Raw genomic sequence first — 288,358 nt, forward strand, 5'->3', positions numbered from 1 at the left:
CACATCTGCAACAGTAATCATCCCATGCCCATCTGGACTCACTGGAAAACTGTCTGGAAATCTGAGGCCCTTCCTAAAATTAAATTCTTCCTCTGGACTCTTCTTAAGGGGAAAATCCTTATTGCAGAAAATTTGCAAAAGCGAGGCATTAGTGGCCCTTCCCACTGCCCTAATTGTCAAGCTGCTGAAGAAACCATTCAGCATCTCTTCATTGCCTGCCCCTTTGCTACCACTTGTTGGAGAGAAATATCCTTCACCGACCATATTCCTTGGAATTCTCAAAATTCCATAGGAGAAGTTTTGCATGACTGGAAAAATAACTATCCTAGGCAGCATAGGAAGAATAACATAGTTAAAAGGGTCTGGGACACCCTTTCTTATACTATGTTGTGGAACATTTGGCTGGCTAGAAATCGCAGAGTATTCAAAGACAAGGAATCAACCATAAGAAAACTCTGCAACAAGGCAAGGAGCCTCACTCTAGAAACTATCTCTGCCAAAAATCAAAGAAATATTGATATCACTGATCTCAGCGTCGAAGAGCGGAACTTCATTGGTTATCTGCTGGATAAAAACAACAGTAACCAAAATGGCAACATCACCAACAACAGGCACAACAATGCAAGCCATAATTGGAAAATAAGATTAAAAGAAGAAGAGTTTTCAACATGGCTCAAAAACTGCAACAGCTATTATCTCTTCTTTGATGGTGCTTCAAAATCAAATCCTGGAATTGCAGGAGCAGGAGGAGTCATATTCAACGCCAATGGGGAACGCATTGTCACTTATGAATGGGGACTTGGGCCCATCTCCAATAATAGGGCTGAAGCTTTGGCTCTATATCAGGGACTCGTCCAGCTCAATAAAATTGGCATAGGTACAACATTGATATTCGGTGATTCGGCTGTAGTCATCAACTTAATGGCTCATAACAGAAAATCTCCCAATGTTCTTCTCCAATAGACCATTAGCCGATGTCAAATTATTGGCCAATCAATGACAGAGTTGCGTTTTCTCCACGTCCTCCGCACTCTCAACAAGGAAGCCGACTTCCATGCCAACAGAGCTTGTACCAGACCGTTAGGTAGTCTTCTTTGCAACGCAGTGGAAACTCAGCATTATTTACCATGACTAAAATTTATTATTATTTCAATCTGATTTGTAGTAAATCTGAGAACTCTGACATCTGTGCCTGGTCAAAGATTCATCAGATCCACACTTATGCCAAAATCTGCCTTGAGATCCAGCAGCACCTAGAATATCTCATCAATCCGTTTGCAATCATTCGATCAGCCGTCTTACTTCTTGTCACCCATCCCTTTCTGCCTCGACCTTCCCTCTCCCGTGATCTCCCTCGCTTCTCCTCTGCTTCTCCCTCCTTTCCCTTGACAGGCCCTCTACACTCTTTCCCCTTCTTATACACCCCTTCTCCCATCCATTCTCGCATCCTGATTTCTTCTCTTCCTATCGCCCCACTTCCTCGTTCTGAGTTTTCCTCCCAGCTTTTGCCCTTTCTTCTTTCATCCTCTAAAGTTTTTGAGCTGCCCCCCTCGTTTCTGGTTTCCCTCCCTTGCTTCATGGCTTTTCTTGCCCCCGCTGCGTGCTTCCAAGTGAAGCATCTTTCTTCAGATTCTTGGTATTTTCAGTGCTCCAAGCATCATCTTCCACCTGCAGCAATGGCAAGAAGTGAAGATTGTCTCCACTGCGCCGACCTTCAGGCCGAGCTGGAGCAAATTCGTGCCCACCAGAAGATCCTGGATGCCAAGATAGACACTCACAACCAGCTCACCAGTGAAAAGTATGAAGCTAACCTCAACTTGTTCCTCCACAGAATTTCTTCGCTGCAAGAGTAGTTCAATGAGCTCTCCAACAGGTGTAGTCACGCAGAGGAATCCATTGAAATTCTGAAGTATATGATGGAAAATAGAAACGCAGTTCATACAAGCTCGTCAAGCATCAAGCAAGCCGACGTTGATAACAAGCCTGAAGAATCTACAGCTCGACAAATCAGCCACATCAACATAGACTGAACATGCTTTGTAAATGTTGCTTTCTGTTGTTCCAGTTTATTAGGATCTACTCTTGTCTAGTTTTTTCAAAAGTCAAAAAATGCAAAAACAAAAAGAATTTTTTCCATCCTGTAGCACTTCCTCTCTTTGTTTTCCTAGCATAAAATTTTGTAACACAAGAGTTTAGCCTCCTTACTTTATTTCTAAAATATAATACAACACCCGATTATGTTAAAAAAAAAAAATACAATATAGAATAAAATAAATATTTAACCGATATTTTATAAACTTTTCAACTCAGTAAATATACAATATGGCACTCAATGCACTTGTAAGGATCGACAGGGTTTATGTCTCTTTTCAAAGAGCGTAAACAATATAATAATAAAACTTAAAACTAAATTAAAAGTATACAAATTAATATTTAATTATTAAAATAATTAAGAAGAAATAAATTTTCATAAAAATGATTAGAAATGAATAATGACAAAAACATGTAACATATTTTTAAGTCAGTGTTTGTTGTATCCATAGATTTAGATTTTATCATAATAATAATAATAAATTTATAAAAAAACATCAATGAATAATGACAAAAATATGTAACATATTTTTAAGTCACTTTTGTTTGTTGCATCTATAGATTTAGATTTTATAATAATAATAAATTTATAAAAATTATCATAAATAAATAATGATAAAAATGATTATGAATAAATAATAAATTATGTTACTTATTTTTAAGTTATTTTTGTGAGATTTAGAATTTATCATGGCAAAGTCAGCTGCATTTAAAAAATAATAAAAGAAATTTAATATTTATAGTTTAAAAATATATAAATTAATTATGTTACAAGGTTAACAGAAAAATTAATATTTATTGTGTTGATAGGCATTCTTAATATAGTATAGAAGAAATGTTGTAATGTAATGCCTTGTCTTGTTCTGTTAAATATTTTGACTTGGTTATAATAATAAAAAAATTAATTTAAAAAAAAATTGAATTTATTGTTAATAGTTTTTGGCTCCGTATTTTCACAACCTGTGGTTTTTCCAATAATATGCATACCTTTTACCATTCTCGAAAAATCATATATAATTCTATTCATGGACGCGAGGATTTAGAATGTAACATAGGCGAGAGTTACAAGAATAACTAGAAGTATCATAGTGGCCATTTATGCATATTGTTTATCTCTAATATATTTTCAACTACAATGATTTTTTTTTTAATATTTTGTGTATTGTCAGTGACATTAGTTTTGGATTGGGAGTTTACTATGGTGATAGAATTAGCCAGTGATGTAGAGCTTTGTGAACTTCATGATATTTTGTATGGTCAGTGGTCAGCTATATTGCAATTATGTTTTCATGTTGAACCAAGTGAATGTATATGCCTTTTTTTATTCCCACCCAAGCTCTTATGGGACCTTATTTGGATTTATGTAACAAGGTTTTATAATGGGAAAAGTGGAGAGTAAATAATTTTGTTGTAATAATTAGTGGGTATTAATATTTTTTTATTGAAACACAATATAGGTCAAATAGTGGTTTGTTATCGATCAACAATAAAGAGTATAAGGTTTTGAGGATGGATGGAGCTCTACAAAGCCTCCCGGTGGCTAGGGTTTTACCCTAGCTTGTCATTATATATTTAGTTTGCATGAATATTTTGCATATATCTTTTGTGATGGCAAATTCCAGTGATTTGGCAAAAAATACAATTTCTTTTGTGAGTATGGTTACCAGTCTAGCAAGCTCTTCTTTGGTTTCATATAGTTCCATGTTGAAATTTGGTTATGGTCTTAGAATGGTTCGCGAAATTCCTTCCCTCAATGTTCATGTGGATGAGGAAGTTATTAGTTGTGAAAACAATTTTTCGGAGCAAGGTTTGGTTTATAGGTTTAATGGGTTCTAGTCATGGCTAGTTGATTTGCATAAATGGATCTCAAATGTATGGAAGCCCCTTTTGATGAATGAATTAAATATTTACCCTTTGGCTCGGGGTTTTTTCGTTATGGTTTTTTATAATATAGAGGACAAGAAGGACATTTGCAAAGTTAGGCCATGGTTTTGGGGCAGTGTCGATCTCTTCATTCAACCTCGAACTCCCACTTTTGATATTATAATGACGTCAATCTCTACTACTCAATTTTGGGTAAGGCTTTTGAACCTTCCATTGCAATTTTGGAATCTTCCATCGCTTTCCTCTATTGGGAATGTGTTGGGAAAGTTTTATCGTCATTGTCCTGAAATTGCAAATTTTTTCAAGACTACTTATGCTTGAATATGTGCAAAGATGGACTTCAACAAGAGTTTTCCTACGAAAATTAATCTAATGGCTCCAAACTATGTTTGGTTCCAAAAAATCGACTATGAGAACATTTCTTTCTCATGTATAGCATGCTATGAAATAGGGCACATAGTTAAAAACTTCCCCAACCGTTTACAAAACAACAATGGTTGGAAAAAACACCCAAAAGGCCCAAATGGTGGGAAGGAGCTCAAGGTATTCACTATATGATATTTAAAGAGGATGTGCTTCAAGATAAGAAAGAACCAGAAGACAAGAAGGAAGAAGATATGGCCAAATAAATTACATCAACGATAACAAAGTCCAAGTAGGAAATAATGAATTCCAATGAGGATTCTCTGAACTCAGTAAAAGTATAAAAACAACAAACCCTCATGGAAATGGATCCCCTCCAGAATCCACAAGGATTCTTGCTGGAAAAGCATATTCTTTGGAAAATTAGGAAATGAGGAAAAATCTATATTTCAATTTTTGAAGAATTATACACTAGAAATAGAAGAAAACACAGGTTGGACTCAAGTTGGGAAGAAAGGAAAAGGCATTTCACCAAGAAAAACAAGAAGTCAGACTAAGTCAAAACAAAAGTAGTGAATAATGGAATGTAAATGTATTTGGATATTAGGAGTTTTTTGGAGAATTTTTAGTTGAAAAGGGTCTGGAATTTTTGTGTTAGGGGGAGCTCGTATGAAGGTTTGGATTCAGCCTTCATGCTCAATTTCCAACCTCCAAGGAAGATTGGAAAATGTAAAGGTTATAACCTAGTATCCATATTTTTTTAATAATACAAATTCCTACCCATTTCTTTGAAAAAAAAAAAAGGTGGTCTATTACGGGATGGTGAGAGTTGGATCCAAATACAAATATGAAAAATTAAGCATGTTTCCCATATTTGTAAAACTGTGAAAATGTTTTGGGCCTGGGTTTCTATGAAGTATAAGGTTTTGTTCATTTGGTTTTGTAGAAATTTTGTCTACAAATCCAGTTCTGTAGATCTACTACATGTTAACCCGATAATGCAATATAACCAAAGCAAAATACTATAACCTACTTCTACTATCAATTTGTGGAAGCTTAAGGATTGAGCAAGATCAAGCTGAACACATATAACCAAAAGAAGAATCAATGCCCATGAAACACAGAAAAATACTCAGGGGAAAACCTTAACTAAAAACCCCATTATTTGTATTATCATACAAGGTGGAAATATATCAGAATTACAAAAAGCCTTAGCTCTCAAAGCCAACTCTCAGTACAATCCTCATAGATGCTCATGGACAAAATTGACTTCTCATAAGCCTTCTCCTCTGCCCTCCAAGCTCCTATTTCCTTGCGCAGTTTTTCCTGGGTGATCCTCCTGTTACCAAGTGTAATACTGATCTCACACACTGCTCTAACACACTGTGAGAACTGTGCAATCCTCAAGGAATGATTCCTTCTGCATGCATGAGTTTTCCTTATAGGAAAACACACGCAACTGATAGTACACTGTCCTTGACATTTAGTTCAACTGGGTCTCTCTGAGAATAGACATGCATGAGTTACTAATGAGGGAATCTTCAATTATCTAGAGTACACTGGTTGAGTGCATGCATGCATCAACTGACTAATAACTCACAATTAGTTCCTCAAATAGTTTGGAACTAATTTAACTGGACTTAACTTAGTAAACTGAGCTAACTAATTACAACTCAAATATAACTCAATCTTATCTCCTTAACTAAGGGATAATCTCCTTAATTTAAGGGATAACTTTTGCATGACTTCAGAAAGACTTCTAACTTTAATTTCTCCAACTAATTAACTCAAGATGAATTAATTAATTATTTTCCAAGCATCTGGTAAGACTAAATTCAAATTTTAATTCAAGGACAAATTAAAATTGGAATATTCTTGTTGCCACATTTCAACAAGTTTCTCCTTTAGATTAAAAATGTGTTGTCCTTTGTTTGGGGTCACGCATAATTACCAACAACAATAATGTAGATAAAGATAATAGTGAATAACATATTAAAGCACTTGCGCTAATTAACTTGAGGTATGAGCTTGTCGTGCAGGGCTTGAAATATTTTCTCTCATAGATTCTATGAATTTTTCCTCAAAGGGATTTTGTGATGAATGTTACTCTTGACCTAACACAGCTCCTGAAAAGTATAATCAAATCCTGCATTAATGCACGGGGGCTTCACTGAGGGAGAAATACCATACCACATGTATTCATATTGGGTATATATATTAAGGAAAAAATGACATAATATATTGAGCATATAATAGGGGGTAAAGGTTTTTTATATTGGTAGGTATAAAGAATCGAGCTCAAAGTTAATGAAAAATATAAAGGGGTATAAAAAAATTTAATGAAAACATGGATACCTACAATATCTATTGAAAGTAGGGGTTTTTTAAATTTGGAAGGTGTATTGGGTTAGTTTTGGTAGGGGGTTAAATAATGTGATTTTTAGATATATTTTCCAATATGTAGTCAAATTAAGGGTATTTTTTAGTATGCCACAACCAAAGGTTAATTGAGTGAAACCCTCATACATTAATGCTACATTTTTCCCTTCTAAATTACTAAAAATCAATGAAATTAATGTCAATTTACTATTCAAATTAAGAGAGTTGAACCCTAGACAAACTTCATACTTTTTTTTTATGTTCAAGATTATTATAATCGAACCTTCAACTAAGTGCAACTAAATAATTGGTCATTGAGCCGAGAGGCTCATTCTACAACCTAGTATGATGTGTAACGATGTTCATCTGTCATCAAAATTGAATTGAAAATTTTCTCATGTCAACCAAAACAAAAATTATGAAAAATCTAAAAAAAAAAATTAAATAACTATACAAAACATTTAAATAATGTCAACTCATAAAAAAAAAAATTACACATGAAGAAATTGGATACCTCTCGGCTCATGTTAGATCCGTATTTAAAATGGATCTATGTTGGTGGTCAATACAATACAATCATTGCATCTTCAATATGCACAGTAAAGTATAAATGTACACTTCATTTATTTTACTTTACTCAATTTATTTCGCCAATCATAAATTCAAATTTTCAACTAAGCTCGACTAAAAATATGGCAATAGATGCTACACCATGTATATGTTTTGTATCTTGTGTATAATCATATGCTTCAGCTACTATTGACTAGTTTTGACTGTTCGAGATGAAAAGAATTGAACCTTTGCCTTTCTAGATATCTCGACGATCAAATACTTTAACTAAACCTGAGAATTGCCCACAGTCAAATACTTAAACTCAATGCAAGAATCAGTATATATATTCAATATATCAAGCTATGATTATTGAATAAACTGTAGGTTTTAACCCCGTACAAAAATTACCTGCATACGAATTCTAAAAATAGAAAATAAGCAATGGTGACAGCATAATACATAAAACAAATATACACAAAGATTTTCCCCTGGATCCCAAAACCGGGACTACCAGATTGATTTTTCATTATATTCCTCTCAATGTTACAATACATATATATACATGCCGAATCATCTATAAACCCCAATCCATTAACCCTAGATTAGAACATAAATGTAGTTCCCTTGACCGGATCTACCAAATAACATGGACCGAAAACCATCGCACCCAAAACCATGTGCGAAATCTATGCACAAAACCATAGGTAGGTCTGCCCACCTAATATAGCGTCCAAAAAAATACAATATAACACAGCCCAACATAAACACTTTCACAGTTATAAAACATACATTTTGGACCCACACGAACTCTAAATCGTCTCTTTCAAACAGAACCACATATATATATATATATATATATATATATATATATATATATATATATGCCAAGATTGTTTCCTTTATGAATGCCTAGTGTTATTATAAACTCTTTAATATTTATATAAATGAATGAATTTATAATAAAAAAATCATGAAAATAATTTAACAAAACATGAATTGGTTAAAAAAAAAAAAAAACTTAGTTTTAATACATTGAATTAAAAAATACATATTTAATATCCAAAAATTACATATTCAGCATCAAATAAGTGGTGGGAAAATAATATGTAGTACTGGGTTAAATTAATTGTGCCAAGCCTAGGAATGTAATGTAAACATTTTGATTTTGTGAAAATAAAATTAAAACTAAAATATGGTATAGATGTGTAAAGTAATGTAATTGTAGAAATTAACGTGTAGATTCAATACTACTCATGAAATTTACTAAATTACAAGACTTGAAGTTATTCTACTGATCTGTGGAAGTTAATTCACCATCTAGAACAAGAACCATAGACATGCAAAAGGAAACATCACACATGCAGAAAGATTTATCTAGGGGAAATAAATTGCTCAAAACCCCTTACTATCTATATTTCATTAATCAGAGAATAGAAAAGAAATACATATGCTTACTCAAGCCTGAGAACACCCTGCAAGTGTATAGTCTATCCCTCTGCTTGACTGACTAACTCTGGCCAATACCAAGCCAATTTTCAAGCCCTCTAAACTCTTATTTCCTTGTGTTGTTCCCCTAAGAAATTTCCCCTATTGTTTATGAACTTCCCACTATGGAATTGCACAATTTCATTAGGTCCTTCCTCTAATTGCATGCACCACCTGTACACATTGGAATATGATACAATTGATAGTACACTACCTTGGAATCTTGATCTCAATTGGGTAACTCGAATTCTCTGCATGCAACAATTATTTTGGGTTGATTGATCAGTTATCTGGTTGATCACTGAGTGTGGTTGAAGTCCCACTTCCACAACTTGACCTCCACTAGTTCTTTTGACAGTTAGAACTAGTTAAACTGACAACAATTCAAATTAATTGAAATATATTTCTAAAAATTAGCAATCAACCATACTGAATTGAACTCAATCTTCTCCAACTCGAATTAATTGAGTTAACTGCGTGACAAATTCCATGTCACCTCAGTTAACTAACTCTAAGATTTTTGTTGAAATAGAAATTCGAATTTTCTCTAGTTTGGCCAAGGCAAAGTCAAACTAAGATTTTCTTGCCGCACTTTCAACACTCCCTCTTAGCAAGAAAGGGATTATCAACCACCCATATTCCACACTTGTGGAACTCAAACTTTCCTCTTGACAAGGACTTTGTCAAAATATCAACATCTTGTTCCTCTATTGGAATGTACTACAACAACATAATCTGCCTCTACACACAATCACTTAGATGGTGATATTAAATTTCAAAATGCTTGGATCAATCATGCAAAACAAGATTCTGGTAGAGTTTTATGCAACTCTGATTATCATAGTAAATAATAGTAGGATCCATCATCTAACCAAACAAGCCAACAAGTATCTTCATCATCTAGATCGCCTCACATGATGCTTGACTTGCAACCAAGTATTCTGCTTCTGCTAAGCTGAGTGCCACTGATATCTGCTTCTTGTTGTACAAAGAAATCATTGTGGAACCAACACTGAAATTTCACCTGATGTACTCTTCTAGTCTGATGGACTTCCTGCCCAATCTACATCTGTGATGTCACATAGCTTTACTCCCTCTGTCCATCTATACCAAAGTCCAAATAGGGTAGTGCCTTTGAGGTATCATAGAACATGCTTGGCTTCCCTCCATAACAATTTGGTTGGCCTAACCATAGCTTGAATTAGCTGTTTCACTGCAAAACACATGTCTGGTCATGTGTTCACAATATACATGATTGATCCCACCAACTACTGGTAAACAGTTGCATCACTTCCTCACTTGAAGTGGCATCCAATTTCCTCAAGTTGGTCGCTAGAGGAAAATCCATGGGTTTTCACCTATCCATCCAGAACCTCTGAAGTATATCATTGGCATGCTTTCCCTAAGAGACAAACTATTCCCCATCACCCTGCCATACTTCCAATCCAAGGAAGTAGTGCATGAGACCCATGTCCTTCATCTCAAACTCTCTTACAAGGTCCTCATTGAAAGATATGATTGAATTCTCATCCCCAGTCAAGATCAAGTCATCAACATATAAAACAATAATCAAAAATTTACCTTCTACCAAAATATGATAGTCATCAACATATAAAACAATAATCAAAAATTTACCTTCTACCAAAATATGATAGAGGTTTACATCCGCTAACCGGTGAGATAGCTATCGATCATGGTGTACCGAGAACAGGGTATATCTTGAGACCATACAATGCTCACTTGAGTCTTCACACATGAGTCTCTTGATCAAAAGTCTCGACGCCTTCTAGTTTCTCAATATACACCTCCTCCTTAATAACTCCATTAAGGAATGCAATTTTCACATCCATCTGGTGGATCTTCCACCCCATCTATGTAGCCAAAGCAAGGATTGATCTGATGGATGAGCACTTTGCTACAGGAACAAAGGTCTCCTCATAGTCAATCCCTTCCACCTGAGACTACCCCTTGGCCACAAATATGGCCTTGTATTTTTCTATGCTTTTGTCTAGTGCCTGCTTCACCTTGAATATCCATCTCGAACCCACAACTAATTTGTCTTTTCGTCTTGGGACCAATTCAAAAACATTGTTCTTCACAATGGAATCATACTCCTCCACCATTGCATCAACCCATACAGGTTACTCTATTGCTTCCTAGAAAGAGGATGGCTCAATCTGTGCTAGCTCAGTGATTAAAGCCATGTAGCCAATGTACCAATTTGGTGTCCTTCTCTTCCTGCATTTATTTGAAGGAGCACCCACATTCTCCCACGCATCCTACATAAGTATCTCAGCTTCTCTAGTTCTATTCATGCCTTCTCTGGATGGTTCTGCTTGAGTGGTTGTCTCCACTCTCTGCTCCTCAACTTGTGGCTTGGAAATAATATTAAAAGTTTGGAAATGTGAAATTAAACGTCATACCTCTTGTTAATAGCTTTTAATATGAGGTTACACATAGTGTATAGTATCATGTACCTATCGAACAACAATTTTTGAGTCACCTACTACTTTTAGGATTGCAACGTTGAGGTCAATGGCTCTTTGCAAGCCCAAGATGAGTGCCTCATATTCTGCAATGTTTCTCGTGCACTCAAATTCCAAGCGGCTAGATATCTGGTGTTTTCTTTGTAGTGGGTCTATTAAAATGCAACTAGCTCCAAAGCCCTCCTACATTTTGGAACCATCAAAATACAAAGTCCACATATCATATGTACAAGGACTGCAAACTACACTAGTATTATTATTACTATTACTACTAATTGTACAAATGTCATTTTCACTAGTTGGACTAGGAAGGAGCTCCAACTATGTATCTGGTGGGACTGGGGATGGTTGCGCAAGATAACACCCTAGTTGAGTTTCCAGGAAGAAATTTCCAAAGATAAGTTCTGCGAAAGCCACTAGTTCATTATGTCCATTCAAGGGAGTAACAATATGTTTCATGTATCTCTCTGAGTTCACTCGGATCTGATTGTTTTTTCCCTTGTGCGGAAGCCATAAATGTGACCAGTCTGTAATAAAATACCCTTGTAACTTATTGGACCAATATTTGCTCAAGAATACTCCATATTCTTCTAGAATGTCCACGATCACTATGTTTATACATTAGTGGACTTTCTCATCGGATGATATACGAATAATCACATCTCTGAGTTAACCAACTACGTGGACAAGAGTCATGTCCAACTGAATGATTTGTGCATCAGTTTTGTCCCATTTTGCGTTGATTTTCTTGGCAACATATAAGGGAATTACATTTACTGATGCACCATAATCAACCAAGCAATTACGTACATTGAAATTAAAGATTTCATAAGTTAACAAAAATGGAGGGAAATGTGTATTTGCAATCATTTCCAAAGCATTCAGTATGAATTCGAGGGAACCAGAGGACATACTAGATCCCTTGTTTGAAGAAGCATCATTAGCTATGGTGGACTGCCCAAGTGTGGGTAAGAGGATGTCCAATTGGTTCGTGATCTTTGTTAGTTCGAACATTGAGATATTCGTGTGAGCCTTCTTCATGTCTTCAATTAGGTTGTAATCCAAAGTGGGACAAATTTTCGAAGTGTTTGGGAGCGTGACTTGGTTGTGACTTATGGAATGATAGTCTTACTTTTACTAGCTATGAAAGCACTTTTTGTTGTAGTTGCATTCCCAAACTTGCTTTGACTGTTATGTGATGAGTTTACAGATGGACTAATCTTTCTTAAAAAAAAATCTTTGAGTTTCTGCTTCGTCAACTCTGGCTCGGTGGCTAACCCTTGGCTCCTCAGATTGTACTGGTTGGTCTGCTTCTAGGTCGGACCATCACTAAGGGTTGTTTATCGACCATGTTCTTTTGGGTTGTGAGTATGAAATTGAACATGTTTACTACATGCCCCACACTTGGAGTCTCTTCGGTTGCAACAGTTTCTTGCTTTTCTTCTATAGGCTCAGTCTGCTCATCAGCAAGTACTGCATCAACAATATGCATAACAAGAACATTCATGGTGTGATTCCATTGTGGGAATGTTTTCTCGGAATGATATTCTTGATGATACGAACAGTATTGGTCTATGCCCATACTTTTGATATTCAATACAATGTTCGAGCTCTGCGCAGACTTAGTCGGTTGGTTGTTGCTACTGTTGGAATTTGCATTCCTTCTGAATAGGTTGAACTTGGGAGGCTTGTTGCTCATGGTGGTCTCACTCGACCTTTGTTTTAGCTCTGCTAGCTCGTTTGACAGAGTCTTGACAGTACGGGTCAAGCTCTCAAGATCAACAGTTTCTTTCTCTTTGGCCTTGCTTATGGAGGCCTGAGACCTTTTACCCATGTCTTTGGAGTCTTTGGCTGGTTCATCATCTACAATGAGTCCAATAGCACACAAGTCATTTTCAACCGTGATGGCCTCTTTGTAATTCTCTGTTAAAGTTAGTTTCGCAATTCTGTTTACAAACTATGCAATGTTGGTTGACAAGGCAAAAGTGTAATAATTGATGGTGATGGAATCATGAGGCTTAGTGTTTGTTGAGAACTTATTAAAAATACGGTTAAACCTATAATTGAAATATTTCACTTTTTCCTTGTGCTCCATCTTGAGATTGCCTAGCACTTTCAACAACATGGCGGGGGTCTTGTCATCCGAAAATTTTTCAAGGAAAATTTTCTTAAACCCCATCCAATTCTGGATGGAATTCAGAGGAATACTATGATACCATACAACTGCTTTTCCATCGAAGGTATATGGAAAAAGTCTACATGAAACATCATCATAGCATACCTCGAGTGTCTACAAATGTAGGTAGAATTTGTCTAAATGATCCTTCACCTTTACTGTTTCTCTAGGGTCGTACTTCATTAGGAGCTTTTATGGATGCCTTGGCATCTTGTATAACAAACCTGGTAGTGAAAATGGGCCTTGAGACATCCAATCTAGATCTTGGTCTACCATGTCTTCGACATTGTATTCCCCTTATTCTTCAGAATCTGACTAGTCTTCTTCTTCTTCTTCTTCTTCTTCAAAATTTGACTAGTCTTCTTCTTCTTCTTCTTCACCCAACCCGTAGAAAGTATCATCTGAGAGCACTACGTTATCACCGTCACCACAGTTGAAGGTTGGAGGTTGTTATGGTTTTTCTGCATTTTCTTCAAATTCTACTAACTCTTCAAGGGTGGTGAAAACAAACTCTTTAATTGTTGAGACCACTATCTCAGTGGGGGTGGTTTGGCTCTTCTTTGAAAAATATGGAAGAGTTTTTATTCGGATCTCAATCCAATAGCTCTCGCAAACTTTCGAGTGATGGGACGAATGGGCTAGAGTTGTTTGTATGTGAGTTTGTAAGGCTATTTAGTCTCAGGCTGAGAATAATTACCAACTTTAGGAATGTGCGCAGGGGAGTTGTTAGGAATGTTACTGCCTTGACCAGAGGAAGTGAGAGTGGGGTTGGTGGGGTTATCAACCATAAAAATCTAGCTACCCTCCTTCTAGCGCCAGAAATGTTGATCGTATTAGACCCGCCAACATTCATGGGATATCCCCGATATGAATTTCCAATTAGACCTCACACCATTTGGTGTAGGAGTCCCATTTGGTATAAAGGACAGGTTGTCGATGTAACAACCTTGGTTAAAACTCCATATAAAAATATATAAGACCACGGTTGATCGTACACGTATTCCAAATTGAATGGTGGGAAAAACATCCTATTGTGGGTGTTCATTGGTTTATTATGGCTAAAGGAAATTGTCAAAGGCAATGACAAAGGCTTTGGAAAGGCATGAGGCATTAATTGTCATTTTATTTATGAAAATAATGGAAATTTGGAGAAAAGGAAGGTGAAAGGTAACAGGTTGCACGTGAGGAGGAAAATGAACGAAAATAATGGAAATGAAGAAAATAGAGGCCTAATTTGATAAAAAGGCTTCTAAGGATCAGTTTGCAACCTTTTTTCAGTTCAATTTTGAATCTCACTCATTATTATCTCTCTCACTCTCACTCTTGGAAATAGATTTTTTATGGAGCACTTTGGCATTGCATCAAGAAAGGCGAAGAAGGCAAGAGGAAGGAAGAAACAAGCAAGGAAGAGAAGGATCAAGAAGTTACAACAATATTATTTGCAGGTATCGATTTGCATGTATGTTTTCCTTGCTAGATTTGGAATTCATGTGGTTCTTTTGTTGTTATAGCATGGATTTTTCCAGGTGTGACAGTGTTTTCAGCCTAGCCTTTCCATTTCCAGATATCCATGGTGTGACGGGGTTCTCATGTTTTGGTTGAGATGGATTTTCGGATGGATTCGAAGCTGAGTGAGGTGGATCTTTGAATGATAGAACACATGTTCTAGTGACCCCTCAACTGGACTGTGAGATGCGGTAAAGTGGGATTGTGTTGCCTCGATGGGCCTAGGAATCCTCGACCAGTGAATGGAGGGATATACAGTAAAGCCTAGAGGTGGGTGATCTCCATAAGGCCCAGTAATCCTGGGATGGGATATGCAATAAATCCTGGAGAGTAGGTCTCAGTTTAGGGCCTAGTGATTAAAATGTAGATTACAGTAAAACCTAAGAGACTAGGAGACAGGAAAATTCCTCATGGTGTAGGTGGATAAATTTGGTGGCATCCATGCTTGTTTTGGCCTAGTGATCTGGTGGAGACCATGGTAAAGCCTATTATTACATGTTTATTTTTTGGGCTAGTGATCCAGGATGGATTATGGTAAAGCCTAGTTTCTGTTTATGAGGGTGAGGTGGTTTAGCCTCGAGATGCCCTGGTTGGTTCTTTTGGTTTGAGCCCCACATTAATGCTTGGAATATGGCATGGGGGTGAATGGTTGGAGAAATAATTGGCTCAACCATTCTATGTTCGGGTGGAACGTGGTAGTCCCATCCCGAGTTGGATTTTACATTCATTAATAAGATGTTCTTTCCTTGATATCTTATGTATAAATGTACTGGTTTATAAGTGAATTTTAGGGCTAATGTATCCATGATATTTATGTTGTTATTATGTTGGTTATAATCATGTATTGTGACAGTGATGATGTATGGCTATCCTCATGTTTTGATTTGTAAATGAGTGAACAATATATCTATGACCTAATAGATGATAATACAGCTAATGATATAAGGCAACAATGCTTCTTAGCAATTTTTAGATAAGCATGAGACCCCTATGCTCAAAAATGTTGTTTACACCTACAGATTACATATTTGTGATATGTTTTACAAAATATTTGTCATGGCTAGTAGGGGTACAGTCAAGCTCTTGTTCAAGTAATTGCATTTGTATCATTCTTCCCTTGTTATCTTTTTTTTTCTGAAGGTTTCATTTAATTTTGGGCAGTGACCTCGGCTCTGGGCCTGAAAAGGTGGCTCAAATCCCAAGGAAACTCGCACATCTATGAGCAGAGAAGTCCTTGGATGTTGGCATACCATGTTGTGGGAGCGTCCAGAGCCTTATAGATGCATGCATGCCCATATCATGGGAGAATTCGGGGGTTATTTTGGTCTAAAAACTTAGTAGGACACAAGGGATGGTTACCTGAGAGGTTGGGATGGTTCCTGGGAGTCCTATCACTGATGTGGTAGATTTGTATGTTGTGTTTTTGTCGATTCCACTTCCTTAAGGTCACATAAGAGGTTCAATCCCATCATAGTAGCCTCTCGTCACATGTTTACACCGGTTGGCTGGTTACTTGGGTAGATGTGGGAGGAGGGTGTTACAGAGTGGTATCAAAGCATTGTTCACCCCTCAGAATGGATGGGTTGTGTGTCGGTCATGCATTCATGTTGGTTGCATAGGTGTTCTTTATGCTTCTATTTCATGTGCTAGTTGCATTTGCATGGCGTTGATCATGGTTGTAGTGATGTTGCCATGTGAAGGTTGATGATGTTGTTGTGGGATGTGTCATCATGAGTGTATGGTTGTATATGTCTTTGTTATTCATGCCGATTTCTATATGTTGTTGTGCATGCATTTTCATGGTGAAGGTTGTTGTGCATAAGGTCATTGTATGCAATTAGGTCATCATGATGATATTGGTATCTTATAATGCTAATGTGTTGGTTGGGATAGAGCAGGAGATGCAGATCATTAAATTGAAGTTGTAGCAATGGACCTCGAGACAAGAGCATGTCACCATACAATTTTGTATGTTGGGCATGCATGTATGTAGGTTAAGGATTATTATATGCATTATGGTTATGTGTATGCCTTTCATTCTATTGATGTTATGGTTATATACATGATAGATGCTAGTTGATTAGTGTAGTTATATGCACATGTGTCAGATAGTAATGAATGATAGTAACCTGTGGTTGTATGCATTGTTGTTGTTGTTTTATGTTAGTTAACTTGATGATTATGTTATATGTCATTGACAAATATGATATATGTTAATTTGTAGTTAGCTCAATGATTATGTTATAAGTTGTTGATGAGCATGTTATATGTTAACGTATTGTTGTTATATGTTAGTTAACTTGATGATTAGGGTTATAGCATTAATATCTTGATGTTATATGTATCATGCTAAATTGGATTGGCCTATGCAGATGGTTAGGGTTATGACATTCAGGTATGAGTTGACTTATTTGTGACATTGTGTTGTACTAATCTAGACTGATCGTACATATGTGATTGTTATGCATGAACGACAAATGTTTATGAGCTTATGATGTGAACATGTTAGTTAGTTACTGTTATGGATATCATGATCTTATTTGTGTTTGAGCTGGTGTGTTATGAAGTTACATCGTGCTAACTAGATTGATTGTGTAGACAATATAGCCTCCCTTGAGATACATTAAGGTATGATATTGCATATGTCGTCTACTTTGTGCTTGAATGTTTGATTATGTTGTATATTGGGTGTTTAGTGTTGGTGTCTATTATGTCACCTATCTGTTGTTGAACGCTTGATTAATCACATGATATGAGTATGTGTCTATAAGTTTGCATTAAGAAATGATATTGTTTTAAGATGGTCATACTAACACATATGTGTTGAGAAAGCTTATATGTACTTGAGTGTAAGTGGTGACAATCGTAGCATTATGTATTATGACTGATGAATGTGAGTTGATTTTGATTATGACATGGTTATTAGAATTGGTGAAGGTTGATTTCCAAGGTAATAGCTGATTTGTTTATATAACTAATCCATTGGGTGATGTGATAGTACATAGTAAGACTTAGTTGCAGCAAGGTAAAGGTAAAAGAAAGGAATTGGGTGAGAATTCCTTTGACTATGTTTGGAAACCGCAATTCCAAACGAATGAGTGGTTCTCATACAAAAAGTATTCTTAACCCTAATTTGTCTGAAATTATGTGGATATGTGCTATATTCATGTACATGTATTTGACAAGTATAACAACTAGTGTCTAGTTATAGCTAGATCTGTCAAGGGAATTGGAGTCCCTTGAGAAATGGTACAAATGTGTTCAACTACAATGCAACGTGCTTGGCATACCAAGGTAAGCTAACTAGTATATTATTATATTTATTTATACACTGACAATTATGTGTTTATGGTAGTGTGATGTAGGGGATTGCATGGCAAAAGAGATTGCCATGAAATCTTAAAGAAGGCTCGGGTTGAGCTTTCACTTGGAGGCACTAGGAACCATGGGGATGGAGTCATGGTGTCTGTTGCTAGTTTTGTGCTTTCGGTATTTGTGATTTGGTTGCGCTTGATTGCATCTTTGTTATGTATGGTGCAAGGCCTTGCCACTTTGTTTGTGGTGTCGTATTGTTATTGATTTTCATGGTTTTCTTCTTGTTTGTTTCTTGTCTTGCCTTTTATGTTTTGAGTCTTAGGAATTGGTTGGGAAAAGAGGAACTTTAATGGAGTTCGGGGAGATTTGTGTGGCACCCAACAGGTGATGTAAGGTCTGGATGAAGCTAAGTGCATGTATAAGGGAAATTAAAGGCAAGCGTATGACAACTCGTTAGATTGGTTGGGTCCATTGAGGTAAATGGACGGTTATAGGACAATCATGAGAAAGGTAACAGAAAGGGTAAAGTAAATGGATTTGAGGTTTCAGATGCCTTTGCTATGTTGGGAACTATTTTTCTCAATGTTGTGCATGTTGTGCATGAATAAAGGAAGTTCTCTTAATCTTGACCTTATGATATCTAGTAATTATTTCTGATCATGATTGTTTTATGCTAATGTTTATATGCATATATGTATGTATGTACATTGTTATCTGACAAGACCATCAGGGATCATGATTATTTTATGTTGATGTTTATATGTATACATGTACATATGTATGTCATTTTCTAAAAGGGTCACCAGGGATCATTCTTGTGGAGGAATGATTTCTTATGTAGGTGAATGGCATGAAGAGGTTCCTTGTTTATGAGGAATCAAGTGGGAAGAGTAGTCATGAAAAATATATGAGGTTAGTATAATGTGGTTATGAGTTCAAATATTATGTGATTACATTATGTCTATGTTATGGACAGGTTATACCGAGGGATACATCAACAAAATAAAAACAATGTGGTATGCGGCATGTTGGGACAAGCATGGATAAGCCACTAGAAGCAAGGTTGCTTGGTAGAGATAGTGAGGTTTTGTATGTGTGGTACTATTGTTGTGCATATATTGTATATGTTGTACATGTTGCATCTGTGATGTTGTGCACATGCAGTGTTGTGTATATATAGTGTGTGTGTATACATGTTGTTTATGCAATGTTATGTACAGGGTGGTACAAATAGTGTTGTGTGAATATTGCATATGTCGTGTTGGGTATATATGGTGTTATTTACATGTTAGATATGCGGTGTTGTGTACATATTGTATTGTGCACATGTTGGTTATGCGGTGCTATGTGAATATGGTGTTGTGCGCATGTTGGATATGTGGTGTTGTGTGCATATGATGCTATGCACATCTTGTATATGCAATGTTATGTACATATGGTGTTGTGTGCATGTTGTACATATTGTGCTATGTACATATGGTGTTTTGTGCATGATTTTACATGTGGTGATGTGTGCATGTGGTGTTGTGTACGTGTTGTACATTTGGTGTTGTGTGCAGGTGGTGTTGTGTACATGTCTTGCAAGTAGTTTTGTGTATATGTGGTGTCGTACATGTGATGTTGTGTACATCTGGTGTTGTGTACACATTGTACAAGTGGTGCAGTATACATGTGGCATTGTCTACACGTTGTACATATGGTGTCGTGCACACGTTGTGAAGGTGGTGATGTGTACAGGTGGTATTGTGCACATGTTGTACATGTGGTACTGGTGTACATATGGCATCATGTGCATGTTGTACATGTTGTGTTGCAATCATGCGATACTATGTATGTGCATTGTGTAGTTGTGGTATCGTGACATGTGTACTTTTTGTGTTGTACTCTATGTACGTATTTGTATTGTGTTGTGGTGTACACCAAATGTAGGAGTATGTATTGTGTTATGTTGTACACTGGGTATTGGTGTATGTGTTGTATGTCAGGCGTAGGTGCATGTATTACATGATGTTGTATATCATTTGTGGTTGTATGTGTGTGATGTACACTATGTGTATGTGCACATGGTTGAGGAGAAGGCACTGGGTGTTTTTCAGGTATGGAAACTAATCCGGAGTGCATACGAAATAAGGACAAAGGTAGAAGCTAAGGATCAATTAAAGGACAAGTATTAATATTTTATTTCAGTTTTATTATGCATGTGATTTATGATTCTGGTTTATGATGATTACATGTGATCTATGATTCTGGTTTATGAGGGTTACATGTGATTTATGATTTTGATCTATGATGGTTGTGTTTTGAGCTAACCTGATACGTTTATACATGATGATTTGGTCAAATATGCTAGTTTGAATTGTTGTGTTAGGAAGCGAACATAATTGCAATTGTACCTTATTGGCAGGCCACCAATTAGGTATGATTTGAAGTTATTTAAATTTATGTTGAATCTAATGGCATTTATGTTCTTAGTACAGGAAGCATGGAAATGCCTAGTTGGGTGGTTGAAACTCACTGCAAGAATTAGAAATAGCAGTAAAATATATTAGAACAAGCAACAGAATGTTGGTAAAGCATTCAAGAGTAGGGCCATTGTGGGACACTAGTACCCAATAATGTCCATTGATTTCCATGAGCATGACATGACTAGTATGATGGTTTTGAGGCAGGTATATTCCTTGGTTGTTAACCTTTCGATGTGAGGAAGCCTTGTCAAGGGATGGATCGCCTAGGATAGAGGATGTCGGTGAACTTAGAAGGTGAGTGATTACACATAAGGGGGTGACCAAATTGCCCGAGGTACTTCATAGCAAAGAAGGGAAGGTCGGGGATGGATTTGTTTAAGTAATTAGCATTGCCAAATAGAATTAGATGCACATTGGGAGTGCGCCCTGGAAAAATGAGTCGGTAACTATTCACTGAGAGGACAAGTGGCATAGGATTATAACGTTGGACATTGGATGCAAATTTGACCTTGCAGTGGATTTTGGACTTCCTGGGAAGGAGGTGAACCCTGGTATTACTTTTAGGGTGGATGTGTGAGCCTCTGGATTCCCTTGTTGCAGATGTAGGCATCGTATCCTTTTATTTGTTGGTTGAGAAAATGTTCATGTTTGTATATGTGTGTAGTATTGTAAATACTATATCAATTTGGATTTATAAATATCCATAGACAATATGATTATTCGTTGGGTGAAGCAAATGTGTATGTGTATATGTGGTTATTATTGTAAAAAGCATAATGAGTTGTGTTATAAAGCTTCAGTAAACAATATGTTTTTCATGTTTTAGCAAATGGTCATTGTAAATACTGCAACGAGCTATGTTATAAAGCTCCATGGGAAGTATGTTTTGTTTTCAGTGGTCTTGCTGGTTATAGTTGTCATTGAACACCGAGGACGGTGTTCCCCCAAGGGGGAGGGTTCTATAACATCCCTGGTTAACATGTAAAAATATATAAGACCACAGTTGATGGGACACGTGTTCCAAGTTGAATGGTGGGAAAAACATCCTAGTGTGGGTGTTCATTGGTTTATTATGGCTAAAGGAAAGTGGAAAAGGCAATGGAAAAGGATTTGGAAAGGCATGAGGCATTAATTGGAAATTTATTTATGAAAATAATGGAAATTAGGAGAAAAGGAAGGTGAAAGGTCATATGTTGCATATGTGGAGGAAAATGAAGGAAAACCATGGAAATGAAGAAAATATAGGTATAATTTGATAAAAAGGATTCTAAGGATCTATTTGTAACCTTTTGTCAGTTCAGTTTTGGAACTCTATCATTATTCTCTCTCTCTCTCACTCTTGGACACTTAGAGTTTTCTTGGATCACTTTGGCATTGGATCAAGAAAGGTGGAGAAGGCAATAGGAAGGAAGGAGAAAGCAAGGAAGAGAAATATCAAGCAACTACAACAATATTATTTGCAGGTACCAATTTGCATGTGTATTTCCATGCTAGATTTGACATGCATGGTATTGCATGTGGTTCTTTTGTTGTTATGGAATGGGTTTTTCCAGGTGTGACAGTGTTTTCAGCCTAGCCTTTCCATTTCTAGATAGACATGGTGTGATGGGGTTCTCATGTTCTGGTTGAGCTGGATTATCGGATGGATTCGAAGCTGAGTGAGGTGGATCTTTGAATGACAGAACACATAGCCTAGTGACCTGTAAACTAGACTCTAGGTTGCGGTAAATCTGGATTTTGTGTTGCCTAGGTGGGCCTAAGAATCCTTGACCAGTGAATGGTGGGATATACAGTAAAGCCTAGAGGTGGGTGCTTTCCATCAAGCCTAGTAATCTCGGGATGGGATATGTAGTAAAGCATGGAGAGTGGGTCTCGGTTTAGGGCCTAGTTATACAATGTGGATTACGGTAAACCCTGAGACACTAAGAGACAAGAAAATTCATCACAGTGTAGGTGGAGAAATCCGGTGGCATCCATGCTTGTTTTGGCCTGGTGATCTAGTGGAGATCATGGTAAAGCCTGTTATTACATGTTTATTGTTTGGCGTAGTGATCTTATATAGATTACGGTAAAGCCTGGTTTTTATTGATGAGGGTGAGGTGGTTTATCCTCAGGATGATCTGGTTGGTTCTTTTGGTTTGAGTCCCACATTCATGCTTAGAATATGGCATGGGGGTGAATGACTGAAGAGAGAATTGACTCAACCATTCTATGCTCGGGTGGAACATGGTAGTCCCATCTTGGTTTGGATTTTACATTCATTAATAAGAGGTTATTTCCTTTATATCTTATGCATAAATGTATTGGTTTATATGTGGATTTTATGGTTGATGTATCCTTGATATTTCTGTTGTTATTATGCTAGTTATAAACATGTATTATGATAGTGATGATGTATGGATCTCCTGATGTTTTGATTTGTAAATGAATGAACAATCTATCTATGAACTAATTGATGATAATGCAGCTAATGATATAAGGGAACAATTATTCTTAGTGATTTTCAGATAAGTATGAGACCCATATGCTCAGATCTGTTGTTTACACCTGTAGATTAAATATTTGTGATATATATGACAAAAGTCTTGTCATGGCTAGTAGGGGTCTAGTCAAGATCTTGTTCAAGTATTTGCATTTGTATCATCCTTCCCTTGTTATCTTTCTATTCTGAAGGTGTCATTTAATTATGGGCAATTACCTGTGCTCTGGGCGTGAAAAAGTGGCTCAAATCCCGAGAGTCTTGTTACTGATTTGGTAGGTCTTTATGTTGTGTTTTTGTCGATTCCACTTCCTTAAGGTCACATAGGAGGTTGAATCCCATCATAGTATACTCTCGTCAAATGTTTACCCCGACTGACCAGTTACTTGGGTAGATGTGGGAGGAGGGTGTTACATAGTGGTATCAAAGCATGGTTCACCCCTCGGACTGGATGGGTTGTGTGTCGATCATGCATTCATGTTGGTTGCATAGGTGTTCCTCATGCTTGTAGTCTATGTGCTTGTTGCATTTACATGGTGTTGATCATGGTTGTAGTGATGTCACCATGTGAAGGTTGATGATACTGTTGTGGGATGTTTCGTCATGAGTGTATGGTTGTATATGTCTTTGTTATGCATGTCAATGTCTATATGTTGTTGTGCATGCATTTTCATGGTGAAGGTTGTTGTGCATAAGGTCATTGTATGGAATTAGGTCATCATGATGATATTGGTATCTTATGATGCTAATGTGTTGGCTGGGATGGAGTAGGAGATGTAGATCATTAAAGTGAAGTTACAACATTAGACCTCCAGACAAGAGCATGTCGCCATACAGGTTTGTATGTTGGTCATGCAGGTATGTAGGTTAAGGATTGTTATATGCATTATGGTTGTGTATGCCTTTCATTCTATTGATGTTATGGCTACATCCATGATAGATGCTAATTGATTAGTGTAGTTGCGTGCACATATGTCAGATAGTATGACTGATAGTAACCTTTGGTTGTATGCATTGTTGTTATTGTTTTATGTTAGTCAACTTGATGATTATGTTATATGGTGTTGATGAGCATGTTATATGTTAACTTATTGTTGGTATATGTTAGTTAACTTGATGATTAGGGTTATAGCATTAATAACTTGATTTTATATGTATAATGCTAAATTGGATTGGCCTATGCAGATGGTTAGGGTTATGACATTTAGGTATGAGTCGAATTATTTGTGACATTGTGTTGTACTAATCTAGACTGATTGTACATATGTGATTGTTATGCATGAACGACAAATGTTTATGAGCTTATGATGTGAACATGTTAGTTAGTTATTGTTATGGATATCACGATCTTATTTTTGTTTGAGCTTATGAGTTGTGAAGTTACATCATGCTAACTATATTGATTGTGCAGACAAGATAGCCTCCCCTGAGATACATTAAGGTATGAACGTTCTTATGTCGTCTACTTTGTGCTTGAATGTTTGATTATGTCATCTATTTTGTGTTGAGTGTTGGTGTCTATTATGTTGCCTATCTATTGTTGAATGCTTGATTAATCGCATGATTTGAGTATGTGTCTATAAGATTGTAGGAAGAAACGATCTTGTTTCAAGATGGTTGTACTAACACATATTTGTTGAGATAGTTGATATGTACTTGAGGGTAAGTAGGTGACAATTGTAGCATTATGTATTATGACTGATGAATGTGAGTTGATTTTGATTATGACATGGTTGTTAGACTTGGTGAAGGTTGATTTCCAAGGTAATATTTGATTTGTTTATATAACTATCCATTGGGTGATGTGAAAGTACATAGTAAGACTTAGTTGCATCAAGGTAAAGGTAAAAGAAAGGAATTGGGTGAGAATTCCTTTGGCTATGTTTGGAAACTGCAATTCCAAATGAATGAGTGCTTTGCATACAGAAAGTCTTCTTAACCCTAATTTGTCTAGAATTATGTAGATATGTGCTATATTCATGTACATGTATTTGACAAGTATGACAACTGGTGTCTAGTTATAGCTAGATCTGTTGAGGGAATTGGAGTCCCTTGATACATGGCATAAATGTGTTCAGCTACAAGGAAATGTGATTGGCATACCAAGGTAAGCTAACTAGTATATTATTATATTTATTTATACACTCACAATTATGTGTTTATGATAGTGTGATGTAGGGGATTGCATCACAAAAGATATTACCATGAAATCTTAAAGAAGGCTCGGGATGAGCTTTCACTTGGAGGCACTGGGAACCATGGGGGTGGAGTCATTGTGTCTGTTGCTAGTTTTGTGATTTCAGTATTTGTGATTTGGTTGTGCTTAATTGCATCTTTGTTATGTCTTGTGCAAGGCCTTGTCACTTTGTTTATGGTGTCGTATTGTTATTGATTTTCATGGTTTTCTTCTTGCTTGTTTCTTGTGTTTCCTTTTATGTTTTGAGTCTTAGGAATTGGTTGGGAAAAGAGGAAATTTAATGAAGTTCGAGGAGATTTGTGTGGTACCCAACAGGTGAAGTAAGGTATGGATGAAGCTAAGTGCATGTATAATGGAAATTAAAGGCAAGCGTATGACAAATAGTTAGATTGGTAGGGTCCATTGAGGTAAATGGATGGTTATAGGACAATCATGAGAAAGGTAACAAAAAGGATAAAGTAAATGGATTTGAGGTTTCAGATGCCTTTGCTATGTTGAGAACTATTTTTCTCAACTTTGTGCATGTTGTGCATGAATAAAGGAAGTTCTCTTAAACTTGATCTTATGATATCTAGTAATTATGTTGTGAACATGATTGCTTTATGCTAATGTTTATATGCATATATGTATGTATGTACATTGTTATCTGACAGGATCATCAGGGATCATGATTGTTTTATGTTGATATTTATATGTAGGCATGTATGTATGTGTGTCGTTGTTTGAAAGGGTCACCAAGGATCATTCTTGTGGAGGAATGATTGCTTATGCAGTTGAATGGCATGAAGAGCTTCTTGGTTTATGAGGAATCAAGTGGGAAGAGTAGTCATGACAAATATATGAGGTCAGTATCATGTGGTTAGGAGTTGATATTATGTGATTATATTATGTCTATGTTATGGACAGGTTATATCAACGGATACATAAGCAAAATGAAAGAAATATGGTCTTTGGCATGCTAGGACAAGCATGGATAAGACATTGGAAGCAAGGTTGTTTGGTAGAGGCAGTAAGGTTTTGGATGTGTGGTACTATTGTTGTGCATACGTTGTATATGGTGTACATGTTACATCTGTGATGTTGTGCATACATTGTATATGGTGTACATGTTGCATCTGTGATGTTGTGTGCATGCAATGTTGTGTATATATAGTGTGTGTACATGTTGTTTATGCAATGTTATGTATAGGGTAGTACAAATAGTGTTGTGTGAATATTTCATATGCAGTGTTGGGTCATGTTGGATATGCGATGTTGTGTAGACTGTCATATTGTGTACATGTTGGATATGGAGTGTTGTGTGCATATGGTGTTTTGTGCATGTTGGATATGCGGTGTTGTGTACATATGATGATATATACATCTTTTATATGCAATGTTATGTACATATGGTATTGTGTGCATGTTGTACATGTAGTGCTATGTACATATGGTGTTGTGTGCATGATTGTACTTGTGGTGATGTGTGCACCTTGTGTTGTGTACATGTTGTACATGTGGCGTTGTGTGTAGGTGGTTTTGTGTACATGTCGTGCACATAGTGTTGTGTACATATGGTGTCGTATACATGTCATGAATGTGATGTTGTGTACATCTGGTGTTATGTACAAGTTGTAGAAGTGGTGTGGTGTACACGTGGCATTGTGTACACGTTGTGCAGATGGTGTCATGTACATGTGGTGTTGTGTAAACATTGTGTAGGTGGTGATGTGTACAGGTGGTACTGTGCACATGTTGTACATGTGGTACTAGTGTTCATATGGCATTGTGTGCATGTCGTACATGTTGTGTTATGGGTATGTGGTACTATGTATGTGCAATGTGTAGCCTTGTTATCGTGACATGTGTATTCGTTGTGTTGTACTCTGTGTACGTATTTGTATTGTGTTGTGGTGTAAACCAAATGTAGGAGTATGTATTGTGTTGTGTTGTACACTAGGTATAGGTGTATGTGTTAATTTCCATGAGCATGCTATGATTGGTTTGATGGTTTTGAGGGAGGTATATGCCTTGTTTGTTGACCTTCCAATGTGGGGAAGCCTTGCCAAGGGATGGATCGCCTAGGATAGGGGATGTCGGGGAACTTGGAAGGTGAGTGACTGCATGGAAGGGGGTGACCAGATTGCCTGATGGATTGCGTAGTAGAGAAGGGAAGGTCGGCGATGGATTTTATTTGGTCATTAGCATTTCCATATGGAATCAAATGCACATTGGGAGTGCGCCCTAGAACAATGAGCTGGTAATTATTCACTGAGAGGACAAGTGGCGCAAGATTATAGTGATGGACATTAGATGCAGATTTGACCTTGCAATGGATTATGGACTTCTTGGGAAGGAGTTGAATCCTGGTATTACTTTGAGGGTGGAGGTGTGAGCCTTTGGATTCCCTTGTTGCAGATGCAAGCATCGTATCCTTTTATTTGTTGGTTGAGCAAATGTGCATATGTGTATATGTGTGTATTATTGTAAATATTGTATCAAGTTGGATTTATAAAGCTCCATAGACAGTATGATTATTTGTTGGGTGAAGCAAATGTGTATGTGTGCATATGTGGTTATTATTGTAAATACAATAATGATTTGTGTTATAAATCTTCAGTAAACAATATTATTTTCATGTTTTAGCAAATGATCATTGTAAATATTGCAACGAGTTATGTTATAAAGCTCCATAGGCATTATGTTTTGTTTTCATAGGTCTTGTTGGTTATAGGTGTCATTGAACACCAAGGACGGTGTTCCCCCAAGGGGGAGGGTTCTATAATATCCCTGGTCTGAACTCCATGTAAAAATATATAAGACCACAATTGATGGGACACATATTCCAAGTTGAATGATGGGCAAAACATCCTAGTGTGGGTGTTCATTGGTTTATTATGGTTAAAGGAAAGTGGCAAAGGCAATGACAAAGGCTTTGGAAAGGCATGAGGCATTATTTGACATTTTATTTATGAAAATAATGGAAATTAGGATAAAGGGAAGGTGAAAGGTCACAGGTTTCATATGTGGAGGAAAATGAAGGAAAATAATGGAAATGAAGAATGTAGAGAGCTAATTTGATAAAAAGGCTTCTGAGGATAATTTTGTAACCTTTTGTCAGTTCAGTTTTGGAGCTCTCTCATTATTCCCTCTCTCTCTCTCACTCTTGGACACTTAGATTTTTCTTGGAGCACTTTGGCATTGGATCAAGAAAGGTGGAGAAGGCAAGAGGAAGGAAGGAGAAAGAAAGGAAGAGAAAGATCAAGCAGCTACAACAATATTCTTTGCAGGTATCGATTTGCATGTGTGTTTTCCTTGCTAGATTTGACATGCATGGTATTGCATGTGGTTCTTTGGTTGTTATGGCATGGGTTTTTCCAGGTGTGACAGTTTTTTCAGCCTAGCCTTTCCATTTCTAGATAGCCATGGTGTTATGGGGTTCTCTTGTTTTGGTTGAGCTGGATTTCTGGATGGATTCGAAGCTGAGTGAATGGTGGGATATACGGTAAAGCCTGGAGGTGGGTGCTTTCCATCAGGCCTAGTAATCTGAGGATGGGATATGTGGTAAACCCTGGAGAGTGGGTGTCAGTTTAGGGCCTAGTTATATGGTCTGGACTAGGAGACAGGAAAATTTCTCACGATGTAGGTGGAGAAATCTGGTGGCATGCATGCTTGTTTTGGCCTAATGATCTAGTGGAGATCATGGTAAAGCATGTTATTACATGTTTATTGTTTGGCCTAGTGTTCCAATATGGATTACAGTAAAGCCTAGTTTTTGTTGATGAGGGTGAGGTGGTTTAGCCTCGGGATGATCTGGTTGGTTCTTTTGGCTTGAGTCCCACATTCATACTTGGAATATGGCACGGGGTGAATGGATGAAGAGAGAATTGGGTCAGCCATTATATGCTTGGGTGGAACGTGGTAGTCCCATCTTGGGTTGGATTTTACATTCATTAATAGGAGGTTATTTCCTTGATATCTTATGCATAAATGTATTGGTTTATATGTGAATTTTATGGTTTATGTATCCTTGATATTTATGTTGTTATTATGTTGGTTATAAGCATGTATTATGACAATGATGATGTATGTATCTCCTCATGTTTTTCTTTGTAAATGAATGAACAATGTATCTATGACCTAATAGATGATAATGCATTTAATGATATAAGGGAACAATGCTTCTTAGCAATTCTCAGAGAAGTATGAGACCCATATGCTCAAATTTGTTGTTTACACTTGTAGATTCCATATTTGTGATATGTTTGGCGAAATGCATGTCATGGCTAGTAGAGGTCCAGTCAAGCTCTTATTTAAATAATTGAATTTGTATCATCCTTCCCTTGTTATCTTTCTATTTTGAAGGTGTCATTTAATTCTGGACAGTGATCTAGGCTCTGGGCCTAAAAAAGTGGCTCAAATCCTGGGGACGCTAGTATATCACTGAGCAGAAAAGTCCCTAGACATTGGCATACCATGTTGTGGGAGTGTCCAGAGCCTTCTGGATGCATGGATTCTCATATCATGGGAGCGTCTGGGGGTTAATTGGTCTAAAAACCCAGTAGGAACCAAGGGTTGGTTACCTGAGAGGTTGGGATGGTTCTTAGGAGTCCAGCTACGAATGTGGTAGTTATGTATGTTGTGTTTCCATCGATTCCACTTCCTTAAGGTCACATAGGAGGTTGGATCCCATCATAGTAGCCTCTCGTCACATGTTTACCCCAACTGGCCAGTTACTTGGGTAGATGTGGGAGGAGGGTATCACAGTCTAATCCCTAAAGATTTTCCTTGGCTCTAACTGTTAGCAAGAGAGAGGGATGCAATGGTGCCTTCGAAAAGAAACAAGGTGTGCATAGTGAGTATTCAATTGCAAATGTGTCAAAGTTCTTTTATTTTGGAGAGGGGAGGAAAGTGAGCCTCTGAGAGAGAGGTAGTAGTACCACCCAAGAAGAAACACACATGAACTAGAAATATGCGTTTAACATCCAGGGGAATAGTCCACATAGGATGCGACATTAATTACAACCAACAAATGAAAAATGTCTTTCTAATATCCTACGGAATAATCAACAAGGATGGGACAGTAATAAAAACCATTACAACACATTCTCAATAAGATAAGTACTAAAACAACTGAAATAGTTCAACTATCTTAGCACATGTGAAAGAAAACATGAAGTATAAACATCCGCAGAATAGTCTTACAAACATTCATAATCCATGCATGAAGAATGTGTTGGCCTTGAAGGCTTATTCTATTAAGTAAAAGTTTCAAGACACATGTATACAATGAACATCACTAGCTCCAGTAGTGGAGCATCGAGCCACTCCTTGCTTATACAATGAGAGAGTATATATAACCAAGGGTTGATGCTTCCCCTTACTTGTGACTCTTTGACTACCCTCATGACTATTTGACTTCCTATGACTTTTCAACTTTACATGACTCTTTGTATTCCACACATGTCCTTTGGACTTTCACTTTACAATACATTTCTAAAACATATGTTATAGCATTGGCCACAAGGTGTGACATGTGACCACTCATGACATGAAATGATATGACACTACTAACATGGACTGCTTGAAGATGTGGTAATGTCAAGCCACTGCTGATGCTGAGTGCTGAGTGTCTACTTGAGAATGCTCTTCTCTTTCACCTTCATATGACTTGGAGATAAGGAATCTTCAATGATCTTAAGTCTTGAGTTGTGATCGCAAATTGATGTCCCTTTGCTTTTCTAGATTGATCGACTTGGGTGTTCAACTACATGTGTATCTTTCAACATGCTTCCCTCCTTTATCTCCTTCTTCATCATCTTGTCATGGTATGATAGAGTACTTGCATTTGCAATTCACTCATGATGAGATGACATCAGTCTGTAAACACCCTAGTCTAAGATAATGCGTTTGGATCCATTAACTGAGCTGGAACCAGGTGACATGTCGAGAGAGAGGGCTCAGTGACAGCGCAACTATGGATTTCAAGCAACCAGGGGTGAGGCTTGAGCCTTGAGACTGCGCAGTGTATAGTTCAGGCAGGACCGAGGGACAAATTGCATAGTTCTGAGAGCCAATGGGATTGGTTGCGGGGATGGGCACTGAGAGGACATATTGCACAGTTTTGGGAGAGAAGTTAGGTTGTGTTGCTGCACAACTTCCAGTTCAAAGGCTCATGGAATGAGCTTGAAGCTTGTAATTGTGTAGTGCGCAGTGAAGACCAGGCTGGGAGGAAGGATTGTGCAATTCTAGAGAGCAAGTCTGAAGCTTGAGCATAGAATTTGTGCACTGTAGCATTCTTGGGAAGAAGGAATTGTGTATTGCGCAGTGTAATAGTCCTGAAAAGCAGGAATTGTGCAATGCACAATGCCAAGGGGAAAGGTCACTGCTAAAGGGCTGAAACTGCATAGTGCGCAATTCAGGAAGGCCAGGTGAAGTCAAGTTGCTTAATCAGGAGGCCTTCTCAGAAATGGTTATGTAAGATGGGTGAGACTGACGAAAACATTGATAAAACTTTGATTGTGATCTCACACTTAGAATAATTGACTATACAACAACAAATATCACCCATGACCCATGAACAATGCATTTCCCTATGTGTGATAACTTTACGACCAGTTACGACAAGTGCAACACTTAAGATAGACTTTGGGACAACCTTGACAAGGCTTGTGCGACAATGCTTAGAACTTTGTGACTGAGTGTGACAAATGTTTACATAGTTAGAACAACTCATATACACAAAGATAGACCCTTAAAACCATCAGAACAAGCTTCTACACATTATGCGACAACCAATCATGCCAAAGGATGATAGTTTACCCAACTTGCAAAGGGGAGCAAAACACTTCAAGAAAGTCCATGAAATGAGTTTCAGTGTTCGCAACAACAATGTGTAAAAGGAAGGCTTTGAAATTGAGTGTAAGCCAAAAAAATTTAGGGTGTTGTAGCAGCTACGAAAATATTGTAACCAACGTGGACGAGTTTTTTCGTTTAGGCCAGGCAGCTACCACACCTTTGTTAAACTTTGTATTATATTTGCATAAGTAATAAAAGATTGTGGAAAACTACTCAGGGAGTCCCCCCTCCTATCGTAAACTTGTGTTTGTTGTTATATTTACGATATCGCATTATTGTTGCACATTGTTGGAAGTAAATGATAAAGAAGTTACGCTAATTGATTAATTTATCATTCCACTACATAATCGAAGTAAGGAACACTTGGATAAAAATTTTGCTAAGTGTTGGAATGTAGGCGTAGTCCAGGTGACATTAGCTTTAGAAGATGTGAACTCTTGTCGGTGTCGCCAACGTCCATGGTGCACTTAAGTTGCCATAGTGTGGGAGCCATGACAGTTCGTATCAGAGATTGTTTTGGAGAAAGTGGGCAATAGCATAAGTTTGGGATACAATTACCCACTTCGTGAGTAGTTGGTATCAGAGCCCAAGTGACAAGGGCGAAGTTGGCGGGGGCAAGACAATGAAGTAAGGGTCAAGCTGAACATATATTAAAATTTGGTTTAGTAAGGGAAGAGGCACACTAGGGGTCGAGCCAAGCTAAACAAAGTACGACAAATAGTTATGAAACTTGTTGGAAATAGTCATGTTGAAGGTAGACATAAGGGTTGTTTAATAGATCATAGAGATGGCAGATTTTTGGAAAGATAGAAGGCAACAACATTATGAAGAACTTGTACAAGAGTGGGACCACTTAAACTGCATCAAGGAGGAGATAGTGGATTTGTGAAAGGATTTGAATGCTTTCCATGGGAAGTATGCCACACTTAAATAACTTGACGAAGAACTATGACAAGGAAACCATAGGCTCCAAGAATTCATGGATGAATGAGTTTGCATAAGGGAGAAATAAGCCAAGTTGCAAGGCGAAGTCAAAGAACTTGAAGAAGAGATCAAGAGGTAATTTCTTGATCGCAAAGATAATCACATAATCATAAAGGAGCATGAGATTGAACACGTTGATAAAATTGGGGCTTGGTTTAGAGCAATAAAGTGATTGCAGCGCTCCAAATTGAGGGAACCATTGAATGTTGATTAGGTGCAATTAGGTAGCAGGCAAAGGAGGATGAACTTGATGGAACTAATCCCACTCAAGCTTAACCAAGTTTGATTTTCTCAAGTAATGTCGAAAGGGGAAGTAGCGTACCTCAAGAGGATAGTCAGATCGAGACATGGAACGAGAGATAATTTAGATGAGGAAATGATGAAGAAGGTCGTAAAGGTAAGGCACAAGACAACACCTTCATCAAACACAGGTGCGTTGGGATTGAATATTGTGCAAGTGACCGTATGTGGGAGGAATATTTCTGCGTTGGTTGATACAGGAGCTATGAACAATTTCCTTATCAAGAAGTCAACAAAAACTTTGAAGTTAAAGGTTGAAATGGAAAGGGAATTAAGTGCTTTCAAATCTACTAGCTCGTGCATGAAGGGTGTGACAAGTATTCTAAGGGATACGCAAATGAAAGTTGGTTAATGGTTGGCAGGTTGGATCTAAGGGTGATTAAGATGGATGATCATGTTATGGTGTAGTAGCATCTCAAGCCATACCTATCATGGACCAAGAAATACTCTTGATTACAACTGATGGGAAGACCATAACCGTGCCGGTGACAAGGAAGAGTCGCTTGGGGTGCCGTCCGAGGATTGCTTCAATAATTTTGTATGAAAAAGACTCAAATGTGAAGCATGAACATGTGGAATGACAAGAGGTTGGAAGTTTGACTCAAACAATGAAGGAGAAGAAGACGATAGACTTTGTTACACGAGTCACGAAGGAGAAGAAGAATGGAGGTGGAGGAATGACTCCTCCCATTGCAAAGAAGGAAGGCATGACTTCTACCATTAGTCTGCACCAAGGGAATGTTGAAAATGGAGGAGGCTTGAATGCTTCTTCCAAGATGAGAAAAGGAGGTGAGGATGTAGGTAGAGATCCGGCAACCATAGTGGATTATTGCAGATACATTATGGGCATCTATGATTTCTAGTTGACTAAGGAAAAACTTGAGAATATAGGATGTACAAAGGAATAGGTTGTTGTTGTGCATAATTACTTGAGGACACAACATCAATCAGATACATGGGTGGCTAAGAGTCAGGAGGAAAATTCTGAGCCCTTTCCATGCAATAGACCTTTGTGGATGGTTGTGTGCAGTGCCTTGCTCGAGTGAGAGGTGTTGCACCACCACACCAAAGGGCCCTTGGGAGAAAAGGCCACACAGAAGTAGTGCTTGGATGGATGTTGTTGTTGGTCTATAACCAAGGGAAACACATGGATGATAGCACTGATGAGCAACATATCACAGATGAGATGGAGTTTCTTCATGGACTTGAGTATGGCATGATAAGCGTTGGTTAGAAGACTAATGCATGAAGGTGGGAAAAATTCTTAATGAAAGTCGAAAATGTGACAAAGTGTTCAAGAAACAACTAATGAAGGCATAAGGAGGTGCATTCTCATGAGTTGGACGTGATGGTTGGATTAGCTACCCAAATAGTTCGAGTCATGGGGGCTAGCAGTGTGCTGATGTGAGTTTGAGTTGAGTTGTAGTACAACAACAATAGTTCACATGATGATGAAGAATCACGATATGTGGTTGATTAACATGATATGAGTTGCAATGATGCGTTGCAGCCAAGTGGAGCAAACAACCTTCCGTGAGTTGGGACAATGTGGAGGATTACAACAAGTTGTGGTTGACATTAGGGGAATTTTGAGGTCTAAAATGGACCTCCTAAGGAAATAATAAAATAATAGCTAAACCAATAAAATAACATTTATGAATTTGTAATTCACATTTTGCACCACAATCGACATGTAACCATCGTTAAATTCAATTGAAAAGTTGTACCAAAATAAAATTGATAAAAAAAATTGTATTGATGTGACTATAAATAAGAATGAGTTTTTTAATAAAAAATCATTACCATTGAACAACTAATGCATTTGTCCTTTGTACTTAAATAACTTAAAATAAATTATAATTATAAATTCTTAATTGTATAATATACTATTAATTAAAATTTATATTATTTAAATTATATAATAACATTTAATCAAGATACTATATAAAATTTAAATAATATAATATAATAAATGTAATATATTCTTTCACTAAAAAAAATAAAATAACAATTGCAAAATATATATGTAGGACCAATAAATCTATCACAACACAATTTGCATATTAGTTTATAATTTCAAGTCAAATATAAGAGAATTTGCAAGACCAATAATTATATTGACTTTTTAATCATTAAATATTTTAATAAAATTATTATGTAATTAGCATAATAAAAAATTATTATTATTTTCTACTCGGAAAAGCATTATAATTTTTTTTATAATCCTTATCACATTGATTTGTTTAAACATGTTATAATAACATAATTTTACATATTATTCAATAACTTGAAATTACGCAGAATTTGTAAGATCAATTTATTAAAAAAACCTTAAATCATACAAAACTAATATACATTTTTTCTTTAATTTTAATATGTTTGTATTGCTATTAATATTATAATAATATTATTCATAAATTTGATTTATGCTAATATTATGAGGTTACATTTTTATTTATTTTGATTTCATATGCATAATATATGTGTAGATATTATAATGTGAAATTGTAATATTAAATAAAATTAGATGAATATATAATTTAAAAATAAATATATGAAAATATACAAATATAATATTTATTGAAAAGTGTGTAAAGACATGAAGATTGTATTGGGATATGCATTGTTTCTTTCAAAAAATACGAAATGACAATACTAATATTTTATTGAAAAAGTGTGAAATAACATTTATTATGAGTATTTTACTTTATGACTTTAAAATTACTTAGAGCACTACCATGGTTACCCATGTGTTTTTATCCACCATTGAGAATGTGACAAGTAAGTACTTTTAACTCAAACAATGTCACCTCAACCATTGGGGATGATGTCATCCCTTGAAATGTGATTAGTTCACATAAAGTAAATTTTGATTGTACATTTTCCTTAGGAGGCCCATTTTAGACCTCAAAATTTCCCTAATGTGACCGTGAGATTGAGGAGTCTTTAATCACGTAGAGTCATGAACCTTGATGAAGCTTTGTGTGATGAAGGCAAGGAGTTCATGCAGCAAAAACAATTGACGTTGGGGCTGGTGGCACTTTGTGATAGTTAGTCTTGGCGATGGAGTTTATTGAGATGGTGTTGTCGAGGATGACAACCTTTCTAGAGTGGGAGAGGATGTCAAGACCCTGATTTGATACCAAGGCCAATGAGTGCCCATGACCTCCTACAAACACTTAGAGAGGCGAAAAATCAGCTTGAGGTGCGACGAGCACGCCCACACGGAGGAGTGGCGCCTAAGTCGACACGGTGGGCAGCACAAGCGAGTTGGTGAGGCATGTGCTAAAAGTGTGCATGCATAGATAGGGGGTGTCAGACACAACATCAGGCATAAAGTAGCAGACATGATAGGAAAACCTGCCCACACACGCATAGCAGACACATTGTAGGAAGAGCGCCCACCATACAAGAGAGAACGTGGAGGAAACGCACATCATAACACGGAGGCGTGCACAACATAGCGGTCCATGCCCATGGTCGGACTCGCACCATGGGGCGCTCGAGAAATGCAATGATGTAGAGGGAAATGAACTCAACGAGCGGAGGCAAGCAAGTGAGGGTGCAGGGAAACATGCGACTTGACGTGCGAATCAAGTGTGGACAAACAAGGCATAAAATGGGCAACATGGCAAGGTGAAGTGCCCAGGAAGGGATGCACCAACCTAGGAAGGGGCACGCGCCCACCCACAAGCAGGTCGCCCGATGGGGCATGCGCCCACGAAATTAACAAGTCGGATCAAACATGAAGTGAAGGGTCGACTCATGAAAATTCTAGATGGTTGGATGGCTATATATTCAAAAGAGACATTTGACCAAATGACATCCATGGTATGTCGCAAAACAAGAAGAAAAAGTGTGAAGTTTGGGCATCGCAGTTCTGAGACAGGGCAAGCAGGAAGTAGCGGCCAGTTGGCAGGAAGTAGCAGCCAATGGGAAGGAAGTAGTGGGTTGTTCCCATCCACCCGCCTAGGGTGAGTAAGGCTAGATGAAGTTCTATTTGGGTATTTTCTATAGCTACGGTTGTAAAGAACGTTGGTTTTGTATTGTAACTAGGTGGACGAGTTTGCTAGTTTGGGTCAGGAAGCTTCCACACCTTTGTTAAAATTTGTATTATATCTACATAAATAATAAAATATTGGGGCGAACAACTTGGGGAGTTTCCCCCTCCCATCGTAAACTTGTGTTCATTGTTATATTTACAATATCGAATTATTGTTCCATATTGTTGGAAGTAAATGATAAAGAAGTTAAGTGAATTAAATAAATTGTATTTATGTTGCATAATTGAAGTAAGGAACACTTGGATAAAAAAGTGGCTAAGTGTTGGACTATAGGGGTAGTCCGAATGACATTAGCTTAAGAAGAAGTGAACTCTCGCCAGTACCACACAACATCCATGATAGACTTAAGTCGCCATAGTGTGGGGTCATGACAACCCCCTTCCCAACAATTTTCGCCCTTTTGTCTCGTATAGAACCAACAGTTGCCAAAACCAATCTATTAGGAGCCAATGCCTATCATTACATATTTTTCATTAAGCGTCACTAGAGTAATTATTTTAACTACTTAATACATATATCTATGTATATCTTGGTGGCATTGGTAAGGTACGTTTACAACTTTTAGAATGTGGTGTTACGACATGACATATTTACATCAATAGGTGTTTTCTTTGTAGGCTTGGGGTGAGAAGACATTGTTCACCCCAGCCAATAGGAGGCATCTATTTTTAACATTCCCTCCACTTAAAAACTAACATTTGTCCTCCACTTAAAAACTGACATTTGTCTAAATACCCGGAGCTAGTAGTGACATGTCTGAAGCACTGAAACCCTACCATGTACAATACCCGACCGCAGTTACCCAGGTCAACGGCCTCCTTCTTCGCCAACATGCGCTCTGGAGAATGCTGGCCCTTGGGGCAGAGTCTCGAACTGGAGGCTTTAGCGTGCAAGCTCACCCTCAGAAACCTACCATCATCGTGAGGGATGGGGATAGGGAGCGTGTAGGTGTGTGGATGCAAACTCTAGAAAAATGACTGTCTAAGTCGTCTCTATGCCTACTACCATCTCTCCACTGCCTCAGAAATAGTTGCCATGGATGCAACCAAGGTCACTTGTATGTGGAGGACCTGCCCAGTGTGGATGTGGCTATTGAATCTTCAAAGCTTGGAACTTCTAAGTGAAGATTGACAGAGGATGGACCAAGGGTGGATTTCCCCACAACAGTTTGTGAAGTATTGGATTATCGTCTATTGATAAAAGAGAGTGATTGTGCTTGCATTTGCATTCCAGTGCATTCAGGGAGTGTTGATTGCTGGACAAAGTTCCTAATCAAATTTCTCAAATCTAAAGAAAAAGAAACAAAAGGAATCACAGTCATGGCTTTAGATGCCCTGGAAAACTACTCCACTCAAAGTACCTAAGAATGGGCGTTCTTATCTCGAACAATAACTGGATATGTTGTTGTAACTAAAATATATGTTAGGGCCTCCTTAGTAGTGCCAAGGCTTGCAGAAGTATTTGTGAACATTGTACTAATGGGTTGGTTGAGAGTGGATGGCTTTTTTAGCTCTCTGGTTTCTAGAAGGGAAATCAGAGATTATCTTGTGGACAACACAAGGACTGGCTTTGCTACCAATACATTTCTAACCAAGTAGCGGTCTTCGGTAGTGCCAATGGGACTAATGTTTTCCAACTTTTGGGGTTTATAGGTGAAGCATTGACTTTGAAGCGGTGTGGTGGTGTAGAAGTAGTGTCAAGGATGCACCGAGATCCAACCCTAAAACCAATTTTCCAAGTTGGAGGAGTTATACAAGGCCTACAGAAGAAGTGTGCCAGGAGAACAAGGCATTGTGAGTTTTTCGATTCAATGTGGTGTCATCTACTGCAAACTACAAATCAAGCATTTCGATCTTCATTTGGGCTTCTGGAAAATTGAGCCCAAGCATTCATCTAGTAAATATACAATGAGGTCCTGCTCTTGATAGACATCAAATTGTTTGACCTCCCTATATAATTTACTTTTTATGTAATTTTTCTAACAACCCAACAAGGCAAACATTGATTCAGTGTCCCAACAAAGGATCCAAGAAAGCCCAAACTAGTGAATGAAGAATCTAAGGATCCTAGTGAAGAATTCTACATTACCCGGATTTACAAGGACTTGAACTTCTTAGCACATCCCTTTGAATTAAAATCCATAGGCATGAAGCTTGAGAAGAGGATTTTTGTAGCAGTTAAAAAACAAGGGAGAAAAACTCAAACCCTAATATTGTGCATTCGTAGGCATACCGTGTGAGATCTCTCTGGATTTGGATCAAACTCGCTCGCTGACTTAGTGGGTTAAAAAATGATCCAAAATGGATCCAAAAAACCTTCTAAGTCTTCAAAAATCAAAAACTATGGCAAAGGATGAACCTTTAAAAATAGCGGAAAACACTATCGGGAGAGAAAAACATGAAGAAAAAGAGAAAACAGAGCCTATCAGAGGTCAAACGAACGATGCACAAGAGCCGTCGGACCTAGCCGATCAACGTTCCAGATTCAATAGGCAGATCTCAATCGGAGATGGCAAGCGAAGGCTATCAGAGGCTACCATATGAAAGTTGCGACAGTGATCAACGCGAGTCAACAAGGACCATCGATCAAGCGCGCAAATCGAAGGCCCAGGTTAACTCGCAATATCGCATCGGAGCGATACAAAGGAGAGGGGCCGATACAAATGCGACTTGCGATAGTTGGACCCGACGGGGTTATGGATGAAATTTAATATATTTTGAGTTCCGGTAAAAGGGTTTTTCTATTTATTTCGCATTTTTGTTAGATAAACGAAATACAAAAGAAATGCACCCGATGCGATAAAGCCAGACCCGAAAGGGTTTATAAATGCAGTTGTATATTATTTGAAGTTCACCATAAAGCCATTTGTCAGGAATTTTAGTGTTTTACTGTATTTTGCAAATACAAAGGAAACCACGGCACATGGGCACGTGTGACTTGTGACAGCGATCAAAGGCAGACCTGATAGGAGTCTAGGGTAGATTCAATGATTTTTGAAGTCCGATAGAAAGAGTTTTTACGGGTTTTTCAAAGTTTTTAGTGTATTTCTCTATGTAAACAGAGAACGACTATTTTGGGGATTTCAAATGCGCCGATGGTCCCTTCCGTTGCAAAACAGGTGGCCACCATCCCTGAAGACGTTTAACCATGATTGTTTGACACTCAGAGGGTATTTGAGAGGCCAGAGGTTGGGAGCCAGACAGCCCAGAAGAGGAAATGAACAGACAACACTAATTGGCTTAAAAGCCACAAAATGACAGAGATAGAGGCAAGCAGTGCTGAGAGAGAGGCAAGCAGTGCTGAGACAGAGAGAAAATAGAGACAGAGAGCAAGAGGGAGAGTCTATGTACTCAGAGAGACTTGAGGGATTCAAGTAAACTCCTGCTTTTTTGTATCTGTTGTGTTGAGATTCAAATTGAGCTCACTTTTGTAAAACTCTACTCTTGAAGACATATTAGAGAGGTCACCATTGAAGGCTGGACCAAGAGACATAGCCCAGGAGTTTTGGATGAACTCCTTGATTATTTTGATGTGTTATGTGTGTATGTTTATTATGTTTCTCTAACTATTTATTGTCTATATTATTCGCAATCTTATCGATCCGTTGCACTAAGTGATATAGGCGAATCCATGCACATGAGTCTGTAATACCTTAATAGTAATCTAAGATCTCATTTATAGATCAAGTGGTATCAGAGCTTTTGGTTTTTGGTTTGTTAAGGTTAGACAAGCTTGTGCTGGACCTTTTTTTGAATGCTAACTAGGTCAAAGCTCAAACTGGGAAAAGGAGAACTTGTTTAGGCCAACCCAGAAATTGGAAGAGTCTATCCTCGGAGGCAAATGGCAGAAGAAATTCCCTTGGGGGCAAAATCTCAATTTCTAGAAGATTTTAAGGCACTTCAGGCCATGGTGGCAGAGATCTATCAGGAATTTAAGAAGGGCCGAGGTGAGAGCACTTCAGCACCTAGCCCAGATAAAGGAGCAGAGGAACCTCTTCGAGTTGCCTAGCCAGAAGGCAAAGGAAAAGAAGAGAAGCCTTCTCCACCATCTACTCCATCATCACCTTCATCATCCTCATCATCTTCTCCACATAAAACTAGCCTTGATAAGAAAAAGAAGAAGACTTTTGTGATTAAATTAGATGCAAAGTTTGATTTGCCGATTTATGATGGAGAATTAAATGCAGAAAAGCTAGATAACTGGATTAGACAAATTGATGTATATTACAGGGTGCAGAACATTAATTCAGAAAGGAGAAAGATTCAGCTGGCCAGCCTTCATCTTGAAGGAACTACCCTAGTGTGGTGGGAAGGCAAGACACAAGCTAATTTGAAGAAGCATGGTAAAATTCTTTCTACCTAGAATGAATTTATTTATGCCATTAAAAAACAATTATATACACTAGCTTATATGCAGCAAGCAATGATGAGTTGGCAAACTATTCGCCAATTAAAGGGCCAAAGTGTACAAAGCTATACCCAGGAATTTAGAAAAAGAGCTTTAACTCTAGGCATTTCTCTAGACTCACCTGAAACTTTGTTGAAGTATATAGGTGGTCTGCATAGCTATTTGAAGCACACCATTCTCATGTTTAACCCCACTAGCCTAGATGATGTATTATTTCAGGCTACACATCTAGAGGCTAGAGGCAAGAATGTGAACCCAGAGATTGGGGATCATCAAAACCCTCTGCGAGCAAGAACAAGGAAAAGAAGAAGTTGAAATGGAAGGAGAGGAAGACAAATGTTGTACAGAAAGACAAACCTTCATGCACTCATTGCAAGAAGGATGGACACAATGATGAACATTGTTGGTCTTTGCATCTGGAGTTAAAACCTAAGAATTTTGGTGGTAAGAAGAAGAAGACTGCTACTGCTATTCAGAAATACTTGGGGTCAGACTCAGGTGATGAAACAACAGTCACAGCCACAAGTATAAAAGGTTATCCGCTTTAGAGAATGCAGAGATCAAGAAGTAGGTACAAGAGTTGCTCGATAAAGGGTTCATAAGACCAAGCACATCACCATGCAGATCTCCAATCGTGTTGGTAAGGAAGAAAGATGGTTCGTGGAGGATATGCATTGATTATAGAGCAATGAATAAAATAACGATCAAGAATCGTTAACCTCTTCCTCGCATTGATGATCTATTAGATCAGCTGAAAGAAGCAGTTTACTTTTCCAAGTTGGACTTGCATAGTGGCTATCATCAGGTCAGAGTAGTAGAATAAGATGCATGGAAAACTACTTTCAAAACAAAGCAAGGGATGTATGAATGGCTAGTTATGCCTTTTGGCTTAACTAATGCTCCTGCCACTTTCATGAGAGTTATGAATGGTGTACTCAGACCTTTTATTGATGATTTTGCAAGTGTATATTTAGATGACATTCTTGTTTTCAGTCAAACATGGGAAGAACATTTGAAGCATGTAAAGCAGACTTTAGATGTTTTGAAAAGAGAAAATCTCTATGTGAAGTTATCAAAATGTGAATTTGGCAAAACATCTTTAAATTATTTGGGTCATATTGTAGGGGGTGGTGAATTGAAGATAGATCCCTCTAAGGTTGAAGTCATTGTGAACTGGTCTAAACCCGAATCCGCTACAGAAGTTAGGAGTTTCCTAGGAGCAACACAATATTGGAGAAAGTTTATTGCTAACTTTTCCTTGATTGCAGCTCTCTTACATGCTTTAACAGGATTGAACAAGGTGTTTCAGTGGGGAGGCAAACAACAGAAAGCCTTCGACACCTTAAACGAAAAAATTAGTACATCACCAATACTAGCACTGCCAGATCTTCAACGACCATTTGAGATTGAAACAAATGCCAGTGACTATGCCATGGGAGCAGTGTTGATGCAACACGGTAAACCCATATGCTATCATTCTGAGACATTTAATTCTGCAGTAGTTAATTATCCCACATATGATAAAGAATTATATGCATTAGTGCAGAGTGTGAAGAAGTGGAAACATTACCGAATGGGCAAAGAAACAATTATACATATAGATCATCAACCACTTCAATATCTGCACTCACAAACTAAATTGCAGCAATCAAGACACTATAGGTGGATGGGTTTTCTACAGCAGTTTCATCTTGTCATCAAATATAAGAAGGGCATACACAATAAGGTTGCAGATATGTTATCCAGGCCAATCATAAATGCATCTACTATACTTAAGCATAACTCAGTGATGCATGAAAGCTACATTGAACAATATGCTCAAGATGTAGATTTTAAAGATGTATATGCAACTTTAAGTTATGGCAAACAAGTAGAAGAATTGGATTATTATGTTAAGGACCAACTCTTATATCATTTGGGAAAGTTATGCATTCCACAAACTGAAAGAGTTAACATAATCCGAGAAGCACATATTTCTCTTATATTAGGTCATTTTGGTGTAAGTAAAACAGTTGCACAGCTACAAAGGTTCTGCTATTGGCTAAGAATGCATGAAACAGTTTCTAGATATATTAAAGGGTGTACCATGTGTGCTAAAAGCAAGCCCAACAATAGAAAAATAGGCTTGTACACTCCACTTCCAGTTCCTTCTCGTCCTCAGGAAAGTGTTTCCATGAACTTTGTTGGGGGATTGCCAAAATATAGAAAAAGTCATGATTGTTTATATGTTATTGTGGATAGGTTTAGCAAAATGTGTATTTTAATACCTTGTAACAAGCAGATTACAACTGAAAAAAATAGCGAAGTTGTTCTTTCAGCATGTATGGGTTCATTTTGGGTTACCCACTTCCATTGTATCTTATTGAGATTCCTGATTTGTTGGGAAGTTTTGGTCAAGTCTGTGGGAATTGATGGACACCAGACTAAAGAAGAGCACAACCTTTCATCCACAAATAGATGGCCAAACAGAGGTAGTCAACAAGACAATGATCCAGTTGCTCAGGGGCTATTGTAGCAAGCATCCCAAGCTTTGGGATGAACATTTGTGTTATGTGCAACATGCTTACAACCCTGCTAAGCACTCTTCTACTCAGAGATCTCCTTTTGAGACCTGTTTTGGTTTTACACCAAAGTCTCCCTTGGATTTTGTCTTTGGAAAAGACATAGCAGTTGATGGACACAGTGATGTGGACAAAGAAACCAAGTTCATTGAACAGATCCAAGAAATTCACCAGGTAGTACAGGAACAACTGAAAAGAAGCCAGGCCATGTACAAGGCAAGGCATGACAAGCATCGAATTGAGCATAGCTTCCAAGTTGGTGATCAAGTCTAGTTGTACATCAGCAAAGACAAAATGAAAGGTGAAGGTAAGAAGCTGAAGCCAATAAGGTATGGGCTTTTCAAGATACTTGAGAAAATTGGTGAAAACGCTTTTCACCTTGATTTGTAGCAACTTACATGCACATCTATTCAGTGGTTAATGCAGAAAACTTGAGACTGTTTGAACCTTCATTGATTGAAGATCCCGAAGAGCAAAGTTATTTGCCTTCTATTGATGATCTGTTGCCTGAATAACTCAATGAGTTGCAGGAAGACACAGTTTTGGATAGGAAGATGAGAACTATGTGTAGAGGGGATGTTGAGTACCTCAAAATTGGACTCAAAGGTTCAAAACCAAGCAGTGCAAGATGGATAGAGATTGGACAAGTGAGGAAGTTGTATCCTCACTTGATCGATGCTTAAAAACCAACTTTTGGTGGTCCAATAGCTTTTTCAGTGGGAAGGCATGATCCAAAATGGATCTAAAAAACCCTCTAAGTCTTCAAAAATAAAAAACTATCGCAAAGGATGAACCTTTAAAAATGGCGGAAAACACTATCAGGAGAGAAAAACATGAAGAAAAAGAGAAAACAAAGCCTATCGGAGGTCAGAAGAATGACGCACAGGAGCCGTCGGATCTGGCCGATCAACGGTCCAAATCCGATCGGCATATCGCAATCAGAGATGGCAAGCGGGGGCTATCAGAGGCTACCATATGAAAGTTGCGACAGCGATCAATGCGAGTCAACGAGGATCGTTGAACAAGCGCGCAGATCTACGACGCAGGTTAACTCACAATATTGCATTGAAGCGATACAAAGGAGCAAGGTTGATACAAATGTGACTTGCGATAGCCGGACCCGACGGGGTTATGGATTAAATTTAATATATTTTGAGTTCCGGTAAAAGGGTTTTTCTATGTATTTTGCATTTTCGTTAAATAAATGAAATACAAAGGAAATGCACCCAATGCGATAAAGCCAGACCCAAAAGGGTTTATAAATGCAGTTGTATATTATTTGAAGTCCGCCATAAAGCCATTCGTCAGGATTTTCAGTGTTTTAATGTATTTTGCAAATACAAAGGAAACCACGGCACATGGGCACTTGCAACTTGCAATAGCGATCAAAGGTGGACCCGATAGGAGTCTAGGGCAGATTCAATGATTTTTGAAGTCCGATAGAAAGAGTTTTTGCGGGTTTTTCAGAGTTTTTAGTGTATTTCTCTGTGTAAATAGAGAACGACTATTTTGGGGATTTCAAATGTGCCAATGGTCCCTTCCATTGCAAAACAGGTGGCCACCATCCCTGAAGACATTTAACCATGATTTTTTAACACTCGAAGGGGATTTGAGTGGGTAGAGGCGGGGAGCCAGAGAGCCCAGAAGAGGAAATGAATAGACAACGCCGATTGGCTTAAAAGCCACAGAATGATAGAGACAGAGGCAAGCAGTGCTGAGACAGAGAGAAAACAGAGACAGAGAGCGAGAGGGAGTGTTACACAGTAATTTGTCACCGTTTGTCATCGTCCCTGTTACCCCTCTCCCACACACTGGAGGACTCATTCCGGGACCTGTGAGAAGTGACATGACCTGAAACCACTTGCATCATATTCCTCTAAGTATGAGCTTCATATGCCCTGAAGACATCTCGTGCAAAATACCCATGAAAACAGCTCTTTTTGCATTAGCGCGGGTCCATAGTTTACTGCCCGCGCCAATGAGGGAAATCCTCTAAAAAGGGCGCGCCATTGGCGCTCTGTCCCAGAGTCGCACTCGCGCCAACTGAATTGAGTAAAGTTTTTAACCAACAAGCTTCCGAAGGTTCTCTTCAACCCATTCACCAACTGAATCTATGTTGAGCTAGGATGGTTTGGCTTCGAATCTCCATAGAAGGGAAAGTGGTTTGCCACCTTTCATGGAAGTTTCCAAGTGATAAAGCCAATCCCATGAATAATGTGGTTGATCCTATCTCTTTCTTCTCTATCTATAAAAGCTTGCCTCTATGCCTTGAGCAAGCTAGTTACAGTAGTTCTAGATCCAGCATAGTGATAGAGAGTTTGAAGCTGCAAGAGCCCTTCTTTGCACCCATAAGGCCAAATCTAAGTAAGGAGATTCTTGTCACCCAAAGAGAGAGAGGCTTGTTCCTCATCCCAACAAGCTTTGCAAGACTTGTGTAGCTGACTACCCAGCCAAAGGAGGATTTGACGTCAGAACAATGGTTGTATTCTTCTTTGTTATTTATTAATAATAGATGACTATCATTATGGTTCCACTCTCATTATCTTATGTTTGATGTTGAGTTATATCTTTTCTGACTGATATATAATTGCATCTACTAGATTTTATGCTTGTATTCGTGTTGTTCTTTGCATGTGCAGGTGTCCAATCACGGAGATCGTGGGGATCGTGACCGGCCAAGGCAAAGGAACGAGGGCGACATCTCTTCTACGAACACTAGCGTTGGAATCCAAGTAGGTTCTCACCATCCATGTTTTATTTGCAATTAGGAACTTGCGTGATAGCATTGTGTGATTGTTGCTAGACCCGGTCTGGGCTAGTAGGGATCGTCTCTGTCCGCAGAGAGGATTTACCTCCACAACAGGGAGAGTCTATGTACTCAGAGAGACTTGAGGGATTCAAGTAAACTTTTGTTGTTTTGTATCTGTTGTGTTGAGACTCAAATTGAGCTCACTTTGTAAAACTCTGCTCTTGAAGACATAATAGAGAGGTCACCACTGAAGGCTAGACTAGGAGATGTAGCCCAAGAGTTTTGGGTGAACTCCTTAATTATTTTGTTGTGTTATGTGTGTATGTCTATTATGTTTCTCCAACTGCTCATTGTCTATATTATTCGCAATCTTATCGATCCGTTGCACTAAGTGATATAAGCAAATCCATGCACATGAGTCTGTAATACCTTAATAGTAATCTAAGATCTCTTTTACAGATCAACAAACATGCCGCCATTCAAGCCCTTATCTCCACTATCATTGACTATCACCTTGTTTTCATGGATTTCTTAGTATATAACTCCAAAGACAATGATTTCAATGACCAGAGATTAAACAAAAAATTGTATTCAATGCCCAAAAACTCAAACCCTAATATTGTGCATTCATAGGCCTATCGTCTAATATATGTTTGGATTTGGATCAAACTCGCCAAATGACATAGTGGGTTAACCAACATCTCGTTCAAGCCCTTATCTCCACTATCATTGACTCTCACCTTGTGTTCATGGATTCCTCAGCACATAACTCCAAATACATCAATTTCAATGACCAGAGATTACATGGAAAATTGTATTCAATGCCCACTGATTCTGTTCCTGCTCATTGAGAACAAATTTTCTTTTCTATTGTTTGTTGTTTGGTGAAAAAACATACACGGGGATATTTAGTTTTCTTTTCCTCTGCCACGGGTCATGACTGTTTTTCTGCTCCACGCCACCGCCACTGTCATTAAATTAGAGATTGGTGACAGGGAGAACTAGCTTTGTTGTTATTCGATTTTGTGCACAAAACAAGAAAAGAGCTTCGTGGGTCGAAGTGAATAATGGAAAAATCATTTCGACAGTGTTGATATTCGAAAAAATCAGAGAGTTGAAAATTAGAAGAGAGTAGTTTTATCAAAATGATGATCAATAAATTTAGCGCTTCAGGCTCCAGGGAACGTGTGGTGCAACCTAATTTAGATATGGGCCCATGTATTATTTACAACCATTAACATGATGTAAACAATTTTTCCTTACTTCAGAACCTGGATCTCTCGAACAATTTCCTCAGTGGGCCTATTCCTCAAGAGTTGGCAAGGTGTAAATTGTTGCAGAGGTTGTTATTACAGAATAATTTCTTCACAGGGTCTTTTCCAGTTGGGCTTGGATCAAACCTTAATAATAAAATCGAAGCCAAAACTTTAATTCAACATAAATCTCATTTAAAATTAATAATTGATTAATAATATTTAATAATTAATAAAAAAATTAATATATACTTTATAAACATTTAAAACAATTTCAAAATTAAAATTAGTTTAATTCAAAAAGTTTAAATTGGAGCCAAAAACTGTGATTCTATTTAATCTCAAAATAATTAATATCTAAATAATAATATTTGATAATGAATTAAATAACATTAATAATTTGAGAAAGAGATAAAAACAAACAATAAATTTAGTTTTAATTTCCATCCCAAAAATTAAATTATTTAATTAAAAATAGATTATTTCAATTTTATATTAAGCATCATCCTACCAAACATAAGTTACATTAAATATAATAACAATTAATTTATGAATTAATATCAATAATTTTTAATTATTCCTAAAAATAAAACGTTAGACACATCTTAAAAACAAGGACTATAATCATTAAAAAAAAAGGTTAAAACTAAACCTGAATTAATCACCACGTGTCAATTCATTCTCCTTCAAAATTGGTCGGCTACCATTCATTTCCATCTGAACCCTCACCTTTATTTATTTACACTATTGAGTCATGACTTCTTTACTCATGGATCTATCCTGATGATGAACCACGGAGGATGGTTCGAAACGTCGATTCTAATAATTTGTATGCGATGACTCCGGAAGACAACACTACAAATAATATAGATTGCAGAAGCCTCAAATCAATAATATAGGCGTAGTTAGATCTTTCTTCTAATCTTCTGAATGGATCGATCCATGGGGATGTTGGGCACTCTCAATCTTTCCTATAACAGGGTTTTAGGCCCAATTCTTCGAACTCTCAGTAAGTTTCCTCTAATTGTTAGTTTAGATTTACAGAACAATAATCTCAGTGGACCGATTCCACAAGATGGATCTCTTGCAAATCAAGGACCCATGGCCTTTGTGAACAGTTCAGGGCTTTGTGGATTCTCCTTAAAAAATCCTTGCAAAAATCCCATACCAACACCTCCTAATCTCAATTTTCCTTTACAAGGCCCTTCCTCGGGGATCCCTACTAATCAAGGGGTGACCCCTACAGTAAGAAAAGGTCGTAAAATGGTGTAATTGTTGCAATATCATTAGGAAATGTTGTGGGCATTGCCATAATTGGCCTACTCTTTGTCTATTTATATTGGAAGGCTAGGATCTGCCAAGGCAAATGGTGCATTTGTGGAGGAAAAGAGAAGTTGGTAGGAGGAGGGATTCCTCAATGTTTATGTAACAAAGCAGAGACTTTTGAAACAACCTCAGAGAAGGGAGACCAGGGAGATCTCATTCCCATTGACAAAGGTTTCAACTTTGACTTAGATGAATTACTTAGAGCTTCTTCTTATGTCTTGGGGAAGGAAGAGTGGATTGGGAATTGTGTACAAAGTAGTACTTGGAAATGGGATTTCAGTGGCAATGAGGAGCGCTCAGAGATTTGAGGTTGAAGTTCAAGTCATTGGACGAATTCGACATCCCAATATAGTGAAAATTTGAGTATATTATTTTGTAGTTGATGAGAAATTGTTGATATCTGACTTCATTCCAAATGGAAGCTTGGTAGTTGCATTGCATGGTAAATTGATTCAATTTTAAGTTTCTTTGATTTTATGGTGGATTTTTTCTCTTCACCTTGGTTGCTCAAAATACACTATTTGTAGGGTATAATATTGATAGTTTTAAGGTTGTGGATTTTAATGAGAAGGCAAATCAAAAAATGGTTTTCAACATTGCTTATTGGATCTATTTGATTCATTGTTTTCTATCAATCCTAGGGTGTTGCTTGAAAAATGTTTTTTGGCCTACTTTGTTCGTAGTTCTAAGGTAGGAAGTTGATAAGCTCTTTGAAGACCTTGAAAAGGACCTCAAAATATTAATTTTTAGGAATTTTTTAAAATTTAAAAACCAATAACAATGAAAAATGATTAGGGATAGTGTTTGAAATCCTCCCCAGATTTTAACTTTCTTCAAATATACTAAAGGTGCTTTGTTCCATATTTATGTCTATAGTCATTTCCTTGTACTCTCTGGCTCAGTGTTGTACTTGTGTTACTCATTTTGAATTTCAATTATGTAAATCATTAGAGATCCCTGACAAAGAAAATGACATGTAAATGAGTCCTTGAATATGAAGAAAACATGACTTAAATTAGCCCTTTAGTATCTTGCTTTTGTTTTCCTCATTTTTTTTTTATGTATCTTTTGCACAAACATTTTTCTCTACTGTTGGTATCCGAGTAAGGTTGTTTTGTATTTCAGTCACTGCAACAGCAGCTGCTTGGGCAAGTCAAGAAAACTCTTATGGTGTTAGGTGATGTTTGGTCCAACGCAATTTTGGAAAAAAAAATTATCTGAAGGCGAAGGTATCAAGACCCTTTTGACAACCTGAGATTGTTCTATCATCCACACAACAACTTCTACCAGACTTTATGAATTTCCATTGCTTGATGATGTCGATGCTCTGCCCCTTTTCTGCTTTTTGGATTTTGGACATAAATCAATTCCAAGTAATGTGGACGAGCAGCTAGTCATGCAGGTATGACTCTTACAGAACTGAAATGTTATTTATATGCAATGTATTACTGTACTCATTTTGGTTCAATTTAATGATTATGAGACAATGTTCCCTAAATGTCATTAATTACAATCCACTATTAAAGTGGCATATGATATCATGATATCATTATGGGTTCAAGTAATTCCACATTAATAATTATGCTATTGTTAACAATGATACCGTTAATCCATTAAAATTAATTCTAGCCGTAGACTCAATTGTATATTAATATTCATAAACAATCAAATAGAAACCTGTGAATGAACTATAAGCTTATCAAGAAAAATATTCATGCTTTGAACAATTTTTGTTTTTGGTATTTGATTGGTTTCCACCTATAGAATTTTCATTTAGTATTGTTGATGTATGAATCGCATGTGCAAGCAGAATGTAAAGGCCTGCAACTTGCTCTAAAGGTGATCAGAAGCTCTTTGCATGATCAGCCTCAACCGACTTTGGAGAATGCCACGAAAAAACTCTTAAATGGGGAATCAATATCAAATTATCACAAAGAAGGGCTCATTAGATGCTTGGAGACCAGTATTGATGCCCTAGATGAGGAAGCACGAGAGTGCTTCTTAGACTTGGGGTCATTTCTAGAGGGTAGACAAATCTCAGTGGATGCATTTTTGAATATTTCGGTTTATGTGCGAAAGATGGAGTGGGAAGATGTTTTTGTCATCGTTTTAGAGCTTGCAAGCATAAATCTATTGAAATTAACAAGCAATATTAAGTAAGTGCCTTCATTTCTAATTTTTGTACCTTCATTTCTAATTGTTGTGTGCTCAAGATCATCTAATCTTGGCTTCTTCGATCTTATACATTGTGTTGTCTTGGTAATTGGATGTAGTAGGAGTCAAGCAATCAATTATGGAAGTGCCTCTGAGCTGTACTTTTCTCAACATGATGTAATGCGAGACTTGACCCTATAGTTAACATCACAAAGTAGCATACTTAATAGGAAGAGGTTGATTATGCCTAGAAAGGAGGACATTTTCCCAGCAAAATGAAGATGCTCAAGGATCAAGCGTTTGATGCTCAAATTGTTTCCATTCACACAAATGGGTGATTTTAACAACTTTGCTTGAAGCATACATATTTTTTCTAAACATTGGAGTCAAAGGAATGGTCACATGTGAACCTTATCCTACACCAAATAGGCTGACACTTTTTGATCTGCATGAAAAGATATGTAATGATATGTAGGTGTTGATCATTGATTCAAAAGTTCATAGAAAAGATATGTAATGATTTCATAGTGTGTGCAATAACCTATAATGTTCTACTTTAACTTTGCATCTGTGGTTCACCTATGTAGGTGCAATGGAAAACAATTAGTGGTGTGAGATGAATTTTGGTGAGGTAGAGGCTTTGGTTTAACTCTTTTTTGCAAGTAAATACTTTCTTCCATCATTTTTTAGTTATGTGAGGAAATTGAAAGTCCTCATAGTGTCGAATTATGAGTACAAGAAATCCACTTTGAATGATGTACCAGCCTTATCTTCACTTACTCAGCTTAATATTATTCACTTGGAGAAGTTGAATGTGCCCCCACTTCAAGAGCACAGTAAAGTATTGCAAAACCTGGATAAGCTCTCTTTGAGATTATGTGAAGTGCTTGGAAATATGTCGAGGTTCAACAACTCCCAGTCAAAGCCTAAAGCTTACCATAATGCTAGATTTTAACTTGGACCACTGTTGTGATTTAGAGGAGTTACCCCCTAGTATCTGTGACACATATTCAGCTGAGAAGTGGTCTATTAGTATTTGTCACCTTCTACAAAAGTTTCCTGATGACTTGGGGAAGCTTGTCTCTTTAAGAATGTTAAGCATATATGTATGTATAGGTTTGAAAGAACTTCCAGCATCTATTGGAAAACTTGGGAAGTTGGAATATCTGGAAATTTCGCTATGTGAATTCCTAAAAGAACTTCTCAAGGAAATGGGACAACTAAAGAAACTCGAGGATATTGACATGACAGAGTGTTCCCGATTAAGGAAGATGCCTAATTGAGTTGGAGGGATGAAATGGCTAAAGCATGTTATTTGTGATGAGAAAATTAGACATCAATGGATGTGTTTCAAGAGCTCTACCATTCAAGAGCTTAGAGTTGAAGGGGTAGATGCACACTTCAGCCTGGATTGGCTGTATGCTTGATATCCTACCTAGACAGTAAGGAGTTAAATCATAAACTAGTGAGAAATCAACACAAGTTTTTTTTTGTTCTTAAAAAACACACACATATTCTTTTATTTGCTTTAAAGTTCCTCAGTTCTTTTATTTTTAAATAAATGTCATAAACTGCATAAACAAACATTTTTCCTATTCTTAGAAAAAAATTGGAACTGACTATTTTTTTGTGAACAAACTGTTCATCTTATCACCTACATTCTTGGTGGAGATACAGATATTTCTGATGGACAGTATAAGACAACTGTGTCATTCCAACTACCTAGCCTCTGCTCAATTTACCAACATTATTTGCCAAATTAATAACATCAATGTCAGATCCAAGAAGCATCCTTGCAAGTCCATGGATGCAAATGTAAATGGAGATTTCTCTTACAAGGAGTTTTTTTTGTTTTTTGAAATATATCCATTTATCTATGAATAATCTTAGAGTGAAGCCCATGAATGTAGATGCAAATGACCACTTCTCTTCTCCTCCTTCCAAACAAGGATCTTTGTAATGTTTTGCTTTATTTTATGACAATAATGGACATGTTATTCATGTCCTCTACAATCTCATAGCTCTAGCCATATTTTGCAATTTTATTAGTTTATATATTATGCAAGTTATATGCTTAATACTTCAGATGGTTGTGGTTTGGCTCGGATGGGCAGTGGACTTCTGTTGGAAGAATCAATTATTAATTCTCACAAGGGTGGCAAGTTTCTTATAAATAACGGTCATAGCTCTAGTCATGTTTTGCAATTTTATTACTTTATATATTATGCAAGTTATGTGCTTAATACTTCAGATGGTGGTGGTTTGGCTTGAATGGGAAATGGACTTCTGCTAGAAGAATCAATTATTAATGCTCAGAAAGGTGGAAAGTTTCTTATAAACAATGGTCATGGAAAGTCAGGCACACCTATATCTAACTCCCCTGCTTCAACCTCTCGTAGCAGTGGAGACTTTAGTATCAGCAAGTGTCCTTACCAATCTTACTATGGTTTTGTGATGAGCTCTACTTTTCAAGGATAAATAAAGTGCAGTAAGTCTATGATCCAGTTGGAAATGAGACATGTTACCTGCATTGAGGATGCTAAAGTATTTTTAGCCTTGTCAACAGTAGTGGATCTAAGTATGGATGCATGCCATCTTTTTTCCAGGAAGTTGAAGAAACAATTGTCGTAGGAATGACAGATTCTAGAGGAAGAACTATTTGTGATAGCCATAAACAAAATCAGATCCAAACACCAAAATTTTCCAAGGGCCAATTGAGAAAATTGGTATCCTTATTGGGGAGGTCATATGGTAACTTCATAGAATTGGACACATTTTAGATGTGTGCCACAAAGAGAAGCAAATTTCTCATTTGCTTGGCTATGAGGTGCAAGGTATCTCAGATCATGAGTCTGCAACCTTCAAAATTCGTGTTTTGAAGATACAAAATTGTGGTATTGAGGAAATTTCCCGAAGGGTTGGAGAAGTTAGATCATTTAACAATATATGGTCATAGAAGTTGGTGTAAAGAAATAACTTGGCTGGAAAATAACATGAAAATGAACCTCCACACATTATTCAAGGAAATTTAGATGGATTGAAAATTTAAACTGTAATATTTTATTGAATTATAATAATTTGTAAATTGTAGGATTATGGTCCTTTCATTAGTCAATATATATTTTCATTATTAAAAGTGTAATCTCTTTCTCATTCATAATTGAACTGAGTTAAACTTTTTTTTAATAAATTTAATTTTGTGAAAAGATATCTCTATTTATTTTTATTTTAATGCTATTAAGTATTTGTGTAATATATCAAGATCAATTCCCAACAATAAAAAAAAGGTCATATCCAATTTATTATATGCAAGTTTGTTATATCAAAATAAAACAAAACACTCGAATATTTAGAAAATTCTATCCAACAATCCATCAATCACATATTTGCCATTCAAAAATTGTAAGTAATAAACAAGACTCAAACACCATCAATTGCATATATGCCATTCAAAATTGTAAATAAGTAATAAACATGATGTAAACACTAACATACATGAATAACTTTGCATCTAATTGGGTTCACTTTCTTGCCAAAGATACCCTCTATATATTTAATTTTACTTGCATTTTGTAGTTATTTAACAACAATTCTACCATATATTACATGATCAAATAAAGAAAGATACAATTGCATTTGACTTGTTATTCCTTTGAATTAAAGTTGAAGTTTGAAAAACATCCTATATATAACTAAATTGCTTTTTAAATAAGTGTTATTAATTTTTGGCGTAAAGTTATTAACGGAAGTTTTATCTTTTTTGATTGGAATTTGGTTATATAATTTTGAGTGAGATTGTAATTTTTTGGTTTTTTAATTTTTTTTTTTAAATCTTTTTGGTCACACAAATTATATAAAATACACAGCTCAAACTTATGATTTTAAAAAATCCCTATTAACTTTTGAACAAGATTTAAGATGAAATATATATATATATATATATATCAAAAACAAGAAAACAAGGTTGGCGCTAAAAATTAAAAAAAGAAATTACCAAAAAAAATTATTAGTTAGAATACGAATTCAATTGTCCATGAGGTCTTGAATAGACATGCGTTGTTAAGGTATTCCTAAATGTTAAGTCCTCGGTTCAATTCCTCACCCTATTAGAGTGTTATTCTTGGACATGACCATATGTAGCCTCATTGTTGTCGAACTTAAAAAATAAAGTTGAATACTGATTCAATCGTTGCATTAGATGAATCATAATAGATGGCTTAATGGAGACCTTTTGGTATGATCTTTGGGTTAAAGGAGACATGTTAGTATGTGTTTTGGGTTTAATGTGCCTGAGGAGGACTCAACATTGACTGCATGAGGTTTTTCCCTCGTTTACACCAAGATCAAACAATGCTATCTTGGGTGAAGGTTGATGGGTTACGTAGGACACAAGTCTGTGCCTGAAGGAGAACTAATACAAAGAAGGTCTACAAACTTAAACAAATTGTCAATTAGGTTGTGGATACTCTAATTAGAATATGAATAGATCTGAATGTGCAACGAATTCAAATAAATAAGGAATCGAGATGTATCTATTGTGTAGATAATTAACAAAGAACATAAACAATATTTTACCAATGATCAAATAAATTTGATTGGGATTAATTAGCAACAAACTTGAAACATGTAGATATAAGAATTATGATCACATAGCATTAATACATCATAAATATAGAGATTAACTATTATGTTTTCTCTCATATTCCCTCTATCCCAATGTACATAATACATCATAAATATAGAGATTATTATTATTATGTTTTCTCTCATATTCCATCTACCCCACATCTATGAGAGCCAGAGTGAGAAGATTTGAAAAAACAACTCTAATATGAATTGGTTCGTTTAAGTTTTGATTTCTCACAATCATAAAATTTGTATTTTAAATTTATGAAATTTTACAAGTTACAATAGAAATTTAAATTTAAGTTTATAATGTAATCTTTAATACATCAAAACATAGAAATTATTATTATGTTTTCTCTCATATTCCATCTATCCCACATCCATGAGGGCGAAAGTGAGAAAATTTGAAAAAACAACTCCATCCATGAGAACGAAAGTGAAAAGATTTGAAAAAACAACTCTAATATGAATTGATTTGTTTAAGTTATAATTTCTCACAATCATAAAATTTGTATTTTAAATTTATGAAATTCTACAAGTTGCGATAGAGGCATCTGGCAGGAGTGAAAGCCTGCTCCCTTACGGACCACCAGCGGGTTATTACAGGGGTTATTACAGGTGGCGTGGTTTTCCTTGATAACGGTGATGAGTCAAATCGACATTCGCGGGTTATTACAGGGGTTATTACAGGTGGCGTGGTTTTCCTTGATAACGGTGATGAGTCAAATCGACATTCGCGGATAGCAGCCAGAGATGGGTTATTACAGGTGGCGTGGTTTTCCTTGATAACGGTGATGAGTCAAATCGACATTCGCGGATAGCAGCCAGAGATGGTTGTCCTCACTGTTGGTTTGACCCCTGAGTTTGATAGGTTTTGCCACCTTCGAAAAAAAAAAAATAAAAAAAAAAAAAAATTAATTTAAGTTTATAATGTAATCTTTATTTAGTGTCAAAGCATTTTTTTTGTCCAATCCTTGAAAAACGTTTATGGATAGAGTTTTTAGTTTTATTTTGTCTTTATTACATTTGTCTTTTAACTTTTTCTTTTTAATTATTTTATATTTTTTTTGACAATATAACTTTTTGGACATCATCACATTTGTCTTTTAACTTTTTCTTTTTAATTATTTTATATTGTTATTGACAATATAACTTTTTGGACATCATCAATTACTGATTGGACATTTTCAAAGGCATCCTCTGACCTTGTCATCAACTTTATAATCAAAAGATTTGCTTTCATAATCAACCTTTTGATTTCTTGACTACTCTTCGTTAAGGATATTAAGTCCATTCAATGTTTGTGTGGATATGGTTGCTAATCATATAATAATATAAATTAGTTTTTTAAACAAACACAGATTTAATCCCTTTTCACGTGATAGATCCAAAGTTCAAACGAATTAACCATGGTTTTATATGTTTAATCTCTTTTCACGTGATAGATTCAAAGTTCAAATGAATTTACCATGGTTTTATATGTGTGTGAATTCCTTGTTGAACATGTAGTGAGCATTTCATCATTGAAATGTTTTAACCATAACAATTTTTTTACTTGTAATTATTTTATAAATACATAAATTTATATAGAGAAAAAATTGATATTAAAATATTAATATTTTACTTAAAGTGGAAATTGAAATATTTTATTTATGATAAACATTGAAATATTTTTGTTATTAATATTTCTTTCTCAATAGGTGAGATGTAAAAAACACCTACCCATCAAGTAAAATTTTATTTTCAATTTTATAATAATAATAATTTAATTTAAAACTTTTATTTTTGTTGGAGTAATTTTCACACTCACCTCATTGGGAATCAATTACGTGGACTAACTACCATCATGGGAACATGGGACTAACCACCCACTCAAGGTAATGGTAAGGGTTTGGAAGTTTACTAATTCCTGTGGGTTTTGGTGTAATAGAAAACCTCAACATGGTATCAAATCCTTAGCCCACATTCCATTCCCCAGGGAATGTTAGAGAAATTTTGACACTCACCTCCACACTCGCCTTCTTGGAGTAATTTGCACCGTCACCTTTTGGAATACTTTTCACACTCACCTCATTAGGTTTTGGTGTAATGGAAAACCTCAACAATTTTCAATTTTATACTAATAATAATCATCTAATTTTAAAGTCGTAAGGGACAAGAGACAATGGATTTTGTTGCCAAAGGTGTACAAAGGTCCAATAAACCACCACCAATATATATATATATTTGGACATTGAAATACTTTATTTGTAGGTCAAATGTTCCATGTCAACTCCCTTGTATTAGGATGTAGAAATCCAAATTGCATTGCCCATTTATAAATGTTTAGGCATTTTCTATATGAATATTTCCTTTTCTATGTATATATTTGGACATTGAAATACTTTATTTGTAGGTCAAATGTTCCATGTCAACTCCCTTGTATTAGGATGTAGAAATCCAAATTGCATTGGCCATTTATACATGTTGAGGCATTTGCTATATGAATATTTCCTTCTCTATTTTAATTGAAACTTAAAGAAAGTATATTGTTATTGACTATGAAGAGGAGGTTTACTATCTTCTAAATTTATAAGATCCACAGGATTAATAAAAAAAATATGTTAAGTTAATATTATAATAACATTTTTATATGTAGTGTTTCTTAACCCTTAAACTTGAAACACTACCCAGTAATACAAAGAATATAATTGTAATAACCATATACAAGAGATAATAAGATGAAAAATGTAAAGAATACCATAGTGTTAAGATAATGTAAATAAGGAAACAATGTTCATTTTCCTCTTAAGGTGGGATGACCTTTCTTTACATAGAGCTCCAAATACAACAACATCAAACAAGTATTCAATAACCTCTTATCTCTTTAAATAAATTTCCAATAACAAAAATTATAACTATCTATGGAATCATTGCGAATTGTTACCAATGATCCAAATAAGATCATTAAATTTTTTTCCATCCATCTAGATGCTTTTAGAGTGGAAAAAGTGGAGGAATCAGCTCACAAGACCATTTTTACACCCACTTTGGCAAAATAGGATTTGAAACCTTCCAAGAGCATGTTTGAGGCATCCAATGAAGTGTCTTGGCATAAAACTTTTATACTTTAATGAAACACTTTTTTTCCTATTCTACACATAGAGACCTTTCCAAAAATACAAGAATCGCCTCAATCAGAGTCCATATGCAAAAGTTATGTCACTTTGAAGTTTACCTTCCTATTTTGGGACCCATATTTCAAGAGGATGCCATGTTAGCCCCCATTATTCATGGAAAGTGGGTTAGCCACATTATCATGACGAAGAAGACTCTAGAAGAATCCATATTGTAGCTCCAATTAAGAGTTGTAGGAGTTGAACCTAATGACTAGTAGGCTATCGAGTTATGTTATAATCGGGCCACTAGGAGGAAAAATGATTCCATTCTTTTTAAGTACATTTGTTCTATAAACGAACATCAACGTTGGGGGGATAGTATGAGAGCACGTAGGGAATATTTGTGCACTATAGTAGCCCACAAGCCACAAACAACGTTGGGGGGATAGTATGAGAGCACGTAGGGAATATTTGTGCACTATAGTAGCCCACAAGCCACAAACATTACTTCTTTGTACTCACAACCATTTTCTATTCAGAGAAAGAGAGTAGAGCAACCTCACCTTCCAGTTGGATTTTTCTCCCAAAAAAGTTTCCCAAGATATATCTTGTGTCAATTGTGGTTTGTGAGTTTTATTTTGTTGTTATCTATTTTATGTATAATAATAATTTTCATGCATATGCAATAAAAAATAAATTATATATCCATAAATCTAAAGAGAAATAAACCCTCATCATGTATATTTTGGATTTTTAAGTTTAATTTATCAGATCTATTATCACGAACTATCCAATGAAATATTCACAATAGTTTACGAATAAATATTCACAACAGTTTACAGATAAACCAATCACCTAGTGGACCTTATAAAGTGGACCATTTTAAATTAAATAATTATCCAATACTATTTAATGGGTCGTATTCAAATAGGATTGTTGCATATAATAATTGACTAACTCCTACATAGCTTAGAAGGGAGGTTAGGATAGGACCCTAACATGCCCTACCCCTTCAAAAGTGGTGTTGTCCTTAAGGCTAAAGATGAGGAAATTGTTATATAATTGTGGTTATTTCCCATGTGGCATATTCAAATTGCATGTCTTCTAATGGATTAGTGCCTCATGGATCATGTGTTGGCATAATTGATGTTATTTGGTATCCAATACTACTTTCAGTTAAAGCCAAATGGAGTGTTATTAATCAAGTTCTCATACTCTGGTTTGCACCTTGCACTTGGATCCCATGATTTTCTTTAGATAAGATACTAGAAATACTAGATGAATCTTAGAGAGGGATGGAAGAGCCAATTTGTAGGTCACTTGTCCAATATGCTAGTTGATTTATAAAGTCCATTAAATATTGGTACTCATTTCCTAGACGTTATGTCTTTGAGTGTAACTTCCTTCTTAAATTTAAACTCCTGCTACATTTTTATGAAAATATATAAAAATTCAAATTTCGATTTTATTTCTTTATCTATATATTTTACTTAATTATTTCTTCCCTATTTCCCACTCCTATCGAATTTCTTTACCCCTATCGATACAATTGATAAATATGATTCACTACTAGAAAATAAGTTACTAATGATTGGGATAAGTAGTATAGTAGGACTTCAACATTATTGTCGAAAAAAGAACCAACATTTCTGCAACGAAGCAAATATATGTTAGAAATTATTTGATTTAACCAATAAGCGGGAGCTTCGTTGTTCGTAGTGCAATTTTGATATATTAATATTTTTTATTAATTAAGATGGTCTATCAATATATAAATGCAGTTTCTTTTGTCAACCTGAGGAAGGGGATTTATGGTATATATATATAGCTAGCCTAAATTAAAATAATATATAGATAGTATAAATTCAGTTAAATAATATATAGATAACAACCCTTATTTTTTAAAATTAATATTAACAACTGGATCTACAATTTTTTAAAATTAATATTAGCAAGTGGATTTAGGAAAGTAATATATTCTTAAGAATATTTTGGGAGAATTTGAATACGTAGGACATACCACGCCATTGCTTTAATCATTAATAATGTTTTTAATAAGTATAAAAATTATAAATTAATTTAATTAAAAATATTATTTAAGATAAATATATTAATTAATAAAAAATGATAAATGTTATTCTTAATATTTTAAGTTTTATTTAAATATTCAAAAATATAATATTAAATTTTAAATTTTAATTAAATATTTATTATATATATGTGTTTTTTTTTTATATTTAAAATTAATTTTATTGAAAAAAAATATTTATAAATGTAGAATTAAAATTTTGTATAAATTTTATATCAATGATATAATAAATATATCAGCATAGATTTATTTTTATTTTAGGGGATTAGTTTTTTTTCACTTTATGCTAGTTTACATATTAGGATATTTAATCTCTCTGGCACTGAGTAGCTCTAGAGTAAAGATGGATATATGTTGGTTTAATTCTCCCTACATTGCATGTGAATACCATGGGTCAACACCATTGGTTCTCAATACCATGGGTCAATATCATTGGTTCTCAATACCATGGGTCAATACTATGTGTCATCTTTATTTTTATTAATATTAATATTAGGGTTAATAATGTTTTTTTGGCATGGTATTAATAATAATTTGGCCCATGGTATTTGGCCCATAAGCTTCACCTAAATAAAACCTCATTTTTTAGTGTTCTTAAATATAAAGTGAATTATGGAGTAAATATAAAAAAATGTTTTATTTATTTACCATACCTTTGGTTTATTTATATTTTTATTAATTTACTATACATCTTTTATAAATATGGTATTTAGCCCATGGTATTAAAATAGTATTTGGCCCATAGGCTTCACGTAAATAAAAACTCTTTTTTGAGTCTTCGTAAATATAAAGAGGTTTATGGACTAAATATAAAAAGAGGTTTTATTTATTTACCATACCTCTAATTTATCTATATTTTTATTTATTTACCATACCTCTAGTTTATTTATATTTATTGTTATTTCCCATACCTATTTTTTTAGTGTTCATAAACCTCTTTATATTTTAAATTTATATTGTGTTTATACATAATAATAATTAGATTGATTTCTAAATAGGGCGATTAAAAATGTTAAATGTTAAACATTACATGTTAAATGTTTATGTTTAAATTTATATTTACATTTACATTTACACTTACATTTATCTTTAAGTTTACATGTTTATGTGAGATCTACCCCCATACTTGGCTCTAGAGCACCTCTTGGCCCAATAAAGTAAAATTTAGAATATTTTTTTTTTTGTTAGGGGATTAGGGTGTTTATTTTGAAATAGAACTTCTAGAATTTTTTATTTAATTATCATTAATTATTAAGGGAGGATAGAAAGTTAACTTTTATTAACTTTTATTGAATATTTTTCCTTTTAACTAGATTGATTAATTAAAAAAATGACATATGAACAAGTGTCATATGAAATGAGTTATGGTTTTTTGACCAAGTGGTCTTAATAACCCATGGTATTATAACAAAATCTATTTACATATTAAGAATCTCCTTGGTAAAGTGGGGTAAATATCTATGGTTAAGAATCTTGCTAATTTTTTAAAATGTATATAGTATAGGTTTAAGTTATATATTAATTTTTCAATGTATTATGTTTTTTTTTTTCAACAAATTTTCATTAGATTTTCAGGAAAGCATTGTTTACAAAGATCATCTCCACACTTGTTGAGATTGGGGCCTGGAGGAAACCATAGAAAACATCTGACATCAATTATTTCTGAGAGGCATTGTAGCCTTAGCATACTAGGAGAAAACAAAAAAAATAAGTGTATCAAGGAGGGGGATTGGGGGGCATTACAGGGGGAGCTGCAAAGTAGCCAACACAATCATGCATATGAAAATCTATGTGTTCCACTCGGGCTTCCAGGCTGCGTAGGGGGTCGTTGGTGCGACGGTGGCTACAACGAAGGTTGCCCAATTGCTCAAGAATTTCATTTTGACTGTATTGGATGTCGTTCATATATGCCAAAGGCTCATTGAGGTCCTCATAGTGGTGGTCCCTGAGAATTTCCATGTTGATCTGGATATTCCGAAGTTGCTCAGCGATGGAGAGCCACAATGTGGCCTGCAGAGTGACTTGGTGATATAGCAACAACTTCTTTAGTCTCCCGACTGGTCGAATTATCTAAGGATGAGTTGTGGCCTGGGTTGGGTCGCTCTACACAAAAATGGTGCCCTCGCCCTCGACAAGGCTGACCCTATTGGCGGGACATGTTGTACAGGCCACGACAAAGCCACCGACTAAAGGGGAGGGTCGGAGGAGAGACCTCACTGCACCTGAAATAACAAGAAAAATAACCGAAACCACAAATCCTCTGTTCCAGATAAGAACAAACCAACAACCAGAAGACACAGGCGATGGCACAGGGAGAGCCCGTGACGACCCGGTCCTAGGGCTTGGGCAGGGCATAAGCCTTCCACCGCCTACTTGACCCACATATTATAACACCACAACCCCGAGAAGACAGAGAAAAAACAATAGTAACCCTCAACCCTAGCGGGCATCCAACCCACCAGTAGTATGTATTAAAACCCAGGATAACACCCTCCCACAGACAATAACCAAAGGTAATTCCCAGTAGATAACAAACAACAAGGCGAGCCCAACTATACTCAGATGGAACCCCCTATTGTGATGATGAGCAACAAAGATTACATGCACATAAACCTTACCCCAAACTGCAGGCATGAGCTCCTGAAGCTTGAAGTTCCTCAAAGGAGTTATGAGGGCGTGAAGACGAAACGACACCTCGACCTCTCACGTTCCCGGATCCTAGGGGAAAGCTAGCAAACCAACACTAACCCAAACCAATCTAGCACAGGCATCCACACCGCTACTCAGTTAAGGCCATGACCCCAGCAAGTCGCCATGGAACCCGATGCATGCACCTCTACTCTCCTCTCTGCCAAAATTCATCGCCCAAACAACCAAACTGAAAAACCTTACATAGTTGCCCATGTATTTAACTGCGAAGTGTGTGAGCGTCTTGGCACTCGCCTGAAGTTAATTATGGAGCGACACATGATCATGAATTGAGTTTGCACATGGAGGCAGGATGAGCCCCGATGGGTACTGAGATGACAAGTGGTATCCTAGAGGGTCACCCCCATTGGGGGAATGTATTATGATTTTGGTTTTAAGACATTTACATAGTTAAATATTTTATACATCTTTGTAGTGGGTTTAATATGAAAATATTAACATAGCAAGTACATTTAATATGATCAATGCTATTGTTTCTTTGATTGACAATTTTTACAGTAATATTATTCTAATGTTTAAATCTCATCAATATAACTAATACAATCATATATGAATCAATATAACTAATTAGTTTTTCTATATAATTTTTTATAACATCATTCTTGAAACCTATTAAAATATACCATTAACGAAATCAAAACAACAAACATTCACCAAAATACAAAGTACATTAGAATAAATGTATAAAATGAACCTCATTATAGCAATAAAACTTAATTTAATATATTAATGTAAAACAAGAGAACATTTTCTAATTTATCTAATCTTATTTTATTTTATTTTATTATTTGTTTTTTTAAAGGTGTTTTCTAACTTTTTAATTCTTATTTACTTATTATAAATTTCATAAATATTATATTATACTTATTAATTATTATAAACAATTAAATATTTTATTTTTATTTTCCTATTACAAAATAATAAATATTTTAATTATTCACTTATTATTATGAATTAAATAAATATTTTATCTTTTAATTATATATATTTTTATAAATTCCCTTATCGGGGTGCGAGAAGACAACTGGGCACTGTCGAGATCTCTGCCATGGTCAGAAGATCAATGAGAAAGGACAGTGAGCGGTTGATTGACAACCCTCACATCCAACTAGGGGATGGGGCCGTAAATCCACTTCAAGCCTAATTCACGAAGTTGCTCAAGCCTACTAGGCTGGTACTTAACCTCAAATTCGCCAATTAATGTCTGGCTGTGAAAGGGATTTAAATCAATAGGCATCAAACATGGATTTGGATATGGAGGAATGGCAGGATCTGGTGTCAGACCCTCGACATTCTAGAGGTTGATCCTCTCAATACAAACAGATTGTTTATCTTTATTGGTTGATGAAGAATATTGTGGCTAGAGCCTTGGCAACTCCCTTAGCTGGTCTCTCCAAGGCTAGTACAAAATTCCAGGAAATTCATAAGGAATTTCATCTTATACAATTCTAGATTCAGCAATAGAATGTCCTCCTCAACCAAATAGAGAAGCATATTCCATGTCTATGTTAGAAGAAATTGCCAAGTTCTAGTGCAAAAGACCCCGCACCTGTGGACTCGTCCGATGAGTAGCAACATGACTTGCATAGTTTGGCTTTTACTTTTTGCTTTATATAAATGAAGGTTTTGTAGACTTTGAAATTATGTCTTAGTTATCTAATCACTAGGATAATTAAGGACAATCATACATATATAGCTATGATCGACAGTCTCAAACTCTTTTATTTTTTGATGGCTTATAACCCAGTAAGGTGGCCAACGGACTTGATTTCCCAATGGGAAAGTTGAGGCGACCTAACCAAATGGATATGGATGTAACCTGCCCGTTTTTATGAAATGAATGAAAAAGGTCTTGCCAAGCTTACATATATATATATATATATATATATATATATATTAAAATATAAAATAAATCACGTAGCTATATTGATCTCATCAATATAGCTACGTGATTTATTTTATATTTTAATTATATATATATATATATATATATATATATATATATATATATATATATATATATATATATATATATATATATATATATATTTATAAATGATTTCATAGAATATAATTACATGAATTTTCTAAAGAAGATAAATCATTCATTTATTAAAAGAAGGTGTACATATATGAACGCTTATGGTCCAAAACCTCATGGATAAACAACAACAATGTCTATATAAATGACCAAGCAAAAATATCGACCAAGACCATAACATACAAGATATCCAAAACAACGAAACTTTTGGAGTATTGACATAAATACATAAAACTTAGGCCCAATCTACTCTGTTGCTAAGTCCCAAGAACTATATTTGGGCACAAAACTATATTGATAAAGAAAAACACCATTCAAAAACTGAACATTTCAAAACATAGATTCATGACAATTTAAGAGAAATGAGCCAGTTGTACTAGCTGCATATCATTGGGAATCTGGAAAGATCCACTCCTCAAAAGTTGAAGACTTCTACGTTCTTCAACAAAGATCCTTCCTTCCTCCACCTGTAGTGCTTTTTTGGAGAGGAGGTTTGCCTACTGATTCCATTCTCTCAAAATGTGCTGGAAAAAAACATGTTTTGAAAGAGACCTTTGAAATGTTGGATACGGTCCATCCAGTTCTTTAGAGAGAGGACCCTTAGATGATCCTTTACTGACATCTAATCCACCACACACATTGAATTCCCATAGATATGGAGAGTGGATATGTTCTGTGAAGTTGCAAAAAATAAAAGGACCTAAGCAACCGTCACTTCTGCTTTTGTATTTGACCTTGCACCAAAATTTAACCAACTATGATAGGACACATTGTCTGGAAGGAAAATAGAAGCACCCCCTCCACATACCTTGTACTGAGAAGCTCCATAAAAAAACCAAGCATTTCCAAATAAAGAGTTGGGAGGAAAGTGAAAGGATTGGTTGTTGAAAAGCTTCCAAGGCTTGACATAATCCAAAAAGAAACCCAAAATCTGGGCTAGGATGCCAAAGTTTTATTTGGGTATCCCTTCAAAGATGAGTTTATTTTGGACCTTCCAAATGGCCCACGCAATGTAGATGGGTAACATTTTGTAAATGCCCATGTTTTGTTCCCGCTAGAGAAGGAATTGGTCCAAAGGTGCTAAAGGGACACTGCCATGTATTTTTAAAACCCCGAGAACTTATGACGAGAGGGACCTGGAAAAGTCACACTTAAAAAAAATAATTGAATTACAAATTTTGAACCTTTTGAGCAGAGAACACACGCATTCGACCCATATAATCCTTTCTGCAGTAGACGGTCTCAGGTTTGGATTCAGTTTTCTAATGCTAGCCATATAAAGCATTTCAATTTTGGAATGATAGTTCAATCCTAAATTTTTGAATGGCACCATCTAACCCTTTGCACTAGATAGCACTCAAATATAACACAATAGGCATATCGAGTAGTGATATGCTCGGAAGAGGAATTCCAAGCCCAAACATAAGAATTGTCCTCCTTAGTTAATATAAGACAACAAACTTGAAGGCTCTTTATAAATTTGTCCCGTTCCACATCATTTGGACCCCACAAGCCCAAATCAAAACGCTTTTCCACCTACCAGCTGAAGTCTTCTCCAAGGAGAACATAAAACCCTGAAAAAGATTGGTGACACCCCGAGAATTGAGATTGCTAATGAGCTCTAAAGATACAAGAGAGACGAAATATCCCCCAATAATAGCAAAGGCTCCCAATTTTACCTGATTTCCATTACCAACCTTTCACATCATCCACTTTTTGATTCAAGGAATAGTGGCCATCATTCCCCTCCATACATTCTATACAACACTATAAGAGGGAGGCATAAATACCAAAGGCAATCCATAATCAGCTAGTTGTGAAAGTACGTATCCAAAATAATTATGCTTCAAATGCCATCACTTGTGAATGCCCTCCAAGTACTCTTCATAGCTACAATAAGGCTGAACCAATGGAGGTTTTTAAACCCCCACCTGCCATGGTGCTTTGGTTGGGAAAGTGTATCCCATTTTGACCAAATGGTGGTATGAACATTTGCTTATGTCATTCCACATAAAATTTCTCATGCATCGACGAATCTTATTGACAATAGACTTTGCTATCTTTGCAAGAGAGAACCAAAACACATGTATACCTCCCAATGTTGATTTGATTAGAGTCATTATGCCCCCTATTGAGAGCCATCTATAACACTAGTTGTTCACCTTGCCTTCAATCCGTTTTATTAGCTAGCCCCAATCCTCCACCATATAACAATTTGGTTTGAGGAAAAAGCCTAAGTATACAAATCCATGGTCCAATAGAGACATCTTATATAAAAACATCGATTCAATGTGCCAGACAGTTTGTGCTGAGATATTATTATAATAAAAGGTAAATTTGTGCTCACTAATCAACATACCGGAGGTAGAACAAAAGGTAGAAAAAGTGCTACTAAAATTATTCCACTCAGCATCAGTGTCGTCACTCAAAATAAGGATCTCGTCAACAAACAAAAGATGTGTGAGATAGATAAGTTTTTTCACCTTGACTCCTTTGAGGCGACCTTCATTCCTCACTGCAATAATCATCCTACTCAAACCTTCAATTACTAAGAGGAATATAATAACAAAGACATTGGAAATCCTTGCATAGTTACATGATTTATTCTAAACTCATGAAATATGACATTTTTATAGGCTCAACCCCCACCTGCCATGGTGCTTTGGTTGGGAAAGTGTATCCCATTTTGACCAAATGGCAGTATGAACATTTGCTTATGTCATTCCACGTAAAATTGCTCATGCATTGACGAATCTTATTGACAATAGACTTTTCTATCTTTGTAAGGGAGAACCAAAACACAGGTATACCTTCTAATGCCGATTTGATCAGAGTCATTATGCCCCCTATTGAGAGCCATCTATAACACTAGTTGTTCACCTTGCCTTCAATCCATTTTATTAACTAGCCCCAATCCTCCACCATATAACAATTTGGTTTAATGAAAAAGCCTAAGTATAAAAATCCATGGTCCAATGGAGACATCTTATATGGAAACATCGATTCAATGTGTCAGACAATACATTCTAAGATACTATTATAATCAAAGGAAAATTTGTGCTCACTAATCAACATACCTGAGGCTGAACAAAAGGTAGAAAAAAATGCTACTAAAATTATTCCACTCAGCTTCAGTGTCATCACCTAGAATAAGGACGTCGTCAAGAAACAAAAGATGTGTGAGATAGATAAGTCTTTTCACCTTGACTCTTTTGAGGCGACCTTCATTCCTCACTGCAATAATCATCCTACTTAGACCTTCAATTACTAAGAGGAATATACTAGCAAAGATAGTAGACATCTCTGCATAATTACATGATTGATTCTAAACTCATGAAATATGGCATTTTTATATGCTCAAATACTCATGCTTTTGGGTATTAGTGCGAGCTTTAAAAAAATAACAAATTGACTCCAAAAAGTTCAACAATGATAATCTCTATAACAATTGCTATTATGTTACGCCAATCACATTGAATTTAATGCTATTTGGAATAATATTATGATTATTGTAAGAATAATTTATAATAACATTATGTGATTGTATATGATTAATTTTTTGATTATGAAAAGAAATGATCAAATAATTGAAGATACCAATAATATATAAAAACTATTTTTCTAATCACCTTTGTGGACATTTTATATATTGAAAGCTTTAGAAAATTAAATCAATAATACACATTGGCACACCACACCACATTTATGATGTACATTGATGTGTATTGTATATGTTATGAAGTTTGGATGTGTATTTTATATAGAAAAAATATGGATGCATGCTTCATACATTAAAACAATAATGTATATAACAACTCTAGTACTATAAGTTTTTAAAACATAAAAAGATTAATATAAAAGTTGATTTGCTTCTCATTCCCAAAGAGTTATTCCCAAGTTGTTGAACTTTAGTATTGAGTGCTGCCCTATCGAGCTAGACTCTGACCATTTGCCTCTCCTTATTCAGCTTGGCATGAATATGGAATGCCAAAAGGGGGAACATACTCAACACTCACACAAGAAAGTTCATGATCAGGGGAGAATTATCCTAAATCAAGAAAATCAAGAGCTCTTTAGGGATGCTCTTAAAGAACACCTTCAGTTGGCCAAAAACAACAATAGTGGTTGCGAGGATAATGGAAGCAATAAAAGATATATTTGCATGAGTATGTTGATTCCCTTAATACACAAAGCATTAACTGTATGCAAGAGATTTAAGTCTATGAAGAGGATCTCAAATACCTTCCCAGCTAATCCTTCGTATGACAAGGAGTGCAAGGAGGCGAAAATATCCCTCAAAGAAAAGTCAAGTAAAGAAAACAAGATTATATATAAGAAATTGATAAAATCAAAAAAAGAAAGCTATGTGAGTGCAAGGAGGAAAGAATTGATTTATTTGGGAAAACATAATCCCAAAGGTTTTTGGAAGGAACTGCAACACAAGAAAAAAAAATGAAAGTAGTATCACAAATGCCCAGTGGTTAGACTATGTATAACTTCCATATGAGCGGGCGAATGAGAAAAGTAAGCCTCCCATAACTGTCTCCTCAACAGAGCTTTTTTCGGTTGGGGATATTGAGCAAGGTATATAGAAACTGGAAAATGGTAAAGCGCAAGACATCGATAGTATGCAGGCATAATTTTTAAAATGGGGTATGAAGTTTCTAACCCCGCACATCAAGGAGGTATTTAACATAGTCAGTCAAGGTAGATTTCTGGTTGAATGGACAACTAGTGTTGTTATGCCTCTTCACAAAATCGGGGACATCAATAACCCATCTAATTACCGTACTATTATGATCAACCCTCTTCTTGGAAAACTTTTCGGGAGCATGCTAGAGAACAAAATCAACATGTGGGCTGAAAAAGAGGGAAAAAGAGCAAAGGGGCAAGTTGGTTTTAGGCCTAAGCATTCTACCATTGATCATTGCATCACTATAAGGCATCTCATCGAAAAATTTTGGGATAGCCAAGGTGGGGAAGCATTTTGTTGCTTTGTTGACTTCAAAAAAGCCTTTGATACTGTCCCTAGAGATAAGCTTTGACACATAATGGAAGAGCTAGGGGTCCAAAGGAATATAGAGCGATTGTTCATAAGATATATGAGCGCATTAGAGCCAAAATAAGAACGAAGGAGGGTATGTTTGAATGCTTTGGCAGTGACATAGGAGTCAAACAAGGATGTCCTCTTTCCCCCACTTTGTTTGGTTTATATATTGATAAGCTTGAAGAGTGGATAAGAAATATCAAAGGAGAAGGCATCCAATTAGCAAGATATGTGGTGAAATTGCTTTTATATGCCGATGACCTTATCCTTATTGCTAAATCCACGATAGGTTTGAGAAAGCACTTGAAAGCTCTGGAACTCTTTTGTCAAGATGCGGGAATGCAAGTAAATATCAACAAAACTAAAGTCATGATTTTCTCCTTGAAAAGAAAGAAACAACATGATACTTTTCTCTTTGAGGGCAACCCCTTGGAGGTTGTAGATGAGTACAAATATCTAGGAATTGAGTTCCACTACAGGCTCAGCTGGGAGACATGTAGATCAAAGAGAATCCAAGGAGGGTGGAAAGCTTCCTACCTTCTTCAGAACAGGTGTAGACAAGCAAAATTATGGGATTGGAAGACTAAGAAAACCCTCTTTGGTTTATTAGTGGTGCCAGTTATCCTCTATGGTTGCGAGATATGGGGGAGTAACATGTCAAGCCTCAAATGACGACAAATAGAAAGAATCCAAAAGCATCTAATCACAAGTAGCCTCAAAGTCAAATCAACGGTTCCATATGATATACTTTTAGCTGAGGCTGGTATGTTTCCAATTGAGGCTTCAATGATCATTCATTTGCTAAGTTACCTAAAGAAGGTTGAAAATATGGATAAGCACTGATGGCCCAAGTTGGTTGTCAAAGAAGAGCTAAGTCGTCGGAAAAAGACGTGGATGAAGCAAAATAAAAAGTGGTTAGGCAAATGGGACATAAATCTACATGACTGTCCTCATGCTAAGGAGGAGATAAAAAAGTGGGTGTTAGAAAAATTCAAGACTGCCATGTGGACAAAACAAGTAGGCAAAAAAAAGCATATTATGTCAAAGAATTTAACCCCACATGGAAGCATGATGATAAAGAGTATTTGAGTTCCACAATCAAGGGAAAAGCTAAAATATCAATTGCACAATTGAGGACTAGTTCCCATCATCTAAGGTGTGAAATCGAGAGATGGGCGACCCCTAAAGAAGAATGGGAAGAAAGAACTTGCATTTTTTGCAACGCAGGGGCGATAGAAACACAGTGGCATTATATCAAAGAATGTGCATCATATGAAGGTATTCGTTGTCAGTGTGATAATAGTCTAAAGGTGAACAATCTCAACGAGCTTTTTGAGGAGGAAAGACTTCACAAAATAACGAATAATCTCAGCGAGCTTTTTGAGGAGGAAAGACTTCACAAAATAACGAATAATCTCAACGAGCTTTTTGAGGAGGAAAGACTTCACAAAATAACGAATAATCTTAGCGAGCTTTTTGAGGAGGAAAGACTTCACAAAATAGCGAATTTCTTACTCCAGATTCACAACAACAAAATTAACATGGAAAATAATGTGACATCATTAAAAATCATTCATTCCATTTAACACAGCAAATATAAAAATAACTTTGCTACTTTAATCTATTTAGAAAAATATATTAAAAAATAGTTATAAATATAGACAATTTTTTTACATAATAATAATATTCTTTTTATCTTAGTTAAAACAATTTTTACTATCAATTACTTTTTACATTAAAAAAAAAAACAAGCAACACTACTTCATATTATACTTATTTTAATTAAAAATGGTTTTACATGATAAAATAATTATTATTAAAAATATACCATTTATATCACTACTATATATTATACTTATTTTAATTAAAAATGACCCTACATCATAAAATAATAATTATTAAAAATGTACCATTTATATTAAAACTCTAGATTATTATATTAATGTGAAATGTGCCGAGGGTAATTATCTTAAATTCCATGAATCATTACCTAGTCAAACTTTCCTTTCCACTAAAAAGGTAATTATTTTACTTAAATTCCATGAAACATTACTTGTTCAAACTTTACTTCTCGCTGAAATGCCATTTATATAATACTTGTTCTACCAAAGTTGTCTCTTAAATTAAGACTGGAAGTGGTCATGAAACATTACTTCTTCTGTAGAATCCCTTTTTTTCCCGGGAATATCCTACTCTGTTTATAGAATACTTGTTCTACCGGAGTTGTCTGTTAAATTAAAATTCTACGTTGTCTTCTTTATCTCGAATGAGACCCTACAAACATTATGCTAAATTATCTCCCAACAATCCTTTTATATGGGACCCACGGTACGAATCATCCGCATCATGGGGAAACACCTCATTGGCCACTACGATCCAATTAATTGCAGAGGGTTTGCAAGAGGGCTCAGGGACTAACCACCTGAGTGGCCACCACTGACAGGCCTATTAATTGTAGGGCGTTTGCAATAGGCATTAAACGCGTCATTGGCCACTGACACTCCTATTAATTGTAGGAGGTTTGCAATAGGGATTAAACACCTCATTGGACACTGACAGTCTTATAATCGTACAGTCTTTGTAATAGAGGTTAAACGTTTTGATTACTCGTGGAGGCTTTGAAAATCTTCGGACATGTAGCGAGAAAGTGGGTCGGCGGTGAAGGTAAGTCTACAACCAAGCTATTGTACATGCCGCAAGGTATTCATCCCAATTCTATTTTTGAATTTTTTTCCAATTTGAGTTGAACCCTGAAAACCACAGAAAACACCTGCAACAAACAACAATCATACAGGTACAATGTATTTTGGGTCCAATAATTGAATGGGTGATTTATTCCCATTTACAAAAGGTTGTATTGGCAATTAGATCAACTGTAATAACCCATGAGGTAGACTAGTTGGTTTGTGTGAGGCTTAGTCTTGGTTAGATCTCGAATTCAAACATCATAGGAAAGGGCTGACGATGGAGGTCACTCAGAGGGAATTAAATGTTCAGTTGGCTCAACTGAGCCTTGCACAATCTTGGTGACAGCATCTTACTGTGAGTTGATTGCTCATCTTCCATCCAATAAACTGGCTAGCCCTGACTTAGGCTCAGCCTACCCAAAATAGAAAAAGAATAATCAGATAACTGCAACAAATAAAAATTTACAAATAGTGTTTTTTTGGGTTCAAATAATTGAACAGGTGATTTATTCCGTTATACAGATGGTTGTCTTGGCAAGTCAAACACCTGCAACGAATACAATTATACAGGTAGTGTTTTTTTTTATTCAAATGATTCAACGGGTGATTTATTCCCATATACAGAAGGTTGTCTTGGCCAGGAAAGCACCTGTAATGAAAAAAATTACAAAGGCAGTTTTTTGGTTCAAATAATTAAACGGGTGATTCATTCCCATATAGAGAAGGGTGTCTTGGCGCTTAATTCATACTAATATCTATAAAAGATTCCTTGCACCCCTTAAAATCTCATTTTATTTATTAAATGACCAACCGGCCACGCAATTTAGTATGGGAGTAAGTTAATAAGCAAAATTTAGTGTGGAATGCACAAACTCATTTTTTGGTTCATAATTTCAAAAAAATCTCAATCATTTGAATTAAAAAAAAAAATCATGAATTTATCCATTTTTAACTCACTCCTTTAGAGTGTGAGAATGAGAAAACCTAGTTTTAAAAACAATTTTCTAACAGATCCAATCCAGTAACACCTTTGAAATGGTTAGTGTTGTTCACAGTTTTTTGCTGTTATCATATAGATGCCATTATTGGGTGGTTCTCACTGAGTTTCCATTAGGTATTTGCATGCAAATTCAGAGGCATGCCATTCAGTTTATAGTATAGCTATATTTCATACTACTTTTCTTTATATTTGGCAACTATGTATTGTGGTCTATTATGGGGTGGAAGGCTATTAACTTCATGTTTATCTGAAAATCGAAAATTCTTAAAATCTAGGTCATGCCGTTATCTAGCTGAAAGATAGAAGACCCTTTCCAAATGAGCCCTGATATTTTTTTCTAGAACAATTAGCCAATGTGTGTACTGATAAGGTCTGTCCTATTTTAAGGGAATGCAGTATCAAAGTAATGAGCTTTTACTGTTCGCCTCCCTTCACCCTACTCATTCAAGCTGGTTTGTTGGTTCCTTTTAGGAGGAAAGTGATCTGCAAAATGCTTTAGGGCTATAAGAAAAATTGTAAACAGACTGTGAGAATAGGAAATATGCTAAGTCACAGGACACGTTCCTCAGGGTCTAGTGTCCCGTATTTCACGTGTCGGACACGAAAACCGCCCTAAAACATGTCGAAAACGTTTTTCTTTGTGTCCTCTAATCGAGACACGTGTTTTGGATGTGTCGAAAACTTGCCCTAATGTTTTTGGTTCTTAGGACACGTGTCCCATGAAAAGTGACATTTAAAACCTGCAACATGGTTTATTTTTGGGTTTTTTTGTCATTGTTCGCCACCGAAGTTGAGTTTTCTCGTCGCTGTAATCCAATTTGTTGTGCAGTGTGAGGAGTTCCATCAAATTAAAACACAATGCTCACAACTTCACATCGACCTGGACCTGGAGATGTAGGAGACGAGCATTGGCATGCTTTGCTGAGAGTTTGGAGCACTTAAATTTCTTGTAAGTTGTGTTATAGCCTATGGAACTTAACTTAATTATACACAAGTGACCACGTATAGATCGTGTTTTGAAATAAAAATCCCAGCTTCCCGTCATGTGCTCACTGCTCACTACACCTTCGAGGTCTAAATGGAGGAAAAGCTTGATTAACGCTCTGGTCAATAATGAAGTTTGAACATATATAAATTTATAGTTCATAAACTGCCTTATGTGAAGTTTGAACATGATCAAACTTGTTTGAAGTTAATAACAAAAATTATAACATGAACAATGAACATTGAACTGTGAACATCATTAATGTAGTAAATTAATAAACTAATTAGTAAATTACTAAATAGTAAATAGTGTATACTAAATACTAAATAGATATCATCATGATTCATATCTATATGGATCAAGCACTATATTTCAGTATTTTTAATTTAATATATATATATATATATAAAACGTGTCCCTCGTGTCTTGTTTCCAGGGTCGCTGCGTCTCGTGTCGAATACTCATATTTACATGTCCTCCGTGTCTCGTGTCCTTGTGTCATGTGACTTAGGAAATATGTAATGTCCTAGGGTTATTTTTGCCCTAGGGTTTCTAATTCTGGCTAGTGTTACTACTTTTTCAATACAACAGGAGCAAATACACATTAATACAGCAGACATTCATACGACAGTAGATATCTTCTACGTATGCATGAAACTGATTTCCACAGTCATATAATACTTCAATCAGAGCACATTAAGTCTAGGGCTGACTGCCCAATAGCAGTGTTCAACCAATAATTCAGGCACCACAACTTAGGGCTGACTGCCCAATTAAACAATTCAACAATTCCCTAATACAGTGCTGATATGCGGTGTTTTAGCAAATTTGTAAACCAGTAGTAATAGTAAGTATGTTGTATCAATCTATCATCTACTGTTTAACACCTAGCAATGACTTCGACTCATTGTCTAATGCTGGACGTTTAGGTGTGTCAGTTTAGCTATTCTGACTTCACTGTACAGGGGACCTGAGCTGTTCTGACTTCACTGTACAGGGGACCTGAGCTGTTCCGACTTCACTGTACAAGGGATCTGAACTTCCTGCGGTCCCTACGGTTGCGGCCTATGGCCCTGAGGCTGCGGCCTGCAGCCTCCAAATCTCACTGTCATATGAACCTCACTGCTTCTGCTGTTTATGAGTCTGAATTTTGCTGTTTCTGCTCAGGGAAATTGGAGAAGGTTCCTTCAAATTAAATTGTGCTGGGTTGAGACAAAGGTTGCTGTTCAACACAATCATGGAGACCCCCCCTTACTAACCAGGAAAAAACCAAGTTTCTTCAAGATGATATGCTGTGCCAGAACAAGGAAAAGAGGTGTCTAGGTAGGGTGAGATCAGTTCCACCGAAACTAGACAAAAGGATTAGATAGGGTGGGATCAGCTCCACCGAAGCTAATGAAAAAGAAGGGGTCTCAAAACCCTCAGAGCTTCAGGCTCAAGAAAATTAGAGATATTCCAATCCAAATCGAAATGATTCTAGCTCTCCAATATTTATAGATTTCCCCATGGGGCTTTTCCTCTTAATCAAATATGAGGGGTTCATGTGCTTCCCCCAATTTGGGCTTTTTCCCTAGCTACCCCAAAATTTACCCAATGTTGCCCCAAAACATTGGATAATTGGGTTTCACCCTTTATCAAAGACTATAGCCTATGGGTTTGGATAGGGTATTCTGTCCTCTTGTGGGCAATTAATCCATAGGGGACATTACAGTCCCCCCTTCTCAACATTGCCTGTCCTCAAGCAATGACCAACCTAGGTGCTGTAAAATCTGCCCTTCTATCTCCAAGAATGAGAACTCCTCTTTAGTCTCTACAACATCCTTCTTTAGTTTTTGCAGCCCAGTAACTAACATGCTGGTGAGGGATGTCACCCTGCAATAGTCATTCCCTTCATTTACCGATTCATAGATCCATCATGGGCCAAGAGTACAAATATATGCTACTGTTGAGGCAAATTCTATTCTTGGCCCTACATCTTCTACCTCCATTTTTCTTATTCCAACAGTTTCTTCATTATCACATTCTTCACCAACTAGCTGGGGTTCATATTTCCCTTGCCTCTTTGGGGTCTTTAATGCTTTTTGTCTAATAGAATCTGCACCAAGGTATTGATCCTGCAATTGCCTTAAACCAATGCTCAAGGCCCCCATATTTTTCTTAATGGCCTGCAAATTCTCTTCTGTTTGAGAGATCTGCATCTTCAGGGGATCCAATCCTTGATCCAAATTTTTTCTATGTTCAGGAATTTGGCTAAGTAATCCTTTTATAACATACAACAACATTTTTCCTTCTTGTTAAAACATACTCGAGTGCCTAATTTTGTTTTGTATCTGGTATACCTTCTCATTCATTTCTTTTAATCTTTGTTTGACATTTAAAATACCTGTAGGATCCTCTTCTGTACATTTACTCTCCGTTGGAAGTGATGTGGAAACCCTCTTATCCCAAACACCAGGTCTGTCCGCATCTCTGCTTGCAGAGTAGTCATAGTTGACACGTTCAGCTGCTATACCTTCATGATTCATCCCAACAACCAGGATCTTGGTTTCTGTATTTTCCAACTTCATATTGGGAGACATCATCTGCAAGCCCATGTGTTATCTTTTCAGTATAAGAAGCAAGTGCATCACAAACAACACAATTGTAATCAACATTGCTAGTAACTTCCAAGACCATCATTGAATTTTGATCCATGCCCTCAAAAACAGTCTTCAAGTATGAGATGCCAACCCTTGTTCTTGCAGACCATCCACTGTCATCCTGAACCTGATCCTTTTCTGCATCATGGGCATTGCTTTTTCCCTTAAACTCATCTTGTCCATCATCACCTCCTAAGAATTTTGTGATTTTTGCGTTCCCAAGGAAGTCGATTTTATTATGTACATCATTATCGTTTGCCATAGAACATTTCATTGCTTCATCTCCCTGTGGCACATTATGAATAACTTCGTGGTGATGTCTACTGCAGTCTTCTCTACCCTTGGAAGACACAACTCCTGGCATTACTACTCCATAACAGTCCGTCTCTGTTGAGCTTTCATACATCAAAACTTGTTCAAGATGTTTTGTTATTTGTGGTCCAACATCTTGAACACAAGTACTAGGAGTTTCTACAATCTTGTCCAAGTTCCTCTCCCCAATCTCTCTAGTACTTACCTCGGTATTTGGAAGGTAACAGTTCCCTTGCAAGGGTATTGATGTGACAATATTAATAAGCCCTTGGGCTTTGAATTGACAACCTTCTATTCTTGCATTATTCAGAAGGTGTTCAGAGACTGCAAAATCTTGACTTTGCTGTTTTGCATCACTGACATTACTTGGTTCTGCACTAATCAATTGTTTTACTTCATTGATTTTACTCCTTGCACCTTGAGGTTCAACAATTGCCCCTTCCATTCCCTGCAGCACATGTAAACTGTGATGTTCTGCTGGACAATTTGATTAATTTTTCTCCATCAAACCTATATCCAGATTAATGGGAAGGACATTTGGCCCTTCAGTTAGTGCATAATTTTCAACAAGGCAGTGTGATCCTTTTCTGTCCTCCACATGAATCTGATGGTTGTCAACAAGTTGTTGTGATCCTTCCTTATCCTCCAAAGATACCTTGTTATTTTCAGCAACACAATTTGATCCTTCTTTGTTCCCCCGAAATGTCTCATGATTTTAGAGAGGTGATTTGACATTTCTTTGTCCTCCTCAAAAGACTTGCAATTTGCAGCCATGAAGTCTGATCCTTCAATATTCTGCACAGAAGGTCCTTGATTTGGCAAATTAACCTCTCTTACATTATTAAACTCTCAATGCATTACATAAGAATTTTGCATGCGTGGCACCTGACGAACTACAAAAGGAGCATCTTGTCGCATAAGTACTTCATTAATAGAAACTCAAGCTTCCTGTATCCTAGAAGATTCAAGGGTTGTCTTGACATTTGAGACTCCAGGACCAATTTAACTTCAGTAGTACTATATGCGAATGATGTTTTAGAGGCTTGATCATTCATATTCACTCTGTCAAATTCAATCTCATATATCATCTCCCAAGGCCTTCCTCGTTCTTGGTTTTCAAGAATTTCGTCCATATGCTCTCTGCTAGATTCTATGTTAGATGCTATCTCAAGGGAACTCTGTGCTGGTTCCAGTCGTACTTTTCTAGAATCATTTGTTTGCTCCATGCTGTTAGTAAGGTCCTGCAATTTTTGAAACTCATTTGAATTTTCACTCCCATCAACAATGGGAAACTTTGCACCATGTAAACCAAAAACTTGACTGTATAGGTTATGCAACTCCATGCATAGCCCTATATTTTTAGTTGTCCCCTGTTGAATAGATGATTGTGTTAGACATTCGGAACCCAACACCTGGTATTTGGTTCCAAACAATTAATAAGTGGAACGAATACATGGCCAAATTCCTAACGCAAAAAATATAGCGGAAGCAAAAAATAATATTCGATCTAAATCTCACATACATACAAACAAATTTCTACCCAATCAATAGTTCTTCATTAATAAATTAATCATGGAACTTACTTGGGCTCCCGTACCAGGGATAATGGCCCAGTTGAGAAAATACAATATTGATCACCAACCTCACTGCACTCTCTTGGACCCAACACATGCTCACTGAGAAGCCTCTCTCAATCTTGTGCTACTGTTGTGTCTTAGCACCTCACATTAGGCTCAATTTATAACTTTCCTAAGCTAAGATTGACGACCAAAATTAGCTTGTCAAGTTAACTAAAGATAAGTGACATTACTTTAGTTAACTATCCTATCTTTAGCTTTCTCTACTTTAACTCAAGTACAAGTCATAAATTTAGCTTTGCTTACATGCACATCTCATGCATATCACACGCAACACATCAACATGCGTGCAACTCACTTGCACCCTTTGTATATCGAAAACAAGCTCTTAATGAGGAAAATCAAGGTCCTTCTAGTCAAGACACAAGACTAGAAGTACCTTTTGAGCTACAAAACTTAACACACCCTCTTAGTGAGGGAGGTACTTTTGGAATAACATCATCCATCTGAATCTATCTCCAAGCCCATCTCAATATTTGTAGCTGCTCCCTTTGACATTGAAGCCTATCCTGCTACCTGATCTGAAACTTCAGCTGAGAACCCATCACATCCAACCATGCTCTGGGGATCCTGCTTCTAAGCATCCATCAATGTCATATCATACCAGCTGAGGCTCCTGGCAATACTTGAAGGATCACTCTTCGTCGCCACCTGCTCTCTGTTGGTAACTGACACTAACCCAGTATCCAAGATCCCCTTGGATATACCCACAGGTTGTCGCAACGACTTGATGACTGCCCCTGTCTGATTTCAAGCACGACATTTGCATCCAAGGTCTCTCCCTCTGAATATAGAAGCACATGTCCATCTCAGAACAAAACTCTATATCCAACATCCTCCAAGGCTAATATTGAGAGCACATTGTTGAAAATAATAACGAGAAAGGGTTCCTTGATTTGTGACTTAATTCAAGGGGCCTCAACGAGTTTCTCCTTGAGCATGCATGAGTTCCTATGAGTTAGGAGCGAATTCCTAAAATTTAGGACGAGTTCCTAAAATTTAGGGCAAATTCTTAAAAGTTAGGAGTGCGAGAAGCAATTGACTGGTGCTGATTAGTGGAAGGCTGAGTTTATTGTCTTCTAGTGCGAGTTATTTTGGGTAAAGGACGAGTTGATTGAGTCAGGATCCTAAATTATAGGAAGGATGAGTTAACACAACCAGTGAGCTTTTGTTAACTAGTCAATCAACAGTTCGACTTTCCTCAAATAGAACTTGCCAGTAATAGCCTAATCGAAGTGCTTATAAGGAGGAACGAAGGCACAATTTGATCATTGTCTTGTGAGCACGAGTTGGTGAGACAAGGCAGTAGAGAGCACAAGTTGGTGCTTGTGTGTTGAGGCTTGTGTGAGTTTGATAGAGAGTAGATAGGGATCAACAATCTTGCAAGGGTTTCAAGCCTAGTTCAAGGCAAGAAAACAAGTTTGTTTTCAAATTGAAACAAGTTGTATTTGTAAGAGATCTAATGCTCAGTTTCTATCAATAATCAAGTAGAGGGTTTTCCTAGTTGGGTTCCCTAGAAAAATATTGTGTTTTTATTGTGTGATTGTTGTTATTTTTGTTCCTATTCCGCTGCAAAGTTTAGTAGAGAAATTCTTTGTTTTTATGAGAAGAAATTACATTTCAGATTGCTTGTATTAACATATCAGAATTTCATGGATTTTCTACATGGTATCAAAGTGTGGATTAGAATATAGCACATACAAGAGCAAATTCGTCATAGTGAAGAGGCATATGTTATGAGGTAGCCGCAAGCACTTGAGGAGCTAGTTCAGGTGGAGCGAAGGAGCAAGAAGTGTCCCTTTTGAAGATTGAACAGGGCCGAGTTGAGGGAAGATTGCAAGAAGTGAAGAGGGCAGATATGTGTGTTGTTTTGTGAAGTATTTCTCAATTACATAGGCCAATATTTTTCTGTGTGTTCTGGAAGGAGGGCCAAGCCTTGTAGCCTCTGGTTTGGAAGCGCTGATAGGCTTGAAAAGGTGACAGAATAGTCCTAAAGTCCAGTGCATATAAAAGGCTTGTAGAAGGGGGATAACCACAGGCTCCTGAGGGAGTTGACATGGACAATCACTAGCCCTAACCAGAGAGTTGAAGTTTCAGACTTAGATGCACAGGCTGAGTTGATTTGGGGACAAAAGTAATTGTCCAGAGTCCAGACCAAAGGTATGTTTGTATTCTTCCAAGGTTGATGTTTTTGCTAAGTGTTTGAGTTCAAATTTAGGACAATTTTGGTGGGCATCTTGTGTACTGGTTGGAGGGTAGTTAGAAGGTGTCTTTGGTGTTGTAAGTCCAACATTTGAGAAGGACATCAAATCTGGTTGGAGCAAAAAATTGTTGAAGCTCAGGATTGATCCTTGAAGGGACAAAGGAAGCAACCAAGAGGGATTAGTATTCAAGCCTAGTTCATTGTGTAGAGATGGACTTCTACAATGAGAGTGGGCAACCTCCATTGCCCTAAGACTTGTTTTTTGTGGAGCAGTAGTGAAGCAAGTAGTGGGTAGGTTGAAGAACCTATCAGTTGGCATCCTTGATGGACAAAGGAGTTTCTAGTGCGCAGATCAATGAGCCCAAGTTCAGTGACACAAAATGAGTTGTGATCATTGATAGTGGCAGATTGTGGAGCTGGAGATGCATGCCTTCAGAGGGAGCAACCTTGAGCAGCAAGGCAATAAGTGCTCAGAATAGAGAAGTGATGGACTTGTAGAGTATGGTGGGAAAGAACAGGTCTTCAAAGCAAGTTTCCCAGAAGAAAGCAGAGAACCTTTGAGTTTAGAGGGAGCAGCTACAATTGCGGAGAACTTGATAGTGTTGGAGACAGATCGGGATGGACGAGGTTCATCCAGGAACACCTATGTTGCAGGAAACGTGGTATAGAGGCTCGTTTCAATACGGAAACGGGTACGAAATGCGGAAACGCGTTTGGTACGGCCGTGAAACGTGTTTCCGGCCGTACTGCCACGTTTCCCGAAACGGAAACGTGGCCAGTACGGCCGGAAACGCGTTTAAGGGCCGTACGACCCACGTTTCCTCATTAACTTGTGTTTGTTTTAATTTTTTTTTTTTAATTTACTTTTAGGGTATGTTAGTGACTTCTTGTTGCTTCTAGATGCGTGTCTAAAGTTATAAAAGTGAATTTTTGCCCCAGTGTTGATATGTAGTTCATCAGGAAGTTTGAGGGATATGCAGTTCTCTTTTATTTTTCATTTTCATCCTTTTACTTAAATTTTTAACATTACCATGAAATGACTCAGGATGTTTGAGAGTGGTTTCGCCCTCATTCATATGGAGAAAGTAGAATTTTAGATCTCACTCAAAATCCAGCAGACTTATTTGTTTTTCAGGATTTCAGGATTGGAGGGATTGCAATGTTTCCATTGGATTTTATCATGTACTAGGGTATGGAACTTGCATTTAATCAAGAGAACCAAGCCCTTTATGCAGGGGAAACTTCCAATAATCAAGATCATGTAGGCTACTAGGGTATGAAACGTGTATTTAATCAAGAGCACTAAGGTCGTTCGACTATGTAGGACGAGACTCCCAATACAACAATGGTCCTTCTAAAGAATGGGATGTGGATGCAGAAAATCCTGATTTGGATCTCTCTCTTGCAGCCTTATAGTCTTTATTGTACTTGCAACCTCATATATTAATATAAATAAAGGCTGATTTTGAGATTTGGATATATAATAAAGGTTGCTTTTGGATATTCTGATATTTTTATTTTCATTATGTGATCATTCATGAGTAAATGTGATGTAAATTAAATCTTAACATTTAAGTGTAATAAATTATAATGTATCATTTATGCTTTATGATTGCACACATATATATATATATATATATATAAATATTTTCAATATATATATATATATATTCGTGTTTCCCCGTTTCCAAAATTTGGGGAGGTCGCGTTTCGTATCGCTTCCCGTTTCGGAAACTCGCACCCGTTTCCCCGTTTCGTGCAACTTAGAGGAACACCTTCCTTGCTAAGAGAGAGTGTTGAAAATAACAGCGAGAAAGTGTTCCTTGATTTGTGCCTCAATTCAAGGAGCCCTAATGAGTTTCTCCTTGAGCATGCATGAGTTCCTATGAGTTAAGAGCTAATTCCTAAAAAGTAGGATGAGTTCTTAAAATTTAGGGCAAATTCCTAAAAGTTAGGAGTGCAAGAAGTAGTTGACCAGTGCTAATTAGTCGTAGCCGAGTTTATTGTTTTCTAGTGCGAGTTATTTTGGGTAAAGGACGAGTTGATTGAGTCAGGCTCCTAAATTATAGGAAGGACGAGTTAACGCAACCTATGAGCTTTTGTTAACTAGTCAGTCAACAGTTTGAGTTTCCTCAAATAGAACTTGCCAATAATAGCCTAATCGAAGTGCTTATAAGGAGGAATGAAGGCACAATTTGATCATTGTCTTGTGAGCACGAGTTGGTGAGTCAAGGCAATAGAGAGCACAGGTTGGTGCTTGTGTGTTGAGGCTTGTGTGAGCTTGATAAAGAGCAAATAGGGATCAACAATCTTGCAAGGGTTTTGAGCTTGGTTCAAGGCAGGAAAACGAGTTTGTTTTCAGATTAAAACAAGTTGTATTTATAAGAGATATAATGCCCAATATTTATCAATAATCAAACAAAGGGTTTTCCTAGTTGAGTTCCCTAGAAAATATTGTGTTTTTATTGTGTGATTGTTGTTGTTTCTATTCCTATTCCGCTGCAAATTTTAGTAGACAATTCTGTGTTTATATGAGAAGAAATTACATTTTAGATTGCTCATATTAGCATATCATAATTTCATGGATTTTCTACACACGTGTACCATCAACCTTGGAACAAACAACATCCTTGTCACCTCCAGAAATCCTCTCGACTCTAGCTGGAATTTGACACATCCAACCCCCTTCACTGCATGCCTAGCTGCACAACTGACATTGCAGTTTGATCTTGTCTCTAAAACACTGTGGAACACTGACCTCATCCTTGTCATGTGACTGGACGCTCTATTGTCCACTAGCCATAACCCACTGTCCCCATACACAATAATACTACTGTAAGAAACACAGGCAACTAGAGAAAATTCTTTCGTAAAGTCATTAGTCTCTGTTGATGTTGTCAGGCTAAGCATTGGTAACTTCACGAATGATAATTTTCTATTAGGAAGAGTTATTAATATATACATTTTAGAGGGAGATTCTTGGAATTCATAATCCAATGTCTCTTCACCTTCTCATTTTCGTATTTACAATATTTACAATATTTATAGTTTTCCCAATCCCTAAGGATTAGGTGTCAACATTCCCCCCTTTTAATCTGAAGGGATGTTACTGAGTTTAAGCATCATTTTGAATCTTTCAAACTTTTCTCTTCCAAGTGCTTTAGTGAAGATGTCTGCAATCTACTGATTTGTGGAACAATGACGGAGGTGAATAGTCTTGGCCTCAACATGATGTCAAATCAAATGATACTTTGTATTGATATGCTTGGTTCGATCATGGAACTTTGGATTCTTTGCCAATTTTATTATAGAAGTATTGTCAATCAAAAGAGGAGTAGAATACATTTGTTTCTTTTGCAAATCTTCAAGAATTTTCCTAAGCCACACAATTTCCTTGGTTGCTTCTACAGCTGCCACATATTTTGCCTCTATTAACTGTCTATTTGTGTGATCTCCAGGAGACAACTTCTGATCCAAGACTCATAATATAACCTGAAGTAGGTGCTACATTTTCTTTATCTCCATCAAAACTTGAGTCAGAGCATCCAATCAAGTTGAAGTCATCCACTTGTGTATACTTGAGTCCAAAGTCTTGAGTTCCCTTCAAGTACCTTAGAACTCTTTTTGTAGCAGACCAATGACCCTCTCAAGGTCTTTCCATAAACCTGGAAAGGATTCTAACAACAAATGAAATGTATGGTCTAGTAGTAGTGAGGTAGTTAAGACTTCCTACAAGCTGTTTGTACTTTGTTGCATTTTCATATTCATTTCCTTCTTTGGATGTGAGCTTTAAATTTTGTTCCATTGGAGTGGTCAAAGGATTGCATTCAACCATGTCAAATTTGTTCAACAAATCTCCAATGTACTTCTTTTGAGAGAGGAATATAAACTTTTGATGTTGAGTTACTTCAATACCCAGATAATAGTGAACATATCCCAAATCTATCATTATAAAACCTTTCCTCAATTCTTCCTTTATGGATGCAATGCAAGTTTTCATTGTTCCCTATCACCAATAGATCATCTACATACACCATAAGATATACAATAGTTTTGCCAACTTTCTTAACAAATAAAGTTGCATCATCAAGATCATAGTGTTTGAAATTTAGTTTCAGAAGATGCTCAGTCAATTTCTCATACCAGGCTCGTGGTGCTTGTTTGAGGCCATACAAGGATTTGATAAGCTTGCATACTTTGTGCTTCCGTCCCTTCACAACAAATCCTTCTAGTTGGGACATAAAAATATTTTCTTTCAGATCTCCATTCAAGAAAGTTGTTTTTACATCCATTTGATGGACTTTCCATCCATTTTGAGTTGCCAAGGCAAAGAGAGACCGGATGGTAGCCCATTTTGCTGTGGGGGCAAAAGTCTTCTCATAATCGACCTCTTCCTTCTATGAAAAATCTTTTGCCATGAGCCTTGCTTTATGCTTGTCAAGTGAGCCATCTGCTTTATACTTGTTCTTGAAGACCCACTTGCAGCCAATCGGTTTGATTCCAAATGGAGGGTCCACTAGCTTCCAGGTTCCATTCTTTATCAGAGCATCATACTCTTTTTCATTGCGTCTTTCCATTCATCATGAGAGGCATCATCTTTAAAAGAAGTTGGTTCGAAATCCATAGACAAATTTAATTCACAATCATAAGAAACATCCATATCAACAGCTGAATTAGAATCATCTACATCACCTCCATTCTGTCTAGTAGAACTTCTCGTTCTTGTCTTTCTAACCTCATTAGGATGAACACTTTCAAGTGTCTTAGTGAGCCATTTTGGAGGACCTTTCTGAGATGGCAATGGCTGTTCAGTTGACTGAGCTGGGGCTGAATCAAGATTTAGCCTTCCAATCCTCTCAATCACATCACTCAAAGTGTCTTCTTGATCAGTGGTTGGAGATTCATGAGGGGGAGAGAGTGTTTCAGAAGGAGATTCCACAGATTGATCTAGGGAAGGGATCCCCCCTTCAAGATATGGAATCTCGTTATCAAATTGCTGAAAATATTTTGCATGCCCAAATTTGTCCAAGAAATCAAGTTGTTGCTTAATAACATTGTCAGTCTTGGAAGATTCAAGAAAAAATGACATCTCTAGACAATATAAACTTCTTATTTACTTCATCATAGTGACAATATGATTTGGAGGTATTCAAGCACCCCAAGAAGATACACTTTCAACTACTTGCTCCAAGTTTGTTTCTCTATTCCTTAGGTGTCAAGGCATAACAGGTGGAACCAAAAACCCTGAGATGCCTCATCGAAGAAATGTGGCCATACCACATTTCATAGGGAGTCTTGTTTTTGAGAGCATAAGAGGGACACCTATTTTTAATATACACTGCACATAGAACTGCATCAGCCCAGAACATCAACTTAACAATTTTGAAAAACATCATTGAGCATACCATATTTAAGATTGTCCTATTCATTCTTTCAGCTACATCGTTTTGTTGAGGATTATAAGGCACTGTTGATTGATGTTGGATCCCATGTTGGCGAAGATAGTTTTCAAATTCATTTGAAGTATATTCTTTTCCATGATCAGTGTGAATAGAGTCAATATGAGATTGTGTATTGTTTTCAATGCATGCATGAAAGTTTTTGAACGTTTCAAAAGCTTTAGATTTGTTCTTCAATAGATATACCCAACATATTCTGGTGTAGTCATCAATAAAAGTCACCATTTATTTATTTCAATTTGTAGAAGGAACAAGCATAGGGCCACACAAGTCAGAATGAATCAGTTCTATCTTTGTATGTGCTCTAGAATGAGAATCATGAAATGACTGTTTGCTATGTTTTCCTAAGATACAAGCATCACATTGCTTAAGTTTCCTAGGAATGGTGGGCAAACCAGTAACACCATTTCTCTTCAATAATCAAAGACTGTCATAGTTCAGATGTCCAAATCTAGCATGCCATAAGAGATTGGATGGTAGTGTACCTTCATCATACTGAGAACTGTATGCAAAGTTTTGTGCACGAGTAGAGGTTCCTTGCAACTTCAAGAGTCTTTCTTCTTCTGTCCCAGTCATGACAAGTGAGTTGTCTGATGCTTTTCTCACCTCAACCTTGCCATCAAACATGTGAATGGAGTGCCCTTGCTGGCGGATGTGAACTAAGGACAACAAGTTTCTCCGCAACTCTAGGAGGTAGAGAACAACATGGAGAATAAAGTCAGGGAGATTGGGTAGTTTGAGCTTGATGGTGCCAAGTTTGGATGGCCTAGGTTTTGATTTGTCTGCAAAGTAGACTGCTCCATCTATATTGTAATTGGATTCTTCAAAGAAATCTCTTCGAAAGGTCATGGGGCAAGTTTCTCCTAAATCAAGCAACCATGCATCTTTCCACGAAGCACGTGAAGCATTAAACAAGTCTTCATTTACTCTAATATTGCAATGTGTCATAATATAATGAGCGGATTCAGTTGCTTTACCTTTCCCTAGATTTGGTGATTTTCCTTTCTATTCATTCCTTTCTTGTCTGATTCTATCCCAAGAGAGCTTGTATGTGGAGGCATCATTCCATTTCTATTGTAGCGTATACAATGAAGATCAGGTCTTCCTCCTCGGTAATGTTTGTCCCCCCTGTCTCTGTTATTCTTCTTTCCACGCCTTCTTCTGCCACCTCTTCCTTGAGAAGAATCTTGTGCCTGGTTCTTCTCTTTCTGTGCAAGGAACACAACTTTTACAAATGACTGAGTAGCTGTCTTCCTCTTCCCAAAAGCTCTCTCTTTCTGCAAACTTCTTCACAAGAGAGTCAAAGGTAATCTCTATAAGTTGACCATTGGCTTGTAATGATTCAAGATAATGAGAATAAGTGGGATATAGTGCCTTGATGAAAACTGTCATAGGAACATCCATTTTAATATCAGTGGCTTCTATATCATGCATAATAGCTTTGATTTCAGAGGCTAGGGCAAGGGGATCATCATTTTTCAATTCAAAACTGAAAAGTTTGATCATAAGTTGGACTACTTCAAGCTCAGAGTGTGAGTCATATAAGTCTTTCAGCTTCTTTAAAGCACTAAAAGCATTTGTAAATGGTGCAATGTGATGACTCAGCTCTTCATTTATTGATGCAACAATCAATTCATAGGCCTTGTTGTTTGTGTTCTCCAATATGACAAGCTCTTTGTCTGAAGTGGGATTTTTTGGAGGATTGCCACCTTCTCCTTCAAAAACATCTTTCCATAGTTCATTGAAAATTAGAGTATGCGTTATCTTTTTGGGACATTCATGGTAGTTCTCTTTGCCAGTGAAAACTATGCCAACTATGGAGATGAGTGAATGCATTATGACATTCTGAACTATGCTCTGAATAGTAAAAAATTTAATATATCTCTCTTACAAATCATAAACCGCCATACAACTTTGTCTCCAAAAATCATTCAAAATCATTCAAAATAACCCAAAAAATTGATTCTGGAATAAGGCTTTAGACTCTTATCTCAAACAACAACATTTATATAATATAGAGTCAATACTCGATATATAATCAAACTCAAATATATATGAATGGTTTAATGTGCATACAAATGGTTCAAAAGAATGATCCACATATAAATGGTTCAAAAGAACGACCCTCAACAAAAAATTTAGCGTTCAATATATACAACTCAGATACATATGAATTCAACTCACATATATAATTGGAACGACCACCATATAATAATGCACACACACACACACACACACACACATATATGGTTCAATACCATATATCATGCAATTCAAAGCCAAATCAATGCTGTAATTCAATTTCAATGCATATAGCAACATCGACCAACACAATATCAATCAACATGAATGACCAACATACCATTATACCACACATGCCATCATACATGAACAACCGATAGATAGCATTATACCAATCACGAGCAACAAAGAGCACGAACCAATGCATATGCCAGAGTTTTAACTAGAGATACGACTGCTCAAAGCACGTACCATTCCAACACATATACTGAGAGTTATGCACAAACTTCAAGACTCCATTCCAATGCACAAAAATCTACGAGCAAAGATTTAATCAACGCACATGGATAGAAACAACGCAAACACATATAGGAGTTTCAACTCAAGACTTGAATGGAAACTGGAAATGAACCCACAGACCAACATTCAACATATTCCAGCGCCCAACATATTCCAACGTTCAATGGACCAAATATTTAACACACTGTTCAAATGCAAAAAACAGAGAATAGAGTGACCACACTGCATTCAAGAGCTTCAGAGAATCAAGATAGATTCTATTAAGGGAGAGTGGAGAGCAGAGGAGTTACTAAGTAGGAAAAAGGCTAAATTTGAACCTGTAGCTCTGCTACCATGTTAGGCCAGGCATTGGTAACTCCACGAATGATAATTTTCTATTAGGAAGAGTTATTAATATATACATTGGAAAGGGAGACTCTAGGAATTCATATTCCAATGTCTCTTCACGTTCTCATTTTCGTATTTACAATATCTACAATATTTATAATGTTTTCCCAATCCCTAAGGATTAAGTGTCAATAGATGTTGATGCAGCCACCTGATCCTCCTTCTTACATCGACACTGGCTCACATAGTGACTAGTCTTATGATATGCAAAGCACTTCACTTTTCTCATGTCCTTCACGGAAGCAGATCCCCTACTTCCCTTTACTTTACCTTTTCCTTTTCCAGCAAAAGAAAAATTCTCCTCATCATCCTTTCCATCATGTTGGCCTGCAATTTTGGAATGTCTCCTTGTCTCCTCCTGTATGAAGTCATCCCACAATCTATCCCAATTGGGCAGATTCTCTCGTGCGACGAGTCCATCAACAAAGGCATCCCACTTTGGAGGAAAGCCACTCAAGGCCGATTTGACCAACTCTTCACGGTCAATAGTTTCCCCCATTGCTGCCATATGATCTCTAATCTGAGTGATCCTGGTTAGGTATGATGCAACTGTGTCAGTTTCAGACATCTTGGCATTTCTTAGTTTCTCCTTTAACGCCATCTTCCTATTTTGGTTTGTACTCTGGTACAACTTGGTTAAGGATGCCCACATCTCATAGGCATACTTCTTCCCCATCACATGAAGTATAACATGGTCTCTAATGCAAGATTATGCTCTTGGCCTTCATGTTTATCTTATTAAACACAACCAACTGAGTAGGATCTGCAGGAATTGGGACAACCTTTTCCATGATGCCCCACAAATCTTGCTCGAATAATAGAACAATGAGCTCCTTCCAAGGCTAAAATTTCTTGCCTCATCCAACCTATCCTCGTAACTTAGTCCAGTAGCCATCTTTGTCGAATTGACCAACAATTAAATTTTTCACTTTCTACTTACTGCCTGAGTTTGCTACTCACTGCCCGAGCTTGCTGCACACTTCCCGAGCCTGCTTGGAGCCTTCTTTCTCCCTGCCTAGAAATCATTAGTGCTGCTCGGACACTTCGAAGTATAGCAACGAAAAAAAAATATTTCAACATGCCCTGTCAGCTGCAACCTTGTGTTTCCAAACTCCTCCACCCTTGACCAAAAATCTTGGCCCAATCTCCTTTGTCGAGCGCTAGAGGCTCTTGGCCACGACTCCAAACTTCGTCTTTGGTCGAGGCCCGATTCTCCTCTGTCACGCCTGTTGTTGCGCGAATTTCTTGACTTTCAAACTCCATCACGCTGTTTCGATCTGGTTTGGTCGTGTTTCTCTGCAGTCAAATTGTTGTCGGTCCACCAAAAATAAACCTGGCGGCGACTCCCTTAGGTGTCGGATTTCCCTTTGCTGGTCTCCTTGAGCTCTTTTCGGTTTGATCACTTCTACCAACTTTGTCTTATTGTGGATGCATCCCCTTATAACCCCATTGTCTGTGTTGTTTTCTCAGCTTGTCGTGTTTTTTTTTGGTTGTGCGTTGTTTGTCTCGGCACTCTCAGCCTACTCTGCTCCTGGTCGATGCACAAGTGGTTCTCTTGTGGGTTCCACTTACTTGTTTTTGGTCTATCTCCGTTGCAACCCACATAGTTGGAAGGCGACGACTCTATCTGGCTCTGGTGGTAAATTTCACGACTGTTGTTCGCTTGACAATTCTCCGACAAAATGTTGTCGACCTCTGCCTGTTCTCAGCCTATTGGTCTCTGCGCCCTGTGCAACTGGTCTGGCTTGGCCTCTGCCAGTGTTGGAAATGGCCTCACTATTGAGAGGGGGAGTGAATCAGTAGTGGTAGGATTTACTTAATTTTATCTCTTTTTACCAAAGCATCTAATGATTAGTGAGCCAACATCAAATCACAATTAAAGCATGTAGAATCATTACAACAACAATGTAAAAGCACCATGAAGAATCAATAAGAAACTATGCACATAAGAAGACACAAATGTTTTTGATGGAAAACCCTCTCCAGGGCAAAAAACCACCTGCTGTTGCTGCCGCTCAAATCTTCTATTAAGTGTTGAACACATTTTTAGATGGAAGAGTTAGCACCCACTAGCTGGAAGACTCGACTACTACGCCAATATGCTAGCAACACCAGATAGAAAGACTCTTCTCTCATGACTCTATGAACACCCATTCACTGGAAGCCACCATGACCAACGAGTCTCACCCAACGCTACTGGACTCTGGAGAAATATGCTTCCTGCTTTGATTTGCCGGCTAGAAGGCCCCTACCTTCTCTACACACTGTTTTCTATGAAGCCTCAACGCCTTCAACACCTCCATGCGAACCACATTTCATGCATTTTCAATCTGGGCTCTCAAACCTACTCAGTGTGAGCAACCCAACAACCTATCTCTTATCTGATCTGAAAATAAAATCTGATAATTACACCACTCAACACAAGTACAAATGTACAATATGCTATATAAGACACTGTAGCACACTCTCACTCTCACTCAACCAACAACCCCAAATGATACTCACACACACACACACACACATATAACAATCAACCTCGAACCAATACCAAAGGAAAATACCAAAGTATTGTTGTACCCATGCTCAATACCAAGGGAAAAACCAAGGTAATGTCTTACTCATAATTGAATCTGCAACCGCATGCACAAAACATGGCAAACTGAGCTGCAACCACACCCATAAGACTGCATCCGTGTGGTCAAGGGCCTACAACTGCACGCATAAGATTGGCTCCATGTGGTTGTGGCAGAGTATAGGGAAAAACAAGGAAACTTAGCTCAAAACCTCTGCTAGCCTTCTTCCACAACTTGACATACTTCTTCATCACTTGCACAATTGTCAACACATCTATGATAAGCCTTGTAACCCAGTCATCTGCCATAGATCATCTGACAAACATAACTTGATAGTCTCAACCACTGTCAACTAACTGTAGCTGCACTAGACCTCCAACACCTACACAAACTAGGCATATCCAATACTAAGTCATAATTAGGTTGACATCAATGCCAACCATCAACTCATCGTCAATGCACCTACAACTCACTAACCAAGTGGATGTTGTGAAAATTCTATCACTGCAGCAATTGATTTATTGAATTAATATTGATTATTTGACCATTAGGTTTAAAGGATGAATTATGATATACTAATAATATTAGTTATACTTTAACAACCCTAAATTATGGTATTTACCTAAGGTAACTAAATTCTAGGAATAATAATGATTTAAAAATGTGTGTGGAATCATAAATTATTAGTAGATTTAGATTATTTAATAAACATATATTATTTTATACAACTTATTATTTTAATTTCGAATGGACCATTATACTTAAATAATAAATAAAAATGATCCATCTTACCAATGGACCATTATATAATTATTACAAGATTACCTAATGTAACTATATTCTTATTAAAATATTAGATATGGATATGAATTTTCGTAAATAATAATAATATATCTATTTATTTTAAATTAACAAATGAATTCCTTTTTTTCCTATTTTAGCTATTTCTAGGAATATTAATTAATTAATTTAGTGATTTGACCAAGATTATTGGTCAAAATTAGCCGTTGGCATTATAGCCGTTGGAATCTCTGCACACTCTATTTAATCAAGCTAAGCCGGATTGGTCTTCAACTTGTCCTGACGATGAACCACACTTGTTGGTTTGAAACGCGTCGACACAAGATTGGTTATGTGATTTTGCCGAAGATTTTCTAAACAATTGATTTATTTTTCCTACTTATTCCACAATAAGTTATTTATGAAATTACTTCAATAAACATTAAAATAAATACTGCTGCAGATATCACACCGTAATATAGAAACAAACATATGCACAAGCATTAACACATTGACACAGATATTTTGGACAACAGTCCCCAGAAAAACCAAATGTGGGAAAACCGATGCAGCAAGGGAGGATTTTATTATTCAACAATTCTTCAGTACAACAGGGTGCCAAACTGGCTTATCCACAGAGAGAAATAATTCTCCAACAATTCTCCCAATCCTAGCGTCACCCGGCTGACCTTTGCGTGGCCATTAAACCCTCTGCGTCAGCCTTGGGCCTCTCCATGTCACCCATGCAGGCCCAACTAGTGACTGCGCAGTCTTCTGCTGCCTCTGCGTCTGCCTCTCGCACCTCAGCGCTGATCTCTAGTGGCTGATCCCACCTCTCTGCTCCATACTTACTGCCTCTTGACTGCTCACCAGACCACTGGTTCAATTTCTCAGCGAACCTCGCTCCAGAAATTGAACTGACTAGTCTTTCTCAGTGTATTCTCCAAGTGACCCTCAAGCCTCCTCTTATACTTTTCTCATTGACAAATCAATGACCGAGATTAAGTCCCTAATCAATGGCTAAGATAAGATCTGGCTTAATCCATGACTTTTGGACCATTCTAACAGTGTTATATTAATTCACATTAATATTTTATTTTTCCCTAAGTTTAGACTTAGGGACTTCATTAAAAATATTAATTATTTTAATATCTCCCAAACTGTTTAGAATCTGCCCAAACCCTTTCTGGGTATTGGAGATCTCATGTGTCTTAGCCTTTCCACCAATTTTCGTGGCTAGAGCACATCTGATGCTACCCCAAATCAACGTATGTCAATGCCAACTATCAACTCATCATAAATGTCAACAGTCGGTTGCTCCGATGGCTGAGTACCGGCCCTTGTCAGTTGGGTTAGCTTGTTGGCCACCCAGTTGGTCTGTTTGCCTTTTTTTATTTAAAAAGAAGTCGGGCCCCTTTTTTTATTTCTACGTTTGTTTTTTTTAAACATATTTTTTTTCTTTTCATGACTAAAAAAATGGCCCAAAAAAAACTTCTCTCGCCCCCTAAAGAAAATCTCATTGCCTTAAGGTTTTTTTTTTTTTTTTTTTTTGGGTTCATGATCCGAGCCAACATGGCTTCGACGATCCAATACGAACTCAACTTCCTATGATTCTGAGAACAATTTAGAGTTTTTGCTCTAATACCATGTTAGACTTTCCAAACCCAACACCTGGTATTCGGTTTCTAGCAATTAATAAGCGGAACGAATACATGGCCAAATTTCTAACACAAAAAATATAACAAAAGCAAAAAATAATACTCGATTTGAAGCACACATACATATAAACATATTTTTGCTCAATCAACAATTCTTCATTGATATTAATCATGAAACTTACTTGGGCTCCCATACCAGGGATAATGGCTTAGCTAAGAAAATACAATACTGATCACCAACCTCACTACACTCTCTCGGACCCAAAACACGCTCATTGAGAAGCCTCTCTCAATCTTGTACTACTGTTGTGTCTTAGCACCTCACTTTAGGCTCAATTTATAACTTTCTTAGGCTAAGATTGACGGCCAAAATTAGCTCAAGTTAACTAAAGATAAGTGACATTACTGTAGTTAACTATCCTATCTTTAGCTTTCTCTACTTTAACTCAAGTACAAGTTATAAATTTAGCTTGCCTTACATGCACATTTCATGCATGTCACACACAACACATCAACATGCGTGCAACTCACTTGCACACTCTGCATGTTGAATGCAATCTCCTAATGAGGAAAATCAAGGTCCTTCTAGTCAAGACACAAGACTAGAAGTACCTGTCGAGCTACAAATCTCAACAACTTAATCAATTTGAACTTGAGTTGGTGCATGATGGTGGTAATTGTCATGAATTTGTGCTTGATCTTTGACAACAGGTTTTGGGACATATTACTCCATGTCAGCCCTTCTATTTTTCATAGAGTTTTGTACCACAACTTCATTACTGATTGCAGATGGTTGTAATTCAACACCAGTTTGATCCTTGCAAACTTTTTCATGAATTTGCGATTTTGTAGCAACCTCTCCTTTACCTAGGATTTGCTACCTTCCATACTTAATGATGCTTCCCTTGTACTTTGTTTTTCTGTCTTGGGCTTACCATCAGTATCATCTGATCTGTCTTTCCTGCAGCTAGCCCAAAAATCATTCCAATTCCTCTTGAATGCTTTCTGTTCTGTACCCTTATCCTTCAATTAAGATGTTAGATCAATCTTGGCAGTCACACGTGTTTGACCTTTGTAATGTTTTGCACTCTCAGATCCTTGCAATCAGACCTCAGTGCTAGTTTGGTCAAGGGCATTAATTTGAATAGGAACATGGTGATTGTTGCCTGTATTAATCCCAAGTGGGGCAAGAAGCTGAGATATCACCTGCTGGTGCTGCTACCATTGAGTAGTCATGGTTTGCCTGACCTTCTCCCAAACCTGTTCGTTCTCCATTGAGCCTTACCTAAAGAACCTGGGTATGTGACATCAAACCAATTGCTCACAGGCTGGCAGGGTGAGCCAACTCTGATACCACTGTAATATCCTCGGGTAATTTTTACCCAAGGGTTTCTAATTCTGGCTAGGTTTACTACTTTTCCAATATAATAGGAGCAAATACACATTCATAAAACAAACATTCATACCACAGTAAATATCTTCTATTTGTGCATGAAACAAATTTCCACAGTAATATAATACTTCAATCAGAGCACATTAATTTTGGGGTTGACCACCCATTACAGTGAGTATATTCAACCAATAATTCAGGCACAACAAATTAGGGCTGATTGCCCAATTAACGAGTGTATCCAATCAATAATTCCCTAATACAGTGCTGATATGTAGTGTTTTAGCAATTTTGTAAACCAGTACTAATACTAAGTATGTTGTATCAATCTGTCACGTACTGTTTAACACCTAGCAACGACTTCAACTCGCTGTCTAATGCTGGAAGTCTAGGTGTGTCAGTCTCAGCTATTCTGACTTCACTGTACAAGGGATCCCAGCTGTTCCAACTTCACTGTATAGGGGATCTGAACTTCATGCGGTCCCTGCGGCTTGGCTTGTGGCCCCGTGGGCTCCAAATCTCGCTGTCATATGAACCTCGCTGCTTCTGCTATTTATGAGGCCGAATTTCACTGCTTTTGCTAAGGGCAATTGGAGAGGATTACTTCAAATCAAATCTTCACTGGCTTGAGACAACATTTGTTCAACACAATCACAAAGGCTCCTCCCTTATTAACTAGGATGGGATCAGGTTTCTTCAAGATGATTTGCTGTGCTAGAACAAGGAAAAGAGGTGTTAGGCTATTTTGTCCTCTTGTGGGCAATTAATCCATAGGGGGCATTACACAATACATAAATGGCCAATGCAACCTTCTAAGCTACAGTTTGAGCAATGGCATCTAGTAAGATCAGATCACATTTGAACCTTGAGATTTGCCAGGTCAAAATTTATAGAAAACTGCCTTGATACAAGGGTACATGTCACATAGATGTGGTGCTTCATGGACTTATTCTGACCTCTGGTTGGAAATTACCAGTGCTAATGGTTAAGAACATCACTTTCTGTTTAAAAGTTGATCTAGTTCAGTGTTTTGGAGGGCCTGGTTTATTGATTGGCTAGTTATTGAGGGTAGGATTAATTTTTACTGCTAGCCTCCTCTCATTAAACCCAAAAAAACCAGAAAGGGTTTGGGCTAAATCCACAAGTCACTAGTGACCCAAAATCTGCGTGTTGCTCCCACTAGTTTGCCAATGAAGCTACTAAAATCCGAATTTTGCAAAATGGCCCCATACTCCCTCAAGAAATCCTCCCCAACTCTTGTGAAATTTCTTTCCCAATCTCCAAGTGATTTCCAACTACCCAAGCCTCCAAAACCCCTGTTCTCAACACATACACAAAAGCTGTTAGTACATCTTGTTGGAAAAAGTAACTATGTTCGGTCTTCAATAATGTACTTGAGTCATTATGTAATGTACTTGAGTCATTATGTAATGTACTTGTCAAAAGAATAAAGAAAATAATTTTTATTATTGTAACAATGGCTTATTAAAGCATGGGTTTCATGCTTGGGTCATCATTATATTAGTCAAAGTCCCTATTGTGGACTCCTAGGATTAATATTGAGTTTATAGAGTCATTGTACATTCGAAGAGACCCTTCTTGGGCTTTCGAATCATGTAAAAAGGTTTTGTATCAAGCAAAATATGAATTATGTGTCCTCCACATCATGTCAGCCTAAGGAAGATCAAGTTGGCCTAAAGACCCCCATTCGACCCACAAGAAGGCTATATATTGAAGGAAGTCAAAGTCATTTGGAGCACTCACTCTCTCAAGCAATTTGATATCTCTAGAAGAGCTGGGAAGTGCGAAGTCTACTGCCGGAAGGAGGAAAGAAGTGCGAGTTTGGGGGAGTCTCTAGAGAAGAGGAAAATCGAACTTTTGGTGCCTCTCTCTCTCTATTTCATGGTCTGGTTTAGGAGATCGAAGTATCCTAGGGTTTTGTTGTTGCCGGAAGTTGCATGTTGCTGGGAACTGTTGCCTAGTCGAAGTTGCTAGAAAGGGTCGAAGATCTTGGAGGCTGACATGGTGTGGAGGGAAAGTCTGGTCTTGGTCTAGGGTGAAGAGTCTTAAAGAATACTATTGAAAGGAAGAATTACTTTGACTGGGTTTTCCCCTCGAAGGGGGTTTTGCCTTGCCATGTGCCTATATCTTGTGTCTCTTGTTTTGTGATCTTCATGTATGTATAATTGCTTGATGAAAGATAAGATAATAAAGAAGTAAAAGAAGCCAACACACTTAGAAGTAACTATCAAGAAAGGAGAATCAAACCCTAATATAATATCTTTGATTTTCCAACACATCCCTGCGCAGGTCCTAGATAGACAAATTCGACCCTCCAATTGACAACACTTTCAACCTTGCAAATCTCCAAGGGAAAACTCATCCTCCTTGTGGAAGATTCTCTACAAAATCTCTAGGCCAAACTCCCTTGTTCATTGACTCTTCTCACCCGACACAAATTTCCTTCGACGCCATAGGAAAAACACACACCAACTGAAGAATTACCTACAAATTGGCATCTCAATTGCCTGGAAAAACTCCCAATTACTCTCTTAGGGTGACAGTCGAAGTTCACGAAAGGTAGTGGTTGAATTCCTGCCTCCTTGTGCTAAACAACATTGGTTTACTTGGCTAAACAACTCAAGGAAACTTGTGTTTAGAAATAAATTTGTCAAAGGATCCAAATGAAAGCCTCCTTTCCTTATTTATATTTGCTGGCCTCCCTTCTCTCCCCTTGGTGGCCCCCACTCTCTTTCTCTTTCCTAAGTTGCACCTCTTTTCTCTCTCCTCCAAGAGTGTGAGTTCCCTTCTTGGGTCAAATTTCTCTCTCCTATGGCCCCCACATTCCACTAGAGCTGCGATTTTCCTTTTTCCTTCTAAATCCCAATTCCGGAAATGCCTCCTCTTTCCAATATTGCCTCTAATGTGGAAAATCAAAATTGGGGATATTACAGTCCTCCCTGCCAAAATTTGCTTGTCCTCAAGCAATGCCTGAACAAGTGCCCTCTCTGTTAGCTAACCCAAATGGCTAATGCAAACGATACCAAGGTCCCAAATGTGCCACTGAGTCATCCCTTTCTCTAGCGCTACCCTGCAATGAAGGAGTCCTTTGATTCTAAGCCATCCTGATCAACGTGATGCACCTCTTGCTCCACTCACTGCCCAACCTGATATAGGCACCCACAGCCTCCAACATGCCGTTAGTAAGTAGAGCATCATGATAATATAAAGTCCTAACCATCTCCTTGTGTTGCTGCACTACTGAGTCATCCATCTCATGCACTCTAAGGGTGGACTTCTGAAGATATAATCTGACTCATGTGGAGATGAAACGTTGCCTGCATGGGCTTGCCCTGATCTCCTCATGTTGACCATCCCTCCATGCTGGTGAAGTCCACCTTACCAACTACGAATCAGTAAAATCCAATGGAAGGTCAGAATGATCTCCCCCTGTCGAACCCAACTCAACCCTAAGGGTAGCTGAACTGTCAAGTATTGTGACGCTAAGTTCCCATGCCCATCACAGAAAGAAACTGTCATGCTGACCCTGCAACACTCTAGTCATGACTAACTACCTAGCATGATCGTACTAGAGCCTCCTCCCCCATAAATCTATAATATATGTGATGATTGAGGCTAGGCCCAACCTGCAAAGTGACTCAGTAATGCCAACACCTATCAATCCATGGCTAGCCCCAATCCTAAGCAACAATCTACCTCGCCATACGATGAAGACCTCGGTGATCCCCTGTGTCTGCCTGAGAATGAACTAGATTGCCTGCTATCCTAGCCGTGCTCATTAAGAAGTGGAGTGTCCCACCAATCCACTGGATTCCTAGATCCCATAGCCATACTGGAGGTCCACATCTCCCAATTCTCACTGCCTGCTGTTGTGACATGTTGCCAGCTGCTGGGACCCCTTTGTGCCCCGTCTCTAACTCATGTATGTATCTATTAGGTGGGCATTGAGCATTAAGAATCTATCCCGCGAATGACCAACTGCTCTGCTCTTGCCAAATCACACAACAAGATTTGATATCCCATCTCTTGATGATGTGCCCGAGTACTGCCGACAACCTAGGCATCCTTCCGCCAACAAGGACTACTATCCCATGTACTTCATGCTCACCTAACACCTCGAGATGTCCTGTTGAAAGTGCACCATGCAGTTCCCTCTTGGTCACCTCCCTAAGTGTGAACTCGGGGGTGGAGCATACACTACCTCTATAGCAAACCATGCACTCCCCAAGCCCGTATCTGTCAGCTTGTGCCCTGACCAAATGCCACCACTAAGAAGTCTCTCTCTAGATACTTTGTTTCCTAACTAACTGTCTTGAGTGAGCCTCCCACATCTTGCTGCTCGTGATGAAGGCAACAAGGGACAACATCCAACTCCTTTGTGCCTACAAACAATGTGGAAGTGAGGCAGGCATGTGAGTCCCCATGGATATCATCAAATGATGCTCATCTACCTCCTTATCGATCCTGGGTGAACTACACCCAATGACATGCTTGTAGTTCCTGTCGGGCGATCTCCCTAGAGGTAATGCTCCAAAATCCCCATGGGTAGCGTCACACATCACTACATATGGCCAAGCACCCTTGCACTCCCCTGCATACAAACATGTATCTCTGTGCCCCTCGGTACATGTTTGCACACAGTTGCACCCCTCTATGCACTGCTAGATACCATTATCGAGTATGATCCTAAATTAGTTGGCATCCCTCTTGTGTTGAAGCAGTTGTCACTCCATGCAGAAACTCCAGGGGGTGTGAATCGCTCCTACTCCATAGGGCAAGCCCACACATCACAGCACACCACCATACACCTTTGTGCTTCCACTGGATAACACTACCTACTATCGTACCACCCTACATCATAAGGCATCCCACGCGTGCCAATGTATCTGCCACTCTGCTAGTGGACCCACCATGATGCGTGACATATCTCTTGTCCTGTCGTGGTAGACCTAAGCGACCTAACTCCATATATGCTAGGGGGAATATCGCTGTTGTGCCAATCATTAGTGGCTCCCGTGTCCAATACATCAATGGGAGAGCATTGTCTCCATATAGTGCCCTATTCGGTGGCCTACCGATGTCACCTCCTCTGACAAGCTCCTGCCAGAGTGTGCTAGTCATCCCATGAATCCATGCACGACCAACATCCCCAAAAAACTCACGGAGTCTGGTTGCTCCCTTGTCAATCCAATCCATCACTCATCTTGATGGAGATCCGAAAGTGTGTGGGTGCTCAGTCACCGAAACTGTCACGTTGCCAATACCACTAGCCAAATCCATGAGGTGGTGGGGAATTCCACTTGGATCCCAACATTCGTCATCCTGCATCTCGAGTACAAGGTAGGAAGCTCCAGCTGGGTCCCAATGCCAACCTGGGTCTCCAGTATATCCAATGTTTGGGAGCTCTTGTTGGGCTTCACTCTTGACTACGACCATCTCCATAATTCCAATCCACTCCACCGGGTGCCAACTCAGAATTTCTTGCCATCCAACCCTAAGGGTAGGATTGAATGCACGTCTACCAACACGTGCAACAACCTCATCATGTAAATGTTGCGCCTTGCGCAACTCATGTACCCTCGTCTCATTATCCATGGGTAGCATCACATATCACTACATATGGCTAAGCACCCTTACGCTCCTCTACATACAAACATGTTTCTCTGTGCCCCTCAGTACACAACCGCACCCAGTTGCACCCTTTTATGCACTGCTGGATACCACCACTGACTACCATATCATCCTAAATTAGCTGGCATCCCTCATGTGTTGAAGCAGTCGTCACTCCATGCAGAACTCTAGGGGCGTGAATCGCTCCTACTTCATAAGGCAAGCCCACACATTACAGTACACCACCATACACCTCTATGCTCCCAATGGATGACACTGCCCAATGTCGTACCACCTTGCGTCATAAGGCATCCCACTCGTGCCAATATATTTGCAACTCTGTTAGTGGACCCACCATGATGCGTGACATATCTCCTGTCCTGTCCTGGTAGACCTGAGCAACCTAACTCCATACATGCTAGGGGGAATATCATTGTTGTGTCGATCATTAGTGGCTGTCGTGCCCAATACATCAATGGGAGAGCATCGTCTCCATACAGTGCCTTATTCGGTGGCTTGTCGATGCCACCTCCTCTGACAAGCTCCTGCCAGAGTGTGCTAGTCATCCTACCAATCCATGCATGACCAGCATCCCCAAACAACTCGTAGAGTCTGCCTGCTCCCCTGTCAATCCAATCCGTCACTAATGCTAATGGAGATCCGAAAGTGTGTGGATGCTCAGTCACCGAAACCGTCACACCGCTAATACCCTCACTAGCCAAATCCATGAGGTGGTGGGGAATTCCACTTGGATCCCAACATCCGTCGTCTTGCATCTCGAGTACAAGGTAGGAAGCCCCACCTGGGCCCCAATGCCAATCTGTGCCTCTAGTATCCCCAATGTTTGGAAGCTCTTGCTGGGCTTCACTCTCGACTACAGCTATCTCCATAAATCCAATCCACTCCACTGGGTGCCAACTCAGAACTTCTCGCCATCCAACCCTAAGGGCAGGATCGAATGCACGTGTACCAGCATGCGCAACAACCTCATCATGTGAATGTTGCGCCCTACGCAACTCATGTCCCCTTGTCTCATTATCGTAGTCAACACATGAGATATGTCTAGGTAACTCTACCTCTCCCTCTCCAATGTGTAGAGGCAATCCAATAGCATTACTAGCCCCATCTATATATGTTTGAAGAGGGCTGCTCCCATGCTCTAATGTGTACTCTAGTTGTACCATTAGGGAATCCAATTGTTCCCCAACGCGAGTCAGTTTGGTTGTTGACTCGACACAAACTGCTCTCATGCCCTCCAACTCCTCATTTTATTGCAGAATAGCTTCCCGGACTATCTTGGCCTTCTGCTAGAACGCTGGCGCTAAGTTGTTAGAACTGTTGTGGGAAGCTATCATCTGAAAACTCAAACACGATCTTGTATATCTCATCAACGGGTGCCTCATCAATGAATGGCACCTCATCAGTGGACGGTATCCTCATCAATGGTGGATACCCCTATGCCTCCTAGGACCTCATCAATCTGTTGTGGCCAACGATCATCTGGAGACTTGAACACGACCTTGGTTACCTCATCAACTAACAACACCTCATCCATGGGTGGCACCTCATCAATGAATGGACCTCTAAGTGTATGCTCTACTCTCTCCACTAAGGTGTCAATTGGAGCTAGCAAAGGGATCTCCAACAAGGGTGACTCCTGCGTCACATTGGGTATGTCTACATGCTCCTCGCACTCCAGTGTGCCTTGATACTATTGAATTCCCCCACATGGTTTAAATGGCTTCACCTCCATGGCCTGCGCACCTCTAGTGTCTCTATCACAAGGATGAAGATGGATCTGGTCCATCACCTTCTTCAACTGGGCCAACTTCTCATCGTTCCAACAGATCCCATCCCAGAGCTCTTGCATACTCACTCTCCCTTGAGCCATTGGTTTGTGTGGTTATTCAACCCTTACTATGCATGCAGGGCCAACACCTCCATGATCTTGCTAGCTCCCCCACAGCTGGCCAAGATCATGCTTTGATACCACTATAACATTCCAAACGGAAAAATACAATAGATAACAAAAGCAAAGAACTAGCTACAACTATAGAATTCAGAAATGCACAACCATACACATTAAACACTGAAATATGAGCAAAAATTCTGAGCCATTATATTAATATGGGTAAATCTGAGTACAATAAATGAGAGTAGAGGAACCTGGGCTTGCTATTGCAAGTTATGACAAGAACCCATGTGTGAATCCAATGTTGAAATGCTGGAAAGATCCCCCATGGAGAACTGCGCATGCCTAGGAAGAATTGCTAGCTGCTGTTGGAAGAAAACTGAAGAATCTGCTCTGTAAAGTGCCCAGAATGAGATGAAACTGGGTGAGCAGCCTCCTGGCAAGAACCCCAGGAAAACCTAGAAATATCTCACGAACCCAAGTGGTGGAAATGGTCCCAGAGTGAATTGCTAGCTGTTGGATGGAACTGGGAATTCTGCCCTCAAAAGTGCTCAAAATTTTTTGCAAAATTAATCCTAGCCTCCTCTCACCAAACCCATAGAAACCCATAAAGGGTTTGGGATAAATCCACAAGTCACCAGTGACCCAAAATCTGCGTATTGCTCCCACTAGTCTGTTGGTGAAGCTACAGAAATCAGACTGCTGCAAAATGGCCCCAGACTCCCTCAAGAAATCCTCTCCAACTCTTGTGAAATTCTCTCCTAATCTCCAAGTGATTTCCAACACTCCAAGCCTCCAAAACACTTGTTCTCAACAAGTACACAAAAGTTGCTAGTACACCCTTGTGCAGGCCCTGGATAGACAAATTCGACCCTCCAATTGACAACACTTTCAACCCTGTAAATCTCCAAGGGAAAAATCATCCTCCTTGTGGGAGATTCTCTGCAAAATCTCCAGCCTAAACTCCCTTGTTTGCTAGATCTTCTCACCCACACGAATTTCCTTCTACGCCTTAGGAGAAGCATGCACCAATTGTAGAATTACCTGCAAATTGGCACCTCAATTTCCCAGAACAAACTCTAATTACTCTCCTAGGGTGACTCTCAAAGTTAACCGAAGATAGAGGTGGAATTCCCTCTTGCGAATTCCTTGTGCTAAACAACACTAGTTTACTTGCCTAAACAACTTAAGGAAACTTGTGTTCATAAGTGAATTTGTCAAAAGATCCAATTGAAGGCCTCCTCTCCTTATTTATATTTGCTAGCTTCCCTTCTCTTCCCTTGGTGGCCCCCACTCTCTTTCTCTCTCCTAACTTGCTCCTCCTCTTTTCTCTCTCCTCCAAGAGTGTGAGTTCCCTCCATGGGTTAAATTTCTCTTTCTTGTGGCCTCCACATTCCACTAGAGTTGCAATTTCCTTTTTCCCTCCTAAATCCGAATGTTGGAAATGTATTCTCTTTCCAAAATTGCCTCTAATGCGGAAAATCAAATTGGGGATACTACATCATCCCATGGGAAAGTGAGTAGCTGACTCTCCATTTTCCAGTCCAATGAGGTATCAATCTCTTCCAAGACTATGGGTTCCCCAGCAAATGTTTAGGACAAGTAGTTGTGTCTTAATCAAGGATTGTATTGCATAGAGACTAAATCATTTAATTGTTGTTCCAAATGGTTATTTTCTTCATTTAAATGCACTCAAACACATTCCACTTCTGCTTACTCCTGAAAGTGCTATTTTTTGGCTACGGATTATCTTTGCAAACCTTTGCAATCCAGGGCAGTGGCTTCCAATGGGCCTACCAATTAGTTGTCATAAGATGAAGTTCGAACAAATTTTAAAATTCAATTTTAGAATTATAGATGATAGAATCTAGAATAAAATGTTTAACTTAAAGCTAAAAACAAAATTAAAATTGCAAACTTAGAAGGCATTTTGTTCTTTGTCAAATGGCCAACTATCTGCTAAAAGAGCAAGAGCTTGTCCTACAAGCCAATGACTAGGAGTGCACTGTATCCTGCTCATTGGGATCGAGGACCGTGCACTCTATACAATTATCTAATCCGTCCACAACTCATTATCCTCTTGTTACCCACCATTTTGTGGGTGATATCCCTAGGAGAATTTTTTTTCTCCATGACTGTCCTTAGCTAACAGCGAACATCCCCTTGCAGCCACCAATTAGCTCATTGTGCCATTTCTCCACCACCTGAGCTAGCCATGTGGTCCCTCACCCATATGTCATGATCGTATGTTTGAAGGTGGGCCTCCCAAACCTAAAGGTATGCCTTGCCATTTGGTGATTGAGTATTTTAGTTTACTTATCATGGAAATTCTTTGGCATGGACTAATGGGAGGATTTGGCGGAAAGAGTGGGCTAGGTTTGTGCTCTTGTTCCCAGGTCTTTTTTGGATGTTAACCTTGGACCCTAGTCCAGTGGGATCTCTTTTACTGACCTTTGGGCTTTAAGGATTGTACTACATGGGAAACCCCTGTTTTGGTTGTGTGTTCCCGCTCCCCAATCCACATATATCACCCTCGTCCCGCTCATTATAATCCCATTCAACACTCCTCTCACCTTGGTCCACAAAGGGTCAGCCAACTCCCTCCCCTTTGCCCACACCTTGGGTCGGGCTTGGAACGATGCCCATAGGTTGATGCAAAAGAAAAGAAAAGAAAAAGCATAATTGGCCACAATCAACAGTGAATTGTACCACAAAATGCAAAAGATGGTAGGGACAAAAACATTTAGCACGTGGGCAAAAGCTAATACATGAGCTCTACCCCCTTCTATGGTCATCACCCTAGTTCCTATAGGCACTAGATGGGCCTCCTCTATCATTCAAGAACCCACGATTGTCCCAAATCCCTGGTGGGCGATGAACTGCCCCACCTTAAAGGGGGTATCCACTGCTATACTTTACACATCTTGCTCTCATTCCCTTGAGCCCTGAGTAGTTAACCAAAGAAAAATCATAAAAGAAAAAAGGCATATGAAGAAGGGTGAAAAAATCAAGGCCGGGGCAACTCGTGTACCACGATTTCTACCTCCTTCACATCATTCACCCAAGTATGGGCTTCCCTTTCATTGCTACCCTTGTACCATGACATGTGACCCAGGTTTTCCCCTTCATCCCCTACTCCGTTCCATCACTTTGTCACATGTCACCACCTTTTGAAGGATGTACCATGGACATCCCAACCCCTTTAGAAGTAGAAACCACCTAATAGGGTGCTTGGTTAACCCCCTTTGAGCTTGGAGACATTTGTACATTCCAAAGCCCACTATGGAAGGGCATGCCATTATGAATTGCCCACCTATTTTCCATGGTTTGTAAACCCATTTACTTGATTTCTTTAATGACTTGGTGCACTGGAGGGCAAGGGGACGCATGGGATCTTATGTAGGATTACAGGTGGTCTCATATACGGGGTCCTAACCCTTCATAGGGCTACATTGGCACATGTAGGGTGTGTGTAGAGAGCCATGGGCCTCCATAGCAGCAGACATCATTCCATGGATCCCCAAAGTCATTCAGAGATTTCTCGTGGTTAACCTATTCAACAAGGAAGATGCACCTGGTCCACCATGCCCAACTGGCTCCACAATTGTACTATACACTTGGCAGATGGTCCAGGATCTATATGATGATATGGCATCACTTATTTCATCATCCTAGCCCTTGCAGATGGTCTACAAGCATCTTCGATTTGTTTGGAGACCCATGAGGACATTTGTGTGCCCCCACATCCATTTGGGAGCACCACAGGTTTATTACTTGGAGAACAAGGGGCCAACCCCTTTTCCACTATTTTTGGAGTCCTATTTCACATTATGGCACCTATGGACTTCATTAGGCCTCCTCTAAGACCCAACGACAAATGTTATTGATCATTCGACCCTATTGAGAGGCTAACTCCTTTGTTATTGAGTTAGTTTGGTGCTCTTGTCACCAAAGGTACTTGTTATTTTGCACATTAGTTTATTCTAGGGGCTAAATTAGGCCAAAATACGCTAAATCGAATTCATTAGACATTATATAAATAGATGATGAGTTGATTCATTCTCTCATCATCACTTGGATTGATCATTCTCTCTTAAGAGATTTTCGCTATTCCTTTTGGATGACGAAATTGGATGGATGGATGAATTTTCATGTTTGGATATCTTCATTTTTGCCTTGGAGCTCCTATATTGGCATATGATGATGATTGGATATACTTGTTCTCACATGTAAGTGTTATTTTAATGCTATTTTGTCATTCTTTTCTATGTCACATAAATGATGCTAGGATTTTCGCTATACTAGGCCAAAATTTTGATGCTTTTCATTGGTGAAAGGATATGAATTTGTCTTTTATTAGCGTTGCATCATGTTATGGGCCATGTTTGAATAAGTGAATGTTCCTAGAGATATTTCATTGAAATTTATCTTGATAAGTCATCACATATTGAACATTGAAGTATAAAGACCTTGAAGCAATTTTTCTCATGCCCTAGTTGTCATGCAAAATTGTTCTAGAGGCCTCCTTGACTGAATGAAACCATCCTAATCATTGGAATCTTCTTGACTCCATTTCTCCCAAAGGAATAAGCACTGGTCTTCCATAGGTGATCACCTTAAAGCATATTTTTCTCACCTTCTCCCTTTCTTTCTAGGCCTAGCCTACATAGGTCACCTAGGGCATCACTTATCTCACAATCTAGCCATCCAAATACTTCGATTTTTGGTCCACAACTGCGCTAGAGTTTTCTCTAGAGGCCCTCCAAATTTGAAGCAAATCCGATGGTGGGATCTCAAGATATTGCAAGCCCTAGCTCGAGGACTATTTCTTGCCTTAGGTTTCCCTTGGCTGGTGACCTCATTGGGATTATTGCATCAAATTCAACGAAAATTTCCCCTTTAGTCCCTTTATCCCCCTCAATTAGGTCAAGCACACCCTTAGTTGATCTATTCCATCCTCTTGACCTGATTCTGGGTCCACTTAGCCACGTGTGGTCCCATAACATTTTAAAGATCAATCTACAAAGACCACTTGGAATCCAAGTTTCCACAAGGATTTTAGGGGCTAGGAGTCTCCTTGACAAGTCATATACTCAAACCCTAGCCCTTGGAAATCCCCTAAGCCCTTCTTAGAGAGCATTTCACCTTGCTTTCCAAGCAAGTAAGCCATGCATTTGAGCCTCTCTTGTGAATAGGCTTCTAGGATCACCTTTCACCCTATCATTGATCCATTCATCTACATGATCCTCATTACACTGGGTTTCCTCCCATCGGTGAAAGTCCATAAAGAGCAGGGAGCCTTCGTTGAAGTGATAGTGGGCTATCACTCCATTGTTTCCCTTGACCTAGTAGTTGCCTTATAGTAACCCCCTCCTAGGACCCCTGCTAGTTTGAGTGATAACACCGCTGAACAATGAAAATTTGAATATTGATGCAGCTATTAAAATGGCTAAAACCGCATTAACTTTCTATGCACCTTGTTAATAGTAATAATTTGGTAATTACATTGCTAGTAAATATGGGTAAATGGGCTTTGTATTACTCTACAGACAATTTACTCGCAACCTCTTTGACAGCTACATGTTACATTACACAAATGCACTCTGCTAGGTTTTAACACCCAACCTCTTTCAAAGCTACAAGCTGACATTAAACAAGTGTACATTGCTTGGTTTGAACACCCAACCTCTTTGTCAACTAAAGGTTACATTACACAACTAAATATTTCACACTCTGCTGGGTTTGATTCATGGATTTGTGCAATTTCTATATAGTTCTCCAAATTTGTGTTCTCAGTTCAGTAACAACTGAGGATGCCATCCTCATTCATACTTATGCATGGATTCTATCCTACAGTTTACCGCCAGCATCACATCCAGATTTCACTGTTTCTTTGTTCCATATAGTCCAGTACCAAAATTGAAACCAAACTGACATTCATTGAAATTTTAAGTTTGTGAAAGGCCTCAGTGCCAAACCTGTCTCTGATACCACTGTGGTGTATCCCCCTCATGGTTAGTCAGGTACCCACTTAATTGAAATTCAAAGTTTCTTCTCTTGCCAGTTAACAATATTGACTGTAAAATGAATTGGAGCTTCCAACTTGCACCAAAATTCATGTGTGGAATTGAAATTATGCATAAACAAAACTTCATTTATTCACGTACATATTCATTAATTCACCCCTATACCCAAAATTTACACAATACATAATAACATATGAACGTACAACAACTGCATATGGAATTTTACCATTTAATCATGACCTCCATATTAGCTTCTGCCCACATTGAGTATGCTAATTCTAAGGTTACATGCATTCATATCAATAATGTTTCATGTAAAATTTTTCTCAACTAGTGCAATTAATGCAACTTAAAAAATATCATTTCTTTCCTAGAGGCTTCTTGGATCTTAATACTGTGAATTTTCAACCATAGGGCTGTTATGAAATATGAATAAAACAGCAATACCAGCAGATAATTTCACTTCTTAACAACCTGTTAGCACAAATTTTTACCGCTTCAGAAATTAAATTATCTGGTGAATCTGGGATAAGAAAATTCTGTACAATATATAGGAAAATCCGCCTTTTGTGTCACTAGAAAATCTCTCTGTATGGGCTGGTGCATGCCAACCTCAGGGGGTGCCCCTAGTCTTAGTATTAGCTGTTTTCACCTTTAAATCTGCAACATAACACGGAAAAAACAGCGAACTAATCACTGTTTGACCAGCAAGTTAGTGGCCAAACAAGTTTGTAAAATTCTGAGTTTAACATGTGTAATAATATCTAGCAAATAATCTTTTGATATGGAAATTTAAGTAGTTAAAGACCATATTTAAATGACAGATTTCAGCAAAGAAAATAGCTTAAAAACTTATGCCAAATTGCACCAGCATAGATCCATCTTAAATACAGATCTAACATGAGACGAGAGGGATCCAATTTCTTCACATGCAAATTTTTTTTTATGAGTTCATATTTCTGTATAGTTATTAAACTTTTTTTTATTTTTAGATTTTTTTTATTTTGGCCGACATGAGCAAAATTTCAACTTTGATGACGGATGGAACACCCTTACACATCATACTGGGCTGTAGAATGAGCCTCTTGGCTCAATAAAATACCACTAGACATTGAACAAACCCAGAGAGAGAGAATAGATTACAACAGAGCTTTATTCTGCAAAGGCCAAAAGGCTGGTTGCAACAAGATGACTATTACAAAATTGATAACAATGATATTTGGACACAATAAAGTAAGAGCTAGAAGAGAGAAGAAAGAATAATGGAGGCAAGAAAGTAATGTTGATGCTATTATGGCATGTATATTTCCATAGTTAGTAATATAATGTTGTTGAAAACTTCTGGTAACCTGTGTATTTTGTTTGAAGAACCCGACGTTTTGGGTGAACACTTCACCCATCTTCAGGGACAAGAAGCTTAACTGATGATGGGAAGAGTGCTTGACCAAGATATATAGAGAATGGGGGAAAATAACTGTTAGAGAAAGTGAGATTAAAAGGAACGTTGCATAAATGATAAATTTGACTATAACTATAGAAAGAGAAATAAAATAATTTAAAAAAAATTGAAATTAAATTATTTAATAATTTAATATGATTATTATTGGAATTATCAAGAATTTTATTAGTTATATTAAAATTTTAGAATGAAAAAAGAAAAAATATATAGAAATAAATCAAAAAGATTAAAAATGAATTAAAATTAAGATATTTAAAAATTTGATTGGTCAAAATTCAAAAAAGGGTCAAACATTTGAAATGGCTAAGAAATAGTATATTTTTTATATTAATAAATACAATTATTTTATTAATTATATCGAAGGTATAATTAATTAATATAATTATTGGATTTATAATTTAAGGTTATATTAATATTATTAGAATGAAATGAGAAAAAAACACAAATAAATCAAAAGGATTAAATTTGAATTAAAATATATATTTTTTGATTTGGAATTGGTCAATAGTCAAAAGGTCAAACATTTGAAATGGTTAAGAAATGGTATATGATTTAAATTATTAAATACTATTATTTTATTAATTATATCAATGATAGTTAAATTGGAAAAAGGAAAATTAATTAGCAAATGCATTAAAATTGATTAAATATTACAATGAGGAATAGAAATGACTATGTAAAGAAGAAAAATAATCATAAGAAGAAATTTATAAGGAAGGGAAAGGGGGGAGTAATACTTACAAAAGAGAAAATATAGAGGGAAGAAGGGATTAGGAAGGGTTATAATTTAAATTAGAGGGAAAGGGTTTAGATGATAAGAAATGGATGGTGGGTTTCCAGGAATGGCTTAACTGGTATCCATCATCCCGATTAAAATTATTAGGATGTTTTTCAATTTCAAGGCTTCCCTAATGACCCGGTTGGAATGATATGGAACATAAGCTAAGATTTTGGTTTTGTCAAAACAAATAAGGTGCTTGGTATTATGGGAGTGCTCATCAATGACAGATCTTGCAATGCGGTTGCGGAAGGTGTCCACCATGTCCTCTTTCAATCGAGCTTTAAAGGATCTATCGGTTTGTCCTACGTAAGACACTCCACAGGAGCAGGTGATCTCATGGACTCCAAGACCTAACATAGGGTCATTTTTATCCTTGGCCGATCTGAAGAGATGGCTGAGGGTAATCTGGGGCTTGAAGAAGGTTTTGATGTTCTTTTTAGAAAGGATTTTGGATAAATGATCGGTCACCCCTTGAATGTAAAAAAGGGTTACTTTGGCTAAGGGGGGGTGCTGGGAAGGTTTTTAGGATGGGTATGGAAAATAGAGTGGAAGGCTTTGTTAATCTGGGAAGTGGAGTAACCATTAGATTTAAGAGCTTTGGAGAGATGGGCTTTTTCCTTGGGAAAGGATAGGGAGGAAGAGATTTGAATGGCTCGGGTGACAAGGGCTTTAAGAACGACATATTTCTGAGCAGGTTGGTGGTGGGAGTTAGCATGAAGGTACCTATTGGTATGAGGCTTCTTTAGAGGGAAAGGGTTTCGATGATAAGAAATGGATGATGGGTTTCTAAGAATGGCTTATCTGGTATCCATCATCCCAATTAAAATGATTAGGATGTTTTCAATTTCAAGGGCTTTCCTAATGACCCGGTTGGAATGGTATGGGGCAGAAGCTAAGATTTTGGTTTTGTCAAAACAAATAAGGTGCTTGGTATTATGAGAGTACTCAGCAATGGCAGAGTTTGCAATGTAGTTGTGGAAGGTGTCAGCCATGTGTTCTTTCAACCGAGCTTTAAAGGATCTATCGGTTTGTCCTATGTAAGACATTCCACAGGAGCAGGGGATCTCATAGACTCCCAGACCTAACATAGGGTCATTTTTATCCTTGACTGATCTAAAGAGACGACTCAGGGTTTACTAGGGCTTGAAGAAGGTTTTGATGTTCTTTTTAGAAAGGATTTTGAATAAATGATCGATGACCCCTTGAATGTAAGGAAGGATTACTTTGGCTAAGGGAGGGGTGTTGGGAAGGTTTTTAGGATGGGGATGGAAAACAAAGTGGAAGGCTTTGTTAATCTGGGGAGTGGAGTAACCATTAGATTTAAGAGCTTTGGAGAGATGGGCTTTTTCCTTGGGAAAGGATTGGGAGGAGGAGATTCGAATGGCTCGGGTGACAAGGGTTTTAAGAACGATAAATTTTTGAGCAGGATGGTGGTGGGAGTTAGCATGAAGGTACCTATTAGTATGAGTCCTCTTTCAATAAACTTGGTGAGTGAGGCAACCATCAGAGAGGGGTGAGACAAGGACATCTAGAAAGGAAGGGAATGGTTCTCTTCAAGCTCCAAAGTGAACTGAATGTGGGGGGAGATGTTATTGAGATGGGAAAGGAAATCATGGAGCGCAGGTATACCATGGGACCAAATGACAAAGGTGTCATCAACAAAACACTTCCAACATTTAGGCTTAAGGTGGAAGGTCTCAAGGGCCATGGCTTCAAAGTGTTCCATAAAAATATTAGCGACAACAGGAGAAAGGGATGAGCCCCTGGTTGTGCCCTCATTTTGTTCATAACAAACCCTGTCAAAGGTGAAAAAGGTTGTGGTAAGACAAATTTTGTTAAGGTTGAGAGTTACAGGATCTATAAGCTTGGAAATGAGATCAATGGGTTCAGGGACTGGAATTTCGGTAAATAACGAAAGGACATCAAAGCTAACCATGATGTCATTCTCATCAAGCTTAAGGTTCTTGATTTGCTGGATGAAATCAGAGGAGTCTTTAATGAAGGAGGTAGAATAGCCAGAAAAGGGACGAAGCTTTTCTGCAAGGAATTTGGAAAGGGCATGGGTGGGACCTCCTATAGCACTTGGCAATAGGTCTAAGGGGGGTATCCAGGTTGATGCTTGTTCAAGACAATTTGATTTGTATGCTTGGCCTTCCCCTTGTAATTTTTTCCTCCTCTTTAATCCCTAAATGCACACTAGTAAGATAGGATGTCAAACTCCAAAATTGGCCATCAATGCATATTGGAAAAAAGCATTGAGTCAATTCAACTTCAGATTGGAGAAGAAAATCTAGTTAAGTGGCACATGCTTGAGTTTAACTTAAGTGTCTTTGAGTTATTGTGAGATAAACATATTTTTGAACATAACTTTGCTAATTTGACTTGGTAAAGATCATCTTGGACTATTTTGAGTAAATTTCACCATGATAAAAATACCTTCAAGTTGCTTTTGGCAAAGGGGTTGACTTTGCTAATGGTACCTCCTTGCATTTAGTGAGTTCAATTTGGCATATTTTTAGGATCTTGACCTAGTGAGGAAAAGTGTGCTTTTTTGTACCTCCTTGCATTTAGTGAGTTCAATTTGGCATATTTTTAGGATCTTGACTTAGTGAGGAAAAGTGTGCTTTTTTGTCGAGGAAAGTGTGGATTGAAGGAAAGTAGGAGTGGAAATAGGAGAGAAAAGAGGTGTGTGATTAGGAGAGAAAGGAGGAGACCAAAATGCATTGTTGGAAATTGGTTGTCATTCATGTCAACCCAAGCAACAACTAGATGAAGCCTTGCATTAGTTGAAGTAAATGGATGGGAAGACAGTGAATTTGCACACTAGACAATCATCAACTGATTGTATTCGTCATGTCGTTTCTATTGGTAGATGACACGTCATGTAACTCCTCATGGTCGAGGAGATATGCTCTTTGAAAGATGAAGCCCTGAAAGTGTAGTCATGGTGCCCCAAAATGAGATGCTAAAGGCAACCCTTTGAAATGGCATTAAAATTCATGAATTCTTTTAACGATGTAACTTATGTCTTGAAGGTTGGAAAAGGGTATCCAACTCATCCCTTAAAGGAATATTTGTTATATTGAAAATTATTTTAAATGGAGATCAAGTTAGCCTTGAAATTATTGTGTTTGAATAAGGTCGGCTCTAGGGCTAGTCGACCCCTCTTCTAGATCTCCCCTGCTAGTATAAATAAGAGAGCTTGGTTCCATTCAAAGGCATCAATCAAGCTTAATGTTTTTAATCAATGTCTCTAATATTTTATGGTCGGTGTAGTCATGTTGATCTGAGAGTTAGGACAGACTTTTTCTGAGGTGGTTTGAGTTTACCATGTTATCAATTTGTGATAGTTATACGCTAAAGTCTGAGGGAATTTTTTGAGGCGAGGCTTGTCTTTTGGCCTTCTGAGACTCGAATTGATGACTAATTACACCGGTTTTGAGGGTTGTTTTCGCACTAGTCTGAAGCCACTCCAAGGCAATTTCTGAGGCCTATATTTATGGCATATTTCAGACAAATTTTGAGGCTTTCTTTGGGTCATTCTCACACCAATTTCAGAGGCTATTTGTGGGCAATTTTCGCACCAGTCCTAGGGTTTGTCTCAACCCTTTTCTGTGATAGTCACTAAACCCTATTTCGGTCCCACTGTGGCAAGTCTAAGGTTGTTTTCAAGGATATATATGAAGCATTTTGAGACCCAAGCTAGGGTTAGTACATCAGTGAATTTAAGTTTGTCTAGATCAAGTAAAGAAGCTCATTTTGGCCAACAAAGAATTCTGATCAAGGCCGCAAATTTGAGCTACAATACTCCTATGAAGGTCACAGAAGAAGGGTTAGTTAGGGCCTGCTTAAGGCTGAATTCAAGGTCTATTAAGGGCTTCCTCTAAGAAGACATTCAATCGAGTTTGAAGTGTTTCCAGATCTGTTTTAGTGCCATTCTAATTTGGAGAAAAGGGGGAATTAATACTACAGAACCGTAGTTATTGAGGGTTGTCTTAGGCAAATTTTTGACTAAAGAAAGGTGACAAGTTTTGCTTGTGCTTACATACAAGGCATATTTAAGGGCTAAATTAGAGGTGTAATCTTGACGAGGGTTGATAAGGGGCATCTCCAAAGGCAGAACTCTTGGCAAAATCAGAAGCAATTAGTGGCATCATCAGTGGTATTTAGTGGAAGCCTTCATGTAACTGGAATCAAGTCCTCCCTCAAAAGTGTTGCAATTAGAGCTATGATTTGTAAATTTTGTTGTATTTTGTTGTGTTGTTCCTTGCTATGAATTAAAATCTATACTTGATAAAGGTTTGTACAAGAGTCATTGATTTATAAGGGAAGATCTACAACAACTTTCAAGAAGTAGATATACTTTGACAGTTTGACAAAGTTTGTTGACTTTTTGTCATTGCATATCTGGGAATATATCAGCAGAGACAATAGTATGGGTTCATTTGAATATCATTGTAAGTGGTTCATTGTCCTGATACGGGAGCCCACATTTTTTTCTATCTGTTACTTCTAAGGTGGTTGGGTGGTGCAAGGCGGAGAGTGAAGTCTCCCTTAGGTTGGAGCTTGAAAATACTTCAGGGTGGCAAGGTGGTGCTAGGGAAAGTTGGAGCTTGCAGGGTGTTGGAGCATCCTTCTAGTTGGAGTTGGTAAAATTAGGATGTTGGCACATCCTTCCAGTTGGAGATGATAAAACTAGGGGGTTGGAGCCTCATTCTAGTCATTGATGGAGAATCTTGGAAGTTGGAGCTTCATGTTGATGTAATTTTCAAGACATATATTAAAAGCGTCTGGTGGTTTTTATCCCGGAAGGGTTTCCACCTAAAAATTTCTTGTGTACTGTTCATGTGATTTGATGTTTTGCCGATTATCTTATTTGATTTGTGAAACAATATTTAATGCTATGAAAGTAATTAAAATTAAGTAAAATAATAATTCACCCCCCTCTCATTATTTCCAACACGCACTAGGGGAGAGAAAAATATAGAAAAAAATAGCGATTGGAAAATTGGTATATTCATGTCACACCTTTCACTTTGCCACATCACCGATGACTGATCTATAATCTTGCCACTTGTCCAACCCATGAGTTGCCACGGGTCATTCCCTTAGATATCCACATCACCCTGCTATAAATAGAGATGCCACAAATAGCATCTCCCCTTCAAAAATAGGAAAAAATTAGAAAATTCTTGGAATGGATAGGGGGACCTTACGATATATAGTACGCCTAAAAATAGGCATTGCTAAAAATAGAAATTTGATTGCATGTTCACAATATTATACTCATTAATCTTAGAATCTAATGGGGAACCCCATTATGCAATCAACACTGGCATGCCAATACTACAAAAAATAAAAATGTCAAATTTTGATGAAATCACCCTCATCAATATCAGTGTTCAGTGGGGAGTCCGAATGTCTAACTAGACTTGGCATGCGACCATTGCTAAAAATAGAAAGTGCTCAAATTCTCATGAAACCACACTCATTGGATTTGTCTTTCTTTAAGGAATATGAATCGATGACTAAAATCAACATGTAATACTACTAAAAATAGAAAGTGCTTGCCTGTCACCTGTAAGTAGCTCATTAGACTCAAAATCTCTCTGGGATTCCAACTATACCCTTATCTTTGACATGGAAGTCTTTAGACAAGACCTGTTAAAAATAGTAAATTCCATGCATGTCACTCGAATAAGCCACACTAGAATCTTGGGTTCATAAGGACCTCGAATATGGAATCAATACCACCATACAAGCCCTAAAACTTTTTCTCCTACAAAGTAGGGGACCTGCTTAAAATAGAAACTCTATCCAGTCCGTGTAATTATTGTTGTGTTTGAATCATTAATTATTGTTGTGTTTGAATCATCACTGAATCATTCCTGCAACCAATCTCCTTGGGAACCAACCCCTAGCCCAAGCAAACTTTGTCTTTGAACCTCCATCTTGATGACATGTGTTGGTCTTTAACCGTCCAAATTTGCAATGGGAAAATTTAGAGGTTAACACAACCCCAATCAACAAGGCAATCCAAGGTAAAGGATATCAAAGTGTGCCAATAAGTTTGAACGCTTTAGGGAAATCTTATCACGCATAAAACAAATATGAATTCGCTTTGAGATAGCTGTAATTACAATAGTAAATCTTCCTTATATTCAAGGTTAACGTTAAACCTCTTAGCAATTTTAGCCTTGACTTTTGTAGTTTCAACAAGACATACTAGTGTTGGAAATTACCAAACCATGAAGATAAAGATAGTTGAAAATCAAATTGGTAAGGCAATTATGGATAGCTGAAAACTTCGTATATACAGATATCACATTAGCATATTCTTCAAGGCAAGACATTTTTTTGTTGTCCACTTCTTATAAAGTACAATCAAGGGTTTAATCTTAAAACCTTAGCTCTGATATGTTTAAGGGATAAAACCCTAACCTTAGTAGTGAAGATGTTCCACAAGCTCCAAAAAATCCTAGTGCCTCCAAGAATAGAGAGAGTACAAAGATTAAAACCTAAGAGAGAGATCAAAACACTGTTCTAAGATTGCCACATGAAACCCTAGCACTCCATCTCTAAACACAAGATGTACAATAATGAGTGAGTTAAAGAAATGACTTTTCTTAATCTTCTATAAATATAAGAGGTAAGGGAGGCCAACAATACACAAGTGGGCCTAGATCCTAACAAGCAATCTACTACCAATAAATAGACCCACAAATGTGAAGTGCTACACTCCAAGGATACACATGTCAAGCTACAAGGTTATGTTGTACACAATAAAGGCTCCAAGGTGATGTTGCTCCACCTAAGGTGATGCTGCTCCACCTACGTGATCATTGTCATAAGGTAGGTGTCCACAAGTCAACTATTAGCCTCCATGCAAGAACCCAAGCAACTGAATGCCATTTAGGGCTCAATAACCCCCACCAAAATGTTCAACGCTGCTTGTCTAGTGTAAAGCATCCTCTAAGAAAGTGCAATTTTGTCTCAAGGTGTCCAATGCTCCAAATAAGAAAGCCCTATAATTGATCCAATTGAGGTCTAGGAAATCAAGAGCAAGCCATTGCCACATCTGCATGTCCATCATGGACCAACCAAGGGCTCATCCATACCCTGTGTACCTCATTCATGGTCCCAAACTCCAAGTGTTAAGTGCCCTCCTCTAATTGCCTAGCACTCCTCTTAGGTAGGTACCTCTCCTAGTTGAGCAACCAATTCCCTTGTTATGTGCACCCAATGGGTTAGTCAACAAGTTGATTAAGGTATCAACCTACTAGACAAGGGTGTCAGGCTAGAACTCAAATCAAGGTGAAGCATCTACCTGAACCAAACCACCCAAAGTGGCCATGAAGCATCACCAAGGTGAAAACACTTTTGGAGTAACCTTAAAAGCTAACACTCTCTCTATACAAGAAAAATGTTTTCTATAATGCCCATCAACTCCCTTTGAAACTATAGCTTGTAACTCCAACATCTCTACGAAGTTGAAACAATACTCCTCAATCATGATGTAACATCACACCTACTTTGCAAGAGTCATACCCACAAGTACAAGTCCATAGACCTTAGCATCCAAATATTCATTGCTCATAAAGGTGTGTCTTTCTCAAAGCAATTTGCAACTTGGCCTTTGGATGGTGAACATGCAAGAAGGATATGACATGCTAACTTGGTTCACTCCATCAAACCAAGCTACTCCCTCATCCCCATGCTAGGGTATCTAAAAGAATAATGACCATCTATGAACCTGAAGGAACATAACCCTGGATCATTGCTTCTTGCTGAACTCTAAAATCACTCCAAAACAAGGAAGAAATCAGCAATAACATGTCAAAAACTTAACATCCCTAAAGTCATCATCATAGGCCAAAATCCTCCGACACCACATCAAGAATTGCTTAGAACATATTGCAAAGATAATCACATCTCCATATAGGACCAAGGAAAGTGGATAAAATGCATCAAAACACAAGATGAAATATGCATACATCTTAACTCGTCAATCATGAAATATCAAGCTCAAGAGAAGAGGGAACAACAACAAGAGTCATCATCAAACGTGAACATAAGAATCCCTCCCATGCACCTCAAAATTGACAACAATTGAAGCAGTAACCTCAACAAGGTCACCTTGCTCATAACGAGAGAGAGAGTCCTAAAGCAAGAGTATCTTCATGGTCAACTCCCTCTAATTAAGAGAATCCATAGTCATTGATGCTCATCACTACTTCCACTAGTTGCAAGTTCGGAATCAATTGCTTATTCAACCACCATAAGTACAAATGCACTAGATCACTGATAAATTAGCATCTCACTAGCTATCATATCCATGATTAATCTCTTTGCAAAAGTTCATGCTATACAACCAATGCTATCGCCAAGGGATAATGTTGGAAGCTCCCTTTGCTTGAAATAATCGTTGAAGTTGAGTAAGGTCACCATCACAACTCAACCTCAAATCTGCTTGTAATCATCAATCTATCACAAAATGAAGCAACCCATCTCAAGCTCCAAAAGTCATAAATAAGTAAATGATCAATCATTGGTATATACTAGGACAAATCAACCATCTACCATAGGTCCTGCTTGATATCATGCCCATTGGAATATAGATCACATACCTACCATCAATGAAGAAGATTCCCACCTATCAAGGTGAAAATACACAAGAACCTGCTAGAACAAATCAACCACCTATTGTAGGTTCTCTTGTGCATCTCACCTACTAAAAATAAGTCCATGCCATCCATAAATAAAGTAGAACACAATGATATCCATTGTAACAAATCAACCACCTATTGCAGGTCCTCATTGGCATCTCACCCGTTGAAAATAAATCCATATCAGTCAATAAGTAGGTAGATCCACCACCTTTCACAGGTGTTAAAACATATTGACAATCCCTAGAACAAATCAACCACCTATCATAGGTAGTCCTGGGTATCTCACTGATTGAAAATAAAACTATACTAGCCAATAATCACATAGATCTACCACCTATCATAGGTGAAAACATACTTGTAACCCCTAGAAGAGATCAACCACCTATCGTAGGTCCTCTCAGATTTCACACTAGCCAACTCCCCATGAATCTTTCAACTAGCTCTCCCCATTGACTTTGCTCCCTCACAAAATTGATAACTAGGGTTTGAAACCTAGGGTTTCTTATTCCCTTACTCTTTTGTCAAGTCTTAGCCATCTTTAACCATCTCCTAGACTCCATCACCTAAGGTCAAGGCACTAGCCTTTTGTTACATGGTTGATCATTTTGAAAATCATCGTAAATCTCACTCTTCTTCTCCCTAACCTCATTTTCGGCCTCTTAATGTAAGCCACTAGCTAGCGCTAGGGTTATTTTCTCAACTAGGGTTTGATATGTTCCTTGACAAAGGGATTCAACACGTGGAGGTGAGGTATTTTTCTCAAAATCAAGTCATTCTCGTGGCTAATTTCTCTATTTTAGGGAAAACATCCCTTGCCCTAGGTAGATTTTGCCCTAGAAAAGCCCTAGTTTGCCCTAGGCTTCAACTTGGGGCTTATTGAAGGTTTCTTGTTCCATATATTAAAGGTATACATTTGTTGGAAGCCTTTTCTTGGCCTTGTGATCCTAGGTTGATCTATTTTCCTTGCTGGTTCTCAAGCCCTAGGTCACATTGTGCCCAAACTAGGCCATTTTGAGGGTGCAAATTGCCTTGTTGTGTTTGCTAAGCCTTGTTCTTAAGTGGTGCAACCCTGCTTAAAGTCTATCTTGTCACCTTACCCCTTGTACATGATAGATCCTTTAGGCAACCTAATATAGGGAAGCCTCCCTAGTGGTGAAACCCCACAAAAGAGTAGGAGATAGTGGTCGTGGTGATAGTGGGCCACACTTCATATTTTTTTCCCTAGGTCTAGATCTTGTCTTGTGAGCCATCCTCATAAGACCTGCTAGATTTCGAGGCAATAGGACCAACAAATTTTATTAGGATGGAGGTTCAAAGACAAATACATATACAGGTTGAGGGTTGGTTCATGGCGAGACTAGTTGCAAGATTGGTTAAGTGATGGTTTAGACACATTTTGCATAGATTAGAGAGAGTTGCTATTTTTAGCAGGTTCCCTATTGTTTAGGAAACAAAGTTCTATGCATGCTACAATAGTATGGGTCAAATATCCAGAGGCCCTATGAACTCGGGATTCCAGTGAGGCCTTTTCATATGACATGCATGGCACTTAGTATTTTTAGTAGGTTTTGTCCGATTGCTCACATGTCAAAGATAGTGGTATATTTAGAATCCTTGTGAGATTATGAGTCCGATGATCTACTTATGGTCGACATGTGAGCACTTTCTATTTTTGGTAGTGCTTGCATGTTGATTATGATCAAAGATTTTGATTCCTTACTAAAAGACGAATCCAATGAGTATACTTTCATGGGATTTTGAGGACTTTCTATTTTTAGTAGTGGTTGCGTGTTAGGTCTAATTACACATTTAGGTTCTCCACTACATATTGAATCCAATGGTTGTTGTTTTCATATAAATATGAGAACTTTCTATTTTTAGCAGTTGACACATGGCAATGATGATTACTTATTCAGACTCCCCATTGAGTTCTAAGTTTGATGGTAGTGGTTTTGTTCGATTTTGAGAAATTTCTATTTTTAGTAGTCTTAGTATGGCGGTGCTGGCAACATATCTAAGTTCCCCATTAGATTTTGAGATTAATGAGTATTATATTGTGGACATGTGGAGTCTCGACACATTTGTATTTTTTCGTAGTGCCTACTTTTAGGCATGCTATATATGGCAGGGCCCCCTTTCTATTTGGGGCATTTGATACCTTTTTCTATTTTTTAGGGGGGATTCCTATCTTTGGCATGTCTATTTTTGGTAGCATGAGGTGGTAGTTTGGGAGGTTGACACATGGAAACAATTGAGGATGCATGGTTGGCAATAAATTTGATGAGTCATTGGTGATGTGGCAATTGAACAAGTTTATTTTTCTCTCTCCTTGTGCATTTCCCTTTCCTAAATTCTCTTCTATTTTCCCTCTTCCTTATCCCCCATTTTCTCTCCTAGTTTTCCTCCCACTCGTCCCCCTAAATTTTCTTCTTTTTTCTCTCATTTTTTTCTTATTTCCCTCCTAAATTCCTCCCTTTATTCTTCACAATAAAGGAACTAATTTGACCTCCTAACTCAAGTTCTAAAAAGAAGGCTTGAACTTTGAGTCAACTTGAAATTCTAAAAAGGAAAGTAAGGAGAAAATTAAGGCAACTTGAATTCCTTGAGTAAAATTATGGCTAAGTCAAATGCTAGAAAGGGAAAATGAAGAGAAACTTAAGGCAATTCAAATCTTTTGAGAGAAATTAGGGAGAACTCAAACTGGTAAAGAAGGAAAGTAAAAAAAAAAAAAACGCTCAAGTAGAATTTGCTAAATTTATCCTGGAGTTTTTTATCTCATGCTATCTCCAAGATGCTTGTTACATTCATGAAAGGGTCATTTAACTTAGTTTTTTCTCCACTTGGAGCGCAGTTCATCCAACCATGTGAATTAATACACAATAATGGGGAATTCGACATTTCCTCTTCTTGGCACAAATTGGAGGAGGAAATAATTTATTTAAATGGGTAGAAGGCCAACTTTCTAGTTCGAATTGTCTTGAGCAAGAACAAGCAGCCATACAGCAGCAGTTCCGTCTCAGATTTGTTCCTGGGAGACAGACTAGGTCCTCCAGCATTCAACAGTGTGTGAACCCCCCAGGAAACGATTTAGTGGACAGTCTGCACTTGCCATTGGCTTTTCATCGGGCCAACAGAGTTGGTTGAGTTTCTTCAGTGTTATTCATTCAGCCTCAGATGTTAAGAGAGATGGGTCTGATCCTCAGACCTATTAGCTCATGGATCTTCTCAGCTAGGGCCAGATGTTGATTTACTTCATGCATTGTATCTTTTATAGGAGACCGTTTGGTTCTCCCGCTTTGCATATACATTAGTGTACTCAAAGTCCCTTTGTCCTCCTTTGTGGTCATTATCTTATCTTGTCTATCTCTTTTCTAGCTCTTGGTACTTTGTGTCTAGGTATCATTGTCTCAACTTTTGTAAAAGTTATCGTGGTGCAGCCAACCTTTTGGCTCTTGCGGAATAAAATTCAATTTTGATCCACTCTTTGGTTTGTTTGATTCATTGTTATCTTGTTCAAATTATTAATAGTTTTCAGCTATTTATTTGGGAAATTAGCCACTTAGATATGCTTTCGTCTCACAATATTTTTCCATATAAAGGGCTGATTTGTGGAGGACTATTCCACACTTTAAACTTAAGGATTTTTACATATTCATTTGGATACTAACTTGTTGGTCAAATAGCCTTTATCTTGCTGTTTATTGAGTTTTTTATTGGAGATTTTCAGGTTAGAACAATCGGTACAATCATTAGGATTTCCCCTCCGCAAGGTTGGCAAACACCAACCCAAATGGAAAGGAGGATTTGCCAATGACACATAGGGTAGATTTTTCTATATATGTGTTGACTTTTGCGGCGGATTTTAAAAGTTTATATCAGCTCTAAGGGCATACAAATTAGTGCTAACAGATCCAAAGTACGAAACAACTAAATTTGCACACATCTCTAGGGTGCAACATTCTACATAAATAAATAAATAAGCTTTAAAGGGACTTAAATGTGGGCTTTTACCTCTTATCCTCCTTTGCTGTTTTACTTCTGAATGGGTTAATCCATCAGATGTTATCTTTATTAGAAATAGTTACAAATTTTTAGTTCATAGTAAGACACACCCTTCTGTGATTTGTGTAAGAGGATCACCTTAATTTGGGAGCTCTGTTATTTTTCTGCAATCATAAGCAACATATTAAGGCTGATTATAGCATGCTGTTGCAGCTTTATTTTTCCCTAATAATTTATAAAATCAGCCCTTTAAGATTAACATCTTGACCCAAGTTTTCCCTAATTGGATATGCACTAGCCTTGGTCCACCATTTCTTTCATTTACAAGGGACATATTAAACTTATTTAGAGAACCCCCTTTGCTGAAGGAGAGCTGGGGTACAAAGAGCGGACTACAGTGGTGATAGTGGGTAGCTAGCTCTTCTTCATTTACCGCTAGGGTTGCACTTGTATTTTAGGGCTTTACTACTTAAAATTAAGGTTTGGGAGGTAACATATATTTCTATACACATGCCTCATGGGGAGTTGAACCTTGGTTGGTGATTTGATCATCCACGCTCTCACAATTGTTCCACAACCCTTTTGGCAATTTAGACAGAATATTAATATGAGATGGGTTTCTATTCTATTTTTAAAATCACATACATATATGCTGTAAATTGCTCTGGCTTGCTTTCACGGGGAAACTAGCCATTTATGGGCAATACTATACATGATGCACGTGTCTCGAGGAAATGAAACCTTGACGAGTGACTTGACATGTCACCATGTCACCATTGAACTATAATCCTTTTGACAGTTCAGACAGAATATTAGGATGAAATGGGTTTCTATTTAATTTTGAAAATCACATTCATATACATTCATATCAGCCCAGGGATTGCAGATGCAACTATAAGTCTATATGCCCTTGAGCATTTTTGTAAAGCAGTGGGGATGCAAGTCAATACTAACAAGACCAAAATAATGATTTTCTCAATAAAAGGAAGCAGAGCCAGCATACATTCTTCTTTGAAGGCAACATTCTTGAAGAAGTAAATGAATACAGGTACCTTGGGATTGATTTCAACAAGCAGCTTAATTGGGAGGACTGCAGAAAGAAAATAATTTTAGGAGGGTGGAAAACATTACATGCTCTTCAAAACAGATGTAGAGAGGCAGAGTTATGGGATTGGAAAACGATTAAAGTGCTTTTTGGGCTTCTAGTTTGTCCAGTGATATTATATGGGTGTGATTTGCGGGCTAGCAGCATCCCCGTCTCAAAATGGAAGCAAATTGAGAAAATCCAAAAACGCTTGATCATGAGCAAGTTCAAAATAAAAAGTTCGGTTCCTTATGAGATAATGTTGAGTGAAACAGGAGCAGCTCCCATCGAAGCAATTGCTATGGTGCATCTCATAAGGTACCTAAAAAGAATTGAGCAAATGGGAGTAGGTAGATGGCCTAAAGTTATCTTCAATGAAGGCATGAGTGAAAGAAAGAAATCATGGATGAGACAAAACAACAAAAGGATGCAAAAATGGAATATTTACCTCAATGCCTGTCCCACAAATAACAAGGAGTTAAAGAATTTTGTTATGGAGAAGTTCTGCAAGCGTATATGGGGAAAAAAGTTGGGTAGAAAGAAGAAGTACTATGTTAAGGAATTCAACCCCGCTTGTGATCCCCAACGAAAAGAGTACATTGGAGCTAACATTCCATGGAGAGAAAAGATTCTTATTGCTCAATTAAGAACTAACTCGCATCAACTTCGGTGCGAAACATGTCGGTGGAAAAGACCTAAAGAAGCTTGGGAAGAACGGGTGTGTACTTTTTGCACTTCTGGGCCAGTGGAATTGGAAAAACATTTCATTTTGGAATGTGATGCTTTCGGAGACATCAGAGACAATTATGGCAGTATGTTAACATCGGTTCCTTGGCATTGTCTTTTTAGTGAGGGGATTGTTAGAAGGTTGGGTCAGCTCATCATTAATTTGAGTAAGAAAATGATTGAATTGCAAAAGGCGAAAAGCAGGGAGGCTGGTGGTCCCATAGACTATTTTTAGCCTCATGGCCGTTAAAATTTCATTCATTCATTCATATACTGGAAATTGATCGTCAACTATCTTGTATCTATTGATGGTGTAAATATCTCTGGCTCTTCATGGATGTCATATATTGCTCTTTCACATTACTATCTTGAAATCAGTGTCCTCCCAATCCGGATTCCGTTATTTGCTAGCTGGTTCACGGGGTCAGCACTGTATAATGATTGTTTTGTATATTCATGAATGAGAGATTTAACGTCAAAGGTCAACTTTAAATCTGGTTGTAATTGTATTTTATACCTTAGTTGTGATTTCTATTCTCGATGAACCATAGAGTATTTGCTGAGTTTGAAGAACAATGGACATCAAATTAATATATTATTATTCTTTGCTGGATTGGAATGTTTGTTATTTAGTTTGAAGATCAACGGGCTTCAAAGTTATCTATCCTCCCTCTCTTGCATAGATGTGAGCCATTCTTTGAATCATATATGCTCTTGGTTGCAGATTCATGATGATGGATTCAAGTTGCTTTGAAGCCCACACAAACAAGGAGAGATCAAGATCAAGATCAAGATCGGTAAGCTCGACTAATTGTTTGTCATGAGCAATTCTTTCTTAGAAAGTCTGTTTGATAATGCAGGCATTGCTTCTAACTGAGCCTTAAAACCTGTTGCACACAACAGAAGTATACTTTTGCAGATTGCAACGCTGAAGAGATGATTAGATGTCCCAAGAGTAGACCTTGCACGGACCCTGGAGACTCTGATGTCATTCCACAATTGAACATGGACAAATCTTCCCAGGTGTGTTTGTTTTCTAGGCAAATTATGTTTTGATGTTCTTTTGAAATATAACTATCTCTACATACATGTATCTAATGTATTAATAGCCTATTTGCATGTATTGATTAAAATATATCATTTGATGTCTTGTGACAAACTTTTATCCATAATTAAGGATCGTTAGAACTTAGCACCATAGTTATTTCCCTTCATCGGGAATCCATTAGCTAGTTCGTTGAGTGATTTAAGATATAGACTATTGTTGCTATGAAAATTTCTCTGTATTGTCTTCGAAATTTTCTTTCCAAACATTAGAATTTAGAAACTAATATGAAATCTTTGTTACTTTCATTTGCATAAAAGCTAATGTAAATTAACCCTGGGGATGTTAAATTGTTTTACCTTGTACCGTTTTCCTGTTACCTTAAGTAATAAGCACTTTGCAGGCTTACTCTACAAATTTGTCTTTACCAAGGGGAGTTCTTCGTGGGTGTTTGAGATGCAACAACTGTCAAAAGGTTATTGTGAAATTTCTTTCGAAGATATACGTTACTTTGTGACTGTACACTGTCTGATGACTATTTGGTGAATGATTTCATCTTCCGCCCTTGTTGAGCAGGTGACAGCAAGATGGCTCCCAGAAAAAGGATGCCGGCCTGTACTTGATGCTGCACCGGCATTTTATCCTAATGAAGAGGTCTGTAACCTGCAACATGTTGGCAGGTTTAAATAGTGCGACTTATTTGTGATGTGGTTGGTAGTTAATGTCTACTTGTTGGTTTGGACTTGGACACTTTTAGTTCTTGGTTCAAACTTCAAAGATAAAACGTTTGATGCTTTGTCTTTCAGGAGTTTAAGGACACGCTAAAGTATATTGCAAGCATACGCCCAATAGCAGAGCCATATGGCATTTGTCGAATTGTTCCTCCTGCTTCTTGGCGGCCACCGTGCCCCCTCAGAGATAAAATTAAGTGGCAAAAGACTCGATTCCATACACGGGTTCAACAAATTCACAAGCTTCAAATCAGACAATCTGTGTCCACAAGCGTGAATGGTGCATGTCATAAAAAGAGAAGACTTTCAACCATGAGTGGACATTTTGGTCATGAACAGTATGTTTCAGATTCTCAGGCAGATTGTTTGGCACGTAAGGACGATGACAACTTTGGATTTGATTGCGGACCAGAATTTACATTGGAGGCATTTCAAAAATATGCTAATGAATTCAAAGATCAGTATTTCAGGGTTCAGGAGGTGGAATCAAATTCAGATTGCATTGCCGTTGGGGGGTTGAAAGGAAGGTGGGCACCTTCTGTCGAAAATATTGAAGGTGAATATTGGCGCGTGGTACAGAAACCAACTGAACAAATAGAGGTTTGCTACAGCAATGCCCGAAGCAGATTGCTTGTTTCCTTAAACTAAATGAAAATATCTCTGGCCTCTCATGTATTTCAAACTGAAGATGCTTATGGAAAAAGTACATTATACTTTTCAGGAGCTCATTTTGATCAAATAGTATTGATTAAGACATTACTATTTATCAGGTATTGTATGGGGCGGATGTGGAGACTGGGAAGTTTGGGAGTGGATTTCCAAAAGCAAAGTTGGCAACACCAACTGAAGCTGCGGATCTCTATGCAGCATCAGGTTGGAATCTAAATAACATTGCACGGCTCCCAGGATCAATGCTTTCTTTTGAAGATGGAGATATATCTGGAGTGATAGTTCCATGGCTGTACTTAGGGATGTGCTTTTCATCATTTTGTTGGGTAAGAGTGGATGCTAGTAGTTCTTTTTTATTTTTCATGTCAAACATTGCTTGTTGCTAAACAAAATCCAAATCTTTTTCCTTGAATAAATATTCTTTCAGTATTCACTATTTCTTCCTCAAATAAAACAATACTTTTGCCTGTTTCAATTGAAATCTTCCTATACTTTAAACTTTAAAGCTTCATTTTAACACAATTGCCATTTGATATTAAAGTATGTGCATATGTTGGAGAGAGAAAGTAAAATTTCAAAAGTAAGATACAAAACTCATGTCTTCTAGAGAGAGACAATCACCTATACAACCAACATTAGCTTAAGATATAACTAAATCTAAATAGAACTTTTATTTTTAACAAAAACATATTTCCTTCCTTGCTACAAAATTTATGTTCAGTGAGATGGTAGACTGAGGTTTGCACAGGGGTTACAGGGTTCCCATTCATATCATACGGAACTTGAGAGCCAGCCAGCAAAACCTTTCCCCAAATATTCAGAACATCTACATATGAAGGGGCAAGGAGATTTTACTAGCCATGGACAAAGACACTTTGCAACAGACCTCATACTATCATTTCCTTTATATTTTTAAAATATACGCAACGGCCATTCGAGATAGCTAGCCAGTCCAGAGAACAGTAAGCTTCTTCAACTGTCATTGTCTTGGTTTATTGCACTTGGCCTGTCTTGGTTGGATTGTTGGGCCTGGTTGTTCTCAACTCAAGAGTTGGTTTGCTCTGCATTATTCTCTCCACCAGTTGATAGAGTGTGTCATTTTGGGAGCCAGTTTGATTCATTACCATATTTTGCACTGGGGCATCTCTTCAATTAAATGTTTGTGTTAGGGTCCTACCATAACCCCTTTGTTTAGATACTTTATCAATGTATGAGGCCCCCTTCCTCGAATAAGGCTCATTAAATAATTAGTTAACAGTCACTTATTGTAAAAGAGGTTCTCTTTATTAATAAACATCAAACTAGTTAGTAGCATTTCATTACAAGTGGGCCCATAGGTAGTTAAGATTGTCTATGAATAACTATATATTGAATAGAAGGTTATGTAATCCTTTGTTAAGAATTGTGATTGTATTTGGAGCATTGCTCTTGAAAGTTGCTCCCTTGAATAGGCAAGTGAAAATAGCTTTCTATTTTTGATTATCAAAGACATTTTTTTCAAGATTTATCTCTCTGTTCTCTTATGTTAGTGTGTTTTGCGCTATGTTTTTTATGAATGCTTTGAAGTTTTGGAGTTAATCACACTATAAGTGGGGTATGAAAGCTCTTTCTTGGGCATTAAGTGAGAGTTTTTGGGCAGAGAGTGGGAGATTTTTTCTCTTTGCTGATTTTTGATGGAGAAAAGAGGATGGAAGCATTTATTTTGATTTTTGAAACCTTTTGTACAAAATTTGGAGAATCCAATCCTAGAATTGAATTTCTCTCAAAGAAATATCCAATAAAAAAAAATGTCATCCAAAACCGAGTGTGGGAAGTGGAGATACCGTTGATTTATATTCAGTTTTTTCTAGGGTGTGTTCTGGAAAGGCTGCATATTTCGCAGATTAGATATCTTTTGATAAAGTGTATAAATTTCAGTCAAACCAATGCTAATAGATCCAGAGAAACTTTAGCATTTCATAATTGGGATCATAATAGCCAACCTAAGAAGTATAGTAGAAGTTGTGATCATTTTACATTTTCAGCCTCAAACTCTACTGTGGAGAAGATTTTTTTGGGGATTTTAAGAGCTTTTTCTAGTGTTAGGAAGCTCATTTTAAATTTTCTTTTAGTGACATGTTCTGACGTATTTAAATAGCACAATGATTTGTTGCTCAATGGGTAAAAGTATGGTAAGAGAAGAATACACACAACAAACTCTAATAGAATCATATTGTTGGAAACCCTTGTTACCTCTTACCGCATATATGGAATCTCACTTCCGCATACCTTTAGGTATATAGGAAGTGCCCTAGGTATACCTAAGGCTGAAACCGGTTTTAGATAAATTAATTGATTGTCTTGTTGCTATAGTACACTAAGAGCAACACTTAGGGAAACCACTCTCTAGTACCCAGGTAGTCAAGTAGTTAGTGCCTTGAGATATTGGGTTGAGTACTATTGTTGGACCCTGTTGACCACTCTGTGTCAATGACCCCATATCAGTACACCCCTTTTTTTGCAAAAGGGATCCATCATGTTCAAGTGTCCGTGCCATTCAGACTTCATCATCAGCCGATAGTTTTATGAATATGTCAGCCCATTCTGCATATATAAAATGTAAATAATCTCAGTATGATTGCGTCTATATGTAACAACCTAGCTAAACCTATGATTTTGGTGACGATCTCCATTTTAGGAGGTTTCTTGTATCACTGATTCATCTGTGTCTCTAGAAACAAATTATCAGCAACGTTTTTCCCTCCACTCTTACTCCAAAGCTAGAGTGGATTTTGTCGTTAAGATCTTAGGCGAGTTCTAGTGTTTTAGATCGAGTCTATGTAAAAGTGATTTGGGAATAATCCTAGCTAACTGGCTAGATTATTTTATTGCAAGTCACTTGGTCTACTGCATTATATTTGGTGTCACAGAAATGGGTATTTTTGAGGGTCTATAACGAACGGACTTTCCCTCTTCATGTATTAAAATGTAAAATCTTGATGTAAAAAATATTTAGTGCATGGTCCCTCATAATTAGACACCATGGCTAAGTATTAGAGGGTTGGAAAAATAATTAATCCCCTCATAAGTCAATTAATTAAATTTTCTGACCAAATTAAATTAAAAATCCTAAGCTATAAATTTAATTATTTTTATGTCCTAGGTAAATTAAATTCTCCAAAGGTAAAATTCGTAGGGGTTAAAAAAATTAATTTTTGGAGGTCCTTAGCCAAGGGAATATTGAAAAGATCAAGAAATTTTGGACCCTTGGGTCTTGGTGGTTAAGTCAAAGTCAATTTTTTGGGAAAATTAACTCAAAATAATTAAATGAGTCAATAAAAAAGAAATTAAATGAAAAATTCGAAATTCCTCAAAAAATAAATAATTCGATGGACGAGATTAAAAGATAATCAAGTCTTTTTCAAGGGTCGAGATTACTTTGACGGGGATCAAGTGAATTAGCATTTGGAGAATTTATCTATAAATTAGAAGTTGGTGTCAGCCTATTTTTCATCCGATCGTTGAATCGTGTACTAGCTGTCGAAGCTCTTGTAAACTTTTTTGGAATAATACAATGCAAAGTCTTTGGGGTCTTACTTGATGGCACTGTTCCTTTCTGTTATCTTATGGTAGTGTGTGTTTAAAATTTTTGGTGATATTATTTATAAGCTGCTAGTTAATAGCTCCTGTAGATCAATTTATTGCACAGGTATCTTTCTTAAATTGTTGGGTTTTAAGATAACGTTAAGATTATTATTCAATTGGCAGGTATCTCCAATCTTTGAAGATTTAATCGTTATTTTATACCTCTATTAATTTGACGGTTTATATTTTAAGTGTGCAGAAGTCATCTTTATTCAGAGATTTAGGGCATTGGGGAAGTCCTCGGTTGGAATAGCCGACTCCCAAAAATTGAGATCTGGAGAGTCTTTCGGATTAAAACTCCGAGATTATCTAACAATCTATTTTTTTGCAGGGTGTTTTTGGGCTAGTACTTCATTAAAATTTTTAAATATCTTTTATAACTTGTGCAAAATTGATAGATCTAGCTTGTAAGAGCTTTAGATTATCAGATTTGGGAGCGGAGTTGGACTCATACTCTTAAGATTTGATAGATCTGTTGGAATTAAGGAATTGCTGGGGGGGTGAACCAGTGATTTATGAAACTCTTTATTTTATTTTCTTACTGTGCTTATAGTTCCTTCTTATGTTATTTCATATGTGAAAGCATTCATTCATAAAGCAGTAAATCTTGTAAACTTTCAGAACACTTACGCAAACAACAATCTCGTGATCAACATACATTTGACACAGTGTTTTCACGTGGAAAGCCAGAGGGAAAAAACACCAATTTGTTGTTTGTTTTATGATGTAATTTAAGCACCAACTTAGTTACATCTGTTTGTTTGTGAGCACCCACTCACTGGAGGCACCAACCCCCTTTTGTTTAGCAAACACCAACTTGCCAAGAGGCACCAAACTCTTTTGTTTAGCAAGCACGAACTTGCCTAGAGGCACAAACCTCTTTTTTTTAGCAAGCACCAACTTGCCACTACCACTGTTTTACTATTTCATACAATTTTCATAATGATAACAGAGGCATACAAATTACAAGTAAAATACCAACTTAATGGCTGTCTATAGATTCAACTTCTGCACTCTGCGAACACTTGTGGCAGTCTTCCTCTTGCTGCCCACTGCAACACTTGCTCTGTGCTTTGCTTTCTCTGCTCAGGGCTCTCCACTGTTTGACCACATCACTATCCTTGCAACACTCTTCGCCAATACACCGCTCACTGCTCAGGGCTCTCCACTGTTTCACCACAGCACTACCCTTGCAACACTCTTCTCCAATTCATAGCTCATTGCTCTGCATTCTCGCAAGTATGCACACACTTCCCCTTAGCTCAATGGAGGTTCATAGTTTTGTTCATATGCTGCTCTTGGCTCGATGTAGTCAATGTCATCATCAATTCTACCCACGCATGTACCCCTGGCATGACACCCCATTCTTCTGCTGATTTATGCAAACTCCAGTTCAGTCGTTGCATTAAACTCATAAGGATGGGCGATGATCACTTCTCTATTATACAACTGATTCTCCATGTTGTGTATTAACTCTCAGTCCTCACATTTTTCACAGAGACTCCCCATGCATATTTATGGCTTGTAGAAATTTCGCTGTACATCCTCATGGAGTCTCTGTTCTTCATTTATATTTAAAATGCGTGCACGGGAAGTCTTTGGCCATCAACCTTACTGTTCTGCATTCAAGACCACAACTGCCGATTCATACATCTCTAATGGCTCCCTGTACCATCATATTAGAGCTTTTCATCACGGTGCTGTGTAGTGGTGTAACGCTACAAAATAGTTGATTGCCGACCTCCGATTATGTCTAGCCCATTTTGATTTGACCCTTATCAAACTTCCATCATAGGACCGAGGGCTCAGCCTCAAGGCGCCAAGACCTCAAGACCCTCGACAGGGGCTATATTTCCTTTGTTATCCCCTTTGCCTTTGGTTTCGTGTTTGTTTCAAACACAGGCGCTTAATACCAATGAAGCCCTTCTATCGAGGATTTCTACCTGTTGCTCCTTATGCCAGCAAGCATAAAGCATCGATTGCCTATAGGTTCCTCTGCTAAGCCCTAGCCTTTGGTTCCTTAAGACTTTGTGACCACCTGTTAGCCCTCAAATCGGCTATTCCCCATTGTAGCAAATGTGCCAACCATCGCAAACCTACGATCGCCGATTGTTGATGTGATGTCATTGCTGCCGCGTGGTGTCTTTTGAGTGGTGACATGTGTCATCTGAATATGGTCCATTAGGTCACCTCAAAACACCAAAACTACTTGCCACGTGTCCCTCCATACCGCCAAGTCATGCTAACGTTAGCAACCACTTGGCATTATCGGAACCAATCAAATCCTGCCTTGTGTCCACATCGGAACCAACTGGATTCCACCACGTGTCTTGCTTGGAGGAGAGAGAAAGGGGCCTTGCCTACCCTTGTTTTATATCAAATTCCTTTGTAAATTTCTCTTTGGATCTCCTAGCGATTTAACAAAGGATGCACAGTGTCGGCTTATTTTACTCAATCGGCGTTCGCTGATCGACAAATTGCCTTAGCTATTGCGCCGCACCTTGGAGTCCTTTGATTGACGATATGCTGGGACCTCCGACAAGTGATATCGCTAATCCCTGATCGGAAATTCGCAATCGTTGTGCATTGCTCCTTAGAACCTCTGAACGCCGATGTGCGATATGTTGGGACCTCTGATTGGACATGTGTCAGAAGGACACCAAACCATTTTCCTTTGTCTTCTGGTTTGGAGAGACAGAACTTCAACTAGCTCTAACTTTTGATCCAGAAGTCCATTCTGGGACTTCCACATACCGCTGGAAAGCTTATTCTGAGCACTATCCAATGGAGGAGGTTCGATTGATCTTTGAGCCCATATGCAACTTCACAAAGGGGTCCAAAATCTCTGCATAGCTGGAATCACAACCACCAAGGCATGAAGCCCAATCATCAGGCTGAGCCTTGTTTGACATCAATGCCAACACTTACACAGCCAACCACCTACATACCATCAAATGTCCAACAATCTCCCCCTTTGGCATTGATGGAAACACTGCAGACTCCCCCTCAGGCTTGGCATGGTTTGCTCTGATGCCAAATTTCTCCCCCTTTGACATTAGTGGCAAAGAAAACTTCACTTGCACTCCCCCTGAACCAATGCAACCTACTCTGCCATGAGTTCCTTCTGCTGAGTAGTTGCCACCTCCTACCAAAATGAAGTCATTTGGAGGGAGGAGTCACAACTCCTATCTGCTGCCTGAGATACTCAAATGGTTCTCTTGCAAGTGGCTTGGTAAAGATATCTGCCAGTTTCTCTTTAGTGGGCACATATACAAGTTTAACAGTATTGGCTGCAACTTGTTCCCTCAAGAAATGATACTTGATAGGAATGTGCTTGGTTTTTGAATGTATGACTGGATTGATGCTGATTGCACTAGTGTTGTCACACATTATTGGAATGGGATTAGGCAACTCTACCTGTATATCCTTTAAGGTTTTCTTCATCCATAGAATTTGTGTACAAGTCACAGCAGCATTATATTTTGCTTCACAGTCGATAGAGAGATGGAGCCCTGCTTCTTGCTAACCCACGATACCAAGTAGTCACCTAAAAAGAAAGTTGCACTAGAAGTACTCTTCATGTCATCTAGACTTCCAGCCCAATCTGCATTTGTGTAGGCCTTCAGATTGAAGTCTTTACTCCTGGGATACCACAACCCATACTTTGTTGTACCTTGAAGATATTTGAAAATCCTCTTAACAACGATGACATGACTTTCTCGTGGACAAGCCTGAAATCTTGCAACAATTCCCACTGCTTGCATGATATCTGACCTTCAAGCTGTCAGATACAATACACTTTCTATCATCGATTTGTATTTAGTCTGATTTACCTGTGGCGTTGCATCTTCCTTGCACAATTTACAACTTGTAGTCATGGGTGTGCTGATAGGTTTGTAGTCCTCCATTCCAAATTTCTTCAAAGTTTCCTTGAGGTATTTGGATTGAGATATAAAAACTCCTCGTGGGGACTAAGTAATTTGTAGACCCAAGAAGGATAAATCACCAATCATGGACATTTCAAACTTTGGTTGCATATAGTTTGTAAATTGATGCCCCAGCTGCTCCACATCGCTGCCAAATATGATGTCATCCACATACACAACCACTATCAGTAGATGATCATCTTCAGATTTTACATAGAGATTGCTGTCAACTGAGCCTTTCTTAAAACCTTGTTGTTGGAGATACTTATCCAGCCTTTCATACTAGGCTCTAGGGGCCTGTTTCAAACCATACATAGCCTTCTTTAATTTGCATACAAGCCCTTCATCAAAGGAGAGCAGAAAACTTTCAGGCTGCTCAATGTAAACCTCCTCTTCTAAGTCTCCATTGAGAAAGGCAGACTTTACATCCATTTGATAAACTTTGATGTTCTTGTGAATGGAAAGAGCAAGGAAGATTCTTATGGCTTCTAGTTGGGCTACTAGTGCAAAGTTTTCTTCAAAGTCCACCCCTTCTAACTGGGCATACCCTTTGCAAACCAATCGAGCTTTGTTCCTGATTACTTGACCTTTTTCATTCAGCTTATTCTTGAAAACCCACTTGGTTCCAATAACATTTTTCTCTTTTGGTCTTGGGACAAGCTCCCATGTGTCATTCTTTTCAATTTGGTCTAGCTCTTCATTCATGGCTTTCACCCAAAACTTATCTTCACTTGCTTGATAGAGGTTTTTGGGTTCTATTTGTGATAGTAGAGCCAAATTTGCATGATTTGTATTTCCCACAAGTCTCCTTCTGGTTTGGACACCCTTTCTTTGATCTCCAAGAATTTGACTCTCAGGGTGTTCCTTTTGCACATACCTAGAAGGCATTTTTGGCCTTGAAGATGTGCTTGCTTCCTCACCTTCATTGTCTGAATTTGTTTCATTCAGATCTGTGTCCCTCAACTCTGAACTCTCTTCATCATCTGAGTCCAAGTTACTTTTGGAGGGTTTAGGTTGTGAGCCTACTTCATCAACCACTATGTCAATGCAGTCTTCTATCTTCCTTGTCCTCTTGTTGTAGCATTTGTACCCTTTGCTTCGAATACAGTATCCAAGCAGTATTCCTTCATCAGTGTGTGAGTCAAGCTTTCTAAGGTTCTTTTCATTTCTTTTAATGAAACACTTGCTCCCAAACACCTTGAGGTGTTTAACTAATGCAGATCTACCCTTCCATAACTCATATGGAGTTTTGTCGTTGTCAGTTTTGAGATGAGTTTTGTTTGGCAAGTATACTGCTACCTGAGTTGCTTCTCCCCAGAAGTGGTGATCCATTCCTGCTTCATCTAACATCGCTTTGGTCATTTCCTGGATTGTTTGATTCTTCCTCTCCACGACTCCATTTTGCTGAGTTCTGGCCACTGAAAACTGCCTTTTAATACCTTGCTCTTCATAGAATTCTTCAAACTCTTTTGAGGTGAACTCTCCCCCTCTGTCTAATCTCAAGCATTTTATCTTCAAATCTTTCTCATTCTCTACCTGAGCCTTAAACTTCTTGAAGTGCTCAAATGCTTCCAACTTTTCTTTTAGGAGGAGAATCCAAGTAGCCCTCGTGTAATCATCAATGAACAACAGGAAGTACCTTTCTCCTTTTGATGTTTTTGTTCTTGTGGGGCCACAAATATCAGTGTGAATAAGCTCCATAGGTCTGGATGAGGAGAAATCTTTCGTTTTGAAACTAGCCCTAGTCTGCTTGCAGAATTGACATGACTTGCAAATGGTGTTATCAAGCCTTGACAATCTAGGTAATCCTTTTACCGTGCCTATCTTGCTTATCCTTATCAAGCTATCAAAATTCATGTGTCCGAGCCTCTTATGCCACAATCGTGCTTCGCTGGTTTTGCTCAAGTAACAACTGACCCTTGAGTCATCAAACACATAAACGTTATTGTGAGTCCTGACTACCTTCCCCACTAGTTTTCCATTTTTTATATTTCGGATCTCACAATCTTTAGATCAGAAGGTCACATCATAGCCGTTGTCACACATCTGGCTAACACTTAGCAGATTGTGTTTGAGGCCTTCCACATACAACACATTTTGTGCTTTTGTCTTCTGATCAAGACTGACCACTCCTTTTCCTTTGATTCTTGCTGGAGCATTGTTGCCAAAGGTGACATTGCCTCCTCTGTCTTTTTATTTTAGTGACAAAAACTTGCTCTTGTCTCCAGTCATGTGTTTGGAACAACCACTATCTACATACCATTTGTTTTCTTTATCATGCACTGATAAGGCGAGCCCACATGGCATGCTCTTTTTGGTCTTTTGTTTCCAACTTCTTTTATCCTTTTGTATGTGAGTCTGTCTGTCAGTTTGAGATTTAGATAGGTATTCAAACCTGCTTCTACACTCACTGGCCTTGTGCTTGAAATTATTACATTTAAAACATTCAACTTCGCTTTGTAGGGGAGCGAAGGCATTCCGATTCCTATAATCTTGTGACTTAGCAGTCTGGTGTGAATTAAACCTGAGATTTTCATCTCTTTCAACTTTGACACTTCTACAATTAATAGCTTTGTGTCCAAATATATGACACTTGTAGCAGTGACCATAAAATAAGTAGGCACGCCTATTGTCAAAAACATTATGAGGTTTAGCAGAGAAATACCTTGGTCAACTGTCTGTTTGACTCGTCCTCCATTGATGGTCTCCTCTTTGTCTGATTGCTCTTTTGTCTTCATGAACTCTTTCATGATGATTCCTCCTATGACTTTGTGGTTCTTCAACTCTTGTGGACCTGAAGTTTATCTTCTTCTTCCCAATAGAAGATTCTTGTTCCTTTGAGTACCCCAGTCCGGTTCTGATTCCTGAGGGCCTTTGACAGCTCAGAATCTGATTTAGTCTTCTAGTCCCTTCAACAAATCTCTCACTTAGACCCTTCTCGGTCTTTGCTTTCTCAAGGTCAGTTCTTAGAGAGACCACCTCTGCTTCAAGATACTGGTAGTTTTCTTCCCATTCTTGAATCATATCTTGAAGTACCTCTTCTTTTCATCTGGCTTCCTCCAATTCAACCTTTAAAGACAAAAAATCATCTTTGCAAATTTTTGAGGTCATTTCCCTTTTCAACTTGAGCAGCTCCTGTTTTAGCTGCTTGTTCTCCTCTTCTAGCTTCTCACGATTTCCTTGTTCTCCTTTCAGCAGAAGAGCTATACTATCCTTGCTCTTGATAGCCTCTTCAAGTTTTTCTTTCTGATATGCAAACTCCTTATTATTTGAGTTATACATTCCTTCTTGTAAACGCTGCAATTGTTCCTTCAACTGCTTATTTTTCTTTCTTGCTTTCTTCAACTCGTCAAGGGCACTGATGAGTTCTCCCTCAAGATCTACCACTCCTTCCTCTTCAGAGTCCATAAGACCTTGTTTCTTGGAGTTTGTTTCGAGGGCCATAAGAAGATACTCATTTGACTTTTTTTCCGATGAGTCTTCACAGTGTGATTCCAAGTCCGAACTATCCTCTTTGGAATAGAACCCCTTCTTCTTGTAGGGTTTCTTCTTTTGAAATGTCTGAGACTTATTTCTAAATTTCAGACCTTCTTCTCTTTCAGTCCCCTCTTTGTAAGGGCATTTGGAAGAGAAATGTCCAACTCTTCCACAGTTGAAACACTTAAAGGGCAACTTCCCTTTATATTTACTAGAGCCTCGCTTCAGTTTTCTGGCTAGTTGATCCAGATCCTGATTAGATTCACTGCTAGAGTAGTCTTGATGAACTCTGTGTTCCTTGCCCTTATTGGATACTCTGAATGCAACTTCCTTTGGTTCAGATTTCTCCATTCCTACTCTCATCTCATAGACTGTGAGAGTACCATGTAATTGATCCATCTTGAGATCCTTTAGGTTGACCATTTCCTCTATAGCTGAGATTTTGGCATTAAATCTCATGGGTAGAGATCTTAATACTTTTTGAACGATCAACTATTCCTTGACTTCCTCACCAAGTCCTCTAATCATATTAACTACTTCATCAACTCTGAGGAAGTACTCAACTATGCTTTCATTCTCAGTCATCTTCAAGCTTTCAAACCTCATTCTGAAAGTTTGAAGTTTTGCTTGCTTCACTTTGTCATCTCCTTCATGACACTGGTTAAGCTTCTCCCACATCTCATAAGTAGACTTACAGTGCATAACCTTCACAAGTTTTGATTGACTGAGACTAGCAAGAATGGCATGCTTGGCTTTACCATTTCTTAGATACAGTTTCTTGCCATCTGCATCTGTGGGGGGAATATCTGGGACATTGTAATTTACTAGTACTGAGGTCCAAACATCTACCCCCAGGGACATAAGATATGCCTCCATTCTTACTTTCCAAAAGGCATAATTGGCTCCATCAAAGACCGGTACCCTACTCAAGTAAACTTCTTGACTCTCTTGCCTATTCATAATTCCTTAAGGATATACCTTCCAGTGGTTAAACTGTTATTGAAGGAACTTTGCTCCGATACCAATTGTTGGAATTAAGGAATTGCTGAGAGGTGGGCGGGGGGGGTGAATCAGTAATTTAAGAAACTCTTTATTTTCTTTTCTTACTGTGCTTATAGTTCCTTCTTATGTTCTTTCATATGTGAAAGCATTCATTCATAAAGCAGTAAATCTTATAAACTTTCAGAACACATACTCAAACAACAATCTCATGACCAACATACATTTGACACAGTGTTTTCATGTGGAAACCCAGAGGGAAAAAAACACCAATTTGTTGTTTGTTTTATGATGTAATTTAAGCACCAACTTAATTACATCTGTTTGTTTGTGAGCACCCACTCACTGGAGGCACCAACCCCCTTTTGTTTAGCAAGCACCAACTTGCCAAGAGGCACCAACCTCTTTTGTTTAGCAAGTACCAACTTGCCACTGCCAGTGTTTTACTATTTCATACAATTTTCATATTGAAAACAGAGGCATACAAATTACAAGTAAAATACCAACTTAATGGCTGTCTGCAGATTCAACTTCTGCACTCTGCTTTCTGAACACTTGTGGCAGTCTTCCTCTTGTTGCCCACTGCAACACTTGCTCTGTGCTCTACTTTCTTTGCTCAGGACTGTCCACTGTTTCACCATAGCGCTACCCTTGCAACACTCTACTCCAATTCACAACTCACTGCTCTACACTCTCGCAGCTATGCACACACTTTCCCTTAGCTCAATGGAGGTTCACAGTTTTGTTCTTGTGCTTCTCTTGGCTCGATGTAGTCACTTCATCATCAATTCTACCCATGCATGTACCCCTAGCATGGCACCCCATTCTTTTGCTGATTTATGTAAACTCCAGTTTAGTCGTTGCATTAAACTCATAAGGATGGGTGACGATCACTTCTCTGTTATACAACTGACTCTCCATGCTGTGTATTAACTCTCAGTCCTCCTTACATTTTTCATAGAGACTCCCCATGCATATTTATGGCTTGCAGAGATTTAGTTGTACATCCTCATGGAGTCTCTGTTCTTCATTTATATTTACAATGCGTGCACGGGAAGTCTTCGACCATCAACCTTACTGTTCTGCATTCAAGACCACAACTGCTGATTCATACATCTTTAATGGCTCCCTATACCATCATATCAGAGCTTTTCATCGCGGTGCTGTGTAGTGGTGTAATGCTACAAAATAGCTGATTGTCGACCTCTGATTATGTCTAGCCCCTTTTGATTTGACCCTTATCAAACTTCCATCATAGGACCGAGGGCGGTGACCGAGGGCTTAGCCTCAAGGCGCTAAGACCTCCAGACCCTCGACGGGGGCTATATTTCCTTTGTTATCTTCTTTGCCTTTGGTTTCATGTTTGTTTCAAACACATGCACTTAATACCAATGAAGCCCTTTTATCGGGGATTTCTACCTGTTCCTCCTTATGCCAACAACCATAAAGCGTCGATTATCGATTGCCTGTAGGTTCCTTTGCTAAGCCCTAGCCTTTGGTTCCTTAAGACTTTGCAACCACTTGCTAGCCCTCAAATCGATGATTCCCCATTGTAGCAAATGTGCTGACCATCGCAAACCTCTAATCATCGATTGCTAATGTGACGTCATCTTCGCCATGTGGCGTCTTCTGAGTGGTGACACGTGTCACCTAAAAATGGCCCATTAAGCCACCTCAAAACACCAAAATTGCCTGCCACGTGTCCCTCCATACTGCCACGCCATGCTGACGTCAGCAACCACTTGGCATTATTGAAACCAATCGGATCCTACCATGTGTTCACATTGGAACCAACCAGATGCCACCACGTGTTCTGCCTGGAGGAGAGAGAAAGGGGCCTTGCCTACCCTTGTTTTACATCAAATTCCTTTGTAAATTTCTCTTTGGATCTCCCAACGATTTAACAAAGGATGCACAGTGTCGACCTATTTTATTCAATTGATGTTCGTTGATTGGCGAATTACCTTAGCTGTTGCGCCGCACCTTGGAGTCCTCCGATTGCCGATATGTTGGGACCTTCGACATGTGATATTGCTAATCGCTGATCAGAAATTTGCAATCGCTGTGCGCTGCTCCTTAGAACCTTTGAACACCGATGTGCAATATGTTGGGACCTCCGATTGGACACGTGTCAGAAGGACACCAAACCATTTTCCTTTGTCTTCTGGTTTGGAGAGACATAACTTCGATTGACTCTAACGTTTGATTCAAAAGTTCATTCTGGGACTCCCTCATACCGCTGGAAAGCTTATTTTGAGCACTAACCAATGGAGGAGGTCCAATTGATCGTTGAGCCCATTTGCTACCTCAAGGAGGGCTCCAAAGTCTCTGCACAGCTGAAATCACAACCACCAAGGCATGAAGCCCAATCATCAGGTTAAGCCTTGTTTGACATCAATGCCAACACTTACACAACCAGCCACCTACATACCATCAAATGTCCAACAAGATCTGTAAATGATTTGTATAGATCTGTAAATTATTTGTATAGATTTGTTATTTACTTGTGTAGATCTGAAATTTTGTCACATAATTTTGAATTTTAACACTTGGGTTTTTGGGATTTTCTCTATATTTTTGTACATATTGGGCATTGGGTTTTTATCTTTTCACTTGTGCAGGAATAAATCTGAGAAATCAGCCAAGGAAATCTTCAGATCTGAGCCAGATCTAGACCCCGAAGGGCAAGATCTAAGCTCAAAATTTTGCAAGAAAGAAACAATAAGATCTTTCATTAAAGGCTTCAGATATGAGATTATTTGAGGAAAGTTTTGGATTTTAAGATAGATCTAGGCACTGGAGGGAAAGATTTAGTCTCATTTTTGTTTACAGGGCCAAATAATTCAAGGATCATTCAATGAAATTTCAGATCTGGGGTGTCATGAATTTATGAGATACAAAGTCGCAAAATTTCGAAATATTTCCGAGTTTGGATAAGGCTTTTTGCCATTCAAATCTGAACTGAAGGGAGAAGTTAAAATTCTTATTTGACACATTTTTGAAGAGAAGATTGGTTGAAGATTTGTGTTTTTCAGATTTGCTCATCACTGAAGATTTTGACAAGTAACTTCAAGGCATAGGGCCTCAGGTTTCGCTTCTAAACCCTTTTTCTTTCACTGTCTAAATAATTAAAACATTAATTCCTAAACAGTGACATTAACTGAACAAATTGGCAAGACAACAATTGGCAGAGATCTAAAATTCATTGGTAACTTACTGTTGTCCTGAATGCATTTATGAAGTTTAAAGCGCTGAAAATAAATTTGATCTACTGCTGTTCCAGTCATTTTAATCATTGTTTTCATCACTAGTAAGGCTGAAGCAAATTCTAGGGACTGATATTTTAATGTTTGCTATCCTATAATTTTCATAACAGAAATTTGCATCTTTCTAAGAGATAGTTAACTGAGAATTGTTTGACATATTTGTTCTTTGGTTTGGCATTAAATTAGCATCGTAATTTCACTGCTGTTATAAAACAATTTACTGCTGTCCAAAAAACCAATTTATGAAATTTAAGTGCTCTAACATCATTGTGAAGGTGACTGTCACAAGTTTTCAGAGGATTGATATATTTGTTTGCAGCAAGCATTTCTTTGCTATCATAAATCTTTTTTCTTTTTTTGCTGCTCTTATTGTCTCTGAAAACATAAATGTTGCCATAGATATTATCTTTGAAAATAAATGCTTTTGTTTCATTTGTAAGGGCAGTTGTTTGCATAGATTACATCAACAAATTTTAGTGGTTTTTTTGATATTGGATTTCAAGTCTAAGTGCTTGTTGTCTTTTGATTTCCTACTTCAAAATCACATATGTAAGCTTGCTTCCCTAAAGAACATTTAACTTGGGAATAGTCAATATTTATCTTTCTAAAGCATTTCTTGTGCTTTGACTTGTAAATGGTAATTGCATTGAAATATAATTCTCTTTGATCTAAGTAGCATTGAAGGTGATTTACTCCTTTTGCATAATAGTGAGTAATTTGAAAATAATTGAATGGTTTGAATCTAATGGTCATTGGCATTGACATTATCTTGGAAGAATCCTAATTGTTTAAAGGGAGCGTTGATAATCTTATTGAAGAATTGTCCTGAAGCATAAATTGGATAAATGCTCTAGTTCTCTTTCTTGACATTAATATCATTATTGCCTTGTGGTTATTATGAATTTTTGGCATATTAGTGATCTTTCTTTAAGAGCATATATCTTGTGGTCATCTTGGTTATCTTGTGTATCTTGTTGGCACTTGAGATATTTGGCACTTTGTCTTGTATAAGATTGCCTCTTTATTTCATTAAGTACTCTTGTCATAATGTTAATCAATACTACGTACTTGAGTCTTAAATGATCCTACCTTAAGACTACTCACTCATTCCTTTGCTAATCGCATCTTGCATCTCTTTTCATCATAATAACTTTTTCCTTAGCAACAATTGTCCATCCTTTACTTGGTCCTAAATTTCCTAGCAAGATAGTTGACTCCATAAGGCACTGGTATCAATCATTTAAATCTAATTGAATCCTATAAGTCTTGCTAAATATAAAACAAGTACTTGGTCGCTTGACTGTGTCTCCCAAACTGGGTGGTTCCCAACTAGTTCCCCTTCATTCCATTTCCGTAGGGTCTACCCCCCTTACCTTGCTGTTAGGAGACAACTCAAATGGAGAGATTGGGGATGAGGGTCACAGCCCCTGATATGAGCCGTTGTCGTGGTGCCTAGACATTTTGTGTGACAACAAACCCCACATGTATATCAAAGAGCTCTAGCTCCTGACAACCCCTTCTCTTAAGGACCCAATAACTTTTTTGAGTGAGCTCACCCATGAAAGATAATGTGATAACCAAACCTGCAATGAACTAGATATTCAAAATATTTGAAAAATAAAGATATCTATTTAGAATAAATAAATAATATATTGAAAAATGTATGGGAAAAATTATGATATGATTGCAAATGAGGGCCCAATATAAATATGATTATTTGGAACAATCGTAAAGCAATGTCTATGTAACAAATAGAACAATGCTATTATAAAACTAGGGTAGGAAGAGTTCTCAACTTCTTCCATTTCTATCCCATAGTTTCTGTGAAACCTCTCGGAGATTCTATGGTAAGTTGTGCAGTTGAAAATAATGTGGTGATTAGCTTGTTCCAAGATCCAATTAGTGCAATCCTTGATTTGGCCCAAAGGACACGTCAAACCATTTGTTGTATAAAGGTATATTTATCCAGAAAAACAGTGGTAATGTGAACATCTTAACATAGAAAGAGAACTATGAATAACAATATAAGGTGTGAGATTCAAGCAACCTCAAGATAGACTACAATCCATTTGTTAATTTTAGGCAACAATGGTATGTTCTATGCTTTAGAGCAATTTTACTTCAATTTCTTTATTAGCCCAATATCAATATCTAGTTTAGCAATCACATCAACATGATAATAAAACACAGATAGAACATAAACATAAACAGTAGAAGACAAGCCAAGACAAGAAGACACAAGATGTGGCACCAGCCAGGAACAAACCCCAATGTGGGGAAACCCTTGATCAATTCTTCTCATAGTCTTCAATAGTTTAGCAGAGAGAGATAGTACAATTTACAAATCTGATAATTTATAACAACAACAAAAGACCCCTAACCAGAAAAGTCAACGCTGGTCAACAAAGCAGATTTGACCCTCAACAATTCGGTCAACTTCAGTCAACTTTGGCCTCCAAACAGCAAGATGAATCAGCCCTCAAAATAGTCAAATTCAGCCCAGTCAAAGTCTGGTCAAACAGTCAACCTGCGGTCAGCCCTAACCACAGTCAACGCTGGTCAAACAGTCAACAGATTGCCTCAATTTCTGTGCCCAGAAATGCAGCTTGCCCAATCAGAGATAACCCTCACAAAAACGCAGTCAAACAGGTCAACGCTTGGTCAACGCAGCCCAAAACAACAATCTGGAAATTCAGTCAAACCTGGTCAACGTCCAAAACAGAAATTTATCCTTCCTTTCCTTCGCATGTGTGGAGAGAGTTGCTGCCCAGAAATCCGTACCCAATCAATGAGGAGAGAGAGAGATGCATGAAGATGAGTGTGTCCGAATGAGGATGAGGCATCATGTATTTATAGCAAACGTTGAGGATGAATAGACGTGACTGTTGGGCTTCTGAGCCTAGATAAGTTTGCTGGCCGACCTTGACAATTTGTCCATAAACAAAATAAATTCATAACTTCATTTGTACATGTCAGAATCGGATGATCTCTAGATCAATCTAACACCTCAGAAATCCAAGAAAAATATCAGCTGTCATAACTAAGATGACCCATGTGGAGTTTGGCCCTAGTTGCTAATTTTAACACCATTTATTTTGTAATCACCTTTTTATTCTCTCTTGAGATTATGGTCAATGAGGGAGAACCAAGTAGGTTGCAGCTGGTCTTTAGAAAGTCCACCCACTGCAGCAGGATGTTAGAATATATATTCTTGTGGCATCAAAACCAGTGCAAAAGTGAGTCCAAATGATTTGCTGTTTGTTAAAGGTGCTTAGACTGGCATTATGTGAAAGGTAGTTTCTTCCCTTTCCCTGTTTTTCATTTTACTGTAGTTCTGTCAAAATATATTTTGGCATTTCATAATTCTTTTGGACAAAAACATGCAACATAGATCTTGTTTGACACATACACGGCAGGTTAGAACTTTATATGGTTCACATTCTCAGCGGAGAATGCAGAGGAAAATATGTTCAAATGATTGGAATGTAGGCTTTTATTAATGGTTTCAAAGAGATATCCTTCCGTCCCGTGCTTATTTTTAATACGTAATGATAACTATTCCTGTTTAAAACTGCTAGCTCAATCAGTAAAATACTAACAAAATGTAGTAGAAAACAAAACACAAATGATGAAAGAGTATACTATAATATCTTGTTCGCAATTTCTCCCAAATAAACTTGAAATGCTAGTACTTTTGTTTTCACTTCCTATTGGTGTTGGTGCTATTTTTTTATCATTGTTTTAGCACTCATCATCAAGTGTCGAAAGATCTTTCAAGTTGTATTTTCTTAAATACTTTTCCTTTAGGAGAAACCCTTTTCACGCAAAGATCTGTCTCTTCCAATGGAAATCTAGTCAACAAACAGTTGATTCAAGAATTATGGAAAACAAACATCTTGTAACAATCTGTGATTCAGTCAAGATCACATGGTATATGCTCTTTGAAAGCTATAACCATAAAGAGTAGTTCAAGGAGATTTCTACATGATTAACTTAATTGACATATGATAGGAATTCAATAGACAACTTTACATGTTTCTCGCGGAAAAAGAATAGGCATGTAATTTGATTTCTGAACTCTGTATTGTGTTGTTGCAGCATGTTGAGGATCATCACTTTTACTCTTTGAACTATTTGCACTGGGGTGCTCCTAAGGTTTGGTATGGTGTCCCAGGCTCTGCAGCAGTAAAGTTTGAACATGCAATGAGAAAGCATTTGCCAGATCTTTTTGAAGAGCAACCTGACCTGTTACAGAAGTTGGTAAGTGCCACCTTAGTAGCTGTATAGAATGATATATATATAGGAATTTTTCTTTTTATTGCTGGAATATGTAACCGATGTTCATGATGTCTTAAACAAATCTTGTATTATTAGAAGGGGGAAACCTTGTGATTATATAAGTGTGTATCTATATACAAGATAAGATAATTTTATTAATGTCCAATGCAAGGCTGTTGGGAGCATGGAGTGGAGTCTGAAGTGCAATTTTCAAAAAGCTTCCAGGAGTGGAGTGTTTTTATATAATACACACACACATAACATGCAGAATGCTGAATGAAGTACAAAAATATGAAAACATGCAACTGCAGAAACATGAAAACATAGATTTAACTACTGGATTAATGATGATCAGTAAAGCATCAACCAGTTGGTACACATATAACATCAATCATTTGATATTATAACATTGTCGTCAAATGATCAATGACCTACCTTCGAGTTTCAACATATAATTTTTGTCATTGACAAATTGTAGTAGATAACATCAACACACAAAATGAATCAAAGCATCATATTTGTTACCAAAGAGTTGTACAATTTAGTCAACAATTCAAAGGTAGGTTCAAAGTTCAAAGTTCAAACTTAATCTGTCATATAATGTTTACAAAATATGCCACACTAAAGACAAAATACTAAACTCTAGAGTCTAATTCTAAACAAGAAAAAGAGAAAGAGATCTGGTATCTACTAAGCTTCCTCTTTCCATGAGATTCTTTTAGTTTCTTTTTCCCATAATCTATGAAGAAGAGGAGAAGGAGTAGGTGGAAGTGTTTGTGGAACACAACCAACACTACATTGCTTCCAGGTAATGCTAGATGTTCTGAAGCCAAAGGAAAAGCTTCTGTATCTGAATCATGCTAGTGAATGGGGGTGGCATATCACCATCATGATCACCAAAAATTTCAGCTTCCAGTGACTCTAAAACTATGGTTAAATCCTTCCAATTAGCCTCTTTTGGATTGTTGTCCCAAGTCACATATTTTCTATCATTTTTCATTGCTTCACAATAATGCGACAACAACCTTAAGTTGTAGTGCAAGTAAACCAATCTTCCTGCTTGGTCTACATTCGAGTTGTTTCTGTGATATCTGCAGCGTAATTTATTTTAATGTTCACTGAAGTGTTTTTTTGTAAATAACTTATTGGGAAATAAGTAGGTAAAATAAATCAGTTGCTGCAGTGATAGAATTTTCACATGGTATCAGAGCAAGTAATCAGAGACAGGAAGGGAAAATCAATTATTGGTCAAGACCATGATGCAGAGGCATCTACATCAGGAGAATCGCACAGATTTTCAAAAGATTGCACAAGAGATAGTAATTTCAATTTCTCTATGTTGGCTTCCAGGCTGGAAGAAGAAGTGGCTTGTGTGACCAGCTTTGCATCATCAGAGGTATGGTATATAGATAGTGGAGCCTCTTGGCATATGACGGGAATCCGGGAATGTTTCTCAGATTATCAGGAGGAAAGGATGAATTTTCAGATCACGATGGGGAATAAGGTAAAGTCTACTCTAGTAGGGAAGGGTACCATAGTTTTTCAAACAGAAACGGGAGAGCGGTTCTGTGCTACCAATGTGTTGCATGTACCAGGATTGGGGATGAACTTACTTTCCATGTCGCAACTTCAAGGCAAAGGCTATGACGTTTTCTTCATCAAGGAGAAAGCATACGTCAAACACCTGAGCTGGAAAAAGAAAGTGCAGATCAGGATCAGAAGTAACAGGTTGTACAGACTAAAACTAGAATCACCAATGGCACTAATAGGCAGTCATGGAGACAAGGATTTGAACGAACTATGGCATAGAAGAATGGGACATTTGCGCCATGGGGCTCTGAGAATTCTCAAGAACATTGTAACAGGAGTTCTGGATCTTAGTACAGAACGAGATGATGTATGCAGAGGATGTGCTCTGGGAAAGTATGCCAAAACAACATTTCCTAGAAGTATGCCAAAGCAACATTTCCTAGAAGTAAAAACAGGGCCAAGAGTGTACTAGGATTGATACACTCAGATATCTACGGACCTATGTCCACTAAAGCTCTTAGTGGTGCTGAGTACTTCGTCACGTTCATTGATGGCCACTCAAGGAGAAATTGGATTTATTTTCTGAAAACCAAGGACGAGATTTTTTGTCGATTAAAAGAGTTCAAGGCTGTGGTGGAGAATCTGACTGGGAAGAAAATAAAAGTTTTGCGCTTTGATAATAGTGGAGAGTATGTCGATAAGGACTTCACTGATTTTTACGCTAAGGAGGGCATCAGAAGAGAGTGGAAGGCTCCTTACAATCCAGAGCAGAATGGAGTATCAGAAAGGAAGAATAGGACTATCACAGAAGCAACTGGGGCCATGATGTATGATCAGGATATGCCAAAATTCCTGTGGGCAGAAGCATGCAACACGACAGTCTATGTTCGAAATAGAACTTCTCATCGGGCATTGGGTAAGATTACTCCAGAGAAAGTCTTCACAGGGAAGATGCCTAAAGTCAGTCATTTCAGGATATTTGGGAGCTTAGCATATTGCCACATACTCGAGGAAAAGAGGAAGAAGCTGGATCAAACTGCAGAGAAAGGATATCTAGTGGGATATAGCTAGAACACTAAGGCATACAAAATCTGTCTTCTAGGGAGCAGGAAGGTAGTGTTCGATGAGATGTGAAGTTCATGGAGGACAGGGCTTTCAAAAAATCTCGAGAAATGCCTTCTGAGGTGCAGTCAAAAGAGGAGCCATTGGTCAAACCTCTTCAACCAACGGAAGTAAAGAATTCTTCCTCGGATCATGAAGAATCACAGGAGGAGGAGGAGTTAACAGCAGCACCTGCTGGTAGAGGAAGAACGAGCAGGGAACTTCGTCAGATTCTGCGAGATCTAGTGGATTTCATTAGTGCACCAAGGAACAATAAGAGGGAGAGAAAACAATCAGATTGATATCAGGCACTAGTAGCTCAAGATGGGGAGCCTACCAGTTTTCAGGAGGCTGCTCAACATCAGGTTTGGTTGGATGCGATGGTAGAGGGGTACAACTCCATAATGGTGAACGATGTCTGGGAGGTAGTGCCAAGGCCTCAAGACAGATCAGTGGTAGGTTCGAGATGGATCTACAAGATTAAATACGCTATAGACGGTAGTGTGGAAAAATACAAAGCCAAGTTTGTGGCGAAGGGGTATGCTCAGAAGGAAGGAATTGACTACGAAAAGACCTTCGCGCCAGTAGCCAGGTATACATTGAACAACCAGAAGGCTTTGAGACACATGAGAAGAAGTCTCATGTATGTAGATTGAAGAAAGCTTTGTATGGGCTGAAATAGGCACTTAGAGCATGGTATGGTTGAATTGGTGGTTACTTGCAGAAGATGGGATTTGTCAAGAGTGACGCAAATTCCAATCTCTACTATCTAGTTGTAGAGAATGAGCCTTTAATCCTAGTATTATATGTGGATATCTCTTTTTGACAGGATCATCTAGGCTCATTGGGAACTGCAAGAAGAATCTAGCCACAAAATTTGACATGAAGGATTTGGGACAGATGCATTATTTCCTGGGGTTGGAAGTTTGGCAGCAAAAGGGGGAGATCTTCCTTGGACAAGGGAGATATGCTACAAAAATTCTGAAGAGATTCAGGATGGAGGATTGTAGACCCATGGCTACTCCAATGATCACCAACTGGAAGAAAATTGATGCATCAGAAGACAAGGATGTTGATCCCACCTTATACAGGTAGCTCATAGGGTCCCTGATGTATCTGGTCAATACTAGGCCAGACATTTGTTACGTTGTCAACACCCTCAGTCAGTTCATGGTGGAGCCGAAGAGGGCGCATTGGGCAGCAACCAAACATGTTCTCAGGTATATACAGGGAATAATCGATTATGGACTCTTGTACACCAGGAGTAAGGATATCAGATTGAGTGGATTTACTAATGCAGATTGGGCTAGAAGTTCAGTGGATTAGAAAAGTACCTTTGGGTACTGTTTCAACATTGGATCAAGAATGACCTCCTGGTGCAGTAGGAAACAAAAATCCGTAGCTCTGAGCTCAGCTGAGGCAGAATATATGGCTGCGAGCACAGCTTCGTGCGAGGCCACGTGGCTTAGAAAATTGCTTGTGAACCTATTCAGAAGAAATATGGAGGCTACCGGGATCATGTGTGATAATAAGAGTTGCATCAAGCTCTCTGAGAATCCAATGTTTCACGATCGGTTAAAGCATATTGATATTCGGTGTCACTTTGTCAAAGACTGTGTCCAACGAGGAGCTGTATAGTTTAGCTACACTCCTACAGGAGAACAGGTGGCAAACATCCTCACCAAGGCCCTTGGAAGAACAAAGTTTGATTATTTTAGGGAAAAGATGGGCATGATAAAGAATCCATTTCAGTCGCAGAAATGGGGGTGATGTTGCATCACAGTAGCAGTCAGTAGTAACACGATGCAGCATGATGAGAAGAGGTTGCAGTGCAGATGCAGTGTTGGGAAGAAGGACCAACAGTAGCACGGATGCAAAGGGAGTTGCAGTGCAGATGTAGTGTTGGGAGAAAGGATCAACAACAACACGAATGTAGAGGGAGTTGCCGTACAGATGCAACAGTGGCAGAGGCAGAGGCATGGGCAGCATTACAGGATGCAGCAGTGCAGAGGATGTTGGGGGGTGGAGGTCTAGCATCAGCACAGGTACCGGTGTCATATAGTCAGAGTGATGCTCAGTATGGAGTATTGCTAGAGCACAGTCCTCGTTAAGAGGGAGTGTTGATTTAGGGTAGCATCGGATGTTCTCTAGCCATGAAAATTGGTGGAGAGGCTAAAACACATGAGATCTCCAAGACCTAGAAATGGTTTGGGCATATTTTAACCAAGTTGGGAGATATTAAAATAATTAATATTTCAATGGAGTTCCAGAGTCTAAACTGACGAAAAATAAAATATTAATGGGTATTAATATAAAACTGGGTTAGAAGGTTCCACAAGTCATGGATCAAACCAAATCTAATCTTAGCAGTTGATTAGAGATTTAATCTCGGTCGTTGAAGGACCAACAGGAAAAGTATAAGAAGAGGCTTGAGGGTCAGTTGGGGAACACACTGAGGGAGACTAGTCAGTTCGATTTCTGGAGCGGGGTTAGCTGAGAAATTCAAACTAGTGGTTTGGAGAGCAGCAAGAGGCAGCGGGTATGGAACAGAGAGTTAGGAACAACATTAGAGGACCAGCGCAGAGGTGAGAGAGGCAGACGCAGGGGCAGCAGAACTGCGCAGTCACTAGAGGGCTTGTGTGGGTGACGCAGAGAGGCCCAATGCTGACGCAGAGAGGCAAGAGCTGACATAAAGGGTCTGGGAGCTATGCAGAGGCTAGCAAGCCTGATGTTGAGATTGTGAGAAGTGCTGGGGAATTTTTCTCTGTTGGGTAAGCCAGTTTGGCACCCTGTTATACTGAAGAATTGCTGAATAATAAAATCCTCCTTTGTTGCACCGGTTTTTCCGGGGACATTTGTCCAAAATATCTGTGTTGATGTGTCTGATTCTTGTGCATGTATTTGTTTCTGTATTATGGTGTGATATCTGTAGCAGAATTTATTTTAATGTTTAATGAAGGGTTTTTTGTAAATAACTTATTGGGAAATAAGTAGGTAAAATAAATCAGTTGCTGCAATGATAGAATTTCTATGATCGGTAATAAGTTTTATCATTCTCTCTCTTGTAGAATGCACCAATCCATTTATAATCATGATCCTTCATCTTAACAATATCATGCATCAAGAGGTTCAATGTGTGAATCAAACACCTTGACCAATGTATGTTAGGGTACATATCCGCAATGATTGCTTATGTTGCCTTACATTTAGCAACATTATCACTGATGACTTGAATGGCATTGAACAATCCAATCTCTTAAATGGTTTTAATTATGGGTTCTACAACATTAATACTGGTCTTGTAATGATTTGAGTAGTCGTGGGTTGAAAGGAAGATCAAACCACCAACAAACACACCAAGAATATAATTAATACTTGTCAATGGCCTGCCTTTAACATTTGTCCAACCATTAGAAACAATGGATACCCAATACTTGATCCAATCATTTCTAAATTGTTCTAGAGCAACATGGATTTTGGCTCTTTACCTATCAAGACCCATGGCTTTTCTATTTTTTTCATACTTGATGTTGATGTATTCTTGAAGGGCACCATTGATGACTTGTATTATTTCATGCCAATAGGGTGAGGGAAGAACTTTGAATCGTACATCCCATGCATAGAAAAACCTGAAATTTTTTGCATCCACATCATCCTAAATCTTTGTTGAAGAAAATATGATTTTTGTATGCCCTAAATGCACTGGTGAGAATCCACTAGCATGAGGAGATGGAGATTGATTATTCAACCCTTGAATTTTTGGATTTGTTTTGTGCAGTGTCCTCTTCTTTCTTATATTTGTTTCTATCTTTGACTAGCACATGCTCATAGGTTTTGACTCCTATAGTCTTCCCTTCATCCTGTGACATAATTTCACAGAGATGTTTTCTCACACAAGAATATGAACTTAGTATAAGTTTTATGACAATGAGAGCAGATAAATTTTGCGGTTCCACCTACTTTTCCTCCCCCAAGCTTAGTTACATGTTTCGACAATGGTGTTGAGATCTCTTTGAATTTTTGGCCATAATAACTATCATTTTCATTATCATCATCCCCTTCCATTTCTCCCTCCTTTCCATGGTATGTGCCTACTTCTAGTTCTTCCTCCTTTCTATGGTATGTGCCTACTTCTAGCTCTTCCTCATCATCATTAGTCTTTTCACGTCCCAACACCACCATCATAATAAAAAATGGAACAAAAAGGGATATACCACATTGACATACCCATCACACTTGTTGAATTTTGTTAAAATTGGCAACTAGGGCCAAACTCCATGTGGGTCATCTTATTTATGGCAGCTGATATTTTTCTTGGATTCCTCTTGTCGAGAGGTGTAGGATTGATCTAAAGATCATCCGATTTCGATAAGAATTCATGGAAATATGAATTTATTTGTGTTATGGGACAATTCGTCAAGGTCGGTCAGCAACCAAATAACCCCCACGTGTGCTCAACGTTTTAGTATAAAAGGAGGTGGCTTGATAGTCATTTAGACACACACTTCACTCTTGATTTCTCTCCACTTGCTTTGGGTTTTAGTGGCAAGAGAAATCTAAGAGGATGAAGCCCTAATCGCAACTCTAGAAGGATACCCTATACGCAACAAAGAAGGATGCCCTAACCGTTGTTATAATGATGCCCTAGCTATACGCTGTCCAGAGAACGGTCTAAAATGCAGACATGAAGATGATGAGGATGCCCTAGCTATACGCTATCTAGAGGCAGCCTAAAATGCAGTCATGAAGGAGATCTGGCCGCAGTAAAGAGGCTCCTATACACAGCCTAAAGAAGCTCCTATATGCTGCCCAAACTTGCCCTAATATGTTGCCTAAAGGATGCCCTAACCGCAGTCAAAGGAGGGTACTTAGCCGCAACAAAGAAGGGAGATCTATCACTATTTAGGAGAGCTTCTATACGCAGCAAGATCCACTGTCATGAGGAGGCCTTAAAGGAGCCCTAGCCACAGATCTAGAAGACCTAGCTGCAACAAAGAGAAATGCCCTAGCCACAGCAAGAAGAGACAGCGTGGTAAGGTCACTTGAGGACAACGTGGAGAGCGTAAGATTATAGGTCGAGTTGCTGTGGGAATGCGGATTAATTTCAAGGCTGTTTGAGGGTGCAAACAGGCCCAAGAACAAGGCTGTCTCAAGGATCAAGGAGTTGTGTGTAGTGCTGTTGAGGCCCAACCTAATCAAGGTTGTTTGGATTGCAATCAAGGGGTTTTGGAGTGAGCAGTAGATGACAGTTGAACTGTGATAGGCAATAGGCCTAATCACCTCAGAACAAGATTCAACGTGGATAAGTTTGGGGCAGATTTGTGCCCAGAACAGCAGCACGGTTGAAGATAAGTCTCCCTTGCCTAGGCCACATATTATAAGGGTTGCTTGATGAATTTGTTAGGGATGTCGCAGCAATCAATCACTGTAATCAGTTTTGTTGTTCGAAGACATTGGCATTGCTATGTGCTAGGCCGCAGGCCATAACATCATATCAGGCAACCTTGGTATCTTAGGATGAATGTTGTAAGTATATGACAGTGGTATGCATAGTACAGTAGTATGAAAGATGCAGCATAGTGAGACACAGTGATGGTGCAGCGTGGTGCAGCTCTGTGATGTTGGACATGGTATGATGGTACAACATGATGCAACTCTGTGATGCTGAACATGGTATGATGGTGTAGCACAATGATAGGTGCCGCATGGTGATGGAGTCACCTTGGAGGATCAGTTGAAGCAACATGCCTTCAACTGAGTTCAGTTAAGCTACCTCATGAGACATCTTCTTAGAGAAGATCTATGCTCTTATCTTGTCAAGTCAAAGTGTTGACTTCTGATGTATATGTACTATCTCTCTCTCTCTCTCTCTGTTGAACTATTGAAGAACAAACAAGAAGAATTGATCAAGGTTTTCCCCACATTGGGGTTTGTCCCTGGCTAGCGCCACATCTTGTGTCCTCTTGTCTTGGTTTGTCTTCTGCAATTTATGTTTATGTTTTATCTGCAATTTACTATTATGCTAATGTGATTGCTAATCTGGAAAATATATTGAGCTAACTGGGAAAATTGAAATAAATTGCTCTAAGCATAGAACATACCTAAAATTAACATGGTATCCGAGCTGAGGTGAAGACAAAGCCCAAGCAAGAGTGAAAGAGCAATCATCAAAGACAGTTGGATAGGGCAAAAAGGCTCAATGGGTTTTTCATCCCTCTTCAAATTCACCAAGGGTGAAGTCGAAGCAGAGAATAATATCCAAGTAGCGTAGCGGAAGCATCTCATGAACTACCTGAAGATCACTTTAATGAGAAGTCCGGATCTAAGGGTGGAAGGAGAGGCAGATGCCTTGCTTGCAATAAGTTCGGCCATTATGCAAAGAAGTGTCCGAATGGCAGGAACACATCACTTGATGAAGATAACAATCATTCCAAGGACATCTTCAATGATCGGAGGAATGGCAGGAAATGCAGGACATCAAGGAAATGGTTGACTCTTCAAAGAAAGCAAGGAACCCTTGGTATGAAGAATCAAATGTTGTTTCTGATAAGCTAAAGAAGTATTATCTTATACTAGCCCTCTCTCCTCTAGACTCTTTGGGAATCTGGCTCATTGATTGTAGTGCTTCAAGGCACTTCATCGAATAGAAGGGTGCTCTCTCTAATTTGGTAGAGATGGAAACAATCGTGGGATTATACTTGGAGTCAATGCCACCTATCCCATAAAAGGTGTAGGGAATGTTACCCCTCAATTGAATGAGGGTAACTTGACTCATTTACAAGAATCTCTTTATGTATCTGATCACAAGAAGAACCTGGTGTCCATTTCGGCAATGGAAGTCAAAGGTTACAAGGTGGCATTCATCAATGGAAAGGTACTTTTACTCTTGGGTTCAGGGTTGGCAATTTGTATCAAGTTGTAGGAAGTCCATTAGGGACCATGTCAATTGACACATCTCTTCTATAGCACCGGAGGTCTACTCTTTATGGGGCCCTACCCAATGTGAGTCAGATGGTGATAGGGATGCCTGAATTCAAGAAGATAATGAAGGTATATGTTCGATATGTACTGATGAAGAATATTACAAGGGGACCATTCCCCTCATGTAGCAGGTCCACAGGTTTGGAACAACCCGAGGGGTTTGAGATTCATGATCGGGAATCTCTTCTATGCAGGTGGAAGAAAGCCCTCTGTAGCTTGAAGCAAAACACCCCGGGCTTGATATGAGAGGATTGATAGCTGTCAGATGAAGCTGAAATTCACTAGGAGTGAATCTGATCCAAACCATTGCTTGAAGGTTGTGGATGATAGACCTCTCATACTGGCACCTCATGAGGACGACCTCTTCTCGACAGGTGCAGACCCTCTCATTTGCAAAGGTAAGAGGGAGTTGGATTCTGGATTTGGAATGGTAAACTGCAAGCTCATGACTACCTTGATGGAGCTTAACTTTCAGAAGTTATGTGGTAGTGATGCAGGACTTGATTTGGGAAATGCCTCTGAGTTTCATAAACTCATACTATCATTTATGTTCTTGGTGAACTCCCGTCCGTATATATGTTTTGCAGTTAGCATGTTGAGCTCATATATGGTTGAGCCTCACTGGATTGGTGCCAAGAATCTTCTGAGATATCTTTGGGGCACAATCTCTCATGGATTGAGATACACCGTTGGAAATGTGAAGCTGCATGATTATTCGAATGTTGACTGGGCAGGTTGTGGAGGATCGCAAGAGCACTTCTGAGTGCTGGTTCTCTTTGGGTTCTACTACGATATCCCAGATAAGCAGGAAGCAGAAGATGGTTGCTTTGAGCACCGCTGAGACCGAATACATAGCTACGTGTATGACCTTGTGTGAATGATCCAGATGGATGTTGGTGGCCACCCACCTATCCCATCTGGATACCCACAACTGTCCCTTTCAGTTTTTCAGTTTCCTTAATTATAGCACAGTTTACTATTTTTAGCAGTTTTTCGGGTCCTAAACTTCCAGAGCCGTTTTGAGGCCCTAAACGACGTTTTTTTGGAAATCTACCGCTAGCGATTTTTCTGCCAAAAAAATCATCTTTTCCGTCGTAGTCCTCGGAGAGATCTTTCCAACGGGCTATCATGCGCGTCAAACGGAGATAATACAACCAATTCGCGACCCCGGGAAGTTGATGTACCAAATTACCCAAAAACAGGGCCCACAATTTGGCGTTTCATCTTCTAGGGTTAGGTTTTGGAATGTGAAGGGTTTTCCATTGTTTCTCAACAATAAATAAGCCTTCGAGCCTCATTGTAACACAGTTCAGAACAGTTCAGAGGCATGTAGCCACACATTTCTTCTCAGAGATAAGCTACCATCGCCCTAGATGGTTTGTTTCCATTTCTGGTTGTAAGCATATTTCTGTATTTTCCATTAATGAAATGAAGTATTATTTCCGCTGCATCTTTGTGTATATGGTTATCTCTGTAATTTGTTGTGTTCCTGTTTAAATCCGGATCAGTGGTATCAAAGCGGTCTGCTTTTTCTCTGTTTTTCTTTGCATGTCCCCAACGAGGTCGGGATATAAGGAGTTAGGGCTTGGACTGGTCGAACCTTTGCAAGACTAGCCTTGCAAATCTTGACGACCTCCCATGGCGGATGAGAAGAAAGATGAGAGGGCAGGAGATCCTATCAAAATCTTGCTCGAAGAAGCCCTCAAGCGACAAAGGAACGCGATGATGGACAACTTTACGCAGATCCTTCAGCGACTACACAGAGGCGACGCATCGGCTTCCAGCAGCTGCTCTGGAAACGCCACGCCCTTTAAGGTACAAGTTAATTTTGAAATCCCCATCTTTGAGGGTCAAATAGATGCGGATGACGTAGATAAATGGTTAAATCTGCTAGAGGGTTATTTTTCTGTTCATGAATTTTCAAGTTGGGAAAAGATTGTTTTTGCTCTTCTCAAAGCAGCTCCCCACGTCAAGGACTGATGGGAAACATACTGCGAGCAGAAGGATGAAAGTACAGGCTCACTGTTTTCAGCCGCACCCACTTGGAATGACTTCCTAGATGCCATCAAGGAGCAGTACTACCCTGTCAAAAGCTATGAGGACAAATACATCAAATGGACCACACTGCGGCAGGGACGAGACCAAGATGTGCCGGAGTTCACAAACATTTTTCATACCCTTCGCACACAGTTGGGTATCAAAGATTCTGAGCTGCATTTGGTACTCAAACACTGTGGCTGCCTACATAGATACATCCAGGAAGAGATGGAGTTCCTGGACATCTCCTCGCTCGGCATGGCATACCGATACACTGTCAAAATCGAGCAAAAGTTCAAACAGAAGAAGCGAGACTTTGGATTTGCAAATCCGAAGCCCAAAGGACAAAGCCAAGGCAGGGTGACCCAGGACAACCCGTCGAAGCCGCAAGAAAAGAACACCACCACGAAGCCGAAGAAGGACACAGGAAAGTGGTGTGAGTTCCACAAGAGTCCCACTCATAACACAAGTGAGTGTCGGACCAAGCAGTCGCTAGTGGCCGAGTTGAAGGCTTCCAAATCAGATGCATGTTCTGACCCTGAGCCAGAACCTGACAAGGGGAATGGCAAAGGGAAGCAGATCATTGATGCGGATCCCAGCGCCACTGTTGCCACCGCCAAGATCCAGAAAAATGAGCCCGAAGATCCAGAGGAGGGGGAATGTCTTTTCCACTCACAGATGTGGGTGAAGGGTTCGCCGCTGCAATTCATTGTCAACAGTGGCAGCCAAAAGAACATCATTTCAGTAGAGGTCGTGAAGCGGTTGGGCCTACTAACTACACCACACCCACAGCCGTACAGTATCGGGTGGCTTCACGAAGGACGAGATCTCAAAGTTCGCCAGCAGTGCCGCCTTCCCTACAACATCAAGCCCTTCACAGACGAGGTATTGTGTGATGTTACACCTCTGGATGTTTGCGATGTACTATTAGGCCAGCCATACTTGTGGAGGCGACATGCTGTGTATGAGTCAAGGCCTCGCGCTGTCATTATTTCTTTGGATAATTCATTATACAGGATACCGGAGGTAGCCCCACCTACCGCCACCTCTTTGATCACTGCCAAGAAAGGAAGCAAGCTCATCTCCCAGACTAGGAAATTCATTTTCTGTCTGGTTCGCTCCCAAAGTAAGGGGAAGATCGTTGCTACATCCATGACCCCCGCAAAGGGTTCCTCCACACAGCAGCAGCAGCAAAGGGATACGGTCATGACAGAACACAGGAACAACTTCTCCTCACCCACAGGGGTACCACACAAGTTTCAGGTGGGCAACAAAGTTTGGTTACATCTGCAGAAAGAACGCCTTACTAGAACCCATCAGAAACTCAGACCACTCCGACATGGTTCTTACACTAGTACCAAGGCTACAGGAAACAATGCTTGGAAGCACAACATTCCTCCATTCCTTCGCTTGCACTGAGTGTTCAATGTGGACCGTCGTCGACCATGCTTCCCACCATTTCTAGACACATCAGAGATTGCAGAACAGCTCACCAGAGACCCAGCTTAGCAGAAGCTTCCTCATCTCAGGGAGGAACTCAATGCCATGGGGACTATTGCTTCCTAAGGGGGGAGGAATGATCCAGATGGATGTTGGTGGCCACCCACCTATCCCATCTGGATCCCCACAACTGTCCCTTTCAGTTTTTCAGTTTCCTTAATTATAGTGCAGTTTACTATTTTTAGCAGTTTTTCGGGTCCTAAACTTTCGGAGCCGTTTTGAGGCCCTAAACGACGTTTTTTGGGAAATATACCGCTAGCGATTTTTCTATCAAAAAATCGTCTTTTCCGTCGTATTCCTCGGAGAGATCTTTCCAACGGGCTATCATGCGCGTCAAACGGAGATAATACGACCAATTCGCGACCCCGGGAAGTTGATGTACCAACTTACCCAAAAACGGGGCCCACAATTTGGCGTTTCATCTTCTAGGGTTAGGTTTTGGAATGTGAAGGGTTTTCCATTATTTCTCAACAATAAATAAGCCTTCGAGCCTCATTGTAACACAATTCAGAACAGTTCAGAGGCATGTAGCCACACATTTCTTCTCAGAGATAAGCTACCATCGCCCTAGCTGGTTTATTTCCATTTCTGGTTGTAAGCATATTTCAGTATTTTCCATTAATGAAATGAAGTATTATTTCCGCTGCATCTTTGTGTATATGGTTATCTCTGTAATTTGTTGCGTTCCTGTTTAAATCCGGATCAGTGAAGCTGCCTGGTTGAGGAAGCTCTTCAGTGAGCAGTTTGTACACATGATGGATACCACCGTGATCTTCTGTGTCAACCAGAGGGGGATTCGATTGTTGAGGAATCCCATATTTTATGATCGCTCCAAGCATATAGACATCAGGTACCACTTTATCTGGGATATGGTACATTGATAAGCAAGAAGGCTCCATCACATTGGGACTAATGTGCAGGTCGCCGACATTCTGTCGAAGCCCCTGGGAAAGGTCAAATTTGTGACTTTTCGAGAACGACTAGGAATCTTGGAGAGACTCTCTCCTAAGGGTCCTATATGATATGGACATTGAGCTTTGGGAGCTATGGGGGGCTTCAGGGTACATCATGGAGCGATGAACAACCATAGGGTGAGTGGTCCAACCTTCCCATAGTGGTTTTCTATGTAGGCAGGATGAGTGGTTCATCCTTCTCCTGCCGAGACACAATCATAGGGTGAGTGGTTCAATCTTCCCCTAGTGATTTGTTGTGTACAGGGTGAGTGGTTCAGCCTTCCCTTGGGATACCCCTTGCGACATGTAGGTAGGATGAGTGGGTCATCCTTCTCCTGCTGAGACATCCTACCCATTCAGTTTGGGACTCATGGGAAGTACCTCTCATCTGGTCAATGAGCAAGGAAATGAGGATAGGAACCATAGTAGTACCGATGATGCATCGTGCTACTACCGTACTCCCTATACTAGGATGATATTGATCTGGGATCAATGAAACTGACTTCGGGTCAGTATGAGTGATTTGAGACACTCTCTTTTGATATTGATTTGGGATCAATGAAATTGACTTCGGGTCATTGTGAGTGGTTTGAGACACCCTCTAGTGATATTGATCTGGGATCAATGAAATTGACTTCGGGTCAGTAAGAGTGATATAACTCACTCTCTTTTGAATTGATTTGGGATCAGTAAGAGTGGTATGACACACTATCTTCATATGGGATTGACTTCGGGTCAGTAGAGAATGGTATGAGACATTCTCGATGAATTCTTCTTCTTCATGGTTCAGCAGAGCAGAGCAGTGCAGGGCACTGATGGCAGAGATAGTACAGTCTGGCAGATGGATCAATGGATGGAGTTCTCCCTAGTTGAGAGGGAGTGTTAAAATTGGCAACTAGGGCCAAACTCCATGTGGGTCATCTTATTTATGGCAGAAACTCCATGTGGGTCATCTTATTTATGGCAGCTAATATTTTTCTTGGATTCCTCTCGTCAAGAGCTGTAGGATTGATCTAAAGGTGATCTGATTCCGATAAGTATTCATGGAGATATGAATTTATTTTTGTTATGGGACAATTCGTCAAGGTCGGCCAACAACCAAATAACCCCCACGCGTGCTCAACGTTTTAGTATAAAAGGAGGTGGCTTGATAGTCATTTAGACACACACTTCACTCTTGATTTCTTTCCACTTGTTTTGGGTTTTAGTGGCAAGAGAAATCTAAGAGGATGAAGCCCTAATCGCAGGTCTAGAAGGATACACTATACGCAGCAAAGAAGGATGCCCTAAATTGCTGTTATAATGATGCCCTAGCTATACGTTGTCCAGAGAAAGGTCTAAAACACAGACATGAAGATGATGAGGATGCCCTAACTATATGTTGTCCAGAGGAAGTTTAAAACGCAGTCATGAAGGAGATCTGCCCGCAGTAAAGAGGCTCCTATACACAGCGTAAAGAGGCTCCTATACGCTTCCCAAACCTACCCTAATATGTTGCCTAAAGGATGCCCTAACCACAATCAAAGGAGGCTACTTAGCCACAACAAAGAAGGGAGATCTACCACTGTTTAGGAGAGCTTCTATACGCAACAAGATCCGTCATGAGGAGGCCTTAAAGGAGCCCTAGTCGTAGATCTAGAAGACCTAGCCGCAACAAAGAGAAATGCCCTAGCCTCAGCAAGAAGAGACAACGTGGTAAGGTCACTTTAGGACAACGTGGTAAGGTCACTTTAGGACAACATGGAGAGCCTAGATTAGAGGCCGAGTTGCTGTGGGAGTGCGGATTAATTTGAAAGTTGTTTGAGGGTGCAAACAGACCCAAGAATAGGGTTGTCTCAAGGATCAAGGAGTTGTGTGTAGGGCTGTTGAGGCCTAGCCTAATCAAGGTTGTTTGGACTGCAATCAACGAGTTTTGGAGTGAGCTGTAGATGACAGTTGAACTGTGATAGGCAGCAGGCCTGATCACCTCAGAACAAGAGACAATGTGGATAAGTTTGGGGCAGATTTGTGCCCAGAACAGCAGCACGGTTGAAGAGAAGTCTCCCTTGCTTAGGCCGCAGATTATAAGGGTTGCTTGATGAATCTGTTAGGGCTGTTGCAGCAATCAGTCACTGTAATCAGTTTTTCTGTTCGAAGGCATTGGCATTGCTATGTGCTAGGCCGCAGGACATAGCATCACAACAAGCAACATTGGTATCTTAGGATGAAAGCTGTAAGTATATGACAACGGTATGCATAGTGCAGCAATATGAAAGATGCATCACAGTGAGACACAGTGATGGTGCAACATAGTGCAGCTCTGTGATGCTAGACATGGTATGATGGTGCAACACAATGATAGGTGTCGCATGGTGATGGAGTCCCCTTGGAGGATCAATTGAAGCAACATGCGTTCAACTGAGTTCAGCTAAACTACCTCATGAGACATCTTCTTAGAGAAGATCTATGCTCTTATCTTGTCAAGTCAAAGTGTTGACTTCTGATGTATATGTACTATCTCTCTCTCTCTCTCTGTTGAACTATTGAAGAACATATAAGAAGAATTGATCAAGGGTTTCCCCAGATTGGGGTTTGTCCCTGGCTAGTGCCACATCTTGTGTCCTCTTGTCTTGGCTTGTCTTCTGCGATTTATGTTTATGTTCTTTTTGCAATTTACTATTATGCTGATGTGATTGCTAATCTGGAAAAGATATTGAGCTAACTGGGAAAATTGAAATAAAGGTCTCTAAGTATAGAACATACCTAAAATTAACAATTTTTGAGGATAACTTGTTATCTAGCAAGAAAATGACGGAGAAGGAGAAATGAGGAAGAGGAGGAGAAGAGAACATTAAAGCATTCAAGATGGTAATACACTAGTTTACAACACATGGAAAAAAATAAAAACAAACAAGATTGGGCTTTAGATCATACCTTTTTATCTCTCCAGTGGTGGTTGAATGTAACTATGACAACATTTAATCTCCCTTCCAAGGTTTCAAAATGACAACCTTTCAATCTTCCTTCCAAGCTCTCATAAATATGCTTCTCAACAACTAGTAAATAGCTCACTCAAAATCCGAGGAAAGATGAGTGAAACGTTAAATAAAATATGAGCAAATGGAATGAGTGAGTGTAATCAAGCTTCTGGAACCTTGTCTTCGTTTTCACAAGCAAAAAGAGGCCAAACTCTCCTTATCACGTGGGAGCACTAAGGGAGTTTTTTTAAGCTCTTGGAAGCATCCTAGGTTCACTTAGGGACTGTTGAATTGTCTACAAGATGCATAGTAGAAACCAATTTTCTGATACAAAGGAGAGCCATCCTCCATCATTTGGTACATCGATTTTGTCTTGATTACATTCGATCCAACGAATTTCAAAAGGAGAATAGGAGGGCCGAAAATCTGAAGGAGGGCTTGGCTTGGTATTTATTCTTGGTTATTGGTTTGACATTTTTGGATGTATTAATGAATCAAACTCTCTCTCTCTCATAAGGAAAGACTTTTCTGGGTTTTTCCCTTGTGCGTTTTTCCCTGGCCTTAGGCCTAATTTCTGTGTCTCTTGTCTCATGGTTTCATGATTATTTTTCTACTACTCTTTCATGTTTAATGGTTGAATTTTCTTTTGTATAACCACTTAATGATATTGGATGAATGATATATGAAATGAATGTCAACTGAATCATTGGCAGTAGTTATCTATGGAAGAAAATTTGTTTCTAGCTTGTGCCCTAGAAATCTCAACATGGGATTAGAGTGAGGTTGAAGAGCAGTTTGAAGAGAAGGAAAAGTTGCTAAATGTCTAGTCAAATTTATTGCGAGTTCTGGGCATTCAAATCAATGTGAAGAAGGCCGAATCTGTAATCACACTTGAAATTAGAGGTTTGAACTTGTAATGACAATGGTGATAGGACCGAATTTCATCTGAGGCATGTAACACTATCTCTCAAGGGACATATGCGAGCTTATTATATGTTGTAGAGCATCTCTGTAATATTGTATGAGCCTCCTATGGCATTCCATGCAAAGAACTATAACAACTCCATTATGCAAACTCTATGGCTCCTCTTATGCAAAGATTTAAGGGAAAAAGAAGTCATCGTTTAAAAAGGCTTCTATGGATCAAGTTTGGGTACATTTTAGACTTGTGATTTGGCCGACATTAGATTCGAGCCTCATGAAGATTCGTCCCTATGGCCTGAGATATCTAATTTATTGCAGACCTAAGGCTTGCGGACTTGAAGTATTTTAACCCCATGGAAGGAGTGCGAAGTTTAAGGTGTGTCAAGAACTGTAGATCTATGCAACTTACCTTTATGAAGAGGCATCTGATCTTGATACCTCTATATGACTGAGGCTGTGGAAGCTTCTATACAAATGATTCGAGCTTTTTTTTGTGTCATCCGAAGGGCATTATAGTCCTCTCTGTAATGTGTATATTTCCTTGGTAGATCGAAGATCTAAAGATTAAGAATCTAACCTCTATGGTATCCAATCTTCTAACATTTGAACCGTACTATGGCATCCTTGTTATGCGAACTCTTGTGGCATCTTGATCTCTATAGTATGTGAGCTCTTGTGGCATCTAGTTACTATGGAATCTTGCGGTCCTGAGGCCATGCAAAAGTTTTTTTTGAAGCTCATTCATTAAGATTGTCTGTCTTTATTGCAAATTTTATGACTGATCTGAGTTGCCTTACCTCTCTATGGAATCTAAATTACATGGCATCCAAGGCATTCGAGTTGTGTGAAAGGAAGAATGTCGAGTTCTCTTTTATGTGTTTTGGTACAGGTCAGACTTATGTAGGGATGAAGTGTTGATCTGTATAAAGACGTCAAAATCAAAGTATGAGGAAAGAATCCGATAATGACATGATATCGAAGCTTACTGTGCCATCTATGGATCAAGGATCAAGTCAAAATCTTTGAGAAAAAGAAGACTGAAGGCATATCTTTGACATATTCAAGTAGATAAAAAATGACCTGATAGGTTTGATTTGATTCTGTGCTCTGTATAGTATGTGTCTTATATATATATATATATATATATATATATATAGCTGTAAGTGCAGATGAAGCGAGCTGACCTAACTTATCTGAAAGCTGACCTATAACGTCTTGGTTACGATCTGGTATTCAAGTCTATTGCAAAAGATCTATTGTAAAGAAGTTTGTCAATAAAGTATGAAGGATTGTTGCATATTCCGAATCATGTTGAAATATCTTGCAAGACATTGACATGTATAATCTCTCTCATGCTGAGTTTTCAATGTGATGGGTGGCTCATTGTTTCAATGAGACTATCAGTCTCCAAATAAAAGGAATTAACTAACCCTATACATAGACAAATAAAAGGAATTAACTGACCCTATACATAATGACAATCTGTGTTGTTTATATGAGCATCAAGTGTAATGTAACGACCAAGGGTCGTATATGCAACATAAATATTTAAAATAATTCGTAGATAAAGACATCCATCATAGGAAAGTAATTGTAAACTGTATATTGTATAAAAGAATTCATATAGGATGATACAAATGAGAATGAGGGTCCTGTATATATATAGCCAGGCAAGTACCCCTTCATGAACAGTTATGTCCTTTAGGGACATACCTTTTCATTAATTTGAAAATTTCTAACTAATTAATCATTAATCTTATTTGTTGTTTTTTACATTATTTGTGTTTATTTTTATATAAATTTAGTTCGTTACTTTGCCTTCCCCTTCAAAAAGCTTTGTCCTCAAAGCTTATTGATGAAGGATTGATTCTCTTTTGTTGATCGAAATATCTTCTTATTTCTGAGCTTTCATCTTTGTTGATACAAGACGATATGATGTTTTGAGCGATAGATAGAATTGTCGTACTGAAAACAGATCAAACCATCCTAGATTAATCTTCTGGGAAATCTTCTGATCCTTGGAGATGTGTGGTGAATAGCTATCGTAAGACCGGATTGAGCTCACTTCAATATTCTTTAGAACATAAGTTTGTTTAAGTTCTGCGTGATATAGATTTGTAGATTGATTAAGGTGTCTACTCTTGTGATTTGGGGGTAGATAAGGAATTTTTCTTGTTTGAACTTAAACGTTTTTATGGCAGTTTCCTGATCTCCTTCAAGCATTGTTGTTATTGACTTGACTACTGAATCCTCATTTGGGGTGTCTGTTGTTTGAACTGCAACCTCTGAGTACGTCTTTACTTCAGTGGGATTTGGATTTGCCTGAACTGTGAGATTAGTGAAATCGATGTTTGTTTCTTCAGCTTGGATTGCTACATCTAAAGATTTTGATGCTTCCTTTGCGACCAGTTCTTTGAACCTATTCATCAATAATTTCTTTTCGTCTTTAAGCTTTTTAATTTGTTTGAGCAGATTTTGATTATGATTTTTGAGACGTAAGCATTCCTCATTCTCTGAGTCAACTTTATTTTGGTCTTCTGTGTCAAATTTAGTTCGTTACATGCGAGTCTTGGAGTAGCATTGTCTGTAGCAAATTTGACTATCCTATGCAGTGATAAAGAATTTCTGAAACAAATATTGAAAGTAAGAACAATTCTTTGTAACCCTTCTGGAAGTCAACTTGAAGATTGTTGGAGTCATTGTTGAGATTGTAAGAAAGATTTGGAACTGGCCTTATAGACATATTGAAGAATCTCTCTTGCGAGCATTCTTGTCCACTTATTGAAAGATTGGAAATTAGAACACTGAGTTCAAGTTTTGAATATCAAAGACCAAGTCATTCTGATCTAAAAATCTTGCTTTTATGGACAAGACCAAATTAGTAAAGTCTATTGCACTATGAAAATAAAATACTACTACTATGATTTCGTAGAGATCAAGGATGAATATTGTTCGATCGATGATGTAAAATTCTAGGGTTTGAAGTCCAAACCCTTGGAATGATTTTTTGCAGTAAGGGTTTAATAAGCTCTAGGGTTTATGAAACCTTAGGTGTGCCAATTGCATGCGCTGATTGATGAAGATAAGCATTTGGGTTTGTAAACCCTAGACTAACAAAATTATTAGGGTTTGAAATCAAAACTCTAGCTATTCTAGCAAACATTTGTTAACCCTATCTAGACAAAAAGGGTTGAGAAAGCCTTGGGCTTATGGAATAGTTTCTTCCTCTTAGAAGAAGAAACTCTAGCTCCTAGAAGATTTGACATCTTGATGATGAGGTTGATTTGCAGACTAAAGATCAAGAGGGAGTTGTCATGATCTCAAAAGATAAGTATCTTTTATTTCGTTTATTGTGTTATTCATTACTGACGTTGGATTGTTTATGGTAGGGTTTGGAGAAGAAAATCCAAGGCTTATGGATCAAATTCTAGAATTGATTATGTCCGTTTGAAAGAAGAAACCCTAAATGTTGTGAATGATATGGATTTCTTGATGATGTGGACTCTTTGATGATGATGTGGATTCTTTTGATGATGGTGATGTGGACGAGATTAACTCCTTGATTAATTGAACGAGGTTAAATGGACCCAAGATGACTAAGATCAAGAGGGAGTCGACACATTCTCAAGAGATACATATTTTCTTGATTATTTTTATTGTTGTTACATTATCATTCACTTGTCTTTGTATATCTTACTTGGTTGTATCTATTCTTCCATGGCTTCCTAGTGAAGATTGCAGGGACATAATGAAGATTGCCAAGGTGTGGCAATCACTGGAAATGGATGGAAGAACAATGTGACAAGAAGACTTGTGATTAGATGGGCCTTGGACTTTGAGGGAGTAGACAAGATTATCCTGATTGAAGCATGTTTTGATCCACGATGTAAAGAAATCAGTTGTGAAGATGGCTTAAATTCTTCAAGATTAATGCTGATCCAAATCTACAAAAGAAGAGCCTGTGACTTTTCTGCTATGAGTTGATGTGTTACTGACAAGGACTGGGGTCCTCTTCATCCAGTGTAAGAGGGAGTTGATTGAAGAATTGTAAGATTGAAAGTATGGCGCGAGCCTGGTGAAATCCTTGTTGAGTTTGCAAGATAATGGACTGTGAGTCCATGGACACTTGCTTGAGAAAAATTTGGAAAAGCTGCGAGACTTTGCTGTTGATTTGATGAGTCCCTTTGACTGGCTTGTTGAACCACCTGATGTTGGAATTGCTGACTCTATTTGGACTGGATGTATTTTGGGTAATGTGTTGGTCTAAATGACATGGATGGTCTTGCTGCGTTTAAGTTGAAAATGTAGCTGATTTGTGAAGCTGGTTTCTGATCAATAAATCTTCTCCTGAATTCGACTATGGCACACTTCTTTGTTGATAAGCAGGTTGCTGATATTTGCTTCTGTAAGAGGCCACTTGTTATTTGCTGGATTCAATTATGGCACACTTCTCTGTTGATGAACAATGCTTGCTTTTGTGAGAAGCCACTTTTTGTCTGCTGGATTCAACCTTTATTGCTGATGATTGCTTCTATGGGAAGCCTCGACTGAAGCTGAATGAATAACTGAATGATGTTGCTGGAATTTGTTGAAATCCGCCATGGCTACTTTTTTGTTGTCGATGTTTATGTGAGAAGCCTGGAATGGCTAAGAATCCTATTAGAGAGGGAGCATTGATTATATAGCATCATGAATCTTCCTTAGGCTGAGGCTGTTAGACCTATGGATTGGTTGGGAAGATTGTCACTCCCTTAAGCCGTGTGTTGTGAGACCTTGTTGTTGGGGAGATGCATTGATTTGGTGATTCCTCCTTTAGGTTGTGTGCTGTGAGACCTTGTGGTTGGGGAGATGCATTGAGATGGTGATTCCTCCCATAGGCTATGTGCTATGAGACCTTGTGGTCGGGGAGATGCATTGAGATGAGTTGGATGCTATGTATCTTTCCTTATGATGAGATTGATGATCTCTCCCTTAGGCTGTGTGCTATGAGACCTATGGGTTGGTCGGGGAGATTGATCCTAATAGAGAGAGAGATTTGAACTTGTGTCTCTCCCTTAGGTTGTGGCTGTGAGACCTATGGTTTGGTCGGAAAGATTGGTCTTGAGAGAGAGAGAATGAAAAGTACCTCCATGGCTAAGACGCATTGTTAGAAATATGGTAGTCAGGGTCGGTATTTTCATCATGTGAAGAATTTGAAAATTTGAATTTATAGGTTGCCTCCAAAAATATTTCAAAGTCGACCTCATATTATTTTAGATCAGATGGCCCCCCTAAACGCACCCATTCGAACCCCTTCAAAGTCTATATAAAGGAGAGCCTTCCTGCATCGTTTGGTACATCGATTTTGTCTTGATTACATCTGATCCAGTGAATTTTAGAAGGAGAATAGGAGGGCTGAAATATGAAGGAGGGCTTGGCTTGGTATTTATTCTTGGTTATTGGTTTTATATTTCTAGATGTATTGATGAATCAAACTCTCTTTCTCTCTCATAAGGAAAGGATTTGCTGGGTTTTCTACTTTTGGGGTTTGCCTTGGCCTCAGGCCTAATTTTTGTGTCTCTTGTCTCATGGTTTCATGGTTATTTTTCTACTACTCTTTCATGTTTAATGGTTGAATTTTCTTTTGTATAACTTCTTAATGATATGGGATGAATGATATATGAAATGAATGCTAATTGAATCATTGGAAATAGTTATCTGTGGAAGAAAATTTGTTTCTAGCTTGTGCCCTAGAAATCTCAACAACTTCCCTCTTTTGAATGTGATTATTGGAAAAAGAAACCTAGTTTTTGTGATCCTCCGTGCCAGCCATCCCCTCATCCTCGCCATCATATCCCTAAGGGCCTCATGAAGCATTGCATTACTAAGGAGGTTTTTGAGAAGAAGTGCTTGAGCTTGGTCATTGATTTCTCGATCTTTAGGATAGAGGTAAAGATCCAATGGGTAGGGCCTGATTCGTGTTCTTCCCCTTGTTCCATGGCCCCTTTGCATGATTCATGGTCACTTTATTTTCCCATGTCTCGCCCTCGTGACCCAACATATGAATGTCATAAATACTATGTTTGTTCTTGAATTTATGTTATAATTGATCATAGGAGTAGGAAATATGATGTTGATCTAATGATATGTTGGTTAAATTGGCTCTATGACTATACTTAGCCTTTGCATAATATAGTGTGCATGGTAGTGTAGGTGCATTGCATATTTTGTTTGCATAGCTAACATCATCATATTATGTTCTCATGCTAGATTAGATTGCATTGTAGGTTAGTATTGCACTTAGAATAGATTTACTTTTCTATATGGTTTATTCTTTTGATGAAAAACTTGGGTGATAAAAGTATGCCCAGTGCACATGCTCCCAATGGTTGTATTGTGATGTGTAGGATACAGGTCTGCGTCCCAGGAGATTGCTAAAGTTCAAATGAACTCCCCGTTTGAGTACATGGATCATGTACTCATGTACCAATTGGAGCCAGATTTACCCACCAAACGTGGGTACCCCTAGGAGAATTTTTCTCCTGGTCATATTATTTCAGCCGACTGATAGTAGACAATGACCTTGTAGCCAATGTGATGTGCCATTTTATCTCTGCCACCTGCATCAACCATATGTTTCCTCGCCCATTTGTCAAGAACACATGTTAGAAGGTGGGAAATCCGATCCAAAAGGTATGTTATTCATTGTGCAATCAGGTGCTTATGCTTGTTTTTCATTTGGGAATTGGCATGGATTATTGGGTGACTTGGAAGAAGGAAGAGTTTTGACCATGATTTTGTTTCCTCACCTTAAATGGGGGTTTAATCTTCAATCCTAGTCCACTAGGACGTCCCCTAATGGCCCATGGATTTAGGAAGGGCACTACTTGGGAAACCCCGATTGAGATAATGTGGTCACGTTTTCCCATTCCATACTTATCACTTCCCTTTGTACATTACGAGCCCTATGCTCCACCTTCCCTCTCTGGGACCACATGACCATTGGTCCACTAAGAGCACACACCCTCCCCTTGTCCACATATCTGGGTCGGTCCTGGGAATGTTGCCTTAGAGGTTGATGTAGCTAAAATGAAAGTAAAAAAAGCATATCATGGCAAAAAGAAAGAAACAAAAAGAAAGAAAATAATAAAATGCAAAATATGGCAAAGACATTAAAATTAACACATGGCAAAAGACAAGCATGAGCTCTACCCCTTATCATTATGGCCATCACCCAGTTCCTAGGGTCATTGTTGCCCCATCACATCATAAAAGGAACCCTCGCATGTCCCAACCCATGGTGGGCGATGAACTGCCCCACCTTTAAGGGGGTAACCACTGCTACACATCATTCACAAGATGCTCTCATTTCCTAGTGCTTCAAGCAGTGATACAAAGAAAAATCAAGAAAAGGAAAAAGGCAATAAGTGGGGTGCAAAAGCAAAGGTCGGGGTAACTCGTGCATCCACGATTGCTCCCTCTTCACATCTATAAACCCTGAGTGTAGATTTCCTCATCATTGCTACCCCTGAGACCATGGCATTTGGCCCTGAGACCGTTTTCCCCTCCGTTCCATTATTATTCATATGCCACCTATTGATTGAAGGATGTAACAGGAACTTGTATTTCCCCATAAGGGCTAGGAACACCTAATAGGGTCATTTATTAGCCACTCTACCTAGGGAGGTAACACTATTACATGATCAAAGCCCCAAATTTGCAAGGGAAGCCCTATATGAAGTGACAATTTGCCCTTAACTAACAAGCTTGGTCCACTTAGATGCACTAATGACTATTGTACCTAATGGTGTTGTGAGAATAGCGATTTTTTTACTAAGCTGATTTGATTGCCTGATTAAATTGGTGATTTTTATAATTTGAAAAAATCGCGATTTGATGGGTAAAAATTGTCGGCCACGGAAATGAACTTTTAAAGGTGAAATTGAGTTTTTTTTGTTTCATTTTGCAATAAGAGAGTAAGGGTGAGCACTAAGGAGGAGAAGTTAGAACTAATCTAAAAGGGCGCGAGAGGACAAAACTGAAGGAATTTAGGATTCCAAGCAAAAAAAATTCAAATTTGGACCAAGTTTCTTCAGCAGGGCGTGGATTTCAGATATGGGCATCAAATTTGGCCCTATTTTTTTTGTTTTCTCCTTGTTTTTCCTTGGGTTTCAGTCACCCATATATTTTCCATGAATTTTGATTGGGTTTGAGTGTGTGGTTTTTTCCATTTTTGTTGCATTTAGTGGAGGTTTTTTTTGTCAAAAATTCAAAATGTTGATTGTTAATTTTATTTGTTTAAATTCTTCTTGTGCCTTAGTTTTTTTCCATGATTTTTTCTTGGGTTTGAGTGTTTTTTTTTGCCATTATTGTTGCATTGAGTGGAGGTTTTTTTTGCTCAAAAATTCAAAATGTTGATTGTTAATTTCATTTGTTTAACTTTAAATTCTTCTTGTGCCCTAGGTTCAAACTTCAATCTTACATTAAGACTCAAGAGTTCAACAAAGTTTCAAACATGCCATGAAAATCGGACTCTAGGTGGGAATTTGGTGAACCCGATAGGGGGTTTGATAGATCAAATTTGACTTGCAAGTTATGTGGGAAACATATGATAGGGTGAGTATACAAATTGAAATCCAGAAATCATCCATAGAGCCCTCAAATCATTGGAAGATATAGAGACAGGGAGGTGACCCTGAGAGTGGTTATTCTTCAACATCAATTTCTACAAGTCAACCCCACAACTGCCTCGTCATTTTTTGTTCCTAGAACCACACTTGGTGCACAACCATCTATTAGGTCAACTCAAAAAAAAAGAGAAGGAAGAAGCTGACAAGCTGTTGGGAAAGTGTTTTCTTTGGAGTGATGTTCTCTTCAGCATTGTCAAGAACAATCCATTTTTCCAGCCCGCGATTGATGCTATTGCTATTGTTGGCCTGGGGTACAAAGCCCCTTTTTTTGATGACTTTAGAGGGCATATTCTTCAGAATGAAAAGGCTGAATGCACTGCAAGATTGGAGGATTTTAGGCAATCATGGGCACAAATGGGATGCACTATGATGTCAGATGGTTGGACTGATCAAAAGGGTAGAACCCTTATCAACCTCTTGGCTAATTGTCTAAAGGGGACAATGTTTATGAAATTTGTTGATGTATTTGCACATATCAAAGATGCACGGTTATTATGTGATTTGTTGGATGTGTTCATTCAGGAGGTGGGTCCACAACATGTTGTCCAACTCATAATGGACAATGCTACAAATTATGTTGCTGTTGGCAGGAAGCTTAAGGAGAGACATCCTAACTTATTTTGGACACTTTGTGCTGCACACTGCATTGACTTGATGTTGGAGGACATAGGAAAAATTCCTTTTGTCAAGGATATTATTGATTCATTAAAAAACATTACAAGATTTATATATAATCATGCATTTGTACTTCATTTGATGAGAACATTCACAAACAAGGAGGAGTTGGTGCGCCCTGCTATTACATGGTTTGCCATTAGCTTCATATATCTTCAATCTCTCATGAATTCTATGTGGGATGTGAAGACAACGTTTCTTTCAGAGGAGTGGCGTGCTTTGTCATTTAGTTGCAAACTAGAAGGAGAGGCCATATGCAGGCTATTTTCATACCAAGAAAGCTTCTGGGCAGGAGTGCAGGAGGTGTGTAGCATTACTGAACCTTTGGTAAAGGTTCTTCGATTAGTTGATGGAGACAAGCCCGTAATGAGCTTGTTGTATGAGGCCATGGATAGGGCCAAAGAATGCATTCGTAGCTATTATGATGACAAGGGGGATGAGGGGTTTGAGAAACAACAACTGATATGGACAATGATTGATGAACGATGGAACAATACACTCCATCATCCCATTCATGCTACAGGGATCTAACTGAACCTCACATTTTCTTACTCCTGTTGTTTCATATTTGATGCTGAGGTCATGGAAGGATTCTTCACTTATGTTCAGAAGATGGTGCCATCTCCAACAGAAGGCATTGAAATTTCTAAAGAAATGGAGATATACAGGATGGCAAGTGGCACATTTAACTTTGACATGGCTATCCATGATAGGACAACCAAAATGCTAGGTAAGCTTTAGTTTGTTTCAAATTTCAAATTTCATTGCCTCTTCATACTTTGCTTCAACTTTCAACTTTCAAATTTTCTTATGTTTCTCTTATTTGTTGTAGATGCATGGTGGAGAAGCTATGGTGGCAGAGTACCCAATCTACTTGCCATTCGAGTGCTCAACCAAACATGTAGCTCCTCCAGATGTGAGCATAAATGGATTGTCTTTGAAAAAATACACACCAAGAAGTGCAACATGTTAAAAGTTTTCCAATTAATTTTTTGAATTTATTAAATAATAAAAAATATAATTTATTATTTTTATAAATATTAATTTATAATTAATGACCCTCATGACCCTCGTACAGGTTGGAGTCCCAACGCCTTAACGAAATGGTCTACTTCTCCTACAATCTCCAAATGTGGGTGAGGCAACATGAGATGTGTTATACCTACAATGGTTACCAATAGAGGATGTGGTATACCTCTAGCTCCTAGTTCTTCAACTTCTAAAGGACATCAAAGTCCAATGCCGACCCCAAGGCCTTCTTCATCGAGAGAGAATGTTGTTACATTTTCTCGCAACAGGGCAGAAGAAATCATTAGTTACTTGGTTCATTTCATTATATATGACTCATGATATGAGATACATTATTATATATTTTGTTGATATTTTGAGGCTGAGTCAGGACTCAGGATTTAGGACATGATTCACTGTTATGTGTGATGTAGTACTAGACATATTACGCATCTTATATATTAGTTATGTTTTCGTATTTATGTGTCAATGAATTTATTTTGTGTTGTGGATGCTTTAGATACTAAAAAAATTGGAAAAAATTTATTTATTTATTTATTTTTATTTTTGTAATTTTGCCAATTTTTACCGATTTAATCCCAATTTTTGCGATTTTTACCCTTTTTAGACCCTCACCAATTTAACGCTGATTGCAATTATCGCAACATTGAAGATGCAACACTGGACATTGTGTGTGATTGGGAGGTGGTTTTCATCATGTGTTGGGCAACTTAATTGGGGCCCAAGTCCATTAGAGGAGCTTTATGGCACCTTACATGTGAAGCGTTGAGAGCTATGGGATTCCTACCACTTGCAGAACATCATTCTGTTCCATGGGCACCTACAACAGCCCAGCAGTTTGCACTTTGCCCCACATTATTCATGAGATGATGCACTTGCACTAGTGTGTCGTAGTTGGATAGCAGTGATCACACGGTTTGGCAGCTGATCTGAGGTCCATATGAGGTTTGTCTCACCCCTTGAGACATGGGAGGGCTAGCACCATCTCTGTTTGGGCAGGCTGCATCCTGGGCACAAAAATTGAGGCTAAACGTTGATTGCAGCTAGGGCTTACCGCAGGTGGGCTGTTTGACCAGACTTTGACTAGGTTGAATTTGATTGTTTTGAGGGTTGTTTTATCTTGCTATTTGGAGGCCAAAGTTGACTGAAGTTGATCGATTTGCTGAGGGTCAAATCTGCCCAATTGACCAGGGTTGACTTTTCTGGTTATGGCTCTTTTGCTGTTGTTATAAATTATCAGATTTGTAAATTGTACTATCTCTCTTTGTTGAACTATTGAAGACTAAAAGAAGATTTGATCAAGCATTTCCCCACATTGGGGTTTGTCCTTGGTTGGTACCACATCTTGTGTCCTCTTATCTTGGCTTGTCTTCTACTGTTTATGTTTATGTTCTATCTGCATTTTACTATCATGTTGATGTGATTGCTAATTTGAATATTGATACTGGGCTAATAAAGAAATTGAAGTAAAATTGCTCTGAAGCATAGAACATACCATTGTTGCCTAAAATTAACATGGTATCAGAGTTGAGGTGAAGACAAAGCCCAAGAAAGAGTGAAAGAACAATCACCAAAGAGAGTTGGAGGACTATGTGCAGGGTAAAATCCCTGAACCTCCTTCAAATGCACCGGCTGCTGCGAAGACCAAGTACAATAGGGTTGAAGTCAAAGAAAAGAAGATTATCAGGGATTCCATTAACAAGAATCTGGTGGCCTACATCTTCGAATTGAAGACCTCCAAGGAGAACTACGACAGGTTGGTTGACATGTTCAAGGTTAGTAATGCTAATCAAATTCTATTTCTCAAGAATAAGTTGAAGGATATTAAGAAGGGCAAGGACGAGGATATTCAATCCTATTTCTTGAGGATTATTGAGGTCAAGAATGATCCACTCTCGATTGGAGAAGTCATTCTTGACAAGGAACTTACTCTCACCACCCTTGGAGAACTCCCACCTGAGTGGTATGTATTTAGAACCACCATCCTCAACAATGATCGAATTCCAGGGCTTGAAGAATTGATGTCGAGATGCATTCAAGAAGAAACAAGAGTGGTGGAGCAAGAAATGCCTTCTAATAGAAGCAACCTCACTGCATTCTCCGCTCATGCCAAAAGGAGGAATAATGCAGGATCCAAAGGTCATTTCCATGGAAAGTATGGATCTAAGGGAGGAAGGAAGCGCAGGTGCTTTGTTTGCAATAAGTTTGGCCACTATGCAAGGGAGTGTCCAAATAGAAGGGACACATTGCATGATGATGATCACAATCATTCCAGGGGCAACTTCAACAACAACAATCAAAGGAATGGCAGGTCCAATGGCAAAGGAAAAATGAATGTAGGACATCAAAGAAATGGTCAACCCTCCAAGAAATCAAGGAACTCCAGGTATGAAGAATCAAATATTGTTAACAATAAGCAAAAAGAGTACTATCTTATATCGACCCTCTCCACTGCCTCTCCTCTGGACACTTTGGGAAATTGGCTGATTGATAGTTGTGCCTCAAGGCACTTCACCGGATATAAGGAAGCCCTCTCTAATTTGATAGAAAAGGAGACAAACTTGGAGATAATCCTGGAGATGATGCCACCTATCTTGTGAAGGGAGTAGGGAATGTTACCCTTCAATTGAATCAAGGTAACACTATTCATTTGCAAGAAGTACTATATGTACCTGATCTCAAGAAGAACCTGGTGTCCATTTTGGCAATGGAAGACAAAGGATTCAAGGTGGCTTTTATCGATGGAAAGGTATGTGTTTGGAAAATAAATTTTAAAGATGCTTTTACTCTTGGGTTTAGGGTTGACACTTTATATCAAGTTGGAGGAAGTCCATTGGGAGCCATGTCTTGCGACACATCTCTACAATCTGAACTATGGCACCGGAGGTTTGCCCATCTTCATTATAAGGCCCTACCCGATGTGAGACAGATGGTGACAGGTATGCCCGAGTTCAAAGTAGATCATGAAGGTGCATGTTCGGGATGTGCCGAAGGAAAACTTACAAGGGGACGATTCCCCTCAAGTAATAGCAAGACCATAAACATATTGCAATTGATCCACTTCGACATATCTGGTATGATGCCCATAAACTCTTTGGGAGGATACTTATATTATGTCACCTTTATGGATGATTATTTTCGCAAGACCTGGATCTACTTCTTGAAAAAGTAGGATGAAGTGTTCACTTGGTTCAGACACTTCAAAGCCTTGATCGAAAACCAATCCGAGAAGAAAATCAAGATATTGAAGACTGATAATGGGATTGAGTACGAATCCAATGAATTCCAAGATTATTGCAGAGAAGCTGGCATTAAGAGGGAGTGTTAGCTCTACTAGTACTTTCAACATTTGAAGGTCAAATGCAGGCCTGATCGGGTTGTCTATGATCAAAAAGGGATTTGCAGCAGCCATCCCGCCCTTTTCCCTTCACTCTGCTTACGCTCTTATAAACTCCGCTACCTCCGTTTTGCCTCTAAAACCCTGTGTAAGCCCCTTTTTCGTCAAGCCCCTCAGCGCTAAGGTTTTAAACCCATATAACTGCGCGCCTTCGCAAAAAGCGCTACCCGCAAAGTCTTTCCCTGTCACATCAGTCAAAAAGCATGTGAAGTTAATCCCCGCCGTCCGATCCTCCACCTCGCTATCCAATGGCGTTCGCACCTCCCGATCGCGCGAGCTGCCAACTCGTTAACCCGCGGGGAAAGCGGTTTTCCGCCTGTCCCATCTACCACGCGTCGCCCGATGAATGGGATCGCGCGGCCGTGTACGTTTACCGCTTCCCTCCCATAAGTGGTGCGGGGAATACCGCCCACCGCTCAAACCATTTTTCCCGGCCGTTAAACCCCCGCGCATCTTCCGCCCCCGATCATCGTTGGATCTGACCGTATGAGATCCAAGGGCCCTCATTCATTCCGCCCTCATATCTCCTGTTGACTTTTGCAATCCAATCACCGCCGTTCATTTGTTTCATCCAACGGCCTGCGATCGTCTTCTGCCTCACCTTCCCAATAGCCCCTGTCGTGCTGTCTCCGCCATCGATTTGCGCAATCCAACGGACAGCCTCATTCCTCTGTTCACTCTGTCCACCGCCATGAAGTCCACACTCCTTTGACTGTTCTGTGCTCCCGAAGGACAATGGCGATCAACTACCAGTACCTTGTGCAGTTAATCCACAACAACTGCATTTAGCAAGAAAGGATGGCTGAGAAAGAAAGGATCAGCCTTGGGCAGACCAGCCTATCCAGCAGTTAAGGAATTTCATCCTTTATGACACTTCACCTGCTCGAGGAGTACAACAGAGTACCAGAGAATGTCAAATTCATTCATTGAAGCAGCAGATCGTAGCAGAGGCCCATTTTAGATAGTTAAAGTGGTTGGTGGTCCATTATGACCCCTCCAGGCATAGAACAACAGGACATTTTTTTAATCAACCTCTATATATATCCAGAACATAGATGTGATAAGGGTTGATGGTTGTTGTTTTGATGTAAGGTTCAACTTCTGGAGACTGTAACTACTGTGATACTTGCGGCGTCTGGTCTTCATTTTCAGCTAATACAAGCTTCTTTTGCTGTTAATTGCTCACTTTCCATTTTTGATCTGTTTTAGGCTGTGCCTGTTATGCCTTTGTTCATGTGCTCTTGACTTTTAGCATTAGAGGGGCTATCATCCCACCTTTGTGTTGAAGTCTAGTATGTATCATTGAATGTGTTATGCAGGTTTCTGTTTACTTAATGCCAGAGAGCTGTCATCCTGTCTGTGCATTAGAAATAGATTTGCAGACCTCTTTACTGGTTGCAGCTAGCCATCATATGGTCTTGTGCATCTGCTGGTGTGGTCAGTATTCTCCATGTTCACTTAATCCTCAAACTGTGAGTAATTGGTAGTCTAAAGCCTTGTAGTCTGGGGGTGTTCACCCATGTCTAGAGTTAAGCATAGTAGAAGTGGTTATCTGGCTTGAATATGCATCATTCCTTCCATTCATCCATCTCCAACATTTTGTTGAGTTTGTAATGTTCCCGAGCATCTCTGAGATACAACCTAGGAGAGTTTCTTGGGGTGATAACAGGGAGACTACAACGCCATACACTACTGAGAGGAATGGTGTGGTTGAAAGGAAGAATCGCTCTATTGTAGAAGTAGTGTGTGCTATGCTTCATGATCAAGGCCTTCTGAAGTTCCTATGGGCTGAAGCTACAAATACCGCCATGTATGTTCAAAACTGATGCCCTCATCAAGCATTGGACTCTAAGACTCCCGAAGAAATGTTCACTGGTAAGAAACCCGATGTCTCTCATTTTAGAAACTTTGGAAGTCCCGTATATTTTCATGTGCCAAAAGAGAAAAGAAACAAATTGGGTGCATCTGGGAAGAAAGGAATCTTTGTGGGATATAGTGAAAATTCTAAGGGATATAGAATTTATGTGGCTGGTCAAAAGGGAGTTGAGATAAGTCATGATGTCACCTTTGACGAAGATATGGCCCTGAGGAAGATCAACAACCTTCCTATCCTAAAGAAGGACAAAGAAGTTGACGCCGGAAATCAGGGTGCAAAGGAAGACGAAATGATGCCTGATGTTGATGAACGTATGGATCTTATTGATTCTCCTCCTCATGAGCCCTCCTCCAAAAGAAGACCCTCATGGCTTAGGGAGTCTCTCGAAGATGCCGAGAGACACATTGCACCAAGGGGGACTTTCTGTGAAAGCAAGAAGTCGAACATGTATCAAGGATATTTGACCGCCATGAGCACTATCATTCAAAATGAGCCTTCATCATTCGAAGAAGCCGTGAAGCGTCAAGTATGGAATGATGCTATGAATGAAGAATACGAGTCAATTATGAAGAATGATGTCTTAGATGTGGTCCCTAGAACCCAGGACAAATCGGTTATCACCTCTAAGTGGCTCTACAAAATCAAGTACAAAATCAAGCATGGAGTTGATGGAAGTGCAGACCCTCTCATTCACAAATGTAAGAGGGAGTTGGCTTCTGAATTTGAGATGAAGGACCTAGGACCAATGCTCTATTTCCTAGGGTTGGAGCTCTGGCAAAAGCCAGGTGAAATTTTCCTCTCAAGGAAAATATGTTGTGAGATATTGGAAAGATTTGGGATGGTGGACTGCAAGCCTGTGACTACTTTGATGGAACTTAACTTTAAGAAGTTACATGGTAGTGCTGCTAGACCTGAATCAAGAAATGCTTCTGAGTATCGTCAAGTCATAGGAGCACTGATTTTCTTGGTGAACTCCTGTCGGGACATATGTTTTTCACTTAACACATTGGGCCAATATATGGTTGAGCCTCATCATATACATTGGATTGGTGCCAAGAATATTTTGAGATATCTTCGGGGCACAATCACTCATGGAATGAGATACACTACCAGAGATGTGAGGCTGCATGGTTATTTTGATGCTGATTGGGCTGGCAGTGTGGTGGATCGCAAAAGCACTTCTGGATGTTGTTTTTCTTTGGGTTCTGCTTTGATATCCTAGATGAGCAGGAAGAAGAAATCAGTTGCCTTGAGCACCGCCGAGGCCGAATACATAGTTGCTAGTATGACCTCTTGTGAATTTGTCTAGATGAGGAAGCTCTTCAGTGAGTTGTTTGGACATGTGTTGGATACCACCGTGATCCTCTACGACAACCAAAGTGGGATTTGATTATCAGAAAATCTCATGTTTCATGATCACTCCAAGCATATAGATATCAGGTACCACTTTATCCAGGATATAGTACAACGAGGAGCAATAAGGCTCCATCACATTGGGACTGATGAGCAGGTCGCCAATATTTTGACAAAGCCCCTTGGGAAAGGTCAAGTTCTTGCCCTTCCAAGAACGACTTGGAGTCATGGAGAGACCCTCTTATGAGGGTCCTATATGAGATGGACATTGAGATCTGGGAGCTTCGGGGGGTTTGGGGTACTTCTTGGAGCGATGAGCAACCATAAGGTGAGTGGTTCAGCCTTCTCCTAGTGCTTTGCTGTGTACAGGGTGAGTGGTTCAGCTTTCTCCTAGTGGTTTGCTGTGTACAGGGTGAGTGGTTCAGCCTTCCCCTGCAATACCTCTTGGCGACTTGAAGGCAGGATGAGTGGTTCATCCTTCTCCTGCTGAGACATCCTACCCATGCAGTCTGGGACTCATGGGAAGTACCTCTCATCTGGCCAATGAGTAGGGAAATGAGGATAGGGACCATAGTACTACCGATGGACGCATCGTGTGCTATCGTACTCCCTATGCTAGGATGACCGATATTGATTTGGGATTAATTGGAACTGACTTCTGGTTAGTAAGAGTGGTATGAGATACTCTCTTTTAATTGTAATTGACTTCGGGTCAGTAAGAGTGGTATGAGACACTCTCTTTTGTTTGGAACTGACTTCAGGTCGTAAGAGTGGTATGACACACTCTCCTTTGATTGGGATTGACTTCGAGTTAGTAGGGAATGGTATGATACATTCTTGATCACTTCTTCTTCTTCATAGTTCAGCAGAGTAGAGCAGTGCAAAGCAGTCTATTGATGGCAAAGATAGTACAGATTCGCAGATGTTCTCCCTAGTTGAGAGGGAGTGTTAAAATTGGCAACTAGGGCCAAACTCCACATGGGTCATCTTATTTATGGCAACTGATATTTTTCTTGGATTTCTCTCTTCGAGAGGTGTAGGATTGATCTAAAGATCATCTGATTCTGACATGTACAACTGAAGTTATGAATTTATTTTGGTTATGGTCAAAATGTCAAGGTCGGCCAACAAACTTATGTAGGCTCAGAAGCCCAACAACCATGTCTATTCACCTCAACGTTGCATATAAATAAAAGGTGACTTGGCCTCATTTCAACGCACTCATCTTCACACTTCTCTCTCTCTCTCCTCATTCATTGGGTACAAATTTCTGGGCCTCTCTCTCTCCACATGTCCGAAATTTCAGGAGAGCGAAATTTCAGGAGGTCGAAATTTCAGGAGAGCGAAATTTTAGGAGGTCGAAATTTCAGGAGACCGAATTTTTGGATAGTTTGACCAAGCGTTGACCAGCATGCATTGACCTCCTTTCACTGCGTTTTTGTGAGGACTATCTCTATTTGGGCAGGCCGCATTTTTGGGCACAGAAATCGAGGCTAAACGTTCACTGTTGACTGCAGCTAGGGCTAACCGTAGGTGGGTTGTTTGACCAGACTTTGATTGGGCTGAATTTGATTGTTTTGAGGGTTGTTTTATCTTGTTGTTTGGAGGCCAAAGTTGACTGATTTGTTGAGGGTCAAATCTGCCCTATTGACCAGCGTTGACTTTTTTGGTTAGGGCTCTTTTGCTACTGTTATAAATGATCAGATTTGTAAATTGTACTATCTCTTTTTGCTGAACTATTGAAGACTAAAAGAAGATTTGATCAAGGGTTTCCCCACATTGGGGTTTGTCCCTGGCTGGTGCCACATCTTGTGTCCTTTTGTTTTGGCTTGTCTTCTACTGTTTATGTTTATGTTCTATCTGCATTTTACTATCATGTTGATGTGATTGCTAATCTGAATATTGATACTGGGCTAATAAAGAAATTGAAGTAAAATTGCTCTAAAGCATAAAACATACCATTGTTGCCTAAAATTAACATTGTCACAGTGGATCACAATTGGATCCATCATCTGACCAAACAATCCAATGAGTATCTTTCTCATCCAGATCTCCTCACATGCTACTTGATGTGCAACCATGTATTCTGCTTCTGCCGAGTTGAGTGCCACAGAGCTTTGCTTCTTGCTGTATTAGGAAACAACTGTGGAACCAACATTGAAAATTCCACCTAATGTACTCTTTCGGTTTGATGGACTCTTCGCCCAATCTGCATCTGTGAAGCCACACAACTTCACTCCCTCTGTTTGTCTGTACCATAATCCAAATTGGGTAGCGCCTCTGAGGTACCTTAAAACATGCTTAGCTGCCTTCCAAAATAATTTTGTTGGCCTAACCATAGCTTGGCTCAGTTGGTTGATTGCATAACACATATCTGGTCGTGTGTTCACAAGGTACATCAGTGAACGCACTAGCTGCTGATAAATAGTAGAATCCACTTCCTCACTTGAAGTGGCATCCTCCTTCCTCTAGTTGGTCGCTAGAGGTGTCTCCATGGGTTTGCAACTTTCCATGTGGAATCTCTATAGTATCTCATTTGCATACTTGCCTTGAGAGAAACAATTCCTCATCGCCTTGCCATACTTCAAACTTGAGGAAGTAGTGCATGAGACACATGTCCTTCATTTCAAATTCCCTTGCAATGTGCTCCTTGCAAGATTTGATCTACTGCTCATCACTAGTTAAAATCAAATCATCAACATATTGTTGGAAAATGTAACTATGTTTGGTCTTCATTAATGTACTTGAGTCATCATATAATGTACTTGTCAAAAGAATAAAGAAAAGAATTATTATTATTATTATTGTGACTTATTAAAGCATGGGTTTCATGCTTGGGTCACCTTGTTTTAGGTCAAAGTCCCCATTGAGGGCTTCTAGGATTTATTTTGAATCAACAAAGTTATTATACTTTTTAAAGAGACCCTTCTTGGGCTTTTGAATCATGTAAAAAGGTTAAGTATTGAGTCAAATATGATTTATGTATCCTCCATTGTTATGAAACTAGCTCACAAAAAAATAGAAAAGATAGATAAATGCCTTCAAAATAAGCCTCTTCGAGGGGACAAACTCCTTTACATTACACAAATGAACAATTCTTAGATGATACAAATGACAAGACTTCCTTTCTATATATAGGAGTCTAAGGGGTCATAATATAATCAGAGCCGACATAACAATAATAATGTAAGGGCACAATAATAACAATAGTGGGCTTCTATGGGGCACAATAATAACAATATGGGGACTACATGGGCACAACAATATAATAAGGGGGTTGCACTAATAACAATAAGGGGTTACACTAGTAGTATAGGGACCTAACATGCCCCTCTCCTTCAAAAAGTGTTGTCCTCAACGCTTGAGTAGTTCTGGATGCTTCTTTATAAATTTCTTGTCCTCCCTTGTGGAATTTTCAGTGGGTAAGTTTTTCCACTTGATGAGATACTCTGAAATTGATCGATTTTGTAGCTGTCGGGTTCTTGTTTCCGTGGTTGCTTCAGGTTCAAATATGATTCTTCCTTCCTCATCAAGTTCTGACAATATTGTTTGATCTGGGATCTTCTCACCTATAACCTTCTTTAAGCATGAATCATGGAAAACTAGGTGCACTCGGGAAGATGCAAGAATCTCCAATTGGTATTCCATAGTACCAATCTTTTGTAACACCTTGTACGGACCATAATACTTTGGTGATAATTTATTATCCTTCTTAGCTTGCTTGAGCGACATTTGTTTGTATGGTTGTGGTCATAGAAATATCCAGTTGCCTACATCAAAACTTCTTTCGTTGCGATATTGATCTACCTGTTGTTTCATTCGATTCTGCGCCAAAGTGAGGTTATCCTTTAGAAGTTGGAGAATTTGTTGTTGATGCTTGATGTGATATTTCACTATTTGAACCTTTTTCTTCTTGATATGTCCTATATTGAGAGTTTGAGGAGTGGTAATTCCTACCAACGCATTACAAGATATGGTCAGATTCATTTCTTCTTTCTCTCGGGTTGGTTCCTGGTGAGTATCCTTTTCTTCCTGATATTTCACTACTTGAACATTCTTCTTTTTGATATGTCCTTCTATCTTGAGAGTTTGGGAAGTGGTAATTTCCTCCAATGCATTACAAGATATGGTTGAATTCATTTCTTGATGCTCGATGTGATCTTTCACTTCTTGAACATTTTTCTTGTTGATATGTCCTTCTATCTTGATAGTTTGAGGAGTGGTAATTCCGATCAATGCATTACAAGATATGGTCGGATTCATTACTTTTTTCTCTAGGGTTGGTCCTGGTGTATATCCTCTTCTTTTGATGTTTCTTGATTCTTTTCTTCTTTCTCTTCATAATCTATGTAAAATAATTTGAATTTCTTCTCAACACACTTATGACCTTTAGTGTATTTGTTATCACAATTGTAACAAAAACCTTTTTCCCTTTTTTCTTCCAATTGTTGTGGTGTAAACCTTGTAGGTTGTGGAAGACTAGGAGAAACAACACTTCCATAATTATAGTCGTGAGTGGTGGGATTCTTTGTTTCCATAATTTTGCTTTCAATTTTTCTTGCCAACCTGAATGCCTTCTCCAATGAATCAGGTTCCCAAAGACGAAACTCATGTTGAATGTTATCCTTTAAAGTCCCTATGAAGATATCAATCCTTTGCTTCTCTAGAATATCATTTACCCTTATATTCAATTTTTGAAAGTCCTCAATGTGCTCTGCCATTGAATCCTTTTGTTTGAGATTTATCAATTGGCTAAAGGTGTTACTCTTGTATCCTCATAATGTGTTATCATTTCTTCCCTGAAAATTGACCAAGTGAGAAGTGCTTTATGAGAACAAAGCCCTTTGTTCCATAAAAATTGATTCGGTTCTAAATATAAAGATGCAATATGTACCTTTTGTAACCGTTGCACCTCATGTAGATCAAAATATTGCTCCATCTGTAGTATCCAATTTACCGGATCTTTGCCATCAAACTTCCTCATATCACATTTTCTTGATTTTAGGAGCTCCATCTTGAAACGACTGTAACTCTGTAATTTCAGATCTCCAAGTTTTGAAATTGCGTTTTGCAGTAGCCCTCTGAGCCCTCTTTCTAACCCCGCAAGTCTGATCAAGATTGGATTCTGCAAGGAAGAGTTATGTCAAATATCCCACGATGACCTGATTACAGACTGGTTCAGTAGAGCGAACTTGTACAAAGTGCCACGTGTCACTGTTTCAATCTTAGGCCCTGAAACCGATTCACAGAAAACTATATTCCGTCCTCTTTCTGTAAATTCCTACGGAATTTCAATCTGATGCTCAAGGGAAAGTTATGACGACTTTCCCAAGGTCACCTATTTGGGATGTAATTAGGGAGCCTGCAGAAACCCTAAATGTCTTGAACTGTATATCCGAAAATATAACGAAACAAGATCTCAAATTCGGGCCTGAGCTTCACCAAGTTTTCAGCTAAAATGGGTTTTAATTTAAGAGTCTGAAAATTTGTATAAAACAATTATAGCGAAAATTCCATGATAACCTGTTTGAGATGGAATTCTGGAGCTTGCAAAAACCCTAACTTCCTTAGATCATATCTCCGAAACAATAGCGAGACAAGATTTGAAATCCAGTTTTAAGGTTCAGAGAGATGTCGTCTCAAATGGGTTTTTGTTTTAGCTTCTGAAACGTCGCAGAAAAAAATTAGATCGAAAATTCCATGATGCCCTGTTTGGAGCAGCGAAACCCTAGAATCCAAGCTCTGATACCAAATGTTATGAAACCAGCTCACAAAAGGATAGAAAAGATAGATAAATGCCTTCAAAATAAGCCTCTTCGAGGGGGCAACCTCCTTTACATTACACAAATGAACAATTCTTGCATGATACAAATGACAAGACCTCCTTTCTATACATAGGAGTCTAAGGGGTCATAATATAATCAGAGCCGACATAACAATAATAATGTAAGGGCACAATAATAACAATAGTGGGCTTCTATCGGGCACAATAATAACAATATGGGGACTACATGGGCGCAACAATATAATAAGGGGGTTGCACTAATAACAATAAGGGGTTACACTAGTAGTATAGGGACCTAACATCCACACCATGTGGGCCTTAAAGAAGATCAAGTCGGCCTAAGGACCCTATTCGACCTCACATGGAGCCTATAAATACAAGCTTATCAATTTCATTTGGAGCATCAATATCTCATACAAGTTCGATATCTCTCGTAGCTGGGAAAAAGTGCGAAGTTCTCTTGTCGCTGGGAAAAGGTGCGAAGTCTGTTGTCAGGAAGCCGAAGTGAGTGCGAGTTTGGGGAAGTCTAAGGAGAAAGGAAAAAATCGAAATTTTGGTGCCTCTCTCTCTCTGTTTCGTGCTCTCGATTGGGAGATCGAAGTCTTCCAAGTTTTTTTTTTGTCGAACGCTGCTGTCTAGTCAAAGTTGCTAGAAATAGGCTCAAATTCTGGGACGCTGACTTGGTGTGGAGGAAAGGTCTTGTCTTGGTTTAGGGTAAAGGGTCTCAAAGAATACTATTGAAAGGAAGAATTTCTTGACTGGGTTTTCCCTACGAAGGGGGTTTTGGCCTGGCATAGAGCCTACATCTGGTGTCTATTGTTTTATGTGTTGCTGCTTTGGTAATTGTTTGATGAACTAAAGGAAAGAAGATATAGAGAATTGTAATAATAAGAAAAATCACAAGTAATTATCAAGAATAAGAAATTCTTTCTGCTTTTGTGATTTTCTAACACATATAAGACAATAATAAGCAATTTACTTTCTACCAAGATGTGATAGAGGTTTGCATCCGCTTCACTTTTGGTGAAGCCCAAACCAGTGAGATAACTATCGATCCTAGTGTACCAAGCACGGGGTGCTTGTTTGAGATCGTACAACGCTCACTCGAGTCTAGACACATGAGACTGTTGATCAAATGTCTCAAAACCTTTTGGTTGCTTGATGTACGCCTCATCCTTAATAACCCCCTTAAGAAATCTTGTTTTTACATCCATCTGGTGGATCTTCCACCCCATTTGCGCAACTAAAGCAAGAATTTCTCTAATGGATGAGTACTTTGCTATAGGAGCAAAGGTCTCCTCATAGTCAATTCCCTTAACTTGAGAGTACCCCTTAGCCACCAATATGGCCTTATACTTCTCTATGCTTCCGTCAGCTGCTTGCTTCACCTTGAAGATCCATCTCGAACCCACTATTGATTTATCTACCGGTCTTGGGACCACTTCCCAAACATTGTTCTTTATGATGGATTCTTATTTCTCCACCATTGCATCAACCCCTACAGGTTGTTCTACTGCTTCCTCGAAAGAGGATGGCTCAGCCTCTACAATATTAGTCATTAGATCTATGTAGCCAATGTACTGATCAAGTAACCTTCTCTCCCTGCGCTGATTTGAGGGAGCACCCACATTTTCTCTTGCATCCCACACAAGTCTTTCAGCTTCCCTGGTTCTTTCCCTGCCTTCTCTAGATGGTTCTGCTTGAGTGGTTGTCTCCACTCTCTGCTTCTCAATTTGTGGTTGCTCCACAACTTCCTGAGGTTCTTCCTTTGGAGCTAAAAGCTCCTCCTCTGGTGGGATCTAAAGCTCCCTCTCAAGGGAGCACCACATCGCTTTCTTCTCGTCAAAATTTACATCCCTTCGCACAACTATCATTTTGAGGGATGGCAAGGACACACAGTAGTTGTGTGGAGTTTCTGTGTAACCCACAAATACCTCCAATTCTGCTGTCGGATCAAGTTTCTTCCTTGATTCTTTGGAGACATGGCAGTAAATAGAGGCTCCAAAAATCCTAAAGTGCAACACATTCGACTTTCTCCCCAAGAAAGCCTCCTCTGGTGTAATCATGCCCATAATTTGACGAGGGCTTCGGTTATGCTATGTTGCATGCCTCTGCCCACAAGTGCAGTGGTAGACCTTGGCATGCAACATCGCTGTCGCTCCTCCCACAATGCTATGGTTCTTTCTCTCAGCCACCCCATTCTGCTGTGGGTTGTGGGGTGCTGTCAACTCTCGTCGAATGTCTTCTTTCGCACATAAATTTTTAAAATTCATTCGACATGTACTCACCTCCATTATTTCTCCTGAGAGCCTTCACCTTCTTGTCGGTTTCTTTCTCAACTAGTGCCTTGAATTCTATGAACTTGGAGAATGTCTCATCTTTATTTCGCATGAAGAAGATCCAACACTTCCGTGAGAAGTCATCAATAAAAATGACAAAATATGTGCCTGGCAGTGGAGGTTGTCGAGAAAGGTCCACAGACATCAAAGTGGATCCTTTCTAGGACAGCATGTGCTTTGTTGTCCCAATCTTGGAATGTGGATTTTGTGTACTTCGCCAAAGTACATCCTTTGCATACATCCTGTTGCTCAAGTGTTCCTTGTTGAAGTTTCTAAGTTTAATCAGTTAGAAACCCTCCATGCACTTCATCTGATTTATTCCTACCTACTTGTTGTTTTTCCTTAACAAGTTATTTACAATGTAAATACTGAAAATAAACACTAGTGCATGCTCAACATATTACAGATCAACAACTAAAAGAAACAAGAACAAACACACCATATGACACCATTATTTTTGGACTAGTGTCCCTGGAAAAACCCAATGCGGGAAAACCGGCGCAGCTATCTGAGAGTTTTCTTATTAAGCAATATCAGAGTACAATCTGGGTGTCGAAACTAGCCTACCCAACAGAGAATTTCCTTAGCAGTAATACCTTTCGGTTTTTGACAAATCTATTGGCTGAAACCCCAGATAATCCTTCTGGCAGCTACTCAACACCAATCTGCCCCAGAAACCCCAGCGTCTGCCCAATCTGGACTGTGTCAGCGTCTCTTAGCCCAGCGCTGGCATTGTGTCAGCCTATCTTGGCCCATGTTAGCCCCAGGAGGCCTTGTGTCAGCTCTCTTAGCCTCTGCATCAGTTACGCTGGCCCCTCTAGTGCTCTGCGTAACACTTAGCTGCCTCTGTGTGGCCCTGTGTGAACACTGGATGCTCCCGCGTCTCTCTTTGGCTGCTCTGTTGCTATCTCGACACTATCTCTGCCTCTCTGTACTCAATGCACCTCAGCTGCTCTCTCGATCACTGATTCTATCTCTCTTAGCAAACCCCGCTCTAGAGAATAGAATGACTGATCACTCTGGTGTTTTCTCCTAGTGACCCTCAAGCCTCCTCTTATACTTTTCCTGTTGACATCTCAACCGCCGAGATTAAGTCCTTAATCAACGACTAAGATTAGATCTGGTTTCATCCATGTCTTTTGGACCACTTTAACACAGATTCATATTAACACACATTAATATTTTATTTTCCCTAAGTTTAGACTTAGGGACTCCATTAAAAATATTAATTATTTTAATATCTCTTGATTTGTTTAGAATCTACCCAAACCCTTTCTGGGTATTGGAGATCTCATGTGCCCTAACCTCTCCACCAAATTTCATGGCTAGAGCACATCTGATGCTACCCCAAATCAACATTCCCTCTTAGCGAGGACTGTGCTCTAGCAATACTCCTCACTGAGTATTACTTTGATCATTCGGCATCGGTACCTGTGCTTATGCTAGGCCTTCCTGCCCGACATCCTCTGCACTGCTGCATCTGTACAACAACTCCCTCTGCATCCGTGCTGCTGTTGGTCCTTTCTCCAAGCACTGCATCCCCACTGCACTTCCTCTCATCATGTTGCATCGTGCTACCCACTGTTGCACTGCAACTCAATTATTGAGAAGTAAGTAATTGATCTCCCAACTGACCTCCCTGTTGGGCTAGAGACACCCACTGATGCGGAAGCTCCCTCTGCCGCTGACAAGTTCTTCCTGTGGAAATTTCTCATTTCCCACCCCGGTTTTCAGTTTCTCCTTATTTCTCCCATATAGTTAAATGCCCTTTCCCATAACCATACATTTAACAAGCTGGAAAAAATAAATTTGCTGAAAACACAAATTCTGGAAATTTTACAGAATGCTGGAAATTGCAGAAATAAAAATCAGCAGTAATAAACAACCATTAAAACACATTTAAACACTGAGATTTTTGGTCAACTTGACCCTGGAAAAACCCCCTACAACTCTTGGGGAAAACCAGTTCGAGAGCTCTTCTTTATTTCTGAAAATGCCTTTTTCACAGTGAGAAATATTCAGCAAAAAATCAGCAAGCAAATTTACAACTTATCTCTTTTCCCATGCCTCACAACAAACTAGAAATTACAGCAAACAGGACAGCAATAAATGCTGTACGGCTGCCTCGATTTTCGTGCCCACTTTCAGCATTAAATGTAGCTGTACATACATCATTAAATGCGCTGTACGGCCTGCAATAAATGCATTGTACGACCCTCGTTTTGCGTGCAGAAAAATCAGCAAATTGCTCCTCGATTTTTGTGCAAACCACTCCTCGAAAATCGTGCCAAAATCTGCCTTTCACTGTGTGCTGAACCAGCTGTACAAATCTGCTCAACTGCTGCCTTGGAATGTGTGCCAAGCTGCTGTCTCCTTCTCCTCCCTGCTCAGAAATCTCTCTTGCTCTCTTTCTCTCCTTCTCCCAATCTGCTCATGAAAGAATGAATGACCTTTTCCTCCTTTTCTTCCTTTAATCTAACCCCAAGTGACTTTTGGGTGATCCAAGTGACTTTTGGGTGATCCCTAAATCCAATGGCTGAAATAGATTGAGATCTAAGGCCGAGATTAAATGCTCATTTAAATCTCACTTTTTATTTTTTAATTCACCTCACTTTAATAAAGACCCACTTAGTCATTTATTTCCAAAGTCACTTTTCCTTTCTAATTTTTCATTGACTTTATAAAAGTCACTTTAAAATTAGACTTAGTAACTTTATCACTTAAAGTCACTTTTAAATTAGATTTAACTTTATAAAAAAAATTACAAAGTCACTTTAGGAGAAAAATTAAATTCTTTTGGACACTTTTCCCTAGGCCAAAGATCAAAGCCTTAGGGAACCACCTGTCCTCTGGTACCAAATTTCAACACTCCCTCTTACCGAGGAAGGTGTTCCTCACCACACCCATCTTGTCTCTGAAGTAGACATGCTTGCCCCGTGGTAACTCTTTGGTAAGAAGATCTGCAACCTGCTCATCAGTGGAAATATACTCAAGCTTCACAGCTCCCTTCTGAACATAGTCTCTGATGAAATGATATCTGATCCCGATATGCTTTGACCTGTCATGAAAAACTGGATTCTCCGTGAGTTTAATGCAACTCTGATTATCACAGTAAATCACTGAAGGTCTCAACGGCTGACCAAATAAGCCAAACAACATCTTGCGAAGCCAGATAGCCTCACAACTAGCTAGACTGGCTGCCATATACTTTGCTTCCGCTGAACTCAGTGCTACTGACTGCTGCTTCCGGCTGAACCATGACACTATTGCTGAACCCAACCCAAAACAACACCCTGAAGTGCTCTTCCTATCAGAAGCACAACTTGCCCAATCAGAATCAGTGTATCCTGCCAATCTCACTCCATCTCCCTGCCTGTAGTAGACCATAATCCACTGTCCCCTGCAAGTATCGCAAAATGTGTTTTGCAGCCACCCAGTGAACCTTCCTAGGCTCACACATAAACTGACTCATCGTGTTGATTGCAAAACAGATATCTGGTTTAGTGTTGACCAAATACATCAAGGAACCAATCAGCTGCCTGTACAATGTGGGATCCACCAACTCGGAATCCGAAGCATGAAGCTTCTTCCAGTTGGTGATCATCGGTGTCGACATGGGTCTTCAATCCTCCATGTGGAATCTGCTAAGGATGTCCACAATATACTTCCCCTGCCCCAGGAAGAAATGCCCCTCCTCCTGCCACACCTCCAAGCCTAAAAAGTAATGCATTAAGCCGATGTCCTTCATCTCAAACTCCGTCGCAAGATCTCTCTTGCAGTGCTCTATGAGTCTCTCTGCACCTGTAATGACCAAGTCATCGACATACAACACCAGAATGAGAGGCTCCTCACCAATCACAATAAAGTAAAGGTTCGGATCTGCCTCACTCTTTGTGAAACCCATCCCCTGCAAATATGTATCTATCCTGGAGTACCAAGCTCTGGGAGCTTGCTTCAGGCCATAAAGGGCCTTCTTCAGTCTGCACACATGGGACTCCTTCCCATGCACCTCAAACCCCTGTGGCTGCTCAATGTACACCTCCTCCTGTATGAAGCCATTGAGAAATGCGGTCTTCACATCCATCTGGTGGATCTTCCAACCCATCTCTGCTGCTATTGATATAATGGAGCGGATCGAAGTATATCGAGCCACGGGAGCGAAGGTCTCCTCATAATCTACTCCCTCTACCTGGGAGAACCCTCTAGCCACAAACCTTGCTTTGAATTTCTCAATGCTGCCATCTGCAGCATGCTTTACCTTGTAAAGCCATCTGGAAGTAACCACGGATTTGCCCTCAGGCCTCGGCACCACCTCCCAAACATCATTCTTCATGATAGAAGAATACTCCTCCTGCATGGCCTCTCCCCAGACCTGCTGGCTAGCTGCCTCCTCATAGCTAGAAGGCTCAGAGTCAAGGATGCTGGTAACCATCGCCATATAGCTACAAAACCTCTCAGGTGGTCTACTCTCTCTGACCGGCCTCTTTGGCTCAGCAACAGATGTGGCAGCTCTCAAGGTGTCCTGAAGCCACTTGGGCTTTCTCTTCCCTGAGCATGCTTCTCCCATAGGAGAATGAAACTCCTCCTCATCACCATCAATAGCTTGAACTCCTGACTGTCTGTCTGCTGTCCTCCTGCCTGCACCTGAACCTGTAGAAGCTGAGGTACCGTGTGAACTGTCCATCAGTGGACTCCCTAGTGAACTGCTCTGTGAACTGCTCTGCATGCTGCCCGGAGCACCACCCCTCTGGCTCGGTGAGCCACTGCTCACTGACGGACCTGACATCCTCATAGATGTACCTCCGGATCCTCCTGATCCCTGCCCACTGGATCCCTGCGACTGACTCAACTGTTGCTGAGGGTCTGGCTGATCTAGATACTCTAACTCCCGTGACCTCCTAAAGGCCCTGTCCTCCTCGAACTTCACATCCCGTCTGACAACAACTCTCCTCTGTGCAGGAATGTAAATCCGAAAGGCCTTTGAGGTCTCACTGTAGCCCACAAAGATACCCTTCTCTGCGGTGGGCTCTAGTTTGGTCCTCTTCTCCTTGGGTATATAGGAGTATGTAATGCATCCAAACATATGAAGATGACCAATATCAGGCTTCTTCCCAGAGAAAGCCTCCTCCGGAGTCATGTGCCCCAAGGCACGATGCGGACTCCTGTTTTGCAAGTAAACAGCTGTGTTGCAGGCCTCTGCCCACAAGAACAATAGCAACCCCTGATCATGTAACATGGCTTTGGCAGCCCCTATGATGGATCTGTTCTTCCTCTCCGCAACCCCGTTCTGCTGGGGGTTGTAAGGAACAGTGAACTCCCTCCTAATGCCTGCCTCCGCACAATAATCAACAAACTCTCCAAGGGTGTACTCTCCTCCATTGTCCGACCTCAGGGACTTGATCTTCCGACCTGTCTGTGTCTTCACAAGAGCTCTGAACTCCTGAAACCGCTTGAAGACCTCACTCTTGGTCTTCAAGAAATAAATCTACGTCCTCCTGGAGTGATCATCAATGAATAAAACATAGTACTCATATCCACTCAAGGAAACATGAGACATCCGACCGCTCACATCAGAATGAATCAAATCAAGTATCCCAGTCGCTCTGCTGTCACTGCTGGGAAAAGGGGATTTGGCAAACTTGCCCATCGCACAACCTCTGCAATGTCCTCAAGGCTCCATGATACATATGTCCCATCCTGCGGTGCCAAATCTCACATAGCTCAGAACTGCTAGCTCTGCTGTTGGTACTACTGCTCAATGCCAAAAGGGGCTGGAATGCAAACTTGTACACCTTTCATGGCGTACACCTATCACTCTAGCTGAATCAGCTGGAGTGCCCCTGGGATACATCAACACTTGTCCTCCCCTGAACAGTACCTCATATCCTCTGTCCTCCAAAGCTGAGACGGATATGAGGTTCTTCCTCATCCCTGGCACATAAAGAACATCTGACACTTTCAAGGGAGGTTTGGACTCCCTCTGAAATGTCAGTGTCCCCACTCCGACTGCTCTAACAACTCTGTCATCACCGAGTACTACCTCTATATCAGTGCCACTCTCTGAAAGCTCTGAGAAGTACTCACGGACTCCTGTCATGTGACATGAAGCCCCACTGTCCACATACCAGATACCTGAAGATGCTCCGCTAATCGAGGGAAAAGCATGCTCCCTCTGAACCTGTGTGGTAGGTGATCCTGCACTAGAGGACTCACACGTAGTGAACACAAATTCCCGGTCAAAACGACCTGCAAAGTCCTCAATCTCTGCTGAGGCTGCCACGTCCTGGTTCTTCCCCTTCTTCTTCTTCTTCTCTGGACACACAACTGCATAGTGTCCCATCTTTTGACAATTCCAACACTTCACCTTGGAATAGTCCTTCTGTGTGTTCCCCTGTTTACCTTTACCTTTGCCTTTGCCCCCACCACTGCTTGTGGAAGCCTGCTTCTTCCCTTTGCCTTTCTTGCCTCCTGCCACCAGTGCTACATCCTCATCCTGCTCAACTGGCTTGGCTGCCCCAAGCTGACCTTTCCTGATCTCTGTCTGAATGCAATCATCCCAAAACCTCTCCCATGTGGGAAGGGTCTCACGTGCACAAACCCCATCAACAAAGTTCAACCATGAACGGGGGAGACCATTCACTGCAATCCGCACCAACTCAGTGGGTGGAATGGCCTCTCCAATTGCTGCCAACTCATCTCTCACATTAGTAATCTTTGTGAGATATCCAGCTGCACTATCATTACCCATCTTAATGTTTTTCAGCTTCTCCTTCAGGACCATCTTCCGGTTCTCATTGGTACTCTGGTAGAGATTGGACAATGCTGTCCACATCTCATGGGCATTGCTCTTTCCTCTCACATGAGGAATGCAATGGTCTTTGATTCCGTCTAGAATCAGCCTCTTACCCTTGTTGTTCTTCTTATTATACTCAGCCAACTGAGTAGCATCAGTAGGCACAACAACAGGGTTCTGTGTGGTATGCACCATGATATCCCAGACTTCTACCTCCTCAAAGATACTCTGCATTCTCTCCTTCCAAACGCTGTAATTTATATGCCCATCCAGCCTATCCTCCACCCTCAATCCCAATGACATCCTGCTGTCCTAAAACTGAAAAATAACACTGCTGTAGTAAAGATAAAACTGCTGTTTATGAAAAAATCAGCTTGCTGGAATTTTCTGAGTGAAAAATCAGCAGCTGTAATTTTTCCTTTTGCTGTCTCAAACTGCCCTTCAGCACTCAAGCTCTGATACCATGTAGAAATTTCTCATTTCCCACCCCGGTTTTCAGTTTCTCCTCGTTTCTCCCATATAGTTAAATGCCCTTTCCCATAACCATACATTTAACAAGCTGGAAAAAATAAATTTGCTGAAAACACAAATTCTGGAAATTTTACAGAATGCTGGAAATTGCAGAAATAAAAATCAGCAGTAATAAACAGCCATTAAAACACATTTAAACACTGAGATTTTTGGTCAACTTGACCCTGGAAAAACCCCCTACAACTCTTGGGGAAAACCAGTTCGAGAGCTCTTCTTTATTTCTGAAAATGCCTTTTTCACAGTGAGAAATATTCAGCAAAAAATCAGCAAGCAAATTTACAACTTATCTCTTTTCCCATGCCTCACAGCAAACTGGAAATTACAGCAAACAGGACAGCAATAAATGTTGTACGGCCTCCTCGATTTTTGTGCCCACTTTCAGCATTAAATGCAGTTGTACGGACAACATTAAATGCGCTGTACGGCCTGCAATAAATGCACTGTACGGCCCTCGTTTTGCGTGCAGAAAAACCAGCAAACTGCTCCTCGATTTTTGTGCAAACCACTCCTCGAAAATCGTGCCAAAATCTGCCTTTCACTGTGTGCTGAACCAGCTGTACAAATGTGCTCAACTACTGCCTTGGAATGTGTGCCAAGCTGCTGTCTCCTTCTCCTCCCTGCTAGAAATCTCTCTTGCTCTCCTCCTAATCTGGTCATGAAAGAATGAATGACCTTTTCCTCATTTTCCTCCTTTAATCTAACCCCAAGTGACTTTTGGGTGATCCCTAAATCCAATGGCTGAAATAGATTGAGATCTAAGGCTGAGATTAAATGCTCATTTAAATCTCACTTTTTATTTTTTAATTCACCCCACTTTAATAAAGACCCACTTAGTCATTTATTTCCAAAGTCACTTTTCCTTTCTAATTTTTCATTGACTTTATAAAAGTCACTTTAAAATTAGACTTAGTAACTTTATCACTTAAAGTCACTTTTAAATTAGATTTAACTTTATAAAAAAAATTACAAAGTCACTTTACGAGAAAAATTAAATTCTTTTGGACACTTTTCCTTAGGCCAAAGATCAAAGCCTTAGGGAACCACCTGTCCTCTGGTACCAAATTTCAACACTTCCTTTCTAACCTCTGTGCTGCTGTAACAACTCCCTGCATCTCGCACCGTTACACACCTGTTTGTGCCTTCTTGCACTGGTGCAACACTCCTGTGCCTCTCGCACTGTTGCAGCCTGCTAGCTCTACGTTGTCTTGGGACTCCTGCACTGTAGCTCTCTCTGCCACTCCATCCTCATCCATCTCTACCCACATCAGACAGTCCTGCTACTCCTCGTCGGGGCTCCCATAGCAAGGTCTAATCGAAGAGGTTGGGTACCTCGAGGATCCTGCCCCTCATCGCCTGTAGTCCACTTGACTACAACGCGATGTCTCCCCACTTCCGCTCAATTGGTGCGTGAGCACTTATGGCACAGTCATCGTTTGTCAAAACTTCCTTCTCTGCCCTTATTGGCGCTGCCTTAGTCTCGGAAGACTCTCCCTTACTCTTCTTCCTTGGACACTGGGTCACATAATGACCTAGCTCCCCATAGTGGAAGCACTTGATCTTGGAGAGATCTTTCTTCTTCCGCTTCTCCTGCTTTCCCTTAGATGCTAGGGCCACATCCTCCTCCTCCTGCTTGACCTTGATCCCTTTGCTGCTGCTACCTGTCTTCAACTGCCGTCTCATCTCTTCCTGGCAAGGAGCTGCCCACATCTCGTCCCAAAGTGGGAGAGCCTCTACCCATGATACTCCGGACAAATACTTCCCAATCTTTTGAGACAACATTCAGGGTTGTCCTCACCATAAGCTCCTGATCTGGTGTTGCTCCTATAGCAGTCAACTGGTCTCAGATCTCATTCAATCCTCTGAGGAAGGTGTCAATCGATTGACCCTTCTTCGTCTGATACGACCTCATCTTGTTCTCGAGCAACATTCTTCTCTGCATAGAAGTATGCTGATATAGCTTCTTGAGGGCCTCCCACATCTCAAATGCTGTTTCCTTCTCGGCTATATGTGGTACCACATGATCCTTGACCCCGTCTAGGATAATGCAATTGGCCCTCGCCATTGCTTCTTTGTACCTGTCATTATCATTGGGGTCGACTAGGACAACTATTACCTTCAAGGCGAAGTTCTTGACACGATTCCTGTCAAGCACTGATAAGATTCTGGCCTTCCAGACTACGAAGTTCGATGCTCCGTCCAGTGTATCTTGGTCTTTTACCCCGTGTAGTGCCATGATGCTCCTCTACTTCCCTCCTGGAAGTTCTTTGTTCGACTCCTCTGAGTCTCTACTTCCCGTCTGGAAGTTCTCTTCTGGACTCCTTTTGAGCCTTGATTTCCCTCCTGGAAATCCTTCTGCCGCTTGTCGAGACGCCCCCTGCTTTGATTGACTTGTGCAACTGCACTTCTGATCCGGGGTCCTCAGCTAGAAACCCTTAGTAACAACTCCTCTGGCCCTGCTCTGTCAGGTACTGCTTTGACTACAGTACCTCACCAGCTCCACTCTGCAATAATCCTGCAGCCTTCTAGACCCCAGCAACTGCCTCTTTGTGAACTGCGTCAACCCCTCTGCCACACGCTGGCCCTGCATCACCCTGGATAGGTCTATGTCAGCGATGCTGGCCTCTCTGAGGCTCTGCACAGCTCTCGACTTCCTCTGCGTGGCTCTGGCTAGCTCTGCGTCACACTTCTTGGCTTCTGTGCTGTTAGAAACAACTTCTAGCACCTCGAGGCAACTGTTTTCTGCTTCTATTGCTCCACTCTGCTGATGTCTCTTAGTCCTCCTGTGATTTGCAACCTTGCTCTGATACCATGTTGAAGTTTCTAAGTTTACTCAGTTAGAAACCCTCCATGCACTTTATCTGATTTATTCCTACCTACTTGTTATTTTTCCTTTAACAAGTTATTTACAATGTAAATACTGAAAATAAACACTAGTGCATGCTCAACATATTACAGATCAACAACTAAAAGAAACAAGAACAAACACACCATATGACACCATTATTTTTGGACTAATGTCCCCGGAAAAACCCAATGCGGGAAAACCGGTGCAACTATCTGAGGGTTTTCTTATTAAGAAATATCAGAGTACAATCTGGGTGTCAAAATTGGCCTACCCAACAGAGAATTTCCTTAGCAGTAACACCTCTCATTTTCTGACAAATCTACTGGCTGAAACCTTGGATAATCCTTTCGGCAGCTACTCAACACCAATTTGCCCCATAAACCCCAGCGTCTACCCAATCTGGACTGCATTAGCCTCTCTTAGCCCAACGCTGGCACTGCGTCAGCCTATCTTGGCCTGCGTCAGCCCCAGGAGGCCTTGTGTCAGCTCTCTGAGCCTCTGTGTCAGCTATGCTGGCCACTCTGGTGCTCTGCGCAACACTTAGCTGCCTCTGCGTGGCCCTGCATGAGCACTGGTTGCTCCTGCGTCTCTCTCTCTAGCTGCTCTGCTGCTATCCCGACACTATCTCTGCCTCTCTGTCTCTCTGTACTCAATGCTCCTTAGCTGTTCTCCCGATCACTGATTCTATCTCTCTTAGCAAACTCCGCTCTAGAGAATAGAATGATTGATTACTCTTGTGTTTTCTCCATGTGACCTTCAAGCCTCCTCTTATACTTTTCCTGTTGACATCTCAATGGCCGAGATTAAGTCCCTAATCAACGGCTAAGATTAGATCTGGCTTGATCCATGTCTTTTGGACCACTGTAACACAGAGTCATATTAATATACATTAATATTTTATTTTCCCTAAGTTTAGACTTAGGGACTCCATTAAAAATATTAATTATTTTAATATCTCTTGATCTGTTTAGAATTTGCCCAAACCCTTTCTAGGTATTGGAGATCTCATGTGCCCCAACCTCTCCACCAAATTTCGTGGCTAGAGCACATCCGATGCTACCCCAAATCACATGTGCTTCAATCTTTATTTCGCATGAAGAAGATCCAACACTTCCGTGAGAAGTCATCAATAAAAATGACAAAATATTTGTGCCTGGAAGTGGAGGCTGTCGAGAAAGGTCCATAGACATCAGAGTGGATCCTTTCTAGGACTGCATGTGCTTTGTTGTCCCGATCATGGAATGTGGATTTTGTGTACTTCCCCAAAGTACATCCTTTGCATACATCCTGTTGCTCAAGTGCTCCTTTAGGGAGGTCAGTGGTTATTTGTTGCATAATCTTCAAGGCACCATGATGCAAATGGCCAAGTCTTCTGTGCCAAAGTTCACTAACATCGTGGCCCTGCACTTTCTTCACCTTAGTGCTTAATGCAACACAATCTTCCACATCTAGCTTATACAAATTCTTCACGTGAACCCCGATTTGCTTCACATGTCTCATGGCTATGTGTCTTAGGAATGCTTTCTCTTTGCTAAAGATCATATCATAACCACAATCTTCCAAAATTGCAATAGAGATGAGGTTTTTCTTTAGGCTCGGAACGAACATGACATCCTTGAGCTTGAGAGGGGAGCTTGATTCCCTTTGAAAGGCAATTATACCAATCCCGGTCACGTTGTACCTTCCGTTGTCTAGCTCGATGTGCATTTGGATATCTTTCTCCTCCAGGTCACTGAAAAAATCTCTACACTCTGTCATGTGGAACGAGGCATTTGAGTCCAAGTACCACACGCTCTCCATCACTGTGTTGACCATGAATGCGATAAGGGTAAAGTCAAGCTGGAACTGTCATGCCAAGGCTTTACCTGTTGCTCCTCTTGAGGTCTTTTTGCTTGCCTTTTTGTGTGGACACTTCGTGGCATAGTGCTCAAATTCATGACAATGGAAGCATTTAATTTTGGACAAATCTTTCTTCTTGCCCCCTTAGCTGGATTCTGATTTGGTTTGAGATTTCTTCCCTTTTCCCTTCTTTCCCTTTCCAACCAATGCAAAGTTTTTTTCATCCTCGCGCTTGGATGAAGTCCCATCTCTTGTATTTCGCCTTATTTCCTCTTGTACCAAATCGGACCATAAGCGATCACAATTCAGTAGTTTCTCCCTCCTGTTCATTGAACCTTGATAGCTATGCCAACTCTTCGGAAGGCCCAGAAGGGCTAGGTTTACGAAGTCATCCTCTGAAACAATGACACCAACTCCTGCAAGCTCATCACGAACTTGTGTGAACCTGCTCAAACATTGTGGGTTAGTGTCATTCTTTTGCATCTTGATATTTCAAAGTTTATCCTTGAGCGCCAGCTTCTTGTGGTCACTACTATTATGGAACAGATCTGTCAGTGCCTACCACATTGCATAAGGATTTTCTTTCCCATGGAGATTGGTGACAATGTGGTCCTGTACTCCCTCCAGTAATATTCTCCTCGCCTTGGCTACATCGTTGAGTTGTCATATTCTAAGTAGTTGAAACTCAACCAACTAGAGTTCAATTGGTCAATTGGCTAGTCGGGTGGATCGATTATGGATGAGCCTCAATGGTCTAGTTTTGGAGAATCGACTAGGTGGAGAATTGATTGGATGGTTCAGTTAAGTCGTTGGGTTGAAGGTTGTTGGAAAATGTAAATAGATTGAATCTTCATAATGACTTTTGTAATCATGACATTGTATATTTTCTATAAAAAAATGAATTTTTATTTATTCAAGCATGGGTTTCATGCTCAAGGTCTAGGTTAAAGTATGTTCTTCTAGGAATTATTGAGTCAAAGAAGAATTTTTGTCATGTATTGAAGTCTCATTCGGATTTGTTGTAATAAAGGAAAGTCATTATTTTGAGTCTAGAAAGCCAATTTGTCCTCCAAGACCATGCCGACCTTGCCATGATTAAGTTGGCCTAGAAGAGGTCTATTCAACTCCACAAGAAGACTATATATAAGAAGAGACCTCGACTCATTTGGGGTACTATAAGTTCGATTTTCAATAAGAAAAAGAATGCAATCAAGATCGAGAAGTCTAGGAAGAAAGAAGAAGAAAAAGCGAAGGAGAACTTGAAAAATTCTCTTTCTCTGTCCACATGTGCGAGCAAATTAGGGTTTCTGGGCTAATTGCAGGCCAAAATTACAGACCTGAAGTGGAGGCTGAAACCTGATTGGCGCAGAATCTGAAGAGGTTGACTCTCATTGATCTTGGTAGACTGTCTTGTTTGAAGGAGATCCTATTGGAGGGTTGATTTGGTGCTTGGAAGGAAATTTGGCTTTGATCTTTGGGTCTTGGAGGTCTTACTTTGATTTGATTCTATAAGAAGAGAAGTATTCTTTCTGGCCCCTGGAGGGGTTTTGCCTTATCTTGGAGCCTATATTTTGTGTTATGTGTGTTTTTGTGATCTTCATGTTTGGTAATTGCTTGATAAAAAGAAATAACAAAAGTAATAAAAGGTCAACTAAATTTCACAAGTAATTATCATGTAAAGGAAAGTCAAATCTAATCTACAATAAATTGATTTCCAACATGGTATCAGAGCTAAGGTTGGTAAAAGGAGGCCTGAAGATCACAAATTGTTAGCATTTATGAAAGGGAATAAAGACTACTGTTCTAGTCACTACTACAAAAAGGATCTGGAGTCTACAAGAACAAATTGATGCGAGATTCTGAAGCTATAAACTGATGGTTAATTCGAGTTTCATATGAAGTCACCCCTCTTTGATTTCGACACATATAAAAGTTTTTGTAATTTGAGTTCCCTCTGAAATAAAGAAGGGTTGTCCATTGCAAAGCTTATTTGAGATTCAATCCAAGTTACCTTCTATCTATTTGAGATCTTTATGATAAGAGATCCAAAAATCATCTACAACAGTTATGCAAGTCTCATGGACGAGTTTTGGAGGACAACTATACGACTTCTCTTTTGATGTAAATTGATGCAACTATAATCTGAGCCTACTCCTTCTAGCATGATCTGAGTTAAGATGCTACAAGCTATAATCAAAATTTCCAAGGTATGCCATGATGATAATGCGAGCTATGTTGCTACAATATGGCTGTAACTCTATTCATTGCAATCATGATAAAATTATGCTACAAAAGATATAAAATCCAAGGTTATTCGAAGTATATATATACAACTATTATGTGTTACAAGTGAATGCGACATCAATGCCATGGGACAATATTGGCTAATCCAATAATATCCTTGTGCATAACTTTGGATGCATATCGACGACATTTGAACAATGATGTGGAATTAGTAAGGATGATGTGACATGGATAAACTGTGATAAAATATTAACCTTAGATATGGTGCGGAATGTCTTGATATCACTCTATGGAATTAAGGCATGCCCGATGGAAAAAGATGACAACCTTAGTATCTTTGCTAAAAGCATGATGTGAAGAAGGCATGATCTCTTAAAAAGCATGCAGATCAGATGGTAAAGAAGCGCACCAATTTAGTGGTTGTAGGCACAATTCGTGTCTTGAGCAAGGTCCAAGAGTGGAGGTAGCAGACTTAGCAAGAGATACCATATCTCTTACAAAAGAACGTGAAGTATAATAGGCAATAGCTCTTTAAGCTCAACATAGTATTTTGATTTCATCAGAAGCATGTTCTTTAAAGAAGGCATGTTGTGACATAGATCCATGACAAGAAGCCAAGACAAAATTTTTGAAGTGACTCTTCATCATGGAAGTCAAAGGTACGATCATTTACTATCTAGTAATGCTATGATAAACTTTGCATAATATGGTTAGGGTTTTGTAGTTAGCTGTATGCTTGTAGAATGTTATTCCTTTGTGGTAAAAGTTGCTAGGGTTTATGAAGTCTTGAAAACTTTTGATACTTTAACCCTAGAAAGGAATATGATAGAAAACCCTAAACCTACCTATTTGATTCCTCTAAAGAAATTCTAGCTCTTGAGGAATTGTATCTAGGGTTTGCAAGACTAAATATTCCTTGATATTAAAACTCTACTCTTGAATATTCTAGGGTATATGTTAAACCCTAAGAAAGGTTTAGAATCTAGTTGGTTTCGTAAAATCCTTTAAGGATGGATCAAGGAATGTCTAGGGTTTATGAACCCTAGTAAATCATGGAAAAACCCTAGATTGATATTGTGATTTTGTCTTAGTATATTTTGCTTGTTTGCTCTTGTTGGTGAGAATTGCAGGTATAAATGAAATCTATCTAGAACATGATAGCAAGAGAAGGATAAACGAACATGAGCAAAGGCTATAATGATTCTTTGATTGCAAGAAATTTGAAACATGAAGAAGCTGGTTAAATGAAGGGAGAGGCATGAATATCCTTAAGAGCTCTTTCATTAGAAAATAAGAAATCATCTCGCTGGCAAGGATGAGAAGATTGAGACCATCTTGCTCATCATAGTTCATCCAAGTATTTTCTAACATAATGTTAGAGGTAGTCATCTTTCAGAAAGGATCATCAAGATCCTACTATAAGAACCATCATTTAGGGAAGGTTCTTTAACTTAGAAGCATCATGACATGACTGGTATATATTCCATATAGTATGGAAACAATAGTCTTGAAGGATGAAGGGATGATGATGGTCAAGTTGCAGTTTGAGAGGCAGAATTAAAGTCTTTCTCCTCTTAAGGGAAACTTATCTTCGATAAGGAAAGAAACAAGATCATTCAAAGAAAGGATGGCTAGATGGTCAAAGGTATGCATGTCTTCAGTTACTATTTTCGAAAAAGGTAGAATTCATGTCTACAAGAATCCTCTAGAAAGAATTAGTCATAAACAAATTACTCAATAACATGAGCATGAGAAGGCTTCCATGTAAACTCAACATTTGGAAGAAGAAGTTTGGTATGCTTTGGAATGGCTAAAAGATCAATACTCTTCCATAAGATAGCATGACTTAGACTTGATGATATTGATCAACATCAAATATAGTCTCCTAAAGAAAGAAGATATTGCAGCTTGTTGATTAATTCGTTCCATTGGCACTTTGATTAAAATCAAAAGTAGGGAGAAGAATTCTTGTGCAATATGGAGATAGACCATATGGAAGGATGTTGATCTCAAAGAGAACAAAGCAGAATTTGATATCTTAACAAGCGGCCATCATGATGAGGCAATTATGATATTTATGTTTTGATATTGGTTATTTGGTTGGTATATGATTTTGCTACCTGGAAGTATGTGCAGAAATGCATATTGCCAGTTGAGACAAGTGTATCTACAACTGTTTGTTTTGAACTCAATATATACATGGATTGAGTGGATGGATTTGGTAATCCTTGAAGGATTATGTGATCAAGATGTATACATCATCTTGGGATTGAAAGGTAGTTGTATAAAAAGATAACCTAATGTTTATGTTTTGATCACTTCCATGATTAGAAGGAGCTATACCTAGCTCTACTATGATTGGCTCAATATAATGCCTTTCTTGATAATTACTAGAGGAAAGTGATATGAGAGGTTGATGGCCCAAACCCTGTCACAGTTTGGCTCCATTACAAAAGCTAAATATGATGAGATGCAAAAGGAAGAAGGAGCCATGCAACTACTACTTGAAGATATCCATGAAGATCTAGTCGCTGATATATTGATGAAGACACGCTAAAAATCTTGTGGTTATGACTTCCCAATTGGAAGGAAGTAAGGAATCTCCTCTATGCTTGAGAGGGAGTAAGAAGTCTCCTCAAATATTTAAGAAGGAGCAAGGATCTATTCCCTCATCAAGAGGGAACGAGGATTATCTCCTTGGTTAAGAGGGAGTGATGATGGACATTATATTCTCTTCTTCCTGTGTCATGCACTAGACCAAGACTAATAGCCATATGTCTAGTGAAGGTCATGAAGGGAGAATGGGGTCTGGAGGATTGGATAAGCATTTGATATTTCCTTGAGGATAGTGGACCGACACTCTTTGAGGATTGGACAGGTATCCAAGTCAAGAGTGGTCGAAGAGGATTGATATTCTTTGAGGATTGATAATCCAAGGTAAGAATAGTCCTAAGAGGACATACCTAGTGAACATCCAGATGGGGTATGTGCCTTAAGAGGTGGTGTGGTGTCTCACGTAAAGCCTCCCAACATTATGCTCTGATATAAATAGAGCTTGCTAGTTAAGGCCTTGCTATGTTGACAATGTTAGTTATGATGTTGATGATTAACATATGGCTTATCAATCTGACTTTTCTTATGGGAATACTTCAATTTAAGAACCCTTGTACTACATGATGGAATTATGAATACCTCCCTAGCTAAAAAGGAGTGTTGGAAAATGTAGCTATATTCGGTCTTCATAATGATGTTCTTCGTGCTAGCTAGATTCGGTCTTCAGAATGATGTTCTTCGTGCTTCTAGGACTTATTGAGTCAAAGAAGAATTTTTATTAGGTATTGAAGTCCCATTTGGACTTGTTGTAATAAAGGAAAGTCACTATTTTGAGTCTAGAAAGCCAATTTGACCTCCAATACCATGTTAGCCCTACCATGATTATTTCAGCCTAGAAGAAGCCTATTCGACTCCACAAGCAGACTGTATATAAGAAGAGACCTTGACTTATTTGGGGTACCATAAGTTCAATTTGCAATAACAAGAAGGCAATCAAGAGCAAGAAGTCTAGGAAGAAAGAAGAAAAAGCAAAGAAGGAAAACTTGATAAAATTCTCTTTTTCTATCCACATGTGTGAGTAGATTAGGGTTTCTGGGCTAATTGTAGGATCGAGAGTTGCAGGCCAAAGTTACAGACTTGAAGTGGAGGCCGAAACTCGATGGAGCAGAATCTGAAGAGGTTGACTCTCAGTGACCATGGTAAACTTTGTTTTGTTTGAGGAGATCTTGTTGGAGGGCTAATTTGGTGCTTGGAAGGAACTTTGGCTTTGATCTTTGGGTCTTGGAGGTCTTACTTTGATTCAATTTTATAAGAAGAGAAGTATTCTTTCTGGGTTTTCCGTAGCTTGGAGCCTATATTTTGTGCTCTTTGTGTTTCTGTGATCTTCATGTTTTGTAATTGTTGAGAAATCTAGGGCAGCTAGATTAGGTCTTCTTTTACATTGATTTCTCTTACATTGACAAGTTCTTGTGATATTATATTATTTCCTTTTGTTATTATTATGTTTTTCTTTATTGTCAAGATAAATGCCAAACAAATGAAGACCTCAGACACAAGATGTTAGGTGCTCAGCCAGGGTAAAAACCCCTATGAAGGGGAAAACCCAGTCAACTCTTTCTATAGTAGATTCGGATCAATGTTGAGACAAACTTGACCCTTTGACCAAAGACATAGGTTCCCTCCATCCTCCAAGTCAATCATCAATTAAAATCTTGTTTCTTCTCTCTTGCAACTTCTGCAATTTTGTCATTGCATCTTAGTCCCTGTAACTAGTTTCAGAATGACATGTGTGACAAAAAACATGATTTTAATTCTCTTTAGCATGACAGACTTCTCCTTTTCTCTTCGCTTGAAAATTTCCTTCTTGTCTAGCCTTTCACATTCCTTCCTGTCTCACTTCAAATTTCAGATCAAAACTTATTGCACTTTCTCCACAATAGGCCGAATCCACTTGGGTATTTATAGTTGTTCAAAGCTCCAGTTCGAGGTCGACTTGTTAGTTTGTTTGAGGCATGTTTGTCAACTTGTTTGATGTTGACTTGAAGATTAGGAACTTGACTTTGGAGGAGGAGGAGAATATACATAAAATAATTTTTCTCAAGGATCCCAAGGGTCTAGAATATAACAAATAATGACAATGACTCAAGATATAATCCTAAAAGCCTACAATGGAGGTTTTAACCTATTGACCATTGACCCAAGCATGAAAACCATGCTTTAATAAGTCAATCTTTCTTTAATAAAATTTCTTTTTCTTTTTCAAATACAATTATGAAGACTGACACTAGTTACATTCTTCAACACTCCCTCTTAACTAAGGAGGTATTCATAATTACATATATACATAGGTACAAGGATGATCTCAAAATGATATGTTCTATGAAGAGTTACAACACATGCAATGCTACAGATTAGATACTTGACCAAGGTATCTAATCAGATGGGATTAAGGTGTGTTCCAAGCTTTGGCCACTCTAGATACCATCAGGATTTAGCTCTAACACCAACCCAGGGATCTATGTGCGTATCCAAGGTCGAAGCTCCAAGACCAATGCCACCCTCCCTACTTCGGGATCTAGACATCATCACAGGCTAGCCAGATGTCCTCCCAAGCATCTTGTCGCCCCAAGATGCTTCATCTCTCCTTATCAACTAAACCAGATATATCCACCAATCCAAGCATGCTTCAAACGTTCAACCTTCTTATGGAGAGATCCTGCACAATCACAACCCCAATCAATAATAAACTTTCATTATATACATATATGTTTAGCACAAACCTTTGGGGTCTTTACTTATTCTGATGCTTACTTAAATCATCATCATATTCTCCAAATACATCTTGTTGGAAGCTTCCTTCAATTTTTCCAGCAACACCAAACTCAGCGTCAACACTTTTCAACGTAACCAAGTTTTGTTCACAACTTTAACAACCACAGATAACCATCAATAGTGCTTCAACTATTCTCCGATCTCAAACATCCTCATGGCCTTTTCATGAAGTCATTCACTTCTCTTCAAGCTCCCTCTCAATTAGGGAGATATATATACTTTCCAAGTAACTTGGTGACAAGTCCATCGACTATCTAATTCTTCACACAGGCTCTTTCTTTTGCATCAACAATTCATTGGAGAATTTAGACCTTTCAAAACTTCTTCATTTCTTCACATGGAAACAAGGTCATCTATCGAAATTTAATGTAAACTTTAATGTCATCGAGGTTCTCACAACTCCCTCTTTCCATCATGCTCAACATCATCATCAAATTATCATCAAATATGAGGTAAGCATTTTCATCATCTTGAAGACTATGTACCTACAAACCTTCAACAACAAGTACAACCAAACACAAATTTTCTTCTAGAAAGAAAATCATGATATTATATTGAGGATATATAAAACAAAATGTTCAGATAGTTCTGAAAGAGTTTGATGAAACTCCTGATTACTACCGATAGACTGCATCTCAAAACCAAGTTGAGCAGATAACCATCATGTAATATGTACATGTTCACATCATTTTCAGAAAGAAACAAAAAACCATTGAACCATTTAGCTGATCGGAAGGTAAAGAGCAGTGATGGATGATAGAACAAATTTGGCGGATAAAGAAGAGTCAAAATTTTTTAGGTTCCGCCACCTCCAAAGTGACCAGATGGTGATGGGAAGAATGGGCCGGAGAGTCTTTTGGCGCCCCCACCAGGCAAACGCTACATCCACAGAGATGAAGTTAAGATGTTGAAAAGAGAAAAACTGTGCAAGGTCATACCAGATTTGTTGTGAGATAGAGCATTTGAAGAAGAGGTGGTAGTTTGTCTCCTCGTCCATATTGCAGAGAGCACATCCAAATATGTATGTACAAGAGCACGAAGTCAACTTTATTAGCATGTCATCACAATGGGAGCATCTAGGGTCAAGAAATCAATCAAAACCAAAAGCGAGGTCGAGGTATAGTTTATAGAGTATAGACCGAGGAATAGATATAGGGTCGAGGAAACAGGGATTACATCTATTTCAACAATTAGCTAGGGTTTTGTTACAAACCCTAGATTTCATCATTAAGACTTAAATTCTTACATATCAACAACAAAAATCAAGTTAGTAATCCAATCATAGCATTTTACATCTAGAGATTCATTATTATTTCCTTATGTCAATTTCTTACTAGGGTTTTTATCACAAACCCTAGATATACACATCTAATCTAAAAATTAGATATACAACAATTTGACTAGGCTAGGGTTTCAAGCATACAGAAGCACATGCTCCTAGAGTTTCATTCGTAGGACCTTACTTTAATTATTACAAGGGTTTGGGTCATAAACCCTAGACCCTAATATATCAAGCCATAAAAGGGCTAGGATTTTACTGCAACATTATCAAAACCCTAAACATTAAAAGAGTAGGATTTCATTATGAGATCTAAACTTTATCAACAAACGCTAAGAAGACTAGGGTTTCATCATTAACATACTCTAAGTATTGAAAGGCTAGGATTTTATAGTGAACCCTAAAGGTTAGGCTTTCACCAAAATGAGCAAACAATAAGAGATAGTGTGATAAGGGTAGATTCAATCTAAAGATTAATCACCCAAACAAGAATCCTTATGATTCAAAAACCTAGACATGAGAGAGTTAGTAATGTATAGTAAATTCAAAAAATAATTGTACCTTTTTATGTGAGGAATAATAGCTATAAATCATGTGAACTTTTGAACGTACCTTTAGTTGATCCTTTTACAAACCTTGTAGGGTTTCCTTATTGAAGGACTCCCTCTTAGCATCTTCATGGTCTATTTCCATATGAGTCAACTTGTGTCCAAGGATCAACATGCTTACCTTATTTTTGCTTCCTGCAATATTTCTTGACAAGCAATACCAAAACTATACAATTACAATACTAGGGATTTCACAGACTTTATAGGAAGGGAGATAGACCTAGAGGTTTCAGATCCAAACTTTAAGACTGTAAAAGTTGTCTTTCAAAACATCAAATTCGAGGGTTTCTCATATTACCTTTAGTTGATCCTTTTACAAACCTTGTAGGGTTTCCTTATTGAAGGACTCCCTCTTAGCATCTTCATGGTCTATTTCCATATGAGTCAACTTGTGTCCAAGGATCAGCATGCTTACCTTATTTTTGCTTCCTGCAATATTTATTGACAAGCAATACCAAAAATATACAAGTACAATACTAGGGATTTCACAGACTTTATAGGAAGGGAGATAGACCTAGAGGTTTCAGATCCAAATTTTAAGATTCTAAAAGTTTTCTTTCAAAACATCAAATTCGAGGGTTTCTCATATTACTAGAACAAATAGAAAGGGATTAGGGTTTCTCAACTAGGATTTTCAACAATTTTTAACACTACAAACCTTAGAACCAAAAGAGATTTCAAAAACTTTAATTTAATAAGGTTTAGACAAATATGTGTATGAAAACAATTACACTTACCTCAATCGTCCATTACAATAAGTCTCCTTTTCCAGCCTTGATCCTCAAAAGAATGCAGTCTTCTGGACTTGAAAAAGATTAGTACAGACCTGCAGTTGAAATTCTATGGATAGAGTTCCCATAACCATTGAAATAGATCTCTCAAGTAGCCCAATATACTTTACAAAAATTACTGTGATTCTTCAATCCTTCACAGGTCAGCTTCTCTACTTCTTATAGGTCTCAACTCCCATATATATATTCACAGGTATTTTTTTAGTGATAACAGTGGTTGTTAAGGTTGTTGTAGCTTCACGTTAGGTATTCCAAGAATAGGCCAACAAGTCTTCTAAGCAGTTCCTTCTTGCTAGCTTCCTTAACTGATTACAAGGACTACTTCTAGTCCATCAAAGATACACCTCTAACTTGTTTTGATCATCCACCAAAAAGCACAACGTTCTAAACCATATGAAATAGCAGCAGAATTTGGGTGGAGATAGCAACAATTTTTTTTGTTTTTTTGTTTGTTTATTATTTATATGGGGATTCCAGACTTTATGACTTAGGTACAGGACTTTGTTCTTCTTTTCAGGCTTCTATTTCAGGTGACTGAAACATTAAATTTGTCCTTCTAGCTAGGCTTAGAAGACGCCTAAACAATTCAGTTTTTAATTATCAGTAAAGGCTTCTTCTGGTCCGCTATGAGACATTCCTTTTCTTGAATGGATTACCCACAAATATGAACAGACTTCTGAAGATTTTCCGATCTCTTGAGATGACACAATTTTATACTTGTTCACAGAAGCTCGTTCATTATCATAAGGAACTCGGCCTTGTAAAGGCTTAATTTCTAGATTTTTAAATCTTCAAATGATATCACTCGGCTCCTTTTGAGAACTTCATTCTATAGGCCTAGTCCTGCAGCTAAATTGCAGAGATGATTTATTTACAGAGATGCTCAGAATTTTGTTTTCAAGCATGTCAATTCTTCTAGTTAGTTCGACCTTAGGAACTAATACAAATGATCCTTCTTTCTTCACATAATTATGATCTTCAGGCTGCCATCATACTACTGTCCTTAGCTCTGATTCCATGTGGAGAAATCTAGGGCAGCTAGATTAGGTCTTCTTTTAGATTGATTTCTCTTACATTGATAAGTTCTTGTGATGTTATATTACTTCCTTTTGTTATTATTATGTTTTTCTTGATCATCAAGATAAATGCCAAACAAATGAAGATCTCAGACACAAGAAAAAAACACAAGATGTAGTTGCTCAGCCAGGGAAAAAACCCCTATGAAGGGGAAAACTCAGTCAACTCTTTCTCTAGTAGATTCAGATCAATGTTAAGACAAACTTTACCCTTTGACCAAAGACATAGGCTCCCTCCATCCTCCAAGTCAGTCCTAGTCCTCAATTAAAATCTTGTTTCTTCTCTCCGGCAACTTCTGCAATTTCGTCCTTGCATCTTAGTCCCTGTAACTAGCTTCAGAATGACATGTGTGACAAAAAACATGATTTTACTTCTCTTTAGTGTGACATTCTTCTTTTCTGTTCGCTTGGAAATTTCGTTCTTGTCTAGCCTTTCACATTCCTTCTTGTTTCACTTCCAATTTCAGATCGAAACTTATTGTACTTTCTCCACAATAGGCCGAATGAGGCCGACTTGTTAATTTGTTTGAGGCAGATTTTCCAACTTGTTTGATGCTGACTTGAAGATTAGGAACTTGACTTTGGAGGAGGAGGAGAATATACATAAAATAATTTTTTTCTTTGACTCAAGGATCCCAAAAAAGGTCTAGAATATAACAAATAATGACAATGACTCAAGATATAATCCTAGAAGCCTACAGTGGAGGTTGTAACCTATTGACCATTGACCCAAGTATGAAACCCATGCTTTAATAAGTCAATCTTTCTTTAATAAAATTTCGTTTTCTTTTTCAAATACAATTGTGACAACCGACACTAGTTACATTCTTCAACAGTAATTGCTTGATGAAAAGAAATAACAAAAGTAATGAAATGCCAACTAAATGTCACAAGTAATTATCATGTAAAGGAAAGCCAAATCTAATCTACAATACATTGATTTTCCAACAACGGTCAAGTAGAATACAAATCGATGGTCGAGTTGAGGCCAAGAACCACACTTGAAGTCAACAAGTAGTCGAGCAGTCAATGGAAGCTGAGAGTCCACTAGAGAAGTTGAGAGCAATTGCAGTTGAGTTGAGCATAGTCAACCAAGAATGGTAGATGAAGGATCGACTGTAATTGAACTCTGTTAGAAATGGTTACAGATATTGAGATTCTCGAGATCTTGGCGAATAGGATTCAACCATCTATCACTAATTTGGGAGCTACAAATTAGGGATTTTTGTGATCATAATGTCATGTTGATGAAGTGTAATGAGAAACTTACAATTGGCAGAGATCAGTGATGTATGAGCACATTGGTCTTAGATGTGGACCAAGGTCGACGTTCATTGTAGTCTGGCTAAATATTTGGTCGAGAACATAAGAGCGATGAGGCTCAAAGATTGGTTAGTTTTCCCAGTTAAGGGTTTCCAGGGTAAAAATTCTGTGTACTTTGTGAATCTTTATGGTTTTTCATTGTTTATTTTCTGTTCTTTAAGTTCTCTCATGTGCATTCAAAGGTTTATGTTAATTGAGCTCCTAGACTGGTTTATATTGCGGGTTGACTTTGTAATTGGATGTAAAGAATGTTAAAGATTGGTAAAGATCATTAAATATCACAAGGTGCTTCCATAATTTGGTATCAGAACTGTACATCTGGTGCCTAACGTCCAACGTTAGGAAAGAAAGGCTTGCTTGCAAAGGATCAAAATAGAAGGGGAAACCCTCACACTCTCAGATCTAGTTCATTGGCTTGCCTATGGTGTTCCTCATTAATATTAGTTTGGATGACCTCATCAAACTCAACGATTTGGGCCTGCTTCTTTCCTTTAACAACCGATACCTATGAATTCAACATTTGCTGCTGAATTTTAGTTTCTTGCTGAAATAGTACTTCTTGGGTACGAATCTTTTCTTGCAGGTTATTGAGATCTGAGATTTCTGATTTCAGTGGGGTGGCTGTGTCAAGAGAGAGATGAAGAGATAGGTTTTTCTGATCCTTCATTTCAATGACCAGCTGTTTCAGGTTGAGGTTTTTGCATTCCCTTCCAACTATGCAAAAATTGACATATTTATTACAGTGAGGCAGACTTCCTAGAAGGGTAGAAGATGTTCAATCTTTTTGTCTTCTCAATACTGGGTCCTACTGCAGGAATCTGAGTTCGAGGGTCTGTCACTTCTGGTTATGGATTTCTTTTGTCTTTTTCTTAGATGAGAGCAGCATTCCTTTCAATAAAGGAAAACATTTTAAAGTGTTTTCATCTTATATCTCTCCATGGATTTCCTCATAAGGTCCTATTTTCGATAATTGATATAATTTTGTGATACCATGAGTGTAAATAGTAAAGCCTCTTTCGTTGGAATGGCTTAAACAGGGATGCCACAACTTCCATGGCTTGTTAGTACTGTCTAGATCTGGCCACAGGCACTATACGATACTCGGGTTTCCTACTGTTTGACATCGCACATGGCTTACATATAATGCAATACACAGCAAGCATCCATAGACAGAAGGGAAATATGTGTATCCATTAGCAGTCACCATGGAAATACATGAACACCTAATAGTTGCAAGAAGTTGTCAATTACTATTGAAACTTGAAAGACATGAACATTCAACAAACATGAAAAGCAATCTATATCTATCACTTTTAAGTTATATTATATGGATCTTAACATCTATTGATTGATTCAAATACATGGATGATGTTGAAGCCTTATGAGATGTTAATTACTTGTCCAGCCACTTATAGTTCATCCAAACCAATTTGCTAATGCTGATATATTTATGCCATCAGGGGGTGTCATTTTAGTTACTTGTACCTCATCTGCAATGTTTACTTTCCGTACAGCATCAATATAGGAGATTCTACCTTCTACAACACTATAATATACTTAGATATGGTTTAAAATTGGAGTAGGTATGCTTGCTATGTTTGCTCTCAACTAGATTCTACCGTCGAAACCTGAGTCACAGGGTCTGTCACTTCTGCTTATGGATTTCTTTTGCCTTTGTCTTAGATGAGAGAAGCATCCTTTTTCAATAAAGGCGCACGTTTTAAAGTGGTTTCAATTTGTGTCTCCCCATGGATTTCCTGGTAATTTTTAAATTACACTGATGGTAATTTTTCCATACCATCAGTGTAGACTCTAGAGAGTCAGGCCTATTAGGTTGGAACGTATCAAACAGGGACTCTACAACTTCCATGGCTGGTTATTACTGTCCAAATCTGGCCACAGCTACTATTCTCAGGCTTCTTATCTGGTTGACATGGCTCATTACTCATATATAATTTCAATACTCAGCAAGCATTCATAGACAGAAGGGAAGTACATCTATCCATTAGCAATCACCATTAAAATACATGAACGTCTAATAGATGCAAAAACTCGCCAATTACCATTGAAACATGAAAGACATGAACATTCAACAAACATGAGGAGCAATCCATATCTATCAGTTACAAGTTATATTACATGGACAGCTGACAGCGTCTCTAAACTTTAAAGAAGGCCTCAGCATTGACCAAGGCCTGTGGGGTATTATACAACAGATAGATGGACAGGTCTATGAGTTTTCTACTGACCTTACAGGGACTTTCCTCTTGGACCAGCAGCAGATTAAATCCTTCGGAGATCTCAAACGGAATCTGGTTTTTTGGCGCACTGTTTTCTACTTTCAGCTTATACTGAATGCACTCTTTATGTTTTCTCCTTATCTCGGTCAGCTTGTCTCAAGGCTGCCTTCGTGGGTTATTCTGTTTTGTTTTTTGCCATGTTCCCAGCACAATAGCACTGCCTAGAATGTAATTGGGCATGAAGTCACAGGAGCTCCTACACCCATGAGCTCTCAAAGATGTTTTTTCTGTTTTTTTCAGATAAATGAATACACACATGTTGTGTATCTGAAGAATGTAGTTTTCAATCATTACTATGAATCAAATTAAGTTTTTTTTCCTGTGAAAAAAATAGAAAAAATAAAAGAAAAAAATTACATGGATCTTGATTCTTAAATATTTCAAAGTTGATTCAAATACATGGATGCTGTTGAACTCTTATGAGCTGTTAGTTACTTGTCTAGCCACTTATAGTTCATCCAAACCAATTGCTAACGCTGATATATTTATGCCACCAAAGAGTTCCATTTTAGTTACTTGTACCTCATCTGCATGTTTACTTGCTGTACAGTGTAAATGTATGAGATGCTACTGTCTACAACACCCATAATATACGTAAATACAGTTTAAAATTGCAGTAGGTGTGCTTGCTTTCTTCTTTAAGAATGCCTTAGAATAAGAATTAGAAGTTCATGGATAAATAATTACGATGTTGTAGTATACTAAGATTATGTACATGGGATTCATGGAATACTTGTGGATATTCTGAAAATTTATAGGATACTGTGTTTTTGACAAAAAGAGGGAAGAGTGTCGTTTTAATGTTTCAAAATGTTATTCTGAACCAGGTGACTCAACTATCTCCTTCAATATTGAAGTCTGAGGGTGTGCCAGTTTACAGGTGTGTCCAGCAAGCGGGGGAGTTCGTACTTACTTTTCCTCGAGCATATCATGGAGGCTTTAACTGTGGTTTTAACTGTGCCGAAGCTGTAAATGTAGCACCTGTTGACTGGTTACCACATGGACAGCATGCAACGGAGCTTTATCAAGAGCTGTGCCGCAAAACAACTGTATCACATGATAAGCTACTACTGGGGACTGCAAGGGAGGCCATAAAAATACTCTGGGAGTTTTCAGTGTTGAGAAGATGCACCTCTATCAATGCAGGTTGGCATGGATTCTGCGGACAAGAGGGATTACTTACAAAGGCTCTTAAGGTAGAAATATATGCCCTTAGTGCTTATACATGAAGATGATGAATGCATTGCTAAAATATCTTAGCATTACTTAAGAGAGGATCAAGTCCTCTCGTGACAGGCATCATTCTTTTGAAACTGCTAGACATGATGATTCCTTTTTTTTTTTCAGGTTCGCGTAGAAAAGGAAAGGGTACGTATGAGAAAAGCCCATATTGGAAATTTTTTGAATGCAAAGAAAATGGATAGCAACTTTGATGCAGTGAAAGAGAGAGAATGCTTTTTATGCTACTATGATCTGCACCTTTCAGCAATAGGTTGTGAATGTTCTCCAGAGAAGTTTTCATGTTTGGAGCATGCAAATCAACTTTGTGCATGTAACTGGAGCAGAAAGTGTTTCCTCTATAGATATGATGTAAGTGAATTAGATATACTCATTGAAGCTTTAGAAGGAAAACGAAATTCTATCAACAGATGGGCCGAACAGGATTTAGGCTTAGCATCAAGTTCTTGTGTTACCATATTGAACACCCAGCAAGATTTTATGCAAGATGTCTCATCTCCCTCAAAATCTATGTTCACATCAAAGACAAATCCTTCTAAGGATTTGCCTTTGATTTCTGAAACTGCAGATGTTCAGGATAGACAAAATAACAAGATTCTTTGCAGGGCACAAAATTCAGAGTCAATAAATGGTGTTGAAACAATAGTACTTAGTGACGATGAAGAGGATGAAAATGGGAGTGTTGGAGAAGAAAGCAAGATAGAGAGTGTGAAAAAGCTTGTTACCATGAGAGCTTTTGACAATGCAGATCATTCAAATGGTAGAGCAGCAGTTGGTGTTGTATCTGCTGAGGAGCAGGTTCACAACTGCAAAATTGAACAAAATATGCAAAATTTGACAAACACTAGAGACATTTCCTTGGCTTACAAACCAAGCCATCTCACCAGAGAATCTGCAGCCTTGAAAACTTGTTCAATAGATGAAAACTCAAATGGTACTGCAGAAATGTCATTGTCAATGCAGAAGCCTTTTTCCCATCTCGGAACTTCAGTAAAGCATCACACAAAGGAATTTATTGATTTATCTCCAACTGAAACTTCTTTTCAGTCAAGAGATTCCTGCACATCTAAGCTCTTAGAAGAGGTAGATGTGGTAGATCTTCAGGAGCCGTCTCACAATGGAGCTTCTGACAACATTCGAGTGCATGAACAAAGAGGAGTGGTTTCTGGTATAACACACTTGGACAATGAAAGAAAGGTTCATTCAGGTTATCCGAATATGTTTGAAGATTTACAGAGGGATCTTATGACCAGTAGACTTCCTGTGAAGAACACTAGTTATGATGTTGATCTTTTGGACGTTGGGGTTATCCAGCCCTGCAAGTCTTGGTATGACAGCCGGACCATATTTCCTAAAGGTGCTGCGCATTCTTAGTTTTCTTGTTTGTCACAAGTTTCAAATCCATATCTTTTGCAAGCTTTAGGATTTTCCAGCGTCACTGGCACTAGTTTTTTGTAATGATCTTAAAGTTTTGAATGTTGACTCCAATTCTTTGCAGGGTATAAAAGCCGTGTAAGGTTCTACAGTGTTTTAGACCCAACACAGACATGCAGTTACATTTCAGAAGTTCTAGATGCTGAAGTGAAGCAACCTTTGTTCAAGGTAATACATGTTCTATCTAGTTTTGTCTTCAATGGTTGACATGATAGAGAGTCGACACTCTTCAGTGGCTCTTTCCATCGACTTGATATCTTCTATTACCTAATTTATAATGTGCTATTTTCCCTACCAACCTATCAAGATGTGAAAGGTGAAATATTCTTCCCTCTCAGTATGCTGTATGTTCATGTTGTTTTAGTAGAATATCAAAATTATATTCTATTAAATATCATTATACATGTATCATGTATGCTTTTCTATGAAACCTATTTCACGTAATTTAAATATAGTCAATATCATCTTTGCAGAAATGCTTGCCAATTTGCCAGAGGTAGCAATGACTAGAGTGAAGGCAAATCAGCCTGTCACAAGCAGCCTTGTATCTCTAAGAGAAAAACTCTAGAGATATCACATGCATTTGATTGATTTTCCCTTACCTTTCAAGGTTAAAATGTGTTGGTATTTAACAGCAATCTAATTTGTGAATCGGTCTTCTTTCATTTGTCTGCAAGTATCGTAATCCCATGAGCAAGAGATCATGAGCTAAAATTTGATCTGACCAAAGTTCTCCTCAAAAACTTGATTTTCTCTAGTCCTAATGCTTTATCTTACCATGGTAGTTGTGAGTCGTGACTGGAGCTTGTATATATATTTCTGTGAAGGGGCATGTTATTAGTGATGTGCCACCTGTTTACAGGTACTTTATACCATCTGATACATACTTTATGATGTGGATTCATCATCCACATCAAGGCTTTGATTCAAGATCAGGAAGCATCTAAGAAAATCAATCCGGACCTGTTGCCGTGGATGGCATTTATGTGAAGACACCTTAGTAGATTGCCATCTATTTGAAAGAATACCTGCTATTTTACCTTGCTTAAGTTTAGTTAACCTATAGAATGAACCTTTCTAGAGATAATCACATCACCATGGTGGGATTTCAACCATCTTCTACAGTAAAATCAAGCATCTCACACGTCCATAAGATTGCTTAAAAGAACAAGAGCTCAGTACAGACAGCTTATTATGAGACTTTGCTAACTGCTAGACTATGACATTTGTTATGTTCAGGTTTCAGAGCAAACTGTGAAAGTTATCATGAGTCCATCTTCCTATTGTCCTTGTTAAGCTTTGTGGTGTAGCGGATATAAATCTACACATTTACAGCTCTCTTCTTTATGTGCTTGTGTTAAAGCGTATTTATTGGCTCATAAAGCAGTCTTTCTATGAGCCTGAGAGACAATGTTGCTTTAGAGAGTACCATAGATTGGTCAACCTTGAAACTTTACAGACATTTGATACCTTTGTATGTTCCACATGTTGTTTTTTTCTTCAATCTTGTTTTGTTCATATTGTATTTTGTATTTCAAGCTGTCTTTATTTTGTTTGAGATTATTCTAAGTAAATAATTTTCCATAATTTTATAGCATTAAATATAAAAATGTTTCTTTTCCCTTCAAACATATACATATGCTGCTTTATATATTTCCCTTATATATGTCATGCTTCATTGAACATTCAACTTGTTCTGATTGCGTTGGGAAACTCACAGCATAAAGTTTCCGAGTGTTTATTGGGGATTCCTTTGATTTCATGAGGTGAAATCCACAGATATTCGGTGTGAATGAAGCAGTTTTGCTAGTTGAGAAGTTGTGCTGAACTTCCCATAAGGTAATAAGTTTAACTATAACCTAAACATGGAGAAAATGTTATGATTAGTTGGACTAAAAGTTGTAGACAACTCCCCCTCCATTGTCAGAGATAAGATATCAATGTACAGAATGACCTCAGTATTCTAGTTCAATCTACGAAGTTCATATTTAGCCATATTTAGCCATTTTTCATATCAACTGTCCATTTAAAGAATTCAGCATTTTTGCACATCACAAGATGTTGTAGCTTGTTCTTATGTATTGTTAAGACTCAAGAGTACAGTTAAACTGTTACAGAAATTACAAAGCATTCAACAAATGACTCAAACAAATCACAAGGCTGTTTCTGTATACAAATGTCATTTGTTTCTACCGATGGCGATGTTTGTGTAGATTATTGAATTAAAAAATTTGGGGATGAATATGATGTAACGTACCTTTGTATGTTCCACATGTTATTTTTTTCTTCAATCTTTGTTTTGTTCATATTGTATTTTGTATTTCAAGCTGTCTTTATTTTGTTTGAGATTATTCTAAGTAAATAATTTTCCATAATTTTGTAGCATTAAATATAAAAATGTTTCTTTTCCCTTCAAACATATACATATGCTGCTTGTTATATATTTCCCTTGTATATGCCATGCTTCAATGAACATTCAACTTATGCTGATTGCATTGGGAAACTCACGGCATAAAGTTTCCGAGTGTTTATTGGGGATTCCTTTGATTTCATGTGGTGAAATCCACAGATATTCGGTGTGACTGAAGCAGTTTTGCTAGTTGAGAAGTTGTGCTGAACTTCCCATAAGGTAGTAAGTTTAACTATAACCTAAACATGGAGAAAATGTTATGATTAGTTGGACTAAAAGTTGTAGACAACTCCCCCTCCATTGTCAGAGATAAGATATCCATGTACAGAATGACCTCAGTATTCTAGTCCAATCTACGAAGTTCATATTTAGTCATATTTAGCCATTTTTCATATCAACTGTCCATTTAAAGAATTCAGCATTTTTGCACATCACAAGATGATGTAGCTTGTTCTTATGTATTGTTAAGACTCAGGAGTACAGTTAAACTGTTACAGAAATTACAAAGCATTCAACAAATGACTCGAACAAATCACAAGGCTGTTTTTGTATACAAATGTCATTTGTTTCTACCGATGGCGATGTTTGTGTGTTCGTTACATCATATTCATCTCCAAATTTTTTAATTCAATAATCTACACAAATCTTGGTTGTCAGAAACATGAGCCCCTGCAATATATTCTTGATATCCTCTATTGATCTAGATATAGATACTGCACAGAACTTTAGAGGATAGTCAGTGTGATCCTCCACTATTTAGGAGGGCCATTTTGCCAAGAGGCAGAAGAATCTCCAACAAGGACTAAGCATACATTAATTTTGAAATGCATCGAAGTTTCCTTTCATTATTCTGGTAAAATTGTCTTCGAATCACAAGTTTTATTTATCAGCTTCTTTGGTTTTACTTTTAGCCGCTTTCCTAGTTGCAATATATTATCTGAGATGTGGGGACTACTTTTGGCAATGGTATTAAAAGAATAGGTTTAACATATCTGAGTGGAAAAAAGGTAGATGGAAGATTTACTGGGGACATGTATTAAGCATTACTAGAGATTGTTATTGATGAACATTAACCATTAAATCTATTGGTCGATTACTGTTTGTGATTCTTAATCTATGGAATTTTGCAGGTTACGGTTGAGGGTCACCCAACAGAAGTGTTCATGCATGTATCTGTTCAGAAGTGCTGGGAACTAGTGCAAGAGAGAATGAATAAACAAATTATACAACAACGAAGCCTTGGTAGAGACAACATTCCTTCGTTACGTCCTCCTGAAAGTCTCGATGGTCGTGAAATGTTTGGTTTTACCTCACCCCAGATTGTGGTGGTAAGTTTTAAACCCATCAACGTGAATTAGGCACGCTGTTACTCGTCCTTTGATACCAATTGAGTTTATATGTATGCATGCGTGCAATTCTCTGTTATTAAGAGGAATCTTGCGTGCTGCAGGCAATAGAGACCCTCGATCCTGGCCATCAATGTGCTGAATATTGGGCAACGAGACCTCGTGCAAGTCAGGTGCAAGATGGTAGAGATGGGAATATCATGCAACAAGATATGGGGTTTGATTCTGAAATAGTTAGGGATTCAAACCCATCGCCATTGTCATTGTCAGATTCATCTTCTCATATTAATCATACGGATGAGTCCAATATGATTAAACTGATGCAAGGGGAATCAAACATGACAAATCAGTTGTCTAGTGAAAATATTTCTGCTATACTGGGAGGCTTATTCAAAAGAGCAAGGCCTATTGAACTATGGACTTTGCATAAAGTTTTGAGCAGTGAACGTTGTAGCTCGGATTGCCAGGCAGCTTTCATGGCCCTTCAAGAAGAAATCAAAAAATTGTGAATATGTGACTTAGGGCAAAGAAACTAGCCTCATAACCCATTGAAATGGGCTTTAGATGGATTCGTATTATTTGCCATTGAATCAATAAAATTCATTCTTTAAACATAATGCTCCCGACAACACAAAGCATGCTGGTATTTTGGTGTGACTAAATATATTATGAAAAATGCTTGGGGCTGAATAAAGAAGGTGAACTAATGATATTGATTAGGCAAGCAAAGATATGTGCATTTTATAGGAAAATGACCATATATGTTTAATGTTGTTAAATGGTTTTTTTATAAGATTTATTTTATTAGAGAATGAATAATTGTGTTCGACTTGTATTTACCTGACAAAACATTAATTTGGATTATTATGAATAATAAATGTTATTTAAAATCATATTCTTATTGTTTCACAGTAAATTTAAATTTTATATTTTATTAAAATAAATATATAATAAGATAAAAATATAAAATAAATATATATATTTTTTTAATATTAAACCTTAGAGTATTATATTATTTTTTTGAAATTTGATGTAATGTAATTAATTTTTTTTTAATTTTTTTTGAAATAGTATTTTAATATTTTATTATTATTATTATTTGAAAATATTATATATATATATATATATATTTTAAGTTAATGAGTGGTTTTCTTCATTCATCAAAAGAGAGTTACATCGTTCATTCCATATTCTCTATTGTCTCATAGATAAGGCCTTTCTTATGGGAAACCAGACTTTTCTATATCAAAAATATCTAGTCCAAAATTTCAACAAAACCAGAAATTTTCAATCTCACCAACGAGATGATAATGTCAAACCAAAATACTAAAACAAGTAGCAACAAACATGCTAAACCAAAGAAAAACATAGACTAAGATTCAAAAGAGGTGACTAGCATTGGGTCCTTCACGCTTGAGCTAAGAGGAGCTGAAGAAGTAGCAAGGAAAAGTATATGTTGCTCTATATGTGCAAGGGTAAGGAAAAGTATATGTTGCTCTATGTGTGCAAGGGTAAGGAAAATTATATGTTGTTCTATGTGTGCAAGGCGTTTTCCCATTTGCTCCATGTGGAACCTCATATTTCCTTGCTCTCTTTTGATGTTTCAAGGTTGGCAACTATACCATACTAGTCCGCTTGTCGTTCCATTAAGATTCTCCCCACCAAAGATTTCATTTTCCAGTAAACGATAAGATCTTGAAGGTATTATTTCCTGCGTCCTCTGATGTGGCCAGGATCTAAGACCAATTGTTCAAATTCATCCACCAACTCTGAATCAAACATAGAGTGTGTCTCGAGCAGCCATATTCTTAAGATTTCTCAATTCATTATGAACCTCTATTGAGGTGGACTCATGGAAGGTTTCGATTGCTTCCCATGCTTAGTCTTAGTCTCGATTGCAACCCTATGGGCCTCTACAGTCTCCCCCACCACGCTAGCTACACATACGTTGACACTGCATGGATGCTAGCAAATAAGAAATAAAAAATATCTCCCACAATGCCCCCTATCCCCTGTTACACCTAGGTTCTTTGGACAAGCCAAGTATCTTTTACACCAAAGGTTACCAACACACTCCGAGGCACTAGCACCAACCCAACACTGGACCGAAGCCACCTCAATCTCAGAGAGCCACTATATTGCTGGAAAAAATAAAATTTATTTATAATTTATTAAGAAAAAAATATATTTTTAAAGATAAGACTTAGAGTTCATATCTCATAATCATTGATAAATCAAATATAAACAATTATCTAGATTTTACTTTTTTGTTAAAATATTCAATTTATGTTATAAATTTCATTAATCTCTCTTATACTTATTGTTACTTGTTTAAATAAAAATACTTTTATTATTTTTTGTTATTATTTTCTATGTGATACATGTTTTTAAGAAAAAATATTTATATTAACCTAATAGTTATACAAGCTCTCATGGGTAGCTTAATTGGCGATGACCATGAAAATGAAATGTTATGTGGGAGGAGGCTAGAGGTTTAAATCGCGTGACTCACCTGTGTCCACGGAAGAAGCATACCTAAACACCTAAAGGTTATAATGATAGTGATTGGAATTGGGGAATAAGTCATTATATTTCAATTTAAGCTTGAGTTTAAAGCATGAGATTTCAAGTGTGGGTCTTATTTTCATCTTTCTAAGTTTAAACCAAATCAGCGTATTAAGTTCTCTACAAATGTGTCCATTTTATTTGATCTTTCCCTTGCTCAATGACATGGTGCATTTTATTTTCTACTATGCTAGAAACAGATTTTCTTGCAACTTTTACTTTGTTCTTTAGAGTCTTATATTGTAAATACCATTGTTAATCATTTCCATTAAGAACAATTTGCTTGTTTTTATACATTGCCTTGTATACTTATAAATATTTATGTTTGAGGAAGAGAAGCGCCACCTCTTTAAAACATAAGAGGGAGATTTCCACATATTGTGTTACCACTGAGACTTTTAACAATCCTAATGATCAACAATCCTTTAAACCCACAAACTCCTTGCCATTCTGATGAGTAGATTATGGACCTCTTTATGCATTATTTTGGTTAAGATAAAAATCGTCCCAACATCTAAGTTCCCTACTCTTTTCTTATGCCATATTTTCATAATCTTTTCAACTATGTATAACCCCTACTAGGTTCTCTTGTATTTCCATTGACTATTTATCGTTAATTACTTATTGTATCCCTTTTTCTTTGGGCATTTATGATATGCTATCCTTACTAGTAATTTTAGTGTCTATCATTCTTTTCACAATCCTATTGAAGGTGATATTTCAATTCGAAATTATTTTCATTCAACTATCCCATCATTCACTATCATTTACCATCATCATTAAATACAAGATTTGATCTCCTTGTCCATCTATTCACAAAGCCACTGGGTCAACTCATGAGGGGATTTTCATTCCATTTGAGTAAATTTTTTTTTAGCCATGGTGATAAACTTCAATCTTTAAAGGGGCCTAATCTATTCACAAAACCATTAGGTCAAGTCATGAGGGGCTCCATTCCATTAAAGTAACGAAATTGTTAGCCATAGTGATAAACTTCAATCTGCCAAAGGGGCCGATGATGGCACTTAGTGGCTCTATTTTATACTTATGTTGATTCATGTGGGGTTTAATCTTTTGGTTGTTAATTGGATCATGTGATGCATTTCCTTAATTTAATTTGTTGTGCTTATTAATAAGTTGTTAGAGGCTCAAGACAAGGATGCCCACACTCATCTCACATGTTTTGATTAGTTGTAGAGAGACTAAGTAGGACTATCCAAGAAGCTAAAAGGTCTACATGTATTGAAGGGTTAGAGTGGGAAATTTTGAGAATCTCAATCACCTTTTTGTTGATGATATGCTACTTTTTACAAATGGTTTTGAGTGGGAGGGTAGCAACATAACGATGATTCTGCAATTGCATTATAAATCTATTGGGGTAGAGATAAACCTCTAAAAGTTTGTTGTTTGTTTTAATGATATTAGTGAGGAGATGAAATTAATTTTGAGACAAAAATTTCTTTAAATCCTTTTAGATATGGATGTTGGTTTGAAATATTTACGTTTTATGTATAAGGACAAATGGAAACTATAAACAAGATTGGAGTTGGCTCTTAAGGAAGATTGGGAGGAGAATAATTTTAGGACGCAATAGTTGGCCTTTTAGGGGGTAGATTGGCACTAGTCAAGTTTGTCTTAGAGGCAATACATGTATATTGGACACCCCCCAACTCACATTCATAAAGGGGTTTTAGAGAAGGTGAGGGGGACTTGCTTCAATTTTTATAGGACGTTTGGTCAAATAAGGTTGAATTTATCTTGTAAAAGGGCAAACTCTTGCGAAGTCGAAGGGTGAAGGGGGTTAAGGACTTTAGAAAAATAATTTATTTGACATATTTTTGGTTGCTAAAAACCTCTAGAATCTAATTGACAGGGAAACCTTCTGGAAAAGAATTATTGTTTAGATCCTTGTTGGCTCTACTAGATTGGATAAGAAGTGATAAAAAGACTCTTAGGAATGTTCCTAGCTAATGGAAATCACTAGTATAAACATTTCTTACAGTTGGAAATTACCTTCCATGGAAGGTTGGAAGTGGTAATATAAGAATAAACATTAATATTATTATAATTTGTAAAGATATTTTCCTTCTTGTTGAGGTGATTCACAAAATTATTTGGGGATTTTTCACTTTACATAAGTAGTGGGAAACTAAACCACTAATTTGTGGTACCAAGTATGGAAGGCAGCTCTTTTGGGATTAGGAGGTGATTAAATATAATCTTGGAATTGCTTTTTGGGTGAGTTAAGAAGAGCCACATCAAATCAAGAAAGAGGTTGATGTGAAGAAAGAGGTTGATGAGAAGCAAGAGGTTAATGTGTTGGGGTGGTAAAAAAAAAACATGTGGGAGATATATCACTCCATTAAGCTAAGTGGGAGGCTAATTTGTGTTGGTATAAAATCTAGAAAGTCAAAGCTTGTAACTTCTTAACCATAGAACTACCCATAGTGAATATGCTAACACAAAGAAAATGAACCCTAATTTGATGGACTCCCAATTCTAATGGCCTCTAAGTAATATATAAGATGAAATAATTCTTCCTCAAATATATTAATGGAACTACTACAAGTAAGAGATTGTATATAAAAAATTCAATTTAAAAAGAATATGGATATCAAGTTCGAATCCCTGCAAATCATGAGATAGTTGCATATTAATGAAATTCTCTCTATCTCTCCAAAGCAAAAGCTTGCTTGATAAAACCACAATTTTTATCCAATCCACCCCTATAAGAATTTGGAAAGTTAACAAATAAAAACATGAAATTGTAATGGAACAAATTTACAAGAAGTATTTACTCCATAATATTTTCTACTTATTTTTTTTCATTTTATCCACTTCCACTCTTAGTTGATATCCGTTAATAGAAAAATTTATCATACTAATTCATTTAAGCTAACAAACACTGCCATCATAAGTAATTCTGAGACAAAAATAAGTTCATCAATTATACAAAACACAATAATTTCAATTAATTTTTTTTAATATTATTATAACTAATAAAAAACACATTAAACCTCAAGCTTTAAAGCTAAACTTATAAACATTATACACAAAAATATAAACCTTAATATCACTTGGTTTTATTAAAATTATTCATATATTATCATTACACTTATAACTAAAGCAATAATCTATAAAACTAATTATAAGAAATAATAACCAATTCAACCATTATAATTTCTTTAATACTTAATACAAGGAGAAAAAATTCTCAATAAAACATAACCAAAAATAAAATCCCCATAGATTATTCATAAGAAAATTTTAATTATTATATATTATATATAAAATCCATAAGAAAAAACCAAAAATATAAAAGGAGACGAAAGTTTCAACCTTTTAAAAAGCAACGAGGCAAATTACTTCCGAATAGAGGCTAAACATCCAATAAAATCCATTAAAAAAATACAGAAAATATAAAAAGAGAAGAATGTTTTGACCTTTTAAAAAGCAACGAGACATCCAATAAAATCCAAAAAAAAAATAAAAAAAGAAAAGAAAAGAGAAGAATGTTTTAACCTTTTTAAAAAGCAACGAGGCAAATTACTTCCCAATAGATGCTCGAGACGGTAATCAGAATTACCTGTTAAATTTAACGGTTTAGGTAATTTTAGTACTTTTTAGTTATTTTAACAAAAGATGTTGACGGCTATAAATTTTTTGGTTTTTGGTTTAGGTAATTCTAGCACTTTTTTTAAGTCATTTGAACAAAAGATGTTAACCGGTTATGAATTTTTTTGACTAGAACATAACAAATCACCCCGTAACGAATAATTTACCCATCAAATTTCACCCCTAATTCCCGACATCAACTTAATCTGCTAGACCTTTGTTTTGTACCAACACTACAGTTTACTAAAACAATGCTAAATATTTACTGCACCACTGCTATTTAACTTCCGAGTATGAATACCCGACGCAATCACTCAAACAACACGTTGCTAAAACAATATTTTTACTGCACCACTGGTATTTTAACTTCTGCGTATGCCTAACGCCGGGAAATAAGTCACTTATACAGCTCTACATGCCGTTCAAGCGTTGTATGCCGTTTGGTGGCCGGTTTTCACGCTAGGGTTTACTTAATATCAAAAGATAAATCTGGATAGGAGGTGGGGGCCGATATTCATGCTAGGGTTTACTTGATATTAAAAGCTAAATCTGGATGAGTAAAACCCTTCTCTGCACACGAGGTTCATGGGATAATTTCAACCATCTGAACAATATAAAGATTTGTGTTGTAAAAACACATATTCTTACTTTTTACTTTAAATAGGCTTAATAACTCAGATGAATATCGCTAAAATAATATATTTTATTATTTTAAAAACAAACCCTAACACTATTGTATGACACAATTGAAATCTAAAAATTGATATTTAACCTAAATGCTAGTTATGGAAACATATATACAAAGGCTATATCCTCTATGGCTATTATAATTTCATAGTCAAATATAGAAATAGAAACACATACCCAAATGCAAATTCTACACAGAGAATTCCAAGAGTATACAAAACTTAAATTATTTTACATAATTATTCAACTCTTGCAATAGTATCTCAAAATTTAAAAATTTAACATAAATAAAAAGACAATGGAAGATGATTGCATACTTGTGGACTGCTTCCTTCTAGACCAAAGCCAACTTCTCTTTTCTGTTTCACCTTTTGCCCGTGTCAATTGCTAAATACGAACTCCTTTTCCACTCAATTTTTTGTCCAAGAGAAAACCCTCCTTAAAACCCCTTATGATCTCACCATCAAGCCAAACCCTCCGTAAAACCTCTTATGATCTCACCATCAAGCCAAACCCTCCTTAAACCCTGTTATGATTTCATCCTCAAGCCTTAACTAACCAAAATAGGCTCATCACAAAAAAAAGCTCATCAAACCCCAACAGTTAATGTTTATGAGATTTCCATAAATCTCCATTTATTCAAATTCTCGTAACATCCCCCTTCTCATTTCGTCCCTCATTCTCCCCTTTTTCTCTTGTATTTATAACACCCGAGATTTCCATAAATCTCCGTTTATTCAAAATTCTTGTAACATCCCCCTTCTCTTTTCGTTCCTCATTCTCCCCTTTTTCTCTTGTATTTATAACACCATGCCTCGCCTATATCTCATCTTTTCTATGCAATATCCCAATTATCAACACAACCAAGACGGACACCTCATCCTTTCATGCAATTTATTACAATTTTTTATTTTATTTTATTTATTTATTTATTTATTTTTTAATTCAAAATAAAAACCTTGTTGTAAGGTTACTTATCCCCTTCCAATTATCTTTTTGTATTATTTATTATTTGTTTAACATTTACTTTATTAATTATTTGTTTCATATTAAAAATATATATTTAATACATTCTATTTTATTATACACATATACATAATTAATTTAGTTATACCCTATTACACTTTCAAAATGATTAATTAACTACTATCCATAATCCTTAAAGGGTCATTGGCTTTACCTTGATTAGTTCTTTGTGGAAATAATGGTAGCCAATTATCGGGGAGTAAGTATTTCTCACCCTTACTTATGTGAACTTAGGCAAGGACTCCAAGTCCTTGTCTCCATGACATAGGTACCTTTTTTTTCTTGCTAAATAATTTACATCTCTGGATTCATTGAGCCATGATTGTGAGATTATACCCATGTATTGGTTAGTTGTCAATGGCTCAACTTATATTTTTCTCAAATACAATCACTCACATGCAAGTCATCTATATGTATAAGCTCAATCACCCATTCCCTTCCACATGTCATCATTTTTCTTATAAGTACCCTGCTCCCCTTGCAAAAGATTTATTGTTTCACAACATTAATACTCTTTGTTGACACCATATCAATTATCCATTATGTGTCCTTATTACATATAAAAAAGAATGTGAATCAAAATATACCGCATCATTATACCCAAAATATGATTCATCATCATATCATCATATAAAACTAAACACTATATGTACATATTAAGAATATAATAAATATGTGTACCACATCATTAAAACCAACATGTGATGCATCATTGCATCCATATATAAAATTAAAAAGTAAATGTACACGTGGAATATAATTAAAAAAATGCTCCAAAAATATCTATCCAATATACTTGAAAAATTCATTTTAAGAGGGCATTACACACTTCCCCTCCTAAAAAAACTTTGGCCTAAAGTTTGTTAAGTAAACAAATGTGGGTTTTCAAGATGCATAGCTAATGCATCCTCCTAAGTGGCAAAACTTAGATTATAAAGATCCCATTGGATCTTTATTTGGTCCACTAAGTGACTCCTAATCTGATAGGTGCAATGGTCCATTATGCATATGGGTTCTTCCTTCAAAACCCCTTTGCTAGTGACCTGCAAATGATTTAGCCATTTCCAATCTAAAATGTGAGATGCACCGGGGACATAATGCCTCAAAATAGATTCATGAAAAAGATTATGCATACTATGGAGTATTGGTGGCTAAGAAAGATGATAAACTACATATCCAATCTTTTCCAAAATTTCAAATGACCTAAAAATTAAGGGAAGGGTTTGGATCCTTTTCCATATTTTATAGAACAATTTTTTGGGTTTAAATTAGTGAAATACATGATTCCCCACTTCATAGTTATGATCCTTTCTATGGACATCATCATAGCTCTTTTGACAACCTTGAGCTTCCTCCAGTCTTTGCAAAATTAAAGATACATGCTCTTCCATTTCCTCAATGAGTTTGTGTCCCACCAATATCCTATCTTCCAATATGTCCCAACTTAATGGAGTTCTATAAGGTCTACCATATAGTAGTTCAACTAGTGCCATGTGAGTAGAACTTTGGTAGTTATTATTATAAGCAAACTCCACCAATGGAATGTATTCATCCCATTTGGTTTGCTGATCTATAATATACATACGAAGCATATCTTCTAGAAATTGATTCACCCCTTAAGTCTAACCATAGTCTTAATACCACATATTGTGGTAAAATTAAGGTAGCTTTGAGGAGATGCTTGGAATCCAGTCCAAAAGTTTCCAATAAATATGGGGGCTCTATCAAAAATGATTTTCTTTGGAAAACTGAGTCTCACAATATGCTTGATAAATTCCTATGCTATATCATGAACCTTATAAGTATCCTTCATGGGAATACAATTTAGATCTTTTAATGAGCTTATCCACTACTAATAGGATAAAGTTGTGTTTCTGGGTAGTGAATGGTAACTCGACTATTAAATCCATCAATATAACTTCCCACTTTGTCTCAAGAATATCATGAGGTTGTAATAAGCTTGCAAGATGACAATGTTCTTCATTTACATGTTGATATTCCAAAGCTTCACTACAAAGGGAGACACATATTTTTCATGATTGTCTAAAATAAAATAGGCTTCAAATTAGCATACATCTTACTTAAACCTAGATGGGATGCATATAAACAATGGTGACCTTCCCTCAAGATTGGTTCATGAAGGAATTCCTCTTGTGGTACATCAATCTTTCTCAGAAATTTAATTAGCCCATCCTCATCACAAGGTGTCCCCCAAACATAGGTTTCCATGCTCCTCATCCACAAAGAACAACCTCTATTTCATGGCACCAACTATCCTTTCTTTGAGTACCACGAATACGATCCCTAAAATCTATCTTTGATGGAATTATAGAGAAAATACTAGATCTTTGGCTAAGTGCATTAATGTTCCTATTTAATGTTGAGCTCTAACCAATGCCTTTGTCTTGTATTTAGATCTTTTTGAAAAAAAATAATATTGTAATCCATTGTAGTCATTCTTTAATTCAAACTTTTGTCCCACTAGATAGTGCCTCCATAATTTCAAAGCATGGACTATTGTTGCAAACGCCAAATCATGAGTTTCATAACCCCATTCATGGGGTTTTTCTTCCTAGAGGCATATTCTACCACTCAACAATCTTAGGAAAGCACAACTCTAAATTGCTCCTTGGATGCATTAATACATACCATAAAAGGTTGATCCATATAAGGGACTTTCGACACTGGTGTTCACGTTAACAATTGCTTAAGATTAACAAACATCCAATCACATTCTTTTATCCATACAAACTTTGCTTCCTTCTTAATTAAGGAGGAAATTGGGTTAGAAAATTTAAAGAACCCCTTGATAAATATTATGTAATAACTAGCCATACCCATAAATATACGCACCTCATGCAATTTTTTTTATGCTATCCATTTAGTAATAGCTTCAAATTTTGAAGGATCCATTGCAATGCCTTCACTTCCAGAAACAATGTGACCAAAATAGTGGATTTCCAATTGGAAAAAGGAACATTTCAAAAGTTTGGCATATAATTTGTTCTCTCTCAAATATTGTAAAACTAATCCCAAATGTTATTAATGCCTATGCATTCTAGAATAGATAAGAATATCATCTAGAAATACTTGGAAAAATTTATCCAATCACTTCATGAACACTCCATTCATCAAACTCATGAATACACCAAGGGTATAATTTGGTTATACCAAAAGGAACTGACACAAATTCATAATGCCCAAATGGAGTATGTAAAGTAGTTCTTTGAATATGTTCCACCTTCAACCTTAATTGGTGGTATCCAAAATGTGAATTGATCTTGGAAAAAATAATAGCTCTTTTAATTTGATCAAAAAAATCATCTTTGAGGTGAAGGATACTAATTTCTAGTTGTCACTTGGTTCAACTTCCTGTAATCAATACACAAGCATAGAGATCCACCGTTCTTTTTCACAAAAATGACTGATGCACCCCAAGGAGATACAATATAATACCTCTAATTTATTCCCTAATAATGATGTAATTAATTATGTTAATTATGTAGAAATTTCACCTGTAGAACAAACCGATATATGCAATGTCCTAAAGCATAATACTTGTTCTACTTCTACAAAACATTAATCGGAAGCATAATCGAATTCATGAGCAGCATCAAGTAGAAACATGCATAACTGATCAAGAGAAATAATCACACATAACACAAGATATATCCAGGGGAAAGCACCAGCATAAAACCCCAACCATGTATTATCAATCAAATGGAAATCCTCTTCACAATACAAAAAGAATTAGCTCTCAAGCTATTCAGTTCTCAATGAACTATGAAGATATGAAGATATGTCTCATGAACCAACCAAGCCTTGTTTATATAGGCTTTACCTATGGTCCTTATGTAGTTTGCTTAGGAAATAATAGCAAAAGCATATGCTATTAATTCCAAACATACCAAAATAACCAATGGTCCAACTACGTAATCCTTGAGGACACTAGTTCCTCAACCATGCAAAAACTACTTACTAGAAATAGTCAAGCATCTGATAGTACACCGTCCCACATCTGATCTCAACTAGGTCTCTGACAGAATTGACATGCAACAATTATCCATGAGTGAATTCTCAGTTATCTAAAGTAATAGTTGTCACATGCATGCAAGCATTAACAAACTATATATTATTATTTTAACAACTTGTTAAAATAATCTAACTAGACTTGACTAGTTAGAACTAAGTCAACTGATTCTCTCATTATAGAACTCATACTTATTCCCTCAATCAGTGGAGGAAATTAAGGATAAATTCCTCAATCAGTGGGACAACTCATGTGCATGCTCACAAAGACTTCAAATTCGAATTTCCTTAACTAATTAACTCAACTAAATTAATTAATTAATATTTCCAACTGCTGTTAAGACCAAAATTAGTTTTAATTCCTATAGATAGACTAGGGACTGCTATAAATAGGAAGGGACCCAGAAATGCTATTTTTAGAACATTTCTATTTTTAGAAGTTTCACCTTTCACCCAATGTGGCCAATGACCTCACTATCCAAACTGTTATTTTTAGACATGCTATTTTTAGCACATTCTAAATTTAACATTTCTTGTTGCACATTTTTCAACAAATGATGCTTATGCGGCATGTAAATGTGGATGGGTTAAAAATCTAGAACAAATTCTTTAAATTTGTATTTAATTAAAATGCCAAACAATTGATGAAAGGGGTGATGCCTTGATAAAGACCATGAAGCATGAGAGGGGTAAGCTAGAAAGGGGGAAATGGTAGAAAACCTAACAATGGAAATAATCCCCACCAATAAATAAATTAGATGAGCCAAATATTCAGAAAATCAAGATGGTCAATTTTTGCAAGAAAACAATTAATAGGAAGGATTTAGTCGTTGAACTACTAGCTTCTATAATTATGCAAGTAGTTCGGGTGTACCCATTATCCAAGTTATGGATAGAGTACCCATCCAGAGGTTTCTAGGAATTAACCAAAAGCTTCTTATTTGAACATGAATTAGCAGATATGACATGAAATTGGAAAGAGAGAAGAAATACCCACAAAAAATTAGGTTATGTTGTGGGTAGAAAGTTAAGTAAACTTTTTTTTTCCTTGTCAAGTAATCTGAGTCCTAAGATGACTGCAAGCTCAACCTTTGGCTTGAAAAAACATGATCCAGGGGCATCTAAGCCGTCAAAATCACCTGGGGATCGCACCTGACCTGGGCCACACCAACCCTTAACATGGTTGGACTTTTGCCCACGAAGTTTCAATTGCCTTCACATCACAGAGTGACTTAACAATACACCCCATCATTGTCTATTCTACACCCCATGGGAAAGAGTTGAGTGAAATTAACTAAGTAAAAGAGTCATGGTTAGGTAAATAGTGGTGATTTCAGGCATGTGGTATTGGTGGCCTATGGTACTAAGCTCATGGTTAAATCCTTTAAATGATTTGGGGATTCTCCATTCATTAGGGGAATTTTGAGGTCTAAATGGGCCTCCTAACGAAATTATAAAATAATAGTGCAAATAATAAAATAAGATTAGATTATATCATCAAATTTTAGAGGGAAAAAAGAAAAAACTATTTTTTTCAACTTATCTCCCTATGGGTTTACTCAAATTTTGAGTGACAACACTCGTAGAATGCAAAATTTGATTCCTCATCCAAGGAGTACCCATGTTGCATACTTTCATGGATCATGCTACAAAAAAAATGAAAAATACATGAAAAACGTGATTGCAATCACGTTTTTTCATGTATTTCTCATTTTTTGTGTAGCAAGGTTCATCGAAAGTATGCAACATGGGTACTCCTTGGATAAGGAATTAAATTTTTCATCCAACGAGTATTCCCTCTCAAAATTTTTGTAAAACCTTAGGGAGATAAGTTGAATATACGAGTTGAAAAAGTAGTTTTATTATTTCATTATTTTTTAATCTTTGTACCTTTTTACTCCAAAAATGGTGAAACATCTCGAAAAAGTAGTTTTATTATTTTATTATTTTTTAATCTTTGTACCTTTTAAATCCAAAATGGTGAAGAATCCCCGACAGTTGACATCATCATCTTGAATCCTATTGCTTCTTATAAAGTTTATTTTGGTTGTACATTTTTCTTAGGAGGCCCATTTTAGACCTCAAAATTCCCCTAATGGTAATGTGTTAGATTTGACTAGAAGGTTCACTTGGTTGGGGAAAGGGTGTTCTCTAGCTTGGTTGTGTTTAAGTCAAGGAATGACTACTTTTAAACCATAAGATGATAAATCTATTATTGGTTGGTTTTTCCCTAGTTGGGGATTTCCTACATAAATCATGTGTGTTGTTATTATCTGTGTTGCTTTATAATTATTTTTGCTCTTGCACCAATTTGATTATTAGCAAGTTGTATTAGAGACACACGAAGGGATGAAAAGGAGAAGCTACTAATTCGTTAAGAAAGAACTATATTGTTTGGTCAAGCTGTGAAGGGGCTAAGAGTAGTGCATGGACAACTTGCCTAGAGATGACATGAGATCATTGGTTTAGCAACACATGCAGAGGAAAAGACCAAACTAATGTAAATGGAAACTACATCAAGATGTTGATTGCGATGACAAAATACAAGGAGAGAAATTGGTGTGAGCAGGTGTGTAGAAGCAACATAATGGAAGCATAAGTGTTGGGACAACAATAACCAAAAAACAAAAAATAAAAGGAAAATTACTTTGGATATGGAAAATTGTAAACTACATGTAAATGGGTGTGTGACTATGAGACTTGGTTAGGCATGTGTACCCTTGCCAGTAAAGTCTAGACATAGACCTAGGTAATAGGGGAGGAAAGCATGCTAGTTTTCTAGATTGGATTCAAATTACTCCCCTAGTCAAGTTTATAAGGGGGGTGGCTAAGTAAACTTGACTTAATAAAAGAGTCAATGTTGTTAGGTCAACAATGGTGGTTTTAGGCATGTGGTATTGGTGGTTCATGGTATTAATCCCATCGCATTACAATTAGTTAAAGAACTTAAAAGGCTTGAAGATTCTCTATTTTGCAGAAAATTTGATGTAGGTTAACCTGATAATGCAATATAAATCAAGGCAGAATACTATAACCTACTTCTACTATCAATTTGCGGAAGCTTAAAGATCGAGCTAAATAATATAACCAGAAGAAGAAGAATTAATGGCACAATACACATGAAAATACTTTGGAGAAAGCCTCAGCTAAAAAACCCACACTATTGTATTATCATACAGGTGGAAATACATAGGAATTATACAAAGCCTTAGCTCTCACAACTAGACAGTTCTCAGAATAATCCTCATAGTGTTGGGTTGTGTTATATTCTTTCCACGACTAGCCCATGTAGTTAATCGGGGGTTAGAAGGGGGGAGGTCACAGGGGGTTTGAGGCATACCCGTAACCCCACTTTATGGGGTCCGGGACAGCGCCTCAAAAAATTTTGGTTTTGGACCCTATGTTAGGTTGGGCGGACCCACCTATGGTTTTGTGCATGATTTTCGCACATGTTTTTGGAGGTAATGGTTTTCAGTCCATGGTATTGGACGCGATGGTTTTTCGGTCCATGGTATTGGATGCTTCGGCATGTATAAATATGTATTATAATATTGAAAGGAACATAATGAAAAATCACGCTGGTAGTCTCCGTTTTGGGATCCAGGGGAAATCTTTGTGTATATGTGTTATGCTCTCGCATTGTTTATTTTCTGTGTTTAAGAATTCGTATGCAAGTAATTTCTGTACGGGGTTAAAACCTACATTTGGTATCAGCACTATTTTGGCTTCAAGGGGACGCCTTTGTTGTTGAGGGGTTTGACTCGAGCTTGTGGTAGACCCTGTTTAGTGGAAGATCTGCGAGATCGATTTTGGTGGTTAAAGAAGATGGCAAGCAGTGGAAAGATAGAGATCGAGAAATTTAATGGTCAGAGTTTTGAGTTGTGGAAACTCAAGATGGAGGATCTGCTGATGGATAAAGATCAGTGGATCGCGGTAGATCCAGGTACTAAACCAACGGGAGTGTCTGATGAAGAATGGAAGAAGTTGGATCGGAAGGAAAAGAGCACAATACAATTATGTGTCTCAGATTTAGTATTGCTGAATGTATCAGGGGAAGCTACAACAAAGGCTTTGTGGGAAAAGTTAGGGACTTTGTACCAATCTAAGTCTCTGGTGAATAAACTGTTCCTGCGGAAAAAGCTGTATAACCTGAGGATGAAATATGGAGACTCGGTGACAGAGCATCTGAACACATTTAATACTGTGGTAAGTCAGTTAGCATCTGTTGATATTAAAATTTCAGATGAAGATAAGTGCATTAGTTTTTTGTGTTCTCTACCAGATTCGTGGGATAGTCTGGTTATTGCAATAGGTAGCAATGCAACTGCCTTGTAGTTTGATGAAATAGTCTCATCCTTACTGACGGAGGAGATGAGATGGAAAAATATGGAGAGCCATAATGGTGATGCCTTGTCTGTACGAGGACGGTCCCAAAACAGAAACAAAAATAAGTCATCGAGTGGGATATCTAAATCTAGAGGGAGATCTAAATCTCTAGGAAAACCTATAAGGTTGGTGTGCTGGAAATGCAGAAAGGAAGGGCACTACAAAAGGGACTGTAAATCTAAAGCTCTTGATAAAGGAAAGGGATCTAATGATGCTCCTTCTGCAGAGGTGAAAACCATCTCAGATGAAGGTGGGGATGTGTACTTGGCTTCCTCAAGTACACATGTAGATCATGAGGCATGGTTAGTTGACTCGAGTGCATCCTTTCACTTCACTCCCCATAGAGAGTGGTTTTGCGAGTATGAGAAATACGATGGTGGTGATGTCTTCTTAGGGGATGATAGGAAGGCTAAAGTTGTTGGTCGTGGAAAAGTAAAGTTGAAGCTGCAAGGTGGAAAGGTTAGAACATTTCCGAGTGTTTTGCATATTCTTGCATTGGCCAAAATTCTGATTTTTGTAAGCAAGTTGGATGATGCAGGTGTAAAAACAGTGTTCGAGAATGATACCTACAAGATGGTTCGAGGAGCACTGGTATTGATGCGGGGAGTGTGGATTGGAACTCTATACAAGCTGCAAGGTAGCACAGTTGTTGATGGGTGCAACAGTTCTGTGGTTCCTGAAAGTGGAGCAGAAAATCTAGTGGTCTCTGGAGAGAAGACCATGTTGTGGCATCAAAGGCTTGGACATATTGGAGAGAAGGGCCTTCGAATACTTCATGGTAAAGGTATGGTAGAAGGTATGAGTAATAACTCTTTGGATTTTGATTTCTGTGAAAATTGTGTATATGGGAAACCGAATTGGGTGAGTTTCCCCTCTGGTAGTAAGAGGGCGAAACAGATATTAGATCTTGTGCATAGTGATGTGTTTGGACCTGTGAAGGTTCCATCATTGGGTAAGTCTGTGTACTATGTATCATTTATAGATGACTTCTCAAGGAATACATGGATATATTTCCTTAAGAAGAAATCTGAACTCTTTGACAAGTTTAAAGAATATAAGGCTCTCGTGGAAAATCAGATAGAGAAGAAGATAAAGGTTCTCAGGACAGATAATGGTGGAGAGTTTTGCAGTAAGGAATTTGAAGAATTCTGTAAGAAGTGTGGTATAGCACGACAGAAGACTACTCCATATACACCTCAGCAAAATGGAGTTGCAGAAAGAATGAATAAAACGTTGATGGAAAGGGCAAGAAGCATGCTCAGTGGTGCCGAGTTAGGACAAGAATTCTGGGTAGAGGCGGTGGATACTGCATGTTACCTGGTCAACAAGTCACCTTCATCAGCGTTGGAGGATAAGACTCCACAAGAGGTATGGACTGGTAAGAAACCCTCTCTTTCACATCTGAGGGTATTTGGATGTGATGCATATGTACATGTTCCAAAAGAGAAATGAACCAAGTTGGATAGTAAATTTGAAAAGTGCATCTCTATTGGGTATAAGGATGGTTTAAAGGGTTATAAGCTTTGGAACCCAGTCACACGGAAGGTTGTGTACAGCCGAGATGTGGTGTTTAGAGAGGTAAAAGATGTTATTAAACATGAAGGCCAACCAAAGGAACCTGAGAAGATAGAGTTTGAGCTTAAGGAGGAAGAATCAGACTCTACAACGGAGGAGGAATCAGAAGATGAAGAGCCACAAACTTTGGGTGTGAGAAGATCAGTTTGAGAAAGAAGGCAGCTAGAAAGGTATAGTCCATCTACTTTCTGTTCAATTTTTGCTTTATCTATTACTGACGATGATCCTAGAACTGTGAAGGAAGCAGTCGATTCAGAGGATGGCAAACTCTGGAAAGAGGCCACGGTTGATGAAATGTCATCTTTGCACAAAAATGAGGCTTGGGATCTGGTGGAGTTGCTAGCTGGAAGGAAATCCATTGGTAGCAAATGGGTGTTCAAGAAGAAGAGAAATGCAGAAGGAAAGGTGGAGAAATACAAAGCTCGGTTGGTAGCAAAAGGTTATTCCCAGGTGCCGGGAATTGATTTTGGTGATATTTTTTTCTCCTGTTGTCAAGGTAACTTCTATTAGATTACTTTTATCTGTTGCTGCTAATTTTGATTTTGAGGTAGAACAGATGGATGTGAAGACAACATTTCTTCACGGGGATCTGGAAGAGGAGATCTACATGAAGCAACTTGAAGGCTTTGCGGTGAAGGGTAAGAAAGAATTGGTATGCAAGTTAAAGAAGTCTCTGTATGGGTTAAAACAGTCACCAAGGATGTGGTATTAGAAATTTGATACATTTATATGGGGACTTGGCTTCACCAGAAGTAAAGTAAATCACTGTCTATATTTTAAATTAATTGGTGACCATGTTATTTATTTGGTCTTGTATGTGGATGATATGTTGTTGGTTGGAAATGACAAAGAAGTTATCCAGGATTTGAAGACCCAATTGTCCTCCAAATTCGACATGAAAGATCTTGGTGCTGCAAACTATATTTTGGGAATGGAAATTAAAAGAGATCGAGCAAAGAGGAAGCTCTGGTTAAACCATAGAAAGTATGTCAAGACAATATTGCAGAGGTTTAATATGCAAGATAGTAAACCAGTGAAGGTTCTTATTCCTGTAGGTGTGAGGTTATCTGCTGAACAGTGTCCCAAGACACAAGAAGAGGAAGAGGACATGTCCCGTGTTCCATATGCAAGTGCAGTCGGTAGCTTGATGTATGAAATGGTCTGTACTAGACCAAACATTGCACATGTAGTGGGAGTATTAAGCAGGTTTATGTCAAAACCAGGGAAGGAGCACTGGACAATAGTGAAGCGGGTTTTCAGGTATTTGTGTGGCACTAGTGATTATGGTTTGTGCTACCAAGGAAGACGAGGATTGGACAGAGTGTTGGATATTCATGGCTTTGTTGATGCAGACTACGTTGGGGATCTAGATTAGAGAAGATCTACAAGTGGGTATGTGTTTAACCAATTTGGAGGTGCATTCAGTTGGATGAGTAAGAAACAATCTGTAGTGGCACTATCAACTACAGAGGCAGAATACATGGCAGCCACTCATGCAAGCAAGGAAGTAGTTTGGTTGCAGAGATTATGTTCAAGTATGGGGTTAGTGCAGGAAGCTATAGATAGATTGTGACAGCCAAAGTGCAATTTTCTTGGCAAAGAACCCTGCATATAATTCAAAGGCAAAGCACATTGATGTTCAGTACCACTTTGTGAGGGATATGATAGAATACAAAAAGGTGTTGCTGGTAAAGGTGGACACTTTGAAGAATGATGTAGATGCATTGACAAAATCTGTGAGCTCTGAGAAGTTCTCTTGGTGTAGAGAAACAATGGGTGTTGCAGGGCTGGATAAATGACTAAGCTCTCTTGTGGCCCAATGTGGAAAGAAAATAACAAGTGGGAGAATGTTGGGTTGTGTTATATTCTTTCCACAACTAGCCCATGTAGTTAATCGGGGGTTAGAAGGGGGGAGGTCATAGGGGGTTTGAGGCATACCCGTAACCCCACTTTATGGGGTCCAGGGTAGCGCCAAAGAAAATTTTGGTTTTGGACCCTATGTTAGGTTGGGCGGACCCATCTATGGTTTTGTGCATGATTTTCGCACATGTTTTTGGACGCGATGGTTTTTGGTCCATGGTATTGGACGCGATGGTTTTTCGGTCCATGGTATTGGACGCGATGGTTTTTCGGTCCATGGTATTGGACGCGATGGTTTTTCGGTCCATGGTATTGGATGCTTCAACATGTATAAATATGTATTATACCATTGAAAGGAACATAATGAAAAATCAAGCTGGTAGTCCCGGTTTTGGGATCCAAGGGAAATCTCTGTGTATATGTGTTATGCTCTCGCATTGTTTATTTTCTGTGTTTAAGAATTCGTATGCAGGTAATTTCTGTACGGGGTTAAAACCTACACACAGATGCTCACATGCAATCTTGGCTTCTCTCCAGCCTTCCTCTCTGCCCTCCAAGCTCCTATTGCCTTGCGCTATTCCTTGTGGATGATTTCCTGTTACCAAGTGGATGATCAAGCCTATGAAATTGCACAATCTTCAAGGATCATTCCTTGACTGCATGCATGAGTTTTATCCATGAGAAAAAACATGCAACTGATAGTACACAGTCCTTGAACATTAATATCAACTGGGTCTTTCTCAGAAAGACATGCATGAGTTTTTGATGAGGGAATCTTCAGTAACTGGAGTAGCACTAGTTGAGTGCATTAATGCATCCACTGAATGTTAACTCACTATTAGTTCCTCAAACAGTTTGGAACTAATTTAACTGGACTTAACTTAGTAAACTGAGTTAACTAATTACAACTCAAATATAACTCAATATTATCTCCTTAATTTGAGGGATAACTCTTGCATGACTTCATAAAGACTTCTAACTTGAATTTCTCCAACTAATTAATTTAAAATAAATAAATAAATTATTTCCAAGTAGCTGTTAAGACTAAATTCAATTTTAATTCACAATCTAATTCAAGGACAAATTAAATTGGAATATTCTTGTTGCGATATTTCAACACTCCCTCTCAACAAGAAAGGGATTATCTGCCACCCCGATCATGTCTCTATGGAACTCGAATTTACACTTTGACAATGCCTTTATCAAAATGTCAGCATCTTGCTCCTCTGTCAAAATATACAGTAACAACATGATCCTCTCGACCTGTGAAAATCCATGGGCAACAAATCTTGCCTTATGCTTCTCCACACTACCATCAACATCTTGCTTTACCTTGTAAAGCCAACGGGAACTCACAACTGACTTGTTCTCTGGTCTCAGAACCACATCCCAAACACTGTTACGAACTATGGAGTCATACTCCTCCACCATAGCATCAACCCAAATCGACTGCTGCATTGCTTCCTCAAAGGAAGATGGCTCGGTCTCAACACATTCCCCAACAAGGGCCATGTATCCAGTGTACCTATCAGGTGACCTCCTCTGTCTACGCTGAGAAGATGGTTCTCCCACATTCTCTCTTGTGTCCTCCAACAATCTGTCAGCTTCTCTTGTCCACTTCCGTCCATCTCTGGAAGACTCTCCTTGAGTGGATGTCTCCACTCCTGGAACCTCTGCATGCAACTGCTCCGCATCAGTATGAGGCTCCTCCTCCTTAGGAACCAATAGTTCCTCCACAACTTGTAGTTGGAGCTCCCTCTCAAGGGAAAATCACATGGCCTTCTGCTCATCAAACTTGAGATATTTGTGAACCACTGTCGTCCGACTGGTAGGCAAGTACACCCAATAGTTGTGAGGTGTATCATTGTACCCCACAAGTATCCCCAACTCTGTTGTCGGCTCAAGCTTCTTCCATGCATCCTTTGTCACATGGAAATATACTGATGAGCCAAAGATCCTGAAGTGACCCACATCTGATCTCTTACTGAAGAAAGCTTCCTCTGGTGTCATCATCCTAAGTATGCAATGCGGGCTTCTATTTTGCAAATAGACTGTTGTGTTGCATGCCTCAGCCCACAAGTGAAGTGGTAGGCCTTGGTCATGCAGCATTGCCCATGTTTCCCCTACGATAGTTCTGTTCTTCCTCTCAACCACCCCATTCTGCTGTGGGTTATGAGGTGCCATCAACTCTCATTTAATTCCTTCCGCTACACAGAAGTCCTTAAACTATTGAGAGACATATTCTCCACCATTGTCGCTTCTCAAGGCCTTGATCTTTTTCCCTGACTCTTTCTCGATCAAAGCTTTGAACTCACAAAACTTTGTGAAGGTTTGGTCCTTCTTCTGCATGAAATAAATCCAACATTTATGAGAATAGTCATCAATGAAAATCACATAATACCTTTGCTTCGTTGTGAATGTTGTCGAGAATGGTCCACACAAATCAGTATGAACTCACTCTAAGATAGCCTCTGCTCGACTATCTCGATCATGAAAGGAAGACTTGGTGTACTTTCCCAAGGTACAACCTTTGCATGTGTCAACTTGCTCAAGTTTACCTTTGGGAAGTCTTCTAGATATCTGTTGCATTATCTTCAAAGCCCCATGATGAAAATGGCCCAACTGCCTGTGCCACAACTTGCCAATGTCTTGGCTTTGCACCAATTCTGCTTTCATACTCAATGCTACATAATCATCTGCCTCTAGTTTATAGAGATTCTTCATCTGAATCCCTATCCTCTTGGTTTGACCCGTGGCTATGTGTCTTAGGAATGCCTTTCCTTTACTGAAGACAACATCGTAGCCTTTGTCCTCCAATATCGCGATCGATACCAAGTTCTTCTTCAGTCCAGGCACATACTTCACATCTGTCAAGGTGGTAGGAGCTCCATGCTCCCTCTGAAAAGAAACAGTGCCCACTCCTAAAACACCATACCTTTCGTCATCACTCATCTCTATGCGCATCTTGAGGTCTTTCTCCTCCAAGGAACTGAATAAATTTTTATCACCGGTCATGTGGAATGAGGCTCCACTGTCAAGATACCAGACACAACCCATCATCGATGACACCATGCATGCGTTGAGGGTAAATTCCATTTCGAACTGAGAGGCTAATGCCTCACCTTTCGATTCTTCCGAGGATCCCTTCTTGGACTTCTTCAATGGGAAATTAGTCACATAATGTCCCATCTTGTGACAATTAAAGCATATTACTTTAGACATGTCACCCTTCTTCCCTCCATGAGAAGAATTTGATTTGAAATGGGAAGCCTTCCCCTTCCCTTTCCTTTCCTTACTTGCTAAGTCTAGATTTTCTTCATCATCATTCTTGGATGAAGAACCATCTCGTGTGCTCCTCCCGCATAAGATCCGACCACAGTCGTTCCCAATCCAGTAGTTTCTTCCTTCCATTCATAGAGTCCTGGTAGCTATTCCAACTATTTGGAAGGCCAAGGAGAGTGAGGCTCACAATATCATCATTGGAAGTAGTTATTCCCACACTGCCAAGCTCATCTATGCAGGTGGTGAGCTTGGTCAGATATGTGGAAATAGTATCGCCCTTCTCCATCTTGATTCTTTGAAGCTTATCCTTGAGCGCCAATTTCCTCTGGTCACTACTATTCTGGTAAAGGTCCTTCAATGTCTTCCACATTGAAAATGGAGTATCCTTCCCATGGAGACTCGAGAAAATATGGTCTTGAACTCCCTCAAGGATGATTTGTCTCACCTTCGCCACACACTTCTTCCACTCAGCCAACTCTTGTGCATTAGTTGAAGCTGGCTTTTGGATTTCTTGATCAATGAATTCCTTCAAGCCATTATGTTCTAATACAACCTCCATTCTATCTTTCCATGCTTTTTAATTCGAGCTACCTTCCAAGGAATACTCGAGTCTCAAGCCATAGAATGCCATTGGCCAACCTTGAAGTATGATATGAATTCGATTTTCACCTGCAACCCTGAACTTCAAACTTCGAATTCTCTTCTTAGTATACTGTTCACAACTCTGAGACCATGTAGAAAATTTCTACAAATCCAGCTGGGATACCATGTAGAAATTTCTACAAATCTCGCTCTGATACCATGTAGAAAATCTGATGTACGTTAACCCGATAATGCAATATAAATCAAAGCAAAATACTATAACCTATTTCTAATACAAATTTGCGGAAACTTAAAGATCAAGCTGAACAATATAACCAGAAGAAGAAGAATCAATGGCACAATACACATGAAAATACTTTGTGGAAAGCCTTAGCTAAAAACCCCACACTATTGTATTATCATACAGGTGGAAATACATAGGAATTATACAAAGCCTTAGCTCTCACAGCTAGCTAGCTCTCAATACAATCCTCACAGATGCTCACAGGCAATCTTGGCTTCTCTCCAACCTTCCTCTCTACCCTCCAAGCTCCTATTTCCTTGCGCTGTTCCTTGTGGATGATTTCCTGTTACCAAGTGGACGATCAAGCCTCCAAAACCGCGCAATATTCAAGGATGATTCCTTGACTACATGCATGAGTTTTATCCATAAGAAAACACATGAAAATGATAATACATTGTCCTTGAACATTAATATCAACTGGGTCTTTCTCAGAATAGACATGCATGAGTTTTTGATGAGGGAATCTTCAATTAACTGGAGTAGCACTAGTTGAGTGCATTAATGCATCAACTGACTATTAACTCACTATTAGTTCCTCAAACAATTTGGAACTAATTTAACTGGACTTAACTCAGTAAACTAAGTTAACTAATTACAACTCAAATATAACTCAATCTTATCTCCTTAATTTAAGGTATAACTCTTGCATGACTTCAGAAAGACTTCTAACTTGAATTTCTCCAACTAATTAATTTAAAATAAATAAATTAATTATTTCCAAGTAGCTGTTAAGACTAAATTCGATTTTAATTCACAATTTAATTCAAGGACAAATTAAATTGGAATATTCTTGTTGCCATATTTCAACATATTTCAATGTGTTAGTAGAACATACCCTTAGAAGGGTTCTAACGTGCATGGGAAGAAGACCCACGAGTAGGTTTTGAGCGAATAGGCTCACAAAAATTATAGAGAGAAGAGACAAATATCACATGTAGAACCAAATACCCCACAAGATTGGCCTTTGGAGGTTCTAGGTGAAGGAAAAACCTTTGAAGAAGAGATAGAAGCAAATAAATGATATTTCATGAGCAAAAAATGGGTAAAAAAGAAGATCAAATTGTGTGCAAAGAGGTAACTACACAAGAATAGGTTTGAGGACCCATTATAGCTAAAAGGGATGCTAGAGATGATGTTGTGCCTATGGAAACACAATGAAGAATCAATAGATCCAAAAGTGACCGAGAAAAAGTTTTCCCAGCCCAAGATATAAATTAACAAAGTTTTGTTTTGGGGTGCTTTTTGGGTAAGTCAAAGAAGCACTGAGAGGGGAACCACTAAGGGACTCATGGGAATAGTGAAAGGGGCTCTCCTCTGCTATATAGGCTAGTTGAGAAAACACCCAAAGAAGTATGTAGGTTTTGTGCTTAGAGGGGTTTGAAGGGGAAATTCCTATGTCTGGATGTTGGAGTGTGGCATTCATGAATTCCACCTTTAATGTTTGGGAGAGAGAGAGACTTGTCTCATGGATTCATGGTATGGCTTAGGGATGGCCAATTGCAAAGGATAACGTAGAAAATTGAGCCCATGGTTGGTTGGAAAGTGGCTCCCTTTTCAATAGTGGTGGGGATTTATGCATCATGATTAGGTAAGTTCCCTTGTGGAAGTCAAATTTGTAATGTAAATTATGTTAAATGAAAAAGAAATGATGTTGATGGCTATGCATATTTATGTGTTTCCTATTGAATGTGATGTTGTAATGCATATATATGGATTATGTTTTAATGTAACGAGTTATTGAGCATAGATATCATAGAATTTTTTATTTTATTGTCTAGCATTTTATTGATGGATGCAATAAGCATTTTGGAAAGCAATATGTTATGGATGAGAATGAGAACATAGGGAATGCGAACCCCTCATAGTTTGGAAAACTATGATGGCTCATTGGTTGTGGAAGAATATTAGTGATTGACATCCATGAGAGTTGGGTATTCTCACGATAGGAAAAATAAGCCTTGTAACTATTTCTTATGAGAAAGGTGCCCAATTAATGATGTGGATCTAAATTCAAGATTAAAATCCTTGATTTTAGAGTAAATATTTAATTAAAGGATTATTCATAGAACACCTAATGTAAGGTGTTAAATATTTCATTGATAAACTCATGAACTGGTGGAAATTTGTTGAAAGAGGAGATTAGGATTTCTATGGCCTTTAGATGAATGTGAATGCTAGAAATCCCTGTTGGAATAATTGTGTGATTGAGAAGTTGAAAGGTATCCTTGTTTTTGGATGAGAAGATTTGGAGGTCCCCTTGTGTCTATGCCTTGAAGGATTTTGTTCCTTGTGAAAATAGCCTCTGATTATGTCCTTTAACTAATATTGTGTTTGGTTGGAAGCCCCATGTTTATTTGATTGAGTTGACTGAGAGGTTTGACTCAATTGGGAAAACTGTGAATGTGTTGCATCATGTGACTCCTTAGGAAAAATATTCGTTATGTCCGTGGGTAGAGTTTTGGATGCCTTTATAGGTTGGGAAAAGCCTCAATGTCCTTAAAGGAATGTCGAGAAAGGGAATTTTCTCATTCTGAATTGAATTTCGTAAAGAGGAGGCATCATTTTATAAAATTGGGAGGCCTACAAAAAAAGAAGAAGAAAATTTGTCAAATTTGGTGCCTAGAGTTAGTCATAGCCCCTTGTCATATGGCTTAATTGAGGTTGTGAGTGAGGCCTAGCCCAAAAGAGAGAGGGATATGGGGTGATGCCTAGTTTGGGTTATATGTTAGATATCTAGATATCCAATAATTTAAGATTTTGTTACACATATAATGTTAGTTGGATAGTTAGAATGTCGAGTATTTAGATATCTAAATTTCTAGGCATTCAAGGTTCCATTTAATGTTGTCCCTTTGAAATATTAGATGGTGGATGGCTTGAATGGGTGGAACAATGTGACATTGGAACCTAGTGCTTAGGGGAACCTTGAAACCAGAGATTACATAACTTATCCGAGATTTGAACTTGGCACTGAGTAAGGACTTAATCAGGGAAAAAAACTAGATCTGAATGCCAACAAGATAGAGCCTATGGTGAAAATGTGGAATCCATATAAGTAAAAACTAGGCCATGCATGTGAGTACAAGTATGATGTGAAAGCTAATATGTTGTGTTGATGTGGCATGGTGACAACTTAGGGTGATGTAGCATGCTGACATGACATGTTGTCATGGTGCATTGATGTGGAATGATGGTGTGAAGAAGTTGATGTGGAAACCAATATGACATCCATCGTGGTGTATGACATGGAGACTAGAAATTTGGGTTCCATGATTTCAATAAAATGGAATTTTTAGGTTTTTGGAATGTCATATGGTTATTTAAAATTCCACCAGTGGCCCAAGTTAATTCATGGGTTTTTTGGAATCAACCTATGAGATAAAAATGAAATACATGGAACACCATCCTTAGAACCATCATACTTGCAAATCATTGATGGATTGATCAGATTAACCATCGAAAACTAACTCTGATCATTAATTTTGAACAAAGGCAAAAGCTTATGTAACTATTGGATGATAGTAAAATTCATAGCAGAACCAATAACTACTTGTACTAAAAAATAGGCAATTGGATATGTGGAAATTGACCCACATTGATGATGTTCTAGTGGCATGATAATGACATAGAAATTGGGGGTGTGGCAGTGTTGTGGAGGTCCAGGTGGAAGTCACCATGGATCCAAGATCCATAATTTGTCTTTCTTGTAAAATGGAATTTTGTAAAAATACAGATATCATATGTTCCAGATATCTGGGAATTTGGATATCCAAATTTGAGCTTGATTACTACAGTTCCCTTTGTAGGATCTAAATTCTAGATGATTTGGACATCAGTGGATTCAATATATTCAGAAATAAGTTGCAGGGAGACATAAAAAAAATTAGATCTGGATGTGACATAGCAATTGATCTATCTTGCATGTGGATCTAACATTATGATGTGCTGACATGAGGGAACAACATTGCCACGTGTCAGTTGTATAACTTACTGACATGGGATAAAATGATAAATATTTAGATGCCATAATTTTGTGCTTGGAGCTCAGAATGAGGTAAAATTTATATCGTCAAAAATCTCTTAGTGAGAATGATACAATGGTGGCCTCAAAAAATAAATTTAAGATGGTTAAAGAAAGAAAACATTTGATAACCCCACTTCATTAAGGTGACCTAGTAGGTGAGGTTTAGATATATTGTATCTTCATAAGCTAAAAAGGGACTAGGTATGCTAGAGAGTGGTCAAATATGTGATTCAAACAATAGGATTAAAGGGCGAGATATATACCAAAGAGATGAATTTGGAGCAAGAGAGAGACACTGCTGATTATGCTTTAGCAATAGTAGTATTTTATGGATTTTACCTTGGATTGAAGGTCATATTTCTTGGGAATGGAGAAATTGTGAAAAAGGTGCCATGAGGAAGGATCAAAGACTCGTGGGAATGATACTGATATGGGAATCACCAAGGTATGATTAAAAATGAAAGGTGAAGTGAATGCACTTGCATGCATGTTGTATGCATATAGATATGTGTCCATCGGTAGTTTTGGATGCCCTAGTTTAAGGAAATGCTAGGGTGCATTGCTAGAATGAATGGTGTGGTAGTGACCATACTTGATTACTCTTGATAGGATTTCATCCTTAGATGGATGATGGATTGTAATGAATATTCCCTCAGATATTGGAAGTCTATTAAGTGGAAGGTTTGCGTCAAGAGATTTAATAGTAGATATGTAGTTAAGATAAATATGTGGATATACCAAAGAACCATTGAGTGGAAGGTTTGCATCAAAAGATTTAATAGTAGATCTGTACTATATATATATATATATATATATATATATATATATATATATATATATATATATATATATATATATATATATATATATATATACATATATATATATATATATATATGCTCTTTCACATATTTTTTAAATTTAAATTTTTTAATGTTATGTATATGTATAAATATGATTAGGGAAAAAAATATTGAATTGATTGTAAATATTAAGTTGTTACTTGCTTAATTAAAATTACATATGGATTTATAAAATATAATAGTTAAGAATTTTCATTATTATCTTAATTTATATGGTAAAATGGATTGTAATTTATAGAGACTATTTATAGCAATAGATATTTTACATCTTTATACATAGAAATATTCTTATATCTAATTATATGTGTAATTATTATTATTTTAATCTATTTTAATATGATATGCATATTATAATTTAAAAAAAAAAAATGTGTGTAATTTTATTAATAAAAGAAATTATGGTATAACAAATTGAATTAAATCAATTTATTATCTTTATTCCTTATTACTTTTTAATATATTTTTAAGTGAGTGGACATTATGATTTATTGTTATAATTTTTTTATGTAACTCTTGAAGAAAGAATTTGTTATTGATGTCAAAGGTTGTGTTGATGGAGATAAAAATCTCATAGGCTTGTAGAGGACTTCAGGCCCTTTTCAATGAGTATTTACTCACCTCCTAACTCCCCCTTGTTGAAAATATATTGGATTTACATGTTAGAGAATCATGTTTTTGGTCACTCTTCAAGTAGGCCTACTGTGTTTATTCAACCATGAACAAGTTAATATAAATGTGGCCTCATTTGACCTCATTTTGAGCATCCAATTCAATAAAGCATAAGAAATTCAAATCTGAGGCAAAAGAAGAAGAATATGAGTTTCACAACTTGTGAACTTAGGAGCTGAAGCAAGGAAGTAAGGTGAGTTTCTTTTGGTCTTTTGGTTATATATTTTTCTGGGTTTTTCATGTTATCTTGGGTTTCTTTTGGGAACACGACCTTGACCTTTTATTTGAGAAAACTTCAAACCCTTCATATCAATTTTGACCCTATGGAGGAATTAAATTACAGACTTGTAATAGGGTATAGTTTCGGCCCTCTTATGAATAGTATTTGGGCTTGAAATAGAGCACAATTTTGGCCTTTTACAAATAGTCTTCGAGTGTATAATAAGGCATAGGTTCGACCCTCCTTAGGAATGGCTTCAACCCTGTAATAAGGCACATATTCGGCCCTCTTTTGGATGTGATAAAATGCAAACCTTGGCCTCACCTTGGAGTAGTTTTCAACTTACCTTGAGAGTAGGGTTTGACACTTTTTTGAAGCAGATTTTTTCCCTCTTTGAAGGTAAACATTGGGGTTGTTTTGAAGTAGAATTTGGGTCTTATTTGAAGCATAAATTTTAGCTAACTTTGAATTCATCCCTTAATATACTTGAATCCCTTGTTGAAACACCTTTGGAAGCATGGTTGGAGCATATTTAGAAGTGTTTAGAGCCTCTCTCTTGTGGACTTCGAGTAGCTTTTGAATAATCTTGTAGAAAACCTCCGGGAGGTTTCTTAGAAGATATTCTCATCCTTACTAGAGCCTTGATTGGAGCAGCGGACCTGAAGTCTTTGAAAACATTCTTGGAGCATCTTGAAGCATTGTTGAAGCCTTATTGAAGACATCGTTAAAGATAATTGAAGCCCTTATTAAAGGACCTTTTGGTAGCCTTGATTGGATAAACATACCTTAAATCTTTGTCATCAAGCCTAGTGAAGTTGTTCAAGATTGATGTTGATCTTGAAGAGCATATTGAAGAAAATTTTGAATATTAGTTGATAAACATTTGGAGTTGACCTTGAATCTCCTTGAGCCAGTACTGTAGCAGTCATTGAAGACATTTTGAAGTATTCCTTGAGCATACATGAAGAGCCTTGGAGACATTTCAATGCCTTGTTGAAGTTGGCTTTGATTTGAACCAAACTTTGAAGTATATTGGGGGCCATTTGTAGCAACTATAGGAGCCCTTATCGATGTAGACCTCAAGCATCCTTAGAATAATTTTGAAGGAGAAATTGAAGATATTTTGAGCATCATTTGAAAATTTTTAAAAGACATCTTGGAGAAATGGATTTGAAGTATTTGGACCTTGAAGAATTATTGGAGTTTTGTTAGAAGAATATTTCAAGACTTGTTGAAGAATATTTTGGAAGTCTTGAAGCGGTATTGAAGCCATCTTGAAGGATTGATGGATTGAAGTATTTCCAGCAATTGGTATCAAAGCCAATACCTTCAAACATAGCCTAAAAGTTGTCTGGAAGGTAGATCCTAGGAACACAAATGGAAAATTCAAGGAAGAAATCCCCAAAACCCTTTGTTGGTGCCACAAACCACGTGCGGTGCTGCCCATCTGTTAGTGTCATGTTAGCCTCTCGGATCGTACTTTTTAGTCTCTGATCCAGATCCCAAGGGGTTTCTCCTAGCAGCATCACGATCTCCTTGAACCCGATGATCGACTGCGTCTCTGATTTCGACTGGCTAAACTCTTTGATCAATGCATCTCGGATCTCCATTATCCCGACATTTGGATGATCGCTAGAATGCTTGATATACCAAGTCAGTGCACGGTCCTATAGCACACTCACCAAGGTAGCCTTTTTAATATTATCATCTGTAACTCCGTGTGCTTCCCACACTGCCCTTACTATGAACCAAAACTATTCTGGATCTTCGCTTCCTTCTCCTTTGAATACAGGCAACTTGATCGCGCTCACCATGTTAAGATTTTGGTTTGTAGGCGGGTGTGCTAAGGCCAACTATGAACTTGTACTACTTTTGATCCAACCAATCTTCAATCTCTTTCTTCATAGGGTTTCAAAATTCTGACATCAGACATCCCTTAGGCAGATCCCGGTCCCGGAAATGAAACCATTTGTTGGATTATTGGGCCCTGACCTAGGTTCAGAAGTGATTTAGCCAAACAGATCCCGCACTACTGGCCTTTTCAGCAACAGTCTGCGGAGCATGGATTGAAGTCTCACCCAAGGTAGTAGGGGAGGGTGCTGGAACCAGGTTTCTGCACCCTTGGGATGTCTTGATGTAGTTTGGATTGGTCGCGAACTGATCTGTAGCCTCATGCCACTCTGCAGTGTGGTCAGGCTTTCACGTAGATCCGCGCTGTTGCCTTATTATTAATGTGCTTGTTAAATGATAAAAACCTAGATGGTTGGAGCTGGTACGTTGGGGATGAGAAGTCCTTGCACTATAACTGCAAAATGGAAAGGCCTAAGTTAGAGGGCCATGATTCTGATTCTACGCTAGGTGTCCTAGTTGGAAAGGAATTATGCCTTGAATTACTTGATGAAGTAAGACATTTCTAGAAATAAATGTGACATATGATTGCTAGCTAAAATAATTTAAGGTAGATGCATGGATCAGTTGAGATGGTAAGCAAGCATAAAATTTCTTCATATGTTTTGGGAAGAATGGACAATGCATGGTTTTCCTTAGTGGGAGGCTTTGTGGAACACGATGCTCATAGGATAAAAGTATGCAGAGAATTCCTCTTGGAAAAGAGAGGCATAATGCTAGTTATGGACTGCGTAAGTAAGAAGGTAAATCTTGAAGATCATATTGTTTAAATATGAATGAAAGAATAATGTGTGAGTTCATACATATGAGCATGCTTATATATGAGCATATGAAGGTATACAAAGCATGCCTAAAGGTACCTTTGAATATCTTGTGCAATGCATGGTAAATGATAGGTATGTTGGTATATGTTGAGGAGGATGTAAGCATGATACCAACAAGGTCATGCTATGGTATGATGACTGTATATGAGGATATATGCATAATGGAGATGATAATATCCTTAAATAAATCTAGTACAACTAATCACCTAGAAACTGAGTGAGATTGAAGTTTATATCAAATTTACTCATGGAAGAGGAAGGGCTCATTGGTAAGTGTACCTATGTAATTTGTATGTAATGGAAAGGATGGCAATGGTGCCTGGATTTTAAGAAAAACCCATGATAGGCCTATGAGAATTGTTATCTAAAAGATATTGGAAAGATAGTGGGTATGTTTAACCATCCTTGACATGTGAGAAAAAATTTAATACATTAATGAGAAATGGTTATTTTATGGGTGCAAGGATTGCACATAAAGGGTGAAGGAAATAATTGAATGTTGGTCATGGGAGGGATGAATGCCCTAATATTTTTGGGAGGAAGGGTGAGGTTCTAAAAGGGGAACAAAAGTTTTATAAACCCGTAGCGAGGCTATAAAGACTAATGTTCGTTCATAAAGAAATAAAATTGAACAAGTTGTGGTTATCCTTGAGGAAAAGGATGGCTTGAGATATAAAGTTGAATGAATCTCTTGCGAAGTGAAAGTTTTGCAAATAGATGATGAGAAAGATAACTAGGCAAGTGATAGATAACACCAAATTGAGTGGTTTGATCATATTGGATTAGATTGTGTGCAACAAGTAAGGTTACAAGGAAATATTATTCCTTTGGTGGACTATGGAAGGACTTTGCCAGGTTAGATAGAATTGTGCAATAATAAAAAGAAGTGGATGTTTGAATGAAGGAAATTTTCTCCTTAAATTGTAAATACAATAAAAAGATAATACTATAACATATGTTAAGACTTATGTGCATAGGAGTGCTAAGGGAGGGACCCCTGGATTGTTAAAATAAATAATTGGGATCTTGAGCTTGTTAGAATTAAAAAAAAAAACTAATGAACATTTCTGCATGTATTTAATATGTTAAAGTTTTGGATGAACTTGAGAAATTCCCGCTAAACTGAATCCATAGTTGCATCAAGAGCACATATTTGAATAATTAGAAATTAGTCAAGGAGGGCTTGACTATGTTGCAAACAATTGGACTGTGGAGTTCACAAGCTATGTAAAATATTAAGAAAGTGATTCCTCCCTTGGATTTATCTATTTTGGCAGCTAGGCTTTTATTTGAATTTAAAAAGGATGAATTACGAAATAGCTTTAGCTTGAAAATGCTTGATTGATTGTTAATACATAAATGCAATATTGAAATGATTGGAAAAAAAAGGATGAATGATTGAGTGCATCTAAATAAATTGAATTAGCAAATGATTTAGAGTGTTGTAGCACAATTTTGATTAATTTGGTTAACATCTTATGTGACATGAAATTGTGCATCAAGAAAAGATGCAAGCTATATAGGAATTTGACATCAAAATATCCCTTATTGAAAGTGGGATTTGAAGTAGTCAAAGTACCTTCAACCATTGAAAAGAGTCTCGAGTACAATAACCAGAGAGTTCTTGTCAAGGAATTCAAGACAATAGTTGTATAAACTCCTTGAAAATAATTAATTATCTCAGTATAAATGATGATGGGAGCCATGCAGATGTGGAAATAATCCATGCTACAACAAAAAATAATTTAAACGAATTGGGTAAGAATTCCTTTTGGTTGAAATTGTATCTTTTTGATATGTTTGCACTTGAATGCATGTATTGCATGGTTGTCCAAGAGGGGTATGGTAAAGGAAAGATGTCAACATAACATAATATATGAAATATGCACATGTTGAGTGGTCATAATGGAAAACAGTCAAATAGGTGAGTAATACACTCACTAGATGAACTTTATCTTTATTAATGCAATGAGGGAATGCATCAGTTTCTATGATGCATGAAGTGAATGCATGAATTTACATGATTCATGAAGTGAATGCAAGGATGCATTGTATGCTTGAGGCCATGTGGATTGGCCCAAGAGCTTCTAGAACTAAAGAAAATGATTTTTTCATCTAGTGATGAGTGACGTGGAATGATATTGTAAGCATGCATTCTTGATTGTCCTTAGTGGATATGATTAACCATGGGATGGATGATATGTGAATACATGCTTGTAAATAATCCTCAATGGAGTATGATAAAGACAAGAGCCCCTTGATATGAACATGATAATTTAAATTTGGAAATGTGTGTGTGTGTGTGTGTGCTTGATGCATTGAATCCATATATGCTTGTGTGGGACAAGTAGTGGTGTGATTGGGTGTCATGGAAAATAATCATTGTTAGTGCTTTCGAAAAGCTAATGATTTCTAAAGTGAGTGGTCTGAACCACTCACCCCACACAAATTAAATTGGGAAATTTGATTTTCTAGTAAATCTTAAGATGAATATCTCAGTGGAGAGAGTAAATGTGTAACTCTCGACTTTGAGTTAATGTTGGTACGCTGAAATAAAATATGATTGCATTATTAATTACTAGAAACATGGTAAGATAAATGTGTGTGCGTGTGTATTGTTATGATTACGTTCCTTTTAATTGGTATGGAATGCATCTGAAATAATTGAATGATTGACTATGTGATGGTCTTGAAAACCAATTTAGTGGATGCTATAATGTTATGTTGAAAATATTTTATGTATGAAAAATTAACATTGTTTGACCGAGTGAAAATGTAGATTGTAAGTAGAATGCCTTGGGCATGGCATGGAATGTAAGCTCATGATGAAGGATGAAATATTATCACCTACAAAGAGACAAACATTATGAGAAAAGTCTCTTATTTTTTAGATCTTTCTTGTTTTAAGTAAGTTTGGAAAATAAAATTTTTGATTGAAAATTGTATGACATATCTTGCAAGAATTGTATGCATGTGATATAGGTGAGATGGAATATCTATTTAGGGAGGTTAGATGATGGTTTTAAAGTTGAATTCCTAGGAATAAGGCCACTGTTGTGAAATTGGAACCCAATGATATGCCTTGATCACCATACACAAAATTTCATAGGAGTTGTGTTGTGCCATGACAAAGAAAGCCAGAGGAACACCTTGTCTATAAGACTCTATGAGTCTCTTTAATCTTCCTATGTTAGGGTCCCACCCTAACCCCCTTATTTATGTAATAGGATCGAGTCATAGTTATAGTTAAGTAAAGAGTCAATAAAGCCCATAATAATAATTGTAAGTGGTTAACCCGCATTTAATGACGGGACCACAGTTTGTTGCAAATGGGCCATGGTATTAGATAGATGGTATTAATAAGAACCATGGTATTGCTCCATGGTATTACATGTATGAGTCATATATAAAGGATAGAGACTCCCTGCGAGGAGCATCGTGTCTTATTTTGTAATCGAGCTCTGCTCTATTAGAGGTTGCCCCCTCGAAGAGGCAAGTGAACATTACTTTCTGAATAATAAAATACCTGCTGTTATTTCTCACTGTTCTATATTCTGGCTATATCTCTGTGCATATTTGGTATTCTTGTATCATCTTGCAGGTTAAGAGCATAACAAGTGGTATCAGAGCGCTTTCCAGGGCCGGTGGGATCTCCATTTTTTAGCAATTTTTTTTTGGCTAGAGACGTGTTCCGACGTCTTTAAACCACGGGATCTGTCGTTGAGCGCATAAACCTGCGAATTTGGGGAGGCATGCATGCAGGAAATACAAGAGGTGGTCACGCTTATTGTACTCCCTTGTAACACCTGTGGGTACCCGTTCGAGTAGTAGTGCATTAGACAGAACTGCGCACAGACTGTCTTCCAAGTACCCTCTGGTATATCGAAAGCCCCCTAGCTCCCTTGAAACCTCACCATAGATAAAACGTCAGCCGTCTGGCTGCTACACTACACCAAGAACAGCACTTGGAGAGATTACTCGCCCGTACGCTAGGGTAGTCGGGTTGTACGGATAAGGGTACGGTTGATCCTCCTTGGTTAGTGCCCTGAAAAATTGGGCCGAGTACTACTGTCAGACCCTTATGTATATTTCAATCTGTAGCACCTGACACTCCTCGAGACCATAGTTCCCTTTTCTATCTCTGGAGCACGTATAATCTCTACCAGATCAGATCTCACAAGTGGGGTTTTTAGCAGCAACGGAAATCAGTCCCGCAGCTCAGATCCATCAGATCTGCAGTAGCAATCTGTTCCGCCACCTAGATTTATCCGATCAGCCATTCAGATCTCTCAGATCCACCAGAGCCGCCATCCAGATCTGAGTAGTTGTGTGGGTTCCTATACCGGGGCGTGATTTTCGCAGGACTTTTGGCAGCATTGACATTTTTGGGATTCGACTACTGCAGTATTCCTAAGCAAGGAGTAAAACTCCGTTAGGATTCTGAGACCCCCCAGGGCGCTTATTGGTGATCTAGCCCAAAAGAATCAGGATGACGAGCTGAGCAAGGTGGTACCATTCAATTGTTAGTGAAAATTTTTTTTTGGGCGGTCCCAAATTTCAAGTACATCGGATCGGTGCATGGTAGAAACTAGAGCTCAAGCTATGGCCAATGAGAAGATCGACAAACTTGAACAATTCTTGAAAGAACTCCAAGATCAGCTGACGACACTAACTAACGCACTCTCAAAGGGCAAGGAAGAAGCCCGCAAGGAGGCATATATTGGCAATGAACACAGTGAGGGTGAGTCTAACCACTCTCTTCACCTCTGGGGCACCCACCAACAATCCTGTCTGCGACCACCCAAGTTGGATATGCATAAATTTGATGGTTCTCACCCGGCAACATGGGCAGCACACATGGAGCAGTATTTCAATCTGAATTACATCTTAGATAATGAGACTCAGCTTATGGTGGGGAGCATGTACTTGGACAATGAAAGATGGTAATGGTGGCAATGGCATCAACGTTGCAATGGAAGGTTCTTGACTTGGGACACCTTCAAAAAAGCTCTTATAGAGCGCTTTGATCACGACTCTGCTTTTTTGGGTCGTCTCACTAAGCTCCGACAGACTGGCACAGTGGATGAATATATTTTAGCCTTTGAAGCCTTAGCTTTCCACACTACGGGTCTCCAAGATGCATTCTACACGGAATGTTTTATCAGTGGTCTTAAAGAGGCCATACAAGCTCACGTCTGACTGCACCACCCTCCCACATGGTCGGAGGCTTGCAGGGTAGCTCGTGAAGTTGAACGTTCGCGGCCTAGTCCAATCGCCCAAATTTCACTGCTAAGGGTCACGCCCCACAGGCTCACAGCACTACTCAAACACTTATGGTTCAAAAGGTGTCACCTGCAGAAATGGAAAAAAAAAGAAAGCAGGGATTATGTTACTACTGTGATGAAAAATACTCCCTAGGTCATAAATGCAAGGAGCCCAAATTTTTTCAAATTGATGCTACTGATTACAGCTCATCGGAGGAAGCCCCACCACTTGAGGAACCTGAGGAGGATGAAGAAGACAACCAGAAGGACAATGTCCCTGATGAACTAGTTATTTCGCTGCATGCTTTGGCAGGGATTTCTTCACCTCAAACTCTCAAAATCAGAGGTTTTATTAAGCACCGCCCAGTAGTAGTCTTGATTGATAGTGGAAGCACACATAATTTTATCCATCAAAGAGTCGCGGAAGCAGTGCATTGAGTTGTTTCTAACTTCCAAGTCCAAATTGCGGATGGGGGAACAACGAAATGTGAAGGTCGCTGTGAAAATGTCAAACTTCAAATGGGGGATTATCAGTTGAAGACCCACATGTTTTCCATACACATGGGAGGGTGCGACATTGTCCTTGGTGTTGAATGGCTTCGCACACTTGGGCCAATCACAATGGATTTCCAGGAGTTATATATGAGCTTTAAGCAGAACAACTCCACACATACCCTCCGCGGACTCCAGGCGGGAGCTCCCTCTATCATCAACTCACATAGGATGGAAAAATTGTTAAAAAAGGGCCATCATGGAGTTATAGCTCAATTTAATGCCATCCAGGCCGTCGAACCCAATTCGCTTTCGATTCATCCTGAGATGCAACAGATTTTAAATAACCATCTGCCAGTCTTTGACAAGCCTCATGAGCTTCCACCCTCGAGAGGGGAACATGATCATAGCATCACTTTGGTCCTAGGGGCCCAACCACCAAATGTGCGCCCATATCGATATCCATTCGCCCAAAATAATGAAATAGAAAAAATAATCAAGGAACTTTTGGAAGCAGGAGTCATTCGTCCTAGCATTAGTCCTTATTCATCACCGGTGGTCATGGTGCTCAAGAAAGATGGGGAATGGCGTATGTGCCCATACTTTAGGGCCCTCAATAAGTTGACCGTCAAAGATAAATTTCCCATCCCAGTTGTTGATGATTTTCTGGATGAACTAATTGGGGCTCAATTCTTCACTAAGCTAGATCTTCGCTCAGGCTACCACCAAATTTGCATGAAAGAAGTCGACATTCCAAAGACTGCATTCAGAACTCATGAAGGCCATTATGAGTTCCTGGTCATGCCATTCTTTCTTTGTAATGCCCCATCTACTTTTCAGAGCCTTATGAACCACCTCCTCAAACCATATCTCAGAAAATTTGTCCTTGGTTTCTTCAATGACATCCTCATATACAGTTGCACTTGGGCTGCACATCTTCAGCATGTAGATCTACTCTTGCAACTGCTCTGCATGCATAAATTATTTGTTAATATGTCCAAGTGTTCTTTTGGCATGGAAGAAGTTGAGTATTTGGGCCACATTGTGGGGCGTAAAGGTGTCAGGGTGGACCCCAAAAAGATCTAGGCAATGCAGGATTGGCCTCAACCTAAGACCTTGAAGAGCCTGAGAGGATTTTTGGGTCTCACGGCCTACTATTGCAAATTTGTCCACAATTATGGTCGCATTACGAAACCCCTCACTCAACTCCTCAAGAAAAATTCATTCCTCTGGAATGATGAAGCACAACAGGCCTTTACAGCTCTCAAAAATGCCATGTGTTCCACTCCAGTCTTAGCACTACCCGACTTCACCAAATCTTTTGTCATTGAATGTGATGCTTCGGGTACGGGTATTGGGGTGGTCTTAATGTAGGAAGGTCGACCCTTGGACTTCACAAGCCAACAACTAAGTGGGAAGAATATGGGACAATCTACCTATGAGAAGGAAATGATGGCCATCTTACTTGCAGTAGATACCTGGAGACCTTACTTATTGGGGCGACATTTCCAAATCCGTACAGACCATCATAGTCTTAAATATTTTTTGGAGCAACACCTATCCTCACCACAACAAAATAAATGGCTCGCCAAAATGCTGGGATATGATTATGAGATCATTTACAAGAAAGGGCGCGAAAATATTGTAGCAGATGCATTATCTCGCCAATTTGAGGAGGAAAGTACCTTGCTCTCAATTTCCCTTCCCATTCCAGAATGGATTGAAGAGGCTCGCAGGGAATGGTTTTCACATCCCTGGCTCTCCCAACTCATTACTCAATTGCAGGCAGATCCAAATTCCACCAAGGGATGCTCGTGGTAGGATGAGATTCTTCGCTACAAGGACAGAGTCATAATATCACCAACATCCACCCTCAACAGCCGCATTTTGACGGAGTTGCACTCATCCCCCACTGCAGGACATTTAGGCTTTCAGAAGACGTATGCTCGCACTAGAAGATCATTTTTTTGGACAGGTATGAAAAAGGACATTCTTACTTTTGTAGCAGAATGCGATGTATGTCAGCGCCACAAATGGGAGACAGTCAAAGCACCAGGCACATTACAACCATTGCCCATCCCGACATCAACATGGACGGAGGTTTCTATGGATTTCATTACAGGTCTTCCAAAGTCAGGGAACAAGTTAGTCATCATGGTGGTCGTGGATCGACTTTCTAAGTATGCTCATTTTTGCAGCCTACCCCACCCTTTTACGCCGACATTGGTCGCTCAAACTTTCATGGATTAGATCTTCAAATTGCATGGCATGCCCACTTCTATTGTGTCTGATCGTGACCCGATCTTCACCAGTAATTTTTGGCAGGAACTCTTCAGGCTACAAGGTACCCAACTAAAACTCAGTACTTCCTATCATCCACAAATGGATGGTCAAACTGAAGCAATCAACAAATGTCTGGAAACATACCTTAGGTGTTTCACTTCATAAAAGTAAAATCTTTGGGTATAGTGGTTACCTCTAGCTGAATGGTGGTATAACACCAACTATCATGCCACCACCAAAGTGACTCCCTGTGAAGCAGTTTATGGTCAACTCCCTCCTTCCCTTACTTCTTATATCAAGGGGTGCTCAAAGGTACAAGCAGTGGATCAACGCCTACAGAACCGCACAACCATGCTCGCCCATCTTAGAGAGAATCTTCATCAAGCTCAAAAATGTATGAAGCAACAGGTAGATCAGCATCGCTCTGAACACCAATTTCAAGAAGGGGATTAGGTATTTTTGAGGTTGTAACCATATAAGCAAACATCACTCAAAGACAAGGGTTGTCAAAAACTATCTCCAAAATTCTATGGATCATATCGAGTACTTCAGCGCATTGGAGAAGTGGCCTACAAGCTAGCTTTGCCACCCACTGCAAAAATCCATCCAGTTTTCCATGTCTCATGCCTCAAGAAAGTGATTGGGAACAATTGCAGAATTCAAACCAGTCTACCTGAATTGGATGACGAAGGGTCAATCTGGTTCCAACATGAACAGGTCCGCGACACAAGAGAACAACACCTGTGTGGCCGCATGATCAAGGAAGTCCTCGTCAAGTGGAAAGACACCTCTTCGGAAGATGCAACCTAGGAACCAACCACTATTCTTCAGTAGTTTCCGCAGCTTTAGCCTTGAGGACAAGGCTATTCTTAAGGGGGAGGGCATGTTAGGGTGCCACCCTAACCCCCTTATTTATGTAATAGGATCGAGTCATAGTTATAGTTAAGTAAAGAGTCAATAAAGCCCATAATAATAATTGTAAGTGGTTAACCCGCATTTAATGACGGGACCACAGTTAGTTGCAAATGGGCCATGGTATTAGATAGATGGTATTAATAAGAACAATGGTATTGCTCCATGGTATTACATGTATGAGTCATATATAAAGGATAGAGACTCCCTGCGAGGAGCATCGTGTCTTATTTTGTAATCGAGCTCTGCTCTATTGGAGGTTGCCCCCTCAAAGAGGCAAGTTAACATTACTTTCTGAATAATAAAATACATGCTGTCATTTCTCACTGTTCTATATTCTGGGTATATCTCTGCGCATATTTGGTATTCTTGTGTCATCTTGCAACTTAAAAGCATAACATCCTATACAAGAAAAACTTGTCCAGGTAGATCACTTGAGGAGATATGTAGTAGAGAAGGGGATTGCTTGAACTTGGAAAGGTGAGTAACTGCAAAGAAGAGAAGACTTGAATGAAATTTCTATGAAAATTTTGTCACATGCTCATTGGGATCATGGGTGAATTTGGGCATGTCTAAGAAAGATATGAGCCAGTTTGTTTCCTATTAAATCCTCGTGAAGCATGGGACAAACATGTAGATAAGAAATGCATTAACAAGTTTTGAAATGCATGTTTACTTTGTGAAGTTGAAGACTCATGTGGACAAAGTTAATGGTTATGGAAAATGGTTATAACACATGTTCTGTTTGATTTTCTAATGTAGGTATTAGTTGGAATTCCATGAGTTTGGAGGTGGCTAGATTGTGAAAATAAATTCCATTGTTGAAGCAGCGGGAAAAGAAAAGAACATGAAATATGTTGTTGATATGAAATGGAAATGATGGTGGTGCAATTGAAATAATAGTATATGGACTATTGTAGTGAATAAAAGGAACTTGAAATGATGTGTTGCTAAAAAGGGACTCTTGGGATGGTGTAATGCTACTGCAATGATGCTTGAAATATTGTGAACATTGAGGAAAATTTTTATTTGAGGGTGGGGATTATAACATCCCTAATTTAATTCCCCACTAATGTTGTAATTAATTATGTTAATGATGCTTGTGTGTCATGTAAATGTGAATGGGATAAAACCTGAAACAAATGTATTACAATTTGTATTTAATTTAAAATCCAAAAATAAAGAAAGAAAGGGGTGGAGTAGAGCCATGATAGGGGGAAGCCAACAAAGGGGATATGGTAGCAAACCTAACCATAGAAATAACCTATTCCAATAAGTTAATTGAGCGAAATATTTAGAAAATCCAAGATTATCAAGTTTTTCAAGAAAATAGTTAATATGCAGGATTTGGTGGTTGAACTGCCAGCTTCCATAATTATAAAAGTAGTTGGGTTGTATCCAAATGTATCATCAAAGGTATGAGTAGAGTACCCATTCAAAGGCTTTTGGGATTTCGACAACAAACTTTTGATTTGAGCTGACATTTTCGAATCTAACACAAAATTAGAAGAAGAAAGGACATATATATATATATATATATATATATATATATATATATATATATATATATATATATATATATATATATATATATATATATATATATATATATATATAACATAGTAATACACATAAGAGTCATAAAAATAAATAACATATTGTTGACCATTGATTTGATAAAATTAACAAATTGGTTGTAGACCTTGGATGTACCACCGAACTCTAAACTCTCTCAATAGTGAATCACCTAAAGCTAGGGCTATGACTCCACAATGAAAATGACTTACCTAAAGCCAGGTATATCACCAGTATTGATATCATTAGGGCCAAGGTACCAAAGCCCATAACCTCCAACCAATAGTATCACATCCCCCATTAGCCCAAAAAACCAAAAGTAGCACAACCCCTTCTTTGCACCTGCAATCCATGAGGTTGTTTCACTACCCTTGTAGGGTTTCCAACTTAGGTTTGTTAGTGATGTCTTAGAGTCGTCTGACTTCCAGGAGTTTCAACTTCTCTTGGGGGTCCCCAGGTATGTTCTAGGCACATACAAGGAGACATGTCCCCACACTTCTCCCTCTAGGGCTCTATCCTTCCCTAAGGTAGTTCAAGGAAAAGTGTAATCATATCTCGACCCACCTTTGGTCCTTGGGTATAATAGCTAGGGGTTCTTTCATTCTCCATAAAACCATCACCACAATGAACCCTTGGTAGTCTATGATGGAAATGAAGGTTGAATAATAACATATCCCCCTCACTTTTCCTTTTATTTGGTTAGGGAAAATAATATATTTTAATATTATCCCATAAATTTACTTTAGGGATGTTTAGCAATAATAGAAATTTGGCTTAGGAATCGTGACTTGGTTCCACCACCTGACCTTTCCCTTTTGTGGAGTCTTGGCTCCCATACTCTTTGCATCTCCAATTCTACAATCATGGTGTTATTTTATTAGTTCAAGATGTTTACATATTATATTTGCTAGGTTCACTAGCCTAACACAAAAACTCTATGGATTGACCACATAGGCACCCTGAATTTATAATGCATATGTACATTGGCCCACTGGCCTAACACATTTATACACACATGAACGTAGGCCTCAATAGAACTTGACTCACTAGCCTAAGTATCAATATGTGCATATACATTACAATTTAGGGGTTCCAATAGGGGTTATTACATTAACCCCCTCCCCACCCTTATTTATGCACTGTCCTTAGTGCATCAAAATACATGTGCAATTGAAATTTACAAACACTTGTAGAAAATATTTCTTACATGCTTCTTTGTGAAGATTTTCAAAGGAATATTGTTTTGTAAGGCACATATGAAGTGGTATCCCTTGCCATTCTTACATCAACAACTAAAGGAAATCATTGTAGCATCTATAAAAAAATAATTGACATGTACTCATATCTAGCTTTGCCATAATTTTTTTTGTTTTGTAATCATGTTACCATCCTTTAATTAATTCTGCCAAATTAAGAAACTAAACCAAATTCATCTATTTTTGAAAAACTTGCATTGAGAAACTTTTCCACCAAAAACCCACATCCTATAGACATCCAAAATTTGGTTACAACTTCAACTCATAACATCACATTTTTCTTGTCATATCGACCATTAGCCATGGGATAACAAAACAAAATATTATTTGAATTCAAAGATTCTTAACATTTTAATATTTATCCCACTTGTATTAGTCATTAAAAATTGACTCTAAATCAATGACCACACTAGCATCGCTATAAAAATCAATCATACAAATTGTTGCAAGGACATTTGGACCATCTCCCAAATTTTTTCATCTTTTAATATGTTTCATGAGCCTCTCTCAAATAGCCAATTTTTCTGTATATCTTAATTAGAGTTGTATAATAATTAGTTTGCTTTGATACCACTGTAACATTCCCTAGCCACATCCCATCAACATTAATACCATAATTCAAACCAATAACGTCTATACATCATGATATAATAACAAATTAACAAGAAAAAATATAAACCATAAACCACAAATAAGGCACAAACATGATTTAAACACTTATTTGATGAAATCCACCAACTGGCTACAAACCTCAAACATTCCACCCAACCATAGTCTACCATGTTTCTCATAATATCTCAGTGGAAAGTCATCGTTGACATGGGGCCTTGAATCCACATATACAACAACTTACTCAATGCTAGGTACATAACTAACACCATCATAACTAAGCCAAGGTACCAACACATAAGCCTCCTACCAATAATATCACATCTACCATCAGCCCAACAACTTGGGTAGTCCACCCCCTTCTTTGTACCTGCAGTGCATTGGGTTGTGCCGCTACTCTTCTAGGGTGTCTAGTTCAGACGACCATGGATGTTTCATAGTCTTGTGGTTTTCATAGGAGTTCTAACTACTCATGAGGGTTACTAGGTGTTTGGTCAATTTAGAGTGTCCTAAATTGCTATATTAATTGTCAATCTGGGAGTCGTAAACTGCTGAAGTGAGGTGCATTATATATGCAAGATAACCGATTTCTTACTTTTTGTCGTTTTTGATTTTTGGTTTGTTTTTGGGTTTATCTTTTGTTGATTCCCTAATGTGAGATGGCAATTCTAAAAGTCAAGTATGGATATAAGTATTCAAGGCAATGGTGACCTTTAAAATGATTTCCAAACTTCAAAGTTTTCAAAAAGGTTTTAAAACTTGCAATGATGAAATCAATTCCTAAGAGAAAATAAAAATGTACCAATATTCTAATTAAGCCAAACAGTGAGCTAGTGACTATGAAACCCAGTATCCTTGCTGCTGTATAAAAAGAAACTGAACTCAAAGAAATTCAAAAACTACAAGAAAAGTAAACTAAAATCATATTACATCAACTCATATTCTGACCCCTCACCATTTGACTCGCTCTGGCTTTAGGAGGTAATCATAAACAAATTGAGCAATCTGATATCTAATTTGCATAAAATGAAACTAATATTAAACTACACACTCATACTCCAATCCCTCACCATTTGACTCGCTCTGGCTATAGGAGGTAACTGAAAATGACATGAGCAATTCAATAACTAACTTGCAGAAAAATAAACTAATATCAAACTACACATTCATACTTCAATCCCTCACCATTTGACTCGCTCTGGCTATAGGAGGTAACTGAAAATGACATGAGAAATTCAATAACTAACTTGCAGAAAAATAAACTAATATCAAACTATGCATTCATACTTCAATCCCTCACCATTTGACTCGCTCTGGCTATAGGAGGTAACTGAAAATGACATGAGTAATCTAATATCTATCTTGCAGAAAAGTAAATGAACAAAATTGAAAGAAATAAACAGTGCTGGAATTAGAACTAAGAAAATAAATCAGCAGAAGGACAAGATAATTCCATGTCAGTAGTCATTATAAAGCTATGTGCAAATGCCCGGGTTGCCTATTAGAACCTGAAATAAAGACACTGATCAGTTAACAGCATTAGAAAGCATAAAAACTATGGACAACAATCAACATGAATACCATAAGCAGTGTAATATATACAAGCAAACAATTATGGCATCAGGAATGTAAAGGAATAAAGCATGAAACTATACAGCAATTACAAAACCTTGGTGTGTACAGGGGCCCTCTGCACAACCTCGGCCAATCAGCAATCAACCATGAATTGAACTTATAAACAGTGTCTTCTCATGTATTAAAATGCAGTCATAACATAAGGATAAAGTCACGCACAGTGGGCTCGTAAACAATCAAAATTACATTCAAAAAGCTAGCCAATATGCGTATGAGAACACTTTATTTATAACAGAGGATGACACAACTACTTTCCTAAAATCCGCGCTGATAAAAAGACACGTGAATAACCACGTCCAGAAATCTAGCATGATGGTAGCCGTAAAAATTAAATCCAAGGAGGGTGGCTGTTAGATTCGGTTCATGGAGCAGTCCCCAGGTGTTAACACGTCTCTTGAGATTTAGGAACGGCCACGCAAGTCTTCACGTGGTGAAAAATAGAGTTCTGCCACCGTAAAACTCTTAGGTTGACCACTGCTTGACTGTCTTTGACCACGGCCTTCTGTGAGGGATTCGGCTGAACCAATAGGACACGGTCCATGTCCACATCATTTACAACTTGCCCATGTGGCCGGATTCGCCTGTAGACACCTGTAACATAGACTTCAACAAAAAGGCTACGGAAAGTTGAGTTGGCTGCGGAAAGTGACAAGATTCCGCAGCTGAATGAGCAAAAATCTAGATCAAACAGCAGTCACAAGACATAGTTAGGAAACCATTTTATATGCTCTTTTTAAACTAATATGCAATGATTTGGCAGCTTAGGAGGTCCAGGTAAATGGAAAAAGGCTAAAAAGGTGTATAGGGAAGATGCAAGTTTGGGACTCAACATACCCCCACTGTGAAGGTGTTGCATGTCCTCATGCAACCAAAATTTTGATCATCCCCCCTTTAGTCCATGTGTTCTGAAGCTTCTGCTAGTACATCCAGTCCTCTTCTCTTCTTCCTTGGTGCTACTACCATCCTGGGCTTCCTTATCAAACATCTGAATTTGAGATTGATTAATTCCCTACTCAACTTCCTGCACTTTTTCTTTAATTTCTTGTTCCTTTTCTGCCACAGTCCTAGATGTAACATAGTGTTATCATGAATGATTTTTTCCACTTTGCTTTGCTCCTTTAATGCTTCATTTTCTTGTTTAATGTGCCTGTTTAAAACCTCCAATTCAAACACTTCTTGTTTCAATGATTGGACTTGTGCTTCTTGTGCTATGTGAGGCAGAGTGGATGATGTGCTCGGGCCTGCAGCTGTCTTCTCTAAGGATTCGAGATAATCATACACCTCTTGCTGATTTGGATCTATTTCGGGTGTTTTCCTTGGGCTGACCTCAAAGTCTTGTTGAGGAGGAGGACTGATTTCTAATTCTGGCCGAGAAGGACTTATATCAACATCTGGAGGATTGGTTTCAATATTTGGCTGAGGATGAGGTGGGCTACGGCCAGCTGGAGGTTTCTCAGGTGTTTCCCCACCCAAGTCAATGAAGTGGGGTCCTTTTACTTGTGTTTTCCTCCACTTTCCTCTAAGCCTGCTGCTTCTTCTTAAATACTGTGGGCTAGTACTCTCTTCTTCCATACTCTGTTTTCCTTTTTCTTTCTTCTTGGCTGTAGCAGCTTGTTTTCGAAGATGCACTAGTCTCTCAGACAACACTTGATAGTCTTCCTCTACAGATGGTTCTGGTGATTGGTAGACATCTTCTATGCTCCTTTTTCCTTTCAATTTTCTCTGTTTTCTATCCTTAGTTCTTTCCTCCTTCTCTTTTTGACCAACTTCTTTAGTTTTGCTAATAGGAGAGTCTTGAATTATTGCACTTTTTTCTTTTCTCCTACTCCTTCTTGGTGTTTTTGGTGTACTGCTTTCAGGTGCCTCAGATGGATCTTTAAAGTAGTTTCTTACTAAAAACCATTCCCAGGTATCTTTGTTTTTCTTCAATTGGTCTTCAATTAGAATCCTCACAAGCCCATGATGATATAAATGAGGTTCTATGTCTTCTATGTTCTTTTGGACTGTTGTGCACATCTTTTTCAAGCTCAGCAATAAGAAATAGGGCATATTAAGGGTTTGGTTCTCTAAGAAGTTCATCAATAACTGAGTATGATACATGTACATTGCTCCAAAACGGCCTTCACAAGTAATGAACTTTTGAATGATTAACAGTAAGCTGGCCCACTCTTCTTTTAATGCATGAACATGAATTCCTTTTGTGAATACAGTAACGTCCATACCTGGGTTATGTAATATGACTCTCCATGCCTGCTCGTCCAAAATTTTGTTTTTAAACCAATGTTCACCTTCCTGGGGCAGGTCTGTAGCAGCTGCTATGGATGCTTCAGTGACTGTGAACTTAAGGTCTCCAATTTCCACCACCTGGCCGTTGAAAGACCTTGCAAATGCTTTTGTTATCTCCTTATTGTGGCCCTTAAATTTTTGAAAGAAACGTAGCCATTTTTCCTTCTTCAGCAAGTCTTTTACTTGAGGGTATCCTTCTAAGAACTTAGGCCCTTCCGGTTCTGCCCTCAATAACCGACCCATCCTTTCCTCTGTTTGAAATTCAACTGCGTGTGAGGGTTTAGCAGAGGTAAGATGGCTAGGTTGCAGGGTTTATGGAGAAGAAAACAGTGGTTGAAAGTGGCAGATGGAGAACAGGTAGCGGGAGTGTTCAGGAACTGTAAGCGGAAACAGAGGATAGGCAGCCGAGGTGAGTTCACGAAATGGAGTGGAGACGTATGTGAATGAGGTGGTAATGTAGCCGTGGCTTTAACAAAATGGCAGGGTAGTGAAGTGAAGCTGGAATTTTTGAACTGAACGGCTGCGTAGGAGATGTTACACGTTTATGAAATGGCTGCGGAAAGTGCGGTGGAGAGGAGCCATAATTAAATGGGTCACATCTCATGATTACAAGTGGAGTGTGAAAGTGCAGTCAACTACGAGTTAAACCCGAAAATTAATCATGAGACTGTTTAGGGAATAAATGCATGGTTCATGGAGGAATGTCGTGGAATGGTAATGGAGCTATCGTGGTAATCATTGCATATAGTGGAGCTTTAAGGTTTAATAACTATGCAAAATTGTGCCTTTGATTGCTATTTGAAAGAAATTTTTACTCATACCTTGGAATCTTTGCCATTTGTTGTCCATTAGCCCTTAATCAACTGCTCCTTATTGATGTCTTTAGATGCTCCATGTCTTCATAACATATGCTCAGTCATACCTGCATTTTCATGATTATTGAACTAACATCTTGACTGTTAATTTGAAAAACAGAGTGGTGGCTGCAGAAACTGCTTCTGGCTACGGAAACTGATTCCAGCTACGGAAACTGACACAGCAACCACTTGGCTGAATAAAGATAGTTAGATAATAACTAACTGAATGGAAATGGTCATTAAAGAGGCTTTTATTGATGAAATGGATGAAATGGAGTGGAGTGGAATGAAAATGAAATGGAGTGGAATGAAAATGAAGTGAAGTGAAAATGGGAAAGAAAGAGAGATTTTTTTTGAAAATATAGGGTGTCAGGTGTTCCTGATTTTCACTCTATATTTTCTGTATAAGACTGCCAATCAGTGATTGGTTTTTAGGCTTATACAATTATTATTATTATTATTATTTTAACAGAAAGGAACAAAGGCTAGGCTGGTGGAGAAGAAGGATTCTTCTTTACCAGCCTTATTGCAGAATTCTCTTGAAACATTTTGACAAATTCCTCTTTTGAGAGTGGCTTATGATAAATCTTTAATCTGTGGCCATTCACAATAAGAGGAGTTTGAAATTCATCAATGGTCTTGATTCTTACCGCTCCATTGCTAAAGACTTTGTCAATCTCATATGGCCTAAGCCCATGGGTCTGAAATTTACCTTTGAAGTCTTTAAACTTGGAATCAAATAGTAATGCCCAATCTCTCTTTTGAAACTTTTTCTCTTTGATGTATCTGTCATGCCACTTAGCTCTTTGATGTTGAACTAGATCAGTTCTTAGGATTGCTTCTTGTCTGATCTCATCCAGCTCATTCAACTGCTCCACTCTGTGCTTTTGGGCTTCTGATAGATCCATCCCCAATTGAACTGCCATCTTGAAAGTTTTGACTTGAAACTCAATGGGGAGTAGGACTTCTTTCCCATAAACAAGTTCATAGGGAGAATGTTCTGTTGTATTCCTCCATGTAGTTCTGTAGGCCCATAAGGCTTCAGGAAGCCTTTCTGCCCAATCTCTTCTGTGTAGATGAACAATTTTGGTGATGATGCTTTCAATAACTTTGTTTGTAGACTCCACTTGGCCATTTGCTTGCGGATGGTAAGGAGTAGATTTTCTGTGCTTGATTTTGTATTCTTCCATCAGCTTCTCCATCATGTTGGATGTAAATTGACTTCCCTGATCAGTCACAATTTCTCTTGGGACACCAAAGCGAGTAAAAATATCCTCATAAAGAAAACTAACAACTGAATTTTCAGTAGCAGAAAGTAATGCTTTGGCTTCTACCCATTTAGTGACATAATCAGTACATACCAATATATACTTCTTTTGTTTAGATGGTGGATTAATGGGTCCAATGAAATCTAAAGCCCATTTTTCAAAGGGTTCAATGAGTACCTGTGGTTGTAATGGCATTTCATTTGAAAGAGTCGGTTTCCCTACTCTTTGGCAGCTGTCACACCTTTTGACATATTCTTTTGTATCTTTGAAGAGGGAAGGCCAATGATATCCTAAAGAAAGGATTTTATAGGCTGTCCTTTTGTCAGCAAAGTGTCCACGGCATGGTTCACCATGACATGCCTTGAGGATGTCAGGCATTTCATCTTCCCTAACACATCTTCTGATCACACAATCTGGCCCTGTTTTAAACAATTCGTTAGAAATCCATGAATATTTTGAACTCTCCTGAATAATTCTTCTTCTTTCACTAGGAAATAGATGTGGAGGTAGTTTCCCTGTAACCAAATAGTTAGCAATATCTTCATACCAAGGAGTCTTAGTAGTTACTGCAAATAAATATTCATCTGGAAACTTATCCTCTACAGGAGAATCTTCTTTAGTATTTTGGATCCTAGACAAGAAATCAGCTACTGTATTTTGTTTCCCTCGTCTATCCAACATAGTAATATTGAATTCCTGTAAAAGTAAGAGCCATATTGTAACTCTGCCATTGGTAACAGGTTTGTTCATTAGATATCTAATCGCAGAATGATCAGTATGGACAAAAGTTTCATAGCTTGTTATATAATGTCTAAACTTATTGATTGCATGAACAACAGCTAAGAACTCTTTTTCAGTCACAGTATAGTTCAAATCAGTGGGAGTCAAATTTTTACTGGTATAGTAAATGGCATAAGGAACTAAATCATTTTGACCCAACACAACACCTAGAGCTGTATCTGAAGCATCTGTAGAAATATGGAAAGGAAGTTTCCAATTTGGCCCTCTCAAGATGGGTGCTTCAGATATTCTTGTTTTCAAAGTTTCAAAGTTGATTGACAATCAGGATCCCATTTGAATTCACAGTCTTTTGTAAGAAATTTGAAGAGTGGAGATGCTATTTTGGTGAAGTTTTCCATAAATCTTTTATAGTACCCAGTAAATCCCAGAAAACTTCTAACATCTTTTTGACAATTTGGAATAGGCAACTTGGAGATGACTTCAACTTTTGATCTATCAACTTTAATCCCATCCCCTGAAATGTGATGTACCAAAACAATACCTTCAGTAAACATCATAAAGCATTTTTCATGACTCAATGAAAGGTTTGTTTCTTTACATCTTATAAGGACTTTTTCCAAATTCTCTAATGCCTCTTCAAATGAATTACCATAAACTGTAAAATCATCCATATAGACCTCTACACAATCATGGATTAGATCAGAAAAGATTCCTAGTACTGCCCTTTGAAATGTTGCGGGTGCATTACATAATCCAAAAGGAAGCACTCGGTAAGCAAAAGTTCCCCATGGACAGGTAAGTGTGGTCTTATCTTGATCTTCAGGTGCTACCTGAATTTGATTATAGCCACTAAAACCATCCAAAAATGAAAAGTATTTTTTGCCTGCTAGAGTATCTAATACCTGATCGATAAAGGGCAAAGGAAAGTGATCCTTCAAAGTTGCTTTATTCAATCCCCTGTAATCAATGCAGACTCTCCATTTACCATTCTTTTTAGGTACTATAACCAAAGGAGAAACCCATCGGCTATCTGAAATTGGATAAATGAAGTTTACATTGAGTAGTTTTTGGAGCTCTTCTTTCACTATCTCCCTAAGGTTTGGATTCATCCTTCTCTGAGGTTGTCTGATTGGTCTACTGTTTTCCTCGATGTAGATGTGATGAATGGAAGTCTTAGGGTCAATAACTTTCATATCAGTATACTCCCATGCAAATGCAGTAGAATGTTTTTGCAAGATTTTGGTTAGCTCTCCCTGTTGTGATTTTTCCAAGTTTTTGTTGATATTCAATGTTTTACCTGGAAAAATCTCAATGGCGGAACTACCAAACTCTTCCATAGAGTAAAGAGACATTTGTCTAGATGATAGATACTCAATGTCAGAATCTAACTGAAATTGTGTGTGGTCATATTCTGAATATGTTTCAAAATTTTCTAATGTGTTCAGAATTTGACTATCTTCACTGATTTCAGAAATGGTAAAGAGGTTGTATAGTGTCCTCATCATCGACCCATTCATTATCTCCTACTTCTGTAATTGCATTCGCTGGAGGATACAAATTGAATTTCTTTGTCGAATTACCATCAGAAATATACATATCCCCAGATCTACAACTGATAAAAGCATCAGCTGTGGCTAGCCAAGGTCTTCCTAAGATGAGTGGGTGCCCTCCTAGATTACTCTTGGGAGTTAAAATCATGAAATCTACTGGATATTCCCAAGAATCTAAGGAGACCGAAATGTCTTCTAATACACCATCTGGTTTGATAATTGATCGATCTGCAAGTTGCAGTAGAGTAGGTGTAAAAAGAAGATTAGGAAGTTTTAGCTGTTCCATAGTCTGTCTACTCATAATGTTGATAGCAGCCCCTAAATCAATCAAAGTATTTGGAATTTCTACCCCATTGATATGTGTTTTGACAATTGGACTACCGAGATCTACATGCTTTTGCATGGTAATTTTTCCCATCATGATATCTGCAATTTTTCCTACCAGGTGGATTCTTCTTGTATCTCTTGGTTTCCTTCCTGGTCTTTTGAGACTCAACTCTTTTATTGTTTTTTCTAGAATAGGAATCTCTCTAATGCCTTGTAGCAAGGGAATCTTGATACAGACATTATTTAATTCATCTAGAAAATCATACTCAGGCAACAAGATTTGTTTTTCCACTCCTTTGTCAATTTGTAGTCTTTCAGGAAAAGGAGGTGTGGATGAAGATGCAGGTTGCTCAACTATAGGAGTTGTGGGGGTTGACTCTTTTTCTTTTTCTTTTTGAGTGCTTGGGTTTTGAAGAGATGCTTCAGAACCTTTATTGGCTTCAAGAGAATCTTCCTCAGAAATGCTTTGCTTTTGAGCATCTATAGAAGGTTTTTCTAAAACTACCAGATCTGAGTTGTACATCATTGAGAGGAACAATCATATAGGTAGGAAATTGTTGTCCTTCTACCATGTAAGCATTTTGAGGATTTTTATTATTGGGATTTGGCAATGGCCGGGAAGGTAGTTGATTTGTCTTTTGTTGGAATGGAAGCAAGAGTTGGGAATTTGGATTTTGTTGAGAAGGTTGTTATTGTTGTGGAAATGGCAATGAAAGTTGTGGATTTTGATTTGGAAGTTGTGGAGCTTGTTGAAATTGAAAAGATGGAGGATATTGATAGAATTGAGCAAATCTCCCATAAGGATTTTGCATACCTTGTACCCATGATTGAAATGGATTTTGAGGTTGGGACCAAGGTTGTTGCCAAGGATTCCAATTTGGTGGGGGTTGAAAGTTCGTGGGTTGTTAAACCCTTGATTTTGTTGCCCCTGCCAAGGTCTCCTTGAAACAAAGCAGAGAGACTCAATTGAATTTTGGTCTTCTTGAAAGACAGATTTGAGCCCAGGAATTGAAGGACAATCCTTGGTCTCATGGCTTTCTGAACAAATCATACATGTTTCTACAACTTTTGCATCCAAGGGGCATTCCCTTAGAGCATGTTTCTTCCTACATTTTGGACAAAAGATGGCCAAAGCTTCATCTTCTGCTTTCTGCTTGTTTTGTATCTTAAGGGTGTCTAGTTGCTCACTAAGGCTTCCTAAAATATCAGTTTTGAACTCATCAAGCATGTTGCCAATCTTAGCCCTACTTACTGATCCAGTTGCAGATTTGTTTGCTCTAATGAGAGAAGGATCTCTAGGCCCTTTTCCAGTTTTAGATTTTCCCCTTGAGAGATGGACACATAGCTCTGCTATATCATGAAGTGGAAGTTGAGATATATCTCCTTTTCCCATCATGTTCAAAATATCTATCCATTCATCTCTAATGGCTTTCAATAGAAGGGATTTCAAGGTTTCCTCATGTAGGTTATTCATTTTTGCTCTTTTCAGGTTGTATTGAAATCTTTCAAGTAAATCCTCCAAGTTTTCATCTTCTTTTTGCACCATTTTGAATACCTCATCCTTATGATTGGTGGGCATACAATAGTCCAGGTATCTATCCAAAAATGTTTGTTTCATATCATTCCAAGTCCTAATAGATTGAGTGACTAATCCCATGAACCATTTTAGAGCAGCTCCCTTCAATGTTGAAGGAAACAATTTGAGTTTTTGAGAGTCTTCCATATAATCATAAGTTCGGCACACGACTTCAAACTCAAATAGAAATGTTTCAGGATCCTCACTTCGCAACCCATAAAAGTTTGGGAGGACAGATGGTGAGATGTTTTTCATTGTTGTTCGAGATTCCTCATCAACTATAGGAAATCCAAATGAGTTATCTCTATCGCTATTTCCCCCGTTGTTACCTCTACCTCCTCCATTGTTTCCTCCTCCTCTACCTCTACCCCTACCTCCTCCAAATCCGTTTACTACTTCCTCTGTCATGATAGTTTCCTCAGAGATTTCAGAGTCCTCTGGTTCTTCTACTAATGGTGAATGAGGAGGAATTTCTCCCTCTTCTTCTTCAGGTGATTCTACTTCCTCGATTACAATTTGTTTTCCTGTAGAAGTAAAGAAAGGGTCTTTTCCTAACTCAGATTCGGTGGATAGTGTGGGAGAGTCTCCTAATTCAGCTGCTGCCCCTTGAATTCCAGGAATCCTAAGGCTAGGAGTGTGAGTTGGAGATGATGGAGGTGTATCTTGTCTATGCCTTGAAGTAGATGGAGTTGTAAAAATTGAACTCTTGGCCCTAGCTATAAACCTTCCCCTAGAATCTCTTGCTCTATGCATGTCATTTTTTATTTTTCTTCAAGTCGGGCTAATAATTCTCTTTCTGATCTTCCAGATCACTCTAGGTGCAAGAAGAGAGCATACTAAAGAAATTATTGAACCAATAACTCTCTTTTCTGATCCTCCAGGTCACACTAGGTGCAAGAGGAGAGCATACTTTGAGAAGTTACCAATTTTTACCTTCCTTGAAATTTTCTTGTTTTTTTTTTAAGAAATTGGCTACCTAGTTTCACTTCCTCGGCAACGGCGCCAAAATGTTTGGTCAATTTAGAGTGTCCTAAATTGCTATATTAATTGTCAATCAGGAGTCGTAAACTGCTGAAGTGAGGTGCACTATATATGCAAGATAACTGATTTCTTACTTTTTGTCGTTTTTGATTTTTGGTTTGTTTTTGGGTTTATCTTTTGTTGATTCCCTAATGTGAGATGGAAATTCTAAAAGTCAAGTATGGATATAAGTATTCAAGGCAATGGTGACCTTTAAAATGATTTCCAAACTTCAAAGTTTTCAAAAAGGTTTTAAAACTTGCAATGATGAAATCAATTCCTAAGAGAAAATAAAAATGTACCAATATTCTAATTAAGCCAAATAGTGAGCTAGTGACTATGAAACCCAGTATCCTTGCTGCTATATAAAAGGAAACTGAACTCAAAGAAATTCAAAAACTGCAAGCAAAGTAAACTAAAATCATATTACATCAACTCATATTCTGACCCCTCACCATTTGACTCGCTCTGGCTTTAGGAGGTAATCATAAACAAATTGAGCAATCTGATATCTAAGTTGCATAAAATGAAACTAATATTAAAATACACACTCATACTCCAATCCCTCACCATTTGACTCGCTCTGGCTATAGGAGGTAACTGAAAATGACATGAGCAATTCAATAACTAACTTGCAGAAAAATAAACTAATATCAAACTACGCATTCATACTTCAATCCCTCACCATTTGACTCGCTTTGGCTATAGGAGGTAACTGAAAATGACATGAGCAATTCAATAACTAACTTGCAGAAAAATAAACTAATATCAAAATACGCATTCATACTTCAATCCCTCACCATTTGACTCGCTCTAGCTATAGGAGGTAACTGAAAATGACATGAGTAATCTAATATCTATCTTGCAGAAAAGTAAATGAACAAAACTGAAAGAAATAAAAATTGCTGGAATTAGAACTAAGAAAATAAATCAGCAGAAGGACAAGATAATTCCATGTCAGTAGTCATTATAAAGCTATGTGCAAATGCCCGGGCTGCCTATTAGAACCTAAAATAAAGACACTGATCAGTTAACAGCATTAGAAAGCATAAAAACTATGGATAGCAATCAACATGAATACCATAAGCAATGTAATATATACAAGTAAACAATTATGGCATCAGGAACGTAAAGGAATAAAGCATGAAACTATACAGCAATTACAAAACCTTGGTGTGTACAGGGGCCCTCTGCACAACCTCGGCCAATCAGCAATCAACCACGAATTGAACTTATAAACAATGTCTTCTCATGTATTTATATGCAGTCATAACATAAGGATAAAGTCACGGCACAGTGGGCTCGTAAACAGTCAAAATTACATTAAAAAAGCTAGCCAATATGCGTATGAGAACGCTTTATTTATAACAGAGGATGACACAACTAATTTCCTAAAATCTGCGCTGATAAAAAGACACGTGAATAACCACGTCTAGAAATCTAGCATGATGGTAGCCATGAAAATTAAATCCAAGGAGGGTGGCTGTTAGATTCGGTTCATGGAGCAGTCCCCAGGTGTTAACACGTCTCCTGAGATTTAGGAACGGCCACGCAAGTCTTCACGTGGTAAAAAACAGAGTTCTGCCACCGTAAAACTCTTAGGTTGACCACCGCTTGACTGTCTTTGACCATGGCCTTCTGTGAGGGATTCGGCTGAACCAATAGGACACGGTCCATGTCCACATCATTTGCAACTTGCCCATGTGGCCGGATTCGCCTGTAGACACCTGTAACATAGACTTCAACAAAAAGGCTGTGGAAAGTTGAGCTGGCTGCGGAAAGTGACAAGATTCCGCAGCTGAATGAGCAAAAATCTAAATCAAACAGCACTCACAAGACATAGTTAGGAAACCATTTTATATGCTCTTTTTAAACTAATATGCAATGATTTGACAAATTAGGAGGTCCAGGTAAATGGAAAAAGGCTAAAAAGGTGTATAGGGAAGATGCAAGTTTGGGACTCAACACTAGGTAACTCTCTACCTCACCCTAGGGAGACCCATTTCTATTTTTGCAAGTCTCCTAGGATTTTACTAGGTCCCATCCCATCCTAGGATTACCCCTGCTTCCTTTCCTAGGAGTTCGTCACCTCCCAACATTTAGAATGATATAATGTGTTGGGTGTGGAGCCTGATTATCTTATGTATTCAAAGGTTTCAACTGGATGTATACCCCAGGAATATTATACACCCCTCCACGTGGGGGGGCTAACCCCCCCGACTGGGGGGTCCGAGGGCCAGCGGTCCCCCGGCGGGGGTTTGGGGGTAGCGCCCCTGAAGCTAAAAATAGATGTAAAATTGCCTTGTAAAAGTCTAGTAATTTCTAGTCAATTTGGGCCGTTCATTAGGCGGATGATCTGATGGTAGAAGTTATGTTTAATTTAGGGTTTTTTTCCCTAGAAGCCAACCCCTCACTATATATTAGGGAATTGTATTGTGTCTATGTAGAATCTGTATTCTCAGTGAGGAAGAGAGAGGAGATTGAGAGAGAAGAGGGTGTTACAACGGATCTGCTGTAGGTTGTATCTCTTCAGTTTGCTGGATAATATAAAAGGAAGGACTGGTTGTTTCTCCGTGGACGTAGCCCAAACTGGGTGAACCACATATATTTGCGTCTCTCTTGTTTTATGCATTTTCTGTCTTTATATTTCTGCGATATTTTATGTGTTCCATTGATTTGTAATATATAATTTTCTAATAATAATGTGTGTGTGTAATGACACTGACACCCTTTACTTTTGTGTGTCTTTACCTCTTTTTAACAAATGGCACTCTATAAGGTCAATTTATGGTCTTAGGCTAAAACATGTGCACCTTTTAACATAGGCTTATTTAAATAATATATTAACCACCTAGGTTTAAGCCCTTAATTACTTATCCCTTAGTCCCCTTTTCACACATGTGAATTATGTCCCTATGCCTACTTTGAATCAGATTCCTTGTCCATTCTCTTATGTAAATTATTTAAGCTTTGTAGAATCTGATTATGAATTTGATATCGTTTCTTCATCAACCTTTCCTGATCAACCTTATAGTTGAGCACCTCCATTTTGAGGCTTCTCATAGTATTCTATATGTATCTATTTTCTAACTTGCTCCTCCTATTTCCATTTGACTATGTCTCCGAAATACCCATTCTAACATTCATAATTTTGACCTCTTCCTCATGATTGTAGGTCCCCTAGGCATCTGTCATACTTTCAGTCCTCATATTAGTTATGCTCCTATAGGCCACCAATAGACTTCTTATAATTTCCTAAGAACTATTATATTCCAAATATTTTTTTTAGGTTGATAGATGTATTCATTTCCTCATTAGATTTTAATTGACTACTCGTGTTCCCAAATCTGGGTTTTGGGCTGAAATTTATGGCCTGTTAAATTTTTGGCCAAATTTACCCAATTTTTCATGTTTTGCTATAGTAATATTATGATAATTTAATGGAATTTTGTGTAACCAAATCTCAAATTTGGCTCCATGCTTGTGTTCTATCATCTAATAAATTTTTATTGGCTACTTGTGTGTCCTAATCTGAGCTTTGGTTAAAGAGTTGCAACCCTTAGAAGTGAACTTATTTTAGGCATAACTCCCTCACACTGATTCCATTTCACAATTGTAATGTCATTGGAAATCCCTCTCCGAGATATTTCATTCAAGTTAAAAATGATTTGTGTGCCAATTGTACACATAGATGTTGAGGGTTTTCACAACCCTAAAATATCATTTAGGGCCTAAAAAATGCCTTGTAAGTTGATAAATAAAAAAGTTAGTGAAAATTTCTGAAATTTTATTGATATTTTTATTGTATTGGTACTCTAAACCAATTAAAACTACATGTAATTATGCTTTATAACTATTATAACATTATGTGGACAATATTCATGCAATCTTCCCTATTGGGAAATACCTACATGTATATATATCCCTCAATTCTCATTGGACATGAATTCATTTTGAGTTCCCTCCCTTAAACACTTGGCACACATGCAACTACCTTTTTTTCTTTTTGGTCCCCACATGGGCCCCATGGTTTGTGTGCCACCTTTATTAAATTTTGCCAAGATGGAAGGGTGCCACTGCATTTTCCACCTTTCCACATGGAATTATTATACTAGTTGTGACTACATACGAGGTCCATTCCCCAATTTCCTCCACAGTGCATGACTTGCATACTCACAAATCAAATGTTTGATCTTGTAGTAGATCAACAACACATATTTCATACTTGGTTGCAACCTACATGATAGTTTATGGTTAGTTTCAATCCTAGCGGATCAAATGGTCGAGATCAACTTATGTGATGGTCTAGATCCATATTGGATCTTGAGATGTGAGGAGGTTAAAATTTGCACGTCCAATGGATAAGATATTTGCGATAAAATCCATCCAACGGATCCTATATCGAGTTCCAACATGCATGGAGGTTAAAAAAAGTTTCACTTATGATGGATCTAGCGACCATAATCCACTCGATCTAAAGGCACATATCCATATAGGATCCCAACATGTGTGGCATTTAAAATGGAGTTGCACCTCTTATGGATATATTGACTATGATCCACCTAATCTAATGGCCCAGATCCATATCATATCCCAACATCTGTGCTAGTTAATTCAAAGCTACATTATGATGGATTCAATGATTGACATTTGAGCATATGAATGACTTATATTAATATCAAATCTGAAGGTGCAAGGGGGTTTAGCAACCCATCAAATTCCAATGGTATTTAGTCACGCTATTTTTCTACCACCTATCCTCCTCCACATGCTAACTTAGTTTCTACCTAGTGCTTCCATGTGGCATTGCCACCTCATTGTTGATGTCATAATATGGATTTTTAGTTTTAAAATACTTTTTTGTCAATAATTTTTATTTTCTAGAGTTTCCATTTACACAAAATTGGCAGCTTCACCACTATAATTTACATTGCTTCACTAGTTCTAAGACAATAACCTTCAACTTGACTTTTATTTCTATCATTATTAGTGAATATCACCCTCTAAATTTCATCTAAATTGATAATTTTCCCATCTCCATTCCCTACAAAATTTTATCAAACTATTTCCATGTAACTTGTGATCTTCCTCTGTACATGAAGTTGGACCCATATGGCTTGAGTTTTTCAATATGGTCTCTGATATCACTTGTAACATCTAGAAACCACCTAGATGGGATAATGCCACCCATGAGCATAATGATACCATAAAAACATAATCACACACACACACACACACACACACACACACACACACACACACACACACACACACACACACACACACACACACACACACACACACACACATATATATAACATAACGAAAAATAACATAATAATAGGCATGAGAGTCATAACCATAAACAACATAAAACATGTTGACTACTTATTTGATAAAATCAACTGACTTGTTGTATACCTCACATATATCACCCAACCATAGACTATGCTACTCCAACTCTCCTAGTAGTGTATCAACCTCGATCTAGGGCCATGACTCCATAATAATAATAAAAAAAAATCGAGCATATCACTAATACCGATATGATCAGGGCTAA

The 288,358-nt window shown here is 38.2% G+C and overlaps 1 protein-coding gene across 7 annotated transcripts; it reads left to right on the forward strand.

The window, feature by feature from the left end:
• Positions 1-73,889: 73,889 nt before the first annotated feature.
• Positions 73,890-227,345, forward strand: LOC149160309 (lysine-specific demethylase JMJ18-like). 7 transcript variants are annotated; one of them, XM_089436692.1, is made up of 14 exons: positions 73,890-74,287; positions 74,833-74,880; positions 128,889-128,961; positions 129,068-129,187; positions 129,613-129,684; positions 129,786-129,863; positions 130,016-130,540; positions 130,711-130,935; positions 150,000-150,161; positions 221,127-221,495; positions 221,647-222,895; positions 223,037-223,140; positions 226,513-226,710; positions 226,833-227,345. In XM_089436692.1, the coding sequence occupies exons 3-14, from the start codon at positions 128,893-128,895 to the stop codon at positions 227,235-227,237; spliced, it is 3,576 nt and encodes a 1,191-aa protein (XP_089292818.1). In that variant the 5' UTR covers positions 73,890-74,287; positions 74,833-74,880; positions 128,889-128,892; the 3' UTR covers positions 227,238-227,345. The 7 variants fall into 7 exon arrangements, with proteins under 7 accessions (XP_089292818.1, XP_089292816.1, XP_089292822.1 ...); XM_089436695.1 differs by having other exon boundaries at positions 73,892-74,287; positions 128,889-128,954; positions 129,067-129,187; XM_089436691.1 differs by lacking the exon at positions 73,890-74,287 and adding an exon at positions 74,395-74,665.
• Positions 227,346-288,358: the final 61,013 nt, after the last annotated feature.

The sequence above is a fragment of the Pinus tabuliformis genome, chromosome 5_2, assembly GCF_031772625.1.
Source record: "Pinus tabuliformis cultivar Carrire ecotype Pingquan chromosome 5_2, CPIR1, whole genome shotgun sequence".
NCBI classification, from domain to species: domain Eukaryota; kingdom Viridiplantae; phylum Streptophyta; class Pinopsida; order Pinales; family Pinaceae; genus Pinus; species Pinus tabuliformis.

Coding starts and splice junctions, on each gene's coding strand:
- LOC149160309 (XM_089436692.1), top strand. CDS start 128,893: ATGATGATGGATTCAAGTTGCTTTGAAGCCCACACAAACAAGGAGAGA. Junction 221,496..221,646: donor TACTTACAAAGGCTCTTAAG/GTAGAAATATAT, acceptor TTTTTTTTTCAG/GTTCGCGTAGAAAAGGAAAG. Junction 222,896..223,036: donor CCGGACCATATTTCCTAAAG/GTGCTGCGCATT, acceptor AATTCTTTGCAG/GGTATAAAAGCCGTGTAAGG.